The 247,485-nt window shown below is 34.7% G+C and overlaps 1 protein-coding gene and 1 long non-coding RNA gene across 3 annotated transcripts; one reads left to right on the top strand and one right to left on the bottom strand.

Annotated features, from left to right (window-relative positions):
* Window positions 1–44,569: 44,569 nt before the first annotated feature.
* On the top strand, window positions 44,570–195,727 carry LOC136024801 (fibroblast growth factor receptor-like 1). 2 transcript variants are annotated; one of them, XM_065700270.1, is made up of 9 exons: window positions 44,570–44,681; window positions 80,836–80,921; window positions 100,629–100,744; window positions 106,253–106,409; window positions 127,211–127,371; window positions 140,104–140,251; window positions 150,506–150,693; window positions 177,334–177,535; window positions 191,636–195,727. In XM_065700270.1, coding segments are annotated over exons 1-9 (1,581 nt in total). In that variant the 5' UTR covers window positions 44,570–44,679; the 3' UTR covers window positions 192,157–195,727. The 2 variants fall into 2 exon arrangements, with proteins under 2 accessions (XP_065556342.1, XP_065556343.1); XM_065700271.1 differs by lacking the exons at window positions 44,570–44,681; window positions 80,836–80,921; window positions 100,629–100,744; window positions 106,253–106,409 and adding an exon at window positions 108,269–108,400.
* Window positions 195,728–204,026: 8,299 nt separating this feature from the next.
* Window positions 204,027–220,024, bottom strand: LOC136024609 (uncharacterized). The gene is made up of 2 exons (XR_010616857.1): window positions 219,938–220,024; window positions 204,027–204,218 (listed from the first exon to the last, which is right to left on the bottom strand). It is a non-coding gene; the product is annotated as an uncharacterized LOC136024609 (long non-coding RNA).
* Window positions 220,025–247,485: the final 27,461 nt, after the last annotated feature.

Below are 247,485 nucleotides of genomic sequence, written 5' to 3'. Positions count from 1 at the left end.
ACGTTAATTAAAAACAAGAATTGGCCACACTCGTCTTTTACTTGGTTTCAGCTATAGGCGCAACCATGATCTTGCATACAAAAATACGATTTTAATAAAAAAAAAATGATGTTATTTTACAATTAGTTTTTTCTTACTTACAAAAGTAACTAGATGTACTAATTTCTTTTAAAAGGAGCCATTAAATATTTCTCTATGATATTCTGATAGCCCACCAGCCCTGGCAGAAAAATAAAAAGGAGACGCGTCTGTGCTACAAATGCCAAAAAGGATTTTCTCTGTTTATCAAGGTGGTGGATTGTAATTTTTCTTTAACAGGTTTTGGACCATGCTGATTCTAATCGTGCAGTTTTTGCTTCGATCAGACACCAATCCTGAGAGATTTTAGTTTTTTTTTCAAAATCGCCATGGCTCTCTTTTCATTATAGACTTCATTTTTAATGTAAACAGAAAAAATAGTTCCTGAATCACTGTCAAATGGCAATTTTTTCTCATTAGGCAGTTTTTCAAAAAATGTTTCTCAACATTTGGTTACTATGGTCTGTGTTTTACCTCTTACTAGGTTACAGCATGTGCATCTCGCCTGCCTGTTTGAATTGCATTGTCACCTCCACAATTTCCAAATGAATTGGTTCGCTTTTCTTTAGGTTTTTAGGTTTTAACTAGGTTTTTTTAGGCTTAATTTTAGGTTTTTTCTTCAAAATCACCATCACTCTCTTGTCGTTATAGACTTCATTTTTAATGTAAACAGAAAAGAATTGTTCCTGTGTCACTGTCAAATGGGAATTTTTTCTCATTAGGCAGTTTTTCAAGAAATGTTTTCTAAACATTTGGTTACTATGGTCTGTGTTTCACCTCTTACTCGGTTACAGCATGTGCATCTAGATATGGCTGCCTACATGGTTGAATTACATTCCTCCACAATTTCCAAATGAATTTTTCTTCAAAATCACCATGGCTCTCTTTTCATTATAAACTTCATTTTTAATGTAAACAGATAACAATTGTTCCTGAGTCACTGTCAAATGGCAATTTTTTCTCATTAGGCAGTTTTTCAAGAAATGTTTTCTAAACATTTGGTTACTATGGTCAGTGGTTCAACTCTTTCTAGGTTACAGCATGTGCATCTAAATATTGCTGCCTGTATGGTTGAATTGCACTGTCACCTCCAAAATTTCCAAATGAATTGGTTTGCCTTTCTTAGGTCGTCATTTACTCTCTAAAAAGTTCTGCAAACGAACCCGAAACCTGATCTTATATTTCGTTCTAGTTTCATTCAATGTAAACGTTGATTGAATCATCACTGATCGGAATGTTTTAAGCTTCAAAGTAGCTGGACAAACTTATCACAAAATTTACTTAGCGACACGTCCATCAAAAACCACTAGAAGTGATTTTGAACCACCTTCATATGGTCAACTATACTTTTTAGACCCCCATGAAGCTGTTGAAGAACGTCTTGGACATAATTATAGGATCTGTCGTAACTTAATAGATGGCTAGAAAAAATATTGCTAGCGCAAACAATTATACAAAAAGCTGCGAGGAGATGAAAGAAGTGGGCGATGATGTAAATCGACATGCTGCTTCACTGTGACAATGGCCTCCAAATGTGGAGCCCATTCTCGTTGTGCCAGATGGTGTTGATCATAGATTGTAAAACCCTCCCGCATGTTAGTAAAATATTTCTTAAGGAATTAATAAGAAAATAGGACTAAAATACATCCCTAAAGTTAGTTCTGCATGGCAAAGATGGTTTTATAGATAGCATTCATATTTGCAACTTTCTAGAATTACTAGAATTCTCATCTTAAACAAGTTTTCAAACAAATATTTTATACTTTTTGTTTAGAGATGGTATTACTAATTAATTACTTGGACCAACCTACTTTTCCTTTTGAAATTTAAAAGAAAAAACACCTATAATTCAAATAAAACCGTGAGAAAAAAAACAACAACAAACTTTAAATAACAAGAATTCGAATAATAAAACTCCAAGTCCGAGAGCCTTTATCAACGGAGAGAATTTTGCCTTTAACAGTGTTTGTAGTATTCTGGTGGTTATTAAAACGTGAGTTTTTTTGTGTGTATCTTTTTATTTCTATGTTGTGTTTCATTTAATTTAACTTAGTCAGTTAAATAGCCCCTGGTTTGCCAGTGTTTTCACTAACAATGCTAATGAAAATATAGGGATACTGAAACCATCCATTTTGGAAGTTCACTTAATCTCGTCCATTCTAAAATTCGCTCATTTTTCATGCCCAAACGTGTAAACAAACCAAATAGCCCTAGGAAACATTTCATCTATGGCAAATAGATCCATTAAACCCACTTATAAACCTACTAAGTTTTTGGTATAGAGTTCCATTGAATCTTAACATTTTATATTCATAGGGTATTCTAAAGGATAAAAATAAACACAAAAAAGGAATATCTTTGCAATTCAATGCTAAAGCATATTTACATTGCTACAATTTCTGTATTTCTTATGCTATATTTGCTATTTTGTCCTGAAGAGCAAAGTGATGTTGATAGACAGATAGAAATATAGATAGATTTATTTTCTATAAAAGTAAATAATCACACAACAATCTACAAATCCTCACAAAGGCTCCATGGCCTAAATGGAAACTCCAGGCTCTGTTCCATCAATACGAACGCCATCTATTCACTTTTAACATTTTATTGGTATAATGCTTGATTGGGTTTTAAGTTTACAAATTCAAGAATGCTCTGTAAAATAAACATAAGAATTTTCTTTACGACTGAATGCTAAATCATGTGTATTTTACTTGAATTTCTTCGGTGATTATACCATATTTGACAATTAATCTTGAGTTTCGAGTCTATGGTGGTAACGTTTCATCAATTGCAACGCAATCGATTGTAACCTTCTATAAAGACTTATGAGCTTTTATTGGTGAAGAACGTTATTGGATTTCAATTTTGTTTATTGATAAGGGCATTCTAGAAAAACTAAAATGAAAACAAAAAATAGAACAACCACTAAATCATACGTTTCTTTAAATTTTGTCCTTGAACTTGATTTTATTCATTCTAAAAGACGTTTAAGAATATTGATCGCGCTCAAATGCAAAAAAACTAAAATACCTAGAGATAGCAATAAACTTCTAAGATCTGGCAATGCACTCACACAAAAAGTAAGAATAGTTTTTGTAGTTGAATGCCAGGCAACGTCTTTTTGAAAGTGACCTTAGTTCCGTTGTTCCAAAAAAGTAACATTAGGTCAATCATAACACCCAAATCGTTGACTTCACCAAATTTTAAGCTTTCTTATCCTCGCAATATCGCCTTCACTTTATGATCCTAAAAGAACACATTTGTGAAAAGAACAACTGTAATGGAGATCGTCTTGGAAACTATATGTGCTATCCGAAACGTTGTCCAAATAGATGGCGATCACAAACCAGCTCAACGGGAATGGCTCATTGTTCACAGCTGGCAGGAGTTCTGTTAAATGGCAGAAAGTTTCTAGAAAGTTTACAATCTTAAAATTTTTAAATATATCTCCTCCAAGTTCCATAAATATATTTCCTCCATATTCCACGGATTTATTTCTATGTTTTAATTGTTTTAATTTCTATGTTTTACAATTTATAATTTTGCGATGTAGTGCAGTTCTTGGAGACTACAGCTAGATTTTTTTAAACTTATTCCTAACAGATAGTGGATCAGATACTGGTTACATGGAAATGACTCATGGTTAAAAAAAAAATGGCAAGAGTACTTGAAATGGCGGAATCTGCTAAAAAGTCTGAATTCATAGAGAAGTTTTGAAACATGTTCCCTATTTCCTCTATAATCTGCAAATCCTTTTGTTGTTATTTTACTAGAAATGAATAAATAAATTAAAAAAATTATAGAAAGAGTCCATACATACAGAATAAAACTTCATTGTATTGATATTCATTTAGAGACATTCTCCAATTCTTCCTCTATGACGACTTATTTTGTAACTTGAGACCCTTGTAGCTTAGGGTCCCTGAGTCTATTAGCTCAGTTAAGTTTCAACTTTGATAATTTCAACTCAGGCCCTTACCCCTGAGACTAAACATGGTAGATTTGCCAACACCACAACTTTAGGAATAGTCTGTTACAATGGTAAAATATCCCCCTTCATTGAAATGAACTCTTTATCTCTCTGCATGCAAGATATAGTTCGATTTTATGCAATATCGATTTTATTTCGACAAATGTAACTTTAATCCAAAAAAGGAATCTATTTTGAATATAAAGTGTTTTCTTGGGCTTAAACCATGACCCACAAGATCGGGGATTTAAATGCTTTATACCGCCTGAGCTAGCAATGCTTGATGTTTGGTTTTCCCCCATTGTTGTACTAATCAGGGCCAGCACTCTAGTGTTGCCTGTAATAAAGAAACACAAGTCTTCAATGTATTTTTGATTATATCTCCCTCCTTCTCAGAGTCACTTCAAATGGAAGAGTTGGTTCTGGAAACTTTGTAGGAGAGCTCGTTCGATGGAAAACTGACAGTTCTATTAGATTTTTTAGAATTCAAAAGTGCTCAGAGGGCAATCAGCTTTCTCCATTGTCCATCTTTCCTAATCAACCCCAAGTACCCTCCAAATACATTTGATCAACCTTTCGGGATGGTAATTTTGTTTAAAATAGCTGGAAGTTCCATTAAATATGCTTCCGTAGATGACATGACCCCTACGGACCCTGAGGTAAGGACCATTAATAATATAAATTGAAAGTTGTTTAAATACATGTTTTATAATGGAACAAGGACTTTTGCAATGTATCAACAACGGCTAAAGTTTTTAAGATGAAACTTTCAGGGAATGTTGAGGGGAATATTAAACTAAGTTAGACTATATTATGTGCTTCCAGGTTATCAAAGGGTTTATCTGTAATATTTCGGTAATAACCAATAGATTTCGGTGGTAAGTTAAAACTTATAGCGAGTATTCCGGGTGGATATCAAACAAAATCAAAAGTAACTATGTGCATCCAGGTTGCCAAAAGAGCTGCCAAAACAGTTGTGAATAAGGTGGTATCTTCAGTGTTGCAGGAATAGCTGAGAGTATTATGTTCATACTTTCAGGGAATCTAAAGACTTTTGCAGCCCCGTTGTTAAAAAGGTGTATCTACAATATCTAAAAAAAGGCACTCCGTGCTCCCTAGTTTTCAAAATAGTGTATCCCCAATATCTTAAGTACTGTTAAGAATATTAAGTTGAAGCTTTCAGAGAATGTAAAGGGGACGTGGAACTAACTCAAAAGGTACTATGTCTATCCAGATTGTCAAAAAAAGTGTATTTACAATATGTCAGGAACGACTAAAAGGACTTCTGTCAAAACTTTGATGGGAATAACGTTGGAGCCGTTGAATTAAATCAAAGGATGGCTGAAGTATGTTGGTTATCAAAATGACAAATTTTTAATATCTCAGGAACAGCTAAGGGAACTAACTTGGAACTATCTGAGAATGCTGAGGGGAGGTTGAAATAAATCAAAAGACGCTATGTGCGTCCCAGCTGTCAAAAGGGCGTATCTGCAGTACCTTAGGGATAGTTATGGATATTAAGTTGAAACCTTCAGAGACTGTTGAGAAGGATATTCAACTAAATCAAAATATGCCATGTGAATTCTGTTTGTCAAAAGAACGGACATCTAGGAAGAGCTAAGGGTATTTGGTCCAGACTTTCAAAGAATATTGAAGGGGATATTGAACTAAATCAAAAAATCACTATGCACATCTAAGTTGTCAATATGCTGTATCTTGCGATATCTTTGGGTATAACAGCTAAGGGTATTATATTGAAACTTCCACGGGATATTAAGGAGACTAATAAAATAAATCAAAGCATACTATGTGTATTAGATTGTCCCTTGTTGAAGCCTGCCAGAAGGCCAAATTTTGGCTAGGCATATGGATAGAATGTGGGAAACCCAAGAACGGCATAGTGAACCAAACACGGATTTCCACAAAGCGCCACTATTCCAAAGAACTACAAAAACATAGAGCCGCTATTAGTTCTGATTTAAGAAAAAGATAATGGGTAATCCGACGCATCTGTGGAAAGTTTGACCCGCAAACAGAGCAGAAGAAACGCTCCGTCAGCTCATATATCTGCTGAGGCCTGGCAACAGCATTTTTTGAAAGAGTTTTCAGAACCTGATTCCAAAGTAGAATATCCCCTTAAATATGATCTCAATCGGATACTGTCAAAAAAGGCTGCACCCACGTTTATTGTTTCACTGTCTGATATTAGAATTCCGCGGAAAATAAAATAAAGAAACCTTTTCTGAAGGGTACAGATAATACAAGTATTTGTGCTAAACACCTTCTTCTTGGAAGTCCCCTACTATTATGTCACCTTTATCTCATATTCCAAATGGTGTTCACAATTGGAATAGTCCCGACCTCGTTCTCTTCTGGTCATCTTAATCCTGTTCCAAAAAAGAATAAATCGCTGAATAAGTGTTCTTCATATCGCCCTATTACAGTTGCTACTAGTTTCTGCAAGATTTTTGAAACACTCATAATGCCAGAACTTACAGATAAATGCTACATGCCGCCATATCAGTTGGGCTTGCAAAAAGGCCTAGGGTGTGCCCACGCGCTTACTGCACTATCGTCAATGCTTATAGATGTTGATAGGTCTGGTGATTCGCTCGTCCTAGGGAGTCATGATGTAAGCCATGCTGATTCACGATTCACTGATTAACGCACAAATTCTCCTTGAGCTATATAAACGCGGAGTTGACACGTCTGCCATTCGTGCTTTGTATGATTAAATAAAAAAAAAAAAATTTTTAACTGAAAGTTAGGGGCGACATTAAAACTTAAAACGAATAGAAATTACTTCGTATATGAAAGGGGCTGCTTCCTCCTCAACGCCCCGCTCTTTACGCTAAAAGTTTTTTGCTGTTTTAAAAAGTAGAGTTGAAAGAGTCAAACTTTCATATAGGAAGTAATTTCTGTTCGTTTTAAGTTTTAATGTCGCTCCTTACTTTCAGTTAAAAAAAACTTGTTTTTTTATTTATTTTTTGAAAGTTTTTGAATCAATGCATGTTTTGATTTTGGCTCTCCGCAGATGAATAATTAAAACAAAACTTGGATATTAATTTTTTTTTGGCTAAATGGCTTTCTCAAAGTTTTGATCGAATGATTTTGAGAAAAAAAGAGCGGGAGAGGAGGCCTAGTTGCCCCGCGATTTCTTGGTTACTTAAAAAGGCAACTAGAACTTTAGTTTTTTGCGAATGTTTTTATTAGTAAAAGATATACGTAACTTACAAATTACCTTACGTAACGAACTTTTGTATTCTCATGTTTTATTACGTATATGAGGGGGTTCACCCCCTTGTCAGTACCTCGCTCTTTACACTAAAGCTTAAATTGTGACCCAATTCCTTAAGAATGACCCCATGAATCACAAAAGTCGTAGAATAAATAGTTGAAATTACTAAAAATACTTTAGCGTAAAGAGCGGGGTATTAGGAGGAGTTGAGCCCATCATATGCGTTATAATTTCTGTTCGTTTTAAGTTTTAATGCTTCTCCTTACTTTCAGTTGAAAAAACTTTTTCATATTTAATTTTTCATTTTTTTTTTAAATAATGCTAGAAAATTCTGCGCTCCGTTCATGAAAATTTTCTTCCCCCACGACAAATTCCTCCAAGGAAAGATCCCGCAACATATCTCCCTCTTCTCAATCCCACCCCAACCAAAAATCCCCCTGAAAACCTCTATACACTTCCAAATAACCATTGCTATATGTAAGCACTGGTCAAAGTTTGTAACATGTAGCCCCTCCCACGGGGACTGTGGAGGAGTAAGTCGCCCCCAAAGACATAGTTATAAGGTTTTTCCACTACGGTAAATAAAATGGCTATCTCAGAATTTTTATCCGGTGACCTTGGGAAAATAATTGGCGTGGGAGGGGGCCTAGGTGCCCTCCAATTTTTGGGTCACTTAAAAAGGGCACTAGAACTTTTCATTTCCGTTAGAACGAGCCCTCTTGCAAGATTCTAGGACCACTGGGTCGATACGATCACCCCTGGGGAATAAACAAACAAATAAACACGCAACCGTGATCTGCATTCTGGCAAAATATGCGAAATTCCACATCTTTATAGATAGGAGCTTGAATTTTTCGTTAAGATTGTATGACCTTTTGGGGGTGTTTCCCCCTATTTTCGAAAATGAGGCAAAATTTCCCAGGCTTGTAACTTTTGATAGGTAAAACTAATCTTGATGAAACTTATATATTTGAATTCAGCATTAAAATGCGATTCTTTTGATGTAACTATTGGTATCAAAATTCCATATTTTTAGAGTTTTGTTTACTATTGAGCCGGGTCGCTCCTTACTACAGTTCGTTACCACTATCTGTTTGATATGTATAACCATCTTGCTGTTGTAATCAGGCTACCTGATGGGACTGTAACACGTTTTGTTATTCCATTCCATCGAGGCTTCAGACAGGGTGCCCTTACCTCTCCAGTTGTCTTCTATAACTGTATCCCGAACGCCCAATCCAGTGCAGTTCCTTGGTGTTTTTAAAAAGGATTGATGTGTCGCTTATCGCTTATGCAGATGATATTTTTAACCCCAGTCGATCGAAAGAAATTTTGCTATTTTAAGTAAAGAATTTGCTAAGATTAACCTTACATTCAATAGAGAAAAATCGGACGTGGTTCTGTTCAGCTGGGGTGGAACTCGAGCAGGATTTACTACTAATCTCGACGGCGCGCCAGTTTTCCCAAAATCACAAATGAAATATTTAGGGCTTCCTATCGGTGACACTCTTAAAGCGTCGAACAGCAACTGCATACGGAAGCTTGGTAGCAAACAAACTTCGACTCAACCGCAAACTACTAGCTAAACTTTACAATGCTTCTGCACTCCCGAATTTCCTATGCCTTGCACCTTTTTGGCGTGCGTTTACGGTAACTGAGACGAAGGAGCTTCGGCGAATCTATTTCCGGTATGCCAAATACCTGCTTGCCCTTCCACCATGGTCAAGCAACTCCTGGGTCATTAAAAGATACGGCATCATAGACCCGAATGCTTCTATCAGAAAAAGCATAGAAGCTTATAATAGTAGAATTGGTCGGCACCCATGGAGCGCTATTTTGATACAATGAATGTTTTGCTTTTGTATGTTTCAATTGTTTTTAATTAAGGTGAAGTGTTGTTTAGTTTTTTAGGTCATTTTCTTTTTCCTCCTTTCTTTTATTCACATTATGCTCCGTTTTTCATGTGTATTATAACGGGTTATAAATAAATAAATTCAACTCAATTCAGTTCAATTCAAAGTGGTGTATCTACAATACCTAAGGGACGACCAAGAGAATTAAGATGAAACTTCTCAGGAACGACTAAGGGTTTTAAACTGAGACTTTCAGAGAATGTTGAGGGGGAAGTTGAGTGAAATCAAACGACACTACATGTATCCAGGTCGTGAAAATGGTATATGTGAAATATATCAAGCAGGGCTATCGGTATTGAGTTGAAACTTTTACTGAATTTTGAGGAGACGCTAAATTTAGTCAAATGTTATTATGTGCATCCAGGTTATAAAATTTTTCTTTTCTGCGCCAAACCAGGCATACGCTCACGTCAAAATCACAAATAGAAGAGTTTTAAGAATGAAAAATAAAGAGAGCTGAGTAACGTCTCTGATATATATTTATTCTCTTGCTCTATTTTTATTTATATGTAATGTTATGAACTTTGTCGCAAGAGGATGTTTTCTCGTATGCAATTGAGAAACTGTTGTAAAATCAAAAGGTTAGCTCAAAAATTACCCTAAACTATGATTTTAAATTCAACATTTAAAATTTATGGAATAATTATGCTGAAGTCAATCAAATGTATCAGTTACATCATAATTCACAACTAATTCATTTATTATCATTTTTGTTATTAGCATTTTAATTCATAAAAAGAAAACCTGAAACCTGGAAATATATTTGTGATATTAATCAAAAATAAGACTCTGACACTGAATAAGGGAAAAAATTCAATTAAAAATTTACAGAAAAAGATCTTTACAAATAGTTCGTGGAAAAAGACTTCAAGTAAGGAGCAAGTCGGCCCAATAGGGACTGAAACTCATAAAGCAGAATTTGAATTGGCTCTTTATGCTGATTCTAAATATATAAAATTCATTAAGTTGAATGTTACCCACCAAAAGCTAAGAGCCTAAGAAAATCTGCCTGATTTTCGAAATAAGGAGAAAACATCCCCCAAAAGTCAAGCAATTTTAATGAAAATTAGATTCAGTATATCGTAGAACCCAACTTAGAGGTTTCAAGTTACCATCTGTAAAAATGTGGATTTCAGCTTTTTTTTCTTGCCAGAAGAAAGGTTAGAGATTCATGTTTTTTTTTCTTTGTCCTTCCAAGAGGTGATCGTACCGAGCTAATGGTCTGATGATATACGGGAGGCTTATTTGAACTAATCAAAATATTGGAGGGGAACTAGTCAACCTCCCACGCCCTTTTCCCCAAGGTCATTCAACCAAAATTTTTGGATAGCTATTTTGTTAAGCATTGTTGGAAAGTCCAATAACTATACCCTTGGGGATGACATTAAGCCTCACAACCCCTGGAGGAAGGTCTGGACGTTAAGTGACTTTCTATTATTTACATATAGTATTTGTTATTAGGGAGTATACAGACATTTTCCAATTATGCCAGTTTGTTATTGGAAAGTGGGGAATTTGCCAGAATTCATAAGTAAAATTTGTTTTATTTGTCTTACTTTGTCGTCGACAACTTTATTTCATATGTGGATATCTTCCGGGGGAAATTTTCCGCTGAGTCGAAATTCTTTGTGGCATATTTGCGTGGAGGGATTTTCCACGGAGGGGGGATTTTCCACAGAGGAGTGATCACTAGGAAAATGCTCCATAGGAAAATTTTCCTTGGCAGAAACTTTCCATTGAGGGGAGGGGGTGATATTTCTGGGGAATTTTCAACATAAGGGGAATTCCACAATTACCTAAAGAACAAACAGAAACTAAAAATATAATAAATTTTTCTTTAAGTGAAAATATACTAAGGAGGTATCTTTACAGGTGGAATCATTAGCAAGAAACTTTCTGTGAGGATAGGAGTTTCCTGGTCTAATTTCCTGCAGAGAGGGATTTTAAATAGGAAGAAATTTCCACGGGGAAACTTTTGTATAGGGGGTTTTCACGAGAGAGTAGGTTGATTCCCTGAGATTTTTTCTAAAACGGTAAGAAATTAAATGAGAAAAACATATTTTTCTACTGATGGTTAGGAGCAACATTAGAACATAGAACGAACAGAAATTATTCCTTATATGCGGGGGGGCTGTAACCACCTCAATAACCGGCTCTTTACGCTAAAACTCCCTCCTTGTGTCACATGCTCTTAAGAATAAATCCTGAAACACAGGGGCCTCTTAATCAAAGTCAGGGCGATATTTTAAAAGCACAAAAAAGCTTTGCGTGAAGAGAGGGGTATTGATGAGAGGAGAGGTTAGTGACCTTGATGAAAATTACACCATCAAATTCAAAATGTCCAAGAACTATAGCATAGAGGTTTCAATTTTTTTTAGAAGGAAAGTCACCAGATTTGTATTTATTTTTTCCTAGAGATAATCATATCCAACTAATTATCCTATAATATCATGAGAGGGCTCATTTGAGAAAACTGAAATTTTTAGTCCCTTTCTTAGCAATCAATAGAGATTGGTGGTAGTTAGGTAGGTAGGTTTTATTTTTATCCACAATATAAACATAAATAAAAATGACAACACTTTTAAACTATTGCAGCAAAAAAAAGTCCTAAGGACTTGTGCTGCAAATTCATATTATGATTTATATCTTATAAATAAATATCTAAACATAACATCTCATGATTATTCACCTAGCCTATCTTATATAAAAAACAACAACACATACACAAGAACAAAATACAACAAAATAATCCTACTAAATATTATTTACCGGTTTCAGCCCCCACCCCACCCCAGGAAAATTGCAAAAAAGACATCGAAAACCTCCCGCCCTTCAAAATCTATTAGTTAAATAAAATGTTTTCAGTTTATTTTTAAACTAGTATAAAGCGACAGAGTCCCTGATGCTAGCCGGCAGACTATTCCAAACAGAAGGCCCCAGATTATGAACCACAAATGATGATCTGACTGTTCTTATTTTTTCATGGCTTAAAAGTTGTGAATTTCTTGTATCATAATTATGGTGCTCCTAATTCATGGAAAAATAATCATGAAAATACTCAGGGCTTGTATGTTTCATGCTCTGGAACACAAAAATTGATGCCTGGTAGTCTACCAAGATTTAAAACATTACACCTGGAAAAGCTAGCAATAGTTTTGGACTCAACCTGCTCTTTTATGTCCACAATCAACCAAATGCATTTATTTTGCAAAATCTGGATCCTTTTATAATTAGAAAAAAATTGCTGGTCCATTGAACACAACCGTAATCTATATAAGGATAAACAAGGGGAAAATAAACGATTTTTAAAATCTTGAAGGGAAATGCTTTTTTTACACGTCTTATTTGACTGTTCTTATTTTTTCATGGCTTAAAAGTTGTGAATTTCTTGCATCATAATTATGGTGCTCCTAATTCATGGAAAAATAATCATGAAAATACTCAGGGCTTATATGTTTCATGCTCTGGAACACAAAAATTGATGCCTGGTAGTCACAAACCTGACCAAGATTTAAAACATTACACCTGGAAAAGCTAGCAATAGCTTTGGACTCAACCTGCTCTTTTATGTCCACAATCAACCAAATGCATTTATTTTGCAAAATCTAGATCCTTTTATAATTAGAAAAAAATTGCTGGTCCATTGAACACAACCGTAATCTATAGAAGGATAAACAAGGGGAAAATAAACGATTTTTAAAATCTTGAAGGGAAATGCTTTTTTTACACGTCTCAGAATTCCTAGACCCCTTGCCATTTTTGCACCAATAACACTACAATGCTTTTCCCAAATAATATTATTATCTAAATAAAACCCCAAATACCTAATTCCAAAAACTTGTTTAATGGGTAAATGTAAAAAAAATGTTATGATTATCATTAAGTAGCCTACCTGTTCTACTGAATATATTGTAATAGATGTGTTAACTGCTAGGGAACTACCTACTGTAGAACAGCGCAAACGTTCAAGTGCTACATTAGCCTTATGTACAACCTGTACAAAACAACTACTAATTACTGTTATCGCAGTGTTGTCCGCAAAAGAGGTCTGCGCCTTAACTCTAACATGTGAAGCCAACGAATTAACATAAATGAGATAAAGTAAAGGTCCCAGCACGGAACCTTGAGGCACTCCACACTTAACACCGAACTCTCTGCTTAATATATCCGACAAAGCAACTTTGATAGTCCGGCCATGCAAGTACAATGAAAACCACTTTACACAAGTACTGCCTAACCCAAGCCCACTTAGTCTACTTAGAAGAGTATTAAAATCAAGAGTGTCAAAAGCCTTACGGAAATCTACAAAAACAGTTAAAGGAACCATATTATTCCAAGCGCATTATCAACAAAAATTAAAAGATGGTGTAGTGCATGACTAGTGGAATGTTTACTTCTGGAACCAAACTGTCCATTGTACAATATTTTCTTCGAATCCAAAAAATCATACAATCGCTTATAAATAACTTTTTCATTGATTTTACTAAATAGAGGTAAAATAGAAATTGGTCGCCAGTTACAGGGGTCCGACGGGTCCCGCCCTTTATGTAATGGTATGATTTTAGACTTTCAGTTCCGACGGGAAATTTCCTTTAACCATTGAGAGATTAATAATATAAACTAGTGCCAGCAAAAGATACATCGACACAAAATTAAAAGCCTTTAGGTTCAATCCATCTACACCAGAAGAATTTGATTTAAGGCTACAAATAATTTTTTTCAACTTCTTCAACAGTACACGGTATAAATTCAAACCCATCCTGCATGCTTAAAGGATGTGTGTTAATATTGACGGCACCACCCCCTCTAGACACTTCATTCTGTATAACGCCACCAATATTCGAAAAATAATCACCCATGTAATTTGGTATTTCCAATTTATCATGAATAATTCTATTATTAGTTTTTAAATCGGTTATACTCGTATCTTTTTTTTCACATCCTGTCACTTCACGGACAATTCCCCAAATATCTTTTATATTACCTTCCTTACTCTTCAAACGGTTTAAATAATACTCATTCTTTGCATTTCTTTTTGAATTATTTACATAATTTCTTGACTCTTTAAACTCATTTAAAATCACTTCAGATGGATTATATAGATATTGACAATACAATTTATTTCTTTGGCTTATTAAACTCAAAATTTCATCATTAATTCACGGTTTTCTTGTTTTAACTTTCTTGCAATTAATTTATTTCAATGGGCAATTTTTCAATTGCTGATGTTGGTATGTCAATGGCAATTTTTCAATTGCTTTCAATTGGATGGGCTCAATATCTGAAAAAATATAAGCTTTTGAAGCATCAACCTTTTCATTGTAAACCACCTCCCAATCCAACGAACTAACTTCATTTTTAAATTTAGCCAGATTAACTTGTTTCATGTCACGACGAAGAATCTTATTTTTTTCTTTTAATTTTACAATCTGATAACTTCTGCAACGAACAAAGAAGTGGTAAGTGGTCCGAACCAGAATGGGTTAATACGTCACACGTGCTATCGTCCACCATAACTTCGCTGACGAAAACATTATCAATCAAAGTTGCAGAATGGTCCGTTAATCGGTATAGGATAGAATTCAACGGGGAAAGACCAAATGAAAGCATGACATTAAGGAAATCCAAATTTTTGGTTTGAAGATCTGATAAATCAAAATTAAAGTCACCCATGATTACCATTTTATCAAAATTTCGAATTATTTCAGATATTAAAATTTCGAATTCCTCTAGGAAAAAATCCGGGCTAGCACTAGAGGGTCTATACAACGATGAAATAATAAGTTGATTATTATTACTTGTGACAGCAAAAGTTTTAATCTTACCTTCAATCCATAAGGACAAATCTTCCCTAGCTTTAAAATTTACATCATCCTTGATTATAAATGACCAGTTCGCTGACCATCGCTGACCAGTTCTTGGAAATAAGTGCGTAACCTGGAAGATTAAATAACGAAGCAGAACACTGTTCACTAATAAATGATTCACAAATACCTATCACTTGCACCTCACTGTCAAGCTTATTAATTAAATCAACTACATCTTCATGTGAAGTAGTTAAATGACAATGCCAGTGGAGAATCCGGAATCCGGATAGCATAACGGGTGCACTCACATCATCTACTGCAACATATTTACTAAGCCTTGCAGGCTGTTTATCCGAAAATTCCGACCGGCTACCAACATCACTCGACAAAATATTATCTAACGAAAAACGATCATTTTCTAACCTTAGTAATCGCAAAAACATTTATAAAAAAAGACATTCTACTTTCTATTAAAGAACTATGACTACGAAAGAATCTAAATACTAAAGTACACATTTGTAACTATTGTAACGAAAAAAAAACAATATTCAGGTTAGATTTCGTTACGACTCTACAGTCGGCATGGCCGAGTGTCAGTTCCAGATCGAGCAAAAATACGGCCCTAATCGGACCATACGTTGTGGCTACCTAACCTATCACGAGCTAGTTGCAGTATTTCTCGTCGCTTCTTCGTTAAACTTTCTGACACGAATACACCAGATTTGGCCAGTTTGCGCTTGGCAGCAAACACCTTTCTAGCCACATCTTAATACGAGTACCGGGCAGTACCGGGGCAATCACATCAGGCCTCGTAGGATTCGCTGGAAGGGTAATCTATACACTTTAGTTAATTCTGAAACAGTAACCTGTACGCCCATCTTGTCCGAGATAATACTTTTAATACATGATTTTACATCAGCACCCGGAGCTTGTTTGACACCACTGAAAATAAGCGAATCTAGCCTATCTTCCTGCTTAATACCGTCAAGTCTATTCTCGATCTTTTTCACCCGCTCTTCGATGATCATGAAGCTGTTTTTTTTAGCGATTTTAGTTGAGGGCGGGAGTTGATTGTTAATGCGATCAGAAACTTTGCGTGAGATTTCTTCCCTAAGATTCGCTTTTACAGCTTCCAATTCTTGTTGGGTCTGAGTTAGTCTAATGCTCAGGCCAGAAGATTGGTTGCCTATATCCGGGCTTAGATTTGACGGAGGATTTTTCGAAAGATCTCCTGGTTGATCGGTGCTGTTAGAAACAGTGCCCTTGTGCTTAGCACGATATTTTTCCAAGTATGGCTGGTAGATTTCTGGATCATTGTCCATTTCATAGAAAGCATGCTTGGCCTGTTTGTAGTTTTTCGTAGTGCCTCTGTTCTCTTTAATTTGACTTCGCGGAGGCTTTGGGTAGAAACTGTTTGAAAATCTTGCGACCCGTAGCAGAAAACGGTGAATTTTGCTGGACCTGACGCTTGCTTGACTTCACCAATAATTTTAACTGGCCACAAGGGATAACCCTGAAACTTAGCAACCACAACATCTCTGATTTTCTAAGACGACATCGTAAACTACTAATTAGTAACTCTAATTAACTTGAGACAAAGACTTACACGCAAGGGGGGCTTTTTTACGACCCCACAGCTTCAAATAGTGCCAGATATTATCCAAATTAGGTTTGCAGCAGGCTAATCCGGATCAATTTCCTGCATTCGGTATGACACGAACAAATTATAACACTGATTAAACGAGTTTAGGTGTCTTCACTATGAATGGCGGATAGCAACTGACATATACATATACAGTGTCCATAATCAGCAGTAAAACTCATCAGCAGTTCACTGTATATGTGTCCGAAATATTCAGTTAAAATTTTATATTTGAGTCACTGTCTATTAAAAGGTTTCATCCCTATTTTGAACTGTAATATTTTAGAAAATATAACGAAACTCAAGTGCAAGAGTTCAATAATAACAGTTTAATAAAATATAAATGAATCAAAAGCAGACAATTCTAAAAAGATCTATAATATTTTTAACAAAGGATAATATTAAGCAGCTTAACAGTTCTGTAAAATCAATAAAAAAATTCTAAATTTTATATTGAAGCAATACGATGTAAGGTGCCAAAAAAGAGGCAGTTCAGTAGTTACTTAAATTTTAAATCAAAGTAAATCATTGTAGCTAGCATTAATAACCTTTTTTTGTGAGTCTTAGCTGAACTTTTACGCAGTAATGCAGCCAATGCTCTCTAATTTTTTAGTTTTAGTTTATTTTTGTTTTCCATTCTGAAAATTTATGATCGTGGTATCAGACACACCAGATGTGGGGGTAACATAATTCTTCCCACCCATTCTAGTTTTTGCCTATCCCCCTTTGTTCTGATTGTTTTTGTCTGTTATTACTAAAAATATTTTTTTGTATCTACATTGAAAAAACAGATGCTAAATTGCCCCCAGATTCTCAAAAATACATTTTGCTCCCACGCCTTCCATCTTGTGAATTGGTACTCTTGTACGAGATAGGTTCTTGTCTGGTTTCTTCATTTTCTCTCTCTTCTATTTCACAGAGAAAGGCCAATATGGGGTGAGGTTAATGAGGAAGGCTAAGTCACATGGCCGAAGCTTACTTTTTATTATTGTAATCACTTCTTTCGAAAAAGACTTCATTCCACACAATGTCTTCTTTTTCATATTATCATACTAATGGATGTCCATATTTTGACCAAATCTTCCAGGGCTCAAATTTACTGTATTTAATAACGCTTCGTAGACAAAAGATGGCATTTTTATTGATATAATGTATCTTGATGTATCTAACCTATGGGGGGTAATAGTTTTTTCCCTTTTTAATGTGTTGCACTAATCGTACTCCGCCCCATACATGTAAAACTTTTGTTCAATGTTCGTCGCATTTTAGTAACAGCAGGTAGAGGCGGCTGAAGTTTATTTTCATAAGTCGCTTTCATCATTATTCCATATTATGGTCATTTTATTGATCTAACCCCCGCAGTTTTATCTTCATTCTTTCCTTAGCTCTGTGGGGAATGTGATTTATTGATCTCCAATTGGTTTCTCTGAAATTCATAGTTGAAATTTATAGTGACTTCAAAATGACTGCATTTGATAATTGATTCTTAAAATTGCAAAAGCTATGGTCTATTTACTTCGCTTATACGTTTTCCGGGTTCTAGTTGTAACTATTGTGACAGATATTAATGGGAACTTTCCTTGGAGTTTTTCCTGATCTGTTCCAGGAAAGGTGTAAACAAAGATGAAAATAGAAATGGCTGTTAAAAACTATCTTTTTAAAAAGTTTGCTTTAGTTCCATTGGTTTATTTTTGTGACATATTTTTGCAAGCCAAGCACATTTTTCTTTGGCTCCGGAAAAAATAAGAACCGTGCCTTTTCTAAATTTGGTTAATTTACCCTAATTAAAGGAAATGCAAGGAACGGAAGGTAACGAACTGTAGTAAGGAGCGATCCGGCTCAATAGTAACCAAAACTCTAAAAAATGGAATTTTGATACCAAAAGCTACATCAAAAGAATCGCATTTTAATGCTGGTTTTAAATATATAAGTTTCATCAAGTTTTGTCTTACCCATCAAAAGTTAAGAGCCTGAGAAAATTTGCGTTATTTTAGAAAATAGGAGGAAACACCCCCTAAAAGTCATGGAATCTTAACGAAAATCACACCATCATATTCAGCGTATCAGAGAACCCTACTGTAGAAGTTTCGAGCTCCTATCTACAAAAATGTGGAATTTTGCATTTTTTGCCACAAGGCAGATCACGGATGCGTGTTTATTTTTTATTTTTTATTTTTTTTTTCCCAGGGGTGATCGTATCGACCCAGTTGTCCTAGAGTTTTGCAAGAGGGCTCATTCTAACGGAAATGAAAAGTTCTAGTGCCCTTTTTAAGTGACCCAAAAAATTGGAGGGCGCCTAGGCCCCCTCCCACGCTAATTATTTTCCCAAAGTCAACGGATCAGATAGCCATTTTATTCAGTGTAGTCGAAAAACCTTATAACTATGTCTTTGTGGACGAATTACTCCCCCACAGTCCCCGTGGGAGGGGCAACAAGTTACAAACTTTGACCTGTGCTTACATATAGTAATGGTTATTGGGAAGTATACAGGCGTTTTTAGGAGGATTTTTTTGGTTGGGGAGAGGGGTTGAGAAGAGAGGGATATGCTGGGGGAACTTTCCATCGAGAATTTGTCATGGGAGAAGAAAATTTCCATGAAGGGAGAGCAGGATTTACTAGCATTATTAAAAAAAAAAAACAATTAAAAAATAAATGTGAAAAAGCTTTTTCAGCTGGAAGTAAGGAACAGCAATAAAACTTAAAACAAACAGAAATTATTACCCATATGAGGGGCTCACCTCCTTCTAATACCTTGCTCTTTACGCTAAAGTATTTTTAGTAATTTCAACTATTTATTCTACGGCTTTTGTGATTCAGGGGTCATTCTTAATGAATTGGGATAAAATTTAAGCTTTAGTGTAAAGAGCGAGGTACTGACGATGGGGCGAATCCCCTCATATATGTAATAAAAATATGAGAATACAAAAGTTCTTTACGTAAGCTAATTTATAAGTTACGTAAATCTTTTACCAATAAAAATATTCGTAAAAAATTAAAAGTTCTAGTTGCTTTTTTAATTAACCAAAAAATTGGAGGGCAACTAGGCTTCGTCCCCCGCTCTTTTTTTCTTAAACTCATTCGATCAAAATTACGAGAAAGCTATTTAGCAAAAAAAAAGAAAAATATGCAAATTTCGTTTTGATTATTCCTCTGCGGAGAGCCAAAATCAAAACATGCATTGATTCAAAAACGTTCAGAAATTAAATAAAAAAAAACAAGTTTTTTTTAACTGGAAGTAAGGAGCGACATTAAAACTTAAAACGCACAGAAATTACTTCGTATATGAAAGAGGCTGCTACCTCATCAACGCCCCGCTCTTTACGCTAAAATTTTTACTGTTTTAAAAAGAAGAATTGAGAGAAAGAGTCAAACTTTAGCGTAAAGAACGGGGCGTTGATGAGGTAGCAGCCTCTTTCATATACGAAGTAATTTCTGTGTGTTTTAAGTTTTAATGTCGCTCCTTACTTCCAGTTAAAAAAAACTTGTTTTTTTTTTTTATTTAATATGATGAAAATAATGTCCTTACAAGTGAGTATTTTGAATCTGAGTGGAAAACATCGTTTCCCCCGAAAAATTGTATTTAAAATAGATAAAAGCTAATAAAACAAAATCATGTATAAGTAATTTTATTTCACTGGCTTTTGTTTAATGATATGATTTATCCCAAGTAAAGTGTGAACCAAATATAAAAACAAATCATTTGAAATGAGCTTTACTCTTCGCCAAAGTTGTTTCGATCTTTAGAAAGTTGAGGGGGCACTACTCCTAATTACTGTAAATTTTGTTCGTTTTAAAATTAACTCGATTAATTAGTTTTATTGTTGTTCGTTTTAGAATTCATTTATGGCTTATTTGTTGTCTTTATATTTTATCTGATTATTCATTTTGATTTTTGTGCGTCTTAGGGTTTATTTATTATTTATAGTAGTTTCTGTTCGTTTTAAGTTAGAATAAAAAAAAACAAAAAAAAACAAATTTTTTAACTGCAAGTAAGGAGCGACATTAAAACTTAAAAACAACAGAAATTATTCAGTATATGAAAGGGGTCGTCCCGTCCTCAACGTCTCGCTCTTTATGCTAAAGTTTGACTCTTTCTCAGAACTTTCTTTATAAAACAATAAAAAACTCTAGCGTAAAGAGCGAGGCGTTGAGGAGGGGACGACCCCTTTCATATACGGAATAATTTCTGCTCGTTTTAAGTTTCAATGTCGCTCCTTACTTGCAGTTAAAAAAAAACTTGTTTTTTTTTATTTAATTTCTGAACGGTTTTTAATTAATACATGTTTTGATTTTGGCTCACCTCACAAGAATAATTAAAATGAAATTTGCATGTAATTTTTTTTTTTGGCTAAACGGCTTTCTCGTAGTTTTGATCGGACGATTTTGATAAAAAAAAGGACTAAAAGATACTTTAACGTAAAGAGTGAGGTATTGTGGAGGAGACCAACCCCCTTATATACGTAATAGTTTCTGTTCGTTTTAGATTCTAATGCTGCTCCTTACTTCCACCTGAAAAACCTTTTTTTTCTCATTGTTTTTTATAAATAATGCTAGAAAATCCTGGGCTCCTTCATGGAAATTTTCTTCCCTCGTAATAAATTCCTCCATGGAAAGATCCTCCCACGTAAACTCCTCCCCAGAACCACTTTCAACGTGAAGAAATCCCCCTGAAAACGTCTGAACACGTCCCGATAACCGTTACTATATGTAAACAATGGTCAAAGTTTGTACCTTGCAGCCCCTCCCAGGGGGGTACAAGTTTTCCCTAAAGACATAATTATTAGGTTCTTCGACTATGCTGAACAAAATGGCTATCTCAAAATTTTGGTCCAGTGTTCTTGGAAAAACAGTGTTCTTGGGGGCCTAGGTGCCCTTCAATTTTTTTGGTCACTTAAAAAGGTTACTAGAACTTTTAATTTCTGTTAGAATGAGCTCTTTTGTGACATTCTAGGACCACTGGGTCGATACGATCACCCCTGGAAAAAAAAAAAAAAAAAAAAAAAAAAACTCATCCGTGATCTGTCTTCTGGGAAAAATACAAAATTCCACATTTTTGTAGATAGGAGCTTGAAATTTCTACAGCGGGGTTCTCTGATACGTTGAATCTGATGGTGTGATTTTTGTCAAGATACTCTGACTTTTAGGGGATATTTCCCCCTATTTTCTAAAATTAGGCAAATTTTCTCAGGCTAATAACTTTTGATAAGTAAAACTAAACTTCATGAAACTTATATATTTAGAATCAGCTTAAAACTAAATTCTTTTGATGTAACTATTGGTATCAAAATTGCATTTTTAGAGTTTTGGTTACTATTGAGCCGGGTCGCTCCTTACTACAGTTCGTTACCACGAACTGTTTGATTATCGTATGTGTTTGTGTTTCCTCGTTTTTGGTTTACTCTTCTTTGAAAAACATATTTTTTGCAAAACATTTCATTTTAATTTTCATGCATTTTAATCGACATGTTTTATTCTATTGGTTAACAGTAGCTTATGAATATTTGTAAAGTTTTTTTTTGGTTCGTTTGCTTAAATCTTAAGGTTTTAGATGTCGGAATTGAATTCTTGGTCAAAATTCTTAAAAACAGTAGTTTTGCGAATGAAATTGGTCTTCAATGGGGTAGAAGCCATTTTGATCCCCTCATTCGGTAGACTCCCTTGAGTATACACATAAATTAATCCACTTTGTTTATACATTGTGTTTATCCACTTTGTTTATACAAATTGTTAATCCATTTTTTGTGATACTTATTTATTTTTTTTTTAATTGAGCTTCATCTGATCCTGAAACTTTAGGTTGAGGGGTCTCTATGCCCTGAATTTAAAGCAGATCAGCGTAAAAAATGAAATATTTCGTACAAAGCACCGATGTAGTCGATGATTGTCCTTGTTAAAGTTCCCATGTTATATTTTACTTACCTTGAAAGCAGGGCTATATCGAGGATTTTCGTTTGGGAGGGGGAGGGGGTACAAAAAACTTTAAAAATGCATCAAAATGTGTTTCTATATATTTTTGTAACGTTTTTACGATTTGAATAAACATTTGGGGCGTGGGTTCAAACTTCTTTACCCCTCCCTGGAATACGACTTTGCCCAAAAACTTCACTCCAAACTTAGAAAAAAATGATTGGTTCATTTTGGAGCTTCGATAATTGCTACTAACCATTTTTTCCGAAATACTATTTGCTTCTTAGGTGCGTTTGGCCAAGTATACTTGCCAGGTATATTGCTAGCTGGTCAGAATAAAGACGAATTGGAGCTTATTTCGAGTGTCAAAAAGCAGTGCAACATTTTGCTTCCATGGCATTTGTTGTCATTAAGATCATTTTGTCTCTGTCTACATGCCAAGTAAGTCTAAGCCAGCGTGAGGAAACAAAATTGGCCGGCCTCGTTTCAGATGCCCTATATAGCTACAACATGTTTTTAAAACATTTTTGTTTCCCTTGAGGTCTGACTTGCCCCGTCAACAACTCTATAAAATACAAACTTGTTAGAAAAAAAATGTTGGACCGATTTTCAGGCTTCAAAAAATAATGCACCCAATGCTGTTTCTAGGGGGAGGGGTTGGGGTTTGACCCCCCTAAAAAACGGCCGACTCATAAAAAACACCAACAAAAGTCAATACTAAAAATTTTCGATGCGTTTAAAAAAATAATGTGTACCCCTCGCCCCGAAAAAAATCCTGGATACAACCCTGGGTGCACCTAAAGTCAGGTTTAAATTTGCTTTCAGTGTATGGATCTGTTTGACCAAGAAACTTATGAATGTCATTTTCAAGCTAATTGGAGAGCAAACTATAAGGCAAGCTGGACGGATACGTTTTAGGTCCCCACGCCCCTCGTCCTAAATACAAAATAGGGAATCCCCTTTTCTCCCCTAGTTCTCCGAAAGTTTTATCCCGATAAAAATTTGTCGTCCATGAGATGTTGCAGATATGCCATCTTGATAACCTGGATACAAAGTTTCTTGGCATCCCTCTCTACGCTCACCCAAGTCTAAATTTAGCGTCAACTTTGTCCCCAAGTCCCCACCGAAAATCTAAACTTGACCCTCCAAGCTTATCCTGAGATAATGCAAAATAGCCATTTTCATAGCCTGGGTACCGATGGTTTCATCCGGTCTCCATTCTGCTTCACCAGTAGTCCAACTGAGCTCCTCCCTGGATGTCTTAACTTGATCCCAAAAGTTGTTCCCGGGATATAGTAGTTACGCTACTTTAATCACCTGGCAACACATAGAGCCTTTTGATGTAAATTGCTACTTAACCGTGAATAGATTGTTGCTCCCATAGAGGTGGATAGTACAAAAACGCTTAGGTGGATCGTAGGAATTTTTTTAGCCCCCCCCCCCTTTTGTTCCCTTCCTTAGTTAAAACTTGAGGTCCATTTGGCCCCTCTAACCCTCCCAGAAAGTTTCAAATTGATACCCTAAGCCATCCCAAAGATATTTTAAGCACGATGTTTCGATATCTTTGCACCACATAGTGTATTTTGTTTTACCTTGCTATTAAGACGTGTGTAAATTATAATTCTCAAAGGGATTGATAGCGCAAAATTGTTCAGATGGATCTGATTCCTAATATTTATAGCTATTTCACTCCAGTACAGAATTTAAAGTTTCCGTGTCACTTCCCCTTTTTAATGAGTAAAAATATGGTTTAACCTCCGGGAAATTGCAGCAAATTTTTCTTCTTCACCAAAATGTTCAGGAAAATCAGCTTAATTACACATAAGAAATTCACCAGAATCCTTCTTGCAAAAGTATCCAGAATTTGCCCTTGAAGGAGGAGAATGAGGGAGAGGGAATCGATTTATTTTTGTTTTGAAATTTTTGGGAGGTTAAATAGTCGTTTTCTATCAAATCAAGCATCAATCAAGCAAATACATCAATCAAGCAAATGAAACCTCAGAAATCCAGTTTTCCGTATCAGGGTATCAACTTTCACCTTCATGGAATGAGGGGGAGGGATAAGTAAAGTACACGGATAACTTTTTGACGGATTCCTGCGAATAAGGGATCATTTTATATCAAATAAAGTAGTGCATTTCCAAATATTAGCCCAAAAAGCGGTTTTTTTAAACTATATAACTGATTTCTACGTCTGAGGACCCTATAATAATAGGGGTTGATAAGTATAACCTCTTAAAAACCAATTTTTTAATCAAGGTCAAAACTTCAGATCAATCAGTTATAAAAAGGAACGTTTAAAACTCTTTAATTTAGAACTTTTTAATTCGTTTAGAACCATTTTTGATTTTAAAGCACTACCTAAAGCTAATTCTTCTTCCTAGTCGTCTTTGTTATCACCCTAATCCTGTCCTGCTGTAGCGTCAACCCATATTGCTCCTTTACACTTCCCACAGGTAAAGCTGCAGGGTAAGCCGTTCCGACAGCATATGCATCTGAGAGACTTTCACCCGCTGGTGCACTGGCACCGCACTATCTTCAGCAGATTTTCTGGTGCTGGGGAAGCATCTCTCATAGCGAGAAGATACATATTCCGCGATGAAGAGAGGTACCAACCCCACTCTTCAGGCCTTATTGAATTGAACATGTCTTGTCACTTCATTATTCGCAAATAGCACCTCCAACAGCCAAAGTTGTTGGAAGCCGCAGTTGTCAGTGCATTTCTTAAAGGTACTCTGCCGTCAGAACCACTGGTGATAGCCACTTTGGCTAGACGATGGAAGATTAGAGCTTGTTTGATGATTTCTCTCTCGCTATCTATTACAATAGATGACTTCTCAGCTATAGTTACAGCTTTCTCCTTTCTCCTGAAAATATATTTGTCAATTTCTTTCGCTTCCAAGTCTTTCAGGATCTTTTCTACCATAGATTTGGCATCATCTACGTTTACAGATAATGAAGCGCAGACACCAGTAACTATATTCAACAGCTATGAATCCTGCCTGTTGGTTTCTAGGGGCTCAATGTACCAAACCATCTTTTCTAGCTCCACCAGGTCTCTAGCTTTCCTCGAAGTTATCACCTCTGCAAAATTTTCAATAGTCACCTCTGCAAGGCCAGTCGGTTCTGCATGCGTTCACTAAAGAGAATCAACGTAGCCATAGCAGATGTCCAAATTATCTGCTGCAATTCAGTCATGCCTCTACCTCTCATCAGACCTCCACTCGTTTTCTTACTTCTCATTAACTTTTGTTCGATCACCAAATCAGGACAAAGTGCTTCCCAGTAGTTGTCAGTTCTCCGGATGAACAGATATTCCTCTTTCTGCACTACTCTGGTTGTCTTTTCTCAACAGATAAATCAACTGCACGAACAGCCAAGTAGACTTCGTGTAAAGATTGTGGCCGTAAGCAGCAAAAAAAGGCAGCATTTCTAACAAAGACTGTAGATAAAGCTCAAAATTACCACTTCGTTCAGCTCTCAGGTTCTTTCTCAAAATTCCAAGCAGGTCCAAAAACTGAAACCAAAGACGGACAGTTCTGGACTCGGATAATCTTTCTTTTACACAATCAAATATTTCTTGGATAAGCTCTACTGCTTCCGACAACTGCGCTTTGTCAATGGCATCTCCCTCAAGGAGTGACTCTTGCGCCTGTTTTGCCTTTCCAAGAGGTTCTGGGAGCATGGAATTACCATCAGAAACTTTCCGATTCAGCTCTGATGATAAAAGGTTCGCATAAAGGGCTATCTCCAACAGGCCATGGCCTCACACAGCACGAGATGCAGCTTTGACTCGTAACATACTTCACCAAGTGTTAGGCACGTATACCTGACAGGATTTCCATAAGTCCCAAATAGGCAATAAGGAAGCCAATGGCTCCTAGGAAACTGATGCGGGTGTGAAATCCACCTAGGACAACAATAGCATTTCTTAAAGCACTTAGTCAATACACTTTACCTTTCAGTTAAGCGGTTAGTTAAAAGTAATGAATAAAGTTGTTCCAGCTCGACTAGCGCGCTTGTTAGCATGCATAAGTGTAGAATAAACACCAGAGATCATGAAATCAGAAAATCATTGAAAATCAGGTATGATCATCCGCTCTTTTTCAAACTACGAAGTGTAATCCTAAACATTTTCTCACAAAACATTTCTGCTCAGTGCTCATGGATCCCAGTTCATTTTTTTTGTCTTTTTTTTTTAAAGTAAATAAAACGGCACAAACATTTTATATAGCTTTGAACTCAGTCATGTAGCCAGTGCTATGATAGATGGCTCCAGTGCTTGGATCAGCTAAAGAATGGCACTAAGCAATGGAAACCGCAAACTGGAGGGGGTGGGGGATTAAAGAATACTGGTTTGAAATTAAATTGTATGAGACTCATATTCTAAGGCCCCATTTTTAGGTTGATAGGAAATGGTGAGTCGACCAAAAATGATTAAAATAGCAAGTTCATATTAGTCAATTTTCACAACTGTTTTAGGTAAGATGAGGTACTTGACTTCATAAAACCAAGTTTTTAACTTTATTTTCGAATTTTCCATAATTCATTTCATCGGAAACGATAAAAAAGATATGAAAATCTCTTGATTTCGATTTTTCACCCCCCCCCCCCCCTATCCGTCCTCTTAGGGATGAAATTGGCATAAGGGTACGGAAAAATGGAAACTTGAATTCAGATTTGGAGTCGCCATGCTTGATTGGATTGGAAATGACTATTTAAACTTCGAAACATTTATAAAGACAAAAATTGATTTCCTGCCTCTTTCCCCGTTCAAGGGCAAATTTGGACCACTTTTGCAAAGGGGATTTTGGTAGATTTTTTTGTGTGTGACTCAGCTGATTTTTCTAAACATTTTGGTGTAAAAAAAATATGCTGTTACAATTTCCCTGAGGTTTGATAATTTTTCCCGTATCTTTCCTCCACTATTTCTTTTCCTACATTACCTTTTAACGTTCAACTGTATCCCCAGAGCTCCTCCCAACAAATAGCAGACATGATATTTCAATAGACTGGATACACACAGTTTCTTTTTATTAAGCTCTTTCTTTCCTTAAAGTCATATAACTGTTGTTCAACCTACACTTGCCCCTCCCTCAATACTCCATGAAAGTCTTGACTTATTGATGCTCATCACTAAGTCATTCATCAACATCATATCAAACAATTCAACAAAGTCATTCATTCATCATAACTCATCAACAATTTCACAGCCTGAAAAAATGCGGTGTCTTTTTATTTATCTCATTACTCAACAGTGTAAAAATTATAAGTCGCATTGGAGCTTACAGTTCAAAAATGTTTTGTAAATCAAAAAAAAAATTCTTACCCTCCTCCCCCAACACAAAAATTTAAAGTTCCTTTGCTTAACCCTGCTTTCCTAAGAGTACCTATAAATTTTGGATTTCATTCCCCAAGCCGTTCTCAACGTATTGCAGATATGCTTTTACAGTGCCATAGATATACAAAGTATGTTTTTATTTACCTCTGCCCCTTTCCCTAGGTCAAAATATTAAATCCGCTTGACCCTCTTTCGAAACTTCCCGAGAGTCTGAACTTGATTGCCACAGCCATTACCAAGATGTAGAACACGAAAAGAGGCGTCCTCATTGCATCTTCGATTCACTCAGATATGGACCTATGTTCTTAGAATACTTTGGGATTCCTTCGTCTAGCAAGCAGCTTCCAAGAACTCCTAGTTGATTGAAAAACCAAGACCAAGTATGGCCCCCTTCCCACTAAAACGAATGTATGTAATCAAAGGCCATTGCCCTTGGTCTGTGGAGTTGATGTCGATCCTACAGGAATACTTAATAGACATTTTATCTTTTTTTTATCAAGATGACTGTCTAAAATTTGTCTTCAGTCTTATAGAGTTCTTTGGGCGGTACTGTAGGAAACAGCTCTGGAGGGAGACTGATCACCCCAAAGTGTCATTCGACCATTAATGAAAACACTAAATGTTTCAAGTTTCAATAAAATGAGCCCCCCATGAAAGCACCCATGAATTTCTCACGTAAATCTCCTCAATATGATGTGGCTGGGGGAATATTTCGTTTGGGCTTAATTTGGGCCTTTGCTAGGCTCTTGTTTCGGGAGAATAAATATTCTGTTTCTATTTTTTCTTTTGCATTTGGTTAAACTCTCAACATAATTAAATAAAAAAAAACAAGTTCTTTCAGCTGAAAGTAAGGAGTGACATTAAAACTTAAAACAAAAAAAAATTACTCCGTATATGAAAGGGACTTTTCCTCCTCAACGCCCCGCTAAAACGCTAAAGTTTGACTTTTTCTCTTAGCTCTACTTTTTAAAACAGTAAAAAAATTTAGCGTAAAGATCGGGGCGTTGAGGAGGAAAAGCCCCTTTCATATACGGATTAATTTCTGTTTGTTTTAAGTTTTAATGCCGCTCCTTACTTTCAGTTGAAAAAAAACTTTTCATTGTTTTTTCATTGTTTTTTAAACAATGCTAGAAAGTCCTACTCCCCCTTCATTGAAATTTTTTCCCCCATGAAAAATTCCTCCATAGAAAGATCATCCCACATATATCTGTCTTCTGGCAAAAAAATGTAGAATTCCACATTTTTGCAGAAAAGAGCTTGAAACTTCTACAACAGGGTTCTCTGATACGTTGAATCTCATGGTGTGATTTTCGTTAAGACTGTATTACTTTTAAGGGGTGTTTTCTCCTATTTTCTAAAATAAGGCTAATTTTCGCAGGCTTGTAACTTTTGATGGGTAAAACTAAACTTGATGAACTTATATATTTAAAATCGGCTTTAAAATGCAATTCTTTTGATGTAACTATTGGTATCAAAATTCCGTTTTTTAGAGTTTCGGTTTCTTTTGAGCCGGGTCGCTCCTCACTACAGTTCGTTACCACGAACTGTTTGATTCAAGCTTAAATATATAAGTTTAAAGCCGAAGAGACAAAAGTTCTTTCCCCTTTTTTTTCAGGAGGGGGTTGAATCCTTGAAGATTTTTGTGCGTTCAGTTGCTTTTGGCCCTAAAGCCTACTGCAGCAAGTTTCAAACTGATCAGAGATCATCAACTAAAAAAGGAAGGAGGGGCAAAATGATTTTTTTAAAATTTAGCCGGTGCCGGAAGGCAGAGGGCATTTCTTTTAATTTTAGATGAAAATAACAAAAAAGGTATTTTACAATAAAAATAAAAAAGGTAGTTTTCAAAATTCATAAGGGGGCCAAGAATCCTAGCGGGCGAATATCCTAAATACCTTCTAATTGACGCCACCCTAGTATAAGACAAATAACTTACCCTCTTCTCCTCCCATAACAATATATTTGATCCTTTCCACCTAAAGACCGATCCCTAAGAGTTTTGATCCAATCACTCTTTCAACATTAAAGACCCCCCTTTTTGTATTGTAAAATCTACGTGTAAACAATAGACCATTTGCATTATTTAAGTTTCTTGTTCCAGGAGCTCCAAGGGTGTTTAAGTTTCTTGTTACAGGAGCTCCAAGGGTTTTGTCATCGATTATTTTTAAAAAAAATTGATATTTCAAATTTAGATCGGATGAAAACAAAATATTTCATCTTTTCGACCTAGAGACTGATCCTTAAGAGTTTTAAGCCAATCACACTTTCAATATCAAAGACCTCCCCCACCCCCTTTTTCATTATAAAACCCACGTGTAAGCAACAGGAGATTTGCACTATTTAAGTTTCTTGTTCCAGGAGCTCCAAGGATCCTGCCATTGCTTAGGCATATTTATTGAACCTTCCGATTATTTTGAACAAAATGGATATTTCAAATATAGGTCAGATGACAGGGAGGGGGCTGAAAAATGGAGCAAACGGGGTAAGTATATCCTCCAAACACTTTCAATTGATTTAAATAGCGCTAAAAATTCCAATTTCCAATCGGACGAGCTCCTTTCAAAGTTTCTACGACCCTCCCTTTCATGCGAAGTGGATGAGAAAAACTCATTATGGGCACATGGCTCTTTATTATAGACAGTGATTTTGCCTCTGAGTATTGCCTTTGATAGTATAATAATATATTTTGCAATTTAATAATATTTTATGATAATATATAAATAGCAATAATAACAAGCATGATATGGCTACAATTGAAGTCTAATATAATATTGTAAAATATAAATATAAACTGAGTAAAATATATCTAATATCAGTAGAGTGTTTTTGATTATGGATGGCTGATTCGCCTAAAAACGCTTATAGGGAAGAGGCAGGAACTAAATTGAGTCTATAGTGTTATTACTTTCAAATTTTGCGGAAAAGGTTGTTTGCGAAAAAAAAAAAATAACACATCCTGTGTTATAAATTTGATAAAAATCTCTTAGTAACTTAATAGCAAAATGTTGACAATTCTAGAATTTCCAGACCATAAATTACGCGGTTGGTATTATTTATTCACAGGCATAGAAAAATGGAAAACACCATAATCTCCAACTGTCAGTCAAAATCTTGACAGGAAAAAAAAAAATAGTGAAATTCAAGCGTCCATGATTGACATGGTATCACATTTCCTACAAGAAATTTTATCTCCATCATTTTTCTAGTTCAAGCACTTTATTGTTTCCGCTGCATTTACTTTTCATCCTAAGAATTAGTCAACGTCGTCAAATTCCGAATCTGGAAAATATATTTGAAGGACTGGTAATTTTTCATTTTGGAACCTGCCCTTTCTATTGTGGGAAATTTTGAGAGGGGGATGGAACAGATACAGGACTGCATATGGTAAAGACACCCTACCTTGATTAATTGAATGTCGTTCAAGGTTTATGAAAACGTGCTTGATTTGACACCAGTTGAATTATCATGACATGCGATTTTCGAAAACCAAAAAAAAAAAAAAAAAAAAAAAAAAAAAAAAATATGGAGTGAAATGAATGTTAATTATACCGTGGAATTGAAAGCTCAAGCTGCTATAAAAAAAAACTAATTCAAAATTTCAAACCAGTGATCATAGATTGTCAGGAGAAAATTGTCTATCCCTTAACTATATTAAGAGGTATTTGATATATTAAGAGGCCTCTGAGATATAGTTATTAGATCTTTCGACTATAATGAACACAATGGCCATTTCAAGATTTTGATCCGGTAACTTTGGGAAAACATGAGCGTAGGAGGGGACCTAATTGCCCTACATTTTTTTGGTCACTTAAAAAATGCACTGGACGTTTTAATTTTCGTTCGAATGAACTTTTTCGTGGCATTCTAGGACCACTAGGTCGACACAATCGCCCCTGGGGGAAAAAAAGACGCATTCGTCATCTTTCTTCTGGCAAAAAATACAAAATTCCACATTTTTCCAGATAGGAACTTGAAACCTTTACAGTAGGGTTCTCTGAGACACTGAATCTGATGGTGTAATTTTCATTAAGATTACATGAGTTTTAGGGGTGTTTCCCCCTTTTTGAAAATAAGGCAAATTTTATCTTAACTTTTCATGGGTAACACTAAACTTGATGAAACTTATATATTTAAAATCAGCATAAAAATCCGATTCTTTTGAAGATATCGATTTGTATAAAAATTTCGCTGTTTAGAGTTTCGGTTACTATTGAGCCGGGTCACTCCTTACTTACAGTTCATTACCACAAACTGCTTGATCATTTGGGAGTTCTAATAATTGTGTTTCTTGCGATTAGAATAAAATTTGTTGCATCTGAATAGTTACAACTTTTTACGGTTCTTATATATAATACCTTTCGTTTCGTCTCGAGACATTATGGTGGTACAGTTTGGTATAAATGGCATACAAATTTTCAACATATCTCCTTTTTTTGTTTTATTAAAAATAAATTTCTTTCTGATCAATTTTAACTATTCTTTTTTCTTTCTTTTCGAGAGCCACATTCTTCTTTACTATGTTTACAGAGATCTAGTAAAGAAAGACGTTCAGCCAATAATAACCGAAAATTTTAAAACACTTTTTGAAACAAAAGACTGTCAAGGGAGAAAAAAAAAATAACATTTGAAGCTTATTCAGGAATAGCAACTTTAATTTCGAATAATCTTAATGGCACAAGTTTATTGCGAAAACACATTTATAGGGATTTTGAAAGATAGCCTGACACCACCAAAAATGGTGTCAGATCAAAATGAAAGTTGTGCTTTCCAGCATATATATATATATATATATATATATATATATATATATATATATATATATATATATATATATATATATATATATATATATATATATATATATATATATATATATATATATATATATATATATATATATATATATATATATATATATATATATATATATATATATATATATACTGAAAAGAAAGAAAGACTAAGAATTTCTAAAACCGTAAACTCATTCCCTGATCACCACAGAAATGTCTTGCCTAGCGGATCTTCTACCCAAGAGTGTCTTATATGGTGTCTCTGTAAGGATGGGCAAACTAAAATGTACCTAATGAAAGTATAATTTTAGTTTACTATTCATTGAATAGCGTCATTTATATTGTCGCATACATAAACGTCTGTTGGGACATAAATCTTATCTAATCATGCACGCATTTACAGAAAACATGTCGCTCTTCAACGCTTCTGTCATGGAACTGACGGAAATTTAGCTAATTCATCAATGTTCTGATGAATACCTAGTCAAGTGCATGCATACGTATTTGGGTGGCAAAGGTTTGTGCGAAAGATCGATTCTTCTTCTATTTGTTTTCTGGTCCAAAGAATAATCTTATTAATGCACAACGTAACGTCAAACCATTGGCGTAGCTAGAGGAGGGGAAAGTGGGACGGCCGTCCCTAGACACTACCTCTGAGGGGGGGGGCAACTCAGTGTTCTTAAGTCTGAAAATAAATTATATTCTGTCTACTTATTTTGTGGTAGTGATGCTGGAAGGGGGGTAGGAAATACTTATTTTGCCCGGACATTGAAACCCTAGCTTCACCTCTGATCATGACAGGTCTATGCACTGTGGTTGTCTTTCTGGAATTGGAATTCTCAGAGAAGAGGGAATAGTAGAATTTTCAAGGGGGATTGGAATTTAAAATTGATCTTTGTCAGAGAAGTATTATATTATGCATGAATGTTCCAAAAATGCGGAATTTTTTATCTTTCAGGAGGGAAGAAGGGAAGATGAAAATCTCTAGACTCCCTAGTGAGTTCCCTTGTAGGTACAAAAATCCAAATCCACCCTGTACTGTTTAGTCCATTAAAAAATAAAAAATAAACGAAAAAACGGTTTTTAGCACAATTAGTGTTCATATTCAGAGAGTAAGCCAAATTCAAATCCATCATACAAGCAGATGTAAGTATCGTGACCTGAGTTTGCCTTAACATACAGAGAAAAAGAGGTTTAAAAATGTCATGAAAATTTTGCTTTAATAAGTATGCTTTAATCAGGGTTGCCACCATGGGCAGTCCTAAAGTGCTACAGTTGCCTAAATTTGTGTGCTACACAACTATTTTCGATGCTGTAGTCAAAAACTGACTGTTTTAGTGCTAAAATAACACTTTTGCACTATTTTAGCACTATTTTACAACCCTGATCACGTGCTACTCATAATAAAATAATGATAAGATACCACTTTCGTGCTGCAGGTGGCAACCCTGGCTGTAATTGCATTGGTTTATCTTTAAAACCTATTTTGTTTTATTCAATTATATTTACATATCAAATTCTGAGCCAGAAAAAAAGCCTTAACCCTGATTTATTCTTGTGTATGAAATTTTTATATGAAAATGCTCTTTGCAGAAGGGGTGCCCATTCACGAAAAGGTAGGTGAAGGGTGGTAGTTTTTAAGAAAAAAGATTTAAAAAGTAAATATTTCTAAAATTTAGGGGGTCTATATTTCCTTTTTTTATTTTAGATATACATCAGAATGCAGGGGGTGGTTATCCCGTGCATCCTTTAATCAACATCCCTTCTTAGTAGGGATTTTGTTAGACTTCGTTTTCAAATATAAATAAATAACTAGCCCTGTTTTCATCTATTGTACTTACGTAGTTTGAAAGAAAAAAAAAACTATTACGCATGGAATGTCGATTACAGAAAGCGAAACAGGAGAGAAAAAGACATGTTTTCACATGTATTCTATACCTAACCATCGATAAAGCAGGTTCGAGGCACGATGGCTTGTTAAATATTTCTGGTTATGCTTCTTGGAAGATGAAAAGTACAGATATCCTCAAGAGCCATTGATGATACATATGACATTGACAATTGTCGACGTTTCAACTGCTGGGTCTTTAGTTGCCCGAGTTTTCAGTTACCCGGCCTGGTCGTTAGAACCAAACATTACCATACAAGTAGGGAGCCCCATCACCCTAATGCACGGGTGCTAATGGAAGGGATACAGGGAGATTGCCCCCTAGATTTTTTACCCCTTCAGACACTGAAAAATAGATTTAAAATATTTTTGTATATTTTGCTGAAAAAACCGAAAGACAAAATGAAGTTCTTTAAAAAATATACTTTATATTTTTTTACAAAGGTTTATATTTTTATAAATGTAGGAAGGGGGAGAAAAATGAGAATTTCCTCCTTTCCTACATTTCCATGAATTTGCACCCCTATCCTGCTCTCATTGTACCCAGGCCAGTTGCCTCTGTGTCAGCAATTTGCGCCAAAGTACACCCAATCTAAAGCAGGAACTGAAATCTCAGGAGGGGGAAGCCAAGGCAGGCTCCTTGACCGAGTCCAAAGAATCTCATTTGTGTCTTTTGTGTTCACATGCTCTCTGATTTTCCAACATGTATCCCCTTCTTCTTTTCGGAACATGTAAGCCAGACATGTAAAGGGTCTGAAAGCGAAGTAGTTTGAGTTAAAACCGCCCTTTCCCAGGCTCTTCCACAATGTTCAAAGAAAGAATCCACTCATCCAACCCCTCAACATATCGTCAGATTTTTCATTAACTTGAGCTGTATGCTTTACTGCTAAAATAATCCGTGTTTTTGTATAAAATCTATTTACATGCATATCAACTATTTTCTCTACTCTGAAACAGGTGGATCCATTTACATACTCTTAGATAAAAGATTAACCCCTTTCAGTAAATAGGTATTTCCCCCAGTAATAGTCTGTTCCTTCACCACCCCTGAAGAGAAGAACAATTTGCACCCCGCAAGGAAGAGATGGAGGAAATAATATAGCATTTGAAAGACCAGGAAATCGACGGACATTATTGTGACAAAATTGAAAAGCAATGTCCGGAAACGGTTGTGTCACACCACTTGTGCTTCCCGAACTTCTGCATATGACACTTTGTGAATCCTATTAACTGCTTTTGAAAAAAATTGAAAGGGCTCCCTATGGAGAGGTGTGGGAAAGTAAATATATTTTCTTTAAGGCTTCGTAAACTGAAAAGGACGATTTTACGGTAAACACTTTAGATCGTGAACAGCTGTCAAATTGAAACATTAGAAAATAATTAATTAGATTTATTTATATAAAAAAAGATTGAATTACACAAGCGATGAATGTAAAATTTTCGAATAGTTTTTAAACAAGAATCTCCCTGGTGGCTTCTAATTTGATTTTTTTTTTTTTTTTGTGTTTTATGAGATACAGCGGGTTTCTCCGAAGAGTTAATTGTAAATTTTAAAATTTATGTTGATCTTCAAAAGAGGACTAGACCCAGGAAACTTTTCTGAACATGTGATTTGGTCAACATGGCAGATTCGACTCAGTCTAGTTTCAAATTTTGGATTTTGTTTTGTTTCCCCTATAAAATCTTAAGCACAAATCTGAATCTTAGAAACTCAAAATCTTAAAAAAATTAGTCACTTAATTTTCAACATTTTCTAGGGGGTTTATGAGATATATCTGGGTTTTCCTGAAGTGAGGCGAGGGCATTTCAAATTAACGATGATAATTAGGAAGAATGTCACCCTTCAAAATGTTCACCCTTCTGGACTGGACACAGAGTATGTGATATGTGATTAATTCAGAATTAATAACATAAATTTTTAAAATTTCTGGTACATGGGACTCTACCAGTACCAAAACTAAAACTTTTTTCTGTTTGGTAAATTTTTGGTGCTTTTGAACATTTATCGCTAGATAGATAAACAGACAATGCTTGAATGTATGTTGTATAAATGCGAGTGATAAAAACAATTGAAGGTAAGAGGCTACTGAAACAAATAACTAAAAATTCCTGTGCTGCTTTACATTGGCTAAGGACGAATAGAAAGGAAAAAAGATTTGCAACTCTTTTAAACGTTAGAGTTGGGGGACGAAATAATATTTAGTACTCTCGGAGAGGAGATGCTAGCAAATATATATATATTTTGGTATAAATTGTTTTAGTTTGATCTTTTGGATGCTTTGAAAGAACCAATAACTGTTTTAATCCGCAAAGATTGTCACTTTGAAGGGCCTAAATTCTTTTTTTCGATGAAGGAGGATAAAGTTATGAGCATTTTTTCCTCCATTACATCCCCCCATAAATTATGCCTCACATAAGACTAAAGATAAAAAAAAGGCACGGGAAATTTCCCCCTATCCACCTTAAGACTGATGTCAAAGTTGAATTATTAAAATTTGAAAACCTTGTGCCAAAAAATATACTACCCTGTATTTTAACCTCTCCCCTTGTGTCCCCAAAGGCTTGGGCTTTTCCTGCTGTGTATACTGTCTTTATAATTCTTTTGAGAAATCTCTTGGAATTGGCTACACCTGAATCCTAGTCATCTCTAGAGTTTCCTCCGGGGTTAGGTTTATCTTCCCATCTGACACGCCATGAATGGAGCTAAAAACTTGACTTATTTTTTTCGATGAAGGAGGATAAAGTTATGAACATTTTTTCCTCCATTACACCCCCCATAAATTATGCCTCACATAAGACTAAAAATAAAAAAAAAGGCACAGGAGATTCCCCCCATCCACCTTAAGACTGATGTCAAAGTTGAATTATTAAAATTTGAACACCTTGTGCCAAAAAATATACTACCCTGTATTTTAACCTCTCCCCCTGTGTCCCCAAAGGCTTGGGCTTTTCCTGCTGTGTATACTGTCTTTATAATTCTTTTGAGAAATCTCTTGGAATTGGCTACACCTGAATCCTAGTCATCTCTAGAGTTTCCTCCGGGGTTAGGCTTATCTTCCCATCTGATGCACCATGAATGGAGCTAAAAACTTGACTCAAAGGCCTACCAAATTAGAAGATTATTAAACAGGTGATATTCAAAAGAGAGTGCTAAGATATTCGCTGATGAAGTTAAAGGTTATGCACAGAGGTTCCATCTTCTGGTGTCTTAAATTGTGATGAATTCGACTGAATAATTAAAGTTGGTAATGAGAACAACATAAGCGTTTCAAGAGTGTCAACAAATTCCTGTAAGTTGAATGATAAATGACTGTCGATGCCTTATTGTCAGATATTCACTCCTTTTGTGGGATGAAAATACTTTGGGTAATGCATATTACTTTAGCTTCAGTAAGACGAGCCTGAGTATTGAATATAAATTATGTATTTTAATGCCATATATCGTTACTGACACGTCGCAACGGAGTAGTAGCTGGAAATTGGCAAGTCCAAATTTTAGCTTTTTTGATAATTGGTCTGATGCGATGCTTAGTTACATTACCATTCTTGAAAAAGCCTTTGAGGGTCCTTAATTGTCTAGGGGCTATGCACTAGTTCGTGTTTTGTACAGAAAAGGAGGTAAGTACATGCGGCGGATTCATATCCAAACACTTTACAAACCTCAAAAATTGAAAGTAGCAAGAAAATAAATCGATAAAATGGCTATATAAAATATAAAACAACAAGCAGAAATAAATACTGGCCAATATACCCAAATCTAAATTAAACTATTAATACTTCGTTACATCTCATTAGCAACATCATAAATTTTAACTTAAACATACATAGAATCCATAAAAAATTTAAATTTGGGAAACATCAAAAATACCATTTTTAATTTTTCGAAAATGTGAAAATGCATAACGCAAAATTGCAGCATTAACAGTAATACACTGTTGCCTTTGCTTATGATTATCTTGAGATCTAAGGTCTACTCCAGTTGTTCCCAACCGATTTTGGCTATACCCAACCAAGACATTTCTAAAATCCTGCTACCCCTTCGTGCTATTTAGATTTTTAATGGCTTAAAAGGCCATTAGCTTGGTATTTTTTCGGGGGTAGTCCTCTAGGCATGTTTTATTCTAATGACAAATAATGTCTGAATGCAATACCTTTATACAATGTACAACGTCATCACAATACTATCATTTATCTTTTTTGCTCTTTAAATGCATGTGAATGTAATGTCATTCATGTTTTTTTTTTCAAAATAAAGGCTCTAAAGTATAGTCAGCCGAAAACTGCACGTTCTGCACATGATCCACAAAAATATTGCCCCACCCCACCGTTGGGACCTGTGCTCCACGTTGGGTTTCAGAGGTCTATATACTGCACTGATAATAAAAGTCAATTAAGTCAAGATATATCTTAATTTCAACGGGTAAATCTATAACAAAAACTGGTTGTAACTATTTTTCTGTTTTACATCTCAAATTGGCGTAGATAGAGAGCAGGTACACCCAGAGCTAAGAAAAAAAAAAGCATAAAAGCAGAAACACTTTTTAGAAAGGAGGAAAAGATGTGGTCTGCATTATTGATTCCTCCTTTTAGCATAACACTGCCTGTGTCGAACTATCGATCGATACCCAACATCACTTCTTCACTTCCATATATTCCTAGATCTTCCAACGTAACCTATGCCCCTTTCTCCCCCAACAGAAACATCCCCCTGAAAATGTCTGTATGCTTCGCAATAACCAAAAATACCCCTACAAAAAAAACAAAAAAACAAATACACACGCATCCGTGATTTTTTTTCTGGCAAAAAAAAAAAAAAAAAAAAAAAAAAAAAAAATCCGAAGTTTGTAGATAGGAGCATTCTTAGTCTGTTTTCCTAGTCTAAGCAACTTACTTTTTTTAATCTTAATTTTCAAATCTATTCTTCCACCCTGAACTCTCAAAACTTCCAAAAAATTGTTCATTTTGCTAACGTTTTGGTCTAGAACATTCAAATCATCTGCATCATCTAGATATGTGAATTTATCTGCTTATTTTTTAATGAAGACACAAAAAAGGTGTTTTTTTTTTTAATTTGAAGGAGAAATATTTTTGCTGTTTTTGACGAAATTTTCCCCTTAAATTGGCACCTCTTTCATTATATGAATAACTAGAACAAATTGAAAAAAATGAATACACCGACGACGAAAAATAAACGGAAAATAAAAGAAAACTGTTTAAATCATTTGCATTATCTAAGTCTAGAGAATTTTTTCCTTCCTATTTTTCAATGAAGATACATAAAGATTTTTTTCAAATTCAGGGGGGGGGGGTGTATTTTTTTATTTGATGAAAACTTCCCCCCCCCAAAAAAAAAAAAATTGAACCCCCGATAGCATTTAAATAGCTGGAAAATCATATAAATAACAATAAACCGATTACTGATAAATGAAATAAATTTCAATATCACTTATCACTTTCAATTAATAATTTAAATTAATAAATTAATTAAATTAAATTATTAAATTAAATTATTAAATTAATGAATAATTAATCATTAAATAATTATTAATAATCATTAAATAATAAATGTAAATAATTTATTTATCTGCACGGTACTAGAAGCGAATGGCATTCAGTGCTTCTCCCAAAACTTCCGAGATTTCCTCGAAAGAAAATTCGGTTCTCCAAATCTTTCTGAAAATCAACGTCAACAAAAATTAACAATTTATATTTCGTGCTTTTGAGCATCACCTGTATTTTTTAAGGCTCCTCAAACTAAATGATTTTCCTGTAAACAGAATAGGACGTGATGGTTGGCTATCAGAAAAGGACGAATATTAAATTAAATAAAAAAAACAAGTTTTTTGAAATTTAAGTAAGGAGCGACATTAAAACTTAAAGCAAACAGATATTATTCCATATATAAAAGGGGTTGACCCTTCCTCAACGCCTCGCTCTTTACGCTAAAGTTTTTTATTGTTCTAAAAAGTAGAGTTGAAAAAGAATGAAACTTTAGCGCAAGGAGCGGGGTGTCGAGGAGGAAAAGCCCCTTTCATATAAGGAGTAATTTCTGTTCGTTTTAAGTTTTAATGTCGCTCCTTAATTTCATTTCAAAAAACTTGTTTTTTTTATTTAATTTCTGAAAGTTTTTGAATTAACGCATGTCTGATTTTGGCTCTCCGTACATAAATTATTAAAATGAAATTTGCTATTAATTCTTTTTTTGGCTAAATGGCTTTCTCTTAGTTTTGATCAGACGATTTTGAGAAATAAGGGGTGGGGAAGGAGGCGTAGTTGCCCTCCAATTTTTTGGTTACTTATAAAGGCAACTAGAACTTTTAATTTTTAACGAACGTTTTTATTAGTAAAAAATATACGTAACTTGAGAATTAACTTACGTAACAAACTTTTATATTCTTATATTTTTGATTATATAGATGAGGGGGTTTGTCCCTCGTTAATACATCGCTCTTCACACTAAATCTTAAGTTTTGTCCCAATTCTTTAAGAAAGACCCCTGAATCAGAAAGGCCGTAGAACAAATAGTTGAAATTACTAAAAATAATTTAGCATAAAGAGCGAAGTATTTATCTCCTTCTAAATACCTCGTTCTTTATGCTAAAGTATTTTTAGAACCCCTCATATGCGTAATAATCTCTGTTCGTTTTAAGTTTTAATGCTTCTCCTTACTTTCAATTGAAAAAACTTTTTCATGTTTATATTTTCATTGTTTTTTTTTTTTAATAGTAATGCTAGAAAATCCTGCGCCCTTTTCATTGAATTTCTCTTCCCCCATGAAATTTTCCTCCAAGGAAAGATCCTCCCATATAGCCCCCTCCCCTGAACCCCACACCCAAACAAAAAAATCCCCCCAAAAACGTCGGTACACTTCAAAATAACCATTACTGTATGTAAACATTGGTCAAAGTTAGTAACTTGCAGCCCCTCCCCCAGGGACTGTGGGGGGTAAGTCATCCCCAAAGACATAGTTATTATGGTTTTCGACTATGCGGAACAAAATGGCTATCTCAAAATTTTGATCCGTTGACTTTGGAAAAAAATGAGCGTGGGAGGGGGCCTAGGTGCCCTCCAATTTTTCCGGTCACTTAAAAAGGGAACTAGAACTTTTAATTTCCGTTAGAATGAGCCCTCTTGCAATACTCTAGGACCACTTGGTCGATACGATGACCCCTGGGGAAAAGAAAAAAAAAAAAAAAACAAACAAACAAATAAACACGCACCCGTGATTAGTCTTCTGGCAAAAAATATGAAATCCCACATTTTTGTAGATTGGACCTTAAAATTTTTTATATAGGGTTCTCTGATACGCTGAATGCGATGGTGTGATTTTCGTTACGATCCTATGACTTTTAGGGGGTGTTTCCCCCTATTTCCCAAAATAAGGCAAATATTCTCAGGCTCGTAACTTTTGATGACAAAGACTAAATTTGATAAAACTTATATATTTGAAATCAGCATAAAAATCCGATTCTTTTGATATATCTTTTAGAATCGAAATTCCGTTTTTTAGAGTTTCGTTTACTATTGAGCCGGGTCGCTCCTTACTACAGTTCGTTACCACGAACTGTTTGATAAAAATAAACAAGTTTTTAACTGAAAGTAAGGAGCGAAATTAAAATTAAAAACGAACAGAAATTACTCCGTATATGAAAGAGGCTGTTCCCTCCTCAGCGCCCCGCTCTTTACGCTAAAGTTTGACTCTTTCTCATAACTCTACTTTTTAAAACAATAAAAAACTTTAGCATAAAGAGCGAGGCGTTGAGGAAGGGTCAACCCCTTTTATATATGGAATAATATCTGTTTGCTTTAAGTTTTAATGTTGCTCCTTACTTGCAGTTAAAAAAAACTTTTTTTTATCTAATTTCTGATCGTTTTTAAAGTAATGAATGTTTTGATTTTGGCTGACCGGACATGAATAATTAATACAAAATTTACATATATTTTTTTTTGGCTAAATGGCTTTCTCATAGTTTTGATCGGACTATTTTGTTAAAAAAAAGGAGTGAGCAAGGAGGCATAACTGCCCTCCAATTTGTGGTTGCTATGTAACGAAATTCTATATTTGTGCATTTTTTTTTACGTGTGTGAGGGGGTTCGCCCCATCGTCAATCCCTCGATCTTTGCACTAAACCTTGAATTATGTTCCAAATCTTTAAGACTGGCCCCTGAATCACAAAGGCCTTAGAATAAATAGTTTAAATTACTAAAAATTCTTTAGCGTAAAGAGCAAGGTATTGTGGAGGAGACAAACCCCCTTATATACGTAATATTTTATGTTTGTTTTAAGTTTTAATGCTGCTCATTACTTCTAGTTGAAAAAAAAAAAATTATTTATCTTCTCATTATTTTTTTTAAATAATGCTAGAAAATCCTGCGCCCCCTTCACGGAAAATTCTCTTCTCTCATGTTCCTCCATGGAAAGATCCTTCCACATAATCTCCTCCCCGCGACCCACCCCTGCTCCGACGCGAAAAAGTTCCCTTGAAAACGTTTGAACATTACATAATTAACAATTAATATATAATGAAAAAAGAAATCACCAATGCAACAACACCAACACAGAAATAATAATACACCATAAAAAAAGAAAGAAGGAGAAAGGAAGACTGTTTTCGTACTTTAGTAATTAATATAGATCAGTACTTGAATGAGGCCTTAACCCTACTCATCCATCCAATTACATAGGTCAAACAGCATAGCCATACACAATCAACCATAAAGAATAATCCATGGACAGGCAGTCTTGTCGTAAGTAAGTATAAGTCGTCATTTACCAAATATTAAAAACAGTAAGAAAGACAAATAATTCAGAGGCAACAACCCATACAAGGGCTCATCAGGAGAATACACACTCGCCTATAGGGTTTCGGCCCTTTAATAATGGTCATACGTAAACAATGGTCAAAGTCTGTAACTTGCAACCCCTCCTCTAGGAACTGGGGGGGGATTAAGTCATCTCCAAAGACATAGTTATGAGGTTTTCGACTAAGTTGAACATAATGGCTATCTCAAAATTTTCATCCGGTGACTTTGGGGGAAAATTATGCGTGAAAGGGGGACTAGGTGCCCTCCAATTTTTTGGTCACTTAAAAAGTGCACTAAAACTCTCAATTTCCATCAGAAAAAGCCCTCTTGCGATATACTAGGACAACTGGGTCGATACGATCACCCCTGGGGGAAAAAACAAACAAACAAAGAAACAAATAAACACGCATCCGGGATCTGTCTTCTGGCAAAAAAAACAAAATTCTACATTTTTGTTGGTAGAAGCTTGAAACTTCTACAGTAGGGTTCTCTGATATGCTGAATCTGCTGTTGTGATTTTCGTTGACATTCTGTGACTTTTATGAGTGTTTCTCCCTATTTTCTAAAATAAGATAAATTTTCTCAGGCTCGTAAATTTTGATGGGCCGGACTACACCTAATGAAACTTATACATTTAAAATCAGCATTAAAATGCAATTCTTTTGATGTAGCTAGTGGTATCAAAACTCCGTTTCTTAGAGTTTTGATTACTATTAAGCAGGGTCACTCCTTACTACAGTTCGTTACCACGAACTGTTTGATAAACGTAAGTGGAACTACTTGTCGGCTTGTGAATTTTTTACTTTAACTAAAAAAGCTGTTTTAAACTGTTTGATATGAGTATTTCAACATTACTAAAATAATTTTTAAAAATGTCTGGCGAAATGTTTTCTATCTAGTTTTAAAATTTTATTGAATTTGGTCAATTTTCATGTTTTATTCTCGATTAAATTTACGGATGTTAATTTTCTGTGGATATTATTTCTATCGGGTAATTTGGGATAACGAAAGCGCTGACACAATACAATGTTCCGTTCGCATGCTTCATAAACAATTTTAACTTGGTACAGAATAACGCTTTTCGGGTGTGTCCACCAGCAAGCACCAGTAGGCTGGAAGGCTGGAAACAACGCGCGTGCGGAGGTGGTACTCCAGCTTCAAAATGAAACAAAATGTTCCAAAATCTTCTCAGAGAAATTAGTATTAGCTTGACTCTTGAAGCGAACTTATCGGCAGAAAGAAATAGAGCATCTAGCAAATTTGGATATATAATTTAGGATATAACTCGAAATTCGTCATGTAAGGATTTCGATATATATTGGTATTACTTCGGTAGTTGATGACTTCTAAAGAAAATATGTTAAATAAATACTTTCTTCAAATAAATAGAAACATGTTAAATTAACGTTCCTCTTGTAAATAAATATATTTCTTCTAAATATAATTTTTCGCTTTTCTGATAATGTACCTCAACTCCCTAATGGCAGGGGTGAATACAGAATTAGGTAAAGGTCTAGAATTGACCTCTTCAGAAGGAGACACGGTAGAACAAAAAGATACATTGTTAGATTGGTAATTTTATGCTAATTTCCATAGTTTGGCTCAGGTTTCCCGAGGCTATGTGATGAGGTAGGACGATCACGAAGACAGACATTTCTTCAAGAAAGGGGCCAATAACAGACCTTTTTGGCAGGGGAAGAATAAAAAAAGTTCATAATTTGAATTAGGCGTGCGCTAAAAGTGAAGAGAATTAGGATTTCGAGGGAGAGGAGCTAGCCCCTAGGCACCCCCTGCACATACCTGTCAAAGAAACTAGCACATTATATCGTCCAAAGGGGGGGGGGCACTTCCCATCGCTCAGTTTACATCTCAGAACGCATCGTGTGTCACACAGTTCCACCACGCTTGGCACATTTTCAACCACGATTGGCTTACTTCTGCCGTACTTTGCACGTGCCGCTTTGTGTACATGATTTCTAAAATTGGATGCCGTCTCAATATCGTTCGTTACTTCTCAAGCCGGGCTCACATGAATTATCGGATCTAAGCGAAATGGATTTAGACTATAGATCTAGTAGGCCTACATCAACAACATATAAGCTACTGCATATGATAAGATACAATATTTTTTCTTTAATGGCATCATTATTTTCAACCGGCACTTGTTCTTTTGTTGTTGTTTTTTTTTTTTTTCGTAAAATGCCTCCTCCTATCTCCTTATGATTCTCCCCTTAGGCTTTTTAAAGCCTAGCTAATCAAAATTATTAAGATTTGCAACAAGAAAGATGACAAAATTCAAGCTTATTTATGTTTTTGTTTATTTTATTATATTTTATTTTATTTTATTTTATTTATTTTATTATATTTGTTTTTTTATTTTATTACTTTTTTTCAAGATGTAATTTTTCTCAAGATGATATTGGTTTCTTTTGACTTGGTGGTAACCGTGTGTAATTTTTTAAGTCCTAAAGTTACTGTATTTTCACCAACAATCGTACTTTAATAATATGGTACTCAGTCAGAGTCCAGAAAAAAAATCATAAACTATTGTTTTTTGAAAATGGCTTTTGGCTGTGATATTGCTAAACTGGGTCGGATCAAAGATGGGCGAGGGGTTACAAAAAAAAAAACTTCTCTGGACAAATGTTACATGTAGTTTTGCTACTTTTGTACGAGTCGGTCAAAAATTTCAGGCTGGGGGTCAAATGGGCAACCCCTCCTCCTAGATACAACCAAGTTGGTAGATTAAGGGTTGCTTTGGATTTGAATGTTCAAAAACAAAAAACTAGTCGCCAAAAAGCTTAGTTCATAATAACATAATATAACCATATTATTTATTTATTGCTCACATGCATTCGAAAAGTAAACAATGTAGTAAAACATTAAAAAAATAAATCAAAACGCTGACAAGAAAATCAACAAGGAAAAAATCCCACAAAAGCATTAATGAAAGAAGCCGATCAAACCGTGAAGAGGCGACAAGCGCCGATTCGCCATGTCTGACCAGTCAACTTCTCAATAATATTCGGCAAGTGAAATTTTTTCAGCATTTTCGATTCCGATACCAAAGAGTACTAGGAAGACATTTGCTACGGAAGTAGGGGGATTGAATATCGGTTATGTCCCTTTCCTCAAATATACGCCAGATAAATTGATTAGAATGATTGAAAAAAGTCAAAGAAGCTTAGGCCTATACTTGCGACAAGCCGTATCTTAGCGGCAAAAAGGTCACAGTTGCAAAAAACCAGTAGAAAGTGAAGCTCTCTTATAAAATAGGCTACTGAAAATTCACCGACTTGTTGCAATAGTGTATAATGGATGCTATCGGCATTTTGTTTTATAGGAATCCTATCTAAAACCTACTTTTCCCCGAATTTCTTATTTCCTAAAATCCCCAAATTTCCTTACTTGTACCTTCCTTGGATCACTGTATACGCTCTGTATGTTGCGATAAAAGCAAAATATATAAACACAGGATTACTAACTAAACAGAATACTAGTAAATCAACTAAAACAAATTTCAGTTCCGACAGGGGAAGGATATCATTCATCTTTAGTTTATTGTATTCGTTATTTTAACAGGGTTGACCTTGAAGCAGGCAGTCACCATATTGCTTTGTCTTGCAAGATTAGCTAGACAACACGTGAAATGAATTGATTTAGGTTCATCTAGCTTAAAATATCACCTTACGTATACCTCTACTCCAAAAACCGAGCAAACCATATGGTACGTACCACGTGTAACAGAAGTGTGTCATGCTTGGTGTGATGAGGTATTGGATGGTGAAAGTGTTTCTGTACTTGTCTATTATATAAAACACACTCGAGAAGTGAAGCTTGTGACGATAAAATATGATGAAAATAGAATACTTTATTAGCAAAATTGTGAAGGTCATTTGTGAATTTTAAATTGGGAGGTTTGGCGTTGGCTGACCGTCTCAAAGACAAAGAAAAGTTCATTATTAACGTGATTCTTGACCTAGTTCATTTTAGTTCATTATTAGCCCAATTCTTGAGGAAATCGGTTGGTTTGCTTTGACTAGTGATAGAATATAGTTCATATGTGTTATGATCTGTATGTTATGTTCACTAAAACACATTAAAATAACTTACAATTTTGCTAATAAAGTATTCTATTTTCATCATTTTTTTACATTAGCATTAACCAAACATCACTTCTCGAGTGTGTTTTGTATAATAGACAAGTACCAGTGTTTCTATCGAGAAGTAAAGTACAACATGAGTGGCTGAACAAGTGATGGTCCCGTATGTATACCATATGGCGGAGAGGTTGGCAACGCCGCGAAGCTAGTCAAATTTATTATGTTTGCTAGACTCCAAAATGAAGCCGCTTACTCAGTTAAACAACATCTTTATTTATTTGTGGAGGCAATTTTTGGAGGGGAAACCCTCTCCAAAAGTCGAGCAAACATGTAATAAGTGTACCACAAGTGGTTTGATGAGATGCAAGATGGGGAAAGGGGTCCACCCGAGGCTCAAATTAAACCATACGTGGCAGGACAATGGACGCTCCCGTGTGTATACCAGACGGCGAAGAGGTTGGCGACCTCGTGAGATTAGCTAAGTTAACTTGGTTTACTTCACTTCAAAATAAAGCCATTTTACTCAGCTACAGAATATCTTTATTTATTCACTTATTTTCCGCAAAGTTTTCACTCTTATCTTGAACGAAAACTACTAAAAAAATCACTCTTTTGTGTAACTATGAAAATGACTTTTTGTTTTGGCCTCGACAGATTTGAACTTCAAAACGTCAAAATCGCTAACTTTGCGTATATTAATATTTGTTCAAATTCACAGAAAAGTCATGCTTTCATTAAATATATTTTGATTACTAAGGTAGACACATAAATTGTATTAAGAGTAGCAAAAATAACAGAAATTTCAAAGGTATAGAAACGTTAATGATGTTTACTAAAGTCGTCGATGAGCACAGGGGCGGAGACTGAATTAAGGCTCGAGGAGGCACCGATACCAATTCGGCTCCCAAATTGGTATTTTCTTTGATCCTCCAACGCTGTAATTAGTACAATATTCGACATTCTAGGGGGCACTATTCCCGTAAAAACTTAAAATTCGTTATTTTGTGAAAATATACAAATGACCTTTCGTTTTGGCCTCGACGGATTTGAACTGATTGCCAACCTAGCGTAAACTTAAGACCTATCTAATTTCACAGGAGAAGCCCTGTTTTCATTTAATATATTTTGGCCACGAAGGTAAAAATATAAATTGTATTCAGAGAAGCAACACTATCAAAACTTCGTGTTAGTAGTGTTGGCTCAAATCACCGGCAATATTTATTTTAAAAATAAAGTAGGCACATCGAGGCCAGAAATTCTGTTTTCTAGTAAACATTGTAATCTGGCAAATAGTACCTTCTGAAGTACGAATAAATTGTCAATTGCAGTAAAAATAAATAAATTCAGTTTTATCATAATGAAATTTCGAATAGTTGGTATGATTTGCGCTTTTCAATCAAGTAGTTAAAATCAAGAATTACAATCAAGTAGTTATGGGCATCAAGCCATGGCTAATTGTAGGAAAAGCCAATGCAGATAGTCCGATTGAATGAGAGGCAAATCTGGCATAAGCCCTTATTAGGATTATATAAAAATGATGTGGGATTGGATCTAGATAAGCCGACGATTTTCTCTTCGAAAGGGTTCAGGGTGCAAGCGAAGCTCATTCCAATGCTTACCTCGGTTAAATTTGAGAGCTTCCCTAATATTCTGTCTGAGTCCAGGACTTAGATTCTCCCAAAGAGTTTTCAAAACTCAAAAAGGTTGTTATTCCGAGAACTCTTGATTGATTGACTACGGTTTGAAATTATTTATGCCAAAAATTATTAGTTGGCATTACGAGCCAATAGCGTATGAGAAATGAATACAGAAAGGAATCCAAACCAACGAAACAGCAAAAATCAGCAAATATTAATAGAGCTCATATCAAGGAAGTATCCAGGGGGTATAGGGGGTTTGAACCCCTACCCCTCGAAATGTTGTATGACTCGTAAAAACAACAAAAATGGATGTAAACAAATTTTTAAGGGTCTTTTGAAGTTTTTTGTGTAAATATTTGTGTAAAACACCCCTAAAAAAAAACTGGATACGGCCCTGGCTTAGGCCTATATACACAATTCTGGGTGAAGTCCAGGAAAGGGGAACATGCTTAAAAATGGAAATGAAGAAATTTATAATTTAGAATATTGGGACACCAGGGTATTAGTTTGACGCACAGAAGAGGCTAAATTTCTAAACCATTTGATTAGATGAAGTGGTAGGAACAAATGAAGGTGAAGTCCAATAACAACTAAGTAAAGTACACTAGGAATACCCAGGAAATAACAGAAAAGATTTATGAATAACATAATACACAGGAAATAACACGAATAAATAGGAAAATCTAGCCACAGTCCAACAAAAACCTCATCTGGCAATATTTCACCGAAAATACTTAACAGAGGATAAGCAAGCCACTCTATCTTCAGTAGCGTTAATGCCAAAAATTCATTGAGGGGGCAGTGGGTAGGCAAAAAGGGTTTCAAGAATTTAGGGGGGCCAAACTTGTCGTTTTTTTTCAATGAAATACAAAAAACAGTATTTTCATTTAAAATACCCCCCACCAAAAAAGCTGACTAATGGTCTGCGTTGCGCAGGTACCGACCTCCTGAATGGATGTCTTCGGCCAGAAATGCAATCGATGGTTGGAGCAAATCATCCGACATTTCCCCGTGTTTTCCCCCAGATTTCTCCTGGTACCCATTTAGAGCTGAGTCGACTCTGGCTGAGCTTACATGATCACAGCATTGACACCCGTTTCAAACCAAATAAACAACGAAAACAGGACTCGAACCCCCTGACCTCAGGATTTCAAGTTCGGAGCGCTAATTACTCGGCTAAGACCCCGAAGAATCTATTTTTCAACTTTATTGCAATTTTACGCTACGCAACAAACTTGTTGACGAAATTTCATGAATACTACACACCATTGCAATGTATCGGTGATCTAAAATTTGTGTATATCACTGATAAATTGCTATAAAGCTGCAAGAAATAGTCCATTTTTAAATATTCATTAAGATTTAAAGAACACACGAGACAATGTTTAGTGCGCAAACTATACTACGCAACACCACAGTTTCGTCATTCAAATTTTCCTCGATTTCTTTACAAGTTGAAGAGGTGAAAATAAATTCCAAGGATTATTTTCGTTAAATACGTTCAGATTATGAAAGTAAACAGATAAATTTTAGCTAGAGAAGCATAGGCATTAAAAACTTCAAAGGCACAGAAGCATTAGTAATGTTTACTCAATTCACTGATGCAAATATTTGCTTTAGCTAAGCAATCAAAAGCTTTCTTACATAACGCTGATTTTCTATATATATATGCATGTTTTTTTGGTTAAAGTAAAAAAATCACAAGTTGACAAGTAGTTCCACTTAAGTTTATTAAGACACAAGAGTCGGTATGTGTTTACTTTATTGTGTGTCTTGGCGTCCCCCCCCAAAAAAAACATCTCCCCCGGGAAAGTCCCCTGCGGGAAATTATCCCCCGTATAAATCCCTCCATTTTCCCCAAACGCATCTGCTAAAACTTTGGAAATAGCCATTCTTTTCAATGACCATTTTTGTTCATTTTATTCAATAGTTCAAAGCTTAAAAGTCATGCCTCCGGGTTTGACAACCCTCCTTCAAGCCCCCGAGACAAAGGCTGTAAGCTATACTAGTTGCTCATTGTTAAGATGTAACTTTTTTTTATCGGAAGGGTGTTCGTTTAAACTTTGGATGGGGGCAGATATTTCAAAGGGGGCATTTTAACACCAAAACATCCTAACTCTCATTGAGCCGTGAGGCAAATACAACGTTAGCTTTGAGCAAGGGGTGGGGCGTGGTCAAAATTTGTATTTAATCCCTCTGGATATCTGCAAATATTTCTGGTCTACATACACTGTTACTATGAAAGTAAAGAGTAATATTAAACCCCAAAAGTAGCAGAATTTATTCCGTATAGGATGGGGGCTTTTCCTTCCTCATCCTCAACTTCCCCCTCGTGGTCGTAGAAACTTCGGAGGATACTCACTCAATCGAAAATTAAGAGTTCCCGTCCTTTTTACAAGTCGTAAGTGATTGTTGATACCCACCAATCCTTGTCCCAAAACTGTTTTTGATATCTGGTCCTTTTGTAACCCCTTAGGACGTCTGATCAACATTTCAAAGTAGCTATTTTGTACTATCTCTATGGCTGCTCAATTCCGTGTGTGGGGGAATTTTCCACAGGGAAATTTGACTGGGTGGAATTTCCTCTGGGGAATTTTCCAGGGGGTGGGGAATGCAGGCTCTCCTTTATTTTTTACAATAAGCTAAAACAGAGAATCACAAGTCCAGGGGGACAATTGGGGGTAGGAGTCGCAATTGATCCCCTTGTTTTCGAAAACTACTCTCTTTGGTATGTTTTTTTTTTATTTTACCTTTTATTTTGGTAATTGTATTTAAAAAATGCAAAATTTGACAAAATTACCCCCCCTCCCCTTATAATTTGAAAAATACATTCTCCCCTACATTTCCTTGAATTGGCGCCCCTACACAAGTTGGGAAGTAGATCACCCAACTTGGATCAAGCACTAGAGTCGGTATTTTGAAAATCAGTCAAAAATATCTTTTTTTACTTAATTATTTTTGACTTTTTAAGTCTTGTGTGACTGAAAAGTCTTTCGTCTCTAGGACAAAAACTTGTCTTATCTAAGATTCGAACCTAAGCTACCGCGACCACAGACAAAAGTTCCTGGCTGCTTGGTAGCTGGGCTATTAAGTCCTGCATTGTAGTGTTCGTTTTATGATTTTGGTCGCATTCAATCATCTGTTTGTGTTATTTTATTTGTATAAGGGAAAGAATAGAAGAGGGGGGGATTTTGATATTTAATTACCGCACTGTCATAGGAAGTGCATATACTGATAAAATTTGGAAGCAAGTGAACTTTGGGAATTGATTGGAAAATGGCTCACAAATTCAAAAATTTGTGGTACAGAAGTACAAACAAGTCGGTGAGTAAAAAAAAAAAGTTAAAAGAAAATACATTTTGCTCCCGACTCTACACTTTCATGAATTAGAACCCCCCTACGAATTTAGGCTAGCCAAATTTGATTGAGACATCAGAGTCTATATGTCTTCAGTTAATTTTACCAGGCTTGAATGACATTACACAAAAAGGATGCAGTTTGCATATACTTGTATCCATCAGTCACCATCAGTATTGGTCTATATTTATCGATATTCATTTCATTGGTTAATAAATGGTATATTGTACATACCATTTACAGATTAAAGAAAATAGAATGGCTTGTTTCCATATCCGTATCCAGGATTTTAATTTTCGAGGGGGGTACAAGAAAAACTTAAAAAACGGATCAAAAATTTGAATAAATACATTTTGTTACATTTTTTACGAGTCGGAAAAAAAAATTGGGGGGGGGGGGGGTTCAACACCTAATAATGATTGACGACTATTAAATTAGAGTTTGTATGGTGACTCTTAGAGTTTGTATGCCTAGTGGATTTTACTTAGTCACCATTGAACTCAGCTGGGTTTTAAACTGTCCACGTAAAAAAAAATTTAAAGAAATGGTTTAAAATAGTAAGCTGCTCTTACATGTTTAAAAGATATATTTAATTCGTGAAATTTGTCTTTGGTGATATTCAGGGCCGTATCCAAGACTTTTGTTCGGGGGTGAGGAGGGGGTAAAATCTTTTTCCAGAAAATACATAAAAATTTGGTTATATGCATTTTTATTACGTTTTTACGAGTTGGGCAAAAATTTCGGGGGATGGGTGGGTTAAACCCCCCAGTCCCCCCCCCCCCCACCCCCCACCCCCTGAAACGGCCTTGGTGACACAGTTTCTTCGTTGTAAAATTACTAAAAGATCCTTAAAACACAGTGCACAGCTCTAGTCATAAAAGTATTTGTTTTCCCTCACCCAGCTATTCCTTTGTCGAGTACATGGTAAGAACCATGATGCGCCAGAGCAACAAATGGCCATGGTACGCTAGACATTTGTCAAAAGAAGTTTACTAACATCAAGGGTGTATCCAGTATTTTTGGTCGGGGGGCAATATTTTCGAAGGGATTTTCACAAAAAAGTTACTTTAAAAGTGCATGCAATACTTGTTTATATGCCTTTTTTATGTTTTTATGAGTTCAACAGAAATTTTGTGACATATTAAACCCGATAACCCCCCTCCCCCAGGATAAGGCCTTGATTAATATTTATGTTGCAGAATTTTCTCTTCAGGACCGAAAGGTCGCTAATATCAAGGGCAATCTTTAGTATTAAAACAATTGCTCATTGGGACAAAACTAGAATTCTAATAAATTTCTAACCAAACAAACTATTGTCACCCTTACTGTCTTACTGACATCTGACGCGTGTGAAATTCTTTTTTGTCTTTTAAAAGACGATAAAAGATTGTTACAGTACAGTACACTGCACGGCTCTCCGTCATGCAACTATCCACCCGAAGTACAACCAAAATTTAGAACTCCTCCCCCCACCCAAAATTCCCCTGGAAAGTCGTTAGGAGGTAACGCTAGGCGTTAAGTGGAAAGTTAGTGCACTGTTGCAGTAGAATACAATCAAGTAGACTATAAAAAAAAAAAAATACTAAATTGTAATAATAAGTATTAATTATAATTACTATTTTATTATATATTATATAACTATTATACTATTATATAACCATAATGATTTATTTGCAATAATAATTTATAGTTAATAACATAATTCATAATAATAACTGTTAAAATATTATTATTATTTATATTAATAATAATAGCTAAATGATAAAAAGTTTTGAAAAATAATGTTGTTTTGAGAAGAACGACATTTTAAAAACGTAACGTTGCAATCTATTCTGAACGCCCACTAGTGAAAATTTCTCGGCTACTTTATGTAATGATATTACCCTGTGGGAAATAATTTGTAGAGCAGGAAGGAATTTAATTAGAATTTTTACTCAGGAAGAGAGCGGAAATGCCACTTGTTTACTTTTGAGGATTGAATTTCATAGTGTTAATTAAACTTTTTCGGAAATTCACGAGGATATTTGAATATTGCCCCAATCAAGGCTTTATCCAGGGATGGAAGGTAGGAGGTTTGAATCCCCCCCCCCTCGAAATGTTTGCCCGACTCGTAAAAACGTAACCAAAATAAATAAAAACAATTTTTGATGTGTTTTAAGTTTTTGTATATCCCCCTTCATCCCGAAAAAATCCTTTCATAAAACCCGTCCCCGAAAGAAGATCCTGGATACAGCCCTGACCCCAATTCTTCATAATTGTTTATATTTTCAAAATTACATTTTTTTATGCTTTAACATAAGCTGTCGCTTCAATTAAGTGCACGTTTATCTAAGGGAGAAGATACTTCCGTTACTTATAATTAAGGACCGTGTTGAACGATTTCTTACGTATAGTGGTGAGATTTGGTGATGAGAGAAGTTTGAACTTTCTCTTTGGAGGCCTGGATGAAATTCTAAGGAAACTACCCTTTTTCGTATGTCTTTCGTACTTGAAGCCCTAATCTTCCTGAATCGCAATGAAAATAAATAGTACATTGTACATTGATCGTACATTGTCAATTCAAAGATCGTACATCCTAAAAAAAGTACCCCACTTCTCGGAAATAGCTATAATCACCAAATTCTGTTTCCCCGATGGCATAATATTCGTCTTTTTAAAAACCACTGGTATAAAATGGGTGCAAACATAACGATTGACGACTAATCCAATAAATAAAACTCATTAAGCTAATAAATAAAATTAAGCCAAATAAAACTAATAGAAGTAAATTGAATAAAAATGTGTAACAATAAATAAAACTTATCAATAAACTAATAAAATCAATAAAATGATATAGTCACAATAAGTTTCAAGGAAATTAGATTTTGCCTGATCCTGAAAGGTAGTATGTGAATTTCACAGGAGAACCCAAAGCAAGCTTGCAACTATATTTGTGTTTTTATATAACCTCCTGAATAAAACCTCCTAATTGCCTTATCAGTTTTCAAGGAAAAATGAGCCCAACTGTCATATCCAAATCTTAAAATTATGGCTGTCTATACTTTATTGAACTCCTAATAGAACAGAACCTCCAAATTGAATATTCTAATTATCTCATCAGCCTTCAAGATAGAAACAAACTCAATCTTGATGTCAAAAATTCAAATTCTAGCTATGTCCAGATTTTATACAACCTCCTAAGAAAAACCCTCTTGAATAGAACCTCCTAATTATTTTATCAACCTTCAAGATAAAACACACTCAATTTGATACCAGTAGCTCAAAATTCCAATTTATCTGTATTCTATAGCGCCTCCTAATAAAACAGAACCTCCTTAATAGAACCTTCTAGTTGTCTTGTCAGCCTTCAGGATAAATACATTCAATTTGTTAGTCGAAAGCTGAAAATTCCATTGAGTATGTATTTTATAAAACCTCCTAATAAAACAGGATCTCCTAATTGAACAGAACCTTCTGAGTAGAGCCTTCCATTTGTCTTTAAGATAAAAACAAGCTCTATTGTAATAATCCTAATTATCTTATCAGCAATCAAGATCAAACAAACTGAATCTTAGTATCAAAAATAAAAAATTTCAACTATGTCTGTATTTTATACAACCACTTAATAGAACATAACCTCATGAATAGAACTTATCAGCCTTCAGGGAAAAAAATATTTTAAAGTAAAAAGCTGAAAAATCCATTATGTCTGCATTTTATAGAACCTCCTAATAGAACATAATCTTCTAAATAGAACCTCCCATTTTTCTTATAACCCTTTAAGACAAGATAAAAATTTGATGCTAAAAGCCCAAAATTTCAAACTTATTTGTACCTTTTTGAGTCTCCTAATGGAACAAAACCTCTGAATAGAACCTCCTTATTAAACAAGTTCAATCTCGATGTAAAAGGCTCGAAATTCTAACTATGTTTGTATTTTTATTGAACCTAGCAATAGGGCAGAACCTCCTAATAAAACCTCGCAATTATCTTAGGTTCTAAACAGGATATAGGCACGTGGATTAAACTTATTGATCTAGTGTCTTTTTTAAAGAATAGATTATAAATGAATCTTTGTCAAAACGTGTCAAATTGAATTACGGCTTTTTAAATAGCACAGCCACCGTGTCCCAATGGTGTGAAGTGTATTTTATATGCTATAGCCTGATGTCATATTTGTAGAGGGTAGATGAAGTGCTTGCAATTTTCATACATTAGTGTCCAAAATACATGAAAAAAAGAAAATATATGAAATAAAAAAGAAAGAAGAATGGTAGTTAAAATAAAATTAGTAAACCATGCTTTTAACCCTCCAGCTTATCGGATATATATATATACATATATATATATATATATATATATATATATATATATATATATATATATATATATATATATATATATATATATAAATATATATATATATATATATATATATATATATATATATATATATATATATATATATAAATATATATATATATATATATATATATATATATATATATATATATATATATATAAATATATAAATATATAATATATATATATATATATATATATATATATATATATATATATATATATATATATATATATATATATATATATATATACCTGGCTCAATAGTAACCAAAACTTTAAAACTGAATTTTGATACTGATAGTTGCATAAAAATAATTGTATTTTTACGTTGATTTTAAATGTATAAGTTTCATCAAGTTTGGTCTAACCCATCAGAAGTTAAGAGCCTGAGAAAATTTGTCTTATTTTAGAAAATAGAGGGGAAACTCCCTAAAAGTCATATAATCTTTGCGAAAATCACTGTAGAAGTTTCAAGCTCCTATCTACAAAAATGTGGAATTACGTGGTTACGTGGGAGGATCTTTCCATGGAGGAATTTGTCATGAGGGAAGAGAATTTCTATGAAGGGGGTGCAGGATTTTCTAGCATTATATAAAAAACAATGAGAAAATAAATAAAAAAAAGTTTTTTCAACTGGAAGCAAGGAGCAGCATTAAAACTTAAATGCGTTCGTCTCCTCCTCAATACCTCGCTCTTTACTCTGAAGTATTTTTAGTAATTTCAACTATTTATCCTACGGCCTTTGTGATTCCGGGGTCATTCTTAAAGAATTGGGACAAAATTCAAGCTTTGATGTAAAGAGTGAAGCATTGACGAGGGGGGTGAACCCCCTTATATACGTAATAAAAATATACAAATATAGAAGTTCTTTACGTAAGTTAATTCGTAAGTTACGTATATTTATTACTAATAAAAACGTTAAAAAAAAGTTCTAGTTGTCTTTTTAAGTAACCAAAAATTGGAGGCCAACTAAGCCTCCTCCTCCATCCCTTTTTTTATCAAAATCGTCCAATCAAAACTATGAGGAAGCCTATCTAGCCAAAAATTCGTCTATTTCGTTATAATTTTTTTTTGTGCGGTGAGCCAAAATCAAAACATACATTAATTCGAAAATGTAGAGCGGGACGTTGAGTAGGGGACAGCCCCTTTGGTTTTGAGTATTGCCCGTGCGCCCATTAGCTATGATGGAGCTGCAAAGGAACTTCGAGTATCTAGATTAGATACGTTTACGTTTTCAAACGTTCTAACTCAACAAGAGTCTAAACCTTTCAGCTGTGACATCAATAAAAGACACCTCTAACTTGCCAGCCTTTTTTCTCTTATTCTGTCTTATGCCAAATGCAAGTCATAGTGGAAATTTTTTATTAATTAACTGCCTCATTTCAACTGTATTGATGGGCGAATAACAAGGATAACACTGATACCAAGTGACAACCTCTAATCAAATTTATTTCAAAATTCACAGCAAATCAAGATAGATAGACTTTTGCACACAAGATATTCCATTCCTCTCTATTAATTAACTTTATTATTCTCAATATATTCATAAGCGAGAAGCCTAATTGCGGGGGCGTGTCCCTGCTTAAAGGGAATCGATAAGGATGCATAAAAATGTAAAATAGTTCAGGAAATTATGGAAAAAATTAAATTTAATAAACCCTGCCGTACTATACGCTCATTTTTAATTCTGTTTTAGACATACTACTACTACTACTACTAATAACTCACTGCAGCACCAAGCCGCCTGAGGCCAACACAGCTACGCACGCTCCTCCTCCAACCTAATCTATTTAAAGCCTCCCTCTTTACACCCTCCCAGGAAGTTCCCATTTCCTTTAAATCCTTATTTATGACATCCTCCCAACCCAGACAAGGACGACCTGCTTTCCGTGTAGCCCCAGACGGTTGGCCAAAAAGGACAATCTTCGGTAATCTGTCATCCTTCATCCGTAGAACGTGGCCTAGCCATCTCAACCTTTCTTTCATTATAGCCCCAGAAAGCGGGATTGAACCACACTTTTCGTACAACCTACTGTTTGAAATACGGTCAGTCAGCCGGGTACCCAGAACAATCCGTAGGCAATTTCTCTGGAAAACATCTAGTAAATTTTCATCTGCTTTTCGGAGTGTCCATGCTTCAGAGCCATATTTGACCACTGTCATCACTGTAGCTTCCAATATTCTAATCTTGGTTTGTAGGCTAATCTTTCTATTCTTCCAAACTTTTTTTAACTGTGAAAAAACACCCTGAGCTCTAGCTATTCTACTTTTAACATCTTCACTGCTCCCACCATCTTTACTAATAATACTACCAAGGTAACTGAAGCTCCCAACCTGATCAATCTTTTCGTTACCTAAGGTCACCTGTTCATCTTCACTTATTCCTAACCTTAGTGACTTAGTCTTCTTAACATTAATTTTCAAGCCTATTTTAGCACCCTGAACTCGTAAAACCTCTAAAAATTCATTCATTTTGCTCACACTTTCATCTAATATGCTTAAATCATCAGCATAATCTAAGTCCAGGAGCGTTCTTCCTCCCCATTTGATTCCATGGTCTCCAATTGCCTTTCCTGTGCTCCTTAAGACGAAGTCCATCAAAATGACATTAGACATAGCATAGATTTATTTCGAAGGCGACATCAAGTCATCACCATAGCCAATAACCTGTACAAAAATTTAAAAACTGGGACTCAGGTAGTGTCATCTGACAGACACACTTTTGACTCCGTGTTAGACACACATACACTAATTTACTTTAAAACTGTGGATTCATCGAAACACCCACAAAATGGAGAAAATAGAATAAATTTTTAAAGTACCAAACATGACAAAATAAAAACATCCTTTTCCGCATGAACCCATCCTAAGTCTATTCGCAACATTAGACATCAGTTTTCTAATATTTTTGTTTGGTTGTTTCAAATTGTAAAATTTTGCGCCAATGCCACATATTTGTCAGTGTTGTCACGTTGAGCCGTGAAAACAAATAGTCAAAACTAGTAAGTGGAATTTGACAACGCTTTTCGCCAAGAAAAATTCAGACATTAGCAATCTGCTAATTCGCGAAATCGGCTGATAAATTTATTTTAATTAAAGTTATTTTAACCTAAATTTATTTAATTTAATATGTTTTTTTCATTAATTCTATTTTATTTTAATTATAACATTTCTCTTATTTTCGGCTTTCATCAATATTAAAAACTGCATAATTTTACATCAGGATTTGCAATCCTGGACATCAAGTAAAATCACTTACCACTAATAATATTAAATAATAATAAAAAATTTGCTTTCAATCCCCCTCCATTTGCATAACTGCTCTCTGAGGTAATGCTAAGAGCGTTATTACCTGGGAGTTCTCTGAAGGGCGGAAAAGCTTATTTAATTACTTTTTATTAGTCATGGGTGTAAATAACTCATCAGATTATTCATAAAACATACATACAATAAATCAATTTAGAAATAATTTTAACAGTAATTTTCTATTAAAGAATTAATCTATGTAGCAAAAAATAAACACAACAGTAGTAGCCTATATGAAAACATAAAAATACAAAATAAATTAAATGAATATCAAAAACATGCATTCGCAGTAACATGTTTACTTCAAATAAAAATGGAGGGGGGCAGGCACGCTAAAGTTGCTGCTATAAAATAGTAATCGTTGGGCCTGTGTCAGGATAAAAAATACATGAATTATTAAAAAGTCAAGTTAAAAGATTAGAATAAATTTAGAAAAAACCTATTATCTCCAAACACACTAAAACATGAAATGAGCATTTATCTTCTGCCCCCCAAAAATTGAAATTGTATTAGGTCTTAAATGAAAGTGTGGTGCACAAGGCCATATCCAGAGGGGTGGGGGTTTGAGCCATCCCCATTCCCTGCAATGTTTGTCCGACTTGTAAAAACGTAATACAAACGCACAAAATCAAATATTTATATGTATTTTTAAAAGTTTTTGTAACACCACTCCTGAACAAAATCCTGGATACGTCCTTGGTGTTGCAGTGATGCACATTTTCATATTTTTAGTGCATTTGGAGATAAACTTGTATTTTAAGTTTTATTTTAAATCTTAATTTTGCAGATTACTTGTTTATTTAAATCCTTGATTCACAAGAGTGTTTCCAAGAAAATTAGTATTGTTTCATTCTTCTGTTAAATTATGAAAGTGTTTGATATACGCTTTCATGTTGGACCAAAGTTGAATATATCCGCCATCTGATGAAGATCTCGAGCGTCATGTCAAATCGGCGACCTCTCGTGTCGGACAACATGAGATATTATCAAGTGTTCAAGTCTTGAGATATTACTTCTTCTTTGGTAATAACATTCCAGTGATGCACACTTTAGGTGTAAGTTCACATACCCCTATCCCTGAATAAATAGGCTTATTGTCTACCACAATTTTGAAAATAAAAAATGGGGACAATTAGACGCTATTGCAATACAGTATAAGTGCCAATTTCAACTGTGCAATACATAGTAAGTATGCATGTCTTGCTATCATATCGAGTTATCTCTTACCTGTCTTGGTTGTGACCTTATTACTCTACAAATGAGTTTCTTTCACTGACATTTTGACAGCTTTTCATGCTTAAGAAATGATGCCTGCTTATCTTGTCATTTAAGTGATTCAATTTACTTTTATTATTCTTTCTTGCCGTCTTGATGGCACCTAGCATTTATGAAGAGATAACTATGAGAGGCAGACCGTAAAATAGCGGCTACGGAAATATTTTCACACGTTTTATGGCCCCTATCTTCTGGTTCAGGATATAATATGGTGGCATGTGAACGCATATGCAGAGAAGTTGTTATATTTTTGTTGGGCAAGTCAAGAATTTTTCTAAAGGGTGGTACAGGCCTGACAAAATCTGTTTTGTCCTCCTTTCAGGAAATATTTCCCTTTTTGGGTTCATATTTTTGAACTGTCTATTTCTAAAAAAGTTTGAAGTCACTCGGGGCCGTTCTTAGGGATAGCGGTGCTAAGGGCACAATTAACCTTGGTGTCACCACCAAAAAATATTATGTGATCTATCAAACTAGCGGAATCACTTTTAAAAATCTTAGTCACAGTAACCCCCGCCAAACGACCCCTCGGGCCACTTCCCCTTTGGACGACCTTGGCGCTACTTCTAGTGTCTTCCCTGTATATTTGGACGTTTAATATTAAAGCAACGTTAGCAACATTCTAAGCAAAAATGCCTTAAAGATATCTTTTGAACTTAGTTTGACCCTAAAGAAGCTTACGCTAAAAGCAGTTTCAAAAAGAAAAGGCCAGTTCACAAAAGTATATGGGGCTCAGGACCAGCATTGACAATTTTTATATTTTTGTGCATTGAACGGTTCATTGTTATTTTGGAAAAAACAGTGCATTGGAAATCCAGTTGAGGGAAAGGATGGATGGGTAATTGCCCCCTATTCCTTGAAAAATACAGAAGTTTTGGTATTTTTATTATATTGGAAAAAGCCCGCCCTCTATATTTTGAAAAATAAGTTTTCTCGTATCATCAATATTTTATAGTAACAATCCTTGCACACCTCCACTGCATTTTTGTGGATTTTTGAAAGCCGAGGTTTCTTTGACCTTGCTGCACTCACTGACATACTACGAGTCGGGCTTGGCAACCATTATAACTTTTAAAATCCTCGACCCAACCAGTACAGGGCTGCCACTGAGCATTTAGCAGAATTTCAAGATTACTCGCTTAAAACGCCAAAATTGTAGCTGATATTAATTAGTAATGAAATATATACTCAACTTACTTTTCGAGAGTTATCTTCGACACATATGCCTTGTCCAAGACTTGAAGGTCAATACTGAAATCTAGCAAAGCTGGAGTAGTCAAAAGCTGTTCTCGGCTTGTACTTATCGAGCCAGATAAACAAAATATCGAAGCAAATTTGATGGACTGAGTTGTTGATTCGTCTAGTCTGCACTATAAGGCTGCACTTCCTTTGTTTGTCTATTTCCCATGTATTCCTAAACGAATGGACAAATGGCTGAAACTCATCACGTGCAACCTTCTCTGGTAGTAGAATATCTAGAGGCGTGTCTGGGGGTGGGTAGGAGGGGGATCTAAAATATCCCGCCTCGCTTTATGTGTCTATAACACGTGTTGTTCTTTCGTGGAAGAAGAAGATGAAAAAGGAATGGGAAGATTTTATTGGAGGTGGAATAGGGAGGAGGGAGGTTATATTTTCATTTTTCAGTTACATGTATTATGCGTGACTAAACTTGCCGTTAACTATCTCATGAGTTTTTTTTTAATTCAAGAGACGGCAAAAAGTAATTTTTTGGGGAGAGGGGAGAGGGACATATTTTAGCATTTCCTGAACAGAAAATGCCTGGAAATTTATGTCTTTTCGCAAATTGATGTTAATTTCATATTGGTCTTCTGGTCTCGAAAAATTTTTGAATTTAAAACTAATATGACTATAAACGTAGACTTTTTGGTCTAAAATGTTGGGAATTTACAGTGGTGCCGTTGTAACATGTGGTAAATGCAGAATTTAAAAAAGTAAATTTTTACAATGTGCAATTTTTATTTTTCATACGGGATTTAGAACTTAGTATAAGCACAGGCTCCAGCAAAAATTATTGCAAGTGAAGGGGAGGATGGTGCAAAGGTGGAGGAAAGAGCTTTCGAAGTATGATTTGGCAGTTTTTGATCAGCAAATGATGTGAAATCTCTGATTTTTTGGTCATCTCAGGGTGATACAGAGGGGAGGGGCTGATTCTCCGTCTAAATTATCTGTGGTTATTCATGGTCTTCATACAACACTTTTCATTTTCACTGTCCTTACTTAATAATGAAAGTGAGGATTTGTCATAAGAACAGTGGTGGTCACAGCCACCTACAAAAAAAAAAAAAAAATAACAAGAGAAGGAAAGGAGAGGTGACGAGCCTGCAAAAATTTACTCAAGGCTGAGTACAAGGCTGAGACAAAGGCTGAGTACAAGGCTGAGACAAAGGCTGAGTACAAGGCTGAGACAAAGGCTGAGTACAAGGCTGGGACAAAGGCTGAGTACAAGGCTGAGACACAGGCTGAGTACAAGGCTGAGACAAAGGCTGAGTACACGGCTTTCTTCATTTGATTTGACCGGCAAATGATGCAAAATTCCCAAATTTGTTGTCCCATGGTAGTGATAGAGAGAGAGGGGGAGAGCAATTCACGGTCTGTATCCTCTGTGGATATTCATTGTATTCACAAAACGTTTATAATATGTTGAACTTTTGGATGTAACTAATCTCTACGAAAGCGATAAAGTACTTACAAGTTAGATGTAGACCCGATCAACCCTACCTACTCACGTTTACAAAATTTCTCTCGTACTCACTGCGGACAAATTGGAAAAAAATGCTCATGGAATTGAATTGCTGTTATTTAATTTTTCAACTATTCTCTATAGGATATATATCATGAATCCATACACCTCTCATCCAAGGTCCATCGTAAGTCTACTATCTAAATTTAGCTAAAGACACTCCTCTTTTTAACGGTATTTGGTACATACGCTCATAGTCCATCGTCGCTACTTTTTTCATAAGCGATAAAGTATCAAACAGTTCGTGGTAACGAACTGTAAGTAAGGAGCGACCAGACTCAATATTAATCGAAACTCTAAAATTTCGGAATTTTGATACATATATCAAAAGAATCGGCTTATTACGCTGATTTCAAATATATGATTTCCATTAAATTTAGTCTTAGCCATTACAGGCTACGAGCCTGAGAAAATTTGCCTGATTTTCGAGAAAAGGAGAAAACATCCAAAAAAGTAAAGGAATGGTAGGATCTTAATTCTACCATCAGATTCAGTATATCACAAACCCTACTGAAGAGGTTCCAAGCTCCTATCTGCAAAATTGTGGAATTTTGTATTTTTTGCTAGAAGAAAGATCACGGATGCGGGTTTATTTATTTATTTTTTCCCAGGGGTGATCGTATCAAACAATGGTCCTAGAATATCGCGAAGGGTCTTATTCCAACGGAAATTAAAAGTTCCAGTGCCCTTTTTAAGTGACCAAAAAGATGTGAGGGCAATTAGACCCCCTCTCGACCCCCTTTTTTCCAAAATCGTCTGATCAAAATTTTGATACAGCCATTTTGTTCATCATAATTGAAAGGCCCCATAACTATGCATTTGGATATAAATATGGCGCCCCCAAGCCCTAGGCGAAAAGTCTTTAAGCTATAAATTTTCCACAGTGTTTACGCATAGTATTTGCTGTGGGGAAATATTATACTTTTTCGTATGGGGGGAATTTTCTGATGGAGGTTTTTCCACCTGCAACCTTCAATTAAGAGAGAAGTTTCCCGGGGGTAAACTTATCACGGGAAATTATACACTGGGGGAATTTGCCAGAATTCCTAAACAGAACTCCTTTTGTATGTCTTGCTTTCTCTTTTCCGTTTCAATTTTACGAGTGGAGTTGTAAGAGGAATAGTCAGGGGTAAATGTTTTCCGGGACTAAATTGCCTAGATTATGTTTCCGTGGGGAGGGGAATTTCTCCGTGGAGGTGGTGCCAGATTTCTTAGCATTATTTAAAATACGATCAGAAATTAAATAAAAAAAAAGTTTTTTCAACTGAAAGTAAAGAGCAACATTAAAACTTAATACGAACATAGATTATTACGTATGTGAAGAAGATTTCCCGTCTCCATACCTCGCTCTTTACGCTAAACTTTGAATGTTGTCCGAATTCTATAAGAACGACTCCTGAAACAAAAGGGTCGTTTAATTAGAACAATAAGAAGCTTTTTTAAAAGTACTATAGAAACTATAGTTTGAAGAGTGAAGTGTTGAGGAGGGGGCAATCCCCTTCATATACGTAAGCATTACTGTTCGTTTCAAGTTTTAATGTTGCTCCTTACTTTCAGTTGAAAAAGCTTGTTTTCTTTATTTTTAGTTTTCATATTAGATGTAGCCTTTATCAACCCTACCTACTTACATTCGTAAATACCATCTCCTACTTACTGCGGAGAAATCCAAAAAGAATTATTTGATTTATTTGTTATTTTTTTAAAAATTTAAACTCATCCATTCAAAATCCTTCATAGATTCTGGCATTTTGACACTAGCTAAAAATAATTGTTCTTTCATTGGTATCTGAGACACATCAGTTCATAAATAATTCTTTCAAAATGTCTTTTATAGTCGGAGGGTTGCATTGTTTGTTTGCCAAATTGATTTTATGCTGACTGTGAATTCAACAACCTGTGGCTGGACTACCCTTTTAATCTTTTTGGGTTGACAGGACAGGTATTATCTACCCACAATTTTGTCTCATATCGTTTTTCTCCATTCATCAGCTGGAAGTTTCTAAGTGTATCTGCTTTGAATTTACCTTTAGACTCTGTTGAATATTCCTCTTTTAATCATCGATGATTGACAGGAACTTTAATAGGATCAGCTGAAGGTGCAGTTTTATGTCTCAGCTAAATGAATTCTGGAAAACTTTAATTGCTAAAACATTCAAATGAAACTTTGGAGGTTAATTTGAGGCTGGTTAGTGCATCTTTATAAAATTGGCTGCGACTTAATGGAGCTAAATGAATGATTTAAAATGGGTGGCTAAATATGGCCACCAAGTGAAAAAAGTTACTCATGGCGTATGCGGAATGGAGAACCTTTTTGGGACAATGACCTATGGTATTCTACACATTTCATGTGATCCTTTTTTCTGATTTTGTCGAAGTCGGAAGGCGATAAAGAAATTGGAAGGAAAAAGAAAGTTGGAAAGGGTAAAACAAGTTCCTAGCTGCGCACAAATAACGACATGAAGTAGAAAGGACAAGTAACAACAAATTAGTGCATTTCTCAACAAAATGAGGCAACTCTTCGTGTAATTAAATAAAAAAGTTTTTTCAACTGAAAGTAAGGAATATTTTCCCGTATATGAGAAGGCTACCCCCTCCTCAACCCTCACTCTTTACGCTGGATGATTAAAAGTCTTTAAAAATACATCTCATTTAAATTCAATGACCCCTTGTGTTTGAGTAGTCTTCCTTAAAGAATTGTGACAAAAAGTTAAACATTAGCTTAAAGAGCGACGTTTGAGGATGGATTAGGCCCCCCTGACGTTTAATTAGGACAAAACAATCTTTAAAAGTACTAAAAGAAACTTTAGCGTAGAGAGCGAGGTGTTGACGAGAGGTCGATCCCCATCATAAACGGAATAATTTCTGTTCGTTTTAAGTTTTAGTGTTCCTCCTCACTTTCAGTTGAAAAAAATGAATTCTATTCAAATTCTGACCGTTTTCAAATCACTCCAGGAAATCTCCCTTACTCACCCCGTGTAGAGTTTCCCCTAGAGAATCCCCCGAAAACTTCCCTCCCCACGGAAATCAAGCATACTTTTTTATAGTTTCAGTTACTATTGAGCTGATACACTCCTTAATTACCGTTCGTTGCCACAAACTCTTTGATAAGGCTTATTTCTGGCGAAATTACTCTCTTAAATACGCCTTCCACCCAAAAGATCAATCCTTCATAAGCTATATGAGCGAACGGAACCTTCAATGAATATGCATAAATCCCAGCGTAAAGCTCCCCTCCAGGAACTGCTTCCCCATTTGAAGCGTCCTCGGAAGTGGGGATCCTTCTTAAGTCCGATTAAAAGGTAAGCTAAGTTGAGCCATTTGGCTCATGCCTCACTGAAAAAGGAACTTTCTTTCAATTGGATTCATCATTAGAAAAAACGGTATTGAATTCGCTTTTTTTTAAATAGTCACATTTGCTTTTAATTGAATATCTCGCTGAGAGAGAGAAATCACTTATGGAAGGATACATGAAAGCAAAAATAGAGTTTTCCAACATCAAAACACCATATGTTGAAAATAACTTTGAGTGTCAGAAATAAAAAGTACTAAAGTAGCTACGTTATAAAGTCTTATTAGTAGCAACGTAGAAACTAGAAAGACTAGTTACAACTAGAAAGCAGCAACATTAGAAAGTCTGGAGAATGTCTAATATTCTTAACTCAGTGTTCCACGCTCTTCTTCACCAGCAACATTGAAATGGTATGAGCTACAGAGCTTAGGTAGGGGTACGGCATTTTGGGTAGGGGTGCGACCCTGATGTAGCAATGAAACCATTTAAGGCACATTTGTGTGAGGGGTTGCTGTCTTTCAGAAATCACATACAGGAGACAGTGCTTACCAAGCGTGGCAAAACTGTGGCAAACGTTGTCAGAACTGTGCAAAATTCTTTGGGGATTGTTGCACGCGTGGTACTTCATGATGTACACCGCTCGGTGAAAATGGGCGATCCTTCGTATCAATAAAGGGTTTACAACGTTTAAAGAAAAATGCTCAAATAGATACCCATTAATTACGAATCATAATTGTGTAAGTAATAAGTTTTGCTCAGGTCGGCCACAGAGAAAGGATGTGTTGGGTCTCAACTCTCTCTTGTATAAGTTCTAAAACATAAAAAAGCGAAATATTTTGTAGCATTTAAGGATATTCCATATTTCTGGTGAAATATTTTTTTTTTACTTAATTCTAATATCACAACCATCTTTTATTTAAATTTAGCGCCATCAGAGGAAAATTACGTATATAATTCCAGTTGATACTAAGTTGACCGAGAAATCTTTACAGATGATCACTCGTGCATAATATTAATCACATGAGTTAGTTTTGTTTCGCTGATCTTTATTAACAATTTGACACACAAAAATTGTGTTTTAAATGTGTTAAGAACCGGAACTGAATGCGGGAACACAGTGGGATAAGAATACCTGTGAGAATTGTGTATTGTTGCTTTGAACTCGTGGTTTGCGCTTCAAATCTCGAAAATAAGTCTCATAAGAAGAGTGCGCGCGCAGAGGTTTGTTGATTCGCGAAAGTCGTTCTGTATTCAAACTAACTTGTGCTGTTTTGATGCCCTCCAGACGAGTCTCATCCCAGAGTAGGAGGAGATCTACGCAGTGGCCATTGGAAATGTTGGGGGCTACTCACTGACACCCTGTGTGCCTCTGGAGGAACAAATTTAGCAAAATAAATTTTTGCAAAATTTTAAATTAAAAGCTTTTTCCCGTGTTGGAAATAGTGATGTTAGGAGAACGAAACCTACTGGAATGAATTCAGAGCCCAAATTATGCCCTGGAAAGATCTCTTCAAGCTCTTATCTCAACTTCTTCCTCTATATTTAAAGCTTAGAAAATTAAATAGAAGACAGGTCTACTCCCTGTCCTATCCTTGAAAGAAATTATGTTTTCCCGTGATCTTGGTAAAGTCTTTTTTTTTACTCTACTTTTCTTGGCGGATTTAAAGCCATATAAGTGTTTTTTCTTTGAGATTCAAGACACATTTTTCCAAGTTCTTTGAAACCTTATAAATTAGAAATTTACCAAATTATTAGGCCCAAGAACGTTTTTCTAGTCTATTGTATGAAAGTTTCACTTTTGTAACATAAAGTTCGAGTAAGCTCAACGGATCAGTAATCTTTGAAGGGGTTGAGATAAATACTCTCTTCCTTTAAGGTGATCCTCTGGTTTCTCATATTAAATGGAGAATAAATCGATTACGAGCTTGTAGTAACGAGCTATTTCATGACATCATAAAAGACATACGAATATAGCAATTTTATGACGTCATTGTGACTTTTGACATCATGAGTCAAGTTGAGCAATTACAAATTAGATGATCGTCGAAATTCAAATAATTCCTGGAAAACTGATTTTGAGTAGATGTACCTCATGTGATTTTTAGCCCTACAGTATCAAATAATGCCGTTTACAAAATCACTACATTTTTCATTTTGATTTATTCTTGTTTCAAACACAACATTTACCATCCTTTTTCCATTGCAACTCAGTAGCTTCAATTTACTATGGCCCAAAACTTATTTTCTCCAAGGAAAGTGCAAAGACTTGTCCATTTCAAAAATCATTTACACCGTCTACCGTTTGCTGTACATGGCTCAAGCCTATAGACATGGTGGAAGGATGTATGGTGTGACACACTTTGGATGATTGACCGGTGGAACTGCAAGGCACCAATTGGCAAAGAGTGGGAAGCCCCTCCAGAATGTGTTAATTTGGAACGACAAATCCAAAAGGACTTAAGTTAGGTAGAATATGAAGACATATTCTTACCTTTTTCAATCTGGTAAATTGCAAACTTGATTCTTAAACCTCAAAACTGACATAATTGGACTGATAACAGGATATTCTACCTCTAATTCCAGACCATGAAACGTACAAAATAAAGCGTTGTTTTCTACCCTTCTTTATGCCTTAAAGAAGAAACATTTAGCCGTCATCGGAGAAAAATTATCACGAATATAGATGTGTGGTGGCTAAAAAGTTTGGAGGGCTCAAACCTCATCTCCCCAGATATATGAGAGACCATACAGTATATATATAATTACTGGGATAAAGGGGCAAGATGCCGATGAATAGCCCAAGTTTCGTTGGTACCCCCACCCCAAAATATTAATTTTATATCCACCCATTGTCTATTATTATATTCCTCCTCTCAATATTCCAACTACGAATGCCTGTTCAGCTGCTTGAAAACTTAACCCTACCCTATTATCTCTATAAGGGTGTCTAGTCAGCAAATAGTTTATTTCTTCAAATTCATCGCCCCATAAACTTAACCAAACCAGCCGTGTTGCGATATCACTTTGGCACCATTATAGAAACCAAAATGTCATTATTTGAGGGCGATAAAAATTTCACCTAGACTCCAGACGTTAAGATCTGTCTAAGTTCGATTAAAGCCTCGATGAGCTTCTCCAATTTCAATGAAACTTTATCCGAAACTTCATTGTTTTGCCTAAAGAAACCCCTTAGCTGAAGGTGTAGGGTGACATCTGATACCCTGACAATAAGAAGGTTCATGTGGAAATGAAAAGGGTATTATGCAGATGGTGTGTGAATTAATCAGTGGTGTGCCTCAAATTAATCGATGGCGTCTCAATTAAGTACTTTCACGGCTGCTAATCTTAGAGTGTTCCTTTAAAGGTACTCTATTGGTTGCAGCAGTAGCTGCAACCTAGTAAAGAGCGAACCACAGCCCATAGTAACCAATAGTTGAAAAATGCACTTTGAAAAAAACTGGCTAACGAGAAGTAATTGCAATATCACATTGATACAGTAACGGTAATTGTTACTGTTTTAGGTTAGGCTTTAAAGCAAAAGTTTATTGAGAAAACAAATTTATGGTGATTACGAAAAAGATCCCGAAATCTCTTGAAAGTGGTGTCCGGGTCGAAATAAAAAGTGCACTATTTGATCAGCATAGTCAAAAACCTTTCGTAGGACAATTACAGTCCTCCACCTTGAACACCAAGGAAATCAGTTTTCTACCAGGGCTAGCGAGTGATCAGAACATCGTAAAAAGATGTTTAATGGCTAATTCAACCTAAATTAAATTTGCTTGTGCCCTTTTTAATTGACCAAATAGATTGTAGGGCAGCTAGCCCCCTCTCCAAAATGCGCCCTCGCCCCAAAGCGATCCTATAAAATTTCGAGGTAGCCATTTTGATAATCATAGTTAAAAGATCCAATAAATATGGTTTCCATGATGAAATGGCCCTCCTTAGTCCCTGGGAAAAGGCTGTACGTGGTATCGCGCGTATCGGTATCAGGCGTATTGGTATTGCGTGAATCGTATCGGGCACATCAGTATCGAGTTTTACTCTAAGGTGGTTTTGTGCCTTCTATCTTGGTTGCAGCAGTAGCTGCAATCTAGTAAATAGGAAACCACAGCCCTTAGTAACCAAAAGTTGAAAAGCATATTTTGAAAAAAGACCGCCTACTAAGAAAAAATTGCCATCTGACAGTGAATCAGAAATGGTGACTGTTGTTTCGGTTAATGTTAAAAGTACAAGTTTATTGTAAAAACAAATTTTAAGCGATCATAAGGGTTTGAGGGCAGTCATCCTCCCCCCCAGGACCTCTTCTCCTAAGGTCGTTTGACCAGAATTACGACATAGCAATTTTATCAGCATAGTTGAAAGGTCCAATAGCCTTACTTTTGGTGATAACCCGACGCTCCACAGTCCCTGGGAAAAGGGCTGTGGTTTTACAAAATCCAATGGATTAAATTAGGTTAATAGACTTCGTAGTTCAGTCTTAGACTCTCAATTAGGACGACAAAGGTTCAAGTCCTTAAAAGACTTTTTTTGTGCCTTCATGGTTTTGTGCCTGCTATGTGATTATGTGGATAACCTGTATTTGTTAAGGCAGACTACGGTAATTCTTAACCAATGGTGTTTTTACTACTGTACAGCAAAGAAATTACGACTAACCGCCAAAATCTTAGTGATTTTGGGCTTTATTTTTTTTCTGACAATTTCTTGATGAAAAAATATTCTTATTTTGGCTTGCAGACATATCATCCTATTCGTCCAAACTTTTTCAACTGCGAAAAAATATCCTGAGCGTTGGCTATTCTAGTTTTAACATCTTCACTGCTCCCACCGTTTTTACTAATAATACTACCAATGTAAGTGAAGTTGTCCACCTGATCAACCTTTTCGTTTCCCAACGTCACCTTCTCATCTTCACTTATTCCTAGCCTTAGTGACTTAGTCTTAGCTGGTGAGACCAAAATGTTACCTGATAAATCAACCCAATGTTTCTGTATGTTATTCAATGAATGGGGTTATTTAAAAAAATATTGAATTTTATGCTTATGTTTTGAGCTAATTTTAATTGTATACTGAAAGTTACCGATGTTACAACTGGTGTAAGACCATGAAAAGCTTTGTATATGGTTTCATTGTTGTCAGGCTACGTACTTACTTTTGACTCCCAAACCAATATTCCTAATTTGTATATTTGGCTTTTGTGTTTTCAGTAAAGCGCTAGTATTCAGTAATCCTAGAAACACAGGGAAACATAATTAGTTGGTTTATTTGCGCTAGTTTTATTGATATAGATTAGATAGGATGTTAAGCAATAATTTTTGTCCGTTTTAAGTTTCAACTTCACTCTTTACTTCCCCTAGAAAAACTTAGTTTTTTTTTAAATTAATTTAATATAAATAGTCATCAGTCTGCAGTCAAAATTATACTTCTACCGCCCACAGTGACGAATTCAGGCGATGGCTGATACCCTCTCTTGCACGAAAACTGTTTAGTCATAGCGATTGTAAGTACGTCAATTCTGCTTTAGACGGGTTGACTATTTTGGGCTGTATTATTCAGGCAAATTTTACTAGGTTCGTAAGTTTTGATGAGGGACATTAAACTTAATGAATTTTGTATATTTGGATAGCATAAAAGCCAATTCTTTTGACGTATTAATTATTATTCTGGTTACTATTGGGGCCGAGTAGTTCATTCCTTCTAGTTAGTTGCCACGAATTGCTCGATTAATTTATGTGTTAATATTAATATTAGATATTAATATTATATATATTATATATTATATATATATATATATATATATATATATATATATATATATATATATATATATGTGTATGTGTGAATATTAATATTAATGTGTGTTTACTTACTTGCGGTAGACTTGATCTACAAATATGATTGCATTTATCTACCTAGAGGCCTACTTGTATAATAAGCTCTAAATGTTCACAATCAAGTCACAATATACAATTAGTTCCTTGGAGGGCTCGTACAATCAGTCCGCATTATGCATAATTAGTTCCTAACTTTCAGATCTAAAATCAAATGGATGAAGCGAAACAACGGGTACCTGAAGTCATCCTATTGACAGTATTTTAATATAAAATCAGTTTGTCTTCGTTCCTCACAAACAAGTCTACGCTACTATTTTCTTCTCTGTGTGCTTCCATTTCAAGAAAACGTAGGGGGATGGCAAAATGTATTTATCATGTTTAGGGGTGGGGAGGGACAATTTTTTTCAGTTTTTCTCAATGCAAATGCTAAAACTAATGTATTTTTCAATGAAAATATATAAAAAAGGTATTTTTCAACATCTTGGGAAGGGCTAACAAAGAAATCTGACGATTTTTTTTAGAAACTGGGTACATATTAGTATATAACAAATAAAATAAAATAAATGTTCGCTGAGCTTTGTCTACCCCATAGGAAGTGACTCTTTTATGGAGGGAGTATATTTGATGAGATTGAGGGTTCATAAGAATATTACAAAAGAGATGAAAACGAGAATCATAGGATGTCTATGTGCTCCTACCCTGTATTCATGTCTGTGTGCAGTCATGAATGGCAATTTCTTGGAAATTGTAGCCTTTGTAATGACAACGAAAAGTAAGAAAAATAACATAGAAACGCAAACATTTTCTAATATATAAGAGTTGTCATAATAAAATTATCGACAAGTTATCAGATTTATCTGTGAAATTTAACCCTTGTGTCTTACCCTTGTTCGACTTATTCCTGCATTCAAGAATAAAACTGCACTTCGACAATGTTTCATTCTTTGGATCGTTTGCCTAACGAATAATAGTCCTTTTTTTCAAGTGACCTGCTTGCAGATGTGTCGACATCAAATGATACTAACTGGTTGTAGGCACTGGCGTCAATTCACATAAATATATTTGGAGGGTTGAAAATCTATCTTTCAGTCATAGAGTTGTTTTGTTGTTTTTGGAATGAAAATGAAAAAAAGCTATTTTTAAACAAAAATGCTGGTTGCCCCTACTTTTTAGAATCTAGAAAGAAGGTTAGAGGGAGCAAAAAGATGGTGGAGGAAATGCCCCCTACCCTCCTCCTCAATTAACTCCATTGGTCTTAAGGTACCTTGGTTCCAAGTTAAGCTGTATGGCTTTTCTCTATACCAATATAATTTCAATGAATTGGGTGTTTTAACGCCACCGTGGTTTTCCGCCACAGTATGTTTTCCGCCACTCAGGAAATCTTGCATCATCAATAGGATTAGTTGGGTCACAATAGACAGGTTAGGTTAGATCAGTCTATGCCTATATCTATGTCTATGTTTTTGTCTATATTTGTGTTATCTATTCTGAACTACCTGATTTAAAAGGTGGCGGAAAACATATGGTGGCGGAAAATGGCGGTGGCATTAAAACACTGCTACCATATCATTTGCAAAAAAGGGTAAATCAGTGGACTTTCAGCAAACTGACACTGTTGCCTGTTCAAAACAGCTTTACGCAGTACAGAAATTACTTAAATCTGAGAACTAAATCTCAAATAAAACTAGATTTAGCCATAGGAACGGTTCCACCACAATCATAAATAATGTCGAAATAACTTGAAATCTTTATCTGTGGGCTACTGACCAGTAAATATTATCAATATTTGAATTTATGTTTGCTTGATTTTGGAGAACATTCCCAATAAATTTTTCGTCTAATGCTGAAGCATAGATGAGGTTTTCTCATGAGTGAATTCGTTAACCATCATCATCATGATCTGTATGAACGACATCAATTTGTGTATACGGAGTCAGAATACCAAAGAAAGCTAACCAAAAATACATGCGGCTCAAGAGTGTATCCAGGATGTGTTTTCAGAAGGGGGGATTCCTTAGGGAGTTTATAAAGAATAACTTTTAAAAATGCATAAAAAATTGTTTATATGCTTTTTGGTTACGTTTGTAAGAATTGGACGCAAGCTCTGGGGAAGGGGGGGGGGTCAAGCCCTGTAACCTGTCCTCTGGATGTCATCTGTTAAACTGATGTAAATAGTATGACTACTATAGAGGCCAATCTGGATCTGCAACAAGTTGTCCTAAGGACAATATATAAAAAACAAATACTTGAGATCAAAACATTTATGATTTTAGTAGTATGCTTAAGACTTTGAAGTACCATTGATCAAAATCAAACCGTGTTTGCTTCCTGGACTCATCTTAAGTTTGTTTACAGGTTGAAAACAGTGATTTTATACTATTTTTCCTTTACTACTACTACTACTAATAACTCACTGCAGCACCAAGCCGCCTGAGGCCAACACAGCTACGCACGCTCCTCCTCCAACCTAATCTATTTAAAGCCTCCCTCTTTACACCCTCCCAGGAAGTTCCCATTTCCTTTAAATCCTTATTTATGACATCCTCCCAACCCAGACAAGGACGACCTGCTTTCCGTGTAGCCCCAGACGGTTGGCCAAAAAGGACAATCTTCGGTAATCTGTCATCCTTCATCCGTAGAACGTGGCCCAGCCATCTCAACCTTTCTTTCATTATAGCCCCAGAAAGCGGGATTGAACCACACTTTTCGTACAACCTACTGTTTGAAATACGGTCAGTCAGCCGGGTACCCAGAACAATCCGTAGGCAATTTCTCTGGAAAACATCTAGTAAATTTTCATCTGCTTTTCGGAGTGTCCATGCTTCAGAGCCATATTTGACCACTGTCATCACTGTAGCTTCCAATATTCTAATCTTGGTTTGTAGGCTTATCTTTCTATTCTTCCAAACTTTTTTTAACTGTGAAAAAACACCCTGAGCTTTAGCTATTCTACTTTTAACATCTTCACTGCTCCCACCATCTTTACTAATAATACTACCAAGGTAACTGAAGCTCCCAACCTGATCAATCTTTTCGTTACCTAAGGTCACCTGTTCATCTTCACTTATTCCTAACCTTAGTGACTTAGTCTTCTTAACATTAATTTTCAAGCCTATTTTAGCACCCTGAACTCGTAAAACCTCTAAAAATTCATTCATTTTGCTCACACTTTCATCTAATATGCTTAAATCATCAGCATAATCTAAGTCCAGGAGCGTTCTTCCTCCCCATTTGATTCCATGGTCTCCAATTGCCTTTCCTGTGCTCCTTAAGACGAAGTCCATCAAAATGATCCATATAAAGGGGGATAGAACACAACCCTGCTTAACTCCTGATTTAATACAAAACCAGCTGCTAACCTCATTTCCTACCTTAACCGCAGCAGTATTATTCTCGTACATAGCGCAAATCACTTTAATGTATTTTTCTGGTATACCATATAACGATAAGACCTTTGTTAACGCTGTTCTATCAACAGAATCGAAAGCTTGCTCATAATCGATAAAACTAAGGACCAAAGGTGTTTGACAACGAAGGGACTTCTCAATTATTAACCTAAGAGTGAAAACATGGTCGACACATCCTCTACCTTTTCTAAAACCGCATTGTTCTTCCCTTAAAACTTTGTCTACAGCATGTCTCAGTCTAAAAAGTATCATATTACTCAGTAATTTGCTACCTACAGAGACCAGACTAATGCCTCGATAATTCCGACATTCACTCTTGTCACCTTTCTTATACAGTGGTTTAATTAAGGTTTTCCTAAAATCATTGGGTACTTCCCCTTTTTCAAAAATCATGTTCATAATCTTCAGTAGCTTATTCCTAACCTCAGAGCCACCATATTTAAGGAACTCATTAATCATACTATCAGCACCTGGGGCCTTATTATTTTTTAATCCTTCTAGTACTGTCGCTAATTCTTCCTCACTAAACAAATCTTCCTTCACATCCAAGGTATCACAAACTTTTTCATTTTCATCTATATCTTTTCCTGCAACTGTATCTCGGTTTAGCACTTTCTCAAAATGTTCCACCCATCTTTCTTTAACTTTTTCCTTATCACTAATTGTGACCCCATTTCTATCTTTAACTGGGACTAGTCCGGATCGGCTACTCCCTTTCAATTTATTAACATGCCAGTATAATATTTTACTATTATGCCGTCTAGCCGCATCTTCCAGATCCTCAGCAATTTTATCCATCGCCTCCATTTCACATCTCCTTAGTTCATATTTTAATGCTTTCTCCACTTTCTTTACATTCCTTTTGTTTTCATACGACCTATCGCTCAGATAATTCTTATACAAACCCCTTCTACTCTCTATTAAACCTAAAGCTTTTTCACTAATATTCCTAGTTGCTGTCTTAGCACTCTTCCCTAGGACACCATCAGCAACTTCACAAATTGTTTTTCTGAAATTATTCCATCCATCTTCCACATTGTCAAATTTTAAACCCTCAAGTTTAGTACTCAACTGTTCCTGGAATTTTTTTCTCAAATTTTCATCCTGAAGTCTACCAACATCATAACTTCCCGGGAGGGAGTTACTCTTCCGAAATTTCAGCTTTAAATTAACCTTAGACACTACTAGATGGTGATCTTTACTTTTAACATCAATAACGGCACTCCTATACACCCTAGTATCTTGTATTGATCCTGCTAGTCTTCTGTTTACAATAACATAATCAATAAGGTTTGCTGTCTTACCATCACGTGAATACCATGTCAACTTATGGGCCATTTTGTGACCAAACACCGTATTGGTTATAACTAGGTTGTTATACCTACAAAATTGCAAAAGCCTATAGCCATTACTGTTTTCTTTTCCTACACCAAAATTACCTAGGCTAGGATACCATCTATCCCTATTTCTACCAACCTGGGCATTAAAATCTCCTAGCAAAAACACCATATTTCTACCTGGTACCCTGTCTATTTGCTCCTGTAACTGTAAGTAAAATTCATCTGAGTCACTAGTATCTCCATCAGTTGGTTCAATGGGGGCATATACTACTATAACTGATACCCTAAACTTTTTAGTCATAAAATGAGCAATTAGTATTCTATTATTAATACCTTCCCAGCCTAAACAAGACTTAGCAGCTTCCTTATTCATCATGAGCCCTACTCCCTGTCTATGTACCCCATCCTTCCTTCCTGAGTAAACAAATTCTATGTCACCTAATTTCATGCTTCCTACCCCTGGGATATGAGTTTCTGAAACTCCTAATAAATCCAGTTTGGTTATTTCAAAACTATAAAGTTTTAATGGCAGTGCCTCATTCTCATCTGTTTCGCCACTTTGAATCTTAAAGTAAAAAAAAAAGAGGACTGATTAGTTAAGTTTGACGATGCTTTGTGTCCTTCAACATTTAGACATTAACAATCTGTTGATTCTCAACGAAAACTAAACCTTCAAAGGAAAGATGCACTTTCTTAAGCTGCTTGGTTTACTGATTCTTTTTATTTCATTGATTTTTCATCCATATTTTTATTCTTAAATATCATTTTTTATTATTATTCTTATTCATTATTTTTACATTCATTACTCATTATTCTTATCTCTCATTTATTTTTATTCTTGTTCTTTTCATCCATATTCTTTATCACTTTCTTAATCTGCTTGGTTTACTGATTCTTTTTATTTTATTGATTTTTCATCCATATTTTTATTCTTAAGTCTCATTTTTTCTATTATTATTCTTATTCATTAATTTTTTCATTCATTATTCATTACTCATTATTCTTATCTCTCATTTATTTTTATTCTTATTCTTTTCATCCTTATTCTTTATCACTTTCTTAATCTGCTTGCTTTACTGTTTCTTTTTATTTTATTGATTTTTCTTCCATATTTTTATTATTAAGTCTCATTTTTTATTATTATATTTATTCATTATTTTTTATTCATTATTCATTACTCATTATTCTTATCTCTCATTTATTTTTATTCTTATTCTTTTCATCCTTATTCTTTATCACTTTCTTAATCTGCTTGTTTTACTGATTCTTTTTAATTTATTGATTTTTTATCCATACTTTTATTCTTAAGTCACATTTTATTATTATTATTCTTATTCATTAATTTTTTCATTCATTATTCATTACTCATTATTCTTATCTCTCATTTATTTTTATTCATATTCTTTTCATCCTTATTCTTTATCACTTTCTTAATCTGCTTGCTTTACTGATTCTTTTTATTTTATTGATTTTTCATCCATATTTTTATTCTTAAGTCTCATTTTTTATTATTGTATTTATTCATTATTTTTTCATTCATTATTCATTACTCATTATTCTTATCTCTCATTTATTTTTATTCTTATTCTTTTCATCCTTATTCTTTATCACTTTCTTAATCTGCTTATTTAATGATTCTTTTTATTTAATTGATTTTTCATCCATACTTTTATTCTTAAGTCTCATTTTTTTATTATTATTCTTATTCATTAATTTTTTCATTTATTATTTATTACTCATTATTCTTATCTCTCATTTATTTTTATTCTTATTCTATTCATCCTTATTCTTCATCACTTTCTTAATCTTCTTGCTTTACTGATTCTTTTTATTTTATTGACTTTTCATCAATATTTTTATTTCAATTTGGCAGTCACTACTATCCAAAAACTTCAGAACTGCATGGTGGTCTTTCTCGTAAGAAATTGAACTCATGATTTGTCTTAATTTAAAAGATATATGCGATTATGCCAGTTTTTCTTTATCGACTTTAAACAGCTATATTTCATTGTCACAGTACTTGGTACTCTAAATTTATAACTGACTTCCGATTGTAATTGTAACTAGTTGAATTAATGATGATAAAATTATTTGTAATTCCTGATTTATAATTATTTTCTTGTTACTCCCTTCAAAGCTTTCAAGAACTACTTTAGCCGGTTAATTCAGCCGCGCGCCATGAAAATCTGGAAAGTATGCATGATTTTTTTTTCCTTTTTTTGTATATAACCCATGAGTTATATACGAATATACTTCAAATTTAAGAGATACTCGTTAAAATTATGTTATTTATTTTGGTAGGAGGGCGGACCCAAAGGCTTTTGGCCCTATATTGATGTTATAATTTTGTGTAACACTTTGCTCACTTCTTTTATGAGGCAGTTTTGATGGGCTGATTTTCTGATTTATTTCGAACAAATTTTTGTTTTCAACTTTTTTTTGTTTAGAAATATTGCTGATTTCTTGCCGACAAAATTTTATTCTGCCACTGGTAATAAATTTGATACAACATCTGACATTTAGAATGGACATTTTTTTCGTTTGAGCTATAACAGGATAGTTTTGGCAAGTAAAACCTCCGTGATGAAGACTTTTCTGACCTTTAAGAATAAGGTTCAAGACCTTTTCTTGGGGCGAAAACAATTAAAATGAGAAAAAAGTCTTTGAACCGATCTCGTAGGGGTGGATCCCCCTCCATTTAATTGCCCCTTGTGTAGTTTATGTACACGAGCAGTTTGGAAAAAATCCATGCACTATATATTTAAGTTCTGGCAACATTCTCTAGCTGATAACAATTTTCTAGGATGACTGTGGATGGACAGAGCAGTATCCACGTGGTTCTTCGTCTTCTTCTCTTATTTGGACTTGCTCATTGTGATGGTATTAAAGGTAATTACCTCTATAATATACTGTAGGCTACGCTTAGGTTAGAAATATCAAAGGACAAAAAACGTGTCTTGAAAGGAGAACTACATATCCGCCCAAGCTAAAAAGATTGTACTTTGACAACGATGCGAAATTACTGCTTTGCTTGTTATTTTTGAATTTTTAAATTTAGGATTTATGCTGTAATGTCAAATTTTAAATAGCATTTTGAATGATTAACATTAAATCGTTGCGACTATTCCCCAAATAACCTTTTATTATGATTGTCGGTCGAAAATTGTGCAACGTGCCTGTATGTGCGAAGTAGAAGGGGTCGCCCTGTCATGGGATTAAATAAAAAAACTAGTTTTTTTAACTGAAAGTAAGGAGCGACATTAAAACTTAAACGCCCCGCTCTTTACACTAAAGTTTTACTCTTTCTCTCAATTCTACTTTATTAAACAGTAAAAAACTTTAGCGTAAAGAGCGGGGCGTTGAGAAGGGAACAGCCCATTTCATGCACAGAGTAATTTCTGTTTGTTTTAAGTTTTCATGTCGTTGGTTGTTTCAGTTAAAAGTTATTTAAGTTGTTTAAAGTTAAAAGTTGTTTCAGTTAAACAACTAGTTTGACTCTTTCTCTCAATTCTACTTTATTAAACAGTAAAAAATTTTGGCGTAAAGAGCGGGGTGTTGAGAAGGGAACAGCCCATTTCATACACGGAGTAATTTCTGTTCGTTTTTAGTTTTAATGTCGCTCCTCACTTTCAGTTAAAAAAACGTGTTTTTTTATATTTAATTTCCGGATGTTTTTGAATCAATGCATGTTTGATTTAGGCTCTCCGCACATAAATTATTAAAATGAAATTTGTATATTAATTCTTTTTTTTTGCTAAATGGCTTTTTCTTAGTTTTGATCAGACGATTTTGAGAGAAAAGGGGTGGGGAAGAAGGCCTAGTTGCCCTCCAATTTTTGGGTTACTTAAAAAGGCAACTAGAACTTTTAATTTTTAACGAACATTTTTATTAGTAAAAAATATACGTAACTTAGGAATTAACCTACGAAAAGAACTTCTATATTCGTATATTTTTATTATGAATGAATGAATGAATGAATGAACTTTATTACCCGTAAAGTATAAAAAAACACAAAGTACGGAGTAATATAAATAAATATAAATAAATAAACAAAAACAAATACGATAAACAGTGAAGAAAAACAAAATTCAAACTAACAAAAGACAATATGGACTAATCAACCAGTATCAATATGGAAAAAAGGCTGCAGAGAGTCATAAACGTGAATAAAGTTGACAGTCTTTTTAGAAAATTATGTATATGAGGGGGTTTGTCCCCTCGTTAATACCTCGCTCTTTATAATAAAGCTTAAATTTTGTCCCAATTCTTTAAGAATGGCCCTTGAATCAGAAAGGTTGTAGAATAAATAGTTGAAATTACTAAAAATTCTTTAGCGTAAAGAGCGAGTTATTTAGGGGGAGAAGAACCCCTCATATGTGTAATAATCTTGGTTCGTTTTAAATTTTAATGCTGCTCCTTACTTTTAGTTGAAAAAACTTTTTCATATTTTTCTTTCATTGTTTTTTTTATGTAATAAAGCTAGAAAATTCTGCTCCCCCTTCATTGAATTTCTCTTCACCCCACGACATATTCCTCCAAGGAAAGATCCTCCCAAATATCCCCATCCCCTCAACCCCCCTAACCCAAATCCCCCCGAAAACGTCTTTACACTTCCCAATAACCATTACCGTATGTAAACACTGGTCAAAGTTTGTAACTTGCAGCTCCTCCCCGGGGACTGTGGGGGAGTAAGTCTTCCCCAAAGACATAGTTATTATGGTTTTCGACTATGCTGAACAAAATGGTTATCTCCAAATTTTTATCTGTTGACTTTGGGAAAAAATGAGCGTGGGAGGGGGCCTAGGTGCCCTCCAGTTTTTTGGTCTCTTAAAAAGGGCGATAGAACTTTTCATTTCCGTTAGAATGAGCCCTCTTGCGACATTCTAGGATCACTTGGTCGATACGATTACCCCTGAAAAAAAAAAAAAAAGAAACGCACCCGTTATTTGTCTTGTCGCAAAAAATACGAAGTTCCACATTTCTGTAGATAGGAGCTTGAAACATTCTATGACTTTTAGGGGGTTTTCTCCCTATTTTCAAAATAAGCCAAATTTTCTCAGGCTCTTAACTTTTGATGAGTAAGACTAAATTTAATGAAACTATTATATCTAAAGTCAGCATATATATCTAAATCAGCTATATTTAAAGTCAGCATAAAAATCCAATTCTTTTGATGTATCTTTTAGCATCAAAATTTGTTTTTTTTAGAGTTTCGTTTACTATTGAGCCTGGTTGCTGCTTATTACAGTTCGTTACCACGAACTGTGTGACAACGATCCATATCCCAGATTGGAAATCCTTATATGACTCAGATTCCAATATTAGCTTCAGGTTTATAATCACCAACTTAAAAAATAATTATAAATCAATCTTAGTGGAAAAAAAGCATAGTTTGTGAAATATATGTTTTGATTTAGGACAGTTATAGTGTGGTCTCATTGAGTTTATCAACAAAGAATTCCTCATAAAGAGCGATACCGCAAATAAAATGTGAATGACATATAAACAACAACGGGTAATACAACAAAAAATTATTAAAAAAACTAAAATTTAGGCGAACCTAAAACAATGTTCCGGCTCTGTATCTATGAGCCGACTTCAGCAAAGCCTCATTCTAAAATTAACCGCAGATACGTAATATACTACTACTGCTAACAACTCTCCACAGCAACAAGCCACCTGAGGCCAATACAGCTAACCATACTCCTTCTCCATCCCTATTCATTCAATATATTCTTTACACCCTCCCAGGAAGTTCCCATTTCCTTTAAATCTTTCTTTATGACATCCTCCCACCCAGCCGTGGATGACCTGCTTTTCGTTTAGCCCTAGACGGATGGCCAAAACGGACGACCTTCGGCAATCTGTCATCCTTCATACGCAGAACGTGTCGTAGCCATCTCAATTTTTCTCTCATTATAGCCTTAGAAAGCAGGATTGAACCACACTTTTCGTACAGTATGTTGCCTACTGTTTGAAATACGGTCAAACAGCCGGGTACCCAGAACAATCCGTAGGCAATTTCACTGGGAAATGTCTAGCAAATCTTCATCTGCTTTTCGATGCACTCATGCTTCAGAGCCATGTTTGACCACTGTCATCGCTGAAGCTTCCAAAATTCTAAGCTTGTTTTGCAGACATATCTTTCTATTCTTCCAAACTTTTTTTTAACTGTGAAAAACATAGCATAAGCCTTGGTTATTCTACTTTTAACATCTTCACTGCTCCCATCGTCTTTACTAACAATACTACTAAGATAAGTGAAACTGCCCACCTGATAAATCTTTTCGTTACCCAACATCACCTTTTCATTTTGACTTTTTTCTAGCCATAGTGACTTAGTCTTCTTAGCATTAATTTTTAAACCTATTCTGGCACACTGAACTCGCAAAACCTTTAAAAGTTGACAGCTATTAAATATGGTTTTGTTAAAAGAAAATAAGGTGGAGAGGAACGAACTGCGTTACTGTGCTCTGGGCCCCTCAATCCAACCCCTGGGGTTACCACATAACATTTAGGTTCATAATTGATGGTTCCAAGCATAACATTCATCTTGAAATTTTATCTGTGGGGCCTTGGGGGTTTTGAGGATTGTTTAAAAGTGAATATTCAGTCAGCTTAGGCACTCCAATTTCTTTAATCTATTCTAACTGACGACACCAAAAGGAGAAGAAGAAGAAAAAGGATGGGATATAGCTATATCTTTTAAGCTTCTTGTTTATGTAGGGATTCCGCCCATGTAAAGTATATGGGCTTTTCGCTCTACCCTAACAACGGACGACCTACTTTCCATCTAGACCTTGAAGGTGGGCCGAAAAGGAGAACCTTCAGCAATCTGTCATCTTTCATCCTTCATTCGAATCTTTCTCTCATTATAGCCCGAGAAAGTGGGATTGTACCAAACTTATTGTACAGTCAAGTGTTAGAAATATGGTCAGTCAGTCGGGTACCTAAAACAATCCGTAAGCAATTCCTCCAGAAAACTTATAGCCTTTAGAAAACATCTAAAGGTCAAAATGCTTGTATCAGTGGATTTATTAGTCTCTTCTATCTAAAAAAAAATGTTTTTTTTTTCAACAATTTTCAACCGATTTTTAACGTATTTCTTTAATGCACCAAAACCAAATTTAAAAAATTTTATTTGATAGGTGGATAGAGCCTAATATGAAATAAATGTTTAATTTTTCAGTGATAAATTAAAACCGTTGGCGAACCAAAAAATAAAACACAGAAACTTGTATAAGGTTTAACTTTTACTTGAGTGATCGAATGCATCTCATTATTTGGTCTTTGAAGAGTTTGAGTTCAAATAGGAAATTTAGCCAAAATCAAGGAAAAAATATAGTAAGTGACCACACAAAAAGCTATTTTTCAAATTGAAATTATGTGTATGTCAAACTTACTTTTTATCTTTACCAAGAAGAGCAGATAGGAATAGAACGAAACGCGTTAATATTTGTTAATATTCTCTTCTTCCATGAGAACACTGTCTGCAATTACACTAAATCTTCTCTCTTCTATTTTCAAGGCAAATGTTTTGCTTTTCGTTTGCATTTGATAGGTTAAGTTAGTGTCTACCTTTTATGTGTCAAGTTATATGTGTCATAAACACATTCCAAGACCACACTGGCTACAAATAATATATGACAAATAAAAAAAACTAATAATAATAAAAAATAAGTAATAACCGAGAAAAACCTGGGTAAAATCAGCCAGTGGATAGAAAGACAAAAGCAGATATTTCGGCGGACCTGTGCGGATTTCCGCCAAGTCGTCTTCGGTGCTAAAAAAGAAGAAGAAAAACCGAACTTTTAAATTAAACCCAAACAGAGTAGGAGAAACACTGAATAAAAAAAACAAGCCACATTCTATGAAAGATTATTCATCAACTACATTGGGCAAGAGTTCTCTGCCTTGCAATTGACTTAACTTGCCTACTGACCCGGTTTTTATTAATAGTGCAGTCATATGATTTTAATTAAGCTGAGGAAGAATTATTATTTGAATCTTTCAATAGTAAGTGGGTTTTATAGGAATTTTAATAGTAATTTGGGCTTTATAGGAATACCTCCAGTATCTCTTCTTCAAGCAAGGTCTCTATTTATGTTTTTTTTTTTATTTCAATTGCCTCCTAAAAGATTGTAAATGTCAAATGGCTTACCACGATCTTATAGGGAGGCAATTAAAAAACTGCAAAAAAATGCTTCGTTCTGTTTGTCAAACGCTATAAATGCTATGCATTGATACGTGTTACATACGTGATTTACGTCAACATACAAGTTTCAGATGTTATATGCTGACTTGCATACTTTTATATACAAAGCTAGTGTTTTCAGTTAACTTCAATGAAGTTGAACTGCTGTTGGTTAAACTTCGAATAAACTTCTCAAGACATATCTAATCGCACGCCTGTTAAAAATGATATTCATTGTGTAATTATATTGCTAATGACCCCCAGCAAAGAAAAACACATTAGTAATTTGAACCGTTAGAAGCGAAAATAAGGAAATTGGAGCAAAAGTTAAAACAGATTTATTCTTTCAACTTCATTTTGTCGTTTCCAGACCATTAAGAACATCCTCTAAAATTAAAAATGCCCATAAATTATCACCTCCCTTCAGACTCTATATCATTTTAATTGATTTATCCCATCCGAAACGACTTTTTCAGCTGGAAAAAAATGGACGTCAAAATAGCAGTGGCGCTCTTTACGGAAAGATTAAAAATGAAAAATGTGTGGCGTTTCCAGAAAGTAGCACTTTGATGAAAGAAGTGGATTCTTTTTTTTAAGACACAGTTGCCAGAGCTGAGGTATGGGAATGGCACCACCAAGAGATTTCGTCAAAGACAAAAAGACAGATTGCTGTCCTTTAGTTCGCTCTTAAATTTTAGGTTCTTTAATTGTATTGCTTTAAATTTGTGACGTTAATAGTTGCATTTTTTTTTTTAGCCAGTTGCATATTTCTTAAGCGAAGCCAAATACCCCCACCTTTTTATCTGTTGTTTAATTTTGAGTTAGTGAAAAGAACGCAAAAGTTTCTGAATCACAACACTTTTTATAATTGAAGTCTCGTTTCTCGTTGGCTTTGTGTTGAAATAAAACTCGCATCATCGGTAAATTAAAGAGCCGTTAAAGTGATGCAGTCAAACAGTTCGTGGTAACGAACTGTAGTAAGGAGCGACCCGGCTCAATAGCAACCAAAACTCTAAAAAACAGAATTTTAATATTAATCATCAACAGAATCGCATCTTACTGCTGATTTTAAATATATAAGTTTCATCAAGTTTAGTCTTACCCATCAAAAGTTATGAGCCTGAGAAAATTTGCCTTGTTTTAGAACTTAGGGTGAAAGGCCCTTGAAAGTCATAGAATCTTACTAAAACTTAAAACCATAAACATTAAAACTTAACCACTAAAACTTAAAACGAAAAAAAATAATACTCCGTATATGAAAGGGGCTATTCCCTCCTCAGCTCCCTGCTCCTTACGCTGAAGTTTTTTACTGTTTTAGAAAGCAGAGTAGAGAGATAGAGTCAAACTTTAGCTTAAAGAGCAGGGTGCTGAGGAGGGAATAGCCCCTTTTATGTAAGGAATAATTTCTGTTCGTTTTAAGTTTTAATGTCGCTCCTTACTTTCAGTTTAAAAACTTGTTTTGTATTTAATACCTTAAAAGATCACCTTAAAAGATCATTATAATATTTTTTAGTTTGTGTGGCCAAACTATTTACAATTGATTGGATGGTCTTCTCATCATTTGTAGAACTTGGATAAGAGACCCGAATAAAAAAATCTACATCTAATTTCCCAAAAATGTTAGAAAAACCTATTAACTTCCCACGATTTGTGCCGGAGATAGAAGTATTTAGTTTTAATGAAACTTACATCATCAGAAAGCGTAAATTTTGTTTTTCGATTAAATGGATCAGAATTTTCTTTTTTAAACTTAAGGAAAGGGTAGTCCCTAAAATATTCTAGCATGCCTCTTCGGAAAACACTAAAAATCAATTCAGAAGAATTATCTTTGGAGCAATTGGGCCGCTAAAGGAGTTCCCTGTTGTGTAACCCGTTTTGGTTAACAGGCTCGCCGACAAGAGACGTAAAATTCCACTGCCTCTTCAGTCAAATCTCACAGTCGCACCGCAAATTCTCGACAGCTCTCAGTGGTAAGCTAGTCTCCTGAAATATTTTAAATGCAACCTTTGTCTTTGGGACGGCTAGCCGACACTGTAGTTTTTCAAAATGATTCTGAGGTATCGCTCCACTTAGATATTTTACTTCTGATAATGATTCAATTTATAATTGTTGGAAGCACCTCTACATTCTTTTTCTTAGTTTGTCTATGCCTTGCAGGCTCACCATTGGACCCCATATGATTTTTCCCTGCTCACTTCAGTTAATCAGATGGTTTAGGAGTTTTGTATCCATTGTAAGTTTCGAACTAATACCTAAGTGTCCCATCTAATTTTAATTTATTACTGCTCGCTTTTGAGCTTTTTTCATAAACTGCATTTTGACAAACATACTGTAACTGTCCCGATCCGCATATCTTCGTGGAGGGGGGATTACCAACTAGCCACTGTTTGCTTGAATGAAGATATTAAACAAAGATGTACAATTAAGGTGCTGAGAGAGTGGAAAGAGTTCTTCTCTTTCCGTAGAAATGTTCTCACTGTTAAATACAATATTATATTTACCTGGACAGAGTTAAAGGGCTAATGATCATTCCCCCAGAAAAGTATTCGTTTTTGGAGTTTCCACTCAATAAGTGTAAAAATAAAAAAACAAATATTAAAGAAAACTACTACTGTTTTTGAGCAAGTCACACGATATGAAGTTCAATGAAGAATTGTGGTCCACACTTTTAAGCAATTCTAATTTTTGCCCTACGTTTATATATGTTTAAGGTTACTATGTTTTTTTTACATTTAATGTTATATATGTTTAAGACAGTATAAATGTATGAGTCTTCAGTTTTTCTAACTGAAGACTCTTAAGGTCTACAGTTTTCTTTTGTCTTAAAGCAAAAAGGGACAAACAATCTATATATCTATATATATAAAAATAAGTTGTCTGTGGATGGATGGATGGATGTGTCAGGTGACGTCACCTGAAAAAACTGGATCAGGTGACGTCAAAACTGAAAAAACTAAAAAAAGGCAAAAACTACAAAAAAAACTAAAAACTAATAAAAAAAATAAAAAAGCTAAAAAACTAAAAAAACTATAAAGGTAAAAACCAATAAAAAACTAAAAAAAAAACTGAAAAAACTAAAAAAAGGAAAAAATTAAAAAAAAAACTAAAAACTAATAAAAAAAGTAAAAAAGCTAAAAAACTAAAAAAACTAAAAAAACTAAAAAAAGGTAAAAAACTAAAAAAAATAAAAAATAAAAAAAACTAAAAAAAAGGAAAAAACTGAAAAATAAGCTAAAATAAAGGTAAAAACCAATAAAAAACTAAAAAAAAAGGAAAAAACTAATAAATGACGACACTCAAAGAGAAAGCGACCAGGACAAAAGGAATGTTCGATTAGCAATCAACAAAGCACCGGGACACAGGGAGTATAAATGACGACCAGGACATAAGTAAAAAAAAAAAAAACTATCTATATATATAAAAATAAGTTGTCTGTGGATCTGTGGATCGTGGATCAGGTGACGTCACCTGAAAAAACTGGATCAGGTGACGTCAAAACTGAAAAAACTAAAAAAAGGCAAAAACTACAAAAAAAACTAAAAACTAATAAAAAAGCTAAAAAACTAAAAAAACTAAAAAAAAGGCAAAAACTACAAAAAAACTAAAAACTAATAAAAAAAATAAAAAAGCTAAAAAACTAAAAAAACTAAAAAAAGGTAAAAAACTAAAAAAACTAAAAACTAAAAAAAAACTAAAAAAGGTAAAAACTAAAAGAACTAAAAAAGAAAAAAATAAATGACGACACTCAAAGAGAAAGCGACCAGGACAAAAGGAATGTTCGATTAGCAATCAACAAAGCACCGGGACACAGGGAGTATAAATGACGACCAAGACACAAGTAAAAAAAAAAATTAACAAAACTAAAAAGAAGGTAAAAAGGTGTCCCGGGAATATAAATAACGACCGGGACACAGGGACACAACTACAACGAGGACACCGGGGGAAACAGGGGGATATAAATGACGACCGGGACAAAAAAACTAAAAAGAAATAAAAACTAAAAACTAATAAAAAAAACTAAAAAATCTAAAAATCTAAATAAGCTAAAAAAGAAAAAAAAAGGAAAAAAATAAAGGAGAAAAACAAAACTAAAAAACGAATGTATATACAGACCGGGACACCGGGATACAAATGATGACCGGGACCCGGGACACAGGGAATATAAATGACGACCGGGACACAGGGACACAACTACAACGGGGACACCGGGGGAAACAGGGGGATAACCTGACAATCTATTTATATGCAAAGACAATGGGACAGCAAAGAATGTTGTATATTCGCAAGTTTTACGTAGTTAAAACCATATATATATATATATCTATATTCACAGGTGGGACATAGGGACACAACTACAATGGCGCGTAACTATTATGGCGCGTAACGACTTACGCGCGCGGGGGGGCTTGGGGGGGGCGCGAAGCGCCCCCACCAACTAGGTGTTGGGGTGGCGCGAAGCGCCACCCCAACAGCTAGTATAAAAATAAAAACTAATAAAAAAAGTAAAAAAGCTAAAAAACTAAAAAAACTAAAAAAACTAAAAAAAGGTAAAAAACTAAAAAAAATAAAAAATAAAAAAAACTAAAAAAAAGGAAAAAACTGAAAAATAAGCTAAAATAAAGGTAAAAACCAATAAAAAACTAAAAAAAAAAGGAAAAAACTAATAAATGACGACACTCAAAGAGAAAGCGACCAGGACAAAAGGAATGTTCGATTAGCAATCAACAAAGCACCGGGACACAGGGAGTATAAATGACGACCAGGACATAAGTAAAAAAAAAAAAACTATCTATATATATAAAAATAAGTTGTCTGTGGATCTGTGGATCGTGGATCAGGTGACGTCACCTGAAAAAACTGGATCAGGTGACGTCAAAACTGAAAAAACTAAAAAAAGGCAAAAACTACAAAAAAAACTAAAAACTAATAAAAAAAATAAAAAAGCTAAAAAACTAAAAAAACTAAAAAAAGGCAAAAACTACAAAAAAAACTAAAAACTAATAAAAAAGCTAAAAAACTAAAAAAACTAAAAAAAAGGCAAAAACTACAAAAAAACTAAAAACTAATAAAAAAAATAAAAAAGCTAAAAAACTAAAAAAACTAAAAAAACTAAAAAAAGGTAAAAAACTAAAAAAACTAAAAACTAAAAAAAAACTAAAAAAGGTAAAAACTAAAAGAACTAAAAAAGAAAAAAATAAATGACGACACTCAAAGAGAAAGCGACCAGGACAAAAGGAATGTTCGATTAGCAATCAACAAAGCACCGGGACACAGGGAGTATAAATGACGACCAGGACACAAGTAAAAAAAAAAATTAACAAAACTAAAAAGAAGGTAAAAACTACAAAAAAACTAAAAAGAAAAAAAAACTAAAAACTAATAAAAAAACTAAAAAATCTAAAAATCTAAATAAACTAAAAAAGAAAAAAAAAGGAAAAAAATAAAGGAGAAAAACAAAACTAAAAAACGAATGTATATACAGACCGGTACACCGGGATACAAATGACGACCGGGACACAGGGAATATAAATAACGACCGGGACACAGGGACACAACTACAACGGGGACACCGGGGGAAACAGGGGGATATAAATGACGACCGGGACAAAAAAACTAAAAAGAAATACAAACTAAAAACTAATAAAAAAAACTAAAAAATCTAAAAATCTAAATAAGCTAAAAAAGAAAAAAAAAGGAAAAAAATAAAGGAGAAAAACAAAACTAAAAAACGAATGTATATACAGACCGGGACACCGGGATACAAATGATGACCGGGACCCGGGACACAGGGAATATAAATGACGACCGGGACACAGGGACACAACTACAACGGGGACACCGGGGGAAACAGGGGGATGTAAATGACGACCGGGACACCGGGACAGGGAATGGTCGATTAGCAATCACCATCAACAAAGCTCAAGGGCAATCATTAGAATCATGAGGTATAGATATGGCGCGTAACGACTTACGCGCGCGGGGGGGCTTGGGGGGGGCGCGAAGCGCCCCCACCAACTAGGTGTTGGGGTGGCGCGAAGCGCCACCCCAACAGCTAGTATATATATAAAAATAAGTTGTCTGTGTGTGTGTCGAGTGACGTCATGTTTGTGTGTCGACTGACGTCATGTTTGTCGACTGACGTCATTATAAGGATTGAGCTGTATGCGTCATGAAGTTGTTTGTCGATTGCCGGGATAAAAATGACGACCGGGACACTCACAGAGAAATTACAAACTGGGATACCGGGACACAAATGACGACCGGGACACAGGGAATATAAATGACGACCGGGACACAGGGACACATAATTAGAATAATGAGGTATTGATCTGAATACGGATTGTTTTTCCCATGGACAATTATATGTTGCATGTTCAAGAGTCAGTAAACCTGACAATCTATTTATACGCACAGACAATGGGACAGCGAAGAATGTTTGTATATTCGCATGTTTTACGTAGTTAAAAACATATATATATACATATGTATATATATATATATATATATATATATATATATATATATATATATATATATATATATATATATATCTATATATATAAAAATAAGTTGTCTGTGGATGGATGGATGGATGGATGTGTGGATGGATGTGTCAGGTGACGTCACCTGAAAAAACTGGATTAGGTGACGTCAAAACTGAAAAAACTAAAAAAAGGCAAAAACTACAAAAAAAACTAAAAACTAATAAAAAAAATAAAAAAGCTAAAAAACTAAAAAAACTATAAAGGTAAAAACCAATAAAAAACTAAAAAAAAAAACTGAAAAAACTAAAAAAAGGCAAAAACTACAAAAAAAAACTAAAAACTAATAAAAAAAGTAAAAAAGCTAAAAAACTAAAAAAACTAAAAAAACTAAAAAAAGGTAAAAAACTAAAAAAAATAAAAAATAAAAAAAAACTAAAAAAAAGGAAAAAACTGAAAAATAAGCTAAAATAAAGGTAAAAACCAATAAAAAACTAAAAAAAAAAAGGAAAAAACTAATAAATGACGACACTCAAAGAGAAAGCGACCAGGACAAAAAACTAAAAAAAAAGGCAAAAACTACAAAAAAACTAAAAACTAATAAAAAAAATAAAAAAGCTAAAAAACTAAAAAAACTAAAAAAAGGTAAAAAACTAAAAAAACTAAAAACTAAAAAAAAACTAAAAAAGGTAAAAACTAAAAGAACTAAAAAAGAAAAAAATAAATGACGACACTCAAAGAGAAAGCGACCAGGACAAAAGGAATGTTCGATTAGCAATCAACAAAGCACCGGGACACAGGGAGTATAAATGACGACCAGGACACAAGTAAAAAAAAAAATTAACAAAACTAAAAAGAAGGTAAAAACTACAAAAAAACTAAAAAGAAAAAAAAACTAAAAACTAATAAAAAAACTAAAAAATCTAAAAATCTAAATAAACTAAAAAAGAAAAAAAAAGGAAAAAAATAAAGGAGAAAAACAAAACTAAAAAACGAATGTATATACAGACCGGTACACCGGGATACAAATGACGACCGGGACACAGGGAATATAAATAACGACCGGGACACAGGGACACAACTACAACGGGGACACCGGGGGAAACAGGGGGATATAAATGACGACCGGGACAAAAAAACTAAAAAGAAATAAAAACTAAAAACTAATAAAAAAAACTAAAAAATCTAAAAATCTAAATAAGCTAAAAAAGAAAAAAAAAGGAAAAAAATAAAGGAGAAAAACAAAACTAAAAAACGAATGTATATACAGACCGGGACACCGGGATACAAATGATGACCGGGACCCGGGACACAGGGAATATAAATGACGACCGGGACACAGGGACACAACTACAACGGGGACACCGGGGGAAACAGGGGGATAACCTGACAATCTATTTATATGCAAAGACAATGGGACAGCAAAGAATGTTGTATATTCGCAAGTTTTACGTAGTTAAAACCATATATATATATATATATCTATATTCACAGGTGGGACATAGGGACACAACTACAATGGCGCGTAACTATTATGGCGCGTAACGACTTACGCGCGCGGGGGGGCTTGGGGGGGGCGCGAAGCGCCCCCACCAACTAGGTGTTGGGGTGGCGCGAAGCGCCACCCCAACAGCTAGTATATATATATATATATATATATATATATATATATATATATATATATATATATATATATATATATATATATATATATCTATTCACAGGTGGGACACAGGGACACAACTACAATGGCGCGTAACTAATATTGCGCGTAACGACTTACGCGCGCGGGGGGGCTTGGAGGGCCGCGAAGCGCCCCACCAACTAGGTGTTGGGGTGGCACGAAGCGCCACCCCAACAGCTAGTTTTTATATATATAGATAGATAGATAAGTTGTCTGTGGGTCAGTCGAGTGACGTCATGTTTGTGTGTCGACTGACGTCATGTTTGTCGACTGACGAAATTACAGACCAGGACATTGGGACACAAATGACGACCGGGACACCGGGACATCTATATATATAAAAATAAGTTGTCTGTGTGTTATGTCTGTAGAGTGACGTCATGTTTGTGTGTCGACTGACGTCATGTTTGTCGACTGACGAAATTATAGACCGGGACATCGGGACACAAATGACGACCGGGACACCGGGACATAGGGAATACATGTTTGTGTGTCGACTGACGTCATGTTTGTCGACTGACGAAATTACAGACAGGGACATCAGGACAAAAATGACGACCGGGACACCGGAACATCTATATATATATATATATATATATATATATATATATATATATATATATATATATATATATATATATATATATATATATATATTTATATATATATATATATATATATATATATATATATATGTATATATATATATATATATATATATATATATATATATATATATATATATATATATATATATATATATATATATATATATATATATATATATATATATATATATATATATACTGACGAAATTATAGACCGGGACATCGGGACACAAATGACAACCGGGACACCGGGACATAGGGAATATAAATGACGACCGGGACACTCAAAGAGAAAGCGACCGGGACACAAGGAATGTTCGATTAGCTATCACCATCAACAAAGCACCGGGACACAAATGACGACCGGGACACAGGGAATATAAATGACGACCGGGACACTCAAAGAGAAATTACAGACCGGGACACCGGAACACAAATGACGACCGGCCGGGACACCGGGACACAGGGAATTTAAATGACGACCGTGACATTCAAAGAGAAATTACAGACTGGGACACCGGGACACAAATGACGACCGGGAAACAAGGAATATAAATGACGACCAGGACACAGGGACACAACTACAACGGGGACGCCGGGGGGCACAGGGGGATATATAAATGACGACGGGGACACTGGGAATGTTCGATTAGCAATCACCATCAACAAAGCTCAAGGGCAATCATTAGAATAATGAGGTATAGATCTGAATACAGATTGTTTTCCCATGGACAATTATATGTTGCATGTTCAAGAGTCGGTAAACCTGACAATCTATTTATATACACAGACAATGGGACAGCCAAGAATGTTGTATATTCGCAAGTTTTACGTAGTTAAAAACATATATATCTATCTATATTCACAGGTGGGACACAGGGACACGACTACAATGGCGCGTAACTAATATGGCGCGTAACGAATTACGCGTGCGGGGGGGGGGCTTGGGAGGGCGCAAAGGGCCCTCACCAACTAGGTTTTGGGGTGGCGCTTCGCGCCACCCCAACAGCTAGTTATCTATATATATATAAATAAGTTGTTTGTGTGTTTTGTGTTGACTGACGTCATGCATGTTTGTCGACTGACGTCATTATAAGGATTGAGCATTATGCCGTCATTAAGTTGTTTGTCGACTCACGTTATGCTTGTCATGACGTCAAAGGCTTTGTATATGGCGTCATTATAAGTATATAAGAAGGCCTTTCAAAGAGAAATTTTTAGTATATATTTTAACATGTTAGAAGAACCTACAATGGCAACAGCCGAGGAAGCTGCTCAAAAAGTCTATGCCAAAAGGCTTGCGGCTAATAGAAAAAGTATGAAAAGAAAGCGTGAAAGTTGTTGTGAGGAATCACAACAACAGCGTGAAAACAGGCTTGCGGCTAATAGAGAAAATATGAAAAGAAAGCGTGCCGAGGAATCACAGGCTAATAGAGAAAGTATGAAAAGAAAGCGTGCCGAGGAATCACAACAACAGCGTGAAAACAGGCTTGCGGCTAATAGAGAAAGTATGAAAAGAAAGCGTGCCGAGGAATCACAACAATAGCGTGAAAACATCTTGCGGCTAATAGAGAAAGTATGAAAAGAAAGCGTGCCGAGGAATCACAACAACAGCGTGAAAACAGGCTTGCGTCTCAAAGACAAGTCACCAAAAGAAAGCGTGCCGAGGAATCACAACAACAGCGTGAAAACAGGCTTGCGTCTCAAAGACAAATCACCCAAAGAAAGCGTGCCGAGGAATCACAAGAGTAACCTGAAAATTTTCGCCCCTCATTCAGGTACAGCCCAGACGATGATTATAGCTTGAGTATATGTGTTCAAATCGGGACTATGTCTAAAATTTGTCCCTATTGCAAGGCCTTGAAATTTAATGGTGAAACAATGGGAATGTGTAGCGCCTCAGGAAAAGTTAAACTTCCTCAACTGGCTGCACCACCAGAGCCATTGAAGACTTTGCTTACTGGAACTACGTCAGAATCTAAGCGTTTTTGTCAAACATCAGAAAATATAACTCATGTTTCCAAATGACGTCATTTGGTGCCCAAATCGAAAATCCAGATCAATTTATGCCTACTTTCAAAGTAAAAGGGCAAATTTATCATAGAGCAGGGTCCCTTCTACTATTCTCAGGCGAGAATCATAAATTTTTACAACTGTACTTCATCAGTGATAGAAATTCTGAATTGAATGCACGTTGCGGAATTTTTCCTGACGCAATTCTGAATTGAATGCACGTTGCGGAATTTCTCCTGACGCTGAAAGGACTATCGTTTTTCAATTGCAACATCTTTTTCACGAAAATAATAATTTAGTGCGTCTGTTCAAAACAGCCATCGATTTGATGCCTACTGATACGCATAAAAGTGTTATTTCCACTGACAAAACGCCTACTGGCCAACATGTGCGTAGATACAATGCTCCAACTATCGACGAAGTGGCAATCGTTATGGTCGGTGATCAGTTTTTACCTCGAGATATTATTCTTCATAAGCGAAACGCTCAGTTGGTAAGAATTGCTGAAACTCATCGATGCTACGATGCCCTACAATATCCTATAATTTTTTTTGGGATGGAGCCGACGGCTATCACTTTAATAATAAATTGCAAGATCCATCCACTAACAAACAAACGGGTAAGAAATGCAGCACAATGCATTATTATTCCTATTGACTAATGATTCGGCAGGATGAAGACAATTATATTTTAAAATGCAATCAATTGTTTCACCAATACATCGTAGATATGTATGCAAAAATTGAATCAGAACGTTTGCTATTTATCCGTCTGAATCAGACCAAGCTCCGCTCTGAACAATACATTCATTTGCGAGATGCAGTTGTAAATGACTGTAATACCATAAACGTTGGAAGATTAACGATTTTACCTTCATCACATGCTGGCGGTCCCTGTCATATGCATGAATATGCTCAAGATGCTATTGCGTTTGTTCGTCTCTATGGTCGTCCAGATTTATTTATTACATTTACATGTAATCAATCTTGGGACGAGATACGGCAGCTTTTACTTCAAGGACAATCTGCGGTTCATAGACATGGAAAAATATAAATCGAAAATGGCCGAGGATATACTCCATCGAAAACGGCTAGAGACGTCAGATATGACTTTAGATTTTACATCAGAAATTTATAACTACACTTTAGTTATTATTGAAGATTTCTGCGTATGAATGGCAAACAAACCTCTTCAGGGCTTGGGAATGCCTTCACCTAATCGTAACGCTGCTGTTTCAACATGTGTAGAATTGGATCATGAACAAAGTTACAGCACGAGTGATCTATTGTCGTATGTGCAAAAAAACATTTCTCAGTTAACGTCTGAGCAAAAGGACATTTATGATAAGAAAATGCATTGTGTCGATAACAACCTTGGAGAAATCTTCTTTTTGGATGCGCCAGGAGGTACTGGTAAAACATTTGTGATAAAATTGATTCTGGCAACAATTCGATCAAAAAATTACATTGCGTTGGCCATTGCGTCGCCCGGAATATCCGCAACGTTGCTGCCTGGTGGAAGAACTGCTCATTCCGCTTTGAAATTGCCTCTGAATTTTCATTCTACGGAAACTCCCACGTTCAATATTTCCAAATCATCTGGGATGGGTAAAGTATTGAAGCAATGCAAACTTATTATTTGGGACGAGTGCACAATGGCACACAAAAAATCGCTCGAGGCTCTGGATCAATCGTTGAGAGATTTGCGAGAGAATTCGAAACCCTTTGGCAGCACATTAATATTGCTTGCGGGAGATTTCAGGCAAACATTACCTATAATACCTAGATCAACCCCTGTAGACGAAATGAATACTTGCCTGAAAAATTCTAATTTATGGTCACACGTAAAGACATTAAAATTAACTACAAATATGCGTGTCCGATTGCAAAACGATAACTCTGGTCAAACATTTTCAGATCAATTGCTGGCAATTGGAAACGGAAAGCTCCCAGCAGACTCAATTTCAGGACGTATACAACTGCCTGCTGAATTCTGTAATTTATTGACGTCCAAAAATGAATTGGTTGAAAAAGTATTTCCGAATATTCTTACCAATTTTAAAAATCATAAATGGCTAACAGAACGAGCGATTCTGGCAGCCAAGAATAAAGACGTCCACGAAATCAACAATATTGTTTTGACCAAGATTCGAGACCAGGCAGTCCTTTACAAGTCAGTCGACACAATTCTGGAACCAAATGAGGCGGTAATTCATCCATCTGAATTTTTAAACTCCCTGGATCTCCCAGGGTTTCCACCACACGTGCTACAACTAAAAATAGGCGTACCAATAATATTGTTACGAAATATCAACCCACCAAAGCTTTGCAGTGGCACGCGACTTGCCGTAAATAAAAACAATGGAAAAGGTAATAGAGGCAACAATCTTGACAGGGCCTTTTGAGGGTGAGGCTGTTCTTATTCCTCGCATTCCCATGATTCCAACGGATCTGCCTTTTCAATTTAAAAGATTGCAATTCCCAATTCGATTAGCATTTGCAGTCACCATCAACAAAGCTCAAGAGCAATCATTAGAAACATGTGGTATAGATCTTAATACAGAATGTTTTTCCCATGGACAGTTGTACGTTGCATGTTCGAGGGTCGGTAAACCTGACAATCTGTTTACATGCACCGACAATGGGACAGCGAAGAATGTTGTATATTCGCAAGTTTTACGTAGTTAATTTGTATTGTATATGTATATCTATATATCTATCTATCTATCTATCTATATAAAAATAAGTTGTATGTATGCATGTATTGTATTGTATTGTTTGTTTGTAAAAAGAGCGTTTGAATATGACGTCATTATAAGTATATAAAACTTTGTATATGCACAGACAATGGGACAGCCAAGAATGTTGTATATTCGCAAGTTTTACGTAGTAAAAAACACACTTAGTTAAATATATATATATCTATCTATATTCACAGGTGGGACACAGGGACACAACTACAATGGCGCGTAACTAATATGGCGCGTAACGACTTACGTGCGCGGGGGGGCTTTGGGGGCGCGAAGTGCCCCCACCAACTAGGTGTTGGGGTGGCGCGAAGCGCCATCCCAACAGCTAGCTCTATTACAAGTTACAGAAGACAAGCAAAGATTCTTAATGTACATAAAGAGTTCCAGTAACGTCTTTTTAGTCTGAACTAGGCGTTCCCCTTGAATTAAAAACAGATTATCACCTAAATGGGTAGTTGAAAAATGAATGCTTTGGGGTGCACTAACAACCTTGGCCTCCTTTGTTGGTGTTACTCGCCCCTTCACTCCCGTAATTAGTATAATTTTTAATGTTTTTGGGGGGGCATGTGCCTCTAAGACCACCTCCCTCATTGCCCCTGCTCTTTTAATTTCGTTTCAAATTAGAGTTTGTTTTAAACTTTTGAGTAGGACATTTTTACTGATGAATAGAACAGAACTGAACCCTATATGCTTGTTTTAATAATTTCTTAATGACCTTTTTTTTTAATTTTAGTGCCTGTTTAAGCATAAAAGAGGTCAAAATAGTGGTAATTTTTTATGGTAATTTTTCATTCAGCAAAAATTTCAATTATTTTTTCCAATAAATATTACTTTTTTTCATTATTTAGTTACTTTTTTTCATTTAGGGCCTCCTCACATTGTCAGTTCATACGAAAAGCGCCAAATTTTCAAGTATGGTGACCAAATAAAGCTTGACTGTCCTGTCAAAGGATATCCCACGCCTATCATAAACTGGAAAAAGGTAAGTTATTAGTTTAATACTTTTTGGTGATTTTTTTTTCATAATGATCTTTAATTGAAACATATTGATTGATAATTTCCTTTGCGTTTGTGTATTTTTTGCACTTCTTCTTTCTATTGCATTATTATTGTTTCTTTTCTTGTAACAAGAAAAGCAATTTCGACATTATTTGCTCGTGGCAGCCATATCGATCATAAGAATTTACCTCTATATTATCTTAAATATAGTTTTATTTTATCTTAAATATATTCTTATATTAGCTTTATATAGTTTTTTACTCATTTTGGAAGAAGAATTAAACTGGTCATAGGTATAATCCGGTAATTGGAGGAGGGAAGGCAGAATAGAAATAGAGTTTGCATTGAGATTAAAAAGAATTCAGTATTTTTATTTCTTCCTTATTTCATTTTTACCTGCCTTTGGACTTTTATATCCGTAATTAATCCATTTGACTCTTTAAATTATGCATTCCTATTATAAGCCCTTGTTACTTTTTAATCATGATTATGGCATTGGCCTTCATACCCTTTTAGGTTTGTGCTATATTGGCCTGTGAAATATTTGAATGAAAAGATTTTCTTACGCCGTTAATTTTAGAAACTAGAAATAGCACTTAGTGCATTAGAAATATGCACTTTTGCTGTTGAAATTCTTAAGGTGACACTATATAGAAAACTCCCTTCACCAGATTTCCGGACCCCCTCCCTAACCGAAATCCCGAGGATGGTTCTGGTATAAAAAGTTGTACAACAATGTCCAAAATTTGGTGTCCTTTTAGCCCATATAAGCCATAAAAAAGGGAAAAATTGAGTAATAGTAATGAAAAAATATATTTTTTTCATAAAGGTTACTTCCTATATGCATGATTAAAATTAAAGTCAATTTTATTTTCGTTCGTGAAAGTTTATTTCTTCAGTTAAGCAATCAGCATTTTTCTTATGTTTGTATACAAGGATGTTTGTTGTTACATTTCTATATTATATTCTATTTTTTTATATATATTTTTAAGCTAAGGAGGTTAAAACGAGATGACTGCTTGCGTGGTTGATAACCCCAGACGTGGACAGCTAAAAGTTTTCACGTTTTTAAAACCTGGGGTGCTTATGATTGGCATCTCTCCTAAATATGAGAAAGATATAGAATATATTTTTTCGCTATTTAACATGGAATTCCTGGGAGCGTGTAAAAAGGGAGGCTTTGAGTAGCTCGGGACGGAGAAGGAGTTTGTGGAGCTGCGTTGGCCTCCTACGGCTTGGTGCTGCAGTGAGTTGTTAGTAGAAGTTGTAGTAGTATTAGTAGTAGTTATTTAATAGTTAAGATGTTTAAAAATGATGCTTGTAATAGGAGAATCTTTATGGCGAAGGGCTCGAGCTCCTCCTCCTATCAAAATTCTGGTTTGAATAGGTCTCCAAAATATCTCAACCGTTTTTGTTTGGTTTTATACGGCTAGTCTTCTGGGAAATCAACAATTATGTTATGATAAAATATTGCATTAAAAAATTGAACAATCATAATAAAACAATCTATGATATTATAAATGTTATTTTTTGTATGTCAAATAGATTTTGTTTCCTTCTTCTCTGATTATTCCTTCAATTAAAGCAAACATCCTATTACTTTTTTTTATTAATTAAAAAATAAACTTTGTTCACAGTTTATATGTCAAATAGATTTTATTTTCCTTCTTCTCTGATTATTCCTTCAGTTAAAACAAACATCCTATTAATTTTTTTCTTATTAATTAAAAAATAAACTTTTTCCACATTTGAAGTCTTTCAAATAAAAGTAAAGAGCTACATTAAATCAAAGACGAACAGAAATTAAATGAAATAGCTTTTCAAGTTTAAATCTATCATGATTCATTATCAATAAATAAATGAAACCCGAAACGAACAGAAATTACAATAAACAGGAGTAGGGTTAATACCTTTTATGCCTTTTATAGATCAGAACGTCGTTTGAAGTTTCCTGAAAATAATCTTTATTTCAAGCTATAATTTTTTTTTAAGACATAAAAATAAAGTCATGATAACAAGTAAAATCAATGAAAAGAACAAATGAATGTAGATTGACAGTTTAATACTTAGTGATATCGTAAAATATTGCTGATACATCCTTTTGACTTCATTTAGTTTTATATCCCCATTGACTTTCCTTGGAAGTTTCACCTTCATTTTCATCTATGCTTCTGTCACATTGCATCCACGCCATTTTGACATCCTGGATGCACCGAACTCTTTTTATTTAGCTTCATAGTAGTAGTATTAATAGTAATAGCGGTGGTAGCAGCAGTATTGGTAGTAGTAGCATTAGTAGTAGAAGTAGTAGCAGGCGCCCAGAAAATTTGAACCTAGTACCCTCAGTCTCTCCTGAGATATTTGTGATGGGCCCTTCTGACAAGGTGCATGTACATAGCGTCAGTTGAGTTAATGCTATTATCACCATCGAATTTCCCTGAAAGTTTCAACTTAATACAATATTCTGTTCCTGAGTTCTTGCATCTTTACTTTTTGACAGCTTTGATGGACTTTAACTTTTTTTTATTTGACTGATTAGTAGTAGTAGTAGTAATTGTAGTAGTAGTAGTCAATTCAGTAGTAGTATTAGCCCTGAAAGTTTCAACTTAATACCCTCACCTGTTCTTCGTATACTACTAATGCGCCCTTTTGATAACCTGCGTGCACTTGATTTAGTATGTATATAACAGGCCCCCCTTCCCAACAACAAACCCTATGTGTAATGGGCAGCTTGCATAACTTACGGCCCTTGCCTTAAGTGTTGTTGGGGTTATATCATCCCCAGAGGTATAGTTGTAGCTAAAAATTTTGATCTAATGTCTTTTGGGGAGAAAGAGGATCAAAAGGGAGTGAGGGAAAAGGAGGCTGTTGACAATCAAATCACTTTGAATCCTAAAAAGGACACTAAAACTTTCAGTTTCCAATCAAATAAAACAACTCCGAACCTAATACTTTTTGGGCATTTTAAATTCTTGGGATGGGGGTGGAGCCCTTCCTAGAATGTGAGAAACTGTGAAAGTGCATTCTTTTTGCTTGATAGTTGAAATATATTAAAAACAGGTTAAATAACTTTTTAATATTTTTAAGAATGTCGGTTTTCATTGCAAACTTCATCAAAAAAGGTTAACACCCTCATCCCCTCAAAAGAACGAAGTTTCGTACTTGTTTGAAAAGTTTGGTTGCATTATCACAACATTTTGTATTTTATTATGATTAGAATTTGGCAAAATAAAGTTATTTCATGATAAAAGGCTACATCTAAAGAATAAAATGACTCTAATAAAAAGTAAAGATATATTAAGTTATAAACACTAATTGCTTTGCAGGTTTTACATTTTAATTTGCTTGTATTTCCTTGTGATCTGGTTGTTCCTTTTGTTATATCAATTAACCAGTTTTTTTTTCTTTCAAGTCTCTTAGGTGTTTAGTCTCTAAGTCTCAAGTATCTTAGTCTTAAGTCTGTAAGTCTCAATGTTTGCTTCTTTTTAATTTCTGATGAGTATACCGATTTTCAAAGCTTAGGAGGTTGAAACTAGGTAATATTTGCGTGGTCGAGAACTTTGGTTTTTAACAACTAACAATTTTTAGGCATTTCAAAGCCAGGGGGTTGATGTCTCCCCGTAATGTGAGAAATCGCATAAAAATGCCCGCTCTTCATTGTTTTATTGTTGAAAAAAAATTACAAAATACGTTCCCAATATAAATTTTCTTCGTAAATGGCGTCCCCCTCCGTCAAAATTCTAAAATTTGGCCTTGGTTTGAATAGCTGGGGACAAATATCGCAAAATTTTGTCTTTTTATGATTTGATATTTGTTAATATAAAATCTTGTTATGACAAGAGATTGAATTGAAAAAGGGAATGACAATAATAAAACGCAATTCATTACGTTGTAGCTCTGTCTGTTTGGCACGTTATTATGCTTTAATTTAATTTTCTTCTCCTTCTTCTGAGGCTAGTCCTTTTGCAAAAGCAATCAACTTTTTAATTTTTTTTTGTTACAAGTCTCAGGCTGTTTTTTGCCACTGTTTAATTTCTGATGAGTTCATTGGTTTTTCTAAGCGTAGGAGGTCAAAACGAGGTGACAGTTTGTTTGATTGATAACCCTAGTTGTTGACAGCTTATCGTTTTTTGGTGCTTAAACCAATTAGTTTTCAAGGAAACTGAGAGATTTTTGGTCGGATGCGGAAAAACAGCAAGACTTGCTTGTTTTCAATTAAGATTTTATGTTGAAAATAAGTAGGATACAAAGAAACCCCTTACAGCTCTATATTAAATCAAATTTTAGCTGTGAAGAAAATAGGGAAGAAAGGAAGAGTTCTTTCATTCTATTTTTCAACAATTTATAAAAAAAATGTTAGCTTAAGGTTAAATTTCCCTAGACAAAACTTAGAGTTTTATAATATTTTTGTGATATTTTAAAATATGGAAAGATGTAGCTACAAAAACCGAAAGATTGTAGAAAACGAATGTTAATACTATCAGCATGGTCGTATCCAGGATTTTGTTTCTGGGGGAGGGGTATAATTTTTGGGGGGGCTACAATTCTCTTGAGGGGCTACAAAAAACTTAAAAAGGCACATCAAAAATTTGTTTATATTCATTTTGTTACGTTATTACGTGACGAACAAGCATTTTTTTTTTTTTGGGGGGGGGGGGGTGGTTCAAAACTCCCAAATCCCCTCCTGGAAACGGCCTTGACTATCAGGTACGTAGGCAGAGTCTTGGAGCCCGGACTCCAGGGACCTGTAAACTTTTTTTGAATTTCTGGGTAATTTTTTTTTCAGATTATCGAATAATTTTTTTTTTATTGTTGACCTAAGAATATTCATGCTTACGCGCCTGAATAGTATTTTCACGTTAATAGTACTTTCTCATTTTCTCTAGTATAGCCGATAAAGTGAAACGTGCTAAAAGTTAAACTGCAGAAGTCATGGAGTAACACCAGAAGTTTAACAATTTAATGTAGGGAGACAAATCCTATATTCCACTGACAAGGGGATATACAAAAGTAGCAATGCTAGATTAATTGAAAGATTTGGAAAGTGATCAGTAAAATTAAAAATGTGTGTAGGAGGAGTAAATACCCTGCCAATAAATTATTCAGCATAGTTTGGCATCCTTAATTCCATATTGGAGTATGACTCTCCTAAATTAAAACAAAATAAACGAATATCTAAAAAATGGTATTCGATTTCTAGGAAGATTGATTTATGAGGAATTTCTATCCCGTCCCCCTCCTCCTCTGTGCACGTGTCTGCTCATTAGTACTATCATCTTGACTTTCCAGAACCACTAACTGCACAATTTTAAAAATAATAGAAACAGAGTTATAAAAGATAAAAATAAGCCTTGATTTTTCCCGGAGACAGATTTATTACTAAGATGGCTCTTGTCCCCTGGGAAGGCTGATAATTGACATTTGATACTTTTATGCCTCATAGTGGGGACAGAGATTAAGGACCAGTATCATCACCATTATTATTTTTCAGGATGGGGAGTCAATTACGATTGGATGGGACCGTTATCGTACCTCCAATCAAATTCTAAGGATCAAAGAAGCTTCTCAAGAGGATTCAGGACTGTTTGAATGCATTGGAGTCAACGGGTTTGGTAGTGAGACTGTGAACTTCAATGTTATAGTTCTAGGTAAACTTAGGTAGAATTTCATTCTGATTATTTTCCTTGCTAAGTATAGTAATGGCAAAATTTTCAAGGACAAATTTTTAGACCAAAGAAGCTTCTCAAGAGGATTCAGGACTATGTTAATGCATTTGAGTCAACGGACTGTGAACTTCAATCTTATAGTTCTCGATAAGCTTAGGTAGAGTTTTATTCTGAATAATTTCTTTAGAGAATACAGTAAATGCATAATTTTTAAGGGCAAATTTTAAGGATCCAAGAAGCTTCTCAAGAGTATTCAGTACTATGTCAATGCATTTGAGTCAACGGGCTGTGAACTTCAATGTTATAGTTCTAGGTAAACTTAGGTAGAATTTCATTCTGAATTGTTTCTTTAGAGAATACAGTAAAGGCATAATTTTTAAGGGCAAATTTTAAGGATCCAAGAAGCTTCTCAAGAGTATTCAGTACTATGTCAATGCATTTGAGTCAACGGGCTGTGAACTTCAATGTTATAGTTCTAGGTAAACTTAGGTAGAATTTCATTCTGAATATTTTCCTTGCAAAGTACAGTAAAGGCATAATTTTTAAGGGCAAATTTTAAGGATCCAAGAAGCTTCTCAAGAGTATTCAGTACTATGTCAATGCATTTGAGTCAACGGGCTGTGAACTTCAATCTTATAGTTCTAGGTAAACTTAGGTAGAATTTCATTCTGAATATTTTCCTTGCAAAGTACAGTAAAGGCATAATTTTTAAGGGCAAATTTTAAGGATCCAAGAAGCTTCTCAAGAGTATTCAGTACTATGTCAATGCATTTGAGTCAACGGGCTGTGAACTTCAATCTTATAGTTCTAGGTAAACTTAGGTAGAATTTCATTCTGAATATTTTCCTTGCAAAGTACAGTAAAGGCATAATTTTTAAGGGCAAATTTTAAGGATCCAAGAAGCTTCTCAAGAGTATTCAGTACTATGTCAATGCATTTGAGTCAACGGGCTGTGAACTTCAATGTTATAGTTCTAGGTAAACTTAGGTAGAATTTCATTCTGAATATTTTCCTTGCAAAGTACAGTAAAGGCATAATTTTTAAGGGCAAATTTTAAGGATCCAAGAAGCTTCTCAAGAGTATTCAGTACTATGTCAATGCATTTGAGTCAACGGGCTGTGAACTTCAATCTTATAGTTCTAGGTAAACTTAGGTAGAATTTCATTCTGAATATTTTCCTTGCAAAGTACAGTAAAGGCATAATTTTTAAGGGCAAATTTTAAGGATCCAAGAAGCTTCTCAAGAGTATTCAGTACTATGTCAATGCATTTGAGTCAACGGGCTGTGAACTTCAATCTTATAGTTCTAGGTAAACTTAGGTAGAATTTCATTCTGAATATTTTCCTTGCAAAGTACAGTAAAGGCATAATTTTTAAGGGCAAATTTTAAGGATCCAAGAAGCTTCTCAAGAGTATTCAGTACTATGTCAATGCATTTGAGTCAACGGGCTGTGAACTTCAATGTTATAGTTCTAGGTAAACTTAGGTAGAATTTCATTCTGAATATTTTCCTTGCAAAGTACAGTAAAGGCATAATTTTTAAGGGCAAATTTTAAGGATCCAAGAAGCTTCTCAAGAGTATTCAGTACTATGTCAATGCATTTGAGTCAACGGGCTGTGAACTTCAATCTTATAGTTCTAGGTAAACTTAGGTAGAATTTCATTCTGAATATTTTCCTTGCAAAGTACAGTAAAGGCATAATTTTTAAGGGCAAATTTTAAGGATCCAAGAAGCTTCTCAAGAGTATTCAGTACTATGTCAATGCATTTGAGTCAACGGGCTGTGAACTTCAATGTTATAGTTCTAGGTAAACTTAGGTAGAATTTCATTCTGAATTGTTTCTTTAGAGAATACAGTAAAGGCATAATTTTTAAGGGCAAATTTTAAGGATCCAAGAAGCTTCTCAAGAGTATTCAGTACTATGTCAATGCATTTGAGTCAACGGGCTGTGAACTTCAATGTTATAGTTCTAGGTAAACTTAGGTAGAATTTCATTCTGATTATTTTCCTTGCAAAGTACAGTAAAGGCATAATTTTTAAGGGCAAATTTTAAGGATCCAAGAAGCTTCTCAAGAGTATTCAGTACTATGTCAATGCATTTGAGTCAACGGGCTGTGAACTTCAATCTTATAGTTCTAGGTAAACTTAGGTAGAATTTCATTCTGAATATTTTCCTTGCAAAGTACAGTAAAGGCATAATTTTTAAGGGCAAATTTTAAGGATCCAAGAAGCTTCTCAAGAGTATTCAGGACTATGTCAATGCATTTGAGTCAATTGGCTGGGTGGCGAGACTTTGAACTTCAATCTTATAGTTCTCGGTAAGCTTAGATAGAGTTTTATTCTGAATTGTTTCTTTAGAGAATACAGTAAAGGCATAATTTTTAAGGGCAAATTTTAAGGATCCAAGAAGCTTCTCAAGAGTATTCAGTACTATGTCAATGCATTTGAGTCAACGGGCTGGGTAGTGAGACTCTGAACTTTAATCTTGTAGTTCTCGGTAAGCTTAGGTAGAATTTTATTCTGTATGATTTCCTTGCAAAGTAGATTCAGGATTCAGGATTATGTTAATGTATTGGAGTCAACGGATTTGATAGTGCGACTGTGAACTTCAGTGTTATAGTCCTGGGTAAACTTAGGTAGAATTCCATTCTGAATAGTTTCATTGCAAACTATAGGCTAGTAAAGGCAAATTTTAAGGATCCAAGAAGCTTCTCAAGAGGATTCAGGACTATTTTAAGGCATTTGAGTCAACAGGCTGGGTAGTGAGACTGTGAACTTTAATCTTATGGTTCTCGAAGAGCTTTGGTAGAATTTTGTTCTGAATAATTTCCTTGCAAAGTATAGTAAAGACAAAGATGTTAAGTATCATAGAAGCTTCTCAATAAGATTCAGGACTGTTTTAATGAATTAGAGTCAATGGGTTTGGTAGTGAAACTGTGAACTCTAATCTTATAGTCCTAGGTAAGTTTAAACATGTGTAACCTTACAGTTCCAAAGGGTAAAGGAAAAGGAATAAATTGACTGACACAATTGTTATAGCACACCAGTCCAAAATGCATTCTTCCCAACTCCTACTATGGTGAATGAACTCAATAGTGCCATTATTAGGAAAAAGGAAAAATATACACGAAAAAGGAAAACAAAAGAAGAAAAATTATATATCTTACCTCATCAAACGAATAGTAATTGTATACATGTATATTTATTTTCTTATCTGTAATTTTTTCTCGAAAACGGTATTATAATTTTTTCCGAAAAAGTGGCATTTATATACACAGAATAGTTATAATAAATTTTAGTGAGGATGAGTGTCTGTGCTAAGTATTTTAAAAAGTACAATCTAGTTTAATTAGACTTTCAATAGCAAACAATGTCATTGTTTGACATTGTTTGTCAAACAATGTCATAAATGTCAATAAATGTCATCATTTATGTCAGCATAAATATGCAAAACTGTTTGCTGACTACAATAAAATGAATTAAAAGTTGATTGCGACAGAAATAAACAAAAGTGTCTTTCTTTTCACCGAATAAAGCTTAATTACTCAAACCGAGAACATAAAAATAATCTATTTAGGTCAAACCCGGATGTTAGCGGATTTGAGCCCCCTCCACCGCCAAAAAAATTGTCCGACTGGTAAAAAAGTAACAAAAATAAATATAAACAAATTTTAATGCGTTTTGTGTACGCCTCCCAAAAAAACTTTCCCGAATAAAAATCCTGGGCACATCCTTGACCTTATTAGGTGAAAACCAATAATTGTTGCTATTTGAGCTTACGCCCGGCTGATTAAATAAAATGTCTGGATGAAACACAGTCTTGTTAATTTATTTGAATTTTACTCACCGAGATTTGGATTCGGTTCAGAACTCTAGTTTTTGAAAAGGATTTATTTTTACGTTTCCACCTGGAACATAATAGCAGCTATGAGAATTTTACGTTCATTTGCACACTTTCATTTCGCTTCTAAAAAAAATAGACGAGAAACTTACCACATAGTAGATCGCAATTTACCACAACTTACCACATAGTAAAATTTATTAACAACCATTTATTTGGATTTGTATTGAAGGACATCGCATGCTATAATAAAGAGAAAAAATCAGAAGATATCTTAGAAAATTCAAATTGAATTATTTTACATTTAGTCTTATCTTGCGGAAAAAGAGAGACGCAAAAGAACTCGTACTGTTTTCTTCTCATAATTTTACAGTGCAAATTCCAAAGTAGGGGTGAAGGGGGATTAGAACTTGATAGTCTCCAATACATCCATCAGAGGCTCAACGAATTTTTCTATAGTGGAGAAAAGGGCAAATATGCAAAATTTCTTTACAGTAGAAATTCCTGCGTGTGAGAGAAGAGGTGAATGAACTCTCTCTTTATTAACTACTAAATTACAAAAACTATAAATACACACAACCGCCTGGGGGAAGCTGATTCCCCGAAGCTGATTGAGCATATGGAAAAATAAGTTACATTATTTGAATTTTAGTACGTTCAAAGCCCGGAGAATCGTTTCTGCTATGGCACCTCTATTAAGTAAAGGATAATGGATAAACGTCCTCCAGAGCCATTGCTGGCGCAAAGGGTGTCAAATTGCTGGGTCTTCTTTACAGTGACAAGTAGCAACCTTGTTACCCTCTTTAAGTATTTGACTAAAAAGAAAATCTTATCTGCAGATAGGACCTTTTCTCAAAAAAGATTTATTTTGATGGAAATTCGATTCTTTTTCTTGATAGACTTCTTAGAAATGAAACTGAAAGCTACCACACATTCCACACAAAACTGAATGAGCACAAGGAAAAATAAGTTACAATATTTGAATTATTGCACGCTTACTAGCCCAACTTGAAATCTTTTTACAGACCCCAAGCCTTGCATAAAATGCCTTGCTGAAACTCTAATTTTGGATTCAAGTCAAATTTCTTCAAAACTTATATCTCTCATTTTATCAGCATATCTCCATATTTTTGGCAGATAGAAATAAATGACGTAGAACCAATGGAAAACGATTGGACTCGGTCAGTAGAAACAAAATAAAATAGCTTTAGAAGAAAAATCGACCAAATCTGTCGTTGAAAATAACCAGCCGATCAGTAAAATCCGTCCCCCCTCCTCGAAAAAGCATTCGGCTAGTGATTCCTCATGCAGACTCATGAAAATACAGTTATCGTAAGATACAAACGAATAAATGAAATTTAGTTTAGGTCTTTGTTATGATTACCCCATATCGATTCAAGTCTGTTGTAGAACAGAGAAATCAAATGGAGTTCTATCTGGCACTAGTTGAATCTATTTGAATTTTTAATTGGCTGATATAAGTACAGATGTACCGTCTTCGTAAATACATTTTTTTTCCACCATTATGTGGTGGACACATAACTCCAACTATACTCCATATTTTTTCTTTATTTTTTTGCTCTTGTTTATCACTGTATAAGCGGTTTCATGCCTTTTCTAGCGGGAAATAAAATCCATTTAATCATTGACATGCTTTACATGAAAAATATCTTGTAGTTTGGATTAATGGCACTAAACTGAGAGGTAGGAGCTCCCTTGGTTCTTTCAAAAGGAGAATAAAAAATTATCTTGTTTTGAATTAGTTTAATTTGAATAAAGAATCTAATTAGAAAAGTGATTTTAGTTATTATTGAGTTTTTTTTTGTGGGGGTTGGAGTGGTTTGCTCCTGAAGAAGCGGGGACTTGTAAAGATGTTTTTTGGTAGGGGCCATGGTTGTATCCAGAAGTGGAGGGAGAGCCATAGTGCGTATTTATTTTTGAGGTGATATGGGACTCAGCATGCAGTTTTTGCATAGAGATGAGAGATTATGTATGTTATGACTGTTATAATTTTTTTTTAATAAACCCGAATGAACTGAACTGAAAAATATCTCATTTAAAGTATCATGAATTCCGTATTAGCATGACGTTTGACACGTTCAAAAGATGGAAACGAGCGATTGACACTATTTACACTTATGTCTGGATGAGTGTACGAATTATCTGGATGAACCAGATTTTAATCGTTTTCTTCTTCTTTTTTTAACCAAAATTTAGATGCAGTTTAGACTGTAGCTTAACTTTCAGACTCTGGGTGGCTTTAAGTCCCATAAAGATGTTCCGTTTCGGATCCACACCAAATTTGATGGAAATTGATGTATTTTATATTATCTCATATGTCTCATGATTTGGGCCCAAAATTAAAGATTCTGTATCAATTAGTTCGTGGTAACGAACTGTAAGTAAGGAGTGACCCGACTAGATAGTAACTGAAACTCTAAAAAAGGAATTTTGATACCAATAGATCTATCAAAAGAATCGGGGTTTTATGCTGGTTTCAAATACATGAGTTTCAATAAATTTAATCTTACCCATCAATGGCTACGAGCCTGAGAGAGTTTGCCTGACTTTTGAGAAACACCTCCTAAAAGTCATAGAATCTTAGTAGAAATCAAACCATAAGATTCACCGTATCAAAGAACCCTACTGTAGAGGTTTCAAGTGTCTATCTGAAAAAATGTGAATTTTTCCTTTTCTTTGCCAGAAGAATGATCACGGATGTGTGTTTATTATTTTTTTTTGTTTGGTTGTTTTTCCGAGAAGTGATAGTATCGAACCATTGGTCCTAGAATATCGTGAGAAGGCTCATTCGAACGGAAACTAAAAGTTCTAGTGCCCTTTTTAAGTAACCAAAAAATTGGAGGGCAAATAGGCCCCTTCCCACACCCCTTTTTCCCAAAAATGGCCGATCAAAAATTTGAGATAGCCATTTTGTTCAGCATAGTTGAAAGGTCGAATAACTATGCCTTTGGGGATATCACGACCCGCCCGAAGCCCCTGGGGAAAGGTATTTAAGTTAAAAAAATTGCATATTGTTTACGTATAGTATTTGTTATTGGGAAGTATGCATCAATTTTTTGGGGGACCGGGGGAATTATCAGCTGATGAGATTTTCCATGGGGATAGGACCGATATTTCCAGGGAGAGAAGTTTTCAGGGGAAATTTTACACCAGGGGACTTCGCCTGAATTCCTATATGAAATTTTCTTATGTCTTGCTTTTTCATTGCCTACTCGCGTGGAGATGTTGTCTGGGGTAAATTTTCACCGGGATTGAATTGTCTAGAGAATAAATCATTGGGGAGGAGGGATTTTTCCGTAGAGGAATAGCCAGATTTCCTTGAATTATTTAAAAAACGATCAGAAATTAAATATTAAAAAAAGCTTTTTGAACTGAAAGTAAGGAGCAATATTAAAACTTAAAACGAACAGAAATTATTACGTATATGAGAGGGTTTACTCCTCCAAAACACCTTGCTCTTTACGCTAAAGTTTAAATTCTATCCAAATTCCTTAAGAACGATTCCTGAAATACTATTAACGTTTAATTAAAACAATAAGAAGTTTTTTTAAGTACGAAAAATTTTAGCGTGAAGAATGAGATGTTTCAAAGGAGTAACAAGTATTTTTATACTTAATGTGATACAAATATCCCGAATTGAAATAGTTTAGCTACATTCCACACATAATCTAAACCTTAGCAAAAAAGAAATAAAAGACAATTCTTTAAAAGATTATCAAACAATTTCAATAATAGCAGCAAACAAAAGTAAATATTGGGGGGGGATAGAAATGCCCCTGAGGAGCTCAATCAATAAACATACCGTTAGTATACTTTAATATCAGTGAAATGTTATCGATGAGCTACTCCCTTCTTCTGGCGGCCGTACCCATGTCAGCAATGTGGTGTTCCTTAGAGGGTACACAATATTATAAAAAAAGGCACAGGTATGCGAATATTCAACTTAATTACAGTATTCTTAATAAAGTATTAATTTATCTATTAAAACACGTCTGTTCAAAAATATGCAAAACATGTGTCAACATCTCGTCAAAACGGAACGAGTTAAATGCCGAGATGAGAACTGGCGATGTTTCAGAAAGTTTATTTTTCTATGTATGTGCCAGCTAATTAGGAAGAATGAAATTATGATCAAACATATAATTTTAAACTAGGCACGGTTCTAATGCATCTAAAATTATTGTGCGAATTTATTTCCAATGCAAATGAATCACAAATTTGTGTGTATGCAGTAATTCAATTAATCTAGCACGAATTTATTACCATATTTTCTCCTAAGAATTTACTTCATACAAATTCGAAATGTGTGATGTACCAACAGAAAGGAGATTAATCCAACTGCACCAAGTTGAGAAAGGGGTCGGTTGCCGCCTCCCTGGACTTGAAAAAATGTATTTTTTTTTTACAAATAGCATTTCCACCTATAAATCCTTTTCCCCTAAGGTTCGGACAGGTTAGTAAATGAATCGTCCGAGCACTAAAGTAACTGCTACCCCCTCCCCTTTGCTCTAGCTGTATTTGATGTCTTCTTTCTCTCATATTATCATAAAAAATCCAAAAAATTCTTGCCCCCCCATTCTTCCACTAATTAGGACCATTGAATTAATCGTAATTTATAACCATGTTTTTTATTAAAAAGATGAAGGCCAATTTTTCATTGTTTACTTGAATTTTCACAGAAATACAATTTATTTCCCTGTTCTGTGAGACTCGTGGTACATAATTCCATTTTTAGATACACTTGATGAATGATTGAATATTGTTTGAATCAAACAGTTCGTGGTAACGAACTGTAGTAAGGAGCGACCCGGCTCAATAGTAAACGAAACTCTAAAAAACGGAATTTCAATGCTAAAAGATATAACAAAGAATCAGATTTTTATTCTGATTTTAAATATATAAGTTTCATCAAATTTAGTCTTTGTCATCAGCAGTTACGAGCCTGAGAAAATTTGCCTTATTTTAGAAAATAGGGGGTAACACCCCCTAAAAGTCATAGGATCTTAACGAAAATCGCACCATCGGATTCAGCGCCCTATAGAAAAAATTTCAAGGTCCAATCTACAAAAATGTGGAATTTCGTATTTTTTGCCAGAAGACAAATCACGGGTGCGTGTTTATTTGTTTTTTTTTTTTTTTGTTTTTTTCCCAGGGGTCATCGTATCGACCAAGTGGTCCTAGAATGTCGTAAGGGGGCTCATTCTAACGGAAATGAAAAGTTCTAGTGCCCTTTTTAAGTGACCAAAAAAATTGGAGGGCACCTAGGCCCCCTCCCACGCTTATTTTTTTACGAAAGTCAACGGATCAAAATTTTGAGATAGCCATTTTGTTCCGCATAGTCTAAAACCATAATAACTATGTCTTTGGGGATGACATACCCCCCACAGTCCCTGGGAGAGGGGCTGCAAGTTACAAACTTTGGCCAATGTTTACATACAGTAATGGTTACTGGGAAGTGTACCGACGTTATCAGGGGGATTTTTTTGGTTTGGGTGTGGGGTTCAGTGGAGGGGGCTATATGGGAAGATCTTTTCTTGGAGGAATATTTCATGGGGGAAGAGAAATTCAATCAAAAGGGCGCAGGACTTTCTAGCATTACTATAAAAAAAACAAACAATGAAAATATAAACATGAAAAAGTTTTTTCAATTGAAAGTAACGAGAAGCATCAAAACTTAAAACGAACAGAGATTATTACGCATATGAGGGGTTCTAAAAATACTTTAGCATAAAGAGCGAGGTATTTAGGAGGAGATAAATACTTCACTCTTTATGCTAAAAATTTTTTAAGTAATTTCAACTATTTATTCTACGGCCTTTCTGATTCAGGGGTCATTCTTAAAGAATTGGGACAAAACAAGATTTAGTGTGAAGAGCGAGGTATTAACGAGGGGACCAACCCCCTCATATATATAATCAAAAATATAAGAATATAAAAGTTTGTTACGTAAGTTAATTCTTAAGTTGCGTATTTTTTTACTAATAAAATTTTTAACATTCGTTAAAAATTAAAAGATCTAGTTGCCTTTTTAAGTAACCGAAAAATTGGAGGACAACTAGGCCTCCTTCCCCACCCCTTATTTCTCAAAATCGTCTGATCAAAACTAAGAGAAAGCCATTTAGCCAAAAAAAGAATTAATATGCAAATTTCATTTTAATAATTTATGTACGGAGAGCCAAAATCAGACATGCATTAATTCAAAAACTTTCAGAAATTAAATGAAAAAAACAAGTTTTTTGAAATGAAAGTAAGAAGCGACATTAAAACTTAAAACGAACAGAAATTACTCCTTATATGAAAGGGGTTTTTCCTCCTCGACGCCCCGCTCCTTGCGCTAAAGTTTGATTCTTTCTCGCAACTCTACTTTTTAAAACAATAAAAAACTTTAGCGCAAGGAGCGGGGCGTCGAGGAGGAAAAACCCCTTTCATGTAAGGAGTAATTTCTGTTCGGTTTAAGTTTTAATGTCGCTCCTTACTTTCATTTCAAAAAACTTGTTTTTTTTTATTTAATAAAAGTAAAGGATGGCAACTTGAATGAAAGTAGTGAAGTTTCCAGGTGCTATTGCTGATTTTTCGCTTGTTCTCTCGTCTGTCACTTTTATAGTTCATTCAGAAGGGTAGGAGAGATTTGGGGAAAGTACATACTGTATTATCTAGTTGTTGTTTGTGGGAAATTCAACTTACATCCTTAGAAAGTGTGACTTGTTCTTTCGAAACGGAACAGATTTTTTTTATGGAGGTTCAGGAAAGGGCAGTCCGTAGAAAGTTTCTGGCATACCTAGAAAGCATACATAGCTACATAGCTTTCTAGCATACATAGAAAGTTTCTAGCATACCTAGAAAGCATGCATAGCTACATAGCTTTCTAGATCTCTACATAGCTTTCTAGCATCGTAGAAAGTTTCTAGCATGTAGGGAAACAATAAAATTCAAAACAAAGGAAATATTATTTGAGCAGTTTGGTTGCTATGGGAGTTCCCTGTGGTACTATCTGCTTTAATTTAAAACCTAGCTGACACAGAGGACATTAAATTTCATGTCTATTCAATCAAATTTCTTTATCAAACCACAGATTCTCAATAGCTCTCGATATTGGCTAGTCCAATTGGGAAATTGGTAATAGACCCTTTTCTTTGAAACGGTCAACCAAAATTGAGACTCGTAAAATGTTTTGACGCAGTGAATCCCTTTAAAAAAAGCTCTATCTCACGAAACACTGATCTTTATCCCTTTATAACCTTTATTTATTTTTAACCTTTATTATCCTCACCGCTACTGCAGAGGTAACACTGTTGATACCTCTTGATAAAAACGAATTAATTTAATTTTTATTAATTAATGGCAAGTTTAATAAATACAATAACAACTATATGACTTATGAGTATTTACAGTTGGGAAAGACTGCTTATGCATGGTACGTAAGATGTTTTCAAGTTATTAGTTAATGAGCCAACTTACCAATTGTAAGGGTTGCAATCCATATTTTTAAGAAGAAGTGTTTTTATAATTGATTAATTGAAATTTTCGCATCTTAAAGGGCACAAATTGAATTTCGTATTATTCCTGTTAAGTTTTATGCTAATTAGGCTGCACGAGCGTAATTTGTATTTCGCTCATTTTATTACATTTTTCGGATCATTTATTCAGTATATTTTGCATGCATATGGGAATATGCTTTTCACTCCTAACAAGTCTCCATGATAAGCAGAAATATTTCTATTCCTCACTTATAATCTTTGAGATTATATTTTGCTACGTCATACATACAATTATGGACTTTTCAAAGCGTATAAAATTGCTGAATCATTTTCCCACCAACGAAATGTTGATTTCAACAGCCTACTTTTACTGACAGATGTACTTTTCAAAAATCTCTTCAAAAGCTGTCTCAACAACTCCAGACTCCACCAGTTGAACTGCAAATCTTTGATGTATCATCTTCCTACCATATATGGCCAAAAGAGGGGGGAGTGTGAAACATGAGTTATTTGCCTCTTCTGCTGCTGAAGTGCCAAAAACGCAGAAAATGACAATATTCTAAAATATTTGAAAAATTATGAAATTTTGACAAACGTCATTTTCACCCCCTTCCCTTTTTGAGTAAATTTATGCAGTCTTGTCCACGAGACAAATAAGGTAAAGCTACTGGAGTAGATAGGGGAATAGCTCCAGCATTTTTACCGAGGGGGCAAGAGGGGCCCACATCCGGAGAGTCAAGGGGCATGGGGAATATGAGAGATTTTCTCAAAATTATTGTACCCTCCCCCAGACACCGCTGTCAGTAGCCCCTGAGTGGGTATAAACACATGAACCATCTCTTGGGATTAGGCAAGTAAAGGGAAAGGAAGACTTTTCACCTTCGGTGAAGTTTCCTAGTATTGGGTATATTTCTTTGTAAGTTGTTTGTTATATGGGAGTTTTTTTTTGTATGAAAAGGCCGTGTGTGGATTGGTCTTTAAATTTGGTTCCAAAATGGCTTTTGATAAACTAGATAACCTTGGAAAATTATTTACTAACCCAATTGTTTGGCTCTAAGCTTTCACATCAGTAATTAAGGCCCAATTTAAGGTGATACAGAGACAATCAAGCAATTCGTAGTAACGCACTGTAGTTAAGGAATGAATCTCTCCCTTTTTACTAAAACTCTTAAAAAAAGGGAATTATAATCACAATTAATTCGTTAAAAGAATTGGCTTTTTATGCTGATCCCAAATGTATACAATTTATTAAGTTTAATGTTACTTATCAAATGATACGAGCATGAGAAAATTTATCGATTTTTAAAAAGGGCAAAACTTACTCAAAAAGTCAAGCAATCTCACCACCGGCACCACCGATTCAATAATACCACCACTACCAGTCTCAGCATATGGGAAAACCCTGTGTAGAGGTTTCAAGCTCCTACTTGCAAGAATTTGGAATTTCGTAGTTTTGTTTTTGCCAGAAGAAAGATCACGGTGCATGTTTATTTATCTTATTTTTTTGTCTTTTGTTTTCCCCAGGGTTGGCCCTATCGAACCAATGATCCTAGAAGATCCAGAGAGGGCTCATTCAAACGAAACTTAGAATTTCAGGTTCCTTTTTAAGTGACCAAAAAGATTGGAGGGCAACAAGCCCCTCTCCCATGCCCCTTCCCCCAAAGACATCCGATCGAAATTCTGAGATGCTATTTGGTTCAGCATAGTTGAAAGGTCCAGTAATTATGCCACTGGGGATGACATAAAGCCCCACTACAGTCCTTGGGGTAAGGGATGTAAGTTATGGAATTTGGACGTGGGGGTTGAGGACTTCCCACTGTGAAAATTTGTAAAGTTGAAAAACAAGTCTTTTCTACTGAAAGTAAGGAATAACATTAAGTCCAAAATGATCAGAAATTATTCCGTGCTAGAGAGAGATCTCGCGAGATCGTAACTAGAGAGATCTAGTTTATAAACCCGAAACTTGAACTGTATCTGAATCTTCCTTCATCAGATAATAAGCGAAATGTCAATAGCTTTTTAACAATTAATTAAAGTGTGATATAAATTTTTAAATTTGTTGTGGATATAACACAATGAAATCAGGCATGTGTGCAAGTACTTATATCATAGGAGGGGAATTATAAAAAAAAAGTTTCAGCATGCAAATTATATAGGCCTACAACATATCAAAAACTTTGGAAAAACATACCTCGAGATTTCTGTGGGGAACGGGCTCAAAAGTCCCTTTACTTACGCAGCTGAAATACCCGTAAATATACTTAGTAAAGCGAGCCAAGGTTTGAGAATATGTGATCTTTTCATTTCAAATGCTACAAGTATTACACGATTTTTTCTTATATATGTATATTAGCGCCATCAGGGGAGTTCCAGGGGAACCAAATGCTGCAGTCTTTGTTTTTAAAACGTTGCGAAGTAGAAAATTTCTTATTTTTCCTATTTTTGTACATTTTTCAATGTGATCGTGTTTCACAGGGAGGCTATTCACAGCCCCACTATTACCAATAATTGCATCAGTGCATTTGGAGGTCTTTTATAAATTGAGTCCCTTATTTTTGAAGATATTCACTTAACCTGTTCAAACTGTCAAATTTCATTTTTCCGGCTTTTGGCACTTAAATATTGTGCAAAGTATAACTGGATTTATAAAATCATACATCAAATACGCTCCTAGAATTTAAAAACAGGCATTAATTTGCAATTTTTTTTAGAGATAAGTTTAATAAGTATTTGTTTAAAAAACGCTATCAGAACTGAAATCATTCCAAATTTCAAACCAAATTTGGGATTGTATTGTGATAGCATCTTTAATTACCCGTTGTTGAAACTTGGTAAATACCATTTACACAATTGTGAACCTCAGCTAGATGGGGTTATGCCTCGTTGGGTCTCCTGACCGCAGACTGAAATTACGGGTTGTGAGGCATTAATTATTATCTTTAATTTATGAGTTTGTTTTTAAAGATGTGGTTATGAATGACTAGTGAGAAACTAAGGTGGTAACAAATTTGCATTATAGCTATTCTTACAGCTCCTAAATTCTTCCATTCATGGACTATCTTATGTTGTCATACGTGACCTCCTGCTCGTGGTAAAACCAAAATTATATGTAGATATGACTCCAACAGGGGGGAGGGTAATGACCTCCATCATTAGTTTTTAGGAGACAATGCCAGAAATCCTGATTTCGAAACAAAAGTTCCAATTTTTGTTTTTGGATTTTGATATTTATCATATTTTAAACGCTTAATGCAACAAAACTTAAGCAGGTAAATAAGCACTCTTCTATATCCAAAAATAAACTGTGCTCTTAGAAATAATTTCTAAAGTTATCATTGCATATCGATTCCCTAGACATCCAGCGGTATTTTCTTTATAGACATCGCGCATCGATATCCTTGACGTTCTGGAGGTACTTCTTAAAAAAAAAAAAAAATTTCCAAGGCGGATAAACAGATCTTGGTCATATGAGAACTAGAACTCGCATTGTTTTTCCTGAAATAAAATTCCTTCTATAACTGTTTATATCTTGAAGCTGTGACTCAACGAATTATCTTTTGTCTAAGTAAAATAACCCAGCTTCAATGCTTAACTTCTTAGAAATCAAATAACTCTAAACTCTGATAGAACTCCATAATATCTGTTTTGACGATTTAGGCAAAATTTCCATAACTCTCCTAAAATATCAGAAAAAATACCCCAGGTCTTGATTTCAAAATAGAAATTCCAATTACTTTTATTTTTTTTTCGTTTTTATTTATTTTGAGGTTTCGTGAAAAGTAAGTAAGAAAGCATGCTCTCTTTTACGTCCGAAAATGAAACATACACTAGAAGAATGCGTAACCGTAAACTAGAAGAGCATGTAAACTTGGAGAGTATGTAACTAGTTTTAATACCATTTCTAAGTTTTTTTGTGTTCCCACCATATTTTTGAATTCACCTTCAGAATTTTCCGCTCAGAATTGCACTGCCAATTTTAACATTAATGGGGTAAATAAGGGTTAAGTTTTATGAACTTATCTACCTTAGTAAGCTTTGGTCGGAGTGTAACTACTTCTAATGCAGTTTTTGCATTTACAGTATCATTTTTGAAACCGAATTAAGATATTCATGTTCAACAATGCTGATGATCGTAAATGAATATAAATGCTTTTTACAGAGGAAAGGGAGGGAAATCGGCAAAAAATTTCCAGGCTATGGTGTGGAAATATTTGTTTTTTTTTATAGGATTTATATTTTTTTCATACATTTTCCGTATTCATCAGTGGGATGAGCAAAACATCTCCTTGATTCCCACTCGGATAGCCTCGAGCCACTCTATTCTCGTTTTGAGCAAACACTTTAGCAAACAGTTTAGAAAACTTCACTTCAAGATCAAATTAAATTCATTATCTCAAACTTCAAATGAGTAATAATTGATTTTAAGCCAACGAAGTTAAAAATCTTTTCATTTCCCTCATACTTAAGTGTTATATATAATCATTTATTCAGTTATATATATATACATATATATATATATATATATATATATATATATATATATATATATATATATATATATATATATATATATATATATATATATATATATATATATATATATATATATATATATATATATATAAGTATATGTTTTTTCAATTTTACCGCTTAGAAAAATCATAGAATTTTTTTTCACGCCCACCCACGCAGTTTTCTAAGCAAATTAATCTAATATACTGAAACCTATACAGAAATTGCCATTTTTATTGCCCTATAAAATCAGCTAAAAGCCTACTTTTCAATTCGCCAGCTAACTTCTTTCAACGTTAATATTTTCCATTCCACACGTGAGCTAGTGTTGATTTTTCCATCTTATTACCACGATAAAATAAAAAAAAGCTGTTTTCCTAACCAGAATAAAAAAATAAAAATAGTGTCAATTTCCCAGTCGGAGCTATAAACACCTTAATGACTTGCGGCGATGAAACACCGGGTCTTGAGATATTTATGATACCCGACAGTTCCTTTCATTGAGAATAATGTGGTGCTGCAGAACTGGGGACTCTGACCGTGTTATTATCAAATTATTGCCCGGTGTAAACATGTTCAGATATCTAGATTTACTTTGTGACATTTGGTGTCTAGACAATCGAAATACCGAGGACATCCAAAATGAAATCTTATTGTTTGAAATAGTTAGGTGGAAACTCATAGAACTTCATAAATCATAAAAAATGGAGAAAAATCGGGCAATGAATTTTTAATGAATAAGATGTCCACATGCAGCTATTCACTTTTTGGCAGTCCATGCCAAGTTAAAAAAAATAACAAAAAAAAAAAAAATTACGGTGAACAATCAGTAAACAAATAATCTGAAAACAAGTGGCACCACCAGCTTAAGACAGTGTATATTTCTTTTGAAGGTTAGCTGTCTTTTGGAAAAACAAATCGTTAATAACTGAATTTCTACAAACGGTAAGCATTCCCAAACTTAGCTAATTAATTTTGCTTATTTATTTTCACAGTTAAACCTGGCAACACTGACAGAAATGGGTTACTGCCCTAAGCTCTCCATAAGTTTTAAATAGCCGGAAACAAAAAAAATTAGAAAATTGCGGTTTGGAGCAATGAAGAGAGCAAAAGTGCGTCTAGGGCAAAGAAATTTTTTAGTTCGATGTATTTGGTGCATTAAAGAAATGCCATGGAATGGAGTGGCGTCACTTGAAGATAATCTAGGGAAAGGGAGACGAAGTTTTTTTTTTAACGGGCAATTTCGTTTCTATTTTTTCCCAATGAAACTCCAAAAATGCGTGTTCCAATAAATGTGCAAAAAAGTATTTTTCAAAATATAGGGAGGGCAAGGCAGTCCCCCCTTTCACAGATGGAAAGAGATTTGATATCTGTAAGAAAAATTGTTTGACTGAAAAGCGAAAAAAGAGCAATAACAATGGAGACTTAAGAAATAGCTTGGTTTCTGTTGCCTTCTTTTTTTACAGAGAAAACAGAGTTGAAGCAAAAACTTATCTTTGAAAGAATTTTGTTCCAGTTTTCAACTACGCTGAGAGTTTTGAATGCTTTACAAATTTTGAATGTAAAAAATAATAAAAACAACATAAAAGACCACTGTCTGATTCGTCTTTCTAGCAATGTGTTATTTTAGAATTACGACTCTCAAAATATTAAGTAGCTTTCAGTTGTTGATTTCTAATAATAATTCTTAAAGAACTAGACTGGACAAGTCATAGAAAAAAAATTGATTGTTTTTTTCGGTCGTAGATCTATGTTTTGCGGTGTAAACGAAGTTCAAGTCTATGCATAACCAGATAAGAATGGGGGCTATGAAACTTCAATTGCCGTAAAAATGTATGTCCGTTGTCACATCCTATTTTTAGTCAGTTTTAGAATATGAACACTTCAATGTTCACTTCAGTCTTCTAGGTTCCACATCTCACACTTCCATCTTCAATTTAAATTTTGGGAAAATAATGATGATATTATACGACATTACTGTCACGCCTGAAGCCTGTAACTGCAATTTTGACGCAACTAGAACTGTTGCCGAAAATTACTCGCAGTTGTTATCAAAGCAAGGATTAACAAGTCAATGCAAACCAGGAAAATCAAACTATAAACTTGCTTTACCCTGCTGACCTTCCTTTTGAGAACGGATTAGAAAATGAATTTGTAAATTATCTCTGAAGAGTGAAAATTTAAGAAGCGATCTATAGGCGTGCTAGTGTAGACGATGTTAGTGTTTCAAACAGTTCGTGGTAACGAACTGTAGTAAGGAGCGACCCGGCTCAATAGTAAACGAAACTCTAAAAAACGGAATTTCGATGCTAAAAGATATATCAAAAGAATCGGATTTTTATGCTGATTTTAAATATATAAGTTTTATCAAATTTAGTCTTTGTCATCAAAAGTTACGAGCCTGAGAAAATTTGCCTTATTTTAGAAAATAGGAGGTAACACCCCCTAAGAGTCATAGGATCTTAACGAAAATCGCACCATCGGATTCAGCGCCCTATAGAAAAAATTTCAAGGTCCAATCTACAAAAATGTGGAATTTCGTATTTTTTGCCAGAAGACAAATCACGGGTGCGTGTTTATTTGTTTTTTTGTTTTTTTTTTTTTCCCCAGGGGTCTTCGTATCGACCAAGTGGTCCTAGAGTGTTGCAAGAGGGCTCAATCTAACGGAAATGAAAAGTTCTAGTGCCCTTTTTAAGTGACCAAAAAAATTGGAGGGCACCTAGGCCCCCTCCCACGCTCATTTTTTTCCAAATTCAACGGATCAAAATTTTGAGATAGCCATTTTGTTCCGCATAGTCGAAAACCATAATAACTATGTTTTTGGGGATGACTTACCCCCCACAGTCCCTGGGGGAGGGGCTGCAAGTTACAAACTTTGACCAATGTTTACATACAGTAATGGTTACTGGGAAGCGTACCGACGTTATCAGGGGGATTTTTTTGGTTTGGGTGTGGGTTTCAGGGGAGGGGGCTATATGGGAGGATCTTTCCTTGGAGGAATATTTCATGGGGGAAGAGAAATTCAATGAAAAGGGCGCAGGACTTTCTAGCATTACTATTTAAAAAAACAATGAAAATATAAACATGAAAAAGTTTTTTCAATTGAAAGTAAGGAGAAGCATTAAAACTTAAAACGAACAGAGATTATTACGCATATGAGGGGTTCTAAAAACACTTTAGCATAAAGAGCGAGGTATTTAGGAGGAGATAAATACTTCGCTCTTTATGCTAAAATTTTTTTAAATAATTTCAACTATTTATTCTACGGCCTTTCTGATTCAGGGGTCATTCTTAAAGAATTGGGATAAAACAAGATTTAGTGTGAAGAGCGAGGTATTAACGAGGGGACCAACCCCCTCATGTATATAATCAAAAATATAAGAATATAAAAGTTTGTTACGTAAGTTAATTCTTAAGTTACGTATTTTTTTTTACTAATAAAAACGTTCGTTAAAAATTAAAAGATCTAGTTGCCTTTTTAAGTAACCGAAAAATTGCATGGCAACTAGGCCTCCTTCCCCACCCCTTATTTCTCAAAATCGTCTGATCAAAACTAAGAGAAAACCATTTAGCCAAAAAAAGAATTAATATGCAAATTTCATTTTAATAATTTATGTACGGAGAGCCAAAATCAGACATGCATTAATTCAAAAACTTTCAGAAATTAAATAAAAAAAACAAGTTTTTTTAAATGAAAGTAAGGAGCGACATTAAAACTTAAAACGAACAGAAATTACTCCGTATATGAAAGGGGCCTTTCCTCCTCGACACCCCGCTCCTTGCGCTAAAGTTTGATTCTTTCTCGCAACTCTACTTTTTAAAACAATAAAAAACTTTAGCGTAAGGAGCGGGGTGTCGAGGAGGAAAAGCCCCTTTCATATACGGAGTAATCTCTGTTCGTTTTAAGTTTTAATGTCGCTCCTTACTTTCATTTAAAAAAACTTGTTTTTTTTATTTAATCACGCTAAGAATCCTGGTTGAAACTGACATTGTCTTGTATGTTTTATATGTTTAGTGCTTTATCTTTTATTGTGATTAAATAAAAAAAAACTAGTTTTTTTAACTGAAAGCAAGGAGCGACATTAAAACTTAAAACGAACAAAAATTACTCCGTGTATCGAAAGGGGCTGTTCCCTTCTCAACGCCCCGCTATTTACGCTAAAGTTCGACTCTTTCTCTCAATTCTACTTACAAAAAACTTCACAATAGAAAAACAGTAAAATGTAAAGTAAAGATTCTATAACTTTTAGGGGGTGATTCCCTCTATTTTCCAAAATATGGCAAATTTTCTCAGGCTCTTAACTTTTGATGACAAAGACTGAATTTGATGAAACTTATATATTTGAAATCAACATGAAATCCAATTCTTTTGATGTATCTTTTAGCATCAAAATTCCGTTTTTTAGAGTTTCGTTTACTATTGAGCCGGATCGCTCCTTACTACTGTTCGTTACCACGAACTGTTTGAAAATGTTGTGTCACGTTTTTATAATACTAAACATTGACAGTTTAATATTTATGAATTTTTTATCGATATTAAATGTTGAAAAACCCTTTCAACTAGGCTTTCATTCAAGTTTATTTTGAATAACCGCCAGGGCATATTCTCTCTGCATTTTCATCTCTGCCTTTCATCTCTGCATTTTCATCTGCATTTCATTTTCATGTGCATTATCATCTCTCTGCAACGACCGTAAGGCGTTTGACAATAAAATGGTTTGAGCTTGGGTCTTCTTACTAGCTTCTTACTCCTTTTTATAGTTTGCTACTATGTAAAAAACATAAATTTTTGATATAAAAAATTTAATAAAAACATAAAAAAACATTTTTGATATAAAAACATAAAAGTTTTGATATATGAACGCATTTGTACACCTTCTAAAGAGCATAAAAACAGAGACATAGTTATAATAATATGTATGTAATTTTAGATCCAAAATATGGTAATGTTTCACCTTCAGAATTTATACCGCCGTTAATTACGGAGTTCGTCAAGGCACCAGATTCACCTGTACAGATTAAAACTGGTAGCACTCTGAAACTGAGATGTGGTGCCGAGGGATTCCCGGAACCTACTCTGACTTGGTACCGTGTAAGTAGTTTATGATTTAGGACTATGAAGCAGTACAGAATGCTCAAATTAGTTACACAGAATTTTGATATTTAATTGAGCACCATGGAAGTTTAAGCTGTTAATCTTGAGCCTTTAGGTACACCACAGATTATTAGATAATCTTCTAATTAAAATACTATAGGAAGATGCATGTTATAATTACTTTGGCTCTTTTGTCTGGTGTCCAATTTTGGTCAAAAAATATTCATAGTAAGCTATACTTGAAGTGTCTATTCGAAATTTTGATTTTTTACGGTGTGACCTACCTATAGATCAAGGGTCGGGCCTCACTGGCCCGTTGCCTCGTCAATTAGAAAGGTATAGTTATTAAATACCTTCAACATAGGTACTAGAAAAAAGTTCATCAATGTAACTATATATTTCACAAATTTTAATTTTAGCACTTTTTTTTATAGAAAAAGACAGTAGCGTTGCATACTAAGAATGTAGAGATTGTGCATATCCAGTGCACAGTGTGCATACTTAGATTGTGCAGACATTATAAATGTGCATACTAAGTATGTTTAGTATAAAAGTGTTTACATTTTTATTGTCAGACTACTTCGTTGGCTGAAGTTTTATTTTGACATACACATCTTTTTATTACAATGTTTGGCTGCTTTTATAATGTTCCGTGAACTTTAGTTACAAACCTGAATTTTTTGAAGGGTTTATTGAATTCTAAGACCTGGGATTAGTGTTAGGTCGAAATCACACGGACTCCACAGCTGGGTCGTTCCTCAGTTGCTATATTGTTGCTGTTACGCTGAAAAGTCGTATCTGATACTTCCAAACTTCTGAAATAAGTGCCAAGCAAATTCTGTTGAGTTTTATTCAAAGTGTTGAGCGCGTTTAACTGAAACCGTTCGTCTTAGAGGATAGGGGTTCGACTCCTGGTGTCGCTGGTTATTTGGCTTTAACGAGGGTCTTTGGTGTAACTGTAATCTCAGCCAGAGTTGACCCAGTTCTAAATGGGTACCCGGAGAAATTTGGGGAAGGTAATTAGAAAAGGTGTGTGAAAGTGCAAGATGATTGGTCCCCCTCCCATTACACTTCCTAGCTGTAGGGCCATGAAACGGAGATCAGCACCTCTGGCAGGATTTTAAAAATTCAATACTATGCTCTTTACCTTGTTTAATCAAATAGAGGATCAGCAGGGCAATATATGTTACTCAGTATTGTCCTGCATACATTGCTATACAGGGCAATGTAAGGGCTGCATTCAAAGGAAAGATCATCGGGGAAAATTTATGTTAAATCAAAATTTGATTCTCTTATTTGACATCACCCCTTTTGGTCTCCCGTTGAGAACAGCTTGACAAAGTTTTTTCTTTGCAATTATCTCAAAAGTGTTAAAACTCAGATAAGACCCTTAGACATAACAGTATCAATATGAGAAGCCCCACCCCCTTGAATCGGTTGACTTTGTGCATCCAAGGGCATTCAACAGTTTACTAAGCATGGTGTTATTTTTATGGGATCCACGTGATAATCTGTGGATGTAGATATTCAGTATATCATTTTATAATCTTACTGTCTTGATGGTAACCATTTTGTGTAATTTTAGAGAACATCTAAGTTATAGTGTAGAAGTATTAGGATCAATGGATGTAAACTCGTTGCTAAATCATCTTTTTTTGTCAATTCAAAGTTAAAAAAAAATTAGCAGGATTTTAGCAAATGGGCAATGTTTTAATGGCCACAGGATAATTTATGGTAATCCCTAAATGACAGGAGGGTCAAATTTTTGACCTCTTTCTTCACGAGCGAATATCACTTTTCTTCGGTCCTGATTTTCCCTCGCTCAGAACGCGGGAGTTAGCAAGCCTGGTAAGTACAGCCTGGTCGTTGTATACAGCAAGCTTGCGAATGTAATTTAAAGCCCACCATTAAATCATTGGACTTCCCTGAAGTCAGGCACCTAACTTTTGAAAATTTAGGAAAGACAAGTATTTTTCGATTTTTAAATGAATATACCCAAAAAAGTTATTTCAAAAATCTTTGGAAGAGGACATTTTTGGTTTTCAAATTTTCTCTAATAAAAGTACCTGAAAAATTATATTCAAAATCTAAAGGAGACAACTGCTATTCTCTTTGCCTTCTCTTAATTGAAGCACTTGCGTAATATATATAATAAAAAATTCATATTTTTCTTTTTTGTTATTATCTCCGGAAAGAAAATATTACAGCTTGAAATTATAGTCCAATCTCTTGCCTAGTCCAATTTTCCATTTTTACGAGAGGAACTCCGTTCCCAGAATGAAAGTTATTCCTGCTATATCTCAAATCTCATCTCTTTTATTTCTCCCCTGTCTCTTACACAGGAGTAGTATATTCTGGCTTGTCTTGACAATTGGGTGTAGATCCTTCTAATATGAAACTCTTTTAAAGAGGCTAATAATATGATAACCTGCATCTGAATTTGAATGCTATTTTAATTTATATTTTAAAAGTAAGCAATTAAAATCGACACTTAGAGTAGCTAAAAAGAGGTTAAGTATCTTCCATTAAGGATATGTTCTGTTAAAACATATAAAGCATTATATATCTTACGCAAAGTACATCACTATAGTGTAGATCACTTTCTTTCCTTAGACCCTATACTGTATCCCTCGGAACCCTCCTTTTTTCTGTTCCTCCTTAAGATTACTTATTTTAATTAAAACTTGGGACAAGGAGATATTTCGCTGGGGTAACAATTTCTTTTTTTTGGGGAGGGGGGAGTTCAACTGGGCAAAAATTGCGTACAGTGTCAGAAAATTGAGCCATTCCCCAGCAAAAAGGGCCCCTTTCTTTGGTTGCCTTTATCTATTCAATCCTTAAGAGTAATTCCGAAATATGTGTTTGATTATAGACAGGAATTATTCTTTTTATGACATCACGTCATATAAGATTTCGAACTACATAATTTCAGGTTCGTAAAAACCGATTTTTAGTAGGTAGGCTTGTTCATTAAACATGCATACATACGTATATACATATAACATAAAGGGTTCACTAGTATCAGATCTTTCATTAGGCTTTTTTTATGGAATTATTTAAAATTGCTGAAAAGTAGCTATTTTCCAACAAAACTGCTCCTTTTTTCAAAGAATTTCGACTAATTTTGGCGTGTTTTTCTATTTAAAAAAGATGTAAAGCAAATTTCAATGTGTAACTCAGTAGTTGGAAGTAGTTGAATCAAGTTAAATCTTAGCTATCGAATGACCGGAAAGTTGTCGTCTTATGCTGAAACTTTAAGTGCAGAATAGTAACACCAAAGTCTGCCGAGATAACATGAACCTTAATATCTTCTCGGTATAAATTTAATCAAGTAAAATTTAACCAAGTTTATTTTTGTAATGCCAAGCGTTGCCTTTTTGTGCAAAATGGAAGCCAAATAACACTGTCTTTCTGCCCATTGCTACCCATTGGTGCTATGTCAAATTTTTAGCCAGACAAGAAAAAAAAACCTAAACTGGTAGGCCTATATCTCTTTTGCTTGAAAATAGAAGCAAAAAGGATGCAAAAAGGACGAAAAATTTTGGAATCACCATATGTTCTACAGTTTTTTAACTGAATGTAAGGAGCAATATTAAAACTTAAAACGAACAAAAATTACTCCGTAGATGAAAGAGGCTGTTCCCTCCTCAACGTTCCGCTCTTTACGCTAATGTTTTTTACTGTTTTTAAAAGTAGAGTTGAGAGGAAGAGTAAAACTTTAGCGTAAAGAGCGGGGCGTTGAGGAGGGAACAGCCCCTTTCATTCTGGTGGGAGGAGAGAGGCTGTCCAAGTCGGCCTTTCTTGTCGCTCCCACGTTCCTACCTTAGATAAACTAGAATATTGGAACTGGTGAAGTCTTTCTGTGTGAATGACACAGATATGTTACCGTGTGAAGTATGGACACCCAAATGATCCCTTTTACTTTAATATAATTAATATAAAATAGTTAAGCTTTATCACAAAGACTGGGGATGGAAGGAGTGTGAGGAACGGTAACATACCTCCTCGTCTTAGGACAACTATTATCTTGAAAATGGACTGAAACTTCATGTAAAAAAAAATCCTGCAAAAAAATTTCAAATGAAAGTAAATAGTGACGTAAATACAAATTAAAGGGAATGTTTCCCTGCATGAGGGGGGGAGGGTTGATACTCTTTTCAACCCCAAACTCCTAACGCTAAAGATTGTCTGTTTTACACCAACGCTTCTAGATTGAATTTTCAAACACTAAAGTGATGCAATAAAAAGTTAAAAAAATCACAATATTCTGAATATTAAAGTGTTCATTCAGGTGTATTCACTTGAAATATTAAAATTTTTAATTTGGCCATCTGCCCGACTGGTTATATCTGTCCGGTTGAGTTGGGCATATAAAAAGTTGAACGATGATCAGTAGATTAAACCATTGCAATTGGACTATTAGGAAAACACTAGTCAAGCTTTAGAATAAAGAGTTGGGGCGGGGGGGGGGAGTGGAGTGATAGGCAGGTCCTCTCTAATATAGTGCAATGTCAGTTTGTTTAAGTTATAAAGGAACATCATCTAAAAATAACCTTATGTGTTGACTTTGTTTTTGCTCACTTTTTTGTATACCATCATTAAAAAAAAACGTTTATTATGTTTAGTGTTGTTCTGGCCCAACACTGTCGTAAAATTTTTAAATACCTTCTAATGATTCTAACTGATCATAATTTATTTATAATCTAATAAGGGCCGTATCCAGGATTTTTCTGGAAGGGGGTTTACAAAAGGATTTTTTGGGAGGGGGTACACATAAAACCTAAAGGGGCCCATCTTTTTCTGAGGAGCCCATCAGGGATCCTCAGAGGAATACACACTTGCCAAGATGGGTTTCTGTGCACTAAATTCCTCACCCTAGCAAGTGGCGCGCCTGCCATGAGAATTTATGGTATCCCCTTTAATTGTGTCACATGGGAAATATACAGGGGTGTGGTTCCAGCTTTTTTATTGGGGGTCAAGAGTCTATATACGGATAGTCAAGGGGCATGGGCTATATATTTTTTTTTCTCTTCAAATTATTGGGGGGAAACTGCCCCCTTGCTCCCCCAATCAATGCCCCTGGACATATATGCAAAAAATAAAAGTAAAAAAAAAATATACCCACCAATTTTGGGCTATAATAAGCTACAATAATAACTACCTAATAGAAGACCATAATGACTGTTTAGAGTTGGTATTAAAGGTTGGGTTTTAACTTCTAAGCTGAAATTTTAACATTTATATTTTAGACTCGGTTAAATTAATGCTAAAATCACAAAAATATATTCTAAATCTCGCCTTACAAATTCACTATTAAATCTACTTCACTTTCATTTAATCGATGGTCCTTGCTGATATTTCTGACACTAATAGTACTATAAATAACAACTTAATGCATCGACAAGCCTTTTGAGGATAACAAGACTGTCTACTCTCCTCCTCCACCTCTAGTTTTATAATATCCGATTTTCTGGAAAAAAACACATTTATTTCCCTTTAATTTTTGGAACAAAACTTTCTGTCCTTATTCCACTGATGATTGCACTTAAAAAGCTTTCACACTGAAAAGTTCATGATAAAAATTAATTTATTTAGTATGATTTTTGCTAGCAACTGAGTTATTTTAATTAGAAGCTTCACAGCTTTAGAAAGTTCCCCTTGCTTAAAAGAAGCTTATGTTGAGATCAGTGTGAATTTCATTTTTTTCTTAAAGTTAAACTCAGAATTTTGGAAATTATTAAATAAAAAAACAAACAAGTTTTTTGACTGAAAGTAAGGAGCAACATTAAAACTTAAACGAACAGAAATTAGTCCGTATATGTAAGGGGCTTTTCCTCCTCAACGCCCCGCTCTTTACGCTAAATTTTGAGTCTTTCTATTAACTCTACTTTTTTAAAACAGTAAAAAACTCTAGCGTAAAGAGCGGGCCGTTGAAGAGGAAAATCCCCTTACATATACGGACTAATTTCTGTTCGTTTTAAGTTTTAATTTTGCTCCTTACTTTCAGTCAAAGAAAACTTGTTTTTTTTAATCTAATTTCTGAACGTTTTTGAATTAATGCATGTTTTGATTTTGGCTCTCCGCACATAAATTATTAAAACAAAATTTGCATATTTAATTTTTTTGGCTAAATGGCTGTCTCATAGATTTAATCGGAAGATTTTTAGAAAAAAGGAGTAGGGAGGAGGCCTAGTTGCCCTTCAATTTTTTTGATTACTTAAAAAGTCAACTAGAACTTTTAATTTTTTACGAACGTTTTCATTAGTAAAAAATATATGTAACTTACGAATTAACTTACGTAACGAACTTCTATATTCGTATGTTTTCATTACGTATATGAGGGGGTTCACCCCCTCGTCAATACCTCGCTCTTTACACTAAAGCTTAAATTTTGTCCCAATTCCTTAAGAATGACCCCTTAATCACAAATGCCCTAGAATGAATAGTTGAAATTACTAAAAATACTTTTGCGTAAAGAGCGAGGTATTATGAGGAGGTAAAGCCCTCATATGCGTAATAATTTCTGTTCGTTTTATGTTTTAATGCTGCTCCTTACTTTCAGTTGAAAAAAAACTTTTCATATTTATTTTTCCATTGTTTTTTTTTTTAAATAATACTAGAAAATCCTGCACTCCCTTAATTGAAATTCTCTTCCCCCATGGAAAATTCCTCCATGGAAAGATCCTCCCACGTAACCCCCCTCAACTTCCCTCCCCCCTCAAACCGAAAAAAGTCCCCTGAAAACGTCTGTACGCTTCCCAATAACCATTACAATATGTAAACACTGGTCAAAGTTTGTAACTTGTAGCCCCTCCCACGGGGACTTTGGGGGAGTAATTCGTCCCGAAAGATATAGTTATTAGGTTTTTTGACTATGGTGAATAAAATGGCTGTCTCAGAATTTTGATCCGGTGGGTGGGAGGGGGTCTAGGTGCCCAGGTGTCCTCCAATTTTTTGGTCACCTAAAAAGGGCACTAGAACTTTTAATTCCATTTATAATGAGTCCTCTTGCAACATTCTAGGACCACTGGGTCGATACGATCACCCCTGGAAAAAAAACAATTAAACACGCACCCATGATCGGTCTTCTGGCAAAAAGTACCAATATCCACATTTGTGTAGATAGGAGCTTGAAACTTCTACAGTGGGGTTCTCTGATACGCTGAATGCGATGGTGTGATTTTCGTTAAGATTCTATGACTTTTAGGGGCTGTTCCTCTTGATTTCTAAAATAGGGCAAATTTTTTCAGGCTCTTAACTTTTGATGGGTAAGACTAAACTTGACGAAACATATATTTAAAATCATCATAAAAATACGATTCCATTGGTATCAAAATTCCGTTTTTAGAGTTTCGGTTACTATTGAGCCGGGTCGCTCCTTACTACAATTCGTTACCTCGAACTGTTTGATGAAAGCTTGAAAGTTTGAGGGAGGATCTTGGTTAACGATTACGTATTTAACTCTAAATGGCAGTTCAGTTATGCAAACTGGTTTCAGGGTGCTGGGACCTGGTATATAAGCAAAGCCTTATCGGACAACAGGCATAAGAAGGAAAATGAACTGTAATGCATACTCTTTTGTAAGGATCGGAGTAAAATCTTCCTCTCCCAAATTTTTTTTTCAATACCTATTTGTTTTTAAGGTTTCATGTTAAGAAAAATGACAAAAATGTGTCTGTAATCATAAAAAATGTAAGAAAACATTTTGCTGCCAAACCTAGTTTGTCAGTACCGGTAGTGAGGTTTGAATGTAATTGGAAATGGCTTTTTTATAGTTGTAATATTACTTGTCACCTCAGTTAAGAATAAACGATTTGGTGTCAACCGGGCTATGAAAGGTCTTTGCTTTTATCCTATGTATGGGGAAATGATGGTGAGGATATCTTTCATTTCATCTGCAGGTGTAAAGCATGATTTGTGAAAGAAATTATTTAGGGAGGTAACTTTTACAGGTCTTTGAGAGATTTATATGGTCAGGAAGAAATGTATTGTAAACAATAAAAGCTAAGGACGTACATGGAGCTGTCAGCTGAATACGATTTTTTATCATAGCCGATGGTTTATATTGTTGTGTTTTTTTTATCTCTTGTTTTATATGTCTTATTTATGGAGACGTTTATATTTATTTGTTCTTGCAGCAAAGATCTGTGTTGTAACTGTTAAAAACACCTTAATGACTCGGTAAAGTGCTAAAAACACCTTACAAACTCCGTGATGTAACAGAGTAATTTGTTTCTTATTTTGTTATGTTTGTATAAAATTTATTGAAGTTATTTGTTTGTTAACTTGTTTAACTGTTAATTGTTCAATTATTGACTATTTCTAAACTGTTTTTATCCTCAATATTTTGCTATTTTTAAACCTTAAAAAAAATAAATGCAAAGAAAACTTGCTTTAAATTTATCAGAATGTACACCGATTGAAAACAACCGTATCAACTTAGGCAAAAGTTTTTTATTATTCTGAATTATTGTTCAAAAATATTAAAATCCAATATTGATAATTATCACGAATGATAAACAAAAAAAAGGTTGTTGATCATAGGCAGCGCAATAGCGCTGCCTAAGTAAAGAACCATGTTGGCACAATGTGTTATTATTGTTATTATTTTCTTTTTTTGGTCTTAGACCAGGGCACTTCGTATAGAAGGATTTGTCTTAGAAACTCCGAAAAGGGCTCACTCGATTGGAAATTGAAAGTGCTAGTGCCCTTTTTTAATAGTCGAAAGTAATCCCCCCCCCAACGCCCATCATTTCACCAAACACTTCCGATCAGAATTTTTTATATTACCGTGTTGTTCAACGTAGTTAAAAGGTCTGGAAATTATATCTTTAAAAATGACCTCCCCCACCAGCCTTCAGGACAAGGGCTGTAAGTTTTACCCTTGGGGCATATAAGGTTTTTATAGAAAGCGTTGTCGTAGAAACTTCAAAGAGGGCTCTTTTGCTTGGAAATTGAGAGGACTAGTGACCTTTTTATTCATCGAAAGTTATCGGAGGGCAAATGCCGTCCCCACGCCCATCGTTTTCCCAGACATTTCCAATCAAAATTTTGAGATAGCCATTTTGTTCAACGTAGTTGAAAGGTTTGGAAATTATGTCTTTGAGAATGAAAATCCCCCCCAGGGCAAGGGTTGCAATTTATGCCCTGGAGGCATATAAGGTTAATGTAGAAAGGGTGGTCATACAAACTTCGAAAGGGGCTCATTGGATTGGTAATCAAAAGCTTTAGTGCCCCTTTTAAGCGTGAAAGTGATGGGAGGCAACCTACCCCCCCTACACACAGTCACGTCGTATTGTCCCAAAATGTATCTAATAGAGATTTTGAGATGAGCCATTTTATTCAAAATAGTCTAAGTATCATATAAAAAGGTTTTTGAGGTTGAAAAAAAAAACCAAAGCCTGGAGGTACGGGTTATAAGTTATGCCCCGGAGCATTTTAACATAATTTGCGCTTTATTGAAATTTTTTTTAATGTTTTCATTTTTATAACTTTAATAAATCAAACATTATTAACATTTTAAGGAATAAATATCAGCATATGTAACATTCATGTTACATATGCTTGTTACATGTAACATATGAATGTGCATTGGCAATGCACATTCATTTGTACTTTTCAGTAAAGTGCAAATTATGTTCTGGCCTTGGGAAAGCATGGGGGTTTTGAGCCCAACTAATGTTAATTTTTGTTCTTTTTGAGTTTGACTCGGTTATTTATTACAATTTTCGTTCGTTTGGGTTTCATTTATTTATCTATGCTGATTTGTGGTAGTCATACACTTGGTAGGTTATTGGATTTGCTAATTTTCGGTTTAATGGAGTTCTTTACTTTTTTTTGAAAAACTTATGGAAAATTTTTTAAATTAATTTCACAATTAAATTGAAATTCTGGAAGTGAAGAAAAAACCTGTGATCTACATTACAGTAGACGACCCTGCAAAGGCGTGCTGCATAATTTATTTATTTATCATACCTTCAGCGCCTTTCCTATCCGCAGAGACTTTCTAGGCTTCGACTCCCGTCGTTGAAGTTTCGTAGACGTCGCAATGACCTTGTAAATGTGTTTCGTATAATTAAAGGAGTGGATGATGTTGATCCAAATTTATTTTTTAAATTTAGCCACTATCACTCTACTCGTCAGCATGATTATAAATTATATCCCCCAAAACCACTGAAAAAATTGGTCAATTATCTTTCGTTAGTAGAGTTGCCGGACCATGGAATGGTTTGCCTTTGGAGGTTGTCGAGGCAGAGAGTGTTCAAATTTTTAAGAGTGCATTAGTAAATACGCCTTTTTATTTAGACGCTTTCGTTGCGTAGTTTCGTGTTATTTAGAAGTTTTTGCTGTTTAGTTTGTCGTTGCCAATTTACTTTAGATTAGTATTATGATTTTGTGTTTTTGTGTTTTTGCGACAAGCATTGATGCTTACCGCTATTTGTAATAATAAATAAATAAATAAGAATTAACTAGAGTTTCTCTACAATGAATTAGGGAACTATAAAGTAAAAAAGAACCTAAACAGTCTTGGTTTGAGAGTGAAAAAAAGTGAGTTGAGCTGTCAAATGTGGTTATATAAAAAAAGCAATTGTTTAAAACTAAAAGTAAGGAGCGATATTAAAAGTTAAAACGAACAGAAATTACTCCGTATATAAAAGAGGCTGTTCCCTCCTCAACGCCCCGCTCTTTACGCTAAAGTTTGACTCTTTCTCTCAACTCTATTTTTAAAACAATAAATAACTTTAGTGCAAAGAGCGGGGCGTTGAGGAGGGAGCAGTCCCTCTTATATACGAAGTAATTTCTGTTCGTTCTAAGTTTTAATATCGTTCCTTACTTTTAGTTTAAACAACTTGCTTTTTTTATTTAAATTCTGAACGTTTTTAAATTAAGGCATGTTTTGATTTTGGCTGTCCGCACATGAATAATTAAAACCAAATTTGCATATTAATTTATTTTTATGGCTAAATGGCTTTCTAAAAGTTTTGATCGAACGATTTTGAGAAAAAAGAGCGGGGGAGTAGGCATAGTTACCCTCCAATTTTTTGGTTATTTAAAAAAGCAGCTAGAACTTTTAATTTTTTACGAACGTTTTTATTAGTAAAAATACACGTAACTTACGAATTAGCTTACGTAACGAACTTCTATATGTCTCAATTCCTTAAGAATGACCCCTGAATCACAAAGGCCGTAGAATAAATAGTTGAAATTAATAAAGTTACTTTAGCGTAAAGAGCGATGTATTAGGAGGAGGTGAACACCTCATATGCGTAATAATTTCTGTTCGATTTAAGTTTTAATGCTGCTCCTTACTTTCAGTTGAAAACACTTTTTCATATTTTTCCATTGTTCTTTAAAAAATGCTAAAAAATCCTGCGCCCCCTTTATGGAAATTATCTTCCCCCATAAAAATTCATCCATGGAAAGATCCTCCCCCATAAATCCCTCTCCTCAACCCCTACCCCCAACCAAAAAATCCCCCTGAAAGCGTCTGTACACTTCCCAATAACCATTACTATGTCCAAACACTGGTAAAAGTTTGTAACTTGCAGCCCCTCGCACGGGGACTTTGGAGGAGTAAGTCGTCCCAAACACATAGCTATTAGGGTTTTTGACCGTGCTGAATAAAATGGCTATCTCAGAATTTTGATCCGGTAACTCTGGGAAAAAATGAGCGTGGGAGGGTGCCAAGGTGCCCTCCAATTTTTTTGGTCACTTAAAAAGGGCACTAGAACTTTAATTTCCGTTAGAATGAGCCCTCACACGAAATTCTAGTATCAGTGGGATTCCATTCGAGGACCAGTCGATACGATCACCCCTGGGAAAAAAACAACAAAAAAACAAACAAATAAACACGCAACCGTGATCTGTCTTGTGGCAAAAAATGCAAAATTCCACATTTTTGTAGATAGATGCTTGAAACTTCTACTACAGGGGTCTCTGATACGCTGAATCTAATGGTGTGATATTCGTAAAGTTGCAATGCCTTTTAAGTGGTGTTTCCCCCTATTTTCTAAAATAAGGCAAATTTTCTCAGGCTCGTAACTTTTGATGGGTAAGTCTAAACTTAACGAAACTTATGTATTTAAAATCAGCATCAAAATTCAATTCTTTTGATATAACTATTGTTATAAAAATTCCGTTTTTTAGAGTTTCAGTTACTATTGAGCCGGGTCGCTCCTTACTACAGTTCGTTACTACGAACTGTTTGATATTTCAGGACAAGAAAACCGAGGGCAGCGAAGAAGAAAATGATGTAAATCAAAGAGAGAGAAAAATGAGAATGAAAGAGAGAGTGAAAAAGGAGAGGAGTGCGTGAAAAAAGTGAAAAAAGAGAAAAAAATAGAAAAAAGAGACAATGCCTTGATTTGTCATATGTGATATTTCAGGACAAGAAAAAAAGGACAGCGAAGAAGAAAATGACGAAAACCAAAGAGAGAGAGACAGAGAGAGAAAAGAGAGGATGAAAGAGAGGGTGAAAAGGAGAGAAATGTGAATAGTTTGGTCAAAATCTCTGCTCAACCTTCCTCAGTGCCAGAAGAAGAATAAGAAAATATAGGCAGAATTCCACAAAACGATATAAGAAGATAAACCTTAAAAAACTAGAGATAAAATAGACGATGCCCTAAACAACGGTGAAAAAGACAACCCTTTTTATTGTTTTGTCAAACTTAGCCACTGTATTCTTAGAAATTATAGACACTAAGGTCTTAGAAGTTGTTTCTATTTTAGGATGGGCGACTCCTTCCTGAGGATAAAAGGTCAAATCGTTGGACTTTACAGATTGACAAAGTCCGAATAGAGGACTCGGGAGAGTATTTATGTTTGGCTAAGAACCCCCTTGGCTCTTCAAATGCTACTTTTCTCGTAGAAATCACAGGTAAGCTTTACATTAAACAATGATATTAATACAAAGGTAAACTAACCGTCGGTGCAACTAAATTTAACTATATCCACTGGTAAAAAAGTAAACCACAGCTAGAGAGGTTGCAACTAAACAAAGAGGGTCGAAAAACGAAAAAAAGTGGTATGTTAATATCACCGTGGTTGATACTAGTGATATGATAACGTGGTTTTATTTCAAACTTGATGCAAACTAACTCCGAACCCGGAACGTTGTATTTACTTTATATGTATTATAATGTTTATTAAAATATGAGCAATTCTAATGTGTAATGAGTAAAATATGAAATATATGAGTGTTAATGTCTTAATACCCATTAATTTTTATTAGATTGTCCATTTGCATCAATTTTACCCAATTTCATAATGATTTTGCAGAAGTTAATACAATAAAGATGGTAGTTAACCATGTTGACAAAACTTCAATGTCCAGTTTAATACAAAGTTAATTTCCGATTGTTCCGTCTGTTAATTTGCTCTCACCTGGAACGAAACATTTAATTATTGTTCAATCCTATTAACTTTTTGTCGAACCTGGAATACACCCTATGTTAGTGACGGTCAACCTTTGGATTCATTAAACTAAATTAGTGAATCTTCAATATTTTTTTTTTCTGAAAAATTGGTGAAACTATTTGATTAAGGCCACTCTAGCATTTATCCCCTTCACGAACCATCTTAGCTCTTCGTAGTTATATATAGCCTATGTTATAGACTATAATTGTCACTGGCCTTAGTAGAGCAAGACAAAGAAAGATTGGCCTGAAATACAGAATTGCTTGCGAATTATATCTTGCACAATGTTACAGAAGATTCTATCCTCCTCCCACGCCTTTTTTAGTTCCCTTCCCTCCAAAAAGATTCGATTAAAATTTTAAAATAGCCAACATGCTCAAAATCGTCTAAAGGTAAAAAAAAAACATGTCTATGGAGATTCGTCCTTTTTTTTGAAAAAGCCTAGCATTTATCCCTTCACGAACCATCTGAGCTCTTCTTAGTTGTAAATAGCCTATATTATTGGCTATAATTAATAGCCTATGTAGAGCAAGACCAACAAAGTTCGCCCTGAAATACAGAATTGTTTACGAATTATATCTTGCAAAATGCAACAGAAGATTCTATCCTCCTCCCACGCCTTTTTTAGTTCCCTTCCCTCCAAAAAGATTCGATTGAAGTTTTAAAATGGCCAACTTGCTCAAAAAAGTCAAAGGTAAAAAAAAAACATGTCTATAGAGATTTGTCCTTTTTTTTAAGAGCCTAGCATTTATCCCCTTCACGAAGCATCTGAGCTCTTCGTAGTTGTAAATAGCCTATATTATTGGCTATAATTGTCAATAGCCTATGTAGAGCAAGACCAAAAAAGTTCGGCCTGAAATACAAAATTGTTTACGAATACATCTTGCAAAATGCTACAAAAGATAAATAAATTCTTCTGGAATATATTACTCTTGAGTATTAGTCCATGTCAAACAAACTGCCGAGATTAATGGTTTTCTTACACGAGCCCTGTCTAGGTAAGAAAAATGAATCAGAAACCAAAACATTTGTTTCTATTGATCCTATGCAGGGCCATAAAGAGGGTACCAGGAAGGGGTAGAAACCCTAATGCTCTGGGGAATCAGAAAAAACAGAGTTCAGCTCAGGCCTGAAGTAATATCTGCTTTTGTAATAACATATATTACCAAAAAATTCTATATAATAAGTTCAACATATAGTAAAATTAAATAAAAAACACAAGTTTTTTTTAACTGAAAATAAGGAGTGACATTAAAACTTAAAATTAACAGAAATTACCCGTATATGAAAGGGGCTGTACCCTCTTCAACGCCCTTGCTCTTTGCGCTAAAGTTTGACCCTTTCTCTCAACTCTACTTTTTAAAACAGTAAAAACTTTAGCGTAAAGAGCAGGGCGTTGAAGAGGGTACAGTCCCTTTCATATACGGGGTAATTTCTGTTTGTTTCAAGTTTTAATTTCACTCCTTACTTTCAGTTAAAAAAAACTTGTGTTCTTTTATTTAATTTCTGAACGTTTTTTTTATTTAATCCATGTTTTGATTTCGGCTCTCCGCAGATGAATAATTAAAGCGAAATTTGCATATTTATTTGTCTGACTAAATGGCTTTCCCATAGTTTTGACCGAATGATTTTGAGAAAAAAGGATGGAGAGGAGGCCCAGTTGCCCTCCAATTTTTTGGGTTAAACTCTAAACACAGAACTTTGATACCAATTGATACATCAAGATAATTAGATTTTTATCCCGAGTTCAAATATACCAGTTCCATTGAGTGTAGTCTTATCCATCAAAATTTGTGAACCTTAGAAAGTTTGCACTATTTTCGAAAAAAGGAGGAAATACACCTTATAGAATCTTAACGAAAATCTCACCATCAAATTCGGCGTATCAGAGAGCCCTACTGCATAGGTTTCAATCTCCTAACTACAAAAGTGTGATATTTTGTATTTTTTACCAGAAGAAAGATCACGGATGCATGTTATTTTTTTTCCTTTCCCCAGGGGTGATCGTAGGGGCCCGGTGGTCCTAGAATATTGCAAGAGGGTTCATCCGAACGGAAAATAAAAGTTCTAGTGCCCTTTTTAAGTGACCAACAAATTGGAGGGCAACTAGGCCCCCTCCCTCGCTCATTTTTTCCCAAAGTCACCTGATAAAATTTAGAGATAGCCATTTTGTTCAGCATAGTAAAAAAAAATCTAATATCTGTGTCTTTGAGGATGACTCAATCCCCCACAGACCCCAGGAGAATGGCTTCAAGTTATGAACTTTGCCCATCATTTAGACATATTAGTATTGGTTATTAGGAAGCATACGGACGTTTTCAAAGCATTTTACACTAAAGTTTTTTTTTACTACTTTAAAAGAGCTAATTATTCTAATTTAATGGTCTTTGTGACACAGTGGCCATTAAAAAGGAATTGAAACAAAATTTTAACTTTAGTGTAAAGAGCAAGGTATTGACGAGGGGGCGAACCCCATCATACACGTAATCATTTCTCTTTTTTCAGTTTTAATACCCAAGATATAAAATCAGGGGGTCAACTCCGAGGGGGGTGGGGATTTTGGCCCCTAATCAGACTAAAAGAAGATACTCTTTTTGATGTTTTCATAGAAGAATACACTTGTATAAAAAATACTCCCACCTGAATATTGAGATGTATATTGTATTTTCCTAAAAAAAAAATATTTCCGTGAATTGGCGTCATTATATTAAACACATGGGTTATTTTTTTAAACCAGTGATTGCCTGTAAAGGAAAGACTAAAAATATTTTTTTACCAAAATCAAAGTACAATGAACGTTATTTCTCAATCCCCTTGCCGATCGGGGTTTCCACAGGCACCCCTAATGGTAAGGGCGCAAATTGCTTTGAATAAAGCGTTGCAAGTTAGTCTGTTTAAATTGGTCATTCGACCGAAGAAATTCGAAATTTTCTCCTAAAATAGGTTTCCAAGACTCTGAAATTTAGAAAAGGTCAATGTATTGGGGTATTGGTATTGTCAAGGTAGAGAGTAAGATATTGAGGAGGGGGCAACCCTTCACAAATGGCATAATTTCTGTTTGTTTTTCAAATAATGCCGCTAAATCCGGATCATCCCTTATGAAATAAACCCCTCCCCATCAAAGAAAAACTCCTCAGTGGAAAATTCACCCAACACAAAGTGCACCCTCCCCCTTCAAATTTCCTCCTTATGGTTCCATCCTGAGAATACCCTCCATGTCAAATCGCTTGTGAACGAGTCATTCTTTCATTTGAATAATACTTTAATCTCTAATCGGTTTCTCGATCACTCCAGAAAAGCCTCCTTCCGTGGAAATTATTTCGCAGAAAACGAGACTCGTGAAAAAAAAACCTAGATAATTCCCCAGGAATATCTCTACATAGAAAATTTGGCAAAGAGAATGTAAAACTAAAAAGAATTTCCTATGGGGGGTTTCAGTCAAAACCCCCCAGTATAACTTTTCCCCTTGAATATTTACTCCCCAAAGAAGATTCTCCAATAGAATTCCACCCCAAACAAAACCTCACCTTAGTGTCTGTATACTTCCCAATAACAAGTGTTGTATGTCAACAATGGGCAAAGTTCACAACTTGCAGTCCTTCCCTCGGGGACTGTGAGATCATTTTACACCTAAAGACATATTTATTAGGTTTTTCGACTATGCTGAAAAAATGGCTGTCCCAAAATTTTTATCGAGTGACTTTGGAAAAAATGAGTGTGGGAGGGGGGCTAGTTGCCCTACAAATTTTGGTCACTTAAAAAGGGTATGAGGACTTTTAATTTCTGTTCTGATTAGCCCTCTCACAGTATTCTAATACCATTGGGGCATTACGATCATCTCTGAGAAGAAACAAAAAAGAAAAAAAGAAACATATAAACACGCATCCATGATCAAGATTCAATTCAAAAACTGAAAAAAAAAAATACAAAACTCAATATTTTTGCAGATAGGAGCTTGAAACTTCTACAAAAGGGCTCTTTGATACCCCGAATCTAGTGGTGTTATTTTTATTAAGATTCTATGACTTTTAGGGGGTGTTTTCCTTTTGTCGAAAATAAGGCAAACATTCTTAGGCTATTAACTTTTGATAGGAAAGACTAAACTCCATGAAACTTGTATATTTGAAATCAGCATAAAAAATACGACTCTTTTGGTGTATCTATTGTTATCAAAATTCCATTTTTTAGAGTTTTAGTTGCTATTGAGCAGGGTCGCTCCTTACTTAAACTTCGTTACCACGAACTGTTTGATATCCCAAGACTTCGTGAAAATCCACTGGAGTGGTAGTAATGACGTAGGATAGACATCAAAATAAAATATGCCTTGCAAAGGACAAAAAATGTTACCATTCTGTTCCAATGACCAAACAAAGTAAAAAACTTCATCATTTAAAAAAAATATCATATTTATGCACGTAAAAATTATACTTAAAAAAAATATCAGCTTGTAATGCAGCTTGTTTGTCTCCTATTTTTTTTTCGCCTTAATCTATCTTTTAAGTTAATCTTTACAACGTTAAAGCAGCAATCAGTTTCATGCAGGAATTTTTTATTTTTGTTTTAATTATAATTCACTTTAATTCTTATTGAATTTAAGCTAATTTAACTAAATACTTAAAATAAATTAGTTATCGGGCACATAGGATATTTTGTATACAGGCACACTGTTTCGACTGATAAATCTTGCTTGAATATTTTGTTTCACTCATTATAAATTTTCTCTCTTACCAGGAGAATCAGATACATGGGACCAGGCGGCACCCGGGGGGTTCCCGGTTTGATTCCCCCCAAAAAACAAATTGCTCTTCGACTTGCACAAAAGTAACAAAATGCATGTAAACAAATTTTTGTTCTGTTTTGTGAAGTTTCTTTTTGGTATCCCCCTCCACCTGAACTAAAATCCCGGATACAGCCCGGCTTAGGGCCTCTAGATCGTAGGCTACACAATATTTTGACCTTTTCTAAATTTCAGAATCTTGGAAACCTATTTTAGGAGAAAATTCCAAATTCTCATCGGTCGTATTACCAATTTAAACAGACTAACTTACAACGCTTTATTCAAAGCAATTTGCCTTGACCTGATGCCCGCAATTATTCCATTTTAAATCAAAACTAACATCATTTTTATACAATCCTGATAAGGGGGGGGGGGTTAATACTATTATGGATGACTGTTGAAACCTTTCGTATGGGTATATGAGATAAAATTTCCTAGGGGGAGGGTCAAACGTTTAAAAAGGAGCAAAAGGGTTTAATAAGGTTTCAAGGAGTGAAATATATTTTTGAAATATCACAAATATTGTTCCTTTGAATTTGTGCCGTCTAAGGACTCTACCGATGCCCTCTACGTACCGATGCTCTCTAAGGCCCTCTACGTTCGGTCACAATGGTCAAAATTAAGCTATAACACAAAAAGAAATGCGTTTTGTTTTGTGTGCCATGCATAATCTCATTCAATAAATGTCACACACCAATATACCGTAGTGAATTATATTTATAAATCTTTCATTACTAATATTTTAAGTTATTGGGAGTCCCAAAAATGCATGTTTTTTTTTTAGGTGGGGTATGGGGTACATAAATATATTAACTAAAGTATTTTTTTTTCCATTGTTGGAAAAGAGAAAGGAGTTTTGATAATAAAAAAATGGGCTTTAGTCTTTTAAGGGATCAATTTTTGCCATTTTTTTTTTACAGAAACACCTTACTTTTTTAAGTTAGACTTTTTTTTATATATTTGGACAGAAAGACAGGGCAAAAGTTAAATCGAGAATTTGAAAATTAGAAAGAATAATAAACAGATTATTTTCTGGAAAGGTCTGGAGAATAAAGTTATCAGTTTGCTCTCTGGAGTGCACTCTCTAAGAATCTATTAGAAAAATAAGCCATTAATTCTTCCATGGCGAAAAGAGAACTCGTGGAAACATTTTTACTCGTGGAAACAACTCAGAAAATGTTATACAAATATACTTTTAACTTAAGATGAGAAACACAAAGGTTGTATAATAATTTCAAAATAGAAACCGAGATATTGATTTAACTGTAACAAGCAGTTAATTAGAGAAAACATGTGACATTGATCTCTTGTCATTGTTGTTGTTGTCTTGTTGATCTCTCATCTATCTTAAATAATTAGAATTTAACGCCAAAAGTTTATTTTACAAAATTCAACTCAAATATAACTAAACCAACATAACAGGAGTCAATGGATGCCAAACTGGGCTACCCAATAATGCAACCCAGTAAAACACAACCTGTGCACATTCAACCCACACAAACTTCAACTTTTTTAAAATATACATAGCAAAACACGTGCGAGCAAACACACTCAGTCCCCACTCTTGCTTCCCCTCAAATTTCCAGCCTTGAATCCTAAAAGTTCATAGAAATTTAACCGAAGGTCTAAAAATCCCACAAAGTCAGAATTCTGTCGAAACTCTGTTTCTACTTTATTAGTTCCGTTCAAATTTTGAGTGGGTGGTATAAGGCTGGTTATGTATTCATTTTGAGTTGGTTGTGAAAGCCTAGGGCACCTTCCTATCTTTTATTTGAGTTTTTTACTCTGGTGTTTGGAGCCCAGTATCGTCTAATTTAAGTTAATTAACCGATTAATCTCGTCTGATAAATGGTATGAGGTTGCTTTTTTTTCTTTTTATTGTTTGATTTATTTTTCTTATTGATTTATTTTTTATTTTTCGTTCCCTGTTTTCGGTCAATGAAGTTCTCTGGGGGATGACTATTTTTATATTTGTTGTTGTTGTTGAACATATAATACTAATAAACGAAATACCTGAGGGGATAGCTAGCACCAGGGTCACTGTCCATCTGAAAAGGAATAGCAGTTCTCTCAAGAAGTCTTAACAAGTACTAAATAACACCTCTTACAATTTCACTCTTGCCACACTTTTAGTTTCTTGCATTCGTTTACACCTCTTAAAATTCGCTTTTGCACCTCTAAAAATTTCTCTCTTGTGACGCTTATTGCTTGTATTTTCATGCTGATATCGCAAAATACCGAAGTGAACGGGTATCTCTCGAAATTTTATATTTTTGCTGAGATGTAAAAACAAGGTATTCGTAAAATCTTTGAGGGAACAATTATTTGTTTCACAATTGAAGGGTATACATCTATATATATAAAAATAAGTTGTCTGTCTGTGGATCTGTGGATCAGGTGACGTCATGTTTCTGTGTTGACTGACGTCATGAAATTAGTTGTCGTCATTTTTGCTATGACGGTAACGTCATTAGACCGAGACAGAGGGAATATAAGTGACGACCGGGAACCTCAAAGAGAAATTACAGACTGGGACACCCGGACACAAATCACGACCGGGACACAGGGAATATAAATGACGACCGGGACACAGGGACACAACTACAACGGGGACGCCGGGGGCACAGGCGGGATATATAAATGACGACCGGGACACAGGGATTGTTCGAATAGAAATTACAGACCGGGACACCGGGACACAAATGACGACCGGTACACCGGGACACAGGGAATATAAATGACGACAGGGGCACTCAAAGAGAAATTACAAACTGGGACACCGGGACACAAATGATGACCGGGACACAGGGGATATAAATGACGACCGGGACACAGGGACACATCATTAGAATAATGAGGCATAGATCTGAATACGGATTGTTTTTCCCATGGACAATTATATGTTGCATGTTCAAGAGTCAGTAAACCTGACAATCTATTTATATGCACAGACAATGGGACAGCGAAGAATGTTGTATATTCGCATGTTTTACGTAGTTAAAAACATATATTTATATCTATCTCTATTCACAGGTGGGACACAGGGACACAACTACAATGGCGCGTAACTTATATGGCGCGTAACGACTTACGCGCGCGAGGGGGCTTGGGGGGGGGGCGCGAAGCGCCCCACCAACTAGGTGTTGGGGTGGCGAGAAGAAGGGCGCAAAGATTGTCTGCTGATATTATGGTTTTCCACCATGATTATTCTTTTCTAAATCCCAAATCTTTGCTCAAGTCAGCAGTAAATTCATAAACAAACACCAAACATTCCAGAAACCTTAAAAAAATCCTGGATTCTCAAAAATCCTGTAGGAAGTTCTGCCTTAGCCCAAAATTCCTGAATGTCAGGATAAATCCTGCAAAGCGGAAGTACTAAAACAGCCTGCACAAAACTTTGGCCAACATAACTTTTTGACTATTTGTAACAAAGTCTTATTGGGTTTTAACAATCTTTTAAGACTGCAATTTTAAGAGTATATTTCACCTTATTTTGGTTGATCTTCTATAAAATCTTTTTTGGTATTCTGAGCTAATTCGTGAATTGGGGCTTCAACTAATGATACTATTAAGATGTTCAATGAAGCAATTCACAAAAAATAAATGAGTGTATTTCACCGCCTTAGCTATAGCATCATCTGGTTGAATTCTATTGAAGTGAAATTCAAAATCTTCTAACGCTTTTTAAGACCCTGTTTAGTTTAACCAGGTTAGTTGTAGTTCCGATGAAAAAAGAGGGTGTTTGAAGTCTTTCGTAGGTAAGGGGCTAGAGATTTAGATTTTTGCTCCTAGTTTATTGAGATGTTGAATAGTTTAAATAAAAGTAACTATTTGGGTACCACTACTTTTTTTTACGGGAAGGGAAGAGAGTTCATTTCGTTTCAAGTCTTTCTAGTGTTCATTTATATCGACTGCAATTGAGAGGGGAAAGGAAAATTTCCAAAATTGTCAGTTTATTATAATAATGTGAGTTAAGGATGACGGTACCTCCCACAGCTCAAATGGGTCATGTAGTGCATAAACAGCTGGAATTTAAATGTAAAAAAGAGGGTAGGCGAAGGGAGCACGGATCATAAAAGTTAAGCAGCCACTGAAGCGGTATTTAGAAGCATATATTGATGAAATCAATCGTGTATCCCTGCATATATGATTGGTATTGTCGGTAACTCCCAGCCAATCATTAATCTGAAAAAAAATTGATTATTTTCAACGGTCACTTAAAGACAAGCGATTTTTCTTGCTTTTAGAGTTTTTTTTTTATAGTCCGCTGTCAGTAAAATTTAGCTATTTTGCAAGGGAGGGGGGAGGAGGAGACACTGATTTTTGTGTTTTGGGAACTAGTATTTTTTTTCCGATCCTCACAAAAGAGTATACATTTTGTTTATTATGTTTCATAACAAAGGTAAAGCAGCTATACCAAACCATTCTTACAGATCAAGAACTAACCAATAGAAAATAATTTTTCTATTCATCATTTCTACAATTCAGGAGCACTGTACACAACATACACAAAACTTTGGTTAACAGAACTTCTGATTATTTGCAACGTAGGCTTTTTGGTTTTTTAATAATCCGCATTTTTAAGTTTTTATTTTACCTTACTTTGGTTGAGCTGGTGTAATATTGTTTTTTTTTAGTATTCGGGGCTACTACATGAATCAGGACTTACAACCAATGATGGTATCAAAACGCTAAATAAAAAAAATATATTGAAATCTCGTGAGAGAGGGGGCTCATTAAAATATAATGATTTTGTTTAGGGGGAAGGGTAAGGGGGCAAGCATTGGTTTTGGTGCCCCGGGAAAGAGGGTAAAAAATTTCAATCCTAACATAAGAGTACATAAAATATTTTTTTCTTCTCTTATACCCATGGTCCATGGGTTTCTTTGGCTGGTTTCAAGATAAAGGTGAAACGGTTACACCAAACCATTCTTACAGATCGAGAACCTCGTCAGCCAGAGTTTAGTGAAGAATTGGTGTCCAGCCAAAGTGCAGTGGAAGGGACCACAGTGAAACTTCAATGCAAAGTGAAATCAGATGATGAGCCATTTATTCAATGGCTAAAAAGAGTTGAAAGCGACACGTCTAATACACAATTTTTCCCAATATCCGATGCACCCATAACTGTAAGTAAATATAATTTTAAAATTTATTTTTCTAAAAATGCTGAACACCAAAGACATAAAGTGTCTAAATTGCTTAAAAATTCAGAGTTTTTTGTTGTTTATTTGGGAATTTCACTCTTGTATAGCAACAAGTTGTATCTTGGGGATACCGGAGAAACACATGTTTTCAAATTGTGTTTTTCCGAAACAATCTGTAGAAAGTTCTTAAAATTCGGTTTTCTGAGCCCAAGGGAAATCTTTTGGGCCTGGTAAGACTTGGTTGGGGGGAGCGGGAAGGAGTTCCCCTCGAGAATAGTATTTTTCACAAATTTCTGAGCAATCTTATCCATTATTATCAAATAAAATATTTACTATTATTACATTTAAAACTCCCTCTTCCTGAATCCATCCCCTCTCTCCCCCAAAAATTGCCCTCCCCTTGCTCTTGCGTACACGAGTGGTGTAATCACCTTAAACATTTTATCAATAGCAATAAATTTTATTTTTCTATTTTGTTTTTACTTTTTGACTAATTCATTCTTTCCCATCTCCCATTCAAAATATAACCTGAACAACGACCCCCGTGTACTCCCACGCAGGTTTTTTTGCAGGGGATACTTTGGTTGGGGGAAGGGTAGCAAAAAAACTTGTTTTTTTTTTGTTCAACAAAAATGTGTTTACATCTAACTTTGTTACTTGAATATGAGTCGGAATGAAATTTGGGAAAGGGGGTCCAACCGGGTATCACCCTCTCTGGATATGGTCCTACTCCTACCCACTACCCCCTTCAACAATTTTGTATGCCTATCAATTAAAAAAAATTATTTTATAAATTTGACAAATTCTTTTTCCGGTCAGTTTTGTTTTGAAAATGAAGCAAAACGAGAGAGAAAAAAAAAATCTTCAACAAAGCTGAGATTCTTCACCAAATCCACCATAAAGGAATTCACTGTACACAGGGGACGATTAAGAATACAATTTTGACGGTTGGAGTTGTAAATAAGGATCAGGAAAAGAGATTGCTTTGTGCAATTCTATACAAAACAGAATTCAAAGCATCTAGACTAGGTAAGCAAACGTGTGATAGCATGTAAAAGAAAGATTTTTTAATAGTTTGAATACCAAAAGGAAGGATTTAGGGTTTATAAGCTGCATCCATATGGTCTCAATAGAAGAAAGATTGGATGGATTAGACGCATTTTTTCATCAAGATTCTTCAATTTTGCTTCTTCTGCAGAGATGCCAAGTCTTTAACTCAAACGTTGTAATTCAAAAGTCTGGCATAAGAGATGAAAGAGGTTTTTATAGTACAAATGCCAAAGGCCGAATTAAGTGTATCACTAATTGAAATTTACAATTAACAATTACACATTAACATTACAATTACAATTACATTACAAACATTACAATTACAACACAATTAACACGCACACCAAAAGCAAAAGAAAATCGATTAAAAAAGAAGTTTATATTAAAACAATACTAAAAAAAGACAAAATGAGTTTTTCCTGAAAAATTCTCTTGGGAGCATCGGTACATTTAAATTTTGAAAGGGTCAATTTGAGTGAAATTTGAAAATATCACAAATTGGTTTCGTTTTAGATGATTATAATTAGGAACTGTAGTTGGTAATATACGGCAAAAATATGTTCTTTCTATATACTCAGTGTATAAAACAGGTTAAAAAAGGTAGCTGCTGACTTTATGCTGGGGCACCTGTAGACTAATTAACTGTAAACAAATTGGTTTGTTGACGCACATCCTTTCTGTCTTGTTCGATGGAGAAAACACATAAGGAAGAGAATATAAGAAATACCATCTTCTGCGTTGCAGCTTCATCCGGATATATCGCCCTGTGGAGATTGTTTCTTCAAACCGTATGTTGTGCTGAACATATGCGTAACATCTTAGGATTGAACTAAGTAATGACTAGTGACATATCGGGTACTGACGAGGCAAGTACGGGCTGAGTAACATCTTAGGATTGAACTAAGTAAGGACTAGGCAGGTGACGAGCACGGACGGGCTGTGAAACGCACGTGTAAAAGCAAAAGATCTGCATAAGGACATTTGAGCACTATAATTTTAAAAAAGGTACTTTAAAATACTATTGCAAAAAAATTTGTACGAATCCGGGACCATTCTTAGAATAGACTCAAGAGGCCAAAGAGTTCAGCCAAGCAAGTTCAACAGTTAAAGTCATCGTGTCAAATGTTCATGTTTCATAAAGATAGCTGCAGAAAACTATTCAGAAGCTTTGTGGACACAGCAATCCATCAGTGTTTCAGAGTGTTCATGGTGGCATCTTGCACATAAAATGTGTTTCCAGAGTCTCCTAATTTTGAAACCATAACGAAGACCACACTACCTTTCCATAAGAAACAAACACAAAGTAGAAACAATAGGGAAAACCTTTTCAAGACAGTGGAAATCAATTCAGTGGATATTTCGGTCCTATGTTCAAGGGCCGTCTTCACCACAATACGAGAAAGAAATAAAATTTATATGTATAAACTTCTATTAAAATGTGAGAATTAAAACTAAAATTTTTTTATTAATTTTTTTGTTTAAACAGCCCTAGCATCCTTACTTCAACCAAATTCAACCAGAACTCAACCAGGAAGTCCTGGTTGAACTTCGTTGAAGTACAGATGCTAGGGCTGTTTTAAAAAGTTGTTTTTTTAATTATTCGTTTTAATTCTCACATTTTAATGTAAGTTTATATATATATATATATATATATATATATATATATATATATATATATATATATATATATATATATATATACATATATATATATATATATATATATATATATATATATATATATATATATATATATATATATATATATATATATATATATATATATATATATATATATATATATATATATATATATATATATATATATATATATATATATATATATATACTTCTTTCTCGTATTGTGCTGAAGACGGCTCTTGGACATAGGGCTGAAATATCCACTTAATTGATTTCCAGTGTCTTGAAAAAATTTTCCCTATTGTTTCTACTTTGAGTTTCTCCTAATTTTAAAGCAGGCAATAAACGTTAAAGGGAACATAGACGTTTTTTACCCGAAAAAATAGTTGCAAGCGTCGTAGAGCAGCTCATAGTTGCTCTGTGACGAAATATTCACTGAGTTCGACTGAAATATCACTGAGTCTGTTGTCGTATCTTTAATTTGGTCTACTTACTGCTTCTTACAAGGATTTTCATTGTAAGATGACAAGTTACTAATATAATAAAGATTGTTGTGGCAACAAAAATAATCTTACTGAAACTTTCTAGAAATCGAAAATCAGGTAAACTCTGAATTTTCAGGCCTGATAGAAACGTATTTTGGGTATTTCTATTCTTTAATTTGATTAAAGAGGAAATTGATTAATCAATCTAGAGTAGTTTCCTGATTCTGGCAAAAAATTACTATCTTAACGCATCATAACAGAAACACTACGGTAAACATGTACTTTTTGAACAAATTTTGTTTGTATTTTTAAGGACGTAGTTGAGCTAGGTAAACCAAACTTTGTGATATTTCTATTGTTGAATATTTGAGCTAATTTCAGAAAATCTCATTAAAATGTCAAAGAAAGTTTTTAGAGAAAGTAACTGTTTACCCTAAGAAGAAATAATGGTTCTGAGGAATTATTTGGGACTGCAAAAACTCCGAAATAGCATTTCTCACGAACTCTCAGTTATGACATGACAGTGTTGACTTACTGCCAGATAAGCATAAATGGTTTCATGGACGGGCAAAATGTATATGCTGATTCACACGACGATCATACATTATTTATAGCTTTACGTCACCAATTATATTTGATTTATTACAACTGCACAGTACATTTGAACTCACTTCTTGAAAGATATGCATGACCACGTTTTTTCTTATAATAATCAAATTTTATGCGCAGAGGTGATTTTAACGTTTAATGTTTGACAGTTACCACTGTAAGTTAGAGGTGAATAATTGAACTAACCACTACCACTAGGATATATGACCTCATCCAGGTACGTAGACAAGAGTTTTTTTTGGGTGGGGGAGGGGTATTAAATATATCGTATTTAAGAATTTTGATTAGGAGTCTCCAGAATATGGGGATATTTCAAATTTTTGGGGGGAGGGCAGGCCTGGGTCCCAAGCTCCCTCCTATGCATATCCTTGATTGCAGTAGCTGGAGAAAATGTTCATACTTAAGATGATGGTAATTTTTAGAAAGTAATTTTATGTTTTTATGCGTCAGATTAAATGTTCTAAAATTGTATATATTGCTTGCAGATGATGCTGAAGATGATTTATATATGTTTTACTGACTGTAAAACATATATGTGTTTACTGTACTGACTATGTTTTACTGAATATGTTTTACTGACATTGAAAGTAGAAAATCGTAAAATTTTAAAGACAAAATTTTAAAGACAATTTTAATAAAGTAAAATTTACTGACATTGAAAGTAAATAAAAATGCATTCACTCAATAGATGGGTGGCAAAAAGAGTATGAAAACACATAAATTCTTGTTTTGGGGTTAGTAAAGTAAATTCCACAAGAGAATTCCAGTTATACCAGAATATGGTTGTTGTATTGTTGAGTTTATGTATACCAATTGTTGATTGGTATACACCAATCTCAGCTCGAAGAACGTCAAAATGCCAGTTGCGATATTACACAGATATAATTTATTCTGTATTGAAAATTTTCAATTTCAAAAATTGAAAGTAAAGCAATAGTAAAAAATTGAAAGTAAATTTTACTGACATTGCAAGTAAATAAAAATGTATTTTCTTAATAGATGGGGAGGGGTGAAAAGAGTATGAAAACACATAAATTTTGGTTTTGGGGTTAGTAAAATAAATTCCACAAGAGAGCTCCAGTTATACCACGCGTCCAGATTCTCATGAAAATTGTCTCTGTGGACTTACCTCCTAAAGCTAGAAATAGTACAGTTTTGCAGCTGATGATGTTGAAGACGTATAATAGTACAGAAACTCTTTTAACAGATTTTTTTTACCGTTTTTACGTTTTTACCAAAACTTTTAATTCCAAAATTATCGGGTTTTCAGAAAATGAGGCCTGTAAAACAGGGGACTCCTATGCACAGAAATAGAAACTTGAAAAACAATAATGCGTCGCGGAAAAGGGTAAAAAAAATTCCGGTCGGTCAGGGCAATTAATTTCAGCCAAAGTCTAAAAAGAAAATTTGGGCTTCAAATAGTTTTGTTCATGCCAAATTTAAATTCTGAAAAAAAAAAAAAACAAGACGCTTGAAAATAGGGACGTGAATTATATGTCTCCGCTAGGCTTGAAAATTGGCTCATAAGTTCTTGGGCCACATAGACCCCTAACCAGAAAAAATTGAACCTAAATCTATATAATTCGATTCTTGGCACCCAAAAATTTGCTCAGAAGTTGTTTTATCTCTGATAGGTTTGAAACTTACTTGAAATGGAGAAAGGATAAGGTAGACCTCAATGAGGTTAAAAGTTTCTAAGTCTGGTCGCATCGATATTTGACACCTGAAACACGAAAGAGAAATGACCTCGGATTAACTTAAACTCGCAAAGTACTTAGACTCCCTTGGTTGGCTCGCTTGGTTGAAGACGAAAAAAATGCATCAATTCGTTATGCAAGGGTATCCTTAGCGCTTTCGCAAAGTCCAATTTTTTGAACAACAACAAAATATATATTTTTTTCACCATTCACTTTGATATACAAAAATCATTTATGCAGTTATTTCAATAAAAAGGTGGATTAAGATACGTTTGAAGGCTATTCAAAGGTTTCTATTGAACGAAGGTAAGGATTGCTTTATCCCTGTTAACTATAAAAGGTTATGCATACTTTTGATCCGTAAGATTAAAATTTCCCCTGCCCCTTCAGCTCAAATTTGTATTAAAAATATCACCCATCTAACGTTCAACCCATCTAACGTTCAACCCATCTATTTATTGGAAATCAACCGATTATATAAATTTTAGCAGTTCCCCGGAGAACACGCTTAAATTAGCCTTCAGCTACCCGTTGTATTATGCAGACGTCAGATAAGCTATAAATATTTATATTCGTAAAAATTTTGTGATTAAATTTTCCAAACCTTTAGATTTTTTGGAAGTGAATCTGTTTTTAGAAGGAATATTCTGAAGTTCTTACTGACAGACCTTTAAACTTATGACAGAAATGAGTAAAAAAAAAGAAAAAAACGCCAAAAAACAGTAAGAAAATACTTCGCAAAAATGCTAAGAGTATCTTGGGCCTAATGGGTTTCATGACTAGCTTAGGTTCCTTGTTTCTGACTCGATTCCAAAAGAGACTACGACAGTGTTAGACTGCTCAACTACAATGGGCTCAATTTTTTCAGAGCCAGTTAGGAAGGATTTTGAAGTATTTGGGATGGGAGTACCTAACTCTCCTCAATTCAAATTATTATACAAATCACAGTGATTAAAGGTGCATCGAAAGGATATCGAATCATGAGCTATAATGGTTTTAGCACCAGTTAATGTCTGGTAGAGAGAGACCTCTGTTCCATAGGCGATGAAATCGAAAAACACTATTTGCTAAAAAGTAAATTGTGATCTTTTTCTTTTACAGTGATCTCAAAGAAAGAGGAAATGACAGGTTCCTTCCGTATAACTTTATGGTTAAAGCGTGCTTTAGTTCCATTGGTCTGAGACGAGTTACAAATTCATCTACAAAGCCAATTAACGTCATTCCTAAATTGTGGAAGAGTAAAATATCCTGCTTCTAAAAATTGATTGCTTTTAAAATCTCCTGTCTGAAATTTTACGCCAGTAAAAACAACAAAATTTTTAGTCACAAGATATATTATGCGAGTCATCTGTCTGCTTGCACACCATCAGATTCACCGTATCAGAGAAACCTACTGTAAAGGTTTTAAGCTTCTGCCGACAAAAATATGGAAGTTTCAATGTTGGTCCTTACTTTCAGTAGAAGAAAACTTCTTTTTTTTGTTTAATCTGTATCAAGGCTACCAATGAAGAGAAAAAGATTTGACTTTTTTGTCAAAAAGGAAAAAATTTCTGAAGAAGAGACCTGATTTAAAAAATTAAACCTTTAAATTTTAGCTATGGAGATTGCCATATGCATTGCAAATGCAATATAAATCTACAGTTTTTCTGCTTCCCGAAAAATCTTGCTTCTTCACTTTCTTTGAGGAAAATGAAAATAATTATCCTTCATGTCTAATTGTTTTGTAGTCATTGGTGCTCGTATGGAAAATGATTAGAATTTCATGTGAAAGTTTGGAAAATATTAACTAACCGTTACAAGGCATTGATATTTGAATTTATTTCTTTTCAAAAATCGGGCACTTCTAGGATACATTTATTACATTATTTCATTCACTCCTTAATGTCATTAAACAAAAAAAAACTAATTTTTTTAGCTGAAAGTAAGGAGCGACATTAAAACTTAAAACGAACAGAAATTACTCCGTATATGAAATGAGTTGTCCCCTCCGCAATCCCTCGCTCTTTACGCTAATGCTTTAAATTGTTTTAAAAAGTAGAATTGAGGCAGAGTCAAACTTTAGCGTAAAGAGCGAGGGATTGCGGAGGGGACAACTCATTTCATATACGGAGTAATTTCTGTTCGTTTTAAGTTTTAATGTCGCTCCTTACTTTCAGCTAAAAAAATTAGTTTTTTTTTGTTTAATTTCTGAACGTTTTTGAATTAATGCATGTTTGGTTTTGGCTCTCCGCACATAAACTATTAAAATGAAATTTGTATATTAATTCTTTTTTTGGCTAAATGGCTTTCTCTTAGTTTTGATCAGACGATTTTGAGAAATAAGGGGTGGAGAAGGAGGCCTAGTTGCCCTCCAATTTTTCGGTTACTTAAAAAGGCAACTAGATTTTTTAATTTTTAACGAACGTTTTTATTAGTAAAAAATATACGTAACTTAAGAATTAACTTACGTAACAAACTTTCATAACCTTATATTTTTATTATGTATACGAGGGGGTTTGTACCCTCGTTAATACCTCGCTCTTTACACTAAATCGTAAGTTTTGTCCCAATTCTTTAAGAATGACCCCTGAATCAGAAAGGCCTATAATAACTAGTTGAAATTACTAAAAATACTTTAGCATAAAGAGCAAGGTATTTATCTCCTCCTAAATACCTCGCTCTTTATGCTAAAGTATTTTTAGAACCCCTCATATGCGTAATAATCTCTGTTCGTTTTAAGTTTCAATGCTACTTCTTCCTTTCATTTGAAAAAACGTTTTCATGTTTATTTTTCATTGTTTTCTTATAGTAATGCTAGAGAATCCTGCGCCCTTGTCATTGAATTTTTCTTTCCCTATGACAGATTCCTCCAAGGAAAGATCCTCCAACATAGCCCCCTCTCCTCAGCCCCACCCCCAAACAAAATAAAATCCCCCTGAAAACGTCTGTACACTTCCCAATAACCATTACTATATGCAAACAATGGTCAAAGTTTGTAACTTGCAGCCCCTCCCCCAGGGATTGTGGGGGAGTAAGTCATCCCCAAAGACATAGTTATTATGGTTTTCGACTATGCTGAACAAAATGGCTATCTCAAAATTTTGATCCGTTGAGTTTGGGAAAAAAATGAGCGTGGGAGGGGTCCTAGATGCCCTCCAATTATTTTGGTCACTTAAAAAGGGCACTAGAACTTTTCATTTCCATTAGAATGAGCCCTCTTGCGACATTATAGGACCACTTGGTCGATACGATGACCCCTGGGGAAAAGAAAAAAAACAAAAAACAAACAAATAAACACGCACCCGTGATTTGTCTTCTGGCAAAAAATACAAAATTCCACATTTTTGTAGATAGGAGCTTGAAACTTCTACAGTATGGTTCTCTGATACCCTGAATCTGATGGTGTCATTTTCGTTAAGATCCTACGACTTTTAGGGGGTGTTTCCCCCTATTTTCCTAAATAAGGCAAATTTTCTCAGGCTCGTAACTTTTGATGGGTAATACTAATCTTGATGAAACTTATATATTTAAAATCAGCATTAAAATGCAATTCTTTTGATGTAGCTATTGATATCAAAATTCAATTTTTTAGAGTTTTGGTTACTATTGAGCCGGGTCGCTCCTTACTACAGTTCGTTACCACGAACTGTTTGATTATTCGGAATGTTTGCTGAAAAATATAGCCTTTTATTCTCAGACTGATTGATAGTAGTATATAGGCTCTGGTTCCGGAGGGCACCATCCCTTAACCTCATTTCCTTATACCCTAAACTTCATTTGCATATTCCAGCCGGTACCTAATTTACAGAAACCTGTCAGGAAATGATAAGCATATATTCAACCCTCACTGAATAAGAGGCGTGACCTGTTATATAATATACCTGTCAAGACATGATTAACATATAATCAACCTTCATTAAATAAGAGGAATAGCCAGTTTAGTAAACCGGTTTATATTATCAAAAGTCTACTTCACTGAGTGAATATAAAGTGGGATTTTGAATGTATTATGTTAAAAGGCGCCGAGAATAGAATTTAATAACATTGAAATAAAAAAAAATAAGTCAAAGCATTTGAAAAAACGGAAAAACTAAGCAAAAAACATGTCGTTACAAATATTGTTTTTCTAAAACAAAAAACAAGAGCAATATATGTATACCATTTTCATATTGTATTTCGAAAATATCACACGCGAATTTCTTTTGCTATTGGCTGAAAAAAGCATCTCAAGATATTGTATTTGAATGTGCACTTTAGTTATTAAGTGTGGAAAATGAAAAAATTGACAGTTATCACTGTAAACTGAATTATATAGTGTTTGAGTATGATAAAAGCTTGTGGAGTGCTATATTACGCCAGATGAATTTTCTATACAAATATTTTGCATTGTCTGTACCATTATTTCAATAAGAATATTTCATTGAATTACTTTGTTATGTTTCTAAGATTTTAGAAGCCCGCCCTCGTGGTACACCATGGTTGGTATTAAGCAGTAGATGGTTTATTATATGTTTCGATGAATATTGAGTGTGCAGTGGAAGAATAAACACTTACATCCAATTGAAAAAAAGTGAAGATGAAATATTCCAAGAAAGTACTGGCAACTGATAAAGTTATCGTTGCATTCAATGCTGAGAAAGACAAATATTTGAACTATGAAACAACTACTAGTGGTAACATCGTTGGAAATGTATATGTGTGTTTTCAGGACCGTGATAGATGGATAGATAATTTTTTAAATTTAACAATTACACACACACCAGTGTACATGCCTGGTGGTACACTTTAGCACTATAATGTTACAATATTGCGCTACGAAATGAAAAATTAGCTCTGACAATGTTCCATACTTTAGCACTTACAATGTTACAATATTACACTACAAAAATAAAAACTAAGAGGAGGAAGGAAAACAAAAACATGCCAATGGAAATACAAAGCTACAAAATTAAGATAAATATACAACAAAAGAAATAGTTCCCCGCAACACATTAAACACAAATCAGCTTATTATTTGTTATTTATTTAAACATTTGAAATATATTTAATATTTTAAATATTTCACCTATTTTAAATAGTTGAAAGATTCAACTCTTATGATTGTCGATATTCGAGAGTAATATTTCTAGAGATATTAGTGCTAAAATAGAATGCAAATATGAAACTATTAGTTGATGAAGAAGGCCAGCTTCCTGCTAATGCTGGTGGTAACACGTTACCCATTGAAAGATCATATTGCCATCTTTCTGGTATTAGTATTCAAATGAAGGCAAAGGGAAAAGAAAGGCCTACTGCTGCACCAATATCACAAACCATATCTTATTTACGTGCCGAAACTGCAATCTGTGTAAAAATAATGTAGTTAGACAATGAAATCACAAGTAAAATAAAGAGGGCATTGGTAGACAGTTTACCAACAGTTACAGTCAATGAATTCCAATAGTAGAATTGATGAAATGTGGGATGAGGCTGTAGCTGAATGCATGTGTAAACTCATGAACGACCCCAAAATAGAATAAATGCCATGTCAAGAGAAAAGACAATGTAGTATTTCATGGATTTGATTCAGAGTATTTTTTCATGAAAAAATTCGACATTCCTTTATTTCAATAAAAATATGATCTTTTTCTGTTGTAAAATCGTCACAGATAATTATGCATTACTTTGTTATGTTTCCATTATTTTAGGCTATGCTACCAAGTTGAACATTCAAATATTTTATAAAAAGTTGGAGATGTAAAAAAAGATTTTTCAGCGAAACTATGCTACTAGTGGGCTTGTAGGGCGTCTATTAGAATCTGAGATAGGTTAACAGGGACTTTTACCAAAGTCTGAGAGAGAAGAGCTGAATTTTTTTCATACCATTATATATCTAGGTGTTCAAATACTTTTCCTAATTAATTCATAAATTGCTTTTCATTGCTGATTAAAAGTAATTGGTATGATGAATTGGGACAAAATTGAAACTTTATCGCGAGGAGCAAGGTGTTGAAGAGGGAACAGCCCCTTTATATACGTAGCAATTTCTGTGTATGTTCAGTTTCAAAACTGCTCCTTACTTTCAGCTAAAACAGCCTTCTGTTTTACTTAAGGAATCAATGAGACACGAACTCCCTCAAACGCTGCATCGCCTGTAAAAAAGGGATAATAAAAAATATATTTACATGGAGGAAGGAAAGGAAAGAAAAAGAAAAGACAGAGAGAGAGAGAGAGAGAGAGGGAGAGTGAGACAAAAACTCAAACAAACACACAGAGTCAGACACAAAAACACATACAAACACACAGAGGCAGACACAAAAACACATACAAACACACAGAGTCAGACACAAAAACACACAAAGATAGACACAGAGACAAGCAAACATCCGCTCAGACACAGAGACATCTCACTCTCTCTCTCTCTTTCTTTCAGTAGCTATGTGTCTGAGTGGGTTTTTGCTTGTCTCTTGATCTGCCTCTGTGTGTTTGTGTCTGTGTCTTTCTTTCTTTCTCTCTCTCTATCTCTCTCTCTCTCTCTTTCTGTGCCCGTGTGTCTGAGTGGCTGTTTGCTTGTCTCTCTGTGTCTGTTTGTTTTGAGAGTGTTTGCTTCTCTCTCTCACTCTGTGCCTGTATGGCTGAGTGGTTGTTTATTTATCTCTCTTTCTGTGCCTGTGTGTCTGAGTGGCTGTTTGCTTTTTCCCGGGTCTGTCTTTGTATGTTTGTCTGTCTGAATCTTTGTGTTTTGTCTCTCTCACTCTCTCCCTCTGTGCCTGTTTTCCTGAGCGGCTGTTTGCTTGTCTCTCTCTCTCTCTCTCTCTCTCTCTCTCTGTGCCTGCGTGCCTAAGCTAGTGTTTGCTTGTCTCTGTGTCTGTCTTTTTGCGTTTATGTATGTGACTCAGTGTGTTTGAATGTTTCTCTCTCTCTCTTCCTGTGTGTCTGAGCGACTGTTAAATTCTCTCTCTCTCTCTCTCTCTCTCTCTCTCTCTCTCTCTCTCTCTCTCTCTCTCTCTCTCTCTCTCTCTCTCTCTCTCTCTCTCTCTCTCTCTCTCTCTCTGTACTTTTCGGGTGTTTGCTTGTCTTCGTGTCTATCTTTGTGCGTTTTTGTGTCTGATTCTGTGTGTCTGTATATGTTTATCTCTCTATCTCCTTTTCTCCCTCTCCCTCTCTCACTCTGATCCTGTGTGTCTGAGTGGCTCTTTGCCCCCCCCTCTCTCTCTGTGAGTGTGTGTTTGTGTGTGCGTTTGTGTGTTTCTGTCTCTCTCTATGTGCCGGTATTTCTGGCCGTCTGTTTGTCTTTCTTAGTGGATTTAGAAAAAATCCTGATCATCTGTCTCACACTTTGGTAAAGGTCCCTGTTATTCTATATCAAACTGTAATATACCCCCTATTAACCCGATAGTAGTATATATGTCTCTAAAAATTCTTTTTTTTTATATCTTCACATTTTTACTAAACAGTCTAAACGTTCGACTTGCTAGCATACTCTAAAATAATGGAAACATAACAAAGTAATGCATAAAATATTTTCTATTCAAATAAAGGAATTTGGAATATTGTCATTCAAAAATGAATGCTTTGAATCCATTCCTTAAAGTATTTCATTATGTTTTGTATTGACATGGCACTTACTCTGTTTTTCGGTCATACATGAATTTTAAAATGGATTCAGCTATAACCTCATCACACTTTTGATTATTGGCATTATTGGTATTCATTGACTTTATCTGTGAGTAAACTGTCAATGATAGTAGTTACATTTGTAAGTGCTTTGGTTTTGGTTGAAACATCCTTATATTCCTTTTCTATATTGTCTGCCAATACCCTTTTTGTTTTACTTGTGATTTCATTGTCTATTACTACATTGTTTTTATATAAATTGCAGTGTCGGAACATAGATAAGATATGGCTTATGATACTGGTATAGCAGTAGACTTTTCCCCCTTTCCGTTAATTGGAATGCTAATACCAGAACGATGGCGATATGATCTATCAGTGGTACCAGCAGTAGCAAGAAGCTGGCCTTTGTCATCAACCAATAGTTTTATGTTTACTTTCCCTTTGAGCACTAACGTCTGTTGAGACTCTCGCATAACCACCATCATAAGAGTTGAATCTTTTCGAAGTTTCGAAGGATTCTAACTTGACACTGTTTTGACAACGCACTCATAAATTTCAAATTGTGTTACTTCTAGCAGTTGTTTCATAGTTCAAATATTTTTCTTTGTCAGCATTCAATGCAACGATAGCTTTATCACGTCCACACACTTTCGTGGAATATTTCATCTTAACTTATTTTTAAATATGATGCAAGTGTTTATCCTTCCAATGCACAATTAAAATTGATCGAAACATACAACAAACAATCTACTGTCGATTACCAGCCATAGATTACCACGGGGGTGGCCGCATAAAATATTGGAAACAAAACAAAGTAATTCAATGAAATATTCTTATTGAAATAATGACACATGTAGTTCTACATATTTACTTAACAAATTTCTTCTGACCTAACGTAGTACTCCACAAGCTTTCATCATACTCAAACATAATATAATTCACTTTCCAGTGATGACAGTCATTTTCTTTATGTTCCACTGTTAATAATTAAAGTGCACATTCAAATATACAAGATGATTTGTTTAAGCCAATAGCAAAAGAAATTCACTTCTGATATTTTTGCAAGTACAAAATTAAAGTAGTATACATATGTTATTCGTGGTTTTTTGGTTTAGAAAAATAATATCGCTGTGATGATATGTTTTTTGCACTTAGTTTTTTGTTTTTATTCATTTTTCAGTTTTTAGGGTTAGCTTTTTTATTTTTTTATTTCAATATTATTAAAACTCTATTCTCGATGTGTTTTAATATAATACATTTGAAATCCCGCTTTATATTCACTCAGTGAAGTAAACTCTTGAATATATAAACCGGTTTACTTAACTGGTCATTCCTCTCATTCAGTAAAGGTTGAATATAGGCTAATCATGTTCTACAGATGTATTATTTAGCTGGTTATTTCTCTTATTCTGTGAAGGTTGAACATATGTTAATCATGTCCTGACAAGTATATTGTTTAACTGGTTATTCATCTTTGTTTTTGAAGGTTGAATGTATGTTAATCATATCCTAGCAGGTTTTTGAAAATGAGGTGCCGGCTCGAATATGAAAATGAGGATTGGGTTATATGAAAATGAGGCTTAGGGATGGTGTCCTCCGGATCCAGAACCCCTATACTACTATTGATTGTTACTTCAAAAACACCTTTACTACTTCAAAACTCTTATGCTATTTATTCTCATGCTGTCGTTGTCTTGTGGTCAATTGTTTTGTGACTTCCAAAAAACAGTACTAAATTGACTGTTAGTGTTGTATTGACTCTAAATATATCACTGAGACATCGCTTTGTCTTTTCTTACTGGTACAAATCTCTAGTACTTGCCTTCTCACAGCCATTGCATTAACTTTTTTTGCCAACCAACTTTGACCATACACAATTCTAACGAAAATCTAAAAACAGAATTCTATTGACTCTTCGCGCAAATGTGTCACTATTTTGGAATTATCTTTCCGTATAATTAGTCCTTATTCCCATGCTATTACTAACTATCATTGTCGGCCTGTCAGCGTCCATGATGACGGTCATTTTTTTCTGAATGGCTTGAATTTTTGAATTTTTTCTGAATGGTTTAATAAACATTTTTCCCCATTGCAAGCCATCTCTTCTACTTATTTTCTCGCTGCCATTTCCTTGTAACACGTTTTAAAAACCATCTAACTTCGACCATGCAGAGCATGAGTGATTAGCGAAAGGGCATTCTATATTGAGTCTACACGCAGATGTTTTACTATTTCGGAAATATCTTTCTCTATAATTAGCCACTATTTCCATGTTATTACTAACTATCATTGTCGGCCTATCAGTGTCCATAATAACCATCAGTTTTTTGTTCTGAATGGCTTGAATATGTATCACTGTTTCATAACCATTTTTCCCTGTAGCAAGCCATCTCTGCTGCTTATTTTCTCGTTACTATTTCCTTGTAACACTTTTCTAAAACCATCTAACTTTGACCATGCAGAACTTGAGTGATTAGCGAAAGAGCATTGTGTATTGAGTCTACGCGCAGATGTTTTACTGTTTCGGAAATATCTTTCCGTATAATTAGCCACTATTTCCATGTTATTACTAACTATCATGGTCGGCCTGTCAGCGTCCATGGTGACGGTCAGTTTTGTTCTCTGAATGGCTTGAAAATGTATCACTGTTAGATATACATTTTTCCCTATAGCAAGCCATCTCTTCTACTTGTTTTCTCGGTGTCATTTCCTTGTAACACTTTTTAAATACCATCTAACTTCGACCATGCAGAACTTGAGTGTTTAGCAAAAGTGTTCTATGTTGAGTCTTCGTGCAGATGCATTACTATTTCAAATGCAACTAATCTCATTGCAAGCCATCTTCGTTGCTTACTTTCTTGGAGCCATTTCTTCGTGATTCTCTCTGAAAACTATCCAATTCTGACAATATACAACTTGAGGGATTGCCTAAAAAAATGTCCTATTGACTCATAACTCATATATATCACTATTTTAAAATCACTTTCTCTTGTTGCAAACCATTACCCTTCTTTCCCTTCTTGCAGGCATTTTCTTGTAACTTTTTTCGTATAAACTATCCAGCTCTTATCATCCAGAACTTGAACGGTTACCTGAAGACAGTATTACTGCTGATTTTTTTGCAGATATGTAACTTTAAAAAAACTTTTCTATGCGAGAGTGGGCATCTCTGCTCCTTGCCTTTCCGCTGCTAATTCCTTGTAACCCTTTTTGAAAACCATTCAACTTCAACAATATAGAGTTCAAGTATTTATAAAATAATGTAGGTAAGTGTAATGTTATGTTTACCTAAAAATGTATTCTATTGTTTTTTTCCAAATCTATATATCAACATTTAAATATCATCTTTTCTTATTGCAAGTTATTTTGTTTTTTCCCATCTTGCAGCCATTTCCTTGTAACCCTTATTACAAAACATCCAGTTTTACCATGCAGATCTTGAATCACTGCCAAAAAGCAGTAGACCTATTCCTATTGACTTATTTTGCAGATATATCACTATTTGAAAATAAAACATCTTTTCTTGGGGAAGTAGCTATGTCTGCTACTTACCCTCTTGCTGCTATTTCTTTGTAGCCCTTTTTGAAAACTTCTAATTTTGACCATACAGAACATGATTTATTGCCTCAAAGCAATATTCTGTTTACTCTTCGCTCAGATGTGTCACTGTTCTAAAAACATCTTTTGTTAATGCAAGCCTTTCTCTGTTATATACGATCTTGTAGTCATTTACTTCTAACTCTTTTTAAAAGCCTTCCAACTTTTACTGTACAGTACTTGAATGATTACCTAAAAACTATTGACTCTTTGTGCAGAAAAAAAGTAAAAAATATTTACATAAGAGAAGCATCTCAGGATAATACCGCAAATTCTTAAAAAACGGATCCTATTGTTAAATAGTTTCCTACCTAGTTCTTTTTAAGATACCAACAAAAACAGTTCGGAACATAATAGGTTTTTTTGTTCACCTCTTGTCGCTGTCATCCTGTTATTTAACGCTCTATAACTGTCACTTTTTTCTGCATGCTTTCGAGCTGACAGAGCAGGTTTGTATGGTGTACGCAAAAAATCGCACTTCTACCCAAAGAGTATAATGAACATACAAGAGTGGGAACTAACAACACTGTCGATGAAAAATCCTGAAATCTACATACAGCTACAATAAAATTTAAAAGAAAAAAAGTAATCTGATATTGAAAAATTTCTATCGAGAATTTTAAAGATAGAAGAGTAAATATTTCTCTCTTAATTTGCGATGTGACCGAACTCATTTTCTTCAATAAACTTCAAGATTGCAGTTAACCCATCCTGTAGTCTAGATCAGTGGCGTAATTTTGACAAAATCCTGGAGGACCGACAAAGTTTGAGCCACCACGTGTCTGTCAATTGACTTTTTGAACCTAATCCGCATCAATATAAAATATAATCTTATATTTTGTAACACTTAATGGCAATTTAAGTGGCCTTCAAATCTAAAATTATCATCAAGATATTTAGTAGCTCATTGATACCTGAGATTGTCATAAACTTAGAAATTTTGAAGACTTTAAACAGTTTTTGAAAAGTCCAAAGAAAACATTTTAACATTTAAGGAATAGCTTTTACCTTCTACCTAAAGAGTATAGGTAAGACAAGAGTGGGAACTAACACTAGTGTTGATGAAAAATTCATAACCAAATTTTGGATAAGTATTTTGCAAAAACCAGCTTTGCCTTACTGAAATTTTACATTTAATTAAAACTTTACATCTTACTGCTTTTAATGACAAATAAAGAACAGTATTTTGGCTGCCCAAGAAAGATGGTACTTTGGAATTTTAGGTGAACAAACGATTCAGTAGCCCATTGACTGATCTTCTGCATCAGTATTTACAAACATCTGAGTGTCACTTTTAGGTGGTAGGAGATCAGTATTTCCTCCTCAGTCAATTTTGTTGGGAGATCTACTGAATTCCCAATGGATTCACCAACAAAAAAAGAAGATACCGACAGTATCAAAACTGTAAAGAAAGCTCCGAATCTCTGGGAAATCTTACTTTGTAGTTATTCTTCGTTTTTCATATGGCTGCTGTTCGTTATTTTTTGGATTGTTTTCTGTTCTCATAACTTTTAGAACGTGGTACTTTATTTTCAAATTCCAATTCTAGATGAAACATAAAAAATGAACAACTTTAGAAACATAAAAAAGGCAGTGGTTTCAATTCGTGAAAACTTAGTGGAGGAAGCACAATGTTTCTCCGTCGAAATCTTGGGGAGGTGGCTATTTTTTCGTTTCTAAGATTTTCCTATGAAAATACCCAAAGAATAGTATTTTTCAATGAAAATACCCTCCTAAAATTTGTTCTTCAAAATTAAGTGGTATGGGGGAGTCGCTAAGGTTTTAATTTCTATTCGTTTTAAGCTTTATTGTTGCTCCTTACTTTCAGCTGAAAAAGCTCAGTTTTTTATTTGATTTCTGATAGTTTTTAATTATTGCTGGGAAATGTAGCTCCCCTCCAATGGAAAATTCCTTTCTCCACAAAAAATCCTCCATGAAAAAATCCTCCCACGTAAGCACCTCCACTAGAAAATCCCCTCTTTGAAAATATCTTTATACTTCCCAATAGCTAATAACTATATATAAGCAATGAACAGCCCTTCCCTCAAAGACATAGTTATTAGATGTTTCGACACGTCCGTGACCGTGCGGCTATCTCAAAATTTTGGTAAAACATTTTTGGGTAAAAAGGGGTTGGTAGGGGGTATCTACCCTCCAGTGTTGTTGGTCACTTAAAAAAGACACTAGAAATTTTTATTTGCGATCAAACGAGCCCTCTCCCGATCTTTTAGGATCACTGGTTCGATACGATCACCCCTGGAAAAAAACCAAAAAACAAAAACAAACAAATAAACACGCATCTTTGATCTTGCTTCTGGCAAAAAAAAAAAATTAAAATTCCACATGTATTGTTTATGGAAGTTAGAAACCTCTACACTGGAGTTCTCTTACATTCTGAATCTTATGGTGTGATTCTCATTAGGATCATTCGATTGCTTAGGGGTGTTTCCCTCCTCTTTAAAAAATTGGGCAAATTTTCTCAGGCTCATAACTTTTGATGGGTTACATTAAACTTCATGAATTTTATATATTTTGAATAAGCATCAAAATTCAATTCTTTTTATGTATCTATTATTATCAAAACTCTGTTTGATAATAATATAGGTCTTGGTTTCGATAATACAGTTTCGGTTTCTGTTGAGCCGCATCGCTCCTTATTTACACTTCGTCACCATGAACTGTTTGACAAAAATAAAATTTCAAAATTTACAAAATGATTATAACCGTTAAGTTATTTGTTTGAAATTTTATGCCCCTAAAATTTCTGGACCTGGGGCACGAACCCCCTCAGGCCTGCTTAAAACCGCCTCTGTCAGGAGATAATTTCAGCCTGAGGTTTGTCTTTCCTTTATAATTAAATATTATATGTTACAATTACATTTACATATTAAATATATAAATTTATATATTGCTAGATTGTTGTATCAAAAAATAAGTCATTGTGACTATATTTTTTTTGTACTCTTTTACAGAACTAATGTAGCCTACATATTAATCTTTATTCATTAAACCTCACTTGTAGCTACAATGTGGCACATTGGGTCCGATGTGGTATCTGGTGTGGAATACACCGTTCTGGTGTGGATTACGATAAATTCATCCCACTTTTCGTTCCTTTAGCTACTCTCTATTTGAAAAAGTATGCCGGTTAAGCTCTTTTTTCCCTGTCGAATCAAATCAGGGTAAATCCAAATACGTCATGTTTATTGTCAATGATGTTAATAATCAGACGGTTTAAAGCTTAACGTGATACAAAACTAAATAAAAAACTTTCATTTTGTTCTATCCCAAGAACAGAAGTCCTAGGGGCTTAAAATTATAAAAGTTTTTCCAAAAGGTTTGCAAATTTTTGTATAAAAGTCAAAAACTACCTTTTTGGAATCCTCTATTATTTAATTTATTATTTAACGCTGCCCTTTTTCCGACGTCTGTTTATTAAAAAAAAACCATAGATTAAAGTTGTAATCTTGCAAATGCCTCTACTATGTTTGGTGTTTCACTAACATTATAGAAAACAGAACTCCGCTTATAACCAGGGACATAATTTGCTCTGGGGCAGGGAGGGGGCAAATGCCCCCTCAGAATCCAGTTTGTCCCACTCCCCCAGATGAAATTTAGTGTCTTCAAAAATCTCGTGAAAACTATGCTAAGCCCACATAATTCAAGCATCCAGAGAAACGTATCATTTTTTTTTTAGTAGGCTATACCTTCGACCTTATCGTATTATATGGCTCATTTTTCATTTTCACTGTCATTTTCACTTTATTTGGGAAAATCAGCTCCAATTATTCTCTCCCCCCTCCAAGGATTTGTCGAAATTATTTCACTCCTTATAACAGTCAGTATTTTGTAATTTGTTGGAGACTTAGCTATTATTGTTGTTAACTGCAATTTCAAAACATCCCCAGCTATTTTCCTGCGTAGGATGTTGCTAAATCCATATGTCTAATAGAGCTGGACAAAAACCCTGTCAGAAGAAACGACAACACTGTTTCTCCTAGTAATTGTCTAACCCATTAAAATAAGGAGTTGTTTGATAAGTTATCTCTGTCTATCTTTAAGTATTTGACAAAGAAAAACATAGCTACTGACCATGTTGGGAAAACAATGCTTTATCTTGCTTGACAATCAATATATTTAATTAAAATTTTATGGTCCAGTAAGAGACATACTGTCAAAATAAATAACAGGGTGGGCCCACCCAAACATTTTCACGCAAAGAATGGTAACGTTGAAGATGCAACAATATTTTACAAATAATCAAGATGTTTCTCAATAGAATTTACGGAGTTTGATTAACAGATAAATGAATAATAATAAATCTTAAGTTTTAGCCTAAATCTTAGATGTTTCTAAATCTTTTCAAAATCTAAATGATACAACCAGCTCAAAAATTTGAGTTATTGCTCGAAGCTTGAGTTTTTTAACGGTTGGGTCTCGTAACGTTTTTGCAGTGTAGTATTCTGTTAGGTACTATTTGTTTTAGTTTTTTGGTTTCTATTTTTAGGTTCTGTTAGGCTTTATTTGGATGTAGAATCTTCTGTTTCTTTTCTGTTTATGTTAATTGATGTATTTAAACATTAATTAGCTTAGACTATACAACCTGAGTCTTGTTGGCTTTAAAGAGACCCTCCAGGTTACCATAGGAAAGATTCTTAAGATGCTCTTTGGGCCTCTGGTGGTCATGAGGCTTATGGGAATCAAACTTCATCCTTAATATAAATGTATTTTAATATTGTTAATATATAAATGTATATTTATTACCTTAAATCCTGTATCTCGGGAGAAAGGGTCATAAACGGAAGCATGTCCATGCCAGTTTCTCGACATACGGGGCATGAGTAAGGACCATCCAACTCCACTACTCTCACTAAATGATTTTTTTTCCACGCGCTACCAAGTATACCTCCCTGGCAAATATGACGAAATTTATTCACTATTAAATTCATTTTAAAATAAATCTTTCATTGTCAATAAACTCCAAGGGATGTCAGGGGACTTCACACTATCATTTCTGAATCTCGTGGTCTTCTAAAACAAGCCTCAGTAACTAATTTCTAAATCAGTTATAGGGTGGAATATAACGAATAAATGTCAATCTGAGTGGCTCGACTTTTTTCAGTTGAAAGAGAGACAGAACTGATTTCTGATTAACTTTTTGGTCATTGCTTTTCAGCAAAAAACTGTGATTTGTCTTGTCTCTGCGTCAGAAAAATCACTCAGCTCTTAATTTTTGGCTGACTTAAAACAAGAAACAAAGGCAAAACAGAGAACGGAGAGCTAAGATCCATTGGATATAATAAGATAAATGACTATCAAAAACTTGCCAAGTAATTGTTTTTCTCGTCAGTGTTTATTTTGCTTTACAACAGTAATGTAATGTCAAAAGCTCTAAATTTCAAGCACAAGGTATATCTTTTTTGGAATAAGATTGATTGTTCTTATTACCAAATCTGGCATAGTAAAGCACGTAGAACCAATTAATTGAACGTTTGCGACTTAGTATGGTATGTGATGTAGGGTAGGAAATCAATTTACTCCTCAATACAAATCTACCTTAAAGCACCAATGATATCAAAATAAGACTTTTTGATCCCTCGCCAATTTTACATCTCTTTATACCCGAATATTACGATGTTTTAATATTTTTCTTTAGGTTGTTCCAAAAATATAATAATTTTAAGGCAGTATCACATCTTGACAATTTGCTAATTCACAAAGACGACTTCATTTTCAAAATGATTTTTTTTTCTACTTTTAGATATTTTGAGAGGGTTTTGAAAATCGGAGGATTTTGAGAAACGAAGGGGTGGGGGAGGAGGCCTAGCTGCCCTCCAACCTTTTGGTTACTTAAAAAAGCAACTAGAACTTTTAATTTTTTACGAACGTTTTTATTAGTAGAAAATATATGTAACTTGCGAATTAACTTACGTAACGGACTTCTATATTTGTATATTTCTATTACGTATATGAGGGGGTTTGCCCCCTCGTTAATATCTCGCTCTTTACACTAAAGCTAAAATTATGTCCCAATTCTTTAAGGTAAAAAAAAAGGTAAAGGTAAAGGATACGGCATTAGACTTTACAGTCCGTACTTGCGGTGCTGATCTCCGTTTCTTGGCCCTTCAGCCAGGAAGTGCAATGGGGGGTTGGGGGCCAGCCATCCTGTGCTTTCGCACACCCTTCCTGTTTACCTTCCCCAGATTTCTCCAGGTACCCATTTAGAGCTGGGTCGACTCTGGCTAAGCTTACAGAGTCACGCCGCTGACCCCCGTCCCAAACTGAAGAATTGGGTACACTGGGATTCGAACCCGAGTCCTCTCAGACAAAGGATCCCGAATCCAGCGCGAATTCTTTAAGAATAACCCCTGAATGACAAAGGCCGCAGAATAAATAGTTGAAATTACTAATACTTGAGCGTAAACAGCGACGTATTTAGAAGGAGATTAACCCCACATGTGTGTAATGATTTCTGTTCGTTTTAAGTTTTAATGCTGCTCCTTACTTTCAGTTGAGAAAACTTCCATATTTATTTTTCATTGTTTTTATTTTATTTTAAATAGTACTAGGATATCCTTCATGAAAATTATCTTCTCCCATGAGAAATTCCTCCATGGGAAGATCCTCCTACGTAGCAATCTCCCCTCAACCCCCCCTCCCAACCAAAAAAAGACCCTTGAAAACGTCTGTACACTTCCCAATAACCATTTTTATACGTAAACACGGGTCAAATTTTGTAACTTGCAGCCCTCCCCCTTGGAATGTGAGGGAGTAACTCGTCCCTTAAGACACTGTTATTAGGTTTTTTGACTATGCTGAACAAATTGGCTATCTCAAAATTTTGATTCGTTGACCTTGGGAAAAAATTGAGTGTGGGAGGGGACCTAGATGCCCTCCAATTTTTTCGGTCACTTAAAAAGGGCACTAGAACTTTTAATTTCCTTTAGAACGAGCCCTCTTGCGATATTCTAGCGACTCTGGTTCGATATGATCACCCCTGGGGAAAAAAAGAAAACAAATAAACACGCACCCGTTATCGGTCTTCTAGCTAAGCATACGAAATTCCACATTTTTGTAGATAGGAGCTTGAAACTTCTACAGCAGGGTTTCTCCGATACGCTGAATGCAATGGTGTAATTTTCATTAAGATTATATCACTTTTAAGGGGCGTTTCCCCCTATTTTCCAAAATAAGGCTAATTTTCTCAGGATCGTAACTTCTGATGGGTAAGACTAAATTTGATTAAATTTATATATTTAAAATTGTCATAAAATTTTGATTTTTTATATCTATTAGTATCAAAATTCCGTTTTTTAGAGTTTCGTTTACTATTGAGCCGGGTCGCTCCTTACCACAGTTCGTTACCACGAACTGTTTGACTATCTATGTTATTGCTTACAATCCTTACTTTTAACTTTTGGTGCGCTGCTAAATTATCGGTCCTCAGGCACGTCTTTCCGTTCTCTCGAACGGAAAAATTTTCCTACACAAGAATATTTCAAAAAACAAAAACAAAAAAACAAAACAAAAATATTTCAACTAATTATTATAATTATGATTATTTATTGGAAACCCGCCATATAAAAAAAGCAAAAGACGGAACAATAAACGAAAGAAGAAAAAAAAGAAAAAAAAAGAAATACACGCTGAGCGCGAAGACAAACACTTAAAAAAACACAACAAAAACACTCTTTCAGACTGCAAGATATAAGGTGTAATGCAACGGCTGTGAAACACTGTTGCCTATTTTATGGTACATTGCGCAAAAATACCAAATATAATCTAATTTTTGGAAAATTCACCTTCTTCTTTCGTCATCGCCTTAATATCAGTAGGTGCCGTTAGCATCGGCGCCTTGTTTGAAGAAATCAAGAAGAATAACAATGAATCGCTTAAGAAATAGCATTTATTTGACATCGATAATAAATTTATTGTAAAAATAAACTGGTAGAAGTGCATCATCCCTGGGTTTTCCCGCATATCTTTAAAACTTGGCAATGTTGGTTTAATGAGAAGGAGAAGAATTCAAATAACGATTTTATTGTGACTTGGAAAAAATCTGAATCCAATTGACACCAAATGGTAAACGCTGGTAAAAACCTGAGAAATCTATCACAGCATTTCCAATCTGGGACTTTAATCTTTTTTTTTTATCTACATTTGATCCTCTAAATACTCCCCACTAAGCATCAAATGGCTCATCTTCTGCAAAATAGTGGCGTGTAAAATTTTTAAAAACCCAATTGTATTTGGCCAATAAACTTAAACGTATTAAATACCCCTAAAAAGGTTATCACAGCTAGAGAACAAGCATTTTTAAGGATCATCTTACATTAATCACCATTTACGCTTCGTCTACACTGTTTTTTTCTAAACACCAAGAACAGAGTCAAAAGGGTATAAACTGGCGTGTGATAGAGGTTTATGAAGCTTATGAGGGCATGTTAAGTGCCAAAAGTCATAAATAACATAACATAAATGGCATGGCGCGAAAATGGAAGTGACTTGATGTGTTTCGATTTTTTAACGCCTTGGTACTTGACTAGTATCCCAGATTTTATCCCAAATAGTATCCCAATTTTATAGAATGCATTTATTAAATAGAGACATCAAAGAAAAAGAAAAGGTATATTTAGCATTTTAATTGCATATTATATATTGTGAATAAGTAGTATGTTGTAATTTGAGATTAAGAACATTACGCGATTATGATATAAATTACATTTGATCCACGAGTCTGCATATACGAGTCTATGAAGTATATATACATACATACATATTACACTATTATAATCAAGCAATAATTGTATATTTATGTATTTATTTAATTTTTCTCCGAAACAGCTCCATATTTTTTGGGGAGAATTGGTGTCCCTCGAACAACCTAAGTTCGAGAAAATTCTCAATTTTGGAAAAACTATTTATGAATACATTTGAAGAGCATACATACGTCATATTTGCCTCAGTAGTGGTTGTATCGTTTTCAATGTCTATGATGCAGGCAAAGTTACACAAGAAACAAATGATTGACAAGAAAATCATTTGATTGACGATATATTTATGAGTACGTTTCTTCAGAATAAACTATATCATTCCTCCTCCCCCCCTCAACTGTGAAATTATAGTTTTTATATCTATGACGCATACGACATTACAAAAGGAACATAGCTAAGTATAAAATACCAAGTGTAATTAGTCTATTTATAAAAGTCGTTTCAAGTAGCTTCATAATTCTTAGAATAAGTAAAACAATTAAAGAGAGTAATTATAATCCCTAGAGGATAAATGAAGAACCTAGACCGTTAAACCTGACAAGACCAATCCGAGAGGCTAAGGTAAAGGGTATTGCAAAAAAAAGATCTAAAGTAGCAACAATCGAAAATGAAGATACAGTAAGAATACATGAGCCAGCAAAAATGATAACAATTTAAAAACAAAAGTAAAGAACATAGACATATTTAGTTCAAAGATTATCAGCAGGAAGAATTAAAACAAGTCAAAACAAACATGAAGATCAGAGAAATATGTGGTTACAATATATGCGAACAAAAAGGAGTAGAACGAATTAGGAATGAAAGCGAAGAACGAATAAATATGCGGCAAACAGATATGCCACAGCGAGAACAAAGAAATGTGTGGTTAGAAGATAAATGGAAGCGAGAACTACAAGCGACAACGAGAAAGCGAGTATGACTGGCCACAAAAACGATCTAAATAGGTAAAAGACTTTAAGAAAGAATTTGTACTATTCCCAGGGTGGTTGTAACGAACCTACGGTGAGGTCATCACATCAAGACGAGGCTCACGCCTGCGGTTAGAAGACAAGCGACAATGAGCCTGCCGCATGTCGAGTGCTTATAAATAGACCGTTGGAGATAGAACGAAGGAGCTAGTAACATTTTTTTGAGTGTTAGATCATTAAACAATTATCTCATATCGAGAACTTCACAAGATGTTTTTATTTTTAGTTTGGACAATGGAGATACCGAGTTGTTCGAGCTGGCCGAGTTTCCGCTCGAACAGACGATGGTGCTTACATAGATCGATTGGTCTTCGAACACGTTTCAGAAGATGACAGTGGGACTTATGTATGTGTGGCAACCAATAGCGTGGGATATAGCTTTCGAGAAGCAAGTGTTCGAGTCCTTCCACCGCCGAGCAATAACGCTGGTAATTTTTTATTTATTTTTTTGTTTCTGATTTGAACAATTTTGTTAGTATGATCAATGAAAAAAGAGAGGATACTTTTCTGTAATTCCCTGGTAAAAGTGCGTTTCAATTCTATTGGTTTAGATCAGTGGCGTAATTAGTAGTCTAGTCGCTTTATTCCTCGAGAGTACTGAAAAAAACTTTTTAAAACTAAAAGTGAGGAGAAACATTAAATTTAAAACGAACAGAAGCTAATCCAAATTTGAATGGGCTTGCACCCTCCTCAATCCTTGGCTTATTAAGCTAAAGGTTTTAGTAAAATAGCTTCTTATTCAAATTCTACGGCCCTTGCCTTTCAGCAGTTCAAACGATTCCCCCCCGGATCCAACCTTGGAAGGGAACAATATTAAACCTAAAAAACAGTTATTACTCCGTATTTGAGGGAGGGTGTCCCTTCCTCATCCCTCATTCTTCGTGCTAAAGTCGTAATATTCTTTACAAAAACTTTTCATTCATGTTCAACGGCCCTTGTAAATGAGCAGTTTTTCTTAAAGAATTGGGACAAAATGTCAAAGTTTAGCGTAATAAGTGAGGGTTTAAAGAGGGGACAGTCCCCCTCAAATGTAGAATAATTTCTCTTCGTTGTAAGTTTTAATGTTCTGCTTACTTTCAGTTGAAAAAAAACTTTTTATTTATTCAATATCTGACTGTTTTTCAATTTGTACCCAGGCCTAACAAAGATGTGATGCGAATTATCGGTCCCAAAAAAACCATTCTCTTGCTGTTAAATTGTATATATCAATAACTGTAGATTTATTGGTAGCGTCCCGCTTTACCACCTCTCCCCCATACCACTTTCTATATTTATTTGAAGGGTCATGGAGAGTTAGACAATTTAGGTTTTGAAATGCGCTCTTTTATGCATCTGCCCCCCTGCCTACACAGTGATCCACCGCCCACTCTTTATGACACCTGATGCTCAAATTGGTAATAAAAAGGAAAACGAATAAGAAAAAGAAACAAGAGAATACTGGAAAATTCTGCCCACAAATGGAAGAAATCTTAAATCAAGAACGTACACGATATAAAATTCCTCGTCGTCTGGCCCTGATACTAAAGTAGTTATCAACTGAGCATCCTTCTGTAGTTCTATTGAACTATCTTCAGCCTTCATTAGACTCCCTTTTGATTCGTGCTACTTTACTCCTGGATTTTCGTAAAGCCTTTATTTCTTTAACTCACAGTATTCTTCTTTCTAAACCTTCTCATTTTGGCGTAAGAGGTAGTGCATTTCTTCGGTTAAAGTCACACGTGTCTGGTAGAATAGTTCCTGCTGATCTGCTTTTCCGTTCACCATCAAATGCTGACTATGGAGTCCCTGTAGGGTCAATTTCAAGCCCAGTATTTTTCTTAATATATGTAAATGATTTAATTTTCGTAGTTAGAAATGAAAATCCTTAATATTATTTTCGTTTATGTCATCCAAAATTCTCCCATGCCCATAACCATATTTTGCATTCCTCAGATTTTCTTTGTTACTTGTTGTTGAAATTTTGAAAATTTTGGGATGTCGGGGATAAGATTAGCCCCCCTTCCTGCACACTTCCTTTTATTGCATGCGTGACTTTAATTTTGTCACTTTTGGTTCGGATAGAATTTACTCCATTATATATTTGACTTTATTGTTTTACTTTTATTTTATTTTAAGATTTTATCTGCATTTCCACGCTAGCTTTAAGTGCAGCGACCCAACTTTTGATTTGTTTACTTTTTGTTTTACCATTTTAAATTCTGATTTATTTTAATTTTACATTTATTTTTCATTTTCAGTTTTTATAGCCACTTCTTTTTTTTATAAGCCTTTCCTTTATTTCAACTCTTCTTCTATTTCAACATTGGCATTCCACACTAGGTCTTATTTGTAAGCTCATTAAGAGTTTTAGTTTTGAGCGACCCCATACCAGATTGTTTCCGTTTGTCAAATCATCTCGTCGTTAAATCGGTGGTGGGTAAAGGAGCAAAATGGATGTGAAAACTATTTTGAAACAATCTGTTTGGTCTTTAGTCAGCTTCCAGATGGAAGTTCTCACTATTAGAAATAGTATATAAATAACAGTTGTTGATTTATTTCTGGAAAACTCCATATGATCTTGTGGGAAGTAATTTTGTGTATTTGCTGTAAGTTTATCTGAAGCTAAAATATCTGCTCTACTGACTACCCATCTAACGCAATATCTGCTCTCCTGACTGAATTTAAGCACTAAAGAATGTTAAGAAAACAAATGTGATAGTAACTCTTAGTGACATGATTTGTGCTATAATGTGATCAACTGTAAGTTTCTCTGAAGTAAAAATACCCACTCTTTGTCGCTATTTACTTTCCTTTGAAGAAACTTATCGTTTCATTTAATCAAGACAAGAGAGCTTAAATAAGTATTTTGCTTCTGAGTTAAGTCAAATTTTCTCAGGGTCGTAACTTTTGATGGTAAGACTAAACTTGATGAAACTTATATATTTAAAATCAGCATTAAAATGCAATTCTTTTGATGTAGCTATTGATATGAAAATTCCATTTTTTACAGTTTTGGTTAATATTGAGCCGGGTCGCTCCTTGCTACAGTTCGTTACCACGAACTGTTTGATATACTTTCCTTTGAAGAAACTTATTGTTTCATTTAATCAAGACAAGAAAGCTTAAATAAGTATTTTGCTTCTGAGTTAAGATTAGCTCGTCAATTGTGGGACCGCTACTCGGTTTACATCACTCGGTTCGACATGCCAACTCGGTTAGAAGTTAGTTTTAGGTTTTGCAGCTGGCTTTGTAAGAGCGGATCTATCAAATGGTAGTTGTTATATCATCGGAATTTTTATTCGCCTTATATTTTATGTGATTTTTTTTTGTTTTGGCGAAGAGCTTTCGAAATTTGAAAGAAACAAAATTATTTCTGTATTGGTGTTTTGGCATATGGCCATGTTAATCTTGCTTTTTATTCGTTCGGCAGTCAGTAGAAACTCCGACGATTTTATCACGGAGTGATGTATAAATGTACTTCCCAATCTTGTCTTTATCGATGAATAATGAATTGCAAGATCAAATTATAGATTTAAGTTTTGACAAGAACCATAATCTTTTCATAGCTAATAAAGTTGGATACTATATTATACCAAAGGACTCCCGTGGAGACAAATATGCAGCTTTTTTAGTCGATGATATCACACTCTTTTCTCTCTTTCTTACCAATGACATTACACCTTTTGCATTGATCCGAAACGCTGAAATTGCAATGTTAGTGGTGGATTCCATACATGTCGATTTACGGGGGGGGGGTTAAATAGGAGCTCTAATGCCGGGTAATCACCAATTTATAGCAAACCCAGCCCTCTTATAAACATTTCTTTAGAATAAGACTTGATTTAAGCTTTGATACAAGACAGTATATCTCCCCACCCTCTGGAGAAACTCCCTAGCTAACCTAGATCACCTTCGAATTATGCTGAGATCCAGATTTTTTTTTCTTTTTAGTGGCTCAATTAAGTATTGCCTTAATTTTAAATTAAAGGAATATCATCCTGAAATTCAGTAACGTTTACTACATATACTTCTTTTTGCTTGGTAAAATAATACTCTAGCCCGGCTTCCACAGCTAGCTTTTAGGGCATAAACAGCTAAAACTGCTGTCCCTCTCTCTGAGACGATTAGAGATAGTATGTAGTACTATCCAATTTGGCTGACAGTCCTTTAAAAATGTAATTGTATTCGTTGTTTCTGGTATCGACTATTGGGGGGGGGGGCTTGAAAACCAATCCTTCCTCCAAAACGTTAGAGTTCTTATAATTCATCCCACTGTGCTCTGAATTCACTACATGGTTTGCTCATTTGTGTCTTTTTTAATTGCCGTTCCCGCTCCTAAAATTGAACCTGATGTAAGCTCTATTTGTAAGTTTTTCTCCAAGTTTTTGTCTAGTTATGCAGCCTTCCGAGTTTTTTTTTTTTCTAGAAAGTTCAGTTTTCAACACAGAATAATCGAGAAAATTCCGAGTTTTTTTTTTACTATTGATCAATATCATATAGTAGGTAGGTAGGTAAGTAACTCAATTTAAAACAATACTATAAACTTCCATTCATCAGCTAGAAAAAATAAGCCACAATGGCCTGTAAGCATAGCTGACATCTAATACGGTCCATTTCTTTAAAATACTTCTTTTGTCATCAAAAAATAAACGAATAAGATACATAAACTACACAAAAAGAAAGCAAAACACACAAAAAAAAACAGAAAACAAAATAAAAATCTGATGGCCATTTTAACTAAATGGGGAGGAGGGGGAGATACTCTTCTCTCGGCCTAAAACATTCAACATATCTAAATACTCGCTCATTTGTGTCTTTTTTAATTGCCCTTCCCGCTCCTAAATTGAACCTGATGTAAGACTCTTTGCAAATTTCTCTCCAAGCATTTAGTAGTGTACTACAGCCTTCTGAAATTCTGTTTTTGGAACAATCAGTTTTTTTCTAAAAAATAATCGGGGAAATTCTGAGTTTGTTTTTACTACTTATCAATATCATACACTAGCCTACTTCACTAACAGATAATGAGGATTTGCGCTTTGAATTTTTGATTTTTACTATATATTGGTAAAGGGTAGTCGGGTAAGGACCCTGGGTGTACACCTACTTGATTGCCATGTTTATGTTGGTTTAAAATATATAAGTCTCATCAAGTTTCATCAAGTTTACCCATCAAAAGTTACGAGCCACTGAGAAAATTTTCCTTATTTTCGAAAAAGCGGCCAAACACCCCCTAAAAGTCGTAGAATATTAATTAAAACCACACCATCAGATTCAGCGTATCAAAAAACCCTGCTGTAGGTGTTTCAAGGTCCTATCTGCAAAAATATGGAATCTTGTATTTTTTGCCAGAAGAAAGATCAGGGATGCGTGTTTATTTTTTTTCAGGGGTGATTGTATTGACTCAGTGGTCCTATAATATCGTGAGAGGACTTAAAGTTTTAGTGCCTTTTTTAAGTGACCAAAAAACTGGAGGGTGACTAAGCCCCCTCCCATGCTCATTTTTCCCAAAGTCGCCCGATCATAATTTTGAAATGGTCATTTTGTTCAGTAGAGTTAAAAAATTTAATAACTGTGTCCTTGACGATGAATTAATTCCCCCCCATCCCCGGGCAGAGGGCTGCAAGTCATGAGCTTTGCTGGTTGTCTACATAAAGTGTTGGTTACTAGAAAGTATACAAACGTTTTCAGGGGATTTTTTTCTGGCGGAGGGGGGATCGGAGGTGGATGTTACGTGGAGGAATCTTTTCATAGAGAAATTTCTCATGAAGAGGAAAATTTTCCATGAAGGTGGCCGCAGGATTTCCCAGCATTATTTAAAAAATGATCAAAAATTAAATAAAAAACAAGCTTTTCAACTAATAGTAAGGAGCAACATTAAAACTTAAAACGAACTGAAATTATTACGTATATGAGGGGATTCGCCCGTCGTAAATACCTAGCTTTTTACTCTAAAGTTTTTTTGATTACTTTCAAAAGAGTTTTTTGTTCTAATCAAACGACCTTTGTGATTCATGCGTCATTCATAAGGAATTGGAACAAAATTCGAACTTTAGCGTAAAGAGCGAGGTATTGACGAGGGGGAGAACCTCCTTTTATATGTAATAATCTCTCTTCATTGTAAGTTCTAATGTTGCTCCTACTTTCAGTTGAAAAAAAACTTGTTTTTTTATTTAATTTTTGGTGATCAGAGGCAACACTATAACATTGCATACACTAAAGGCTATACGGCTCTAATGTTTTATTATTGTTTTCCTCAATGGTACTTCATATGGAAGGGGCCGTTGTGTAAACTTTAAAGGAGGCTCACTTGATCTGAAATCGGGAGTTCTAGTACCCTTTTTAAGAGTCGAAAGTGATCGGACTGCAATTAGCCCCTACGCCCTTTTTTCCCTAAATACATCTGATAATAATTTTGAGACGGCCATTTTGTTAAAAACAGTTCAAAGATCATATAACGCAACTCTGGAGTCGACATTGCCTCCCAGGGTCCGGATGCAGGCGTTGTGAATTATGCCCTAGGGGAATATATGGTTCTTATAGAAAAGGATGCTCGTATAAACTTCAAAGGGGGTTCATTTGATTTGGATTTGAAAGTTCTAGTTAACTTTTTTAAGAGTCAAAAGAGAACGGAGGGCAACTAGCCCCTCCCATAGCCTTTTTTTCTAGACCCATTCGATAAAATTTTTGAGATAGCCGCTTTGTTACAAATAGTTCAAACATCAGATAATAAAAACTCCGGGTTGACACAACCTCCAAGAACCCGGGAGCAGGCGTTATAAGTTATGTCCTGGGGGCATATATGGTTCTCATAGAAGCGATACTCGTATAAAATTCAAAGAGCACTCATTTGATGGAAATTGGAAGTTCAGGTTCACTTTTAAAGAGTCAAAAGAGATTGAAGGGTAACTAGCCCCCTCCACCCTTTTCCCCCAAACCCATCCGATAAAAATTTTTACATAGCCATGTTGTTAAAAATAGTTCAAATATCAGATAATAAAAACTCCAGGGTTGAAACAAACCCCCAGGGCCCGGGGGCAAGCGTTTTAAGTTATTCTCTGAGGCATACAAGGTTCTTATGTAAAGAGAGGTCGTATATACTTCACAGGTAGCTCATCCGGAAATTGAAAGTTCTATTTACCTTTTTATGGGCCAAAAGGGATCGGAGGGCATCTACACAACGTCCCCTCCCCCCACACACCCTCTTTTCCCCAAATGGAAAAGAGGGATTATACAAAAAAGTCTCCAGGGATAACACAACCAAACCAGAACCAGGGGGCAAGTGTTATAAGGTTCTTATGGAAGGGATGGTAGTATAAGCTTCGGAGGGGGCTCTTTCGATTGTAAATCAGAATTTCTAGTGTCCTTTTTAGGAGTTAAAAAGATGAGAGGACAACCAGCCCCCCCCAAGGCCCTTTTTCTCCAAATATGTCTGATCAAAATTTTGTGATAGCCATTTTGTTCAAAATAGCTGAAAGATCAAGTATAGAAAACTCAGAAATCAACATAACCCCCCAGAGCCTTGGGGGAAGTGTCGCAAGATATATCCTGGGGTGGGTAAGGTTTTATGTAAGGGATGGTCGCATAAACATCAGAGGTGGATCATTTGATTGGAAATTGAAATTTCAATTTACCTATTTTAGAGTCGTCAAAAGTGATTGGAGGGCATATACCCCAAATTTATCCAATCAAAACTTTGAGATAGCTATTTTGTTTGAAATAGTCCAACGATCAGATGACAAAACTCCGGGGTCAATATACACCCCTACCCACCCCAAAAAACGGGGGAAGGGTTTCAACTCATACCCCGGGGGCATATAAGGTTTTTACGGAAAATGTGGTCGTACAAACTTCGTTGGGGACTCAAATGACTAGAAATCGTAAGTCCTAGTTCCCTTTTTAAGAGTCAAGGTGTCCGATGGCAACTAGTCTCCCCCCACCCAACCCAAGGCCATAAGGCTCCATTTTTCCCCCAGAGACACTTTAAATGAAGGGATGGTCGTATAAGCTTTGGAGGGGCTCGTTCAATTGGAAATCGGAAGTTTATAGTGCCCTTTTTAGGAATCAAAGGTGATCGGAGGGCAAATAGTACCCACGCCCTTTTTCCCAAAATGTATCCTATAAAAATTTTAATCTTAGTTCAAGGATTAGGTAGCAAAACTCAGGGGTGGACACCCTCCCAGGCCCAGAGGCAGGAGTTATAAGTTATGCCCTGGAGACATATTTGGTTTTTGAGGAAGGGCTACTCGAATAAACTTAAGATTGGGTTCATTTCATTGATAATTGAAAGTTCTACTTCACTTTTTAAGAGTCAAAAGAGATCGGAGGTCAACAACCCCCGCCCCGCGCTTTTTTTCCCAAACCCATGCAATAAAAAATTTTGAGATAGTCATGTTGCTGGTGGCCACACAGGTTGACACAACACCCCAGAGCCAAGTGGCAAGTGTATTAAGTTAAGCCCTGGGGGCATGTAAGGTTTTATGTAAGGGGTGGTCGTATAAAGTCCAGAGGTAGCTTATTTGATTGGCAATTGAGATACCTTTTTAAAAATTCAAAAGTGATCAGAGGGCAACTACCCCCCTTACACCCTCCTTTCCTTAAATGCACTCGATGGATTTGAGATAGCCATTTTCTTTAAAATAGTTCGACCATCAAATGACAAAAACTTGGGGGTCAACATACCCCCCCCCCCAGAGCACGGGGGAATTAAGGGTTGTAACTTGTGCTCTGGTGGTATATAAGTTTTTATGGAAGAGATGGCCGCACAAAAACTTTGGACGGGAATCAAATGATTAGAATTTCAAAGTTCTTGTTCCCTTTTTAAGAGTCAAAAGTGACATGATGGCAACTAGCCCCCCCCCCCACCAACTCTCTTGTCTCCAAATGTGTCCGATCGAGTTATTTATATAGCCGTTTGGTTCAAAACTGACCACAAATCATGTAACAAAAACTCAAAGACCCTATAACTATGCCTTTTCAAAAATAGTAAATAACTTTAGCGTAAAGAGCGACTTGTTGAAGAGGAGGCAACCCCCATCATATACGCAATAATTTCTGTTCGTTTTAATTTTTAATATTACTCCTTATTTCCTGTTGAAAAACTTTTTTTTTTTATTTAATTCTAACAGGTAACGGTAGCTTTTGTCCATAAGATCTGAACAGCTAATATGGCCATATATATTCGAGCTGGGATGTCTGATTGAAAGTAAAAAATTTTAAAGTCTTCTTAGCCAATTGTTGGGAAAAAGGATTTTGATTTAAGATACCTTACCAATAATGCATTTTACCAATGCGTCACACAACTTCGGCGGAAGGAAAAAGAAATTCTAAAAATCAAGATCGAAACAGAAACTAGCCAAATGTTTATCCATATTTCACCAAGCGACGTCTCGATCTCCATGAAGATTTGGGTTGAGATTTATAATTGAAAGTAAAATTTTCTTTTTTTTAAAATTGCTGGAAAAAACACTGATGTTTAAGATAAGTTACCAATTATTCAATTTTTACAAAATCATAAGCCAATATGACTCCAACTTTGGCTGGAAGAAAATATCCTATTTTATAAATCTAGTTTGAAACAGAAGCTAGCCAAATAATCATCCATATTTTTTTCTATTCATTTAGCTACGTCTTAACGTTTTTTGAAGTATTTACAGCATTAAGTCTTTTTTCCGTCCCTTAGGAAAAAAGTATATATGTTACATAATCTTTATAATCTTTAAGTTATTACCTGCATTCAGTGATGATAGCCACGGTAGGGGCAACATAGTAAAAAAACAAGGACGTAATTTGCGATGGAACAGGGGGCAACTTCCCCTTCCAGACCCAAGGTTTTCCCTCCGCTGAAATAAAGTTTCTTAATTTTTTTTTATCAAAATTAATACAAGCCTGCATAATTCATGCATCCAAAGAAACGGGTCAGTTTTCTTAAGTATATCTTTGCCTCTATGGTACTATTAAATAAAAAAAAACAAGTTTTTTTAACTGAAAGTAAGGAGCGACATTAAAACTTAAAACGACCAGAAATTACTTCGTATATGAAAGAGGCTGCTTCCTCATCAACGCCTCGCTCTTTACGCTAAAGTTTGACTCTTTCTCTCAATTCTTCTTTTTAAAACAGTAAAAAACTTTAGCGTAAAGAGCGGGGCGTTGATGAGGAAGCAGCCTCTTTCATATACGAAGTAATTTCTGGTCGTTTTAAGTTTTAATGTCGCTCCTTACTTTCAGTTAAAAAAAACTTGTTTTTTTTTATTTAATTTCTGAACGTTTTTGAATCAATGCATGTTTTGGTTTTGGCTCTCCGCAGAGGAATAATTAAAACAAAATTTGCTTCTTTTTTTTTGGCTAAATCGCTTTCTCATAATTTTGATCGAATGATTTTGATAAAAAAAAGAGCAGGGGAGGAAGCCTAGTTGCCCTCCGATTTTTTGGCTAATTAAAAAGGCAACTAGAATTTTTAATTTTTTGCGAATATCTTTATTAGTAAAAGATTTACGTAACTTATAAATTAGCTTACGTAAAGAACTTTTGTATTCTCATATTTTTATTACATATATGAGGGGGTTCGCCCCCTTGTCAGATCCTCGCTCTTTACACTAAAGCTTAAATTTTGTCCCAATTCATTAAGAATGACCCCAGAATCACAAAAGCCGTAGAATGAATAGTTGAAATTACTAAAAATACTTTAGCGTAAAGAGCGAGGTATTAGGAGGAGGTGAGCCCCTCAAATGGGTAATAATTTCTGTTTGTTTTAAGTTTTAATGCTGCTCCTTACTTCCAGCTGAAAGAACTTTTTCATATTTATTTTTTCATTGTTTTTTTTTAAATAATACTAGTAAATCCTGCGCTCCCTTCATGGAGATTTTCTTCCCCCATGACAAATTATCGATGGAAAGTTCCCCCAGCATATCCCCCTCTTCTCAACCCCTCCCCCAACCAAAAAAATCCTCCTGAAAACGCCTGTACACTTCCCAATAACCATTACTATATGTAAGCACTGGTCAAAGTTTGTAACTTGTTGCCCCTCCCACGGGGACTGTGGGGGAGTAAGTCGTCCCCAAAGACATAGTTATAAGGTTTTTCGACTACGCTGAATAAAATGGCTATCTCAGAATTTTGATCCGTTGACTTTGGTAAAATAATTAGCGTGGGAGGGGGCCTAGGTGTCCTCCAATTTTTTTGGTCACTTAAAAAGGGCACTAGAACTTTTCATTTCCGTTAGAATAAGCCCTCTTGCAACATTCTAGGACAACTGGGTCGATACGATCACCCCTGGGGAAAAAAAACAAACACGCATCCGTCATCTGCCTTCTTGCAAAAAATACAAAATTCCACATTTTTGCAGATGGGAGCTTGAAACTTCTAGAGTAGGGCTCTCTGATACGCTGAATCTGATGGTGTGATTTTCGTCAAGATTCTATGACTTCTAGGGGGCGTTTTCCCCTATTTTCTAAAATAACGCAAATTTTCTCAGGCTCGTAACTTTTGATAGGTAAAACTAAACTTGATGAAACTTATATATTTAAAATCAGCATTAAAATGTGATTCTTTTGATGTAGGTATTGGTATCAAAATTCCATTTTTTAGAGTTTTGGTTACTATTGAGCCGGGTCGCTCCTTACTACAGTTCGTTACCACGAACTGTTTGATATGACTTGTTTTCATTTTCACAGTCATTTTCACTTGATTAGGGAAAATTGGAGTTTTTCCCCTGCCATAATTTTGACTCTTTTCTTTTTTTTGAGGGTTTTCATGAGCGTGTCTCTTTTCTCTTCTTTTACTCTTTCCATAGAGTTTTTCGAGAGTGTAGTGTGGAAACTAGACACGTAACTGTGCAAATTGAAAGACGCTTTTCTCTTCTTTTACTCTTTTCATAGAGTTTTTTGAGAGTGCAATGTAGAAACGAGACACGTAACTGAGTAAATTGAAAGACGCTTTTCTCTTCTTTTACTCTTTCCATAGTGTTTATCGACGGTGTAATGTGGAAACTAGACGCGTAACTGAGCAAATCAGAAAGACGCTTTTCTCTTCTTTTACTCTTTTCATGGACGTGTCTCTTTTCTCCTCTTATACTCTTTTAATAGAGTTTTTCGAGAGTGCAATGTGGAAACGAGACGTGTAACTGAGAAAATCGAAAGACACTTTTCTCTTCTTTTACTCTTTTCATGGACGTGTCTCTTTTCTCCTCTTATACTCTTTTATTTTCGAGAGTGCAATGTGGAAACGAGACACGTAACTGAGTAAATCGAAAGACGATTTTCTCTTCTTTTACTCTTTTCATGGACGTGTCTCTTTTCTCTTCTTATACTCTTGCAATAGAGTTTTTCGAGAGTGCAATGTGGAAACGAGACGCGTAACTGAGAAAATCGAAAGACACTTTTCTCTTCTTTTACTCTTTTCATGGACGTCTCTTTTCTCCTCTTATACTCTTTCAATAGAGTTTTTCGATAGTGCAATGTGGAAACGAGACGCGTAACTGAGTAAATCGAAAGACGCTTTTCTCTTCCTTTACTCTTTTCATGGACGTGTCTCTTTTCTCCTCCTATACTCTTTCAATAGAGTTTTTCGAGAGTGCAATGTGGAAACGAGACAAGTAACTGAGTAAATCGAAAGACGCTTTTCTCTTCTTTTACTCTTTTCATGGACGTGTCTCTTTTCTCTTCTTATACTCTTGCAATAGAGTTTTTCGAGAGTGCAATGTGGAAACGAGATGCGTAACTGAGACAATCGAAAGACACTTTTCTCTTCTTTTACTCTTTTCATGGACGTGTCTCTTTTCTCCTCTTATACTCTTTCAATAGAGTTTTTCGAGAGTGCAATGTGGAAACGAGACGCGTAACTGAGTAAATCGAAAGACGCTTTTCTCTTCTTTTACTCTTTTCATGGACGTGTCTCTTTTCTCCTCTTATACTCTTTCAATAGAGTTTTTCGAGAGTGCAATGTGGAAACGAGACGCGTAACTGAGAAAATCGAAAGACACTTTTCTCTTCTTTTACTCTTTTCATGGACGTGTCTCTTTTCTCCTCTTATACTCTTTCAATAGAGTTTTTCGAGAGTGCAATGTGGAAACGAGACGCGTAACTGAGTAAATCGAAAGACGCTTTTCTCTTCTTTTACTCTTTTCATGGACGTGTCTCTTTTCTCCTCTTATACTCTTTTAATAGAGTTTTTCGAGAGTGCAATGTGGAAATGAGAGTTTGTGTTGTATTTTGCCACTGGATGATAAAAACCTCGTTTTTCTCCTTGTTTGATTTTATTTTCTATTAATTAGTTTCTTCTTCTTTGTTTCATGTGTCGCGTATAGCCAGTGTGGTCAGAAAATGTATTTACATGATTTTGACAAAATTACACCAACCACGGCCAATAGTGGCCAAAATTTTAAATTCAGATTTGGAAAAAATGTCGAGTGGCAAATGTTTTTTATAACAAGCAGCTCTTTTAAGATCTAAATAATTTCTTTTTAATTGACAGAAAATCTGTAATAAATCTATCGAATTTATAATAGGGGCTATGGAGTACCATTTTCATACATTTATATTCTTACTATTACATACTTACTTTTTTTTTTATATAACAAGAAGCTTTCTTAACGATCTCTTAATAATATTTTTTTTCTAGTTGACAGCCCCTCTGTAACAAATCTTTCCATTTCACACTATGGGCTAAGGAGTACCATCTTCATGCATTTATATACTGGTACAATACCCACTTACTTCATTTTTTGCTTTTTTTTTATAACAAGAAGATTTCTTTGCGATTTCTAAATAATTTTTTCAGCTAATTGACAATCCCTCTGTAACAAATCTTTCTAATTTATAATATGGGCTATAGAGTACCATCTTCATACATATATATTCTGGTACAGGGCTCACCTTCTTCATTTTTTTTTTACTTTTTTTTTATAACAAGAACCTTCATTTACGATCTTTAAATATTTTTTTTTTTCTAACGGACAGTCCCTCTGTAACAAATCTTTCTAATTTATAATATGGGCTATAGAGTACCATCTTCATACATATATATTCTGGTACAGGGCTCACCTACTTCATTTTTTTTTACTTTTTTTTTTATAACAAGAACCTTCATTTACGATCTTTAAATATTTTTTTTTTATCTAACGGACAGTCCCTCTGTAACAAATCTTTCTAATTTGTAATATGTGCTATGGAGTACCATCTTCTTATATTTTTATTCTACTGCTTACTTACTTCATTCCTTTTTTTCACTTTGGTAGATTATTGTTGGAGGTCCCCTTTACACTACGAAAGATAAAATATACAATAAGATAAAATATACCATAACATACAGGCATACGAGTTATCTGTGAGGACAACCTATTTATTTCCCATGAATCTAGACTACTTTATATCTCTAGGTTAACCTTTAACCAAGTGTGCTATGTATAATATTAACAATGATCATTTATTTCTGACCCACTCTACAACAATACACGTGGAGTAACATAACACAAATATCACGCAACATCACGAAAATAATCACACTTATTAGTAGAGTTACATGATATGTAATTATTATAAGCTATTTTCTTTTAGGTCCACTCGTTCCAGGACAGACTTCAGGTCTTGATTCAACATCAATAATTGTCCTGCCTATAGCAAGCATAGCACTAATAGGAATAGTTGCTTTTTGTGTATATTGCATCATCAGAAGCAGATTCCAAACAAAAACACCAATAGGTCAATATCAACTGCCTAACGAACAGACGACCCCGTGCCTACCCACACCTTCGTCCAATCTAGCAGAGGGACATTATGCAGTACCGATTGATAGTTGTATTCATCATCAACGTGAGAAAAGGGTAGTTTATCCTCAAGTGACTTACAGAGACTCAAGATACCCAGCAAGTGATCAAAATGGGTACCTTGAACCCGTTCAAGTTCCTTACACTGGATCTTATCCTTTACTCAGAGACAATTATGGGGGTAGGAACACACCAACTTACATACTACCTGGTGGAAATAGTTATAAGTCGTTCGGTCACTTAAGTCAGGATACTTCTAGTTCTACAGGGTATATTAAGTGTCAGCATCGTCGATGCCCTGATATTGTTTGAAACGTTGATGACTTACTCATTTTAGAAGTCTCTGGGCTTTGTCAGTGATATATTCTGCCAAGAGACAGCAGAGGTATTAAAGATTCTATTTTTAAAGCGTTAGTAATATCAGTGTCTTGATGTCCTCTAAATGATTGATGACTTTCCCCTTTTAAACAATATGAGATGCATCACTCTCTCAAGGGTAGATAAGGGCGTAGAATAGCAGAATTCCCAAGAAATTAACTTCCAAAACTGTCAGCATTATCAGTGTCCTGACGTTCTTTAAAGTATTGAGGACTTTGCTAACTTAGACACTAAAAGCCCCAACACTCTAATATTGTTGTATCAGGTCATAGAACAGCAAAATCCCTAAAAGACTCAGCTTTTAAAGTGGCAGCATCATTGGTAGCCTTCCTAATAATTTGGCCTTTGAAACTGTCAGCATTATCAGTGTCCTGACGTCCTTTAAAGTATTGATGACTTTGCTTGTGGTGCATCAGGCTATGGAATAGTAGAATCCCTAAAAGCGTTGATGGCTTCCCTATTTCGAAAGTGATAAAACTTTTGAGTGTCTCAGAGGCTGTATTACTCGAGTGATTAAATGTCTTTATAGGTTTAATATTGAAAGTTTAACTACTGGCATCATTACTACTGATGATACTGGATGTGATAAGGGCCAGGAATACTGACATTCAGAGGTTCTTTAAGATTTTGATGATTTTCCTGTTTAAAATGTAACGACCTTATAGGATATTTAGCCTTTGATTGAGCCTTGCAGGAAATCGAATCCAAAACAGACATATTAAAAATTCTGCCAAACTTAACACAAGTAAAGACAGTGAATATTCAGCTGATTAAAATAATTTCTAAGACCGCAGGGGTTAATTAAGAAGGGTCTAAATAACCTTGTTTCCTTGTGTTTCCACGCTAACTAGCATTGTCTGATAAAACGCAGTTTTTTTTAACTTGAGTCTCCCTTCTGCAGAAATTGATTCCCAGTGCCTGTGACCTTGACTGTCTCAGCTTGTTGCTAGGTCAACCGATAAAGTAAGTAAGACTGCAGACTATTTTTTTGGATCTTTTGATTCTTACGTTAAGCATTATGTTTAAACATTTTATTTCATATATTTTTTCTATTTAATTTAGTTTAATTTATTTTTAATATTTTTTTTTAATTTTATTTCTGCATTTTTTTTCTATTTTTTTTAAATGTCATTTTATTGAAATATTTGTATTAAATATGTTAAATGATTTAAGAACTTCGGTTGATATCTAATTAATGCATTGTATTTTATTTAGTGAAACATTAGAAATTTTTAAGAAATTATAATATAATAGGTTTACTTTAAAGAATAAAAAAACACTCTAGTGTGAGGGTCAACAAGAAGATGGTAAGGGCTGGAAGCTGCAGAGAAGTTGAATCCGTAAAATTGTAACGAGTAAAAATGTAGAAAAATAGGGTGAAATGATCATCAGTAATTAAATTTGGCTTGCTACCCCTAGCTCCAAGCATTTTCGCAGGCCTCTGTCTCTAATGCTAGTGTAACATTTGACTCTGCCGTTACATTATTAAATCCAAGTTCCTGGAGCAATTAGGGAAAATGATTTTTTTAAGGGTATTATTTCTTGTTCCATGGTAATAAAAATGAAAATTAATGGTCAATAAATTAGAGGCCAGATGTCCTCTAGTCCAATTTTTCTAAATAATTTTTTTATAGATAAACTTTTTTTGAATAAACTTTTTAATATTAAAGAAGTCCATTTTTTTTTAATAAACCTATTCGAAGAGCTTTATTGTCACATCACTAAATGGATTTAAAGTTTATTAGTGACAAATTATTTTGCCATAGAAAGCAAAGTAGCTTCTATAACACTAAATAGACCAAGTCCAACCTAAAAAAAAAACACGTCTGGACATTCTCTATGGTTAGTTACATATGGAAACACCAATTAAGCCACATATCTTAATTAAATATGCTATTTGTGTGCTGAAATCAAAATCCAAAGTGATCTTACTTTGATTCTCTGCTCTGTTTGTCTTAAGTACTTAGTTGAACTGACCTCTGAACGGATCAGCATGTGTGCTAATTCAAATATGGTTTTTATCACTATTTTGTATTTTGCTAATGGTTATTATTTACTAATAAAAAATCTTTTAAAATCTTATGGTTATATACTAAAATATAATATTAAATATATTACAAGATATATATTGATAAAATACTAATGTAATAAAGAATTTATATTAAGTATTAAAGCTTATATTACTCCATTTTTCAGCTTCCTTTAACCTTTTTCATGTCCGTATTTTTCTATGGCTCTTATTACTTTGTCTTGATGCTATATCAATTGCTCTTGCTGATAAAATAAAAATAACAAGACAAACTAAAACAAAAATATAAACCATCTGATGGGTTTTTATATGTCCAGGTGTCACTAGTTCTTATCAATTTATGAAAAATGTTTCTAGGCTACCAAGGACAGTGAAAACAAAATAAGCGTGTTTTGTGTTCGTTAAGTGGCAGTTTGTGTTCTTTAAATGGCAGTACCAATGCTTTACACTAGGTTACCAGGGACATTGAAAACAAAATAAGCGTGTTTTGTGTTCGTTAAGTGGCAGTTTGTGTTCTTTAAATGGCAGTACCAATGCTTTACACTAGGTTACCAGGGACAGTGAAAACAAAATAAGCGTGTTTTGTGTTCGTTAAGTGGCAGTTTGTGTTCTTTAAATGGCAGTACCAATGCTTTACACTAGGTTACCAGGGACAGTGAAAATGAGATCAGCTTGTTTTGGGCTTGTTAAGTGAAAGTATACTCGACTATATATCTTTCAAAAAGTTTGGAAAAATTAGCAGTTTTGGTATCAGCAGGTGTCAAATTTAAAGTAAAGTAACGTTGGTAAACATTAGCAAAAATAAGCCGAAACACCTGGCAATAAATAACTTAAGAAGGTATAGCTTTTTTGAAGGTTTAATTTTATTTTTGCATCAACATATTACTAATGTTTGAATTTTTACTAACAAAAGACGTTGTCAAACTTATTTGATGAGTAATGCTTATTTAATTTAACGGTTGAACATGGCAACACTGACGAAAATATAACGCTGCCCTGAAAATGTCATAGCTTCGGATCAATCAAAAGATGAATCTTTAAAAATCGTGGCTTTCAGTTATTAATAGATATAATATTGGTCCAGAGGGGGGGGGGGACAAAAATTGTTTTCGTTTTGATGTCCTTGGTTCTTTTAAGCTTTACCAATAGATCTTACTAATCAGTTAAAAGAAGAAATTTTATGGTTTATATTAAAGAGTACTTCTTCATTGGCCATCTTTGTTGCAACAACTTCTTTTTTTTAATGCTCAAATTAGTAATACAGATTAGTATTTATTTTTGCTTGCTCAGCTTATAACTCAGAATGTTGTTGTGAAAATTATTGCTACGTATAAACTACAATTAGCCTATAGACAAATATTTATGATTACTATTTTACATAGTTTACATTAGTGTAAAGTATGTGTTGGCTAGTCAGAGTTTTACTTGTGAAATTGTATATTATTTATATTTTTATAATAAAAAATGTTACAATTTCTTAAGCATTGCTAACAACAATTTTTTAGTTTTTTATCCATGAAATGGATCTTCTAACGTATTTGAATATATATATATATATATATATATATATATATATATATATATATCATATCATCCATAGCCAAAGGGCCTTTCTTATACCAGCCAAGCTCTATCATGAAGATCAGTCTTAGCTGAAACAAAAGTATAATTTTAATATAATCTTCGAAAACATGGTAAACTTGTGGGGATAGTTTTTTTTATGTAGCTTCATCATTATCTTTACATTTATAAAGCAATTGAGAATAGTATTTTAGAGTGACTCAAAGGGGTTGCCGAACTGTGATGCTTGTGCCATATTTGGCACATTAGATATTACCTATATGAGGGGAATGGCCCCCTTCTCAATACCTCACTCTTCTAGCTAAAGTTTTTTAACATAAAAAAAGCTTCTTGTTGTAGTAATTAAATTGTCCTTGTGTTTCAGGAAACTTTCTTAAAAGAATTGGGACAAAAAGTCAAACTTTAGCGTAAAGAGGAAGGTATTGAGGAGGGAGAAACCCAAGGAAAGTTTCTCGTACGTAATATATCCCCCACCAGGAAAATTCCCCCAGACAATTCCATTTTCATCGAAAATTACCAAAGGAAAATTTCTTGTGGACGATTCCGGCTGAAAAATTTTCTTAGCACGCTTTGATTTGAAAAAGACTTCAATTTCTGATTGTTTTTTCAAATCATGCTGGAAACCTCCCTTTCGTAGAAAATCTTTCATGAAAATTCTCCCTGGAGAACTTATCCCGCAAAAAAATGTCCCATTGAGAATTTCTCCCGTAGAAAATCCTCTCCTACAAAAAGATCCTCTAGATAGTTCTAACGCAGGAAAAACTTTTCCTGGACAATTCCCCTTGAAATCTACACATGTACAATTGAGATGGTAATGAGAAAGTAAGGCCAATAAAAATAATTTCCTATAGGAATTCTGGCAAATTACCGCAGTGTAATTTTCTCTGGAAGGTCCACCTTCCGGGGCTTCCCTAATCACGGAAAATTCTCCCTATGGATAGTCTCCCCAGCAGAAAATTCACCCCCTCAGAAAATATCTGTATATTTCCCAAAAATAAATATTATACGCAGGCTATAATATGGCCGTCGGTGGTCATATTATCCCCAAAGGCATAGATACTGGACCTTTCAACTATGCATAACAAAATGGCTATCTCAAAATTTTGATCGGACGACTTTGGAAATTTGGGAGTGTTGGAACGGGGCTAGTTGCCCTCCAATCTATTTGGTCACTTAAAAAGGGCGCTACAAATTTTAATTTCCACTTGAATGATCCATTGGTTTGGTACGATCATCCCTGGAAAAACAAAAACAAAAGACAAATAAATAAACACGCATCCGTCATCTTTCTTCCGGCTAAAAATACAAAATTCCGCATTTTTTCAGAAGGGAGCTTTAAACCTCTACAGTAGGTTTCTCTGATACTTTGATTCTGATGGTGTGATTTAGTGAAGATTTATTGATTTTTAGGGGGGTTTCTCCCCCTGCCCATTTCGAAAACCAGGCAAATTTTTTCAGGCTCCTAGATTTTGATGGGCAACATTAAACCTAATGAATGTTAAATATTTAGAATCAACATGATAAGCCGATTTTTTTATTTGTCTATTGATATCGAAACTCCGTTTTTTAGAGTTTCGGTTACTATCGAGCCGAATTGCTCCTTACGTACAGTTCATTATCACGAACTGTTCAGCTACATAAATACAACATGGAAAGGAAATAGGCAGTTGAGATGTTGTTCAGTCGAAAAAGCAGGATTAGTTTCAACTACAATTATTTATTTGATCATAGTCTCTGGGAATTAAAAGTTTCAATTTCTAATTGAATGAGCCCTCTCCCTGTTTTCTTTGATCCCGCCTCAAAGAAGTAAATAATACATGAGAAGAGTGATCCTCTTTACTGTAGGTGAGGCAAGCGCCTTTAATTGAAAATTGCAACCATATGACTAGGAGGAGTTGACGTTGATTTTCTCGTCTCCCCTTTCCTAAACCGTAACCACCGGATCAACAAACAACCATGAAACCCAAAACAGCCAGAGATTAAATCACAGCAAAGAAACATAACAGAATGTTATCTAACAGCTATTAGAATATCAGATAACAGCTACTGTTATGAATGAATAGATAGGTCTTAAAACGAAAAGAAGTCTAAATGAATTTTCAAGTCAAACTTAAAGCAATCATACACTGCTACAAACAACAATAGAGCCACTGCCCCTGCCCCAGAACCCTCCAAAGGCCAAATCATCATTTGTACTTGAATGACAACAATAAGTTGAGCAATGTGTTTTTTTATTTGTCATGCTACTACTACTAACTTACTGCAGTAGCAGGCCACATGAGGCCAACAAAGTTAGGCATGCTCCTCCTTTATCCCAATCTATTAAAGCCCCCTTTTTATCCCCTTCCAAAATGTTCTCATTTCACTCAAGTCTGTTATTACGACATCCTCCCGCCCCGTCCGGGGACGACCTGCCTTTTGTTTGGCCCTAAACGGTTGGCAGACAAAAAACAGTTTTGGTAATCTGTAATCATCCTTCATCCTTAGAACGTGCCCTAGTCATCTCAACCTTTCTCTCATTATAGCCCTGGAAAGCTAAAATGAACCACACTTTTCGTACAATCTACTATTTAGGATACGGTCAGTCAGTCGGGTACCCAAAACACTCCATAGGCAATTTCTCCAGAAAACATCTAGTAAATCCTCCGCCATTTTCAGAGCGTCCACGCCTCAGAACCTTACTTAACGACTGTCATTACTGTATCTTTAAATATTGTATTCTTGGTTCGCAGACTTATCTTCCTGTCCTTCCAAACTTTCAACTGTGAAAAAAACACCATCGGCCTTTGTTATTCTACTTAAAACATATTTACTGCACCCACTGCCTTTACTTATAATACTATCCAGATAAATGAAGCTATACACTTAATCAATCTTTTTGTCTCCCATTTTAATCTAGCATGCTTAAATCATATGCGTAATCTCAATATAGGAAATAAAAACACAATGTCGAAGTAATGTCACAAGACTAATCAACGTTTATAAATAACTAGCTGTTGGGGTGGCGCTTCGCGCCACCCCAACACCTAGTTGGTGGGGGCGCTTCGCGCCCCCCCCCAAGCCCCCCCGCGCGCGTAAGTCGTTACGTGCCATAATAGTTACGCGCCATTGTAGTTGTGTCCCTATGTCCCACCTGTGAATATAGATAGATATATATATATATATATATATATATATATATATATATATATATATATATATATATATATATATATATATATATATATATATATATATATATATATATATATATATATATATATATATATATATATATATATATATATATATATATATATGGTTTTAACTACGTAAAACTTGCGAATATACAACATTCTTTGCTGTCCCATTGTCTTTGCATATAAATAGATTGTCAGGTTTACCGACTCTTGAACATGCAACATATAATGGTCCATGGGAAAAAAATCTGTATTCAGATCTATACCTCATGATTCTAATGATTGCCCTTGAGCTTTGTTGATGGTGATTGCTAATCGACCATTCCCTGTCCCGGTGTCCCGGTCGTCATTTATATCCCCCTGTTTCCCCCGGTGTCCCCGTTGTAGTTGTGTCCCTGTGTCCCGGTCGTCATTTATATTCCCTGTGTCCCGGTCGTCATTTGTATCCCGGTGTCCCGGTCTGTATATACATTCGTTTTTTAGTTTTGTTTTTCTCCTTTATTTTTTTCCCTTTTTTTTTCTTTTTTAGTTTATTTAGATTTTTAGATTTTTTAGTTTTTTTATTAGTTTTTAGTTTTTTTTTCTTTTTAGTTTTTTTGTAGTTTTTACCTTCTTTTTAGTTTTGTTAGTTTTTTTTTTTACTTATGTCCTGGTCGTCATTTATACTCCCTGTGTCCCGGTGCTTTGTTGATTGCTAATCGAACATTCCTTTTGTCCTGGTCGCTTTCTCTTTGAGTGTCGTCATTTATTTTTTTCTTTTTTAGTTCTTTTAGTTTTTACCTTTTTTAGTTTTTTTTATTTTTAGATGAAAATTTTTTTTAGTTTTTTCCTTTTTTTCTTTTTAGTTTTTTATTGGTTTTTACCTTTATTTTAGCTTATTTTTCAGTTTTTTTCTTTTTTTTAGTTTTTTTTTATTTTTTATTTTTTTTAGTTTTTACCTTTTTTTAGTTTTTTTAGTTTTTTTAGTTTTTTAGCTTTTTTACTTTTTTTATTAGTTTTTTGTTTTTTTTGTAGTTTTTGCCTTTTTTTTAGTTTTTTCAGTTTTTTTTTTAGTTTTTTATTGGTTTTTACCTTTATTTTAGCTTATTTTTCAGTTTTTTCCTTTTTTTAGTTTTTTTTAGTTTTTAGTTTTTTTAGTTTTTTACCTTTTTTTAGTTTTTTTAGTTTTTTTAGTTTTTTAGCTTTTTTATTTTTTTTATTAGTTTTTAATTTTTTTTGTAGTTTTTGCCTTTTTTTAGTTTTTTTAGTTTTTTAGCTTTTTTATTAGTTTTTAGTTTTTTTTGTAGTTTTTTAGTTTTTTTTAGTTTTTTAGCTTTTTTATTTTTTTTTCGAACATTCCTTTTGTCCTGGTCGCTTTCTCTTTGAGTGTCGTCATTTATTTTTTTCTTTTTTAGTTCTTTTAGTTTTTACCTTTTTTAGTTTTTTTTATTTTTAGATGAAAATTTTTTTTAGTTTTTTCCTTTTTTTCTTTTTAGTTTTTTATTGGTTTTTACCTTTATTTTAGCTTATTTTTCAGTTTTTTCCTTTTTTTTAGTTTTTTTTTTATTTTTTATTTTTTTTAGTTTTTTACCTTTTTTTAGTTTTTTTAGTTTTTTTAGTTTTTTAGCTTTTTTACTTTTTTTATTAGTTTTTAGTTTTTTTTTGTAGTTTTTGCCTTTTTTTAGTTTTTTCAGTTTTTTTTTTAGTTTTTTATTGGTTTTTACCTTTATTTTAGCTTATTTTTCAGTTTTTTCCTTTTTTTTAGTTTTTTTTAGTTTTTAGTTTTTTTAGTTTTTTACCTTTTTTTAGCTTTTTTAGTTTTTTTAGTTTTTTAGCTTTTTTATTTTTTTTATTAGTTTTTAGTTTTTTTTGTAGTTTTTGCCTTTTTTTAGTTTTTTTAGTTTTTTAGCTTTTTTATTAGTTTTTAGTTTTTTTTGTAGTTTTTGCCTTTTTTTAGTTTTTTTAGTTTTTTAGCTTTTTTATTTTTTTTTATTAGTTTTTAGTTTTTTTTGTAGTTTTTGCCTTTTTTTAGTTTTGACCTCACCTGATCCAGTTTTTTCAGGTGACGTCACCTGATCCATCCACAGATCCACACACAGACAACTTATTTTTATATATATAGATAGCTACTGTTTAGAATGGGGCAAACATCCCTCTCATTTCTTCCAAGACGTTTGAGGGTCATTCATGCTTTACCGAAAACAAAATGTACTTCATAAATTGTGGGTTTTATTTATCAAATTATCAAAAACATCGCAAATAATCAAGATTTCAGAAAAGAAAATAATATTTTTTAAGTCTTTTTCTTTTCCCTTAGATTCAATTTCACTCAAACATGTAGAAAATTGAGGCCTAAGTAAAAGATTTTTAAACTAACCTTGGAACTTTAAAAAACAATTTTTGTTTAAAAAATATTTTGAATTGACGAACTAATAAATAATATGAAAGCTGGTTTTTATATACCTGAAAGGAGTATATTTTAAAAAAGAAAATGTAAAAAAAAATATTGTATATTGGACTAATGAGGCTAGATCAATTGCTTAAAAATATAACGGTATTATTTTCCTGAAAGTCGTGAAAATTTTAGATTTTTTACCGGTTTAACGATAAATAAGAAACTATCTAAATGTACTCATTTTCAGTAAAGCAAAAACGACGTTCAGGCCCTTAGTGGTTCTAGTTGGGAGGGGGTAGCAAAACTCTTAACTGAGTCTATTTCTCTTCATTTCTGATTTCTCTTCTGCCGTTTTAATTTCTATTTGTTTTAGGTTTCATCATACGGATGAACCCGTAAGTTAGGAAACTTATGGGTGAAACTTTAGAGCCGTTGGGTGAAAAAAATTTGGCCCTCCATCGAAAAACCAACATTTTTTTTCTATTTTTCTTCCGTGCTTTGGTCCTTGTGGCCCAAGGGTTAAGAGTATAAGTTTCGGACAGATTACAAGAAAATATCTTACCCTTTTTTAACCTGATTTTTTGGGGGACTATGGCCTCGAACTACTTCATTTGTATTAAGTTCTTCTTGGCCAAAGGATTTAAGGCTGCTAGTTTAAGATTGATCAAGGAGAGCAATGTTTTTGACCAATATCCAAACCCCTAGCATTCTCTCACCTTCAAACAAAAATCTGTGGCCATCTTACACCAGGCAAAAGTCTTTGGAAGTTTCAAGTCAATTGTAAAAAATCTTTTGGGTTATTTATGGGCCCAATATTACTCAATTAAAAAAGAATTGGTCATTTTTCAGGCTCCATTTCAAGGGTAATACAATTTTTCAATTCTTTCTCTTGCCTTGGAGTCTCCGTGGCTCAATGACTTGAGGACAGGTACTTTGACAGTATTGTGTTTTTTGAGGGGGGAGGGGAGAATAATAAAAAAGAAATAGTATTGAATAGTGTGAATAAAAGTAATCAGAAGTTTGTGAAGATTTGGAATTTTAGTGGTGTGGGGGCGGGCCCCAAGGCACCCGTGTATACATCAGGGCTTGACCATACGATTTTCAAGTTGACTAGAAAAATTTGCTCCTTTTGGGGTCTCGTTTCCCCTGAGACTTTTGTCCCAAAACTAACATTGTTTTTGTATATGCGGGTCCTGCTGGTACAGGAAATTTACATTTTTAAGCTTCAAGCCGATCAGAAAAACTAGGCTCTTGGCCCTATATCGGGACCCGTCTTCATGTGAACCAATTTCCCTCCATCTCCAGTCTGTCGTTGACATTAGGATCTCCCTAGCTGAATTTCTTATACATGTAATATTGCCACTTTCTTGACCAAAATAATGATCCCTGAAAGTTTTGAGCCAATCGGACATCCAAAACTAAACATGTCTCTTGTCACGTTCTCTTGTCAATCTTGTCAATCTCTTGTCAATTGAAAATGTCCATAATATACAACCCCTGGGCCTTGGAGGCCCATCATCCCCAGAGGCATACTTATTGAAATTTTTGACTTATTGGAACAAAATAGTTGTCCCAAAAGTCTTATTGGATGCAATGAGCGACTACTTATAGGGTGGGTTAGCAAAAAACCATGGAAGAGGGTCCTTTAAGCCTGAAATCACTTTCAACTCTTCAAAAAAAGTATTAGAACCTTTCAATATCTAATTGAATAAGCTCCTTCCCAGCTATCTTTGATCAGCCCTTAAATGCGAAGTGGCCGGGCGAAAAAATTAATACATGGAAGGAACATTGCGTTTTGCTGTAGGTAAGACTAGAGGGCTGCCTTTAATCCTCAATTGCAACTATATGCTTTGGTAAAGGGGATGTTAAAAATATAGATATTTGCTTATCTGTCACTTCCTAAAACATAATCACCAGATCGATAATCAAAATAGAAAATGAAAAAAAACAGAATAATAAAAAATAGAAAATGAAAAAAAACAGATAATCAAAATAGAAAATGACATTAACCCCTATCAGGAGAGTATCAGAACATGTCAAAGAGTCAGCTTTTAAGCCATTTAATTACAGAGGGACCTTGACCCCTGTCTACAATTGAATTTATCTTTATTCGATGCCTAATATACATATTTCCAAAACAGCTTTTTATTTTACAAAACCGCAACAGATCCCCCCTAATTACATTTTATTTGGTTCGTGTAACGACTGAATGGTAAAAGTCCCAAGTTACTAGTCACTTTGAAAAAGGAAAAGTGTGGAAGGAAAGAAAACCTATTTTTTTTCATTTTGCCTGTTCAAAATAAAATTCAGATCTTCTTGTCTACCTTAGTGACAGCCTGATAAAGACCGATCTACTGGCTTAAGTTTAACAAAATATGTATATATATATATATATATATATATATATATATATATATATATATATATATATATATATATATATATATATATATATATATATATATATATATATAATTTACACATTTCTTGATCTTGTGACCGGACCAGGCGCTTTCTGCCTGACCTGAAATTCAAATGTTATATTGGGATTTTTTAGACCGTTGGCTCCCCAAGTTAAAAGTTCCCCAAAAAGGACAACACAACTACAAAAAGCGGCATTAGATCATGCTATTATTTGTAAAAATATATATATATTATCAAGAGCAAAATTGACACCAATTTAGATCAGATATAGTTCAATTTCATATTTATTTCTTTTTAGTTACATTTATATGTTTCTGTCATTGTAAAAACTTGCCTTGAAGAATCTAGCCAGCAGTACACCCTCCTTTTCACAATTTTTGGTCCACCATTGATCCCAAGAGCCTGAAATCTAAACGACAAAACATAAGTAAGAACATCCTGACAAAATAAGAAAGAAAAAAAATTGTCGATGAAGCATTTTCAGATTTTCTCTGCAAGGTATAAAGTCACATCCAATTAAAAAAAAGATTATCAAATTCCCCCTTCCTCTTTGTTTTCTACTGTTAATCAATACCCTCGTTCTTCTGTCTCTTCAACTAGTGCTGAAAGATAAAACTGGATCAAATCCAAAGCTAATTCTCTCCTTTGAGGTTTCTACAAGGCTTTCTAAATTTCCAACACAGGTGAATCTACTGTCACAGTTTTCCTTTTATAGCGATAATAGAGAGCCAGGGATTATATTTGGAACAAAATGGATCCATCAGTCCGGTTCGAATGAGTGAGGGGGGATGTAATCCTTACTTTGAAAAAGATATCATATAATACCTTTTGAGAAGCATATCTAAAGATAAATTGGAAAAAAAATCAAATGCTTTGAGTTTCCTATAATCTTTTTCACTTTCCACATTATTGATTCTACTGTCGCAATTTTTTGTTTATACCAAATTGGAAATCAGTGAATTGGAACTAAGGTAGATCATACAAATCAGTTTTATTTAGAAAGAATTTTTTAGGAGGGTGTCATAATACCCGTAAAACATCAGCTTTTGAATCAATTAAATGAAAAAAAAACAAGTTTTTTCAACTGAAAGTAAAGGGCGACATTAAAACTTAAAACGAACAGAAATTACTTCGTATATGAAAGGGGCTGCTTCCTCATCAACGCCCCGCTCTTTACGCTAAAGTTTTTTACTGTTTTAAAAAGAAGAGTTGAGAGAAAGAGTCAAACCATAGCGTAAAGAGCGGGGCGTTGATGAGGAAGCAGCCCCTTTCATATACGAAGTAATTTCTGTTCGTTTTAAGTTTTAATGTCGCTCCTTACTTTCAGTTGAAAAAACTTGTTTTTTCTATTTAATTTCTGAACGTTTTTGAATCAATCCATGTTTTTATTTTGGCTCTCCGCAGAGAAATAATTAAAATGAAATTTGCATTTTTTTTTTTGGCTAAATGGCTTTCTCATAATTTTGATCGAATGATTTTGAGAAAAAAGAGCGTGGGAGGAAGCCTAGTTGCCCTCCAATTTTTTGGTTAATAATAAAGGCAACAAGAACTTTTAATTTTTTACGAATCTTTATATTAGTAAAAGATATACGTAACTTATAAACTAGCTTACGTAAAGAATTTTTTATTCTCATGTTTTTATTACATATATGAGAGGGTTCGCCCCCTCGTCAGTACCTCTCTCTTTACACTAAATCTTAAATTTTGGCCCAATTCATTAAGAATGACCCCTGAATCACAAAAGCCGCAGAATAAATAGTTGACAATACTAAAAATACTTTAGCGTAAAGAGCGAGGTATTAGGAGGAGGTGAGCCCCTCATATGGGTAATAATTTCTGTGTTTTAAGTTTTAATGCTGCTCCTTACTTCCAACTGAAAAAAACTTTTTCATATTTATTTTTTCATTGTTTTTTTTTAAATTATGCTAGTAAATCCTGCGCTCCCTTCATGGAAATTTTCTTCCCCCATGACAAATTCCTCGATGGAAATTTCCCCCAGTATATCCCCAACTTTTCAACCCCTCCCCCCAACCAAAAAATCCTCCTGAAAACACCTGTACACTTCCCAATAACCATTACTATATGTAAGCACTGGTCAAAGTTTGTAACTTGTAGCCCCCCCCCCACGGGGACTGTGGAGGAGTAAGTCGTCCCCAAAGACATAGTTATAAGGTTTTTCGACTACGTTGAATAAAATGGCAATCTCAGAATTTTGATCCGTTGACTTTGGGAAAATAATTAGCGTGGGAGGGGGCCTAGGTGCCCTCCAATTTTTTTGGTCACTTAAAAAGGGCACTAGAACTTTTCATTTCCATTAGAATGAGCCTTCTCGCAACATTCTAGGATAAGTGGGTCGATACGATCACCCCTGAGAAAAGGAAAAAAAACAAAAAAAAAAAACAAAAAACAAATAAACACGCATCCGTGATCTGCCTTCTGGCAAAAAATACAAAATTCCACATTTTTGTAGATAGGAGCTTGAAACTTCTATAGTAGGGTTCTCTGATACGCTTAATCTGATGGTGCAATTTTCGTTAAGATTCTATGACTTTTAGGGGGTGTTTCCCCCTATTTTCTAAAATAACACAAATTTTGTCAGGCTCGTAACTTTTGGTGCGTAAGACTAAACTTGATGAAACTTATATATTTAAAATCAGCATTAAAATGCGATTCTTTCGATGTAGCTATTGGTTTCAAAATTCCATTTTTTAGAGTTTTGGTTTCTATTGAGCCGGGTCACTCCTTACTACAGTTCGTTACCACGAACTGTTTGATACATCCACCACTGTCTTAAAAACTCAGTATGCCATACTTCTTTTCTCCTGTTTTTTTTTTTTTTTTTTTTTTTTTTTTTTTTTTTTTTTTTTTTTTTTTTTTTTTTTTTTTTTTTTTTTTAACAATCCGACAATAGAAGAAAAGAAAAACAGATGGTAGCCTTTGTGTTTTATTGACTTTTTTTCTTTTTTTTCGATTTTTCTTTCTTTTAACATTTATGTTTTGAATTATTTTGTTGCCCTTTAGCCCTTTGTCACCCTTTGCAAACACCCATATAAGAATATGTTTTTTTTTGTATTTGAATATAGTTCAACAGCTTTTAATTAAGACTGTAGCTTTTAAATTATTTAGTAGCTTCTTAATTATATTTTCATATAGCTAATCTTTATAATTAATTATATTCCATCTTATTTTTTTTTATATTAATATTATTTTATATTAAATAACACGTTTGCTTTATTTTTTATAATATGTTTATATAAATACATTTCTACTGCGTTCGATGAGCAAAACTACAAAATAGCAACTGGAACTTTTCTATCACCAATTCATAGGGCATATCAAATTATTGTGAGCAATAAACAAACCAGACTCTTGCCAATTAAATACAAACGACAAGTCATAAAAACCTTGTTTTATCATTAACCCTTGAATTGGATGACACGTGTTAAAAGCTAAATTTAGTACTTAGTAAATAAATGTAATTATATTTTTGGTGGCGAAGAAAAAAGACTAACAATAATTAAGATTAACAACATAAAACAATGAAAATACGGTGGGATAGAGGATAATTTCGTACTATCAATTGATAATTTAATAATAATTTACTGAAAATTTGCTGATAATTAACTGATAAACTAAATACTAATTTACCTAAATAAAGAACAGTAAATTTGTCATCCCCAGCACTAATAAAATTATGCTTGTATGATAAATATTTTGATATCAGTTGGTAGTTGACTGAAAATGCCCACCTCGTTTAAAGTTTTAGAAAATTTTGACAAGTTTGAGTAAAGAGTTAGCCACCTTCAAAACATTCAGAAATTTGAAGTATATGTATCAAAAGTATTGTCTAGAAGCAAAAAATTTATTTTCCCATTTTTAGTCCAATTGTAAAAAGTAGTGTTTTAAAAGTTTTTCTTTATAAAATATATATTTTTATAGGTAGCTTTTAAAGGAAAACAGTATTTGTTCTGAATCATAAGATTGTGATAAAAAGCTAAGTTTTTCATAAAGAGTGGAGTTTTGTCGTGCGTAGCACCCTCCCTCATATTTATAGAAATCGAATTAATCTTTTAGAGAAATTAGGCTGAAACTATGTTTTATTCGCAAAGTATTGTAACCAGGGACATGGGGGCAGGGAGGAGGGCTGTGATCCACCCATTGAGATATTAAATTTTCCAGAATTTCTCTTCACTTCTTATTTGACAAAACAAAACAATTTGTTTTCTAAGATAAAGTCCTATTTACGTACCTGACTTTAATAAAAATTTAAACTTTAATGTGTAAAGTGTTTGGGATCGAGGGGAGCTGCAAAGATATTTATGACAACCCTAATAATACTTAAAAAATTTTTATTAGAAGCAAAAATTTTAAATGAAAGTAAAGAGTGACGTTAAGGCTTAAACCGAATAAAACCGAAACGTGGAGCACAGCCTCCTCAGATCCCTCCTCTTTACACCATAGCTTGATTTTTTATCTCAATGTTTAAAGAACGCTCTGACCTAAGAAACGCAACCAGAACCATCTAAGTAATTACTAGATAAAACATTACCACACAATTTTTTACTTTCCCTGAACTGCTGGTAGAGACCAAACTGCCGTAATTAGTTTGATATAATATTTGTGATTTATATAACTAATTGTTAGAAGCCTACGTTTAATTTAGGAAATAAGGAAAATTATCAGTTACGATTATGTTAAAATGTTATAATCAAAGCTAGTTACTCGAGGCATATCATTCAGGTTTAGAAGAGCTGTATAAATAAGCTTGCACATCATATATTGACACTAATATTTTAGCTATAATACATATGTTCTATATTGAACAAGACAAAAGAAAATAGTGAGAAAAAAGTTATTTCCTTGAGCTATGTTACAAATTGAAAGAAATGAAAATACCCTAAAAAGAAACAAATTAGTATCTTGAGATGTCCCTCGAAGGTTTTGAGGATTATTACGAAGAATTTTCTAACGTATGAATTGACACCTACGTTTTCACCTTAATGATTTTTTTTTCTTACATTATTTGTGATATAACATTATTTTACATTAACACTATTTTGCACGTTTTGAAGCTCCGTAAATTACTCAACGTAAATTACTCAAAACGAAGTTTTCTCTATTCATTCATTTTAGTTTTGTTTTTAGCCTCCATAAACGATAGAATATTTAAGGGGTACTTATGTATTATACCGCCAACACTCTAAAAGTAAAGTTTGGTTAATCTTAATGAAAAATACCAAAGCATGATGAAAATATAATACTTCACAAACAAATTTGGGCTATATACTTGCATATTAGAATGGTGGGTGGGGTGGGGGTAACTTAACCTAGCGCCCACCTCCCTAATGTGCAAATATATAGTCCAAGCTATATAATTCCAACGTATTCTGTGACTCACCATTTCTTTTCCACTGAGCGTAAGCTAATTGTTTCTTGATACAGATAGATAAAACCGGTTCGTTCTCGTGTTTTACACGGCGTCAACTCGAATATTGGCAGTATAACACATAAGTACTATTTAAGGTTCCACCTAAGGCCGTATATAGTGGTGGGGGAGTACGGGTTTAAAACCCACCCCTCTCTCCAAGATTTTTCCCGACTCGTAAAAAAGTAACAAAATGCATATAAACCAATTTTTAGTGCGTTTTTTTTAAGTGCTGTGTACCCCCTCCCGAGCAAATTTCTGGACACACCCTTGGATTTTTCATAATTTTTGCTGTCTAATAGCATGAGAAGAATATTTTACTTGTATGTCTATGTTTCTGACAATAGCTTCCTTGGGTTTTGTATTGTCAAGTGACACATATATGATGTACCAATTCATGCGTACTGGGTAAACTTTATGCGTCAATTCGTTTGCATCAGAACAAAAAATAAATATAATGTTTGATAAGCTCCTGCTATTTCTATTGTCATATAGGAAGCAACAAACTCATTAGATAATCAAATAGAAGCTGTAAAATTAATCCGAGATGCTATGTTTCAGAATAAACATTCCCTGGAAATGGCCTATTGCAATGTGGTCTATGTTCGTGTTGTTCTATGTTGTTCTCTACGGGCTGATTTCAGAAAAAAACTGCTAAGCACTTGCCTTTTATGCGCTTCAAAATATAGGAGTAGAGTAAAAAAAGCGGAATTTTGTCCCCAGTAGCCTACCATATTGAAGTTAACTAACCTACTCAACCTAATAGTATTTTCTGGAGACAGCCTACTTACTACAAACTAGATTTTGGCTTTGAATAATTGTTGAATATAAAAGACGCTGATTATTTATCGTTTATAGAGACATTTCTGTTATAATTTTATTTCATTGCAGATTAATCTTATCAAATTTTCAGTTTTCTTTGAAGTATCTATTTTTTAGCGAAGTTGCCAGATTTTTCGTTATATATTTTCTAACAGTTTTCAATTCCTCTCTTCTTATCTATAATCGCCAAATATTCTACTAAAAATTGATTATAAGCAATTTTCTGAATGTGATGAGGTAATAATTTTTTAATTATAGCATTGTATATACTTCAGAAGAGGGGATAAGCAATATTTGTTTAATCTAGAATATAGGACAAAATCTACATAGAAAAAGAGAGTCAATGCAATTCTTATTGTGTCCCGGTCCTCCTTCCCCCACCCCTTATGGGACTAAACATAGCAATAAGCTCTACGAAAAAACTTTTCGTATTTATGAATTTTTGTCTAAAAACAAACTCCAGATATAACCCTAGGCCATAAGCAAAAGATTACTGATTTTGTAGTTGTTTATTTTGAAATTAATTTTACTTTGTATTTTGAATCAAATGTTTATGACAAATAAGCAGTAAGTGAAAAAAAAGAAATCCACGAAATTTGTTGGTAGCCTAGGATTATATCTGGCTCAACTAGGGGGGTTAATGAGGTATAATTACAACGGTAGTGGTCATTATATTTGGAAAGGGAAAGAAAGAGGAAACAGTGAATGAATGGTGTTCATCTTATTTTTTTATTTTTTTCTATTTTCCATATGATTCTGTACTAAAAGCAAAATGGATTGCACCCTTGCTATTGGCCACAAACGCCTACGGACATGACAGCATATTTAATTTAGAGCTTTAAAGAACACAAATGGCTAAACACATAGCCAAATTTTTATATCTACGAAAATTCAGGATCTCAGCATTAGAATATATAAAGAACTTGTAGAAAATAGTTTGAAAAACGTGTGTTTTTTTACAAAGAAATTTGAAATTTCATGATCCGTGTGATTCAAATTTGACACTTCTGGTCCAGTTTCTAATTTTGATGGCTTTTGGATCATTTCTCGGCTACTTGTGGTCTAAATTAGCTATTCTTATGCTCTTCACATTGAAAATGATAGTCTATGTGTGGACCACGTTCGCCACCCTGTTAGAGCTTCTTATTCTCTTTGGCTCCTGATAACAATTAAATAAAAAAAGCTAGTTTTTTAACTGAAAGTAAGGAGTGACGCTTAAAACGAACAGAAATTACTCCGTGTATGAAAGAGGCTGTTCCCTTTTTAACGCCCCGCTCTTTACGCTAATGTTTGACTCTTTTTCTCAATTCTACTTTATTAAACAGTAAGAAACTTTAGCGTAAAGAGCGGAATGTTGAGAATGGAACAGCCCCTTTCATACACGGAGTAATTTCAGTTCGTTTTAAGCTTTAATGTCGCTCCTTACTTTCAGTTAAAAAACTAGTTTTTTTATTTGATTTCTAAACGTTTTTGAATTAATGCATGTTTGATTTTGGCTCTCCGCACATAAATTATTGAAATGAAATTTGCATATTAATGCTTTTTTTGGCTAAATGGCTTTCTCTTAGTTTTGATCAGACGATTTTGAGAAATAAGGGGTGGGGAAGGAAGCCTAGTTGCCCTCCAATTTTTCGGTTACTTAAAAAGGCAACTAGAACTTTTAATTTTTAACGAACATTTTTATTAGTAAAAAATATACGTAACTTAAGAATTAAGTTACGTAACAAACTTTTATGTTCTTATATTTTTATTATGTATATGAGGAAGTTTGTCCCCTCGTTAATACCTCGCTCTTTACACTAAATCTTAATTTCCGTCCCAATTCTTTAAGAATGACCCCTGAATCAGAAAGACCGTAGAATAAATAGTTGAAATTACTAAAAATACTTTAGCATAAAGAGTGAGGTATATATCTCCTCCTAAATACCTCGCTTTTTATGCTAAAGTATTTTTAGCATGCGTAATAATCTTTGTTTGTTTTAAGTTTTAATGCTACTCCTTACCTTCAATTGAAAAAACTTTTTCATGTTTATTTTTTCATTGTTTATTTTTTTAAAGTAATGCTAGAAAATCCTGCACCCTTTTCATTGAATTTCTCTTCCCCCATGACATATTCCTCCAAGGAAAGATTCTCCCACATAGCCCCCTCAAACACCAAAAACAAGAAGAACATAGGGGATTTTTTAAGACAGTGGGAAACAAATTAGAATGAATATTTCGGCCCTATGTCCAAGGGCCATCCTCAGCAATACAAATAAGAAAAAACAACTTACAAGAGGATAAAATGAATAAAACTAAAATGAATAGTTGTTCAAAACAGTTCCAGCATCCTTACCTCAGCGAAGTTAAACCAGGACTGATAAGTAAATTGTTATGAAACGAGGCAACTCATTGAAATGAAAGAAAATGATTTAAAAACAGGTTTTTAATGCCAGCCTAGCTTTTTTGCTGCTGATCTTATAAGTCTATTTGTGACAGGTTCTGTGTTAATATCTATTGGTTTTTTAAAAATATTTCGTAAGGTCATTTTTAATTAAATTTGTGTATAAAGCATTCAGTGAATATTCTCCTAAATCCCTATTTAAAGTACTATTATTATTAATCTTAAGTCTGATTTCAATTGCTTCTCGAACTTCTTGCTTTATGCCTGGATCATTGCTAATAATGGCGAATTCTTCAAAAAGTACTTTGTGACTGGGATTTTCGAAAACATGGCTGCTTAAAGCAGAATCAAAAGAAACAGAAGTAATATTAGAATTCAGAGCTTAGGTGATATCATCTTTATCATCTTTATGTTGTTGTAGGGGTTTCTCGAAATTCTGGTGGGTTCTCCCCACATAGAATTTGCCACAGTCACCTGGTATTTGATAGACACCTCTTTGGCGAGTAACTGGAGTCTTATCTTTACTAGAATTTAGGAGATTTATGATTTTCAAATTATTGGTAAATACAACAACATACAGATTATTTTGTATGCATACTTTTTTTAAGATTTCTAGTGATTTTTAGGATATATGGGAGGTAAATTATGTTTTGGGGCTTATCGGGATTTTCACATGGTAAATTATCGTTGATTTATGGGAGTGTCTTTTCACTCTACGGTTAATTGTATTATTGATAAATAAAAGAGGATACCCATTTCAAAAAAGTATGTCCCCAATAGGGTCTAGTTCAGCTGTGATGTAGGAATCAGAACAAATGTTCAGGGCACGATCTACGAGAGATATTACAACACCTCTTTTCACTTGTGGGGGAAGGTTTGATTCAAAATGTAAATATCTATTGTTTCGTGTTGGTTTTCTGTATATAGTAAAATCTAGTTTAGCTAAGTTACGAATAATTAGAACATCTAGGAATGAGATTTTATTTGCAATTTCAATTTCTAAGGTAAACTGTAAATTCCTATCATATGCATTAAGGTGATCTAAAAAATCCCCAAGTTCATTTTCCCCATAGTTCCAAAGTGAAATTACGTCATCCATGTGACGTCCCCAAAAGATATGTTTCAAAAAATATGAATTTAACGCCCAATTTTCAATATAGTCTACACAAATATTCGCCAGTAACCCGGAAAGTGGCGCACCCATGGGTGCCACTTATTTGTTGGTAGAAAGAATTACGGAATTGGAAATACATTGAATACTTGTTACAAAGTTTAACCAAGATCATTAAAACGTCGCAATCTAATCCTGTTGCTGAAACTTCTATTAAGTCATAATTTTCATTTATCTTATTTTTCTAATAATTTCTGGATTCTGCTACATTAATATTTGTATACATAGACACAACGTCAAATCTACTGATAATTGTATTTGCTGAAATATTTACGTTTTTGAGTTTTTAACTAAATCGACGGAATTATATATATATAAGATTTTTGAGAAAAAAGCAAAGGTTTGAAGGCTGTACACAACCATTTTCCAATGTTGGAGGCGGGGGCTTTCGTACAACCTACAATTGGCCTTAAAGGAATGCCTTGCTTATGTAATTTTGGTAGACCATAAAATTTTGGAAAAAAGCTGCCTCGGGGGAAAAATTTATTATATAATTTTGGAGTAATTTTACCATTTTGTTTTAGTTCTTTTAATTCTTTTATAATTTTGTTAGCAAAATGATCAGTATGATCGTGGGTTGTAGCTTTATATGTAGTTTTGTCATTTAGATGTGCATAAATTTTTGGGTCGTAATCTTTCGTATCCATGACAACAAAAGAATTGCTTTTATTTGCTTTAGTTATAATAATGGACGGATCTTTGCGGAGATTGGATAGAATTCTTAGGTCACGCAAATTATCTAGTTTTATATTGGCGGGAGGATTAGCCTTTTTTAATTATTGTAAAGCGTATCAATAAGGCAAGCCCTAACTTCGCCTGGGTTGGAAATAGATGAATAAAATGTGTGCAAAGACGACTCTAGAGAGGAAATCAAATCCGACACAGGAACTTGTTTCGGAAAAAACAAGAATTTTAGACCTTTTTCGAGAGTTTGAATTTCCAATGGTTCAAGCGTTATAGAGGACAAGTTAACCACAGCCGGTCCAGGAGTGAATCTTGGAGCATAAATAGGGTTATTTATTGATGATTCATTTCGTAGGTTTTCCAATTTTTTAATAAGTCGTTCCCTTGATAAGCGGAAATCATGACTAAATAAATTTCTTTCCAATCCAGCAACTTGGTTAAAATCAGCAGAAGACAAATTTTCGAATAAAAACTTTTCTAGAGATTTCCTTTCAGAGGAAATAATGTATTTTTTTGTGTTTTATCTTTAATAATGTGTATTAATGTTTTTAATTGTCATATATGAGCAAATCGCTCTTCTTTTCGGGTTTCATAAAGCAAGTAGTTCGAAAAGAAATCGAAATCACACTTAAGGATAATAATATTTCCTTAAATAGGGATTTAGGAGAATATTCACTGAATGATTTATACACAAATTTAATTATAAATGACCTTACGAAATATTATAATAAACCAATAGATATTAACACAGAACCTGTCACAAATAGACCTATAAGATCAGCAGCGAAAAAAGCTAGGCTGGCATTAAAAACCTGTTTTTAAATCATTTTCTTTCATTTCAATGAATTGCCTCGTTTCATAACAATTTATTTATCAGTCCTGGTTTAAATTCGTTGAGGTAAGGATGCTGGGACTGTTTTGAACAACTATTCATTTTAGTTTCATTCATTTTATCCTCTTGTAAGTTGTTTTTTCTTATTTGTATTGCTGAGGATGGCCCTTGGACGTAGGGCCGAAATGTTTATTCTAATTTGTTTCCCACTGTCTTAAAAAATTCCCTATTGTTCTTCTTGTTTTTGGTGTTTGTGATGGAAAGGCAGTGTTGTCTTCGTCGTTATTTACATAGCCCCCTCCCCTCAAACCCACCCCCAAACCAAAAAAATCCCCCTGAAAACGTCTGTAAACTTCCCGATAACCATTACTGTATATAAACACTGGTCAAAATGTAACTGGCAAGTGTAACTTGCAGCCCCTCCCCCAGGGTCTGTGGGGGAGTAAGTCATCCCCAAAGACATAGTCATTATGGTTTTCGACTATGCAGAACGAAATGGCTGTCTAAAATTTTGATCCATTGACTTTGGGAAAAAATGAGCGTGGGAGGGGGCCTAGGTGCCCTCCAATTTTTGGTCACTTAAAAAGGGCACTAGAACTTTTCATTTCCGTTAGAACGAGCCCTCTTGCGACATTCTAGGACCATTTGGTCGATGCGATGACCCCTGGGGAAAAGAAAAAAACAAACAAGAAAAAAAAAAAAAAAAAAAAAACAAATAAACACGCACCCGTGATCTGTCTTCTGGCGAAAAATACGAATTTCCACATTCTTGTAGATAGGAGCTTGAAATTTTTGCTATAGGGTTCTTTGATAAGGCAAATTTTCTCAGGCTCGTAACTTTTGATGACAAAGACTAAATTTGATTAAACTTATATGTATATATATATATATATATATATATATATATATATATATATATATATATATATATATATATATATATATATATATATATATATCAGCACAAAAATTTGATTCTTTTGATGTATCAATTAGCATCAAAATTCCGTCTTTTAGAGTTTTGTTTACTATTGAGCCGGGTCGCTCCTTACTACAGTTCGTTACCACGAACTGTTTGATACTGTGACATTTGTATTTATTTCCCAAATTATATATGAAGCAGACAAATGTTTTCTTGACAAAAACTTTGCCATCCTTCAAAACGCGTAGTTAGATAAAGTGACCCTTTATGGTATTAAGTAAAAAAAAAACAAGTTTTTTCAACTGAAAGTAAGGAGTGACATCAAAACTTAAAACGCACAGAAATTACTTCGTATATGAAAGAGGCTGCTTCCTCATCAACGCCCCGCTCTTTACGCTAAAGTTTTTTACTGTTTTAGAAAGAAGAATTGAGAGAAAGAGTCAAACTTTGGCGTAAAGAGCGGGGCGTTGATGAGGAAGCAGCCTCTTTCATATACGAAGTAATTTCTGTGCGTTTTAAGTTTTGATGTCACTCCTTACTTTCAGTTGAAAAAACTTGTTTTTTTGTATTTAATTTCTGAACGTTTTTGAATCAATGCATGTTTTGATTTTGGCTCTCCGCAGAGGAATAATCAAAACGAAATTTGAATATTTTTTTTTTGGGGGGGGGGGGCTAAATGGCTTTCTCATAATTTTGATCGAATGATTTTGAGAAAAAAAGAGCGGGGGCGAAGCCTAGTTGCCCTCCGATTTTTTGGTTAATTAAAAAGGCAACTAGAACTTTTAATTTTTTACGAATCTTTTTATTGGTAAAAGATTTACGTAGCTTATAAATTAGCTTACGTAAAGAACTTTTGTATTCTCATGTTTTTATTACATATATGAGGGGATTCGCCCCATCGTCAGTACCTCGCTCTTTACACTAAAGCTTAAATTTTATCCCAATTCATTAAGAATGACCCCTGAATCACAAAAGCCGTAGAATAAATAGTTGAAATTACTAAAAATACTTTAGCGTAAAGAGCTAGGTATCATAAGGAAGTGAGCCCCTTATATGGGTAATAATTTCTGTTTGTTTTAAGTTTTATTGCTGTTCCTTACTTCCAGCTGAAAAAGCTTTTTCACATTTATTTTTTATTTTTTTTTTTAAATAATGCTAGTAAATCCTGCTCTCCCTTCATGGAAGTTTTCTTTTCCCATGACAAATTCTCGACGGAAAGTTCCCCCAGCATATCCCCCTCTTCTCAACCCCTCCCCCCAACCAAAAAAATCCTCCTGAAAACGCCTGTATACTTCCCAATAACCATTACTATATGCAAGCACAGGTCAAAGTTTGTAACTTGTTGCCCCTCCCACGGGGACTGTGGGGGAGTAAGTCGTCCCCAAAGACATAGTTATAAGGTTTTTCGACTACGCTGAATAAAATAGCTATCTCAGAATTTTGATCCGTTGACTTTGGGAAAATAATTAGCGTGGGAGGGGGCCTAGGTGCCCTCCAATTTTTTTGGTCACTTAAAAAGGGCACTAGAACTTTTCATTTCCGTTAGAATGAGCCCTCTTGCAACATTCTAGTACAACTGGGTCGATACGATCACCCCTGGGGAAAAAAAAAAAACAAAAAAAAACAAAAAAATAAACACGCATCCGTGATCTGCCTTCTGGCAAAAAATGCAAAATTCCACATTTTTGTAGATAGGAGCTTAAAACTTCTACAATAGGGTTCTCTGATACGCTGAATCTGATGGTGTGATTTTCGTTAAGATTCTATGACTTTTAGGGGGTGTTTCCCCCTATTTTCTAAAATAACGCAAATTTTCTCAGGCTCGTAACTTTTGATGGGTAACTTGAATAGACTAAACTTGATGAAACTTATATATTTAAAACCAGCATTAAAATGCGATTCTTTTGATATAGCTATTGGTATCAAAATTCCATTTTTTAGAGTTTTGGTTACTATTGAGCCGGGTCGCTCCTTACTACAGTTCGTTACCACGAACTGTTTGATACTGTGACATTTGTATTTATTTCCCAAATTATATATGAAGCAGACAAATGTTTTCTTGACAAAAAGACTCAGATTTCTTGTAATTTTGCTTCTAATTTTAGGTTAGAGACTCGATAAGATTCGGTACCGCATTTGTTTTTTTTTTTAAGTTTTTGCCCATAGTTCATGTTTTCAGTTGATAGATGTACGATGTGCCAGTGATACATACCTGATAAACATTGTGTCAATTCATTTACACTAAAACAAAGAAAATACAGATATAGTGGGATTTACCCCACAGATTTCTATTGTCATATATCAAGTAACAAAACCATTAGATAACCAAATAGAAGCTGTAAAATTATCCCCGGATGTTATGTGTCAAAATAAACACTCCCTGGAAATGCCCTATCGTCGTGTAGTCTGTGTTATTGGCATGTCAAGACTTCAGTCAAGAGATATTGAGAGCTCTATATTTAAGTGAAATATTTAGTATTTTTCCACATAAATTATTTTAGTATGATATCGTCAAGATCATGTTACAAAGGATAAAAAAAGGGAGGATAGCCGTTGCTGGCACACCCGGCGTCGAAACAACGTTTTAGTTGCTAGGTCTTTTTTTACAGGAACAAGTAGCGAGCTTGTCGCCCGACCTTCCTATGGTGGGGATCGAACCCCGATCCCCGTATTGCCAAGAAGAGCATCCTAGTGCCCTTTTTAAGTAACGAAAAAGATTAGAGGGCAACTAGGCCCCTTCTACCGCCCCCTCTCTCTCAAGGCCCCTTCTCAAGGCCGTCCTGGCCGAGTGGGTTGGTGCGCTGGATTTGGGATCCTTCGTCTGAGAGAACGCGGGTTCGAATCCCGGTGTACCCAATTCTTCAGTTTGGGACGGGGGTCAGTGGCGTGACTCTGTAAGCTTAGCCAGAGTCGACCCAGCTCTAAATGGGTACCCGGAGAAATCTGGGGAAGGTAAACAGGAAGGGTGTGCGAAAGCACAGGATGGCTGGCCCCCAACCCCCTATTGCACTTCCTGGCTGAAGGGCCAGGAAATGGAAATCAGCAGCGCCGGTACGGGCTGTAAAGTCTAATGCCGTATCCTTTACCTTACCTTTTTTACCCCTCTCTCGCCTTTTTATCCCAAAATCGTCAGATCAAAATTTTGAGATAGTCATTTTGCTCATCATAATTGAAAGACCCAATAACTATGTCTTTGGATATAACTTGACCCCCCCCCCCCCGCCCCAGGGGAAAGATTTTTTTAGCTATAAAATTTCCTCACTGTTTACGCATAGTATTTGTTATTGGGAAGTATATAGGCTATACATTTTCATATGGGGGAGGGTGGAAATTTTTACTGAGAGTTTTTTTACGGGAGAATTCCCCATGGGGAGGGAAGTTTCCTGGGAGTAAAATGATCAGGGTAAATTATGCACTTGGGGAATTTGACAGAATTCCTAAAAAAACCTTTTTTATATGTCTTCCTTTCTCTTTACTGTCTCAATTTCACGCGTGGAGTTGTAAAGGATAGCTGTCAGGGGTAAATTTTCACTGGAATTGCATTGTCTGTAGAATATTTCCATGGGAGGGGAATTTTTCCGTGGAGGCGGGGAGAGATTTCCTGGCATTATATAAAAAAACAATATGAAACTAATAAAAAAAACAAGTTTTTAAACTGAAAGTAAGGAGCAACATTAAAAGTTAAAACGGACAGAAATTATTACTTATATAAAGGGGATTGCTCCCTCCTTGACACCTTGCTCTTTAAGCTAAAGTTAGAATTTTGCTCCAATTCCTTAAGAACGACTCCTGAACACAAGGATTGTTTAATTCGAACAATATGAAGCTTTTTTAAATATTCTAAAAAAATTTAACGTAAAAAGCGAGGTGATGAGGAGGGGGTACTCACGGATAAGGTTGGCACCTATAACAAGGGTGGTCCCTATTAGTGATTTATCACCACGTTTGATGATTTTCACAGTAAACTTAATAGACATACTCTCCATGGAATATTTTTGGCACATATCTAAAACCACAGAAGCTTCATGGGCCCGCCTTCGCACACGCGCAGGGACAAATTTTTCCGATAGAAAACTGAGTAGTTTTACTTCTGCTGATGTATTGCTTTGACGTATTGATATTTCGCTACTATATATTACTTATACTTTGATGGTATTTTTTTCGTTTGTTGATTTTATTATAAAGTCAGTTATCTTCCTATGTTTTTTCTACAACTGTTCATGCTCGGGCAGTATTGATGACCCTTCCTCACCCCATTGCCTGAGATACAATTATCTCTATTCAAGCTCATAAAGAGCCCTCCAGGAAACATGTTAGGCCCTTGCACCATTTCTTCTCTTATGCTTGTGCATAGGTTTGTAACAAATATAGATGGAAGAAAGTGTGAAAATGAAACTTCAAAAAACTAAATAACATTAACAATTAATATTCACTTACCCTAAGCATTTTTTTATAATTAAATCAAGCAATTATATTTTTTAGTCTATTTAAAAATGCTAGTTTGTCTTTTTTCTTTTAGTTTGAAGGTTAGCATAACTGATTGCTTCCATTCAAAATGTTTGTGGTAACAAACTGTAAGTAAGGAGCGATGCGGTTCAACAGTAAACAGAACTCTACTCTAAGAAACAGAGCCTCAATACCAATATATACATCAAGAAATTCAAATTTTAGTGCTTGTTCAAAATATATACAAATCGCTAAGTTTAACGTTCTCCATCAGAAGGTACGAACCTTAGAAAATCTGCTCAATTTCTTAAACAGGAGGAAACATCCCCAAAACACCACATCATTTTAATGAAAATACACTATACGATTCAACAAATAAGATAACCAAACTCTAGATGTTTCAAGCTCCCATGTGCAAAATGTGGAAATTTTTGTTTTTTTTTGCCAGAAGGAAGGTCACAGATGTTTGTTTCTCCCAGGGGTGATCTTATCGAGCCAGTGATCCTCAAAGGTCGAGAAAGGCCTCCCTTGATCAGAAATCAGAAGTTCTAGTGCCTCTTTTAAGTGGCCAAAAATATTGGAGGGCAGCTAACCCTCCCAAGCTCCCTTTTCCCCAAGGCTGTTTCATCAAAATTTTGATACGGCCATTTTGTTCGACGTAGTTCAAAGATCTAATAACTATGTTTTTAAGACTGATGTGACCTCCACAGCCCCCAAGGGAAAGGCTCTAAGCTATAAACTTTGCCCATTGTTTACATATATTATTGGTTATTGGGAAGTAAGCAGATCTTTTTGACGACAGCTCGTCCCGGTACATAGGAATATGTCATATGGATATAAAATATGTTCAGTCGGCAACCCTGCTTGTTTTGGTCGCTATCTTTGGTTGTCAGTTTATAGTGTGGGGAATTTTCCATGGCGATTAGAGAATTAACCTGTTGGTCACCAAGTTGACTAATCTGTGATGTTTAGTTAGGGATGATAGACCTGGGGTTTGGTGACCTTTTCTGTTTGTCCAAGTAAATATAGTCTTCACTTTTAATAGATTCCCATTTTAGCAGTAGTAGCGTTCAAGTACTGGCTTTTTGGTCAATTGATCAAATAACTTATCATTTCCTAAGAAATTCCAAATGAATATGCTTAGTCGTTCCTGAGTTACACTCTTTATGCAACCCCGTGCATACAACATTTAATGATTTAGTCAACACTCCCCTCAACATTCTCTGAAAGGCTCACCTGGATGCCCTTCGTCTTTTTGGAACTTAATGGTCAAACTTGTCCATCTTTCTCAATAACATACACCATATGTGAACATACAGCCCTTGTCAAATGCCGAACTGCTGGCTGTAAATGAACATACAGCCCAAAATGCCGAACTTACAGCCCTTGTCCTGCTGGCTGTAAGCCAGAATTTGACATCCCAAAAGGCATAATTACTGGACATTTCACCAATGTTGAACAAAATAGGTCTCTCAAAATTTTGATTGGACATGTTTGGGGAAATGATGAGCGTGGGGGGGAGGGAGAGAATCTGTTTGCCTTCCAATTAATCTTGACTTTTAAAAACGAGACTATAACTTCCGATTTTTCCAATCAAATGTGCTCCATCTGAAGTTCTTGCCCTGATGAAATTAGGGATTTGACATCCCCAAAGCATAATTACTGAACCTTTCAACAATGTTGAACAAAATAACTGCCTCAAAATTTTTACATGATGAGCTTTGGGAAATAATGCGCATGAGGGGGGGGTGGTGGTGGTAGAGTCTGGCTGCCTTCCAATTACTCTTAAATTTTAAAAAGGGGAATTAAATCTGATTTCAATCAAAAGAACCCAATCCAAAGTTTATACGACCATCCATTCCATAAAAACCCTATATGCCCCAGGCCATAGCTATAAACCCTTGCCCCTGAGCTCTGAGGGGTGTGTCAACGCTGGAGGCATTGTTATATGTTGCTCGGACTATTTGAGACTAAATACCCATCTCACAGTTTCAGTCCGATTTGTTTGGAAAAAGAGGAGGTTGGGCGGGGGTGCTAGTCGTCCTCCGTCATTTTTGTCTCTTAAAAGAAAATTGAACATTCAATTTCAAATCAAAGAAGCGTCCTCTAAAGGTTACACGGCCACTCTTTCCATAAAAACTCATATACCCATTGGGAACGAAATAAAACCCTTTCCCTCCGGCTCTGGGGGTTTGTTTGAACCCCGAAGGCTTTATTATGTGATGTTTAGATTATTTTGAATAAAACAGCTATCTTAAAATTCTATTGGACTTTTTTGGTAAAAAAGATTTGGAGGAGGTAAGTTGCCCTTCGACCACTTTTGACTTTTAGAAAGGACGCTAGAACTTCTAATTTTATTCGAATAAGCCCCTTCTAAAGTTTATACGACCACCCCTTCTATAAAAAAAAATCTTGTCTTGTTATAAATGGGCAACTAGTATAGCTTATAGCCCTTGGCCTGATGGCTGTGTGTGTGTGGGGGGAGGTTGCGTTGTCATCTCCAAAGACACAATTACTGGACCTTTCACCTATATTGAATAAGAAAACTACCTATTGATTGGATAAATTTTGATTGGATGAGTTTGGGGAAATGATGGGTGTGAGGAGAGGGAAGAGGGCTGGTTGTGCTCCAATCTCTCTTGACTGTTAAAAAGGGCGCTATAACTTTCAGTTTCTGATTTATTGAGCCCATTTCGAAGTTTCTGCGACAAGTCATTTTATATAAAGTGCCCTGCACTGAAAAGAAAATAACAAAAAAAAATAAAAAAATAAATACATTGTGCCCAAATCCTTCTTTGCTAAATAGGAAAAAATGTCTTGCGTTGATCTGAAGGGTACAACTTTGGATGTGCTGTCAAACAGAAACTGGTAAAACTAATTCTAAACAAAAAATCTTAATTAAAAAAACTCCTATTCCGACTAAGTAGGCCCTCCGAAAAAAGAGTTATTTTCACATCAATCTAAAATACGAAATTTAGATGTGTTTGGCAAAAACTAAATCCAAAGCAAAGAACTACAGTAATTTTAAAAACTCCAATTCTAAGCTAAAAATTTCGAACTGAGATGCCCAAATTTGAAATTTTTTGAAAGAATCAACAAAATTAATTCAAAAATCATAGTAATTTTTTAATTCTAAGTAATTTTATATTTTAAGCAAATTTATGAGAAATTTTTGAATTCTAAGCAATATGCAATGTGCAACTTTCAGTCTGTGCCTTTGTTCTTCGTAACCAGAGTTGTTCTGTTGCATATTCCCAAAATTAAAGTAAACCTCCAGCGAAAGCGTTGTCCATATCAGATCATTTTTTTAATGAGATTACAAAATATTCCTACACTATATAGCACAAGAGTAGATTTAAGTCACGCAAAATCCCACCCAATTCTGTTATTAGCGTTTGCCTTGAAGATTAAAGGGGATGCAACGACAATTTAGGGCTCTCCAGGGAAATTTACTGGAATTGTCCACGTAATTGAAACCTTTCTAGGATTCTCAATTTGAACACTACGTCTGCATACCGTATCAGAAACCGACGCTGCTGTAGAGAAAGTATGCCTTCTATTAGCAAGTTCAAGCTAATTTCAAGAACAGTGACAGAAACGATTATTCTTTATTAAAAGGGTTAATTTGTGCTGGATAATAAACTCAAGTTTTGGTTGAGGTGACCAAAGCCACCATAAGGATTGAGAATTTTGGGAATCGCGTCGAAGGGTCGATTTCCCTTTGTGCCAAAAACGTAAAATGAAAAAAATTTAATAATGTTTATTAAAAAGATTATGCTTATAAATTGAACTATTAAATAATCTGTTTATATTTTACATATCTCGGCTTTGAGTAAATTGTGTGAAATGTAAAAAATAATAGTTTTCGTTTGAGCAGTCATAATCAATAATCAGATTTGAAGTTTTTTTCAACCTTGCTCCTCTTTTGACGGAATTTGGCGAGGTAGGAGAAGGTTTAGCAAGGAGTGGATTTTTCAGGTATTGTATGTTAAGCTGGAGGGCATAATGGGGAAAGAAAGAGCCCGACAGTAGTCAAATTATAAGACGAGAATGGGGAGAGGGCAAATTTATCATGGTCTCCGCTAATAATCGGTTGTTTATGTGAGGATGGTAATAGGCCTCTGGGACCTGCGTCTTAACTAAGAGTATATGGGAAATTATGTTATGTGGGTTGGTTTAATTTTTAAATAACTTGGAGATTTCATAATTGAAGACAGTGGTATGGCAAAGGGGGTAAATTAAAGCTGTAGATCCCTTTGTAGATATTTAGGAAGTAGAAATATTTACATACATTACATAACTTCTTTAAAACCGTGTGTTTAAGACTCATACGCAGGTCCTCAAATCAGTTGAAACTTATTTGAAACAAACGTTTGCTATGCCCTAGCTTTCAAAGAAATCCTACATTTATCAAAATTCGATATATTCTTCTACATCTGTAAAATGGTACTATCTGTGGTAATTAATACCCGTTATCAAGGCTGTATACAGGAGGGGGCTAGGGGTTTGGACCCCCCTGAAATACTTGTCCAGCCCGTAAGAAAACGTAACGAAAATGAGTATAAACAAAACTTTGACGCATTTTTTAAAGTTTTTTCTTGTAAAAAACTCTTCTCCCAAAAATTCTTTTGTATCCATCCCCCCTCCCCCCCAAAGAAATCCTAGAAATGGCCATATCCATTATCAGTGAGATGTCACTAATACTAAGATTTAGCTAGCGCTAATTGAAGCTATTTAAGAATTTTCATAGAATTTTTTAACCAATCATGAAATGTTGCGAAAATATTATTGGTTCAAATTGGCGCTAGTTAATTGTCGGCATTACTAAAATGTCATTGTAAATAGGCCTTAAAAGCTACACTGAATTTCAAAAAAAAAAAAAAAATAAAAAATAAAACGTAGAAAAGGTTCGTTTTAATTAGAAGAACATTCTTTAAAAAAAAAAGTGGATTTGAGGCGTAATAATACACAGTGCTTCTTCCTGTCAATTATATAAAAAAAATGACAGTGCCTTCATATAATTAAATAAAAAAACAAGTTTTTTTAAGTGAAAGTAAGGAGCGACATTAAAACTGAAAACGAACAGAAATTACTTCGTATATGAAAGAGGCTGCTTCCTCATCAACGCCCCGCTCTTTACGCTAAAGTTTGACTCTGTCTCTCAATTCTTCTTTTTAAAACAGTAAAAAACTTTAGCGTAAAGAGCGGGGCGTTGATAATTTCTGAACGTTTTTGAATCAATGCATGTTTTGATTTTGGCTCTCCACAGAGGAGAAATTAAAACGAAATTTGCATTTTTTTTTTTTTTGGCTAAATGGCTTTCTCATAATTTTGATCGAATGATTTTGAGAAAAAAAGAGCGGGGGAGGAAGCCTAGTTGCCCTCCGATTTTTTGGTCAATTAAAAAGGCAACTAACTTTTAATTTTTTACGAATATTTTTATTAGTAAAAGATTTACGTAACATATAAATTAGCTTACGTAAAGAACTTTTGTATTCTCATATTTTTATTACATATAGGAGGGGGTTCGCCCCCTTGTCAGATCCTCGCTCTTTACACTAAAGCTTAAATTTTGTCCCAATTCATTAAGAATGACCCCAGAATCACAAAAGCCGTAGAATAAATAGTTGAAATTACTAAAACTACTTTAACGTAAAGAGCGAGGTATTAGGAGGAGGTGAGCCCCTCAAATGGGTAATAATTTTTGTTTGTCTTAAGTTTTAATGCTGTTCCTTACTTCCAGCTGAAAGAACTTTTTCATATTTATTTTCTCATTGTGTTTTTAAATAATGCTAGTAAATCCTGCGCTCCCTTCATGGAGATTTTCTTCCCCCATGACAAATTATCGATGGAAAGTTCCCCCAGCATATCCCTCTCTTCTCAACCCTCCCCCAACCAAAAAAATCCTCCTGAAAACGCCTGTACACTTCCCAATAACCATTACTATATTTAAGCATTGATCAAAGTTTGTAACTTGTTGCCCCTCCCATGGGGACTGTGGGGGAGTAATTCGTCCCCAAAGACATAGTTATAAGGTTTTTCGACTACGCTGAATAAAATGGCTATCTCAGAATTTTGATCCGTTGACTTTGGTAAAATAATTAGCGTGGGAGGGGGCCTAGGTGCCCTCCAATTTTTTTGGTCACTTAAAAAGGGCACTAGAACATTTCATTTCCGTTAGAATCAGCCCTCTTTCAACATTCTAGGACGACTGGGTCGATACGATCACCCCTGGGAAAAAAAACAAAAACAAAAAACAAATAAACACGCATCCGTGATCTGCCTTCTGGCAAAAAATACAAAATTCCGCATTTTTGTAGATAGGAGCTTGAAACTTCTACAGTAGGGTTCTCTGATACGCTGAATCTGATGGTGTGATTTTCGTTAAGATTCTATGACTTCTAGGGGGCGTTTCCCCCTATTTTCTAAAATAACGCAAATTTTCTCAGGCTCGTAACTTTTGATGGGTAAGACTAAACTTGATGAAACTTATATATTTAAAATCAGCATTAAAATGCAATTCTTTTGATGTAGGTATTGGTATCAAAATTTCATTTTTTAGAGTTTTGGTTACTATTGAGCCGGGTCGCTCCTTACTACAGTTCGTTACCACGAACTGTTTGAAAAAAAAAGTTGCTACCAACGTTATACTACATTTCACTTAGCTGTGAGTTTTTGTATTTTTTTCTTTTTTTCTTTTTTTATGTGGGTAAATTTTGATAGGGAAAGTTAATGAGTTTTAGCCTGGATACCGTCATCTAGTTTATTCACAGTTTCGAATTAAAAAAAAAACTCGTGATTGCTTTTTTTAAAAGCATTATATGTCTTACTAAAGTCGGGTCCAGAACTAGCATATCTGCTATGTCACATGGCTGCTGAGAAAGGGTAGGAGACACCGGGCTAAGTCAAACATAGGTTTTGCACAGCACCAAGTCTTCGAGGATGCCAGCTCCAAAAATTCAGAAGATATCTACTAAAATTTGTTTTAGCATAATATGGCACCCTCCTCTTGCACCCTATGTAGATAAATGGAATTTGTGATTTTCCCAAGCATTTTTAATGCAGGCACTTAAAGATTTCTGCAGTATTCTAGAAAAAAACTTGTTGACCATTTTTCGACTACAATTATTCTCTCTTTCATCGTTCTCAAAAGCAAAACAAATGCCATTTCTTGTCAATTAGAAACCAACTGATGATTTTTCAGTCAGTGTATATAGGGGTATTTTCGTATTACAAACTCAGGGTTGGCTGCAAAAAAATAAAAATAAAAAGAAACAAGTTTTTTCAACTGAAAGTAAAGAGGAACATTAAAACTCAAAACGAAGAGAAATTATTCCGTATACGAAGGGACTGCCTCCTCCTCAATACCTTGCTCTTCACAGTTATTATCACTTTTAAAAAATATTCCTAGTCTAATTAAACGGCCCTTGTGTTTCAGGAGTCGTTTTTAAAAAGTTGGGACAGACAGTCAAACTTTAGCGTAAAGAACAAGGTGTTGAGGTGGGGGAAAATCCCTCTTATACGGAATAATTTCTGTTCACTTTGGGTTTGATATTGCTCCTTACTTTCAGCCGTAAAGCTATCTTTCAATTAAATTTTTGATGTTTTTCAAATAATACTGGTAAATCTGGCTCATTTTCCACGAAAAATGCCCTCCCCTCACCAGAAATTCCTCCTTGGAAAGTTCCTACCAAGTAAAATACACACCCACAAAAATTCTTCCAGATAATTCTATCCTCGATGAAAATTCTCTTACGCCCTCCGTAAAATTTTTTGTTGAAGCATCAGCCTGAAAATTCTCTTTAGCATACTTTCATTTCAAAAAATAATTTAAGATCTAATATTTTTGTTTGCCACTCCAGGAACCCCTTTCCACGGAAATTGTTTCCTGGAAATTTTAACACACAAAAAATATCCTTCGGACAATTCCCCGGAACATTTCCATATGTAAAAGTTAATAGGCAAAGACAAAGTAAGAAAAAATAATTGTATAAGAATTCTGTCAAGTCTCTTCAGTGAAGAAATTTCCTCTGAAAAGGTATCCCCCAGATATTTTTATCTACACAAAAAGTAATCCCTATGGAAACTCCTCCCAAGCACAAAATACCCCCCCTCCTCTGAAAAATGTCTGCATGCTTCCCAATAGCAAATACTATACGTAAACAATGGGCAAATGCAATAAATTAAAGACCTATCTCCAGGGCTTAAGGGGGTCGTGTTATCTGCAAAGGCAAAAATCTTTCGGATTTTTCAACTATGCTAAACAAAGTGACTATCTTAAATTTTGATTGGAAGATTTTGGGTGAAAAAGGCGCGCGAGAGGGGACTAGTTGCCCTCCAATCTTGTTGGTTCTTTTAAAAAGACACTTGAATTTTTATTTTTCGTTCAAATGAACCCTTTCTTGATGTTCTAGGATCATTGGTTTGATGAGATCATCCCTGAAAAAATAATACGTATCTGTGATTTCTTCGGACAAAAAAATTACAAATTCCATATTTTTGCAGAAGGAAACTGGAAACCTCTACAGTATGGGCTCTTTAATATGTTGAATCTGATGGTGTGCCTTTCATCAAGATTCCTTGACTCTTCGGGTGTGATTTCCACCTTTTTTTGGAAATCAGGCAAATTTTTTCAGGCTTATAGCCTTTTATGGGTAAGACTAAGCTGTTACCCATAATGAATCTTATATTTTTAGAATCAGCAGAATAAGCCGATTCTTTTGATATATTTATTTATATAAAAACCCCGTTTTTTGAGTTTTGATCACTATTGAGCCTTGTTGCTGCTTACTTACAGTTCGTTACTACGAGTTTTTTGAAAACCTCATGAATATCAGTAGCTGTATCTTTCAGTTCCGTGAAGATAAAGAAAGGGTGAAACAAATAAGCTTAGTTGAAGGTATTAATGCGAATCAACACAATTTCTATCTTCACGTAATGTAGAGTTAGCATAGTAACTGACACAACAAGTTTCTAATTCAACTGTTGTGTCTAGAAGGCTTAAAAAGAACCTTATCTCAATGGAAATATTCATTACGTAGGAGGTAGCTTGAACAAGTTTATGCGCAATGTAGCTGTTCTATATACATTTTTAGCTTTGTGACAGCTAGTAAGATATAGCTAAGCTAAGGTTAGATAGAAGGAAATTCTCATGCATTTTGAAATGTAGTTAAATTTTTCTTCTCGAAAAAGTCAAAGGTAATATAGTAAAACGGCCTATGATGAACATGAACAAAATATGTTGCTGTTGCCTTCGCAATTGCGACACGAGGTACCACTCCATCTGTGCATCCTCACCCTCGAAGCTATTTTATGCAAAGAATAGCTAAAGGTGCATCCTTCAACTTAGACTAACGGAAAATGGTTCTTCAGGCTATTTGGTGTTACGCAAAGATGACCGGTGCTGACAGAGATTAAATAAAAAAAACTAATTTTTTTAGCTGAAAGTAAGGAGCGACATCAAAACTAAAAACGGACAGAAATTACTCCGTATATGAAATGGGTTTTCGCCTCCGCAATCCCTCGCTCTTTACGCTAAAGCTTTTAATTGTTTTAAAAAGTAGAATTGTGGAAAAGAGTCAAACTTTAGCGTAAAGAGCGAGGGATTGCGGAGGGGAAAACCCATTTCATATACGGAGTAATTTCTGTTCGTTTTTAGTTTTGATGTCGCTCCTTACTTTCAGCTAAAAAAATTAGTTTTTTTTTATTTAATTTCTGAAAGTTTTTGAATTAATGCATGTTTGGTTTTGACTCTCCGCACACAAATTATTAAAATGAAATTTGTATATTAATTCTTTTTTTGCTAAATGGCTTTCTCTTAGTTTTGATCAGACGATTTTGAGAAATAAGGGGTGGAGAAGGAGGCCTAGTTGCCCTCCAATTTTTCGGTTACTTAAAAAGGCAACTAGAACTTTTAATTTTTAACGAACGTTTTTATTAGTAAAAAATATACGTAACTTAAGAATTAACTTACGTAACAAACTTTCATAACCTTATATTTTTATTATGTATACAAGGGGGTTTGTATCCTCGTTAATACCTCGCACTTTACACTAAATCTTAAGTTTTGTCCCAATTCTTTGAGAATGACCCCTGAATCAGAAAGGTCGTAGTATAAATAGTTGAAATTACTAAAAATACTTTAGCATAAAGAGCGAGGTATTTATCTCCTCCTAAATACCTCGCTCTTTATGCTAAAGTATTTTTAGAACCCCTCATACGCGTAATAATCTCTGTTCGTTTTAAGTTTCAATGCTACTCCTTCCTTTCATTTGTAAAAACGTTTTCATGTTTATTTTTCATTGTTGTCTTATAGTAATGCTAGAGAATCCTGCACCCTTTTCATTGAATTTTTCTTCCCCCATAACAGATTTCTCCAAGGAAAGATCCTCCAACATAGCCCCCTCTCCTCAGCCCCACCCCCAAACAAAATAAAATCCCCCTGAAAACGTCTGTACACTTCCCAATAACCATTACTATATGTAAACACTGGTCAAAGTTTGTAACTTGCAGCCCCCCCCCAGGGATTGTGGGAGAGTAAGTCATCCCCAAAGACATAGTTATTATGGTTTTCGAGTATGCTGAACGAAATGGCTATCTCAAAATTTTGATCCGTTGACTTTGGGAAAACAATGAGCGTGGGAGGGGGCCTAGATGCCCTCCAATTTTTTTGGTCACTTAAAAAAGGCACTAGAACTTTTCATTTACGTTAGAATGAGCCCTCTTGTGACATTCTAGGACCACTTGGTCGATACGATGACCCCTGGGAAAAAAAAACAACAAACAAATAAACACGCACCCGTGATTTGTCTTCTGGCAAAAAACACAAAATTCCACATTTTTGTAGATAGGAGCTTGAAACTTCTACAGTAGGGTTCTCTGATACGTTGAATCTGATGGTGTCATTTCCGTTAAGATCCTACGACTTTTAGGGGGTGTTTTCCCCTATTTTCCTAAATAAGGCAAATTTTCTCAGGCTCGTAACTTTTGATGGGTAAGCCTAAACTTGATGAAACTTATATACTTAAAATCAGCATTAAAATGCAATTCTTTTGATGTAGCTATTAATATCAAAATTCAATTTTTTTGAGTTTTGGTTACTATTGAGCCGGGTCGCTCCTTACTACAGTTCGTTACCACGAACTGTTTGAAACACAATTACTCTTGATGTTGTTTTAACTAACCATACGAACCACCGCTATTAGAAATATTTGCTATATACTGCTGAATAGTTTTTTTTTAGATTCCAAAATTAAACAGAATACATTAAAATCACAAGAAAGTACATTTTCCGTGCTCAAGCACAGTAGCAAGCGCTTAAAATCTTATTTCTTTTTCTCACTAGATGGGCCGGTACCCTTAAGATACTAATTTGTTGATTTGAATTAAAAGCAAGAAACTCAAATTTTTAAATAGTCATCTGATTCGTGGGATTCCGAGATTTGGCCTCTGATCACCACACTAAACTTTGCTTTAAAAGCACTAGCCATGTTTTATTGAATAATTGATACCAATATTAAACAAATTACTAATATATCAAGCACAAAGACATTAGAAACTATATTTTCAATGCTAAAACACAATACCAACACTTAAAATCCCTTTTCTTTCTCAAAATTGATGAGTACCAGTGCAATAAAAACCAGAAATTCTATTTTTCATTCTCTGTCGTTTGTTTCTGCAACTAAGGGATTTGTCTTAAATTGACAATTCATTTATAATTGACTACACATAAAATGTGTTTTGGCAAGCCCCTTCCATATTTCTTCTATACCATCCGGAAAGATTTCCTTAGGTGTTTGACGAATTCAAAAACCGGTTATTTAGCTCCGCTTCTCTGCATTCCAGTGTATCACTCTTGTCAGTTGTCTACCAGCTCACCCATTGCAGTGCCATTTCTATATCACCCGGTATCTAGTCAGGTAATAAGTCTAGGTAATAAGTCTCCCGGGTTTCTCCTTTCAGTTTCTATGACTTCAGCATCTTCAGAAGAAGGATAATTTCTTTATTGGGAAACTTTTCTCTCGGAAGGATGCCCAGCTCTAAGCAATGTCAATAGCATGTAAACCTTATTGCTAGGGAATAGGCAATAGCCTTAAGTATTTGGCGGGTAAATATAATCAAAGATGAATAAAATATGACATTCCAAACATTTTCAGGCTTACATTAGCTGAGAGACAAGCTAATTACAGGTACTTATTGCAAGCTCATTAAGGATCTGAAAATTTTTAGGAGGTGATCAAAATGTAATGTCCTTAAGTTTTTACATTTTCTTATATTTTTCCTTTGTACTGTTTCATTTCTTATACAATTTGTTTTAAGTTTTTTTTAATTAGAGATAAACATTATCTTTATATGACAATTCCCAAATTTGACTAATTGAAGCCAAAAAATAAAAATAAAATTGTTGCTTTTTCAAAGACAACATCTGACTTCCAAAAATTTATTGATTTGATTTTCTCTTTTAATAATAACGTACTGCATACGGCTTTTATTACTTAATGGCTGAACACTAAAAATATATAATAAGCTTATTTAACAAGCAATAACTCTCTTCACAAGCTCTGTTTAGCGCCATTTAAATCACTGTATATAAATAATACACAGTAGAATCATGAGTAAGTAATATTTGGCTACTACAGTCTTAGCGCTTATAAAAGCTCCGCCCATATTCTCTTGCGTCCTCGCCAATTAACAATTCAGTGCATATTATCCTAAAGCACATATTTTCGCAGGAACTTTCTCAAAATGCCTTAGAAACCAACTCGAGACTTTACAACCTACTTGTAGAGGTAAGAAAACTACTTCCTTTTCAGCATATATTTGAAAACTCTATATTTTGTCAAATTCAAAAATAGGCATAATCCTGATAAAGAAAGGGCAAAAATGAAATTTATACTTTTTGAGCCAGTGATTAGCTGAAAATCATAAAAACCAATTACCATATCCTAAAAATTTATAAACATAATCCGTGTATAATTGATTTGAACAATGCGTAACTCTACCTTTTTGGAATGTGCAACTCTGTTTCTCTGCAACTCTGTTCTATGACAACTCTGTTTTGAATGTGAAATTTTCGAAATTTGAGACCATATCCCTGAAACTACACAGATTATTTTTTTCTCGAAAAGACAGTTTTTTAATCTTTGAAATTGTTTTCCAAATTTGGCTACCATAAACTTTTGATCCGATGCCATGTGACACATGGAAGAAAGGTGTCCGAGGGTAAAAATAGAGCTAAAATGCAGCGGGTCCCCCTCTTTTTGGCTATAAAAGTGGTTAATGGTGATCTAATGAGTCATTTCCCGGTTTTCTACGACAGTTTAATCCATACAATGGGGTAAAAGTAAATATATTGAAGAGATATCGATCCTTACTAAATTAAATAATAAAAAAGTTTTTTTAAATGAAAGTAAGGAGCGACATTAAAACTTAAAACGAACAGAAATTACCGGTATATGAAAGGGGTTTTCCTCCTCAACGCCCCGCTCCTTACGCTAAAGTTCGACTCTTTCTCTTAACTAACTTCTTCAAACAGTACAAACTTTAGCGTAAAGAGCGGGGCATTGAAGAGGAAAAGCCCCTTCCATATACGGAGTAATTTCTATTCGTTTTAAGTTTTAATGTCGCTCCTTACTTTCATTTAAAAAAAAATTGTTTTTTATTAAATTTCTGGACGTTTTTTAATTAATGTACGTTTTGATCTTGGCTCTCCACACATAAATAATTAAAACGAAATTTGCATGTTATTTTTTTTTTGGCTAAATGGCTTTCTCATAGTATTAATCGGAATGTTTTGAGAAAAAAGGAGCGAGGGAGAAGGTGTAGTTGCCCTCCAATTTTTTGATTACTTAAAAAGGCAACTAGAACTTTTTAATTTTTTACGAACAATTTCATTAGTAAAAAATATACGTAATTTATGAATTAACTTATGCAACGAACTTCTATATTCGTATATTTTTATTCCGTATATGAGGGGGTTCACCCTTCGTCGATACTTCGCTCTTTACATTAAAGCTTAAATTCTGTCCCAATTTCTTAAGAATGACCCTTGAATCACAAAGGCCGTAGAATAACAAGTTGAAATTACTAAAAATACTTTAGCCTAAAGAGCGAGGTATTACGAGGAGGTAAATCCCTCACATGCGTAATAATTTCTGCTTGTTTTAATGCTACTCCTCACTTTTGGTAGAAAAAAACTTTTCATATTTATAAAAATATTTATAAAAATTCCGCATTTTTGTAGATAGGAGCTTCAAACTTCTACAAAAAGGTTCTCTGTTACGCCGAATTTGATGGTGTGACTTTCGTTAAGATTGTATGACTTTTAGGGTTTTTTTTTTCCTATTTTCTAAAATGAAGCAAATTTTCTCAGGCTCGTAACTTTTGATAGGTAATCTTGATGAAAGTTATATATTTAAAACCAGCATTAAAATGCGATTTTTTTATGCAATTATTGGTATCAAAATTCGATGTTTTAGAGTTTCGGTTACTATTGAGCCGGGTCACTCCTTACTACAGTTTGGCCCCACGAACTGTTTGATTAACGCCATTACAAAGCACATAATTTATTGGAATTATTTAAACTGAACACACAAGCGATGAGATTTCAAGTTCGTTAATTATTTGATTTGCTGAGGATTTTCCCAGTACTGAGATACAACAAGCCTCTTGACAGAGGTGGGCTAAAAAAACCACCGAATAGCTCGTTAGAATTGCTAAAAATGAAAGTTCATCAATGGTGACATTTAGCTAGAACTGTTTTAAGCCAATTAGATTTTTCCTAGATTTTTCTGATTAGCCGCAAAATTTTATAAAAAAATATCGCTAGATATCAGCATTAACAAAATTCTACTGTGAAAGGGGACACAACTCAGACTATCGACAAATTCTCGAGGTAGTTACACAGCTGTCAATAATTTGATGAAAAAGTAAGATTGCTAGAGCTGGAATTTAGAAGTTTTTTCTTAAATTTTTCGTGGTTTAATTATTGGTCAAATCTATCCTCTTTTTTTGACGTGTTGTTTGATGGACTATTCTCAATCACCAAAATTTTAGCAATACACATTCAGTCTTGTTTAAAAAGTCATTTCCAAGATAATAATAATAGTTTGTGACAGCTAATACGCTAAATTGGAGAGAAGATTGGAAGGGCACAGTCACCTAGAAAATAGGAAATTTCATGGTCCCTACGGCAAGATAAAATGTACTTTTCGTATTGCTGCAAGCAAAAGTAGCATTCCCATTCATACATATTTTCCGCTAAATATCTTGTCAAATAGTTCGTGGTAACGAACTGTAGTAAGGAGCGACCCGGCTCAATAGTAACCGAAACTCTAAAAATGGAATTTTGATACCAATAGTTACATAAAAAGAATCGCATTTTAATGCTGGTCGTAGATATATAATCATCAAGATTAGTGTTACCCATCAAAGTTACGAGCCTGAGAAAACTTGCCCTCATTTTAGAAAATAGGGGAGAACACCCCCTAAAAGTCACACAATCTTAACAAAATCGCACCATCAGATTCAGCGTATCAGAGAACTCTATTGTAGTAGTTTTAAGCTCCTATCTACAAAAATGTGGAATTTTTCCAAATACTTTACCCTATTCCCATCTAATGTGCAAATATTTAGCCATATTAGATTTAAAATGCTAGGTCTACTTTTGCAGTATTAGCAGAGTTTCTAATAAGTTTTCATCTTAATTTAAATTCTCAAAGGTCTTTTCTATAGGATGTTGGCTTGTGAGATGTTTCAAACAGGCTAGATTGGCTACTTAGGTAAAATAATTTAATAATTTAATTGATTATAATTACAAATTTTACATAGCATCTATATAATTTTTATTTTTTATTTTTGAGTATCTTTGGTGATTGGAGATTGGCATCACCCTCTTTGAACAGGCGTATTAGTATGCTGCTTTTCCAATTAAGTTTTCTATAGGGTGTTGGCTTGTGAGATGTTTCAAACAGGCTAAATTGGCTACTTAGGTCTACTCTTGCAGTATTAGCAGAGTTTCTAATAAGTTTTCTTCTTCATTTGAATTCTCAAAGGTGTTTTCTATAGGGTGTTAGCTTGTGAGATGTTTCAAACAGGCTAAATTGGCTACTTAGGTCTACTTTTGCAGTATTAGTAGAGTTTCTAATAAGTTTTCTTCTTCATTTAAATTCTCAAAGGTGTTTTCTATATGGTGTTGGCTTGTGAGATTTTTCAAACAGGCTAAATTGGCTACTTAGGTCTACTTTTGCAGTATTAGCAGAGTTTCTAATAAGTTTTCTTCTTAATTTAAATTCTCAAAGGTGTTTTCTATAGGATGTTGGCTTGTGAGATGTTCCAAACAGGCTAAATTGGCTACTTAGGTCTACTTTTGCAGTATTAGCAGAGTTTCTAATAAGTTTTCTTATTCAATTAAATTCTCAAAAGTGTTTTCTATAAGGTGTTGGCTTGTGAGATGTTTAAAACAGGCTAAATTGGCTACTTAGGTCTACTTTTGTAGTATTAGCAGAGTTTCTAATAAGTTTTCTTATTCATTTAAATTCTCAAAGGTGTTTTCTGTAGGGTTTTGGCTTGTGAGATGTTTCACACAGGCAAAATTGGCTACTTAGGTCTACTTTTGCAGTACCAGCAGAGTTTCTAATAAGTTTTCTTATTCATTTAAATTATCAAAGGCGTTATCTATAGGGTGAACGCTTGTGAGATGTTTCAAACAGGCTAAATTGGCTACTTAGGTCTACTTTTGCAGTGCTAACAGGGTTTCTAATAAGTTTCCTTATTATTTAAATTTTCAAAGGTGTTTTCTATAAGGTGTGGCTTGTGAGGTGTTGCAATCAGGCCAAATGGGCTATTTATTAGTTAATTATTAGTTAACATGCTAGGTTTTGGTAGATGACAATAGAGCTTTTTCTTAATTTAAATTTTCAAAGGTGTTTTCTATAAGGTGTGGCTTGTGAGGTGTTGCAATCAGGCCAAATGGGCTATTTATTAGTTAATTATTAGTTAACATGCTAGGTTTTGGTAGATGACAATAGAGCTTTTTTTGTGTTTTCTTTATTTTAGGGTATAAATTAAAAGGAAAGTCGTACTTTATTACAATTATTAATTAGTTGCAATAGTTATTTAATTATTAGTTTGCATGCTAGGTTTTAGTAGAGGAAAACAGAGCTTGTATATGTTATTTTTGTCCTTTTCTTTATAGTCTAAATTAAAGTAAAGTTGCAATTTACTGCAACTATTTATTAGTTGCATTAGTTAGTTAATTATTAGATAATCATGCTAGGTTTTGTTGGAGGACAACAGATAGGGGAATGCCCTACAGATAGGTAGAGTAGCTCCATAGGAGGCTTAGACCAAGTAGGACCTTGTCCCAGTGGGGCCCATAATAGAAACTGGGAAACCCTCCCCTGGGCGTCATAATTACAGGTGGAGGAGGAAGAAGGCCCCTCATATGTACACTCAGCTGGGCCAACTGCCGTGTTCACACGTCAGATGAGTTACAAACGTTCTCCCAGTAATGGGTTAAATTGCACGGTGAAGCAGAACACCATCGTGGGAGGATCCTCTATAGGAGGACAACTGCGGCATTGCGTAAGATCCAGATTTATGGACAACGGCCTCTGTAAAGGGCTGCCTCGACCCTTTCGGGGTACCTGCAAGACTGGGAAACTTGCGGTCAATTTTTCCCACTTGAGGAGTGGCGCCCCTCGAGGAAATTATAGCCTAGTAAACAACACAGCACTCGTACGGGATTCTGCTTATTGGATAATTTTCTGGGCTTGGTTTGTTTTTATGGGTGTTTTCCGGCTGAAAAACTTCTTCCTAGCTAATTTATCTACTATGGGCTGCCTCCCCGTAGTAGCATAATATTTGTAGGCATGAATATATAATGAGTCGGAGGTAATAGGCTTGGGACTGTCTGTGCAGGATTTCGACTCTTGTTGATAGAAGAGCATCGCCAAGTGCTGAAAACCATGTTGTGACCAAGATGGGTCAGGATTGCACAAAGCCTCAAACTTACTGGAGGTCCCAGGGACTTCTTGCTGTCCGGTTCTAAGCCGGCTTAAGCGCTTCGGTGAAGACTTGAGAAGATATGTTGGTCCCCATCCTGCACTGGTATCCGGGATCACTGCTTTTCTTGAGGCCAAAATAATTTCAAAGATTTAAAGAACATGAAAATTGGAACTTGGAATGTTACGACGTTAAAAAATGACTATCGCATCGACATTTGACTAACGAATTCAGACGGTTTGAACTGGATTTATTAGGAGTTTCAGAAACTCATATCCCAAGGGTAGGAAGCATGAAATTAGGTGACATAGAATTTGTTTACTCAGGCAGGAAGGATGGGGTACATAGACAGGGAGTAGGGCTCATGATGAATAAGGAAGCTGCTAAGTCTTGTTTAGGCTGGGAAGGTATTAATAATAGAATACTAATTGCTCATTTTATGACTAAAAAGTTTGGGGTATCAGTTATAGTAGTATATGCCCCCATTGAACCAACTGATGGAGATACTAGTGACTCAGATGAATTTTACTTACAGTTACAGGAGCAAATAGACAGGGTACCAGGTAGAAATATAGTGTTTTTGCTAGGAGATTTTAATGCCCAGGCTGGTAGAAATAGGGATAGATGGTATCCTAGCCTAGGTAAATTTGGTGTAGGAAAACAAAACAGTAATGGCTATAGGCTTTTGCAATTTTGTAGGTATAACAACCTAGTTATAACCAATACGGTGTTTGGTCACAAAATGGCCCATAAGTTGACAGGGTATTCACGTGATGGTAAAACAGCAAACCTTATTGATTATGTTATACTAAACCGAAGACTGGCAGGATCAATACAAGATACTAGGGTGTATAGGAGTGCCATTATTGATGTTAAAAGTAAAGATCGCCATCTAGTAGTGTCTAAGGTTAATTTAAAGCTGAAATTTTGGAAGGGTAACTCCCTCCTGGAAAGTTATGATGTTGGTAGACTTCAGGATGAAAATTTGAGAAAAAAATTCCAGGAACAGTTGAGTACTAAACTTGAGGGTTTAAAATTTGACAATGTGGAAGATGGATGGAATAATTTCAGAAAAACAATTTGTGAAGTTGCTGATGGTGTCCTAGGGAAGAATGCTAAGACTGCAACTAGGAATATTAGTGAAAAAGCTTTAGGTTTAATAGAGAGTAGAAGGGGTTTGTATAAGAATTATCTGAGTGATAGGTCGTATGAAAACAAAAGAAATGTAAAGAAAGTAGAAAAAGCATTAAAATATGAACTAAGGACATGTGAAGTGGAGGCGATGGATAAAATTGCTGAGGATCTGGAAGATGCGGCTAGACGGCATAATAGTAAAATATTATATTGGCATGTTAATAAATTGAAAGGGAGTAGCCAATCAGGACTAGTCCCAGTTAAAGATAGAAATGGGGCCACAATTAGTGATAAGGAAAAAGTTAAAGAGAGATGGGTGGAACATTTTGAAAATGTGCTAAACCGAGATACAGTTGCAGGAAAAGATATAGATGGAAATGAAAAGTTTGTGATACCTTGGATGTGAAGGAAGATTTGTTTATTGAGGAAGAATTAGCGACAGTACTAAAAGGATTAAAAAATAATAAGGCCCCAGGTGCTGATAGTATGATTAATGAGTTTCTTAAATATTGGGGCTCTGAGGTTAGGAATAAGCTACTGAAGACTATGAACATGATTTTTGAAAAAGGGGAAATACCCAATGATTTTAGGAAAACCTTAATTAATCACTGTATAAGAAAGGTGACAAGAGTGAGTGTCGTAATTATCGAGGCATTAGTCTGGTCTCTGTAGGTAGCAAATTACTGAGTAATATGATACTTTTTAGACTGAGACATGCTGTAGACAAAGTTTTAAGGGAAGAACAATGCGGTTTTAGAAAAGGTAGAGGATGTGTCGACCATGTTTTCACTCTTAGGTTAATAATTGAGAAGTCCCTTCGACGTCAAACACCTTTGGTCCTTAGTTTTGTCGATTATGAGCAAGCTTTCGATTCTGTTGATAGAACAGCGTTAACAAAGGTCTTATCTTTATATGGTATACCAGAAAAATACATTAAAGTGATTTGCGCTATGTACGAGAATAATACTAATGCGGTTGAGGTAGAAAATGAGGTTAGCAACTGGTTTTGTATTAAATCAGGAGTTAAGCAGGGTTGTGTTCTATCCCCCTTTATATGGATCATTTTGATGGACTTCGTCTTATGGAGCACAGGAAAGGCAATTGGAGACCATGGAATCAAATGGGGAGGAAGAACGCTCCTGGACTTAGATTATGCTGATGATTTAAGCATATTAGATGAAAGTGTGAGCAAAATGAATGAATTTTTTGAGGTTTTACAAGTTCAGGGTGCTAAAATAGGCTTGAAAATTAATGTTAAGAAGACTAAGTCACTAAGGCTAGGAATAAGTGAAGATGAACAGGTGACATTAGGTAACGAAAAGATTGATCAGGTTGGGAGCTTCAGTTACCTTGGTAGTATTATTAGTAAAGATGGTGGGAGCAGTGAATATGTTAAAAGTAGAATAGCTAAAGCTCAGGGTAATTTTTCACAGTTAAAAAAAAAGTTTGGAAGAATAGAAAGATAAGTCTACAAACCAAGATTAGAATATTGGAAGCTACAGTGATGACAGTGGTCAAATATGGCTCTGAAGCATGGGCACTCCGAAAAGCAGATGAAAATTTACTAGATGTTTTCCAGAGAAATTGCCTACGGATTGTTCTGGGTACCCGGCTGACTGACCGTATTTCAAACAGTAGGTTGTACGAAAAGTGTGGTTCAATCCCACTTTCTGGGGCTATAATGAAAGAAAGGTTGAGATGGCTAGGCCACGTTCTACGGATGAAGGATGACATATTACCGAAGATTGTCCTTTTTGGCCAACCTTCTGGGGCTACACGAAAAGCAGGTCGTCCTTGTCTGGGTTGGGAGGATGTCATAAATAAAGATTTAAAGGAAATGGGAATTTCCTGGGAGGGTGTAAAGAGGGAGGCTTTAAATTGATTAGGTTGGAGGAGGAGCGTGCGTAGCTGTGTTGGCCTCAGGCGGCTTGGTACTACAATGAGTTATTAGTAGTAGTAGTAGTAGCATTAGATGTTTCCCGTCAATTATGTCACTTGTTGTTGTCTTGTCAAACAGTTCGTGGTAACGAACTGTAGTAAGGAGCGACTCGGCTCAATAGTAACCCAAACCCTAAAATATGGAACTTCGATACCAATAGTTAGAGCAAAAGAATCGCATTTTAAGGCTGATTTTAAATATATAAGTTTCATCAAGATTAGTTTTACCCATCAAAAATTACGGGCCTGAGAAAATTTGCCTTATTTTAGAAAATAGCGGGAAACATACCCTAAAAGTCATACAATCTTGACGAAAATCGCACCATCTGATTCAGCGTATCAGAGAACCTTGTTGTAGATGTTTCAAGCTCCTATCTACAAAAATGTGGAATTTCGCATTTTTTGCCAGAAGACAAATCACGGATGCGTGTTTGTTTTTTGTTGTTGTTGTTGTGTTTTTCCCAGGGGTCATCGTATCGACCAAGTGGTCCTAGAGTGTTGCAAGAGGGCTCATTCTAAAGGAAATTAAACGTTCTAGTGCCTTTTTTAGTGACCAAAAATATTAGAGGGCACCTAGGCCCCCTCCCACGCTCATTTTTCCCCAAAGTCACCGGATTAAAATTCTGAGATAGCCATTTTATTCATCATAGTTGAAAAACTTAATAAATATTTCTTTGGGGACCACTTACTTCCCTGAAGTCCCCGTGGGGGGGGGGGGCTGCAAGTTACAAACTTTGACCTGTGTTCACATATAGTAATGGTTACTGGGAAATCTACAGACATTTTCAGGGGGATTTTTTTGGTTTGGGGTGAGAGTTGAAGGGGGGGGTTACGTGGGAGGATCTTTCCACGGAGAAACTTCTCATGGAGGAAGAGATTTTCATTGAAGGGGGCACAGGATTTTCTAGCATTATTTAAAAAAAAAACAGTGAAAAAATAAATATGAAAAGTTTTTTCGACTGAAAGTGAGGAGCAGTATTAAAGCTTAAAACGAACAGAAATTATAACACATATGAGGGGTTTACCTCCTCGTAATACCTCGCTCTTTACGCTAAAGTATTTTTAGTAATTTCAACTATTCATTCTACTGCCTTTGTGGTTTAGGGGTCATTCTTAAGGACTTGGGACAAAATTTAAGCTTTAGTGTAAAGAGCGGGGTGTCTACGAGGGGTCAACCCCCTCATATACGCAATAAAAACATACGAATATAGAAGTTTGTTACGCAAGTTAATTCGTAAGTCAAGTATATTTTTAACTAATGAAAACTCGTACAAAATTAAAAGTTGTAGTTACCTTTTTAAGTAATCAAAAAATTGGAGTGCAACTAGGGCTCCTCCCTCACTCCTTTTTTCTCAAAATCTTTCGATTAAACGATGAGAAAGCCATTTAGCCAAAAAAAAAAAAAATAATATTCAAATTTCGTTAGAACCTTTCATATACGGAGTAATTTCTGTTCGTTTTAAGTTTTAATATCGCTCTTTACTTTCATTTGAAAAAAATTTGTTTATTTATTTAATCTTACTCTAAGCCGAGAGAACCTGACGAAAGAAACTGGTTTCACATTACATCGATGGATGAAGAACTTGAGTGTTGACCAATATATATATATATATATATATATATATATATATATATATATATATATATATATATATATATATATATATATATATATATATATATATATATATAAATATATAAAAATATATATATATATATATATATATATATATATATATATATATATATATATATATATATATATATATATATATATATATATATATATTATATAAAATCTATGATTAAATTTGTACTCGTTTCTTTCAGTGTTTTAAAAATTAATAGAAACGGGTCCTATTTTCTGTGCTAAAAATTATACGTGGGATATTAGGGGCCAATAGGCCGCGTACTGTCGCGTCACGTGCGCATTTAAGAACAAAAAGAAAAATAAGTTCAATATTTTATTTTGCCAAAAGGGAGTCAAATGAAATGGAAAATCAATGGAATAATATGATTATTTAATTGACATTATAAGAAAGAGAGAGTACCGACTCTGCTGTTGTAACAAAATGGCAGTCATGCAAGCCACAATAACTTTAAGCTTATCACAGTCACATATTTTTTTGGTTTGAATTTTCTGTATGAACTTTGTGTTATGATCAAAAACATTTGGTTTGCATATTTTTCCCGCTATGAACGGGGACAGAGAATAAGGATTATACACATACTGCTTATTTTTTTATTCGCAAGCCTGAACGGTTCTAAAAAGCCCCAATATCGGAATTACTTTGATGTTCTTGTTTACTTTCCGTTCGGGAGAATAACATCCTTTCAATTAGAAACTTAGAAACGCCTACAATTTGTTATCTCGAGGTGAGTATGCACTCGATTTATCATTCCAATTATCCATCTGGCAATTTCTAGGTAAAAATGACAAAAGGACCCCCTTGTCTTGCCTCATTAAGAAAATCCCTTTTCGGTCTTTGCTGTGCTCTTCTAATAATGCCACGGGAAGAATTGTTACATGTTGCTAATGATACACTGCTTGACTTTCAAAATTATCCATCACTTTGGAATTTAATTGAAGGCGAGGATCCGGAACCGGGGAAAATATCCATTTTAGATTTCAACGATTTAATATTATTTTTGTTTTCGATTTAAAAACGTTTTTTTAAAGTTCTCGTTTATAGGACAGGATCTAGGGGAGTGTCACATACCCGATCTTTTAGGATTCTGGCTGGGGATGGAGGCTAATATTTTTCTCAAATATTGCTTATATTCCTTTTTACTCCACCCCCTTGCCAAAGACGTGCAAAATGATTTATCAGAGATGAGATTTTAGCTTTTAGCTCGCTTTCGAGAATTATATGTAAAAATAAAAAAAAAAATGAGAGAAAATAAGAATAACAATTAAACAAAAGCCAAAGCTACTTGAATAAGAATTTCAAAAATAGCAAATTACATTAACAAAAACTAAATTATGAAAAATATTTAAATCAAAACAGAATTACTTGGACAAATATTAAAAAAAGAGAAATAGCATGAACAAAAAATCAAAAAGAAAAAAAATACCTGAATATAAATTAAAAAAGAAGAATTTACTAAAACAAATATGGGTGAGGTAAAAACAAAGGTGATGATCCAAGAACTCTTCCAAAAAGATACATTTGGTGCTCATAAAATTTTTTAATCCTTCCTGCACTCCAAAGAACAAAGTGGATAGTTCCCAGACCCCACCATTGAGTTTTCCGGCTGAAGGGCCATGCCACAGAGATCAGAAACTGGAATAGACTATGAAGTCTAGAACCGTATGTTTATCTTTTTTTAACCCCCATGCACCGCAAGATCTAGGTCTTATTGTCTAGGAGTGACTCGGCTCAGTAGTAACCAAAACTCTAAAAAATGGAATTTTAAAATCAGTACATACGTCAAAAGAATCAACTTATTATGCTGATTCCAAACAGATAAAATTCATCAAGTTTAGTGCTACCGAGTAAAAGTTACGAGCTTGAGCAAAACTTGCCTGTTTTTGGAAATAGAGGGGAAACACCCCCTAAAATTCAAGGAGCCTTAATATAATCACACCATCATATTCAGCGTATTAGAAGACACTACTGTAGAAGTTTCAAGCTCCTATGTACAAAAATGTGGAATTTTGCTATTTTTGCCAGAGGACAGATTACGGATGGCTGTTTATTTTTTATTTATTTTTTTAATTTTTCTAGGAACGATTGAATTAAAATAATGGTCCTAGAAGATCGGAAGAGGATACATTTAGATGGATTAAAAGTTCTAGTACTCTTTTCAAGTGACCAGACAGATTGGAGGGCAACTGGCCCCCTCCTATGTTTTTCCCCAAAGTTATCTGATCAAAATTTTTAGATAGCCATTTTGGTCAGTTTGGTCAAAAAGCAAATAACTATGTCTTTAGGTATAAATTAAACCCCCACAATCCGTGGGGAGAGGCCTGTAAATTATGAAATTTGCCCATTGTTTACGTATAGTATTTGTCACTAGGAGGGAAACAGACATTTTTCAAGGGGATGGTTGTACTTGGAGTGGATTTGTATAGGGAGAATCTCCCCCGAGGAAGGAAATTTCCGGGAGATGAAATTTCTAGGGGATATGTTACACTGGGGGAGGGGGGATTTGCCAGAATTAATATATGAAATTCTTTTTAATTGTCTTACATTCTCTTTGACAAATTTTTCATGTGAAGATGTTCCGGGTGAATTATCCGGGGGCTATTTACCACGTGTTTTGATCTCCGAGAAACAATTTCCACGGAAGGGGGCGTTTCTGGAGTTAAAGAGAAATCGATTTGAGATTAAAGTCTTATTCAAATTAAAAAAGACTATAAGGAGAATTTTTCAGCCTGAATCGTTTTCAAGCAATTTTATAGGGAGTGGGATTTTCAGCAAGGATAGAACTGTCTAGAGGAAATTTGACGGGGGATGGGTGTACTTTATGTTGGATGAAATTTCCAAGGAGGAGTTTTCCGTGAGTGAGGGGGCATATTTCATGGAGGGTGAATGAGTTTTACCGCGACTATTTAAAAAAGTATCAGAAATTTAATTAAAAAACAAGTTTTTTAACTGAAAGTAAGGAGCAACATTAAAACTCAAAAGAATAGAAGATATTCTATGTATGAAAGGTTGCCCCCTCCTCAATACCCTGCTTTTTACGCTAAAGTTTGAAGGTCTGTTCCAATTTTTTAAGAATGGCAACTGAAACACGGGGGCATTAAATTGGAATAAGATTTTTTTTAAAGTGCTAACAGCTTTAGCATACAGAGCAAGGTATTAAGGAGTGGACAACCCTTCATATATGGAATAAATCCGCCTAAATTAATAAGCAAATTTTGTTTTAAATTTTCATATACGGTGAGCCAAATTCAAATCTGCATTAGATGAAAAACGTTCAGAAATTAAATAAGAAAATAAATTTTTTAACCGAAAGTAAAGAGCGACGTTAAAACTTAAAACAAACAGACATTATTCTGTATATGAAAGAGGTTTCCCTCCTCAGCACCTCAGTCTTTACGCTAAAGTTTGGCTCTTTGTCCTAACTCTACTTTAAAAAAAAAACAAAAAAAACTTTAGTGTAAAGAGCGCGGTGTTGAGGAGGGGACAACCCCTTTCATATACCGAATAATTTCTGTTCGTTTTAAGTTTTAATCTCGCTCCTTACTTTCAGTTAAAAAAAACTTGTTTTTTCTTTTTAATCTCCTTCACATCACAATGGATGGATAATTGACTCTCATTGATTTGGCGGTATATATTGGAACTAAGTGTATAATCTGGGTGCTGAAGGGGTGACAGCTTTCCTTTTATTATGAAAATATTTCGAGGACAAAATAAAAGACTGCACTCGTATTTTTGCCGGCACAGTGCCGGGAAGGCTAGTGAGCACGCCTTAATAGTAACATTTCTTCGAGTCCCTTCCTGAAAAATTTGAAAAGTGTTACTTAAAAAGTATTTTATGGGATACATTTTAAACGGCTACACTTATACATACCCAATTATCATCGCCACGAATAATCATCGGTGATTGTTACTACCGATGCATTGATATATATAGGTTAACATCAACATAAAAACTCGTGGTTTATGGTGGGCAAAAGCCCCCTTACGTCTAGAGCTACTCTAAATATGATTTTGAAAAAGAATAAAAATTAAACAGAAAATTGTCTCTTCCAATGAAAGTTGAAAGATGTGCTTAAACTTGGGACAAACGGAAATTATCTAATATATGAGAGGGGATGCCCTCCTCCTCAAAGGACCACTCTTTATGCTTCAGTTTGGCTTTAATAGCTGAAAGCTTGAAAAATATTTCCTCAAACATTAGATCATTGTGAAAAAACTTTTTTATCACCATCCTTCAAATAAAAGAACTCATTTAGTTGTGTAT

This window comes from Artemia franciscana, chromosome 3 (genome assembly GCF_032884065.1).
Source record: "Artemia franciscana chromosome 3, ASM3288406v1, whole genome shotgun sequence".
Classification (NCBI taxonomy): domain Eukaryota; kingdom Metazoa; phylum Arthropoda; class Branchiopoda; order Anostraca; family Artemiidae; genus Artemia; species Artemia franciscana.
The sequence above is the reverse complement of the archived record's forward strand: the minus strand, read 5'-3'. Positions and strand labels throughout refer to the sequence as shown.

Excerpts from the sequence above, each read along its gene's own strand:
- LOC136024801 (XM_065700270.1), top strand. Across the intron at positions 100,745-106,252 it reads CTATCATAAACTGGAAAAAG|GATGGGGAGTCAATTACGAT; the intron begins GTAAGTTATTAG and ends ATTATTTTTCAG. Across the intron at positions 140,252-150,505 it reads TTTTCTCGTAGAAATCACAG|ATCGAGAACCTCGTCAGCCA; the intron begins GTAAGCTTTACA and ends CCATTCTTACAG.